Genomic DNA, 256,661 nt, shown 5'->3' on the forward strand with positions numbered 1-256,661 from the left:
AACCAGTGCTTAACAGTATTGGTTAAAAACAGTCTTGGTTTGTCTTGGTTGCAATTAATTTTTTAAATTATTTTTTATTTTTTATTTTTTTTTGTTTTTATTTTTTTCTACGACGCGTTTCGCCTTATTTAGGCATCTTCAGGTTATCTTTTCTAGATGGACGCGAGAGGCACCAAGATCTGCATAACGCGTTCCCGTTCACAGGAGCGAGTACCAGAGTAAGATGAAGGCTCAGGTAGTAAGCATAATGCCATAGAAAAGGAAATAAAACGGCAATCCACGAAATGGAGCCATACCAATTCTCCTCCGAAGAAAAAAAATCAGAGCCGCAACCTCAGCCGATAAATAAATTGATGGCTATGGTGTTTTGGAATACTGACGGAGTTATTCTTTTTGATGTCCTCCATCATGGGGCAACGATCAGCTCGGAAGTGTACTGTGCTGCCTTCAGGAAATTTAAAAAAACGCCTTCAGCTGGCTCGTCGCCGCACAAATGCAAACGAACTTCTCCTTGACAACGCAAGATATCACACAAGTCTGTGCACGCAAGAGCAACTCACAAAACTTCATTGGACTGTTCTTACTCACCCAACGCAGAGCCTGGATTTCGCACTTTCCGACTTCCATCTCTTTGGCCCAATGAAGGATGCAATCAGCGGGAAGCACTGTGTGGATGGCGAGGTGGTTATTGATGCAGCAAGACGTTGGCTCTGTCGTCAACCATTATAATGGTACCATGCGGCCACAGAACCCACCCAGTAAGCTGGCGTAAGGCCATCACGTTGAATGGTAGTTACGTTACAAGATAGGATTTTGTAGCCATAAGAGTGCAGAATAATATGGTATATTGGAATCCTGAATAAAACCAACCTGCTTTCAGAAGAAAGATGTGTTGCATTACTTACTGAACGCCTCTCGTACATAGTATCAAACAGATATAATGCAATATAAACGCTACTCCGCCTGTGACGTGAAATACGGTATACAACCCTTCAGTATGGTTTATGTAGTCAAAAGAAAGGGGGATGGTTTGGCTTGTAAAAGGTAATGCATAAATTAAACACGAAAACAACAGTTTACATGCAGCATTCACTGTCATACACTAAGTGAACCCTGATTGTATGGGGCAAGCAGTTCATCTACTGTGTCTTCCAGGAATTTTGGTGTCTTCTATACAATAATGTAGTTCCAGACAATCAGACCCACCAGGCTCCCGATTAGTCGAATAAGTACTGAAGTTTCTCGAGGATTGAAAATTTATTAAAATAACTGTTAAGGCACTGCTTTGTGCATCTAGCTAAATTTTCTTTGTCTGGATCCGTTTTTTAGTGTTCCGTACATCTCTCTGTAAAAACGGAACCTTTGTAGGATCACTTTGTTGTCTGTCTTTCTGTCTGCCTGTATGGCCGACTGTTAAAAATCACTTCTCTCAGGAACGTGTAGACGTATCAAGATGAAATTCGTCACTTACTACGGTATGTAATCCCCTAGAGGTATAATAAACGTAAGTTTAAAATTCATTGCAATCAAAAGATACAGGTGTTAACGTCACATATTTTGATACTCCCAAAGTCTGTTGACCGAAAATCATTAAATTTGGTTAGAAGCAAGGTTAACAGTACACATAAACGGAGAAAACCGTGAAAGTTTTTATTTGTAACTATATTGCAAGAAAAAATATTTTTCTAGTCATTTGTTACCCGACTTCTAACAAAACATTCTCGAAAATTTGCTGCTCTCAAGAGCGATAACTCGTTTTTATCGATGTTGATAACAGGCAAAAATGCTAGAGAAAGATGAACTGCCGGCCTCGGTGGCCGTGCGATTCTAGGCGCTTCAGTCCGGAACCGCGGGACTGCTACGGTCGCAGGTTCGAATCCTGCCTCGGGCATGGATGTGTGTAGTGTCCTTAGGTTAGTTAGGTTTAAGTAGTTCTAAGTTCTAGGGGACTGATGACCTAAGATGTTAAGTCCCATAGTGCTCAGAGCCATTTGAAACATTTGAAAGATGAACTGTCTGTACACATAATTAAGTTTGTACGGAACCTTCGGAGGGAGTCGTTATCGGGCGGGGCCAATATTTTAATGTGCAGATGCTATAGATCCATATTTTCCAAAACGATTTCACATGTTCATTCTTGTTACAAGATTCCGTTATCAAGGCTTCATTTACACGTAACACATTGAACATTACGTACATTTGATTCCCACTGATGTTTTTTTCTTGTATGTGTGCATTTAAATTCCTAGCACACGGAAGACACGCTTCAGAAAACGAAGTGGTATCGCGGGGAATGTCATCCGCCGTCCAGATTTAGGATTTCCATGAGTTCCCGGAATCACTTAAGACAGTTGCTGGGGATTTCCTTATGGGTGGACGCGGTCAATTACGTTCCTCAATCCGAGCTTATGGTCCGACTCTAAAGACTTCATGATAGACGTGCCGTAAAGCTTTACTGTTTCTTTCTTACGACATGAGGTTATTGTCAGATCCTGTGTAATGCCACGTGTCGTTCCCTACTTGTTTTGGCAGGTGTACATGAGACATCCGTCTGCGCATCTTAATGAACAGAGCAGAATCTTGTGCCCATTCACCAGCCTGTACACGGGGATTCGCGGGGTGGTAAAAGCAAACTCGGCAGTAGGCGGGCGGTTGGCTGCTAGCTGCGGGGTTTTGCAGCCGCTTGGGGCCTGGCCTGGTCATTTCACGACGCCATGCATATTTATATCCACCCCCGCATCAAAGGGAGTTTCATTGCCTCTTAAGAAGTTCCGCAGAATTTATGTAATTCGTATTCATTACAGTCTTTAGGGCCTTGTCATTTGCATAGCCATTAAATTTCTCAGTGTCTCCGGTAGGCCAGTAACCTTTAATTGTATTTGTCCGCTGCAAATGAAGATAACTGTTGGTTTCTCCGGTCGCCGTGTTCTCATCTCGTTTTAAACGCTGGCGCCCATGTTTGAGATACTAGCGGTATATTCGTTCTACAGGCTGCCTCAACACCCGCTGGGCAGACAGCGATGAGTAACTCAGTCGGTGTTTCCGCGGTTCAAGAGCAGCGGCCTCCAATTCTGACTGAAGTTAAAAGATTGTGTATATAGCATGTGGACAGTGATAAACTGCAGTGTGTTGCATAAATATTCATCCGATTTTAGAAGACCATATCTTTTACTCGATAGAGTATAGAAACATCAAAACGAAAAGTTTACCTTGGCGCCGTTTGTAATGTGGTTGGCGGCAGAGGTGCCCTGGTACAGCTAGTTCCAGCGCTCGTTCGTACATTACCCAGTGTGCGTCGAACAAAGATAGATATAACACACCAACCAAAGGAATTTTCAGTTCTCCGGTCCAACAGCTGCAATTCAGTTACGATGTGTGGTGCGATTTTAATAGCAGCGTTAGGGCATACGGATCTGACACAGCACCACCGTTGGCCTCAAGGTCGTCTGATCTTACGCTATCTGATTTTTAATTGTTTTATTACGTGAGACTCCGTCATGTGATGCTCTCTTTCCAACAACTTTAGGTGAACTAAGATGGCACATGACAGCAGAGTAATCAACTACTCCACTCGTGTTCGTAAAGGTATGGCACAAGCTGGATTACCGTCTGAATGTTCGTTATGCGTCCGGCGTAAGGCACGTTGTATATTTGTGAAAGGTAAGTTATAACTTTATCCTAAATGTCACAGTAAAAAGATGCCGCAAGGTTACGATTACGCGATAAGTCACACAAATCTGAAGGCTGTAAATTCAACTAAATACCTAGGGATTACAATTACAAATAACCTAAATTGGAACGATCGCATAGATAATATTGTGAGCAGAGCAAACCAAACCAAACACTGCGTTTCATTGGCAGAACACTTACAATGTGCAACAGATCTACTAAAGACACTGCTTACACCACGCTTGTCCGCCCTATTCTGGAATATTGCTGTGCGGTGTGTGATCCGCATCAGGTGGGACTGACGGATGACATCGAAAAAGTACACAGAAGGGCAGCTCGTTTTGTATTATCGTGAAATAGGGGAGATACTGCCACAGACATGATACGTGAATTGGGGTAGCAATCATTAAAACAAATGCGTTTTTCATTGCGACGGGATCTTCTCATGAAATTTCAATCACCAGTTTTCTCCTCCGATTGCGAAAACATTCTGTTGGCACCCACCTACATAAGGAGAAATGATCATCACGATAAAGTAAGAGATACCAGGGCTCGCGCAGAAAAATTTAAGTGCTCGTTTTTCACACGTGCCGTTCGGGAGTGGAACGGTAGAGAGACAGCTTGAAGGTGGTTCACTGAACCCTCTGCCAGGCACTTTATTGTGAATAGCAGAGTAATCACGTAGATATAGATGTAGATGTTATGTGCAAACATGTGAAAGATGTGCGCTTTGAAAAGTCGGATGGTTCTTTTGCAAATAAAAACTTGCAGTTGTGTGCAAAAGTTGAAATTTACCTCAAGTTTTTATCGTCATTCTTGTATTTATAAGATATGGTCTTCTGAAATGGGATAAATCATTTTCAGACACCCTGTATTTTAATCTGAACGCAACTACGAAGCTGCTGCACTGAGATAACACTAGGTGTTTGCCGAGCAGTGCAGCCAACTTAACTGTAGATGTGGCAGTTCATGCTTATAAAGTACAAGGAGTCCCCAGGCACCTTTTGCTGTTAGCACTAAATCCGCCACTCGTGTGATTTATAGCATGTAGAACGTGCTTTTGCTACTGTTAAGGCATTTAATGTTCGAAGGACGTTTTGCGCTGTGATACGAACATGCTAGAGGCGGATTTTGTTTCTATTCTTCTTGAAGAGTGGTGGATAGTTCTAGCCGGTTGAATAGGGAGAACTTAATTTCCTAGTAACAGCTACGTTGTTTTTTCTGTTTTATAGCACGGTAAATCTAGATGTATTAAATGTAACTTGGTGCTGCACCTGTATAAAGTATCAACTCCATTGCTATACGAAGATGTGAATCGGTCAAAGGACCATAATGTGCAGGCTGCAAACAAATGCCACAAAGGCAAAGCCTGCAGAACACTGCAAAACACGATATCACCTGTCAGTACAATTCGAGCAACAATCATATTTTGCGTTTCGCGATCTACAGGATATGCGTAGAAGACGTTAGGAAAATTTGGTGGTGGTGGTGGTGGTGGTGGTGGTGGTGGTGGTGGTGGTAAGTTCCTATAGGACCAAACTGCTGAGGTTGTCGGTACCTAGGCTTACACACTGCTTAATCTAACTTAAACTAACTTACGCTAAGGATAAGGCGTCTCAGCCAGTTAAAATTTTTGTTATTATTAGTGTATTGTAGGCTTTTTTATGCTTAGTATATGGGAGCGGAGACACTGAAATCATCCTTGTTTTAAATGTTAGCTTGCGTTCTGAAATGGAGGAGAGGTCCCGAATGGTGTGAACGTCGTGTTTGTTGAGATGCACTGTTCCGAGGTTGGAGAAGCGTGGCTGTGAGAATATGTAAGTGACAAGCATCCAGCACCAGGGCTCTGTTGCTAGTCAGGGAAGTTTCCAAAGTATATATAGGGGAGACATCGAAAACTGTCGGGTTTTCCTTTTAACTTACATCTTCTTCTATTATAATAACTTTTATTCTTTAAATTAGACGCCGAATATCAGGAATATAGTTCCATCCATTACTTGTAACAGTAATTACATAAAACAAAATACATTATTTGTTGTTTTTTTTATAGCAAAATTGCTTGCAGCTCTTTTGTTTCTGTTCTTTCTTTTGGAAGTCGATTTTAATTTATTTTTTTCGGAAGCTACAGTACAGTGTACATTTACTTCCTACCAGTGTTAACGATTTCCTGTTTCTCATTCTCTTTCTGAGAACTAGAAGTATTGTTATCTTTTGATTCTGTATGAGTCCAAGAATGTACGTTTGGAGCACAGAATTTCATAACAGTGAATAATGGACAATGGGGAAACCTGAACAGAAGTGAATGGAAGCGTTTTAGTTGTGATGCTACAGGGGAATGTCGAAAGTTATGTGGAGTCATAAGAACAGGACTGAGGAGATTCGCAGAATCGGCGAAGAAAGGAACATGTGGAAAACACTGACGAGAAGAAGGGATAGGGAGATATAGGATATTTCAAAATATTAAACATGGCTGCGACTCAGCAACTGTATAAATCTGAGGAGGTTGAAAAAACCAGTAAACCAGTTGCAAAACAAAGGTTTATTAGCTCTTGGCCTAGATTTCGATACTTTGTAAAAATATCCATACTTACGCAAATATTTTATCCTGTGACTCCTGTTATAATTTTATGTTGATAAGAGCCTTTACCAGTGCGTATTTACCAGTGAACATGTATTCTGAAGTACGCTGAATGTAATCTGACTGCTGTCTAAAGCCATGCCATGTGATAATTCTTGTTTTTAAGTCAATTTTATATATGAAAAGAGCAGCTCGACTTCAGCTAATGCAGTGTGCCACTGTGTGATGTAACAAGGTCCACTCCCTCTGAAGAAGATATTTTTAGAAATATCGAAACCTAGGTCAAGAGCTAGTAAGCTTTAGTTTTGCAGTTGTTGGCTGATCTTTTAACCTCTTCAGAGAGGGCATTTGGTATTGCATCAAGGGTATCAGAGGGATCTGCTGAGGGCAACAAATGCAGGGCAAGATAGAAATTGAAATACATCCAACAAATAGTTGACGGCTTGGGGTGCAAGTGCTATTCTGGTCTACATCTACATCGACACTCTGCAAATCATATTTAAGTGCCTGGCAGAGGGTTCATCGAACCAACTTCACAATAATTCTGTTATTCCAATCTCGTACAGCACGCGGTAAAAAACGAACACCTATATCTTTCCGTGCGAGCTCTGACTTCCCTCGTTTTATTATGATGATCGTTTCTCCCTATGTAGGTGGGAGCCAACAAAGTATTTTCGCATTCAGAGGAGGAAGTTGGTGATCAAATTTTCGTGAGAAAATTCCATTGCAACGAAAAACGTCTTTGTTTTTATGATGTCTGTCCCAAATCCTCTATCATTTCAGTGACACTTTCTCCACTACTTCGCGATAATACAAAACGTGCTGCCCTTCCTTGAACTTTCACAATGTACTCTGTCAATCCTATCTGGTAAGGATCCCACACCGCGCAGCAGTATACTAAAAGAGGACAGGCAGCAGTATTCTAAAAGAGGACAGGCAAGCGTAGTGTAGGCAGTCTCTTTAGTAGATCTGTTACATTTAGTAAGTGTTCTGCCAATAAAACGTAGTCCTTGATTAGCCTACCCCACAACATTTTCTGTGTGTTGCTTCATATTTAAGTTGTTCATAATTGTAATTCCTAGGTATTTAGTTGAATTGACGGTCTTTAGATTGACTGATTTATCGGAGTACAACGGATTCCTTTTAACACTCATATGGATGCATATGAAGAGGTTGGGACCAGAGAGGAATCTGTGGTGCGTTGCATCGAACTAGTCAGAAGACTGATGATAAAAAATCCTAAATCCTTCTTATCTTATTCTCATGATTCCTAAGCGAGATAACGATGTTGGCAGCAGAATTGTTGCACGACGTTCATCGAATTTAGGTTGTATCAATTCACCCAATAGGATTTCGCAAGAACTACGCCGCCTTTCTTCCAAAGATTTCCATTTAAGGTCGAACATTATATGGATTACGCCGAACTGTTTCAGCCCCTCCAAGATTGATATGGACTACGCCGAACTGTTTCAGCCCCACATCGTGTCTCTGAATTCGTTCGATATCTGTCATCAATCCTACCTGTCAAGGACTTCAGATCCTCAAGCAGTACTTTAATTCTTTGCTTTCCGGAAGCTACAGTTTCCTACTCCCGCCTAATGAACAAAGAATGAGCGTGCTGAATACCAGAATAATTGTATGAGTAGGGCCAAGAGTTTCTAGCAAACAGAACACAGCATGTCATTCCGAACGGAGAGAAGTGTTGAGACGTAAAAGTAACTTCGGGCGAGCTCCAGGGGAGTGTTATCGGGCCATTACCTTTTACAAAATATGTAAATGACCTAGTAGATAACGTCAGAAGTTGCTTGAGGCTTTTCACGAATGATTTTGTTACATAAAGAGAAGTAGCAACGTTCGAAAATTGTAGCGAAATGCAGGAAGACCTGCAGAGGATTGACTCTTGGTGCAGGGAGTGGCAACTGACCCTCAGCATAAAAATATGTAAAGTGCTGCGAGTACATAGACAGAAAGACCCATTATTGTAACATTACGAATTTGCAGAACAGTCACTGGAAGCAACTACTTTCGTAAAATATCTAGAAGTATTATGAATCGAAACTTGGGAGTTGCTCTATCCTACGTTTTCGTGCCAATCATCTCTTCGTATTAAAGCTTAAAATTTATGCGACGTGACGTGCTCAAGATCATATAGTCGATAACTATTTGCTTCTTTCTCTTTGTCGTGGGCGTTGTCTTGCACTTGTCTACATTAAAATCACTTTGTCATTCATTTACACTCATCGGAAATTTTTCTGAAGTCTTTATGCGTTTCCTTATTCTTCACCAACGATGGTACCTTCCTGTTGGTAGAAGCATCGCCATCAAACCATCTGACAGTGCTGCTGCTCATCCTCTCTGATAAATCGTTTGGACCAGTGTCAAACGCCTTTCGGATATCAAACTCGGCCGAAGTGGCCGTGCGGTTAAAGGCGCTGCAGTCTGGAACCGCAAGACCGCTACGGTCGCAGGTTCGAATCCTGCCTCGGGCATGGATGTTTGTGATGTCCTTAGGTTAGTTAGGTTTAACTAGTTCTAAGTTCTAGGGGACTAATGACCTCAGCAGTTGAGTCCCATAGTGCTCAGAGCCATTTTTTTCTACATACTCCGCAAGCCATCTGTCGGTATGTGGCGGGGGTACTTCTGGTAGCACTAACTGATCCCCCCTGCCCTGTTCTACTCGCGAATGGCACGTGGGAAAAATGATTGTCGGTAAGCCTACATATTAGCTCTAATTTCTTGAATTCTCTCGTTGTGATCATATCGTGACGAGAAAATTCTAGAAATTTCACGCAGCTGCGTTTTCAATAAATTTTAGCGACTGGAGAGAAGATGGCAAGATAGGCTACAGTTGCCTCTGATACTAATCACCCATTTGTGTCGCGAAGAACAGTTTAAAACTTCCTGTAAAACTGAAATGTACTTATGGCCTATTTCGTCGTGTAGTATATACACTTTTTTAAAGTTAATACCATTTTTTCTTATTATTTAGATATTTTATGTTGACTTCTTCCCGTTACACAGCATAATCAGTTGTCACGAATACATTTGAAATCACTTTGAAATATTGTGTGCTATATTTATGGCAATTAATATGCAAATTTCGGTCTGTTTTTTTATAAAGATAATATACTGAAAGAAAATAGCAAATAAATAAAGAAAAAATAAGAATTATTTGGCTTCGAGATCGCATCTGGTGGTATCCGCCCGCCTGGTGCAGGTCTTTTTATTTGACACTACTTCGGCGACTTGCGCGTCGATGATGATGATGATGATGATGATGATGTGATGATGATATCTATCTATCTCTCTCTTTCTTTCTCTCTCTCTCTCTCTCTCTCTCTCTCTCTCTCTCTCTCTCTCTCTCTCACACACACACACACACACACACACACACACACACACACACACTCAAAGTCCCGAGCAGAGATAATCTCCGACCCGGATGGGAATCGAGGTCAGAGAAGCTAACTTCTTGAGCTTTTACAGAACTGTTTTCACATATTTGCTTGTTAACTGTTACAATCAAAGAGTTCAGGTAAGTTAATTAAAACAATTGTTATGAAAATAAGAAATATAGAATAATTAACTTACTAAATTGAAGTCATCATGTTACTTGATATTTATTGCAAAATCCACCGCTCAAGAAGTATGAGTCACTGATGATGATATAGCATCCTGAAGCTGCCCTGTTTGAGGGTAGAGTACAAAGACTAGTGGCTCCACGGGGAGGGGGCGCGAGGGAGTGAAGGTCATGGCAGACCTCTAGTACACGATCCATGACTGACTTAATTATTGATTAGTACCCAGATCTAGCGTAGCACAAAATTAACATCCAAGTAATTTTTTGAATACCAGGGCTTGATAAGGTAGTCAAACTAACTTCTTCAGCTAGGGCTCCAATTTGGTGCTCGCAGCCCAGTGCTAGATAGGCTAGGGACTTCTGCGATTCCATGGCTATCAGCGGGGCCAGCTCTCTCAGAAGGAATTCCTGTGTGCATTGGTGCAGTCTCGTACAACGCCAGCGTCGGCCGCCGACTGATACACAGGGCGTACAATAACTGCATACATAAAATTTATAAATGTGCTAAACGAGATAAAACGACACATTTTTATGTGAGAAACGTCACCATCCTCAATAGTGGTTCTTGAACGGTATGACGCTGGACTGCCCTTTAGCTAACGTTCACACTTGTTTTGGCTACTCCGTTTGTTACACGTTGACAGTGGAATCTAATTTGCAACAAAAGTGTGTGATACTGATAGCAAGAATAAGTTTTCATTACTACGAACAGTGTGCACGTCTCTGGACAAATAATTTCATTATTACTAACTGTGTTGTATTTATATGAAAGTTTCTACCAATTTTTACAAATTGCTGACGGTTCATTACACTTTAACTCGTGATGGAGCTCCACGACACTTTGCCGTTGATGTCAGAGAACATTTATAGGATGTTTTCTACAATTGTGGGACTGGGAGGTGCGGTCCGATTTGGTGGCCACCATTGTCTCCCAACCGGACTCCTATGGACTTCTTGTTGTGGGGGAGTAGGTGGGGACTAAGATGATAATCTACACTGAAGCGCCGAAAAAATGGCGTAGGCATGCGTATTCAAAAACAGAGGTATGTAAACAGGCAGAATTCGGCGCCGCGGTCGGCAGCGCCTATTACGTAGTGTCTGGCAGTGTTGTTAGATCGGTTACTGCCGCTATAATGGCAGATTATCAAGACTTTGAACGTGGTGTTGTAATCGGCACACGACCGATGGGACACAGCATTACGGAGGTAGCGATGAAGTGGGGATTTTCCCATACGACCATTTCATGAGTGTACCATGAATAACAGGAATTAGGTAAAACATCAAATTTCCGACATCGCTGCGGCCCGAAAGGATCCTGCAAGAACGGGATCAACGACGACTGAAAAGAATCGTTCAACGTGACGGAAGTGCAACCCATCCGCAAATCGCTGCAGATTTCAACGCTGGGCCATCAGGAAGAGTCAGCGTGCGAACCATTGAACGAAACATCGTACTCGTGCACCCTTGATGACTGCTGAACACAAAGCTATACGCCTACCCTGGGCCCGTCAACACCGCCATTGGACTGTTGATGACTGGAAACATGTTCCGTGGTCGGACGAGTCTTGTTTCAAATTTTATCGAGCGGGTGGACATTCACGAGTATGGAGACAAACTCATGAATCCATGGACCCTGTATGTCAGCAGGGGACTGTTCAAGCTGATGGGGGCTCTGTAATGGTGTGCGGCGTGTGCAGTTGGAATGATATTGGACCCCTTATACATCTAGATACGACTCTTGACAGGTGACACGTACGTAAGCATCCTGTCTCATCACCTGCACCCATTCGTATCCATTGTGCATTACGACGGTTTTGGGCTATCCCAGCAGGACAGTGCGACATCACACACGTCCAGAACTACTACAGTGTGGCTCCAGGAACACTCTTCTGAGTTTAAACACATCCGCTGCCACCAAACTCCCTAGACATGAACATTATTGAGCATATCTAGTATATCTTGCAACGTGCTGTTCAGAAGAGATCTCTACAGCCTCGTAATCTTACTGGTTTATGGACAGCCCTGCATGATTCATGGTGTGAATTCCCTCCAGCACTACTCCAGACATTAGTCAAGGCCGTGCCACGTCGCGTTGCCGAACGTCTGTGTGCTCGCGGGGGCCGTACACGACATTAGGCTGGTGTACCTGTTTCTTTGACTCTTCAGTGTATACCTCGTACTGAAGAGTGATGAAACACACTTTTACAACAGGACTGTCTATTGCAGTAACAAATCAAAGTATGCTGTCTGTCCTGAACAGTGCCTCCTGTAAGTGTGTTCGGCACGGTCCTACTAGGCGAGGAGCTAGTAGGCAGCCGGTAGTAACCACGGCGAAGTGGTGCCTCGCGAGCGGATGTTTGAAGCGCAGCGGCGGATGTGGCTGAAGGCGAAGACGGCAGGTAACTCGGCGGACAGGGCAGCGGCTTTGGCAGCAGTCACAGCAGGCGTGGGTCCTTGCGGGAACTTGAAGCGATTCTTCCTGTGGACGAAGCGCGGACGTATGTAGCTGCCGGCGGAAGGACACGGCGTGCTATTAAATGAAGCGTGACCTCGTGGACGTACAATAGTGGCCGCCGATCGTAGCGCTGCGCGCTGCGACTCAAACACCACTTAGTGGCGAAACTGGTGGCCCCGGACGCTCTGGCAGGTGCTGCATGCTATTAACTAACAAAGCCGTAGGTGAGGCAGGGGCCATACTTGGCCCACTAAACATACACGGAAATGTGATGGTCAAACTACGCAGGGGGCAGCCCCGCATACACCACAGATGAAACGATTGGTGTACGAGACACCGATAGACACTCCAAAAGAGCTGGTTGCCCGTTTGGCTGAAGCTGCAGCCATTACTCGTGAAACACCTGTCTGTTTAGACCGTGTTAGACAGTCATTAACAATTAGCACGCAGGTGCCAGTTGTCATTTAATGCCCAGGGGGACACACGAGTGATGAAGAAGAAACAGATACAGACCAGGGCACCAACACAAATATTGAAGCGTCCAGCGCGGATGATCCATAGTGTCAACCAAGTCCACTTCAAAGAACAGTCTGGAACAACCGACAAGAGGTGCACAAGTCACACACAATCCTAAAAACAGATTGCACCTTATATGTAAATAGTTAACAGCACCTCCATGTCTAATGAGAGCTTAAAGCTAGGTACCTCTTCAAGGGACCTACGGCTTCCGTTAAGAGGCAGCGCACAGTCTGGATGGAAGGATCTTAATTGTGGTCCCTCTCTTTTGAGCCCAACCCTACGGGTACCCATGGTAGATCGGGGAAAACCACCGTTGAGGTCGTGTTGTCGGCGGGGCCGGGAGGTGCTTGCGCCTAATGTACTCTACTAGGAGCCTTGTAGGCTCAACACAAACCGTTAGCGTCTTTACCTTTATTACTATTACCACAAGAACCCTTTCATTAGCAACTTTGAGCCAGGCACAAAATCAGTTACCTATCTATTGTATATCGTAAATAGTTTAGCACGCTGGACATGGAGGTCTTAGTGTTAGTTTCTAGCTTTAACGTACCCTAATCTCTTCTAGTTAAGTTAGTTTTTAGGATGGTATATGTTAAAGGCATGGTGAGCGATGGCCAGCGTCTTGAGGGTCATTCCAAGACCCGGGCCGCCTCCCACAACCAGGTGACGGGCAATATTGTACCTATCTCTTCTCTATTCAATTTTCTTCCTTCCTTCTTTCTAAATATTTAATTTAGTTTTGTTTATTATCTCACTTGATTTTGTATTAGTTATAAGTTTTTCTAATGCTGCAAAAAAAAAAAGATATCAAATGGATGTAAACAAATAGAGCCCGCCTCCACGTGGCGGGAAACGGGCAATAGCGTGAGTGGGGACGGGAGCCGCTGTGGTGTTACTTTGTCACACCGGACCCCGGACCCAGTCACAGCGGCCAAGTGGCAACACACGACCCACCATAACAAATTAAACGGTGGGTCATAAAAAATAAGCAGCTAGTGAAAGAAGAAAAAAAAAGTGAAGTGTCATTTAATGTAAACGGGCGATATTTTTAGCAACATCTCTAAAACAATATTCATCGCACAACAGTTCGAACACCGCCTCTGAACTTCACTAACGACAAAACGGTGCAGGTGTAACATTTTTGTCAGAAAGATTGTGTTTACCTTTCTCTCTTCTAAACACTGAACATTTGTACTTTTTTCTTTATATATAGAAATGCCCGTTGGTCGAGATATTAATGTGGGGTGTGGTGTGTGTGTGTGGGCAGGTACGACTACGAGGTGCTGCTGCAGAACTCGACGTTCTGCCTGGTGCCGCGCGGCCGCCGCCTGGGCTCGTTCCGGTTCCTGGAGGCGCTGCGCGCCGGCTGCGTGCCCGTGCTGCTCTCCAACGGCTGGGCGCTGCCCTTCGCGCAGGTCATCGACTGGCACCAGGCCGTCGTCTGGGCCGACGAGCGCCTCCTGCTGCAGGTAATGCACCGCCACTCTGCTCTGCTCCGCTTCTCGCGTCCTCCCGCCATACCGGACTGCTCTGGTATTGTCATCGCACGTTTCTTTTATTCCCCGCTCTCTTCTCCTGACTTTGATGAATTGACAAATACCGGGTGATGCTCTTAACTGATGCAGCTTTTAGTGTTGAATTTAGTTAGGCCACACACTGCGAAGCCATTTACAGTTATTTTAATAGATGTGCAAGTTTAACTACTCGCAAGGACTTACATACACGGTCTCGTCACAGTAATGTGACAGCCGCCTACATCATAGTCAACGTGCAGAAACAACCCTCACATAGCAGGTGGTAGAGCTAACACTGGGGTGTATATACTCGTAAACCGTGGCGGGGAGACATGGAAAACAGCAACCGCCTGGTTCATGCACTCATGCTCACTGATGTTCATCGGCAGCGAAGACTGGAATTTGTATGCCAGAACCGCAAGTGGAGCCCGCCCGGCTAGCCGCGTGGTCTAGCGCACCGTTTTCCGGGTTGGGGACGAGCGCCTGGTCTCCGGCACGAATCCGCCTGGCGGACTTGTGTCGAGATCCGGTGAGCCGGCCAGTCTGTGGATGGTTTTTAGGCGGTTTTACATCTGCCTCGGCGAATGCGGGCTGGCTCCCCTTATTCTGCCTCAGCTACGCTATATCGGCGATTGCAGCGTAAACAAGTTCTCCACGCACGCGTACACCACCTTTACTCTACCACGTAAACATAGGAGTTACACTCGTCTGGTGTGAGACGTTCCCTGGGGGAAGGGGTGGGTGGAGGTGGGGTGTCCACCTGGGGCCGAACCACACAATAACCCTGAAAGAGTGGTTCGGCGGAGGGGTGAAATGGACTGCGGTAGTCGCCGTGGGGTTGTGGACCACTGCGGCTGCGGCGGGGTCGGAGCCTGTCCGTCGTTTCTAGGCCCCCACTTAACATACAGTTCAATACCCCAAATGGACGTGCGCTGAGTGGCGATAGGTGGCCTTTTCAGATAAATCCTCTTTAATGCCACATCGGACAGATGGCCATTGGCGTTTACTGCGTGAAACATCTGAAAGCAAACACCCTGCAACAATTGTCGGAGAAGGGAGCTTTGTGCTCTGGGGAATGCTTGGATGATTTCATCATTCTGAAAGAAATAATGTATCAACACCAGTATGAAGCTCTGCTTGGGGACCATGTCCAACCCCAACAAGTTTCTCCCCTGCACGATGGGATCTACCAGCAGCACAGTGCATCGTACCGCACGGCTCGCAGTATAAGAGCGTGGTTCGAAGGCCACCGGAAGGAGTTTACTGTACTTTCCTGACCGGCCAACTCCCCGAATTTAAGCCCAATCGAGAATCTGCGGGATACCTCGATCGAGTTTTTCGCGCCACGCCTCTTCAGCCGAGAAACCTACAGCAGCTGGCCACGGCACTGGGATCGGCACGACTCCGTGTCCCTGTCGGAACCATCCAGAACATCAGTGACACTCTTCCCGCACATCTCGCAGCGGTCCGCGCTGCAGCATATGGTTATCAGGCTTTTCACAGGTGGTCATATTAATGTGACTGGACAGTGTAGAATACATTACGGTCGTTTTCTTACGATAAAGTGTTTACCAAAACAGAACAGATAGGTTAATTTCAGTCATTCTTTTCAAAACAAAGTTACAAAACAACTAAAATATACGCATCAAGCCGGCTGCTGTGGCCGAGGGTTCTAGGTGCATCAGTTCGGAACGTGCTGCTGCTACGGTTGCACATTCGAATCCTGCCTCGGGCATGGATGTGTGTGATGTCCTTAGGTTAGTTACGTTTAAGTAGCTCTAAGTCTACGGGTCTGATGACCTCAGATGTTTAGTCCCATAGTGCTTGCAGCCATTTTATACGCATCAACAAAAGTATTACATCTTCCTTTTATTTTGAAATTCATTGCACACAAAACAAAAACTTGCTCCGATGCACGCCTATACTTTAATTTGCATTGTGTCCAGATCTGCACGTAAAAGAAATTGTGAAACGACCAAGGAGTATGTTTCCCATCGGGATTTTTTCATAGCACTCCTGAGCAACGCAATACGTGGTGGAAAATCCCCTTACACGGATGTAGACTTGAATCCGTCTTGAAATACCATAGATGACTTGATCAAGGCAGTCCTGTTCCAAACTGTCTCACTCTTCAATGGCGATTCTGCGTAAGTCGTACGTGGTCGTAGTCGCCGCCCAAAAAATTCTCGTTTCAATGGATCCTACACAAGTTCTATTGGGTTCATGTCCGGGAAACAGTCAAGCCACTATTGTTTGCAGAATGTCATCTCTGTACCATCCAACAGTGAGGTTGCCCTCAACAACCAAGAGAGCTGTAGAACATCACTCCACTACCACCCTGTTGCACGTATGGGACACAGTGTTGTAGGCGTTCGTTATTACCTGGTTGTCTCCAACCACATAGTCTGCGATTATCAAGGTACAAACATGTCCTAGTTTCGTCCGTAAACATTACCGCACGCCAATACTGGGGCGTCCATTCTGCCTGTTTTTTTGGCCATCTGCAACGGAATTGATGGTGTGGTGTACGAGGCGGTGCTCGTCATGATAGTCGGGAATGGAGATTCGTATGATGCAACGACTTCCTGTAGCCTCTTCTAAAGCCGAATTCAGTTTTGGAGTACTCGTCACGTAGTTCCTTTGACTCAAAAGTCGCAGATATTGAGCGCTGTGTCCACATGTCAGATGTGGAGGGACTGTGGGTTTTAGGTCTTCAACACTACCTGTCAGATGGAACAGATTCAATGTCGGCATGATATATTACTCTGACTCTGGTACACACATCGAGCAACATTCCAGGTTGACGAATCTTCCGTGTATAACATGATGATGCAGACCCGGTCACTGTTCTTACTGGCATGATGGATGTACACCCTGCTATTCCGCAGATGTCTCTAATACGCCCGTGCCGGAGCTTTACTTTCAACTGAAATGCTGCAGTCCATTCGAATGGCAGGTTCTACCCGTAGGTAGCGCTCATGGTAACTGGGTGTATCTTCCGATCGCTACAGGAACAGTAACAACAACAACAACATACCTGGAAAGCATATCGGGGTTATGCAAAACTTTCATTGATGTGCTTAAGAAATTAAATATATGCTCCTTATATTTCTGAAAATCTCTCAGGATTTTAGTTACTTGGGACAAATGGAATATTGCCCGATGGATTAGGATTAGAGTGCTTAAATACACGTCGTTTCCATCTGATGATCGGGCTGTCAACTACCTCAGCTGGAGGGACACAACAACGGACAGTCATTACCCGCCTGCAGTGTGGTGGCTGCGACCGGTCCGTGTCTTGAGGCTGCTCTCAGAACTGTACACGTGAGGACATGTCTGCCAGCCATGACCCACTCACCATGACTGCATTCACACTGAAAGTACTGAACGACCTCGGCACTTCAGCTGAAGTGTCTTCCGTCAATCCTACCTATGAAGTGCTTCTCGCGAAGCCTAGGTGCAAAGTATTACTCACTTGAAGTAAATATTTCCTACAGTTCTGTACAATTTTCTGTGTCTGTGTGGATCCGTATGATTGTCTAGCTTGGAATTTTTGTGTCGGAAATGAAGTTCTTTAACAGGAATTCTTGCAGCTGTTCCATAACGCACTCTTCCTTTCCACGCTAAATAACTTCCATACTTGACAAGAAATATTCTCTCCGAAAGCATTTCACTGCTACTTCGAGGTATGTTTTTTCCCTCCAGTAACTGTAGGCTCCACACTGCCAAATCATTAAACACCTTTAACTTACGTCTTTATTGTGCAAATGGCTACATCTCTACCTCACGCTAAGAAGAAGCGTCATGGCCTACCGAACGGTGTCTGAAACATCTCTGTCCAACGAACCGTCTCTCCTTTGTTTCGGTGTGTCTTGAGCGACTGTTGTCCTACCTGGTTGACGTATTACCAACTGATGTGCGAAATTCTCATCAAAAATGTCCTCACGCTTATTAGTAGACATTAACATGGAATATCTCCAATATTCGCCTCTATGACGGCTTGAACTATTCTGGGAACACTTTCGATGAGGTGTTTTAACGTCTGTGGAGGACTCCCGGTCTATTCTTCCTCAAGATCCGAAACCCGAGAAAGTAGTGATTTTGGAAGCCAGAGTCCGGAGCTAAGTCAACGTTCTAACTCATACCAGAGGTGTTCCATTGAGTTCAGGTCGGAACCCTGGGCAGACTGGTCCTTTTAAGCAATGTCATTTTCCACAAATCATTGCCTCCCACATTCTACTTCATAATATGGTGGATGTAATGCTCATAGAATCATGGTCTGCGAACTGTTGCTGTAATGAACGTAGTAGACAGTGCTCTAAATTGTGTTTTTCACATTTAACGCTTTCTTTAATGCAATGAGGGAACATTCCATAATGGTGAAAAACACCCCCATACCATATCACCACCACCACCACCACCTCATCCTCCTCCGTACTTCACTGTTAACACTATGCATGAAGGCAGATGACATTCTCGAGGCATTTCCTCATACCGTGGTACAGTGTGATTCATCACTGCAAATGACTCGTTTGCAGTCACCCACTGTCCAGTGACGTCACTATTTACCTCAAGTATTGCTTAGGACTGACCACAGAAATGTGTGGCTTATGAGGAGCTACTCGGCTGTTGTACCCCATTCTTTTTGCCTCCCTGAGCTCAATCTTTGTGCTCGCTATACAGCTGGTAGCACTTCGCAACCCGCGAGTGATTCCTTTCGCAGACGTCGAGCGATTTTTTACAAACTACCCTCCACAACAATCTATGGTCCTCTTTCCGTCAGCACATGAGGTCCGCCAAGTCCTGATTTAGCTGTCCTTGTTCCTTCGTGTTTGCGCTTCACAATCACATCGTCAACAGTCGACTTGAGCAGCTTTAGAAGGTTAAAAAGTCCTTGCTGTGTTTGTTACTCAGGTGAGATCTACGTTGTAAGTCACTGAGCTCTCCTTACCGACTCATTCTGCTGTTAGTGCTTCACTACTAGCAGCGCAATACGTCCTCCTCCTTTTATACTGGCGGATCTGCCTATCGTAACGCCCAGTGGTCAGTTCCACATTACACAGGGGTTTGCGGACATCTTTGGTCAGATAGTGTATATTTGGACTACATGTCTGCCAGAGTAGTGTGATATTGACAGTCTGTCTGCGGGGGTGAAGTGGAACAATTGTCTTTCTGGTGGCACCAGTGAGTGGTAATCAGAGACGAAAGTTTGTCAGGACGTGAAGAACAATGGTTTGGTAGTTGGTTATTGACAGGCGAAAGCACTGGAGGAAACTACCTAAGAGCAACTGCTAAAGGATTTTGGCCATCTCTAATGAATGTTGGAAGATCGCGTGACAAGCATAGGAAGGACACAATGGTAGAAGGCAAACAAAAGAACAAACACGCGCAAGAAAGACACGGAAAAACGGAGTAAGAGTTAATGTCGGATGGAGGACTGCCGGAGAGAGAGGCAGTAATGGTGAGAGAGGCAGTAACGGCGGCTACAAACAGGCAGATACAGATATTTTTCGCATTCCCTACACCGTTACACAGATGAGAATAGGATTGAGTAAATAAAAAAGAAAGTAGTATATATGCACAACTGTGACATGTTGAAATTGTCTATGGAGGACGGCACGCTCAGCACCAAACGTACAATGGTACGAAATCGTCGTTGTGGTCTGTCAACCTTGCCGACAAACCACTTTCCGGGCGGCTAGTAAGTGCTACAACGAAGCCGAATAGCCGAGACGCTGGGTTGGCGATTATGAAGCAAAGCAAAATACAGCTGCGAACCTCGGCAAGGAACTTGTATAATTAGATAATTGGCGTGGATGCAGAAGAACCTCACAGACAAACCAACGACACTGCTTACACCAGTACACGGCAACTTGCCACCACCTCCTGAAAGATGTATAGCTGTGGACGGGTTATGGACATATCACAATACATCCAAAATAAAATAAACAGAAAGACGAACTTTCACGCCGTCGAAGCAATGATCCTCTCAATCCGCAAAGAAAACCAGTAATATAATCTGCAAAAAAGGTCTTCGTGACTGGGTCCAGGGATATTCGTGGTGTGCTGTAACTGGATTTTCATCCAAGCGTACTCACAGGACTGAGTCCTCTTGTCCGTGAGGCTCTAAACTGCTTAAAAACGACTTTGATTTTCCTGTTATGGCTCTCGTTGACTCAACAATTCCTCAGTCCGGCTGGGACCTTCTCCATTACCCATCTGGACACCCCGACCTTGCACCGTCAGCTTTTCAATCCATTGAGGCTGATGAAACAAACTTTAGGTGGTCAACGTTTTCACATCGATTGCATTCGGAACAAAAAAATGGTTCAAATGGCTCTAAGCACTATGGGACTTAACAACCATGCCCTAGGCAGGATTGGAACCTGCGACCGTAGCAGCCGCGTCGTTCCGGGCTGAAGCGCCTAGAACCGCTCGGCCACCGCGGCCGGCCATTCGGAACACTGTGCACTTAGACCACATAGTTCTATGAACAGCGCATTTCGAAATTCCAGGCCTACAAGTAGACCACTTTGTCGCTACTTAGATGCAGCTAAGAAAATGTGGAACAGCAGTATGTACATGTGTTACACCCAACATATTAAATACATCGCATAATAATTCATGTACTTTTCGATACATCTCTGCACGTTGATTGTCATTGGAAGAATGTAGTATGAGCGTTGCCATTTTTTATATCGGCGGGAGCACCAATATTAAACGTACTTTTCTTTTTTTGTTTCATCTGGCAAAATATTTGTATCACGTACTACTAAAACAACTTAGCAATAGCTGTCACTAGATCGATAGTAAAACAAGATTTTGAGGACACTGAGGAACCCAGCAGAGATACTGAGAGCAGAAGGGAAATTCAGCAGAAGAGAAGTTAAACGAAGAGGGAATATGACAAAAGCAAATAAGAAAGGTAGAAATACAACAAGTGAAAGGTAAGATGAGAAAAATGATGAGTCTGGATTGGCAGAGTTTGCTTCGTTAAAGGACCTGTAGACAGAATATTAACTCATTAAAAATAGAATAAGCAGTGAATCTGTTGGAAGCCTCCTATGGAATCGCCGCAAATAAACAGGTTTGGGCAAACTCCAAAAAACTAAACCCTCAAGTATGGACCGAGATTTGGGCCAAATTCCTTCCCTGTGTGACTGATGTATTGAGACTGCGCTACCTCGTTCCATATAATTGTTTAAGCCAACGTGCATGCACCTCCCTAACTTAACGAGGAAGTGCATTGGCTAACACATGCTGAATTTAAATCCCTAAGTGATTATCCTCGAGCTTGACATGGCGTGTTTCTTCAACAAAATCATAGGCAGTTCATTCCACATTCTTGTTCAACTACGGTATTGTTTTCTTTTAGATGACATTTGACGTCGTCAAAATGTTAATATGTAACACCCAGTCTTTACGTTTTGCTGTCTCGGTATATCGTAGCAGTGCGAGGACACGATAGAACTGCATGTTACACGACAACAACAACAAAAGAGGAGCCAATAGCAGCACTTGTTTTTCCTCCTGCCTCCTTTCGTGTCAGCCAAGTTCGCCGAAGTCCCATAAAGTGTCGTTCAATAACTACAGAGTTGTTGGGCAAAGAAGTGCGTGGACCAGCAAAGCGCTCAGAAGAGAGATTCTGTGAAGACCCTGAAAGGCTGTATTCAGAAACACAGTATTGCCGCGATACAATATAACAAAGACTTCATAACGACGCATACACCACGATAAAAGTTTACTCAGCTGAAATTAGCGCCATTTCTATACGTGCCATCTTTCCTGCGAAGAACTTTTATTCATTATTTTGCACGGATATACCTTCGAAGCAAGGCAAGGGATAAACTTACCGTCGACGGCGAGCTTATTAGGGACGGAGAACAGACTCGGATTGGGAAGCATTGGTCAGTAAGGAGAGAAATTACCCGTCGCTGTTTTAAAGGATGCCGTAAGAAATTTACGAGAAGCGCAGAAAACTTAAATGTGGATGGCCAGACGGGAAACTGAATATCAGTTCTTCACAAACAGTGTCCCAAATCTCAACCACTGCCGCACCTCTGTCGATAACACACTTCCAGTCGGTACTGTTCAATGCTAGACTTTCTTGCTATTTCCTTACGCCCAAATGAGGAACACGTTTTAACTTCTCAACTTGCGAAACATTTCTCCACTTCTTTCCCACAAAATAGATCTTCCTCCGTTCACTGTGTTTCTTCTCCAGTTTCTTCTCCCGTTTCTCTGTAGCTTTTCGATGGCACTCCTCAGCAAATACGAGGGCGTGCCTCCGAATATTTTACGTGAAAGCTTTTAAAGCTCTTTAAATAAAACAAATTTATTAACATTCTACAGCTTTATTCTCATGTCTACATATTTATTTCTCAACTTTGTCACCCTGTCGACCAACATTTTTCCCCCAACGAGAGACCCGTTTGTTGATACCGTCAGTGTAGAATCTTTGACTTTGTTGACGGTGCCACAACCTCACTTCTTCTTGTATCGTTTCGTCACTATCAACGTGAAGTCCTCGAAGGCGTTCTTTAAGTTAAGGAAACAGATAACAGTGGCCGACCGGGGTGGCCGAGCGGTTCTAGGTGCTACAGTATGGAGCCGCGCGACCGCTATGGTCGCAGGTTCGAATCCTGCCTGGGACATGGATGTGTGTGATGTCCTTAGCTTAGTTACGTTTAAGTAGTTCTAAGTTCTAGGGGACTGATGACCTCAGCAGTTAAGTCCCATAGTGCTCAGAGCCATTTGAACCACAGAGTACTCCATGTGTGGACGATTAGAAACTCGATTACAGCATGCTGTTTCTCACGTACCGACGTAGTTGCATTACACACCGTCATGTTACTCTGTACAATTCGGAATCCTCTGACGACAGAGAGTTGCAACTTGCGTCAGCGAAGCGAGAAAGTCGACAGAAAATATGCATGACTTGTAATACCTCAACCGATATTGAGAATAGAATAAAAATTCGGAGACATTACTTTTCAGCAGGCTCTATTAAGTCTCGGTTAACTGAAGGGGTCGGTGGAAGAAAGTAATAACACCACAGAACTTAATTTTGAGTCATTACGAGTTATGTGTTGATTAAATTCAAATACAGGAACTCAGTCGCGATAAGACCAAAAACAGCCGTTTCCAGAGATACAAGAGGAACTACTTTCTACCAGCATGTGGTGCTTTCTGATACAGTAGAGGTAACATGATTAGATGAATCCTTGCGATATTGAGGGCTAGCGCTTTCTTCCACCGACCCCTTCAATTGAAGACATGCGCGGAAAAACGGGCTAAACATCAAATGTAAAAGCTTAGAGATAAGTGCTGCCTTCTGTTGCTAGGTACGGGAACTATCAAAATTGACCTTGGTCTAACCCGTAAGTAATATTTAGGGGTGAAACCAATGTCAATTTTGATAGTTCCCGTACCTAGCAATAGATAGCAGCACTTACCTCTAAGGTTTTACATTTTATGGTTAGCCTGTTTTTCCGCGCAGGTCTTCAGTTATGGTTCTGAATTGTGATGTATCTTGATAGATTTCTTCGTGTAAGCCAGTTTTGTCAGGTCTTCATGAATTTTTGTTCGCTATTTGTTAGCATATTCATCGATAGATTTAAGCTAAAAGTTTCTTTGCGAATCTGTTGTCGTTCATTTTACATAAGTAATCATAAAATTGTAATTATCTTTTCCTGATTATACCTTTGATTTTTTGCTGTAGGTTGCAAATTTGAGTTCTCCTGAAATTGCATTTTTGCGTTGAAGATGCATCATTTTCCTTGTTTTTGTTTTTTCGAAGGTTTGATCACATATAGGCACTAATTCAATAAGTTTTCGGACTAGTTTGTTGCAGCCCCGAATGTTTTCGTCTTTGGTGCCAATCTTATGTCAGAGAGGGCTGCACTAATTAATACAAAAGTAAAAAGAAAATTTAAAACAAATATAAAGAAATCATGAAGTGTCAGAACTATTTCTCGATAAAATCTACACAAATAATTTTTTCGTATAAAGTTGATTGGTTAATATGAAAACTTTTTAAATTTTTCTGGAACATCGCTTCAAGAAAAACGGCAGTCTTTATAATATTATAACTTATCTCAATACACACAGTCGTGATTACACTTGTTTATTTTTAGTTAATGTGTTTCCATCTTGCAGGTCGATCTATGCAGGTGTGCAGAACACTGCTCAGCAAGTAAGATCTGAAGACGATCGAAACCGGTCATCCAAAAATAAAAATAAACAACTTAAATGGGATGACGACTGTGTGCGTTGAAATAAGTTCAATACTCACCAACTGCGACATGATCGCGTATACGAACAGTGATCCAATGTTTTTTATTCCAGTCTTTGATCTAGTACTGGCTACTCTAGCCAGTACTAGAGTAGTCAGTTACAATAATGACTCTGTGGACGATGTGGCCTATTCTATACCTTAATTGTAGATCTATGTGACGATGCTGTGCTGATTATATTTATATGTTTTGACGATGCCATTATGGCTTTATCACTGTAGGACATAGTGTAAAAAAAGATCTGAGGGTGGTCATTACGGACTGAAACCGGTCATCGCCTAAAGAATTGATATTGTGATCAAAGACTGGAATAAAAAACATTTGAAGTTCAATACTTTTAAACGCAACCCAAGTGCGTTGCATAAAATGTTAGATGCAAACAAAATAACTATAATTTTTTTCTTGATTTTCAGCCACCGTCACAAATAGGGATTCATGAAAGAAAGACCTAAGAATTTTCGCAACTTAATTAATGACTGAGATGAAAGCACCGCGTGTGTCTTTCTTTACGTGAAAGAATAATATTTTTATGCCAGAGTACTAGATCTGTACTGAACAGTTTGTGGTGCAATTCTTTGTTGCAGATGTGACAAGAGATTACGGAGAGAGAGAAAAAAAATCAGTGATTTTTGTTCTGTTGACGCAGCCGTTTGATTGGTGCGCTGCACGGAAGCCTATATCACTCTCTGCGGAAACAAGAGCCCAAAGAGACGAATGACACGTGATATTTACACCATCAGTCTCGATGCAGAGTGGAATAAGCTTCCGTGCGGCGCGCCATTCACACTGCCGAAACGACAGCGTGCAAATCCCTATGTTCAATGAATTTTTACTCCGCTGTGTCTGCTCAGACCCACAAAAAAGAATTAGAGCGCTCTCTTTGCCTCTTGCGCATCCCGATCTGCTGTTCTAGCGCAAAAAAAAAAAAACCCTTAGTTCCATAAAAAGACTGAGGTAGGTCCCTGTATCTCAGTGTTCATGAAGTTGTGGAAACGTGTTGCTTTTGGTTTCATGTGGTCCTTTTCACTTTTCTTTTCTGTGGAATGATATTATGCATATCTTTATCGATCCAAAAGTTACTTCTGGTGAGAAAGGTAGGCGCCGTACCCTGTATCTGTCGCTGCCACGTCCAGTCGCGCTCTCGAGCGGTGACGTCAGCACAGTGCGGAGGCTCCGGCCGCCGGCCACGGACGCTTGGCTAGGCGGCGCTACCACTGGTCGCGGGGGTGGGGCCGCGGTGCAGCCAGTCCGGTAATGAGAGCCGAGAAGAAACCCGGCTAATGACGGGCAGATCCCGGCCAGCTCCGCTAATTAGCGAGAGATCTGGCCAGTCTGCGCCGCCCTGAAATACTGGTCTCCCCCCCCCCCAATCCACCCCGCCCCCATCCCTCCGCAGCACCCCCTCCACCCCTGGCAGCGCAGTTCTCCTGCGCGAGCCTTTATTGTGCAGTGGCTGCTCCTTCCTCCGCTGGCGTCCGTCCCACTCCCTTATTAGCGGGGATCGCTCCTGCGCGATGGACCCGAAGGCACTCTCCTGAAAGGTAGCTCGCGTACTTCCTCGCCTTGCTGAACGCCATGCTTGTACCATACCCGCTTCCGTAACAGAGTCCGCTTATGTACTCTTGCTCCACGTTGAAGTAGATGCTTCGAACCGGGGTGGTGTAAGAAATTTTGATCGCCTGTACTTGGCCGGCAAGCGGAAGGCTGTTCGTGGCGTAAAGGTTGATGGGTCATCAACCCTAAAGCCGTCGGCACACGGACCATGCAACCGAACGTTGAGCGTTGAGCGCGCCGGGTTTCTGACGTCATAGCGTACAATAGTACGTTCGGGAGTCTTTCCGAACGTGCAGAGCAATATGTAGCGTGTCAGATGTTCTGAGCGTCGTCTAAGCGTTGACCAGTGAGACGGCACAACGCTACGTACGTCACATGCTCGCCGTCTCCCTTCAGTAGAGTTGTGAGGCGCCATATTGGCATTCATTTCAAGCGTATACGTATATACGCCGTTTCTGGGCACCAGCAAATTGAGAATCACTGGAAAACCCGTTGTTAACTGTGTAATTCGTTCCAATAAAATAATGAGAAACATCATATTCGTGGCAAAAGAACTATTGTAACTTGCATATTATGGAAGTATGCTATTTGAAGGCAGCGACACACTGAAGATCCACCTAAAACGAATTGTTCTCGGTACAATTTGTTATAATTAAATTTCAATTAGTAACATATCTAAGATTAAGGATTTCAGCAAGTGCTAACATGCTATGATTGAGTGTCACTAGTGTGTTGTTGGTTTAGCGAAGTGAGAAGTGTCACTGATCCGTATGAAGTAGCATGTTTGGGCGGTGGTTCGCGACTCGAAGCTTCTAAATTTTTTCGTAACAATTTCGCGTTTGTTAGGTTCTGATACTTTATTATTATTTTGATATAAGTATATACTATAATATTTGATGTTATGTAAATATAAGTTCACCATTTTTGAGCGGTGACTTTGTTCGATTGGCTTAATCTATAGGACAGCTTGCGCTACTTGTATAAAGATATTTTGCTCCTTTTTCTTTTACGCTTCGTAATTCACATGTTGCAAACATTCTTTTACTGGGTAGGAACAGTGATCAAGTAAGGCTGACCTTGGGGTGTTACTAAAATGTGGGAATGATTAAATAATGTATATCTTATGCGCAGAAGCCTGTGTCCTTGTTGATTGGACATGGTACTTTTGTTTTCGTGCGTGATGGAGGAAATGCGCGGTTTAATAGAGCTAACGTGGGAATGTTACGCGCGCCCGTTTAGTAAACAGATTTACGAACTAGAAACATCTCCCGCAACTGCCGCTGGGGTGGTTGCGATCGCATTTACCACATTGCGGCTCACGTACCGTGTGCACAAGTCTCATCGTTCCTGAGCGTTCAGCAGCAGGTTGAGCTTAGCACTCTTAACGTTGACGTTCGACAGCACGGTCTGTGTGCCGACGGCTTAAGGGTGCATTTACCCCACAGCTGTTCACATATCAATAGCGGCACTGCTTGGGTCACCTTGTCGTAGCCAGTAACGACTCAAGGCAATGGTCGCAGAGGGAAACACAAACCAGATAGATATCGTTGCCTGGCGACGATCGTAGCGATCGGCGATGGTGCAGGATAAATGGGCCGGTAAGACACAGGTGGTTTGATTCATCATCGCCTGGCCATAACAGCGAGCAGTGAGGTGGAAGCATAAACGCGTCTTTAAACGGTCAAAAGTGTTTGACAAAATCGCTCTTTACTAGCTACGGATTTGCTAAGCAAGTCCGCACACGTTCAAACAGTGTTTTTCAGTTTAACCTCACTTTAAACCAGACGCAGTTCGTGTTCGTGTGTATTCTGAGCGTAGTGAATTCGGCCACAAATGCAGACAAAGCAGCCCTTGCTTTGACTTTGGCACTGTATTTATAGATGAAGAAGAAAACAAGACTCTGGTCCAAGGAATGGCGTAAAATGACGGATTTACTCATGCTAAAGGAAATATTACTCTCAGTAGCCGATGGTTAAAACTTTCTTCGAAGAGACAATGAACCTTTTTAAAACTTTTTAAGTCCCTCGTAAAAGAGCAAAGTTGATTGTCCAGTTCGCTCTTGTCTAGCCACGGATGTATGAAACAAGCCCGTACACGTACTAAGAAAGCTTGTCAATTTAACCTTACTTTTGAAGCAGACACTATTCGTATATGCTGTATTTTGGCGCTAGTGGGAATGGCTACAAATGCAGATAAAGCATTTCTAACATTGCCTTTGGCATTGTGTGTAAAGAGGGTTCAGGGAATGGTTTAAAATGAGAAATACGCAACTGCAAACCTATTAATGGAAATGTCTCACTCAGAACCTGTTGATTACATCAACTTTCTGCGGATGGATAATGGGACATTAAATAACTTGTTTAGCGCTACTTCGCCCTCACGCTGAAAAAGAAGACACAAGTATGTAAAAATTTATCTTCTTCTACTTGGTCCTCCATTGACAGATCATTAAAATAACGCAACGTGGGAATATACAGCTCACATCGTACGTGGAAGAACCGGAGGACTTCGATTTCTTTTGCCGGTTTCGACCTTCCAAAAAATCATTTTCACTTAAGCGCGCTACACGTTAGGATCATATGTTGGCACCACTTTTTTCTGGAGAAATTTACACGCAAAGCTATGTAACAAATAATACTAGCATTCTATTCAACAACATACTTATTATGGAGGGATACTGACTCAGTTTTTCAGGCAAGAAGGGAATCTGGGGGTACGTAAAATATAAATCAAATTTGGCACGAAGTCGCGCGCGCGCTCACTAACCTTTCTTCTTACACTAGCAAATAATTTCTTTGCAAGAAAGTACAAACGAAACAGCTTGTACAGTATGGCTAAATCAATGGAGATTGCACTTTTGTTTAACACATTGACCATTTTTTGAAAAGACGTAGTCATCGCCTTCGACTGTTAAAAGAAGGTTAACCTATAAATCACACGATTGCAAGTGGTATTTTTAAGTTTTGAAATGTGATAAAGCACAAAATCATTGTATCTGAAAATATAAAATAAAAATTCGTAAATAGCAAAAATAAAATTATATTTTATTTGAAGCTGTTAAGTTATGTTAGTTGTGAAGCTACCTAAAATACCAGCTATATTTTGCAAATATTACTAAGTATCTAAGAACTGAGACGAAGTCTCACTTGGGTAATAATTTTTATTCAATGCCAAAACCGTACCCCTTAGTCGGCGTGGATCTTCTTGATCCCTTCCGGGGCGCTGATGGTGAAGTCTTCCTACAGGTGTAGCGGACGTGAACATTGTTCACAGGTGTCGTTAAGCTCCCGCGGAGAGGCGGCCCCGCTGTTTTGTCACGACACTTGTTTTTCCTGAGCCAGGGCTGCGAGGAGCAATTAACGACGGCCACTGTACCGTTTAGTTCGAGGAGGGGTCCCCCAAGAATTATCGGCTCTTGATTTAGCCGTCCGCTCCCTTTTAGAGTAAGAAGCCATTGTAGGACTCCGAACTTGTCGGCTATATTCGCGTGCGCTTTCTTCCGGTCCAACGGCAGGTAATTAAGCCCCTTTAATTCCGCTCCTATATCTAATGCCTCTAAATTAAGGCCGTTAGGGGAGGGTAAATTTTCGCTCTAATAACGTTACATTGCCTCCTTTCTACGAGAGACAAAAAGAGGGAGGGAGAGAGCGAGAGAAAGGGGGGAGAGAGAGAGAGAGAGAGAGAGAGAGAGAGAAGGAAAAACCGGCAGCGAATGGAGAGCTTCCGCGACCTCTGAGGGGTGGGGGGAAAAAAGGTCAAGGGGGAAAAGAGGGAGAAATTCGGATATTATTGCGTCAGTTAAGTTGCGGCGAACAAGAAACCAGTGGCGCATAAAGTGGAACCTGATAGAAAAGACTTAATGGGTTTCCAATATGATGAGCTATCGTTTGCCGATGTGTATCAGCTATCTCCCGCGGGTTCCTTCCCCTCCTACCACTACCCTCAACTCACCGCCGCGACCGATTCCTCTTTTTATATTTCGCATCGACCTCCTTGCTACGTCTGCGGGTCATAAATCACAAATCCCCCGTCGAATAATGAGACAATATAAATTCATGTCTCCGGCGCCTGGTCGCAAACAAGCCGGTGCTCCAACTCCATTCCGTGTTAATACTAAATACGAGTGCCTTCCAACCCCCACCCCACCTACACACGTACTGAATGGAAGGCAGCGTCGGCGGATAAATAAAGCAGGTTTTCGGAGTCCCTCGGATGCGGATGTCTCTCATGGCTGAACAAAGAGATGAGTCAATAATGAACTCATTTTGCTGGAGTATCGAATTTAGAATTTCTTTCTCGCTAAATAACTGCCTGGTGGTGCTGTCGTCCGTGCTTGCCCTGCTGTTTTGCTCCAACGATTTCCGTCTAAAGGAGGTCCATCAGAAATACTTTGACAGTTTGTTTTTGTTCGAATGGAATGGAGGCGGGGTACCTCCTGGGTCTGTTCAAGCCCTATGCGACACAAGCGTTAGCTTGGTGCACCAAGATGAGATGGCAAATTTGTACGCAGAGCCTATCATAATTAGTAGAGAAAACTGACACGGGAGAAATTAGGGGAAGTCCAGAAGAGTTGGACCAAAGGGTGAAAAGGACCGGTGGCATATTTCCCAAATATGCCGCTGGAGAGCAGATGTCGCTTCGAAAGCTCTTTAGTGAATAAACGTGATGCAGAAGTGTTGCTGTCTTTTCGTATTAGTTGTGGAGAAAAGTCATACCCTCTGTTCTGGCAAGCCGAAACATTTTATCGTGTAGGTTTTTTTTTTACTGTGAGCGTGACAAATGTGTAGGCATGAAACTAGCCTAAAATGGTCAAGTTCGCTGGCTACGGACCGAACGGGGTGGCTCCCAGGCAATCGGGAGAGATGAACCATGTTATTTAGGAGAGAAGGACCACTTGTTTTAATCCGAGAGAGATGGAGCACAATTAAACTTAGCTTCAAGGTATGCACCATAATCCCACTGAAAATGACATCTGTCTCAAACTATACTTATTTCTCGAAAAATAATGTCTGTGTCAAAGAATGAAGAGCAGAATCTTGTCCACAGGCCAATCAACCTCTTCAAAGCTCAGCAAAAGACCTTCAGGTACCACGCAAACCAAAAGAGCAGTGTTATCTGCCCAAGTCAAATTCCTTCACTGAAAACTTCGGACTCTATTCCCACTGAACATAAAACATTCAAGATTACCACCTCAAAACTGACTCCTGCTAAGCCAACATAGAGAAAACTTTTCTAAGAAATATCACCTGCCTCTTCCATTGATAAAACCATGAATTTTAAGAGGGAGGCAGCAACTGCCAAAGGTCAGTGTGCACAGTAACACTTTGCTCAGATTCCACAGTATCTGCTGCGAGCAACTGTTGATCACGTCGTTTTACATATGCAGCATCTCTTGACGTCTCCAGTGCCCATACTGAACAAACTGTGTATGCGGAGGTTAATATTAAAATAAGCATTATGCCTTCCTCACCTGTTTGAATTTTTGTGCCCACGTCCCATTCCTAATCTCTTACATATGGAAACGTTTTTATACGTCTTCCTTGCATTCACGGTCCCAGATTTGCAATTGGTGTCCCAGATGGGAATTACACTGCTGGCCATTAAAATTGCTACACCACAAAGATGACGTGCTACAGACGCGAAATTTAACCGACAGGAAGAAGATGCTGTGATATGCAGATGATTAGCTTTTCAGAGCACTCGCACAAGCTTCGCGCCGGTAGCGACACCTACAACGTGCTGACATGAGGAAAGTTTCCAAACGATTTCTCATACACAAACAGCAGTTTAACGGCGTTCCCTGGTGAAACGTTGTTGTGATGCCTGGTGTAAGGAGGAGATACGCGTACCAAAGCATTTCCGACTTTGATAAGGTCGGATTGTAGCCTATCGCGATTGCGGTTCATCGTATCGCGACATTGCTGCTGGCGTTGGTCGAGATCCAATGACTGTTAGCAGAATATGTAATCGGTGGCTTCAGAAGGTAATATAGAACGCCGTGCTGGATCCCAACGGCCTCGTATCACTAGCAGTCGAGATGACAGGCATCTTATCCGCATGACTGTAACGGATCGTGCAGCCACGTATCGATCCCTGAGTCAACAGATGGCGACGTTTGCAAGACAACAACTATCTGCACGAACAGTTCGACTACGTTTGCAGTAGCATGGACTATCAGCTCGGAGACCATGGCTGCGGTTATCATTGACGCTGCATCACTGACAGGAGCGCCTGCTATAGTGTACTCAACAATGAAGCTGGGTTCACGAATGGCAAAATGGCATTTTTCGGATGAATCCAGGTCCTGTTTACAGCATCATGATGGTCGCATCCGTGTTTGGCGACATGGCGGTGAACGCACAATGGAAGCGTGTATTCGTCATCGCCATACTGGCGTATCACCCGTCTCGGTCACCTCTTGTTCGCATTGATGGCACTTTGAACAGTGGACATTACAGTTCAGATGTGTTACGACCCGTGGCTCTACCCTTCATTGGATCCCTGCGAAGCCCTACATTTCAGCAGGATAATGCACGACTGCATGTTGCAGGTCCTGTACGGGCCTTTCTGGATTCAGAAAATGTTCGACTGCTGCCCTAGCCAGCACATTCTCCAGATCTCTCACCAATTGAAAACGTCTGGTCAATGATGGCCGAGCAACTTGCTCGTCACAATACGCCATTCACTACTCTTGATGAACTGTGGTATCGTGTTGAAACTGCATGGGCAGCTGTACCTGTACACGCCATCCAAGGTCTGTTTGACTCAATGCCCAGGCCTATCAGGGCCGTTATTGCGGGCAGAGGTGGTTGTTCTGGGTACTGATTTGTCAGGATCTATGCACCCAAATTGCGTGAAAATGTAATCACATGTCAGTTCTAGTATAATATATTTGTCCAATGAATACCCGTTTATCATCTGCATTTCTTCTTGGTGTAGCAATTTTAATGGCCAATAGTGTAATTTGTTTTCCAGCGTAAATCGGTTCCACATTAATGCATTAGAGTATCTACCAAATTTTACTGCCATACGATAACTGCAGCCCGCACTGGACCTCTTTGAGGAGCATCACTTTAACTAAAACCACCCGGTACGTATTTTACTGTGTTAAACATTTAACATAAGATTATACCTCATCAGTAAATTATGACGTCTTTTTAAATTTTTAAATTCGGTCAGTAGTTACATGATATATTGAAAATCAAATTTTTGTTGCCCTAGCAGGTACTACCTTCTCAACGTGCAACTGCGATCATGAATCATTAACCGGGTAACCGTTTGATAATATAGAGATTGGCGCCTTTAGTGCAAATGTCTTCAAATATCAAAATTTTGATTAAGTCCCCTGGGCTCGAATTTTAATCCAAGGTCCATATTACCATGAAATACAGTACTACTTTAGCACGTTACATGTTACGCTATTTAGTAACCCAGCGAGGTTGCGCAGTATTTAGCACACTGGATTCGCATTCGGGAGGAACTGTTCAAATCCGCGTCTAGTTATCCTGATTTAGGTCTTCAGGCAAATGTCGGGATGGTTACTTTGAAAGGGCGCGGCCGATTTCCTTCCCCATCCTTTACTAATAGGATATGATGAATGACTTCGCTGTTTGGTCCCCTCCCCCAAATCAACCAACTATTTAGTAACAATACATGTTACTATTTACTGTACTCCCGTAACTAGAGAGAGAAATGTAGGGGACTGAGGTCAGATGATCTTGTACGCCAAGGCAAAGGTTCTGCTCGACCTAGCCATTTGGATCATACTGATGTGCTAGATGGCGCCTCATAACAGCAGAAAAAGTTGTCTGTTCCTCACCGTGCATAGACCATGTTCCCCCACGGTGCGCCGGGTAAAGTAGGCGACGGGTTTTACGTGAATCCGTAGGTTCAACGTGAACTCTTCTGACAGAATTATGGAAGCTGTACAGGGATATGTTAAGACTACTTTGATGTGAGAGAGCAATGGTTTACGGCTGCTCGTTAGAGTGTTATTGCATTTCGTTTGATTTGTTAGCCCCTTTTAATTTGGTATCTGTACTGTACTGTACTGTACTGTAGTGCACATGATATCACAGCACTGCAATTGTCGGCGGTATGCCCCGCGTGGTTTGTTTGAAAACAAAATTGTTCCAGTCACTGATGGTACTTATTGTTGACAATGGTAATACCCACTTTATTCTTCGCCCTCTAGATTGCTTTAAGTAGTACTCGGCGTGTCTCGAGTTTGATTATCCGGCAGTGTTAGTTGTACGTTAACAGTGATACACAGGTGTACGGATAAATTTACTGACGAGGAATTGGCCGATACGCAACTCGTATAACGGTTCATTGAATGTAATGGGAGATCGGGAGAACGACGCTGCGTTGTTCTCGCAGCACATACAATAGTTCTGCTTCTGTCTGTGGGTTATTGCGTTTGGTATTGTACTGAACGTTTGGTGATAGCATAGCACAAGCTTTTTCACTGTTGTGTGGGTATTCTCACAGCAATAAAGGTTGTTTGGGAGAAACAGACCAAATAAATCATAAGTACTTGAAATTTCCTGGCAGATTAAAACTGTGTGCCGGACCGAGACGCGAACTCGAGACCTTTGCCTTTCGCGGGCAAGTGCTCTACCAACTGAGCTACCCAAGGACGACTCACGCCCCGTCCCCGCAGCTTTAATTCCGCCAGTACCTCGTCTCCTACCTTCCAAACTTAACAGAAGCTCTCCTGCGAACCTTGCAGAACTAGCACTCCTGGAAGAAAGGATATGGCGGAGACGTGGCTTAGCCACAGCCTGGGGGATGTTTCCAGAATGATATTTTCACTCTGCAGCGGAGTGTGGGCTGATATGAAACTTCCTAGTGCTAGTTCTGCAAGGTTCGCAGGAGAGCTTCTGTAAAGTTTGGAAGGTAGGAGACGAGGTACTGGAAGAAGAAAAGCTGCGGGGACGGGGCGTGAGTCGTGCTTGGGTAGCTCAGTTGGTAGAGCACTTGCCCGCGAAAGGCAAATGTCCCGAGTTCGAGTCTCGGTCCGGCACACAGTTTTAATCTGCCAGGAAGTTTCATATCAGCGCACACTCCGCTGCAGCGTGAAAATCTCATTCTGGTCTCATAAGTACTTGTTATTCCGCTGTAAGTCGCCGGAAACAAAGGGTCCCTTATACTAAAAGTACGAGATAATCCATGTACGACCTCCGAAATTTCCGTCAGCAGAGTTCGGGTTCCACTCTGTATGCTATGTGCTCACTAGACTGTCCATTCGATTCAACAGGTCCTGCAACTACTCCTCACCTTTTGGAGGATAGCAACGTCATTAGTGAATTGATTCGTTTCACCTTGCATTTTGATCTGGTTTCTGAGCCTTACTTTTATGTCCTCCTTTGTCTCTTCGACATACAGGGTGAACAGTAGAGGGGAAAGACAGCACCCTTGCTGCCTTACTCCCTTTTTAATGTGAGTACAGCGGAAACTCGTTTATCCAAACTAGGAGGGACCGTAAGACATCTGGATTATCAAGAATCAACAGCATGGAGACGACCCTAATTCCCCTTAGTGGCGGTTTTGGCGGAACTCCTGAAGTGACATGGTCCGAGCAATAGATGTCGTAGGGTTCTCAAAATGGTTCAAATGGCTCTGAGAACTATGGGACTTAACATCTGAGGCCATCGGTACCCTAGCACTTAGAACTACTTAAACCTAACTAACCTAAGGACATCACACACATCCATGCCCGAGGCAGGATTCGAACCTGCGACCGTAGCGGTCGCGCGGTTCCAGACTGAAGCGCCTAGAACCGCTCGGCAATAAGGCCGGCGCATGGCTCTCTCCGCTTCTTCTGGGAGGCCACATCTGGTCGCAAGATAACTAAGAACTGGGCGGAAACCTAGGACACTCTGAATTATTACTCAGAGTCTCAACCTCCTGCCTAACGGTGCAAATAATTCGTGCATACGTCGCAAGCAAAATGTACTACATGGCCGAAGTACTTCCGCTCCCTGAAGCTCTAGCGGTGAACATTCATCGAGCATTAAGTTGGTTCCTTCCCTGTGGCAACATCCTTACAGTTCACGGCACTCACCCTGTCTCCCTCTCGGGGCGGCAGCTCTCTACGCCATTGCTCGGCGCTCTTCATCAACCGGATCAGAAAAGAAATACATCGTCAGGGCGCATACATACTTCGTAGTCTTTTAACAACCATGAGACTAACGAACCTAGCGCCACCAGTACTCGTAGGGCCGAATACCAGCACATTCACCACTATATCAAACTCCTCACAGCTTTATAACAAGATGTTATACAAAATCATGGTAAAGACCGCACCTGGAAATCCGTTGAAGAAAGGGAAACATGCGTAAGCCGGAGAGCACATTGGCGAAATATTCACCAGATGTTTCTGCACACACGCGTACTCTCACGGCACTATCTAATTATTAATGGTAAAATCCCTACGAACGACGAGCTGCACAGAATCCCCCACGGTACAACATCCGACTGCCACAAATGCGGAAGGGTTGACTCACTCGCGCAACAGTTTGTTTGCGGAGCAGCGCAGGACATGCGATATTTTCTCAGCCATCGACGTGCCAGCACCGATCGAACGAACGCATGCCATCTGGTCTAGCTCTATGGATGCTCGGAAACATTTTCACCCAATGTCACTAACAGGTGAGATGCTTCATTCGCGGAATACTTGTGTATCGAAGCGGAACATTATCGAATTGCGAGAGATGCTATTCATAGAGGAATATTTGCAGCACGCTACATATCATGATCACCGAATAGCCGCAAGTGGTCCCTATCAAGCCTGTCACTAGATAGTGCGCGCAATGAGAAAGTAAAACCGACAGAAGAGTCTCTTAAATTATTATAGTTCTTTCATGTAATATTACAATTGTGTGTGAAGAAATAGAAGATAAGCAAGAAAAAAAAAATTGGTTAAAGACAAGTATTCCTCTGAAATTGTGCAGTTCAGTGTTCTGGTGCTTCTGTGTTCTGATATTGGAAACTGTAGGCGAGTGTGTGTGTGTGTGTGTGTGTGTGTGTGTGTGTGTGTGTGTGTGTGTGTGTGTGTGTGTGTGTGTGAGAGAGAGAGAGAGAGAGAGAGAGAGAGAGAGAGAGAGAGAGAGATAATGTCTTTACACTGAGCACAAACTTCATCAGCTAATCCATTATCACTATCGTCCTTCCAGTATTTGACTTTATATAGTTCGGGAACCGATCCTCATTATCTACAGACGTGCAAACAGCGATAATTTCGTCATCATAAGTCATGCAGTAATTGTCATTTCGCAGCAAGTCGTTTACCGTACGTCATTAACACCTCTGTTCGAGCACCCACGAATGCTTGAAAATGCTTCAGCGAACTCAGACAGGTCGACAGTGTCATCACTGTTATTACCGAATGTGTAAACTAAGCCAATAGCCTTCCAAATGATTGATCATAGAAAATTCCCTCCGTATGTGACATCGATGAAGTTCCTACGCCAAATTCAATAACAAAGTTTTTCCACAGCTCTTCTTTATCCATCCTGTGCACTGTATTCTTTTGGTCGTGAATAATACCACCTACTTTCGTTTTGGTGTGGTTTTACGCTCACGACAAACATGGACAAAACAGTGTTGTACAACCCAATAGTTACTTGTTAACTGACACCGTGCGATGGTCTGTTTATGAGAGTTGGCTTAATTTCCTGATTGTTGTCGTCGACTGATGCCTTGTGTTGGTTTCGAAATATGAAATACTGTACAGTTACTGCACTTAAAAAAAAGATCCGAATTAATCAGTGATCCTCGTTAATTAGAGTGGGATCTACATCTACACTCCAAGCCACATTGCGGTACGTGGTGGAGGGTACTTCGGTACCGCTACCTTTCTCCCCCGTCTTCTGTTCCACAATTAGGGTAAAGCATAGTGTGAGATCTAATCTGATATTCTCGGCTTGATATGTAGGACGAAGTAGTACGATCACACAGCTTTTCAACATTAAACCTATCCTCGGTGCACAACACCTCTCCTGTAGCGTGTACCACTGGACTTCGTTGAGCGTCCCCACAACTCCCTCGCGCCAAATAAACGGTCGCAGGACGAAACGTGCTGCTCCTTATCCATTCTTCTTTACCTCTTCTAGTGGATGAACTACATTTCGTAAGATTCTCCGGTGAATCTCAGTCAGGAGTCTTCATTTTCCTCCTGTTTGTTTCATGTCGCCGTTCCACTTTAGAATAAGCGAGGAACCACCGTACTTTGAGAACTACCAGTAGTTAATGCGGCGCATCGTTTCCCCTGTGAGGAGAATCCCGCGCAGTGAGAGAAGACAATAGCGAGTCTTCGCCTCGGGGTCGGCTATTGCCTGCGAGATACGACTACGTGCTGCGAAACAATCGCGTGCTGACCCTCGTTGCCGTATTGCCCCGGCTGCCTCGCCCGGCCTGGCTGGTGTCGGCAGACAAAGGCCCGACCCGCCTCGTCTCTTCTAATCTCGTCCCGTCCCACACCGTGCCGTCTCACTTGGCTTTTCCTCCGCGTCCGCCTCCACTGTGAGCGATGGCGGCTTACTGGGGGGAGGCCGGCGCCTTTATCTGTGTTTGTGCAGCCTGGAGCCTGCGGGCCGGATAAAAGGAGCCGCAGTCGGCGCCGCCGCAGCCTCCGCCTGTGGTCGCCGCGTAAGGTCACCGCACAGCATGCGCGTCGCGAGGGCGGCCTGCCTCCCAGGTGCTCATCACGGTAGATAACGTCGGAGCTGCTGCCGCTGTTGCTGCACTTGAAATGTCACTGCTTTTCAACGATAATCTTTCGTCATGCGGAAGTACTGGGACGAGTGGCTCGGTGATCTGTGACGGGAAACCTACTCAAGTGCGGTCACAAGTTGGTACTTTGGCGCTACTAATGTAACGGTAATCCCTCCAATAAGCGAGTTTATCACTCTGTTGTTGCGTCTTTTGCTAGAGGAGGCCAGCTATTCTGGGTCACGGATTTAGAGATTTCGTGCAGATGTTCAATGACTAATACAGTTATTTATTTCATCCTGCTGTGGAATGGGTTGCGTGAGTGTGGGGTGATTTCTGTTCTCGAGAGTACCTCCCAACATCGAGATAAATGTTATCGTAGCTTACAATATATTATCAAAGAGATTGCTTTGACTTACATCCAACAGATGAAACATCATATACAATGCCTGACCAAAAAACTGAAGCACACAGTAGGAGAGGAGGACACAAAATGAAAAGTCACAGGTTGATACGCCATGTGACAATATTTCAGTGATTACAAAATGGAATCAAATTTACGGAGAACTTAACTCATTGTTCGGCTGGAAACGGCGTCATAAAGTTGTTGTATGCTTTGTGGTCCACAACCATTGTAACTGGTCACTGATGTCATAAATGACTAACTGCGATGACACTGCGACGGAGTTGACGTTTGAGTTTTTCCCGCACATTTTCTGTCGGAGAAATATTTGGGCATCTTGCAGATCGTGGGAGTACCTCATTAAGGCAAGTGTCATGTGCGGACGAACGTTGTCGTGTTGAAAAATAGCACCGCGATAATGTCGCAGGGAGTCCATTACTTGTCCTCAGTTGGCAGACTGGAATGTGGAGGTGTTACGAGGTGCTTGGTGCACAATACGGAGATCCTACCGTGTGGTGGTCAGACGTGGTCGAGCGGATACGTACACGACGAGTATGTTTGTCACCTCTTTCGATTTAGGACTTGATATTTTTAAAAACATCAGAAATCCGACACATCGATATTTAAAGAAATTTCATTATCGGCTCTCGAGATATGGAAAAAATTATCGATATATCGACGGAATAAATATCGACGTACCAGCAAAAAATAAATAAATAAATATTGGCTGCACATCCTAAATATACTGCCAGTTTTAGAGCTGTATAATTAAGTGTTGGTTTATTATTAGATATACTGTACAACAACGAGCTAGCAGTTTGCTTATCCGCCTCAGAGCAAGAATTGAAAGGAAAACGATGCACGTTCACGCTTGGCTATAACCACTTTGCTAACAATGGTAATTAGCGGTAAGTGGCACAATAAAAGGTGTCCGATTGGTCCGTAGTTCGATTTCGTCACATATCGGATTCGTCCGGAAGACTTCATGCCGGCATCCCTATTTTTTTCGTTTTTGCGAACGCCAGCTACCTAGCAGTTGTAGTGGCAAAATTGCGTGGTAAAGTTAAACGTTGCAGTTTCTGTTGGTAGCGCCGACTGCCGATTACGTCGGCATTTCCCCTCACTCGTCTCGACCCACTGCAAAGACCAATCTTGTGATTTCGATTTTTGTTCATCAGTTTCAGCACCTGTTCTTGAAGACTGCCGATATGAAGAAGTAGCACACTAGTTGCATTAGAATTGTTTTTAACGCATCTGGTGTGCTGTTTCTTCGCATCGGATATCTTGCTATTCTGTTCACACCGCCAGCCCCCCCCCCCCCCGCCCCCTCACCCCGTGCAATCGGACTACTTCTTTGTGCCATCTATACTCGCTTCACACAGTCATATAGAAGGAGTGGGCATGAAAGCTCAAGACGTACCACACAGGGAAAGTAAAATTATGTTCTACTACAGTTTGAAAAGAACAACTTCAAATATTTATCGAAAATTGCGAAAAAATGTAATGTAAAATAAAAATTTCGGCACTCGATGTTGCCCTATCGATATCGATAATCGCTAAAAGAAAACTACGCCGATATATATCGAAATTTTTTGGAGAGAAACATCTATATATCGATATTTTATCAAAATTCGTTGTTCGCAAGCAGTCAAACATTGGGCTATTGTTCGGTCTAAATGCTCCACAAATCTAAATATTGCAAAGATCGACCAGCCAGCCATATGGAGACCCACAGTGAGGCTGTTTTCGAATTCTCTCGGGTGCTGATAACACTGTCTCGTGCGAATACGCAGCATCTCCGTGTCGTTCACAGTGATCACTGAGTATCCGACGATGTTAATCACACCCCTTATATACCCCGTCAGGCCTGGTAGGAACGTTATATGCGAATAAAACATATGCTCCCTGGTGGATACTCTACGTCTCACAGACAATTGCAACTTTAATCATTTACATATACTCCTGTACTGTGTCTGTGAACATGTAAATCGACTGTGTGTTATGGGTGCTTCACTTTTTTTGTCAGGCATTATAGTTATTTTGTGATGTGTTGATGGAGCAAATAAAACGTCATACTTGTCACACTGTCCCTTATTAATAATGCTACCAATTAAATGGAATTGATATTGATAAATGGCTACCACCACTGGAAGATTAATCCTCCATTTACAGTAATCTTACCATTAACAACTGAAGCCACTCGGTAAAGTATAAAGCAGCAGCCGGAAGATTTGCTTGGGACACTGCACCAGAAAATTTAGAACCGAGAGCCCATATGGAATCTTATTTACTGCAACCTAAATTTCCCGTAGTTGCAGCGAAAGGGGCAGTGTCGGCTCTTACATATCGCCACTATCCTTTCTTCTTGGACGTTCCGAAGGCAACATTTTGAGTGCAAAAAGACGAACGACTCCACGTAGAACTGCTGTACCGCACCGCAGACTCACGGCGCACCAGTATTCGTAGTGTTTGTTTAGGCAGCACCTCAACGCGGCGCATAAAAGCAAATGAAGCCGAAGAAACCGCCAAACGAATCCCGCGAGTCGTGTCCGGAAAAATGAAATTACACGGCGGCTTTCCTCCGCGGCTCCCCTGGCATTACGCAATTAACAGCAGCGATTCAAAGTTAGATTGACTGGAGTGAATTGAAAATTGCTTCCCGCGCGTTTCCTGCAGGAAGCGGCGGCAACTCGAGCGCTGAATTCATGAATGCGAGAGCACCGCCGCGCACGCTCCACGGCTGCCCGCCCGCCCGCCCGCCGTGCTCCGTGTCCCCAGCCCTGCCCTGCGTCTGACGCCACAACCTCCAGTTGCTTCTCACGTCCAATGCCTGCTGCCTCGACAGCCGGTAGCAAGTCACAGGCAGTGTCGCAGTTATTTCACTGTCATTTCGAATTCTGTTCTCATACACTACTACTGCCGTGGCAGTATAGTAAGTTTCTTTGTAATGTGTGTTCCGTCGCTAATGAGCGCTTCGTTGTCGCACATTGAACCCTAACCTTCCATTTTTCTCCAGCGTGTCCGGCCATTTGAGCAGCTACGTGCTAACGTAATAAGTGCACATACTGTACTTCCAATTACGGACTGTACTTTTCTTTTCACAGTCGTTCTAGAGCATCATTGACCATGTCTCTGTACCTGCGTAGATATTTCATACCAACCGTCTGCACTCCATTGCGACATCAGTTCTTGCAAATTCAACCTCTCTTAGGTCTACCTGTTTTCTATCTTCCTCGTGGTTTCCATGCCAACGCCTTAGAAGGTATTCCATTACCATCCATACGTTTCACGGCCGTATCAGTCCATTTCTTTTCTTTTATCCACTTTGCAGCTATCATATCTGTTATCTGTTCCCATCTCTTGCGTTATGACTTCATTCTTTACCCTCTCCTCTACTTCGGATTTGCAATACTGTCTTTCCTTCAATTTCCTCGTCAGCGATCACTGCTGTGCCTCACACGACGACATGCTTGGCACAAAAGTCTTCTACAGTAGGTTCTTTGTAACTTCAGCCGCGCGGAATTAGCCGAGTGGTCTTAGGCGCTGCAGTCATGGACTGCGCGGCTGGTCCCGGCGGGGGTTAGAGTCCTCCCTCGGGTATGGGTGTGTGTGTTTGTCCTTAGGATAAATTAGGTTAAGCAGTGTGTAAGCTTAGGGACTGATGACCTTAGCAGTTAAGTCCCATAAGATTTCACACACATTTGAACATTTTTTCTTTGTAACTTCGGAGTTACCATCGTTCCATTCACCATCGAGTATTACGGAATGGCAGTATATCCAAACTCAAAAAAGTGGCTGTACATTATTTCTGTTGAAGGCGTGGTGTAGGATGGCGCTTAAATTTGGACACTGAGAAAAACCACATGCTATTTTCGTGTGAAAGGAAGTTCGTTGGCAAACACTACATTACATAATAAGAGAAGAATTACGATGCTAGACATCCATAAAATGGAAACGTGTAGGCAACAGTAGCATTAAGACCATGTGGACGAAGTGAAGGAATTCTTCTATTTTGGAAGGAAAATAACAAATAGCGGGTGAAGCGGGGATGTTATAAAAAACTAACTAGCGTAGCCAAGGAGAACATTCTTGCTCAAAAGAAGTCTACTGGTATCAAATATCGGCCTCAATTTGAGGAACAAATTGCTGATAATATACGTTTGCAGCAGAAGCTTGTATGGGAGTGAATCATGTACTGTCGTTAAACCAAAAAAGTAGAAATTTCTACACATACGTGATGTAGGTGTAGAGAGTGAGACAGAGGACAAGAATCGGGATTAATTTAAGGAAAACATGTGGATAGGTGGCTCAGCTCGGTGCGTTATTTATCATTCGCAAACAAATATTTTTATTTAATAAGAATTCAATCATGAGCCAACTGACAGTTACGAAGATTGTTGCGACATACATCCATATAGTTAAGATCTTTTCGTGCGGTAGCGTTCTCGCTTCCCACGCCCCGGTTCCCAGGTTCGATTCCCGGCGGGGTCAGGGATTTTCTGTGCCTCGTGATGACTGGGTGTTGTGTGATGTCCTTAGGTTAGTTAGGTTTAAGTAGTTCTAAGAACTAGAGGACTGATGACCATAGATGTTAAGTTCCATAGTGCTCAGAGCCATTTGAGCCAGTTAAGATCTTTAAATTAAATTCACAATGTATTACGACATTTGCATTATACATGAAATTACAAATAGTACCCCAAAATGTCAACTGTGCAATACAATGGTGGCCCGAATACAAACAGTTAATCAATTAAATAAATCTGCGGCAGCACTCCGTCCCCGCAGCTAGATCACAACTGTGGCTAATCCGATGGCTAATCTGACAAAAGGACTTGAATATAAGTTCAACAAACATTAAATAAAACACACTAAAAAGCGTACATCTCGACTGGCATTCTGCTCTCATATAGACAAGTACGGCCAAGCTGCCCAATGACTACCCACAGTACTTAAAAAAAATGGCTCTGAGCACTATGGGACTTAACTTCTGAGGTCATCAGTCCCCTACAACTTAGAACTACTTAAACCCAACTAACCTAAAGACATCACACACATCCATGCCCGAGGCACTATCTACACTACTCCTTTACTGATTGTCCACAAGCCTGTTCCACAAAAATCACGTGAGTTACTTAAATCATCGGGTACCTAAAATACAATTAAAATGATCATAACTCAATTTTTTTAAAGAAATCAAGAAACTCAGTGCTCAGTTTGCCCAAAGAATTTCATCACACGCCCGCAACGGCCTTACAATAACAGAAATTCTGAGTCAATTATTTCGTAACCCATCGACACCCCCGCCGTGGCATGATACCGAAAGAATAACAACAAACTACTCAGCTTGAGGCTGTAAGGTGAGATCGGCAGAATCGCGTGTAACCAGTAAGTAATTACGCCTCGCGTGATGACGGGAAAGCCGCCGAAGCAGAAGGAAAACGCGTCCCTGGCCCGGGTTAGCAGAAAGCAACGCTCAACCGCTGCCGATACAAAGCAATCTATGTATACCAAACAACAAACAGTAAAGTAAGTTTGATAAAAATTAACATACAAAGTAATACTTAAACGGGCAATTAAAACTGAACTAAACTTCAGTCTGGGAGCGGCCCGCTCATAACATTGCAAGTTAACCTTTCCATAAAAAAGAATCAATGTACAAGATCATCTAAAAGAATAATTACAAAATAATTCGAACAAGTTTTGAAAGATAAAGGTAACCTTCACTGGTACCTCTTAGGGGCTAATAGACATTGTAATTGGGACACGCACCAAATGACAGATGGTCTGTTAAACTACACACCTGTAGCCCGAAGGACTCCTCGACAAGGAGGAAGAGCGTGTCCTAGTACAACAAATTCGATAACGCGCACCAGGGAGGGGCATGATGTCTACAACAAACAGAAATTACTATCAGTAGCATCAAATAATAATAACAAACCATTATTTCAAGTACAAAATGAACATTGCACCCGGGTTCCCGGGTTCGATTCCCGGCGGGGTCAGGGATTTTCTCTGCCTCGTGATGACTGGGTGTTGTGTGATGTCCTTAGGTTAGTCAGGTTTAAGTAGTTCTAAGTTCTAGGGGACTGATGACCTCAGATGTTAAGTCCCATAGTACTCAGAGCCATTTGAAGCATTTGGAACACGTAACCCAGCAAAGATCATATGACGAGGGCCAGAGTCGATGGAACGCGCGCGGAAGTGGCGCCAGTAGGACCACGCGCGCGGCCTTACGGAAGCCGCCACGACTCAGAAAGATGCTGAAATTCAGGTGCACTGATAAAACAAGAAATGTGGGGGTTCTCCGCAGAATCATCGAGGAGAGGAGCATGTGGATAACACTGACAAGAAGAAGGGACAGAATGCTAGGGCATCTGTTAAGACGTCAGGGAATAACTTTCGTGGTACTCGAGGGAACTGTAGAGTGTAAAAACTGTACGGGTAAACAGAAGTTGGAAAACATCCAACAAATAATTCACGACGTTGGGTGCAAGTGCTGGTCTGAGATGGAGAGATTGGCAGAGGAGCGGAATTCCTTGTGGGCCGCAACAGACGTGTCGAAAGACAGATGACCGAAAGAAGAAGGGTCACAAAATTCATGACTTAGAAAAACGCTATTAAAAAGCTTTTTCGCCAGCTAGTTTACGAGTATCAACAAGAGTAAACTAAAAGTGAGGCGCGACCATCATGGACGTGGAACAGGTGTAGTATTAATCCAACTTGTCGAGGTTTCTTAACTGTTACACTGTATTCCCCGTGTTGGAATGTCTAACACACAGAAACGTTGAAACCTTCCCGTCTCCTCTACATCTCTTTTGTTACGCAACCTTCCTTTCTACAATAAGCTATGAAATCTTCCCTTAGGATTTATATCTCTTGCTTAATAACAACAAATGAAATCATCCCTTTGAAATTAATTCTCTTTCTCAATAATAATAATAATAATAATAATAATAATAAGTGCAATCTTCGCATACAAATGTAAATGCTGCTTATTAAAAGTGATTTGCTGATTATTTCGACCAAACATAGAATGTGTCGTCGTCGTAGACCTCAGTCGTTACCTGCAATAACCCAAAACTGTTCCTTACATTTTTCACTGTTACTGGATCGCCATCTGACTGCCACATCGAACTGCGACATGAATTTACTTACTCCGTTTTACTATACTCTATTAGCCGCTGGTGGGCTGTCATAATAAGTGGCTGTATTTATTGCCAAAGCTGACGTTATTCTTTAATTAATTTGACTGAAGCTGCGTAATTCACAGTTAAACTTTTTCTTGACAACAATAAAATTTTGCAAAGTTTTACGTTGATGGTTTTTGGGATGGGTTATAATCAGTAATGCAATATTGCTATCAAAAATTAATTATATTCTGAAAACGATTCTTCAAATATTTACTGTTGGTAATGAAATGATTTTACAAACGTTCAAATGGAACTTACTTTTTACGATAATCTTACAACAAGCATTGGGCAAACGTACCTTCAGTAGTCTTGAGTTTCTCAAAAAAAAAAATGATAATAGTTATAAATTATGATAATAGTTAGCTGATGTCTCTGTACATCCGTTTATAATCTCTTGTAAATCATAGCTGGTGGCTGGCAGGCACACCGCTCCTCTCGCCTCAGACCTGCTACCGACTCGCTTCTCATCTCGCTTACTACTGACTTCCTACGAACGGTAACGTGCGGTCTCTCCCGCCAACAATGCTTTCTAGTGCAGACAACCCCTGCTACCATTACAAAATGTATCAATACGCGGTCTTTCCCGCTCTTTTCTTAAAATGTATCCATACGCGGTCTCTCCCGCCCTTTTTAAAATTACATCAATATGCTGTCTCTCCCGCCAACAATACTTTGGTACAGGCATTCCGTGCTACCACAATTATTTCCAAAATGACAACTATTAACTATTCCTACTTAATCTTATTAATAAAATATAAACATCTTGAATAAATTGTGGTTTGACAATAGAAATATACACGTCTTTCAACGTGTCCTATCATTTTAGGAAAATCAGAAAGACTGCGGTAGTTTTACTGACTGCTAGCCTGCCACTCGACTTGCGCCTCCCGCCCTGCTGCTTGCTCGACGTGGAGACCTGCGGCATGTCAGAGACGGAACGGTATGGGGCGGGAGGCGACGAGGAGAGGCGCCGCGTCGCTGGGAGCCGCGGGCGCGCCGTAATCCCGGTTGAGCCGCCGTTTGACGCCGATTTGGCGCGCCGGCAGCGGCTGCAGCCCCTGTCTGCTCCGCCAGCCGCCTTGTGCACCAGCTGGCGCCAGCGGGCTCCTTACCCCCACCACCACCCTGTCCCTCTGCATTCAGGAGCTTTCCAAACATACCGGTACAAGAGTGGAAATCACAGGTGTTCCTCCTATGACAATTCACTGTTTATCACATGGATCTAACTTACACTTACACGAAAGTGGTACAGAGTTGATTTTACTGGTTATAGTCGATGCCACGATTCATTTGTATTGGGAACAAAATAAAAACTCACCTGACAAAATACACTGACGGGAAAAAGTCACAGTACAAAGGAGCTGTGTGACATCAACGAAAGCTGGTAGGCCTGATTCTACATTTGAAAGACGACGTCTTATCAAGTTACGCGACAGTCACATAAGAGTGGAGCTAGAGGCGCCACTATGACGGTCCAAATCAGAACTGCTTTAAATACACGCTGTAACAGTTGTGAGCGTTAGTTACCTTTGAGATGGCCAGCCCTGTTGGCTGTGCGGTCTAACGCACGGCTTTCCGGGCGGGATGAGCGCCTGGTCCCCGGCACGAATCCGCCTGGCGGACTTGTGTCGAGGTCCGGTGAGCCGGCCAGTCTGTGGATGGTTTTTAGGCGGTTTTCCATCTGCAACGGCGAATGCGGGCTGGTTTCCCTTATTCCGCCTCAGCTACACTACGTCGGCGATTGCTGCGCAAACAAGTTCTCCACGTACGCGTACACCACCATTACTTCACCACGCAAACATAGGGGTTACACTGGTCTGGTGTAAGACGTTCCCTCGGGGGGTCCACCGGGAGCCGCACCGCACAATAACCCTGTGTTCGGTGTGGGGCGGCGGAGGGGTGAAGTGGACTGCGGTAGTCGTCTTGGGGTTGACCGGCCGATGTGGCCGAGCGGTTCTAGGCGCTTCAGTCTGGAACCGCGAGACCGCTACGGTCGCAGGTTCGAATCCTGCCTCGGGCATGGATGTGTGTGCTGTCCTTAGGTTAGTTAGCTTTAAGTAGTTCTAAGTTCTAGGGGACTGATGACCTCAGATGTTAAGTCCCATAGTGCTCAGAGCCATTTGAACCATTTTGTCGTGGAGTTGTGGACCACTACGAGTGCGGAGGGGTCAGAGCCTCTCCGTCGTTTCTAGGTCCCCGGTTAACATTCAATACATACATACAATACCTTTGAGATTGGACACGGTGGGTTGATGGCACTTAAGAATGCCTTTAAGGTGACAGACGCCGTTAACAACACCTCACTCTGTGTGAACGAGATCGTGTAATTGGGCCACGAGAAGCTGGATATTACTTTGCTATAACGCAGAAAGACTGGACACTAATGTAGCGGCTGTAAATGATTACTGGCTGTGGTGGTCACTAGAATGTACCGGCGCAAAAAGACCGGGCTCCGGACGGTCACATGGCACTACCGAGAGGGAAGACCATCGTGTACGGCGTATAGCTCTGGTGCGCCGTACTGCATCTGCAGCAGAAATTTGAGCAGCAGTTGGCACCACGGGGACACAACGAACTGCTACAAATCGGTTACATCCAGGACATCTATGAGGCAGACGCCCTGTAGCGTGCATTCCGATGACCCCAAACCACCGAAATTTGCGATTCCAGTGCTGTCGAGCGAAACTTCATTGGACGTCAGGGTGGAGGTCCGTTGTGTTTTCCGATGAAACCTGGTTTTGGCACGGTGCCAGTGACGGCCATGTGTTCATCAGGTGGAGGGCAGTTGAGGTCCTACAACTAAACTGTCTGCATTCCAGACACCTGGAGTTACGGCCTGGGGTGCGATTTCGTATGACAGCGGGAGCACTTTCGTGGTTGCCCCACGCACCGTACGTCGGTCTAGTGATTCGAACTATTGCGCTGCCAGCATTCCAGGGGGTGTTTTCCAACAGGATAATGCTCGCCTACATACTGCTGTTGTAACCCATTGTGCTCTAAAGAGTGTCGATATGTTGCCTTGGCCTGCTGGATCACCAGTTCTGTCTCCAGTCGAGCACGCATGGGACATCATCGTACGACAACTCCAGAGTCATCCACAACTAACATTACCTGTCCCTGTATTGACCGACCAAGTGCAACAGGCAGGGAACTCTATCCTACAAACTGACATCCGGCACCTGTACGATACAATGCATCTGCGCTTGCGTGCTTGCATTCAATATTCTGCCGGTTACGCCGGTTATTAATGTACTAGCATTTCACGTTACCAACGGTTCATCCCGCACTTACATTAACCTGTGATCTGTGAATGTTGACCATTTAAGTATGTTACGCAGATAATGTATTCCTGAAATTTCATTAATCTACATTATTTTTTTTGTGTTGCGGTCTTCTATCCAGCATTGTATTAGGCACGTTTGATGCGGCCCGCCACCACGTCCTCTTCTCTCTTCATCTCAGAAGATTACTTGCAGCCAGCTTCCTCAGTTATTTGTTTGAAATATTGCAATATCTTCTCCCCATTCGTTTTTTACTCACCATAGGTCCCTCGAGTACAGTCGAAGTTATTATCTGACTAGCCAGCCCTAGCTTTGTACAGATATCTATGGCCAGAGAACTTATTTATATTATGTAATGAGGGTCGAGATTACGGACGACGCTCTCAATCAGGGTTACATCGCGCCTCGCTTTCGGAAGTAGTTTCCAAACAGCGAGCTACAGCCTGATGGTTTCGAGCTGCAGCAAATTTCACCTCGCGATCTTGAGACATTGTAGTTGTCAGTCTATTAACGGTTCTAGTGTACTCAGAAAGATTCGACTGTTTGCTAGCCATTTTTATTCGTAAACGGAAGGAAATCAAAACGTAATAAGTAGGTACCCAAATCACAAAGCAAACTCAATGAATTCGTTTTTAATAACAAAGGAGTCAGTTATAAATAAAACCTATCAAAGGAAGCAAAACTAAATAGGAAATCCATTTAAAAAAACAAAAACACCATCTATTGGTTCATTGATCTGTTACGCCGTGATGATCGTGTCACTGAGGTAAACAAATTACGAAGCTAAATAGTTCCCTAAAACTTTAAAATATATTTTTTTTCGTGATTCAGGTTTGATGAAATAAAACTCATATGTTGCCCCCAGCTACGCTCAAGCCATCTATGAAAACCGCACGAATATTAGTAAATTAGTTTGTTGATTAGTGTGTTCAAACAGACAAAAGAAGAAAGTTTTTAGAAATAGTCTTATTGTATTTTGTTGTACTCCCTACGTCACCGACAATCAGTTTATTGAAAATAGTTTCAGTGTACAGATATTGATGTATTAACAAAGAACCTGTCATCCTGTTCCTTCTTCTTGTCAACGTTTTCAACATTTTCCTCTCGTCGGTAGCTTTGCTGGAAACCTCCTCATTTCATATCTTGTCATTCTACCTAATTTTCAGCATCCTTCTACAGCACCGTATCTCAAATCTTCCGATTCTCTTCTTTTTCGGTTTTACAACAGTCCATCATTCACTTCGGTACAACGCTGTTTTCCAAACGTACAGTACATTTTCTTAAACTACTTCCTCAAAATAAGGCTGATCTATGATACTAGTAGACTAATTTTGATTAAAAATGTACTCTTTGCCTGTGCTACTCAGCTTTTTATGTCCTTCCTTCGACTGTCATGGGTTACTTTCATTCCAAGGTTGCAGAATTCCTTCACTTCGTTTTCCCCAATTTCGATATTAATTTTATCGCTATCCTCATTTCTGCTACTTCTTATTGCTTTCGCGTGACTTCGGCTTACTCTCGACTCATAGTACTTGCTCATTCTATTGTCCACTCCACTCAACAGATCTTGCAATTCTTCTTCACTCTGACTGAGGATAGTAATTTTGTAGTGCCAGTCTTACCACTCCTATTCTTCTCCTTGATTTTTATTCAACTCCTGAACCTTTCATTTATTGTTGGTTGTGCAGAATGAACAGAAAATCCGGAAGACTACATCTCGTGTTATGCTCTTTTTAGTCACGCTAGAACTGTCGCCCTGTTGCCTCCCCCTTTTCTGAAGCCAAACTGATCGTCATATAAGAGAGTGTCAATTTTTCTTTCCTATTCTTCTGCATATTTGTTTGTCAGAAATGTTACTAATGCGGAGGCCAATGACAACAGAAGGAAGATATGGATTTTACTTTCCCTCGACGACAAGGTCGCACTGGGGAAGGAAATCGGCCGTGACGTTTCAGAGGAATCATCCCAGCATTTGCCTTAATTGATTTAGGCAAACGACAGAAAAACTACTTGCAGTTAGAGTGTACAATGTCTTTTGGATTTGGGATTCCCGATACGATTATTATCACCGTTGGCTAAGGTAGAAACGGTGACAGGAGAGATTTGATTTTGTTTCAATAGTGGGTAGCGAAACTTTTCCACAGTTGCTCCTCGTTAGGTCATAGAACTTATAGCTGACTGGAGAGCGTAGTATGTAGAAGAACCGACTCGGTTAAATTTGCTTCGAGTGGCAATAAAATGGATATTTTTCGTACAAGTTCTGGTCCTTTTTGAGTTATTATCGTTAAACCTTTTTTTTTTCCTCCAGGGATTCGGGAATGTTAATGGAAACTCATAAGTGCCTAGGACAGCATGTAGCATGTAATTACCGATGCAGTCAGAACACTAGTTTCCCGAGTGCGGTGAGGTAACATCAGTAGTGCAGCAGCACATACTGCATTAATTAGTCTCGCAAGCCAGAGCGAGGCTGGCGAACTTGATTAAAGCGATTTTCTGGTCGTACTAGTAATTAACATCTACTCAAGGTCACCATTCATGTGTTTTGTGATCGAGAGATAATTAAATAGTGTAGCGACATCGTGTGCGTCGTACACGTTCGATCCCCAGGAGGAGATGAATATTTCAGTTATTAGTTTTCTTGGTGCATGGGAGACACCACACGAACAGCCACATTCATAATTATAAGAAAAAGATTTTCTGTTGGTTGTGTTCTACTGATTCGATGAACTGTAGAAATTAACGTTACGTAACAGCGTAAGCTACTGTTAAAAGTATTCTTTAGTAGGCGACAGGATTCGGCCAGAGACCATTTTTCACTTTGGGTTGAGTTAACAGTAAGAATTATATCGGAATGCAACGGGAAGGGGGCTTAACGTATTCTGTATCATATAAGCATTTTTACTCCCAGTAAGTTTACGGTCAGCTTTTTGATACTTTGCGCCTTTCCAGTCGCCATTGTATTCCAACTTAACTCATGCTGCTAACCTAAGCTGTGCTAGAACAGGATTTTTGACCGAAACCGGTCTTCTGTTAAAAGTTTAAAAGAAGGGTATAGAATTATAAAGGAGTTATGTAAAGTTCAAGAAAGAGACAGATTTTGAGTATGATTATAGTCTCGGGTTGCTATTGCTCTGCCATGGTTTGCACCAATAGCAGAACTTACGTTTATTAAATTGGATGTGAATCAACCAACTAAACAGGGCTTGCAGATCTGCATAGTTTCCGTCCACTGGTAAAGGAACAAAACAACGTGCTGTGCGTTGCACATTTCCACTTGCCACAAAGTTATTTTACGATACTATGTTTCGAGCACACTGACAATAACGGCTGCTTGGTATAATGCCCAGCGCATAAATTATGGGATCAGTTTCTGCTGGAAATTTGTACGCCAGTAGAGAGGAATTCGATAAAGTGAACGGTAGCGTTGCCGTCTAAAACGTAGAGCTTGTGACTTTCACAGCAGTGCTGCAACTCCGAATGCAGCGTGGTCTCTGCTCTAACGTACTGCAAATTTGTTTCGTTAGGGACGTCAACATCCCTTCGATGTTTGTTATGTAAAGCTAAAAGACTGTACAAGTTGAGCGTATGATCTTCCTCACGCTACTTTTCATGTATTATTACTGTAGTTATTACCGATGTAGTGCATGTTAGAAATATGAGAAGGAACGATATTACGATGTAACTTGCAAGCAAAGTGACACCGTGTACAGTGAACCGTTTCCGTCATACAGTGCAGTTTCGTCCTTCACAAGGTGAAAACTTGATGGCGAAAGTATGCGACGACATATGGTGTTTACAGAAATAATGAAAGAAATACTTGTTTAGTACAAATAATTTTATTGTTTCTGAAAATATTAGTCTTTAAAATGTGTACACGTTCGCATGCTTTATGTTACGGAAATTTTTTTTTCCACTCTGATGTCGGGACCAATAAAACATGGTTTCGGACGAACTGACCAGCTTCTTAGGGTGATGAAAATCATTGTTCACGGATTTTTTGTTTGACATCTAAGTCAAAACAGTCGCAATCTCGGGAAATGAGCGTAGGGGAGCAGATGCAGGAATTCTGCATCGTCATTCTCAGCAAGGTCGTAGTGGAGGCCTTCCTCTGACCTGTTTTGTAGTGTAAAGTGTGTGGCTGTGTCTCATGGATGACAGTGATGAATGCTTGTGCAGTGTGGTGTTATATTTGTGTTGTTATGGATGGAGGGAAGGGAGAGGGTGAAATCCGGTGCCGGCACATAGCCTGCTACTACCGAATAGCACCAAGGGCATCGCCAAGCCTAACGTCTCCATCCGACGGACGTATCGCCAGCAACAGTGTCGCATGCCCTCGCTTCACGAGAGGTTTGGAATTAACTGCAGCACACTGGCGCGTAGGATGACGATCAGGAACCTTACGTCACCATCTCTCCGTCCACTGTCAGCGAAATAGTGGCAGCGAAATACTGGCAGCGAAAATTTCACACCACAGGAATCGAACCTGCGTACCTCCAAGCCGAACACTACTGTACAGGCGTGCGCTAGCGACCTAACCTGCGGAGGCGGATTTGTTTGACAAGAAAAGTTATTTGCGAGAGATTAGATGAATGCGGGCAGTGCTATATTGATTCCGTGTTTCCTCCGTCAATTAATGATGTGAAGTTTTCGGTTGATTATTCAGCATGAACTGTTCTTCGATCCTCTAAAGCAGAGATCACGAAACTTTTCTCACAACAAGCCGGATGACTGACAGTATGGTGAGCGCGGGAAGCATCGTCGTTCTATGCAGTACTTGCAAGCCGGAACGATAGTTCCGGAAATAAAGACGAGAAACTAAGTTAAGCATTCCTTGTTAATCTTGGGTGAATGGCGTGCATTGCATGAAGAAAAGCAATCAACATTTATCCACCAAAAAGTTATCACAGAAGGAGACGATAGCGAAAAGATACACACATGAGGTCTAATGTGCTCATATCTGAATTGTAGGAACTAAGCAGCAGAAAACGTTAGTGAGATTTGTAAAACTGACGAACGGCTTTCTACATATAACCACTGTTTGGTTTGATGTTGCTGTAGTCATTCAATTCTGTAACCTCAGTTTTCACCTTATCGACTATTTGTCATGACATATAGTGGTATGATCCCTTATTATAACGTGATTTTCGAGCAGAGTTAAAAAAAAAAAAGAATCGGCAGGAGAATACCAGTGATTTTTGTATTAGTCACTCTCATAACTGTTTGGTTTGATGTTGCTGTAGTCATTCAAGAGAATTGGTTTCAAATATACTAGGGCTATTCGGAAGCTTAGGTCCGGAAATGGAAACAACGATAAAAATCCTATGAAGCTTTCAAGAGATGTATTGGGCAGTGTCTCTAGTATGCCTGTCGATCGCGTCACGTCGCTTTTTTGCAGTTCTGAGCACACAATGAACACGTAAAGATTCCTAGAGCAATAGTATCTCCCGCGAAATGTGGGTGCCCACTGCGACGTTTCGCCTGATTTCATGCAACTTCACATGACGTATCTACCGTGCGTTTCCTTCTTAAAGACAATTCCCGGCCGCACAGGGCAGCAGCAGTGAGGACACGCCTGCAGCGTTTTCGATGGGAAGTATTTGATCACCCACCATACAGCCCGGACTGGCTCCCTCTGATGTTCATCTCTGCTCACAAGAACCGCTGGCTATGAAGACAACGCTTTGGCACAGATAACGAACTGCAGATCAGCGTAGGGAATTGGCGGAAAGCACAGGTGGGTACCTTCGACGACGAAGCTGTTAGAAAGTTGGTACAACGCTACGACAAATGTATAAATCGGAGCAGCGACTATGTGGAAAAGTAGCTAGGATGTGTAGCAAACTGTTGCAAATAAAATATTTTTGATTTTCACTGTGGTTTCCATTTCGAAACTGATCGGGCCTTACTTTCCGAATAGCCCTCGTACGTCAGGTAATATCGTTCGATGTACTGACAAAAGATACTTCATTACTGAAAATGTTTGCTCACAGACATAAGCTGTTAAAAACATTGATGCCGTACCAGTGGGAAATTTCTTCAGTTCCGGAAATACATGATCAGGTAAGCAGCGGTAAAATTCAACAAGTTTCTCTCCTCTATTACTGTCTTTCAACAAGTCATTTACTTGCAAATTAGTGAGCTCCAACAGTAGTTTACCTGGCACATCAACAGATAATCAAACGGATTCTGCAAAAGAACAATGTCACTGTCAGTTCTGTCGCGATACGAAAATCTCTCGTAAAAATGCCCCAAGTCACCAATAATTTTTTTTTTGGAAATTCAAGGTTGACATCTTCAGGAATGGTAGCACAAAACTCTTTGACATGAAAATAAGATTAATTTGAAAATGAGGGAAGTTTGCTCCTTCCAGAAATCCTTTGGTGATCACAGACGTGGTTACACGTCTGTCAATCATCAAAGGAAGTGTGGATGTAATTATGAGCACTCTTGGATATTCAAAAGTGTGTGCAAGTTGGTCCCGCGGTGCCTAACTGTGGATCACAAATCGCAAAGAAAAAACATTCGTCTTGATTTGCTGCAACGTTTTGAAGCTGAGGGTGGATAGGTGGTGAAACCGGGGTTCACCATTTTGAGCCCGAAACGGAACGACAGTCGATGGAATGGCGTCATTCCCTCTCCCCACAGAAGAAAAAATTCGCAGTAACTGCTTCCGCCGGTGTGGTCCTGATCACCGCCTCCTGGGGCTGTGAAAGTGTGATTCTCATTGGTGTGATACCAAGAGGCGGTACCCTTAATTCAGAAGAGTATGTCAACACATTAACAAAACTCAGATGTGCTTCCAGCGACTTCGGCGCCACAGCAACCCAGGAGATGTTTAGCTGCAATACGATAATTCTCGGCCCCACACATGTTTGGGGACTTCTCAGCACATCACAAAACAGTGTTGGACATTGTTACTCCATCCACCCTGCAGCCCTGACCTAGCCCCCTCGGACTTCCACTTGTTTCCGCCACCAAGGGATGCCATTAGTGGAAGACATTTTGAGGTCGAAGAGGAGGTGATTCGCACAGTGAAACACTGGCTCCGCCACCAGGACAAAAATTGACACCGACAGGGCGTACACACCCTTCTTTCGTGCTGGAGGAAGGCCACTGAACTGGATGCACATTACGTGAGGAATAGAGTGTGAACGCTAGTCTTGCGTATGTGTAATTCTCATTATGTTCAATAAAGAATTGTTGAAGAAAAAAGATGCGGTGCATTACTTTCTGGGCAGCCCTCGTATTAATTTAAATAAGCACATATAAGAAAACTTAATCCGTCCATCATTCGCTGTTTTTATCGAAAAGTTATGAGACTGACTAATACAAAAATCAGTAGTATTCTCCTGCCGATTCTTTTTCTGTTTTTTCTTTCTTTTTTTTTTTTAACTCTGCTCGAAAATCACGTTGTAATAGGGGATCATAGCATTATACGTCATGACAAATACTCGATAAGGTGAAAACTGAGGTTAAAGAATTGGAATTGTCGTGTTAATTTTTGTTCGTTATCATGGCCTACAAGCAGATACAGGTACGTTATGTGGACACAAACAGCACATCAAGTGCTTTCTATTTTCATCGCAAACCGTGAATGGGCTGTAAGGTTTTAAGTTTCCTCCTTACATTATGTCGTAAGTTTGTCATGGGTTCTTCCATTTTTTTAAAACAAATGGAGCATTGTACTTCACTGATACCGGATTTCTTAAAATACTTCCAGATGGTGGCATTCTGTAATAAAACTTATATCCGGTGACAACAGTGAGAAACTACCAAATAGTCCAGGGGTCAGCAAGTCTTGCACATTACATGTCCGTGCATACCATCTAATAGGCCATGCCACCTGATAATATGCACTGCAGCAGTTCTCATGCGACGTGTTTGTTGCTCGTTGCTGTCAGGACTGTTTAAAATAGCACTGATCGCTTTTCCCATTTTCTACCACAACGCGATATTTCAAAGCAAGGCAAATTTTATGAATAAAAATGTTTAGTAAAACTTTCATTTAAAAAGAAAAGAAATTACTGCCTTTGTGGCTAATTGATATTTCGTTTTTTTTTTCCTCAGTATTAGTGAAAATAAAAATACATGTTATAACGGAGACCAAACAAATACCGAAAAATACCGGTCATTCAGAATAAAACACAGGTATCCGATTTAACAGGTCGGTTTTTTCCAGCCCTGAAAGTAGGTGGCAGGCTTCGGTTCACGGGTAGAATAATAGGGAAAACAGTTATCTACAAAGGAGATTCCTTAGAAAACGTTTGTTGGGCCTATTGCAGATTACTGCTGAAGTGTAAGGGATCCGTACGAAACAGAGATAACAGGGGCACTGAACGCATACAGTGAAAGACAGTACGAATGGTTGCAGGTTTATTTGACGGATGGAAGAGTGTTACGGAGACTCTGAAAGAACTGAACTGGCAAACGCTTGAAGATGGTTGGAAACTGTTCCGTGAAAGGCTTATCAAGTTTCAAGAACAAACTTTAACTGTTGAATCTAGGAATACGCTAGAAGTCTTTAAGTATCGCGCTCTAAAAATCGTGAGGACAAGATTGGATTAATTAAAGTGCGCACAGAGGAACTTAAAACTGTTATCCCTCGCGCGGTCGTTACGTAATTGGAACAGAAAAGTTCTACTAACTGGTACATGAGAAGTGCTTTGTGCCACGCACATGACAGTGATTTGCAGAGTATGGGCGTAGTTCAACAATCGTAATTATTCGTCTCTCGATTCAACTGTCCTTCGGCCGTCTACTTCTCCCTGTTCTTTTAATTTAACTCTGATTATTTTTCTGGGCAAAGTACTTAAATTACAAAAGCTATACATATACACCATTTTTATCTATACAAAATTTACATATTTCATATGACACCAATTATTAATGATGTGCTTCCGGATGTTCTGCCGAGTGATTGGAGTCTAGGCAGCGAGTGTACATAACAGTGAAACTCGTAGCACCTGAAAAAGGCGGCTGCGTCGGTCATTGAAATATTGCGCATAAAGTGGAACAAAAAAATGGTTCAAATGGCTCTGAGCACTATGGGACTTAACATCTGAGGTCATCAGTCCTCTAGACTTACAATTACTTAAACCTAACATTCATGCCCGAGGCAGGATTCGAACCTGTGAGCGTAGCAGCAGGGCGGTTCCGGACTGAAGTGCCTAGAACAGCTCGGCGACAACGGCCGGCTAAAGTGGAACAACAATGATTCAGATGGTTCTGAGCACTATGGGACTTAACTTCTGACGTCATCAGTCCCCTAGAACGTAGAACGACTTAAACCTAACTAACCTAAGTACATCACACACACCCATGCCCGAGGCAGGATTCGAACCTGCGACAGTAGCGGTCGCGCGGTTCCAGGCTGTAGCGCCTAGAGCCTCTCGGCCACCCCGGCCGACTCGAACAACAAACGTCAGAACGCGAGAAAGCGTGCCATTAATCACTCACGTCGAAGAAACTGGAGAGATCACAGCACAAATAATATTAATTTTAGAAAAGAAGGAAAAGAACTCGTGAAGAAAGAAGCTGTCTCGGTAGTCATCAGTGTACTGTAGTCAGCCGTATCCAACCCCTGCTCAAAGCTCGTTAACTGTCCTCCTGTAAAGCGTCTTTAACGCGATTGGATTCCGAAAAGGCGCAAAGCCACAGCCGAGGCGGCCGTCGTGCCGGCGTTGTTTCCGGCCTGCCGCCGCGAGAGTAATTTATATCGCTTTGCACGGCAATTAAAAGTGGCCCGCGGCTTTCTGGGAACAGAAACGCATTTAATTAATCGAGAAATAATTTATGTCCGGAGGGTTTGCGGGGGAGCGCAGTAAATCACGCGGCGGTAGTTCCGGCTGTGGCGGCAAGGGCTCGCTACGAAGCGTCCGGCGACGCCGACGGCCGGTTAATTGCGAGACCCGGGCGCGGTCCGCAGGAAAAAGCGCAGCGGCTTCGCCTGGCGCGCCCGTGTAACCGATGCTTCCTGCTGAGCCGTGAAGTCCCGTGGCAGCTGTCGCGCACACAGTTTGCGAGCTGGCTTTTACGACAGTCCGAGATGGGAGGAACGGAGCTCCAATCTGCGGCGTAGGCACAAGGCTCTGAAGTATTCTGTACTGCTCGGCGGGGCGAAACTCAGTATCGTGCTCATCGCTTTCGTTTAAATGCGTGCCGAGTGCACGTCTACTTTCCTCTAAGGAAAGAGTGTGTCTCCATGTGAAAAGGACGCCACCTGGTAATCTGATTTTTGTAATTTTTAAGTTTCCGTGCGTCAGTCTGTACAAACTGAACCCTTATACTGTCGTTTCGTTGTCCGCCTGTCTGTCCAACTGTTTAAAACTCTTTTTCTCAGGAACAGCTTGACATACCACGCTCAAACTTATGTCACTTACTAAACTTTATGGTTCCTTGACGGTGTATAAATGTTAAGCTTCTAAGTCAGTTCAATCAAACGTTACTGCCATTTGTGTCACATATTTTGATACTAAAAAACTCACTCATCAAAACGAACAGGTTGCTTGCAGTTGACGTAGAATCAAGAAATTTGGAAAGAAGCAATGTTTTACACTACAGGTAAAGGAAAAAATACGAAAATTATTAATTTGTGATCGTATCACATGAAAAAATATTTTTTTCCTACTTTTTATCTATCTGTATGTCTCTCTGATCGTCTGTTAACATCCCTTTTTCTCTGGAACAAATCAGTACATCAAGTTCAAATTTATGTCACATTCTAATATCTGCGGTTTTTGGCGGTGTAAAAAATTTAAGCTTCTAAGTCAATGCAGTCGAAATATTCGGTCATTTATATCACATGTTATGATACTTGAGAACACTCTCCTCAAAACCTGTAGGGTAATTCGCGTTCTAGTAAATAAAAGTGCTTTATTATATATTCTGTCTCTACATATATTAACTGAAGTCTGCTGGTCGTTTCTGTCTGTACGTCGACATTAGTCTGAGAAGCTACTGCAGATATACACTATGTGATAAAAAGTATCCGGACACCTGGCTGTAAATGACTTACGAGTTCGTTGCGCTCTCCTGTAATGCTGCAATTCAGTGTGGTGATGGCCGACCCTTAGCCTTGATGACACCTTCCACTCTCGCCGGCATACGTTCAATCAGGTTCTGGAAGGTTTCTTGGGGAATGGCAGACTATTCTTCACGGAGTGCTGCGCTGAGGAGAGGTATCGATGTCGGTCAGTGAGGCCTGGCACGAAGTCGGCGTTCCGAATGTTCAAATGTGTGTGAAATCTTATACACTACTTAACCTAAATTATCCTAAGGACAAACACACACACCCATGCCCGAGGGAGGACTCGAACCACCACCGGGACCAGCGCACAGTCCATGACTGCAGCGCCTTAGACAGCTCGGCTGATCCCGCGCGGCTCGCCGTTCCGAAACATCCCAGAGGAGTCCTATAGGATTCAGGTCAGGTCTCTGTGCAGGCCAGTCCATTACAGAGATGTTTTTGTCGTGTATCCACTTCGTCACAAAAAAAAGGCTCTGAGCACTATGGAACTTAACATCTGGGGTCATCAGTCCCCTAGAACTTAGAACTACTTAAACCTAACTAACCTAAGGACATCACACGCACCCATGCCCGAGGCAGGATTCGAACCTGCGACCGTAGCAGCCTCGCGGTTCCGGACTGCAGCGCCAGAACCGCACGACCACCGCGGCCGGCGGTGCTCGATCCTGTTGAAAGGTGCAATCGCCGTCCCCGAATTGCTCTTCAACAGTGGAAAGCAAGAAGGTGTTTGAAATATCAGTTTACGCCTGTGCTGTGGTAGTGCTACGCAAAACAACAAGGGGTGCAAGCCCCCTCCATGAGAAACACGACCACACCATAACACCACTGCGTCCGAATTTTACTGTTGACACTATACACGCTGGCTGATGATGTTCACCGGGTATTCTCCGTACCCACATCCTGCCAACGGATCGCCACATTGTGTATCGTGATTCGTCACTCCACAAAACGTTTTCACTGTTCAATCGTCCAGTGTTTACGCTCCTTACACCACGCGAGGTGTGATGTGCGGCTTATGAGCAGACGCTCGACCATGAAATCCAAGTTTTCTCAACTCCCGCCCAACTGTCATAGCACCTGCAGTGGATCATGATGCACTTTGGAATTCCTGTGTGGTGGTCTGGATAGATGTCTGCCTATTATACATTACGACCCTCTTCAACTGTCAGTCAACAGACGAGGTCAGCCTGTACGCTTTTGTGCTGAACGTGTCCCTTCACGCTTCCACTTCCCTATCACATCGGAAACGATGAGTCTGGTAATGTATGAGACAAATGACGTATGACACAAGTGACACTCAATCACCTGACCACGTTCGAAGTCCATGAGTTCCGCGGACGGCCCCATTCTGCTTTCTCACGATGTCTAATGAATACTGAGGTCGCTGTTATGGAGTACCTGGCAGTAGGTGGCAGCACAATGGACCTAATATGAAAAACGTATGTTTTTTGGGGTGTCCGCATACTTTCAATCACATAGTGTATTGATATGGTCTTGGAGTTTGTGATCAATTCAGTCCCTTATGTTACATGTACTGATATCGGCAACAGAAAAAAAATCATTGTGATTCTCGATTCCCATGATGGGTGAATTATATCATCATCATTATCATCATCATTTATTGCAATTAAAGGGCCTTTGATGCCTACAGCAGAACAATAGGAAAGAAAAAACATTACAAACACAAAAACCGCAATCACAAGAGAGGAGGTACGAGGGTTGAATGAAAAGTAATGCCTCCACCTTCGTTAATTGGGTTTGGATGGGAGTATTTTAATAAATCAAATGCAGAAATAAACCTTAGAATGTGATCTTTAATTACCAATATTCACTTTTCCACATAATCACCAGCCCATTGGACACATTTCTGCCAACGACGAACAAGTTTTCTAAAGCCGTCACGGAAGAAGTCGACACTTTTTCCACAAACACAATCTCTCAAAGTTTTCATCAGAAGCACAATGATGTGCCCGCAGATCGTCTTTCATTATGGGGAACAGATGGAAGTCAGACGGTGCTAAATCTGGACTGTATGGAGGATGCCGTACGGTGGTGAGATTCAGTCTCTGACGTTCTGCTGTGGTGGCACGTGAAGTGTGTGGTTTGGTATTGTCATGCTACAGGAAAAAATTTCCCTTTTCCTTTCGGACCCTTGTTAGCCGTCGTTTCAGAGTTCGCATCGTTGTGATGTATCGCTCTGAATTTATTGTTGTTCCACGATCAAGGAAAGCAACATGGATAACACCATCGGCGTCCCAGAACACTATGGCCATGATTTTTTCAGCTGAGGGCTGCGTCTTGAATTTCTTTTTCTGGGGCGAGTTGAAACCTCCCCTTAGAAAAAATTTATGAATTACTGTGCTGATAAACCTCTTATGTTATTTGATTTTCAAACAGCCGATCAACACTAAACTGACACACAGTATTTTTAGCGCAACGCAATCTGACTTTCAATAATCCCTACGAAAGAATGGCCCTAACAATAACCTATTCCTTTCATGAATCACTTACCTCGCAAAAATCTTCGTTACTCGAACTACTGCAATACAGAGAGCGCCAATACTGCCAGCGAAATAAAAGATTCTAACTACTGAAGGCACTAACTACTGATAGGCATAGTTAGCAAATGAAAGATTTTGATAGAGAAAAAACAATGTATTTACCTTATTAATATTCAAAAGTCATTATATATATATATATATATATATCAGTTCATGACATCCAGTCTTACAAATTTCGTTTTTCTGACGGACACACGTCCAGATCGTCCGCTCTTAAAACTCTGCCATCTCTCTTCCCACATCCACTGCTGCTGGCGACTCACCTCCAACTGCGCAACGCTACGCGCTGTTCACATCAAACTGACCAACACTACAATAGCGAATATTCCAACAATGCCAGCCAGCCACAGACTGCACACAGTGATTTTCATACAGAGCGCTACGTGACGTTACCAACATAAAAACCTAAACAGCCTACTTACAGAGTCTTTGTCTCGATATTCCATACAGATTGACGTTTCGTCTCCGGGTCGTAATGGTATACCCACGTTTCGTCCTCTGTCACAACTGAATGGAGAAAGGCATCACCTTCAATCTTGTAACGCGAGAGGAGTTCTTGGCAAATTTCAAGACTGTTCGCTTTCATTTCGGAAGTCAGCATCCGGGTTACCCATCGTGCAGACTTCTTCAGAGACCCAAGCAAAGCAGTAATGTGACCCACACGTTCTTGTGAAATGCCGATTGTGCTTGCAATTTCTCTGAGTGATACGACGATAATCCTGAATCAATCTGTCAAAATTTTGCATGTGAAACGCGGTGGTTGCTGTCACAGGACGTACAACTCTTTGTCACGCAGGTGAGATGTTCCCGCCTCAACATCTTTAAACTTACTCGCCCAACGACGCACAGTATTCACATCAACACAGTCACCATAAACTGCTTGCATTCTCTGATGATGAATCTCCTCTGGGGTGGTACCTTCTGCTGTCAAGAATTCAATGACTGCACGTTGCTTAAATCGCATTGACCGACCGTCTACGCAGGGTTCCATACTTAACACTGTAACAACACAACCGTTCAATGCTAAGGCTTCCCGCCAACTGGAGCTGTAGAGAAGAGGCTACGGAACAAGCCAGTACCTGCCGCATACCAATGCTGCCAACTGTTGAAGTGTTACGAAGGTGGAGGCATTACTTTTCAGTCAACCCTCGCATTAGCTGCAGATGGCACTCCATCTTTTCCGGTCTCTAGCATCATCCTCCACGGCAGCCAGTTAAACTTCTTGAAGGGTCATCGTCAGTCGGTCCTTCCTTCGCTTTCTTGGGCGTTTTCCCGTGGGTTGAGTGGGGAGGACTCTCCCATAAGACGTGGCCAAACCATTGTAGTCGCCTCTATATACGTAGTTCAATTTGTACGGAACCCTCAGTCGAGGGTTCTACTGGCACTTGGCCAATTATTTTTATATTTATGGTAAGCGAAGTTCAGGACTCAAATATCTACTCTCAGAGCTGTTCGATGCACCTCTCAAAAGTTCTCGAGAAAATCGACTTTTCAAACTTCCCGAGGAATCTTAAGTTACTAAAATTAAGGCCGTTTTCACGATTGACCTCGTGGCTCACTCGGTAGCGTTGGATAATGTTAATTGGATAATCAGTTGATCGTTGGGTTGAATGTTGTGACGATGTGTTTTTTCGTTTCATATTGTTCACTCAGTTCGAAAACTTACATCATTTAAGTGCCTAGTTGATCAAATATATGTTAATTAACTGAAATTCACTCAACATTTTTTGTGAAAATGCGCATTTTCTTGTTTCTAATTTCATATCACATACAAAATCCAAATATAAATTCTTAATTATATATGTTTTATAAACCGATAAATTTGTTATGTTTTTTAAATTGCACAGTCTCTGTTAAAAATCTTTTATAAAATATCGATAATTAAAAATCTGTATTTGAAGTGCTGTGATACGTAAGTAGAAACAAGATGAATTTGGTGAATTTGACGTTTAAATGAAAAAAAGACGATAACGACATTAGAACCTGCGATTCGTAGATTACCCTATGACCATTGATTAAGCTACCGAATAGACCGTGCGGCTATTTGCGAAAATCACCTTAATTTTAGTAAATCAAAGTTCCTGGGAAATCTTAAATGTCAATTACCTTCAGAATTTTTGAGAATTGCCTTTGCTTCCGTTCATTGATATTTGAGTCCACGTACCATAAATATAAAAACTTACAAAAATTAGATGGTCCGTTTACTGCCTGTGAGCAAAACACACTAAAAATGTGACGTTCTTCTACTTCTTCTTCTTTAGTCGTCTGCCAGTTTCATCCCCTTATTCAGTGTATTTAATTTCTGTGGTTAATTTCTATTTCGTGTCTCCACATTTCTTCGTATGCCTCTCGATCTTTACGCTATTGGTCGATTTTCGAAATTCTGTTTTCATTCAGCCTTGTGGCGTGATCTGTCCATTTGTTTCTAGACTACTTGATTGTTCGTCTATGTTTTTAAGTCATATTTTTTTGTTTCCTTGTTGTGTTCCGTACCGTCGGTAACCTATAGGCAGCTGTTCTTAAAAATCTCATTTCCACAGCTTGTACTGTTCGTTCATTTCCAACTGTTATTGTTCACGAAACATAGATGGTATTTTCAATGTTTATAGAACTTTATTAGGGTTTCTTCACACATGTCTTTATTCAGTGTTCTGTATGTAGTCCCTTTAATGTAATTTAACCTTTCGGTTTTTTCGGAATGTGAATATGATATATCTCAAGAAACTAGATCTGTTCACTCTCTCTCTCTTTGTAGACGTTTATTACAATTTTATTTGGGACCGGATCTATACCTTTAAAAGGCATTTTTTGTGGAGATATTTTATATTTTAGCTCTTGGCAGTTATATTTAATGTATCAGTGGCTTTTTGAACGATGTCCTTATTACAACGCATAAGGCATTGGTCGTCAATAAAGGGCGTTGTCATTACGTAAATGTGTTGGTAAAGTTACGGGTATAAGGCCCTGATTCTTTTACCCATTGTCTCAACATGTTGTCAGCACGGATATTAAAAACTATTGGAGGATAACTGTATCCTTGCAGTGAGCATGGATTCGTTGTTGTTCTAATATTCTCTTTGCTGGAAATGGCCAATTCTGCTACGCAATCTTTATTTGTACCAGGACAATTATTGTTCTGTTAATAAAGGACATAAATCTTCTGAAGGAATCTGCTGTGATTGTGGATTTTTATGAATAAAGCAGTCTGTACAGCTTACTATATTTCTGCATTTATACCGACGTTTCAGCAACTGCAATCATCAGTTTAAAACTTAGACGTTGTAAAACAAGGCGCAGTGTAAACTTGAATGAAACGAGCGCTCAGCTTAGGTGTAAGTGTTATTGAAACTAACGCTAAAATGCGTTTTACACGATTTAAATTTTGATGAGGGCGTAAATAAAGAAACATAGTAAGCGATTTAGACGGCTTTATTCACAAAAAATTATTTTTTATTTTCTGAAACAGAGGAAGCGGGAAGGAAGGGAAGGGGCGAGGTGGAAAATGACTCCTAGCCGCACAGGGCACTGCTCTACAGCAATAGCGGAAGTTGAAAATTTGTCTGCATCGGGATTCGAACCCAGATGCTCTGCGTCTGTAGAACAGTTTCCACCCGGACACGCCTCCCATCCGCCCCAAATTCGCAAATGGCTGCATGTTACATTGCAGCGTCCGTGGTTCATTACACTCCCTAATCGAAAATTCGCGATTACTATAAGGGTTCCAACGACATTTACGCATTCGCACCAAAACACGTCACGGAGCTGTCGCGCTAGCTTGTGTTAAAGTAACTGTGTGTTTTCTATTCTGTCGGACGACTTATTTTATTGAAAGTGTGGTTCATCATTGTAGGAGTGCATGATAACACAGTACCAACCCCCCCCCCCCCCACACCTCCTCCCCCCCCTACTCTACGGCGACAACGCCTCTTTGACGACACCAGAGTAGCGGTGCTTGGTGGTGTTTTAGCGTCAGTGGGAGCCTGGCCACAGGCACACTCGATCTTACGCTGCTGTAAACAGACACACATGTAAATGATCGTAGTGGTACCGAATGGCGTCCTGCAATAGATTGTCCCTAGCATCTTGCGCCATTTTTGCAATTCGCCTATAGTTCTCGCCGGCTATTGGGAAAGAGTAAGTTTGAGCTTCATCATGTCCGATACGTTTCCAATTGGCGAGAGATCTGGTGATCTTGATGGCCAGGAAAGTTGTTTTACACCACGAAGAGTACCTTGCATTTCCTGGACGTGCATTGTCGTGCTGAAATAGCAGTAGCGCGGGGATAGCAGCCTGTGCAATGTAGTGGACATTGGTTACTTTACCCTGCAGATATACCAAATGTGGGATCGAGTTGTAACAAATGGCCCTCCACACCATGAAGCCTGGGATGGAATCTGTGTGTCGTTGGCGAATTCACTCCGCAATAGGCAGCTCAACGATTGTGCGTCATACACGTGTACGTTCATCAGTCGCATACAGACCTATCCTACTTTTTTCACTGACGACAACAAAGCGCCAATACAGCTTCCAGTCGCCTCTTTGACGACACCAGAATATCGGTACTTGGTAGTGTTTTAGTGTCAGTGGGAGCCTGGCCACAAGCACACTCGATCTTACGCTGCTGTAAACAGATGGTTTCCGATGGTCGCTGATAACACAGCAAGTGCAGCACGTGTCCGGATTTTGTCCCTGGGTGACGGTCGGTCGGTCAACGCAGCTCGCACAGTGCGTCGGTCTTGACGTGCGACTGTACTGTGCGCGCTTTCAGAACCTGGTTTACGGGTGTGGAATGTTCCACAGACCACTGCTGAAAGTTACGACACATCACCGGCACATTGTGAACAAAACGTGCAGCAATTCGTCGATACCTCCATCACGTTCCTGCAGGCACACAGTGTGGCACCTTTCAAATGGCTGAAGCTCTTCATTGTACTTGCTGATGAAGTATGGTTTACCCTAGAATGAATATTGCAAACACTGTTCACCTGTTAACTCAGGGCAGTTAGAGCCTGCAGAGTCAAAACAGAGGGTGCACTGACTGGCTTCGTATGCGCCATCTGATCGTCTGTGACCATGGAAACTGAATGACTCGCGCTACAGCCCCTCAGCGGGCATTTTCTCCACACAGGTGCCACTGTACCCACTCCTTGAGGGTGCCGCACTGCTTTCCTGCAATGTATATATTTGTAATTCTAGTTTTGAGAAGTGCTCTATGTTGATTTCCGCTCTTCCTGCACCTCAATAAATCACTTGATTTTCAACGTTTGTAGATACTTAAATTTTGAAAATCTCGTTTCTGCGCTGGATTCGACAACATTTTGTGCTGTAAGGTTAAGAAAGCTGGTTCTACGGTTTCAGAACAACAATGGGGCCTACGCAGAGAAGAAGAAAAAGTGTTGTGTGTGTGTGTGTGTGTGTGTGTGTGTGTGTGTGTGGAGCATTCGTTTCGAGTTGATGCATAATCCGATTGTCACTACATTGTGTATTCTGTCATGAAAAATGAAAGAAAAGAAGAAAAAAACGCAGGTTACCTCTCCACAATGGAAGTTGTCTGTAAGAGCGGCTGAATAGCGCGGAGGCTTCTATTGCGGCATTACTAAAAATGAAATCACTAGGTCACTTAGTGCGCAAGAAACGAGCTTAAGGAATCTAATTAAGGAGGAACAGCCTCAGCCCGGAATCCCGGGCAAAGAAATTACGCGGAGAGCGCTTGCTGCTTAGCGTTAGTTGTGCCGGGCGGTTAGCAGACGTAATTGCGGGGATTTCCCACCGGCGCCTGCGGGCATGCAGCCCGCACACCGCACGTCTGCAGCGAGGAGGAGTAGGTTGCCGGAATGCGTGCGCTTCTTCAGTCTCGACAACTCAAGCACGGCACAAAATAGGCTATCAGTGCGAGCCTAGCCTTCAAGTATTCTTTAATTTTCTATTAGTTGCATGCCCTTTTCATCTTCATGTGATATGTTGTAACTGAGGTACTGGAAACGGCCCGTTACTCGCAGTGTTTTACAATGGATATGATTTTTAAAAATCTGTGATTCCCATGATAGGAAAGTCTTTGTCGTAGTTTTAGTTTAGTTTATGTTCAAATTATGCGCAGAAACAAGAGAGGGTACACAACAATTTCGATTTCCTCTTTACATAGCACGTAGGACCATAAGTTAACTTTAATTCATGTACCTTACCAAAACTACTTTATCTCGTTGCTTTGGATCCGTCGTCGCTCTAATGTTCACGTGTGTTTTAGTTTCAGACTTCTTTCTATAAGTTTCGTGTGGGTAAACTTACAAGAATCGATCTTTTGTCTGTACAAGTATGTCATCCGTGTCGCTGCCACTTCCTTCATATCATTATCGGTTTCTTTGATTTTTCGACTTCCGTTAGTGAGAATGTAGATTTTATTGATTAATCGTGAGTCGTCCATTTGTACGGCGTTCATAAAATTTCAGACATCTTCTCTGTCTAATGAAATTACATGATTGCTTCAGGAACTACAATTCTTTTGTACCTTTTCGCATCCGATACCGGGATCTTGAGCTGGAATATTTTCCGTGATATCTGTCGCTCTACATGTCGTTGACATTGACATTTGTGCTTAATGTTGTCTCAACTGCCTGGAGTATTGGAGAAAGTCCGTTTCGGTAGTGGTTTACTTTGGGGTTGGTGGAAAGGGACTTATTGTTAGAAATATTTCGGATGATAGTATAGGCTCTGCAGAAGTTTGTTGCTCACTTTGTAATCGCTGGCGTTGCCGGCAATTTCACCGAAGTAGTGGAAGTGCTGAACCGGAGCGGCTATGTATTTATTCCTGATGGCGAACGGGCCTGTGTGCTGTGTCTATTACTAGATGAAGTGCAAAGGCAAACCTTTTGACATGGATTCTTTTACTTTTGTTCCCATATGTATTCTAGGGTTTTCTTTATGCCATATTTTCATGATCTTATCAAGTAGCAGACTGGAAAGGATCGCAACAGACACTGCCAGGATACTGCCACGAACGTAGAGTACTATCGTGCCCTATATCCATTTTAGTTTCGGCCAATAGGTTGACCTTCCGCCTACGCCGCCATTTTGTTCTCATCCGTGCTGAGATCTTCAACAATAAGACATTACAATTCCTGAAATCTGTAAAGGCTTGTAGCTGTGATGATGCAATCAGTTAATTCTACGTAAGGGTAGAATGTAACAGAAAAAGTGCATTGAACGAAAATGAACAGAAGGAACCTGCTCAGCGAATGCCAAAGATATGAATCCTAGTGCAAGCCTGGCGTTGTAAGCCTTTGCTGGGAAGACGCGTGAGCACACTGAGGACAAAGACAAAATGGCAAAACAGGACACTCTCTCTCTCTCTCTCTCTCTCTCTCTCTCTCTCTCTCTCTCTCACACACACACACACACACACACACACACACACAGAGATAAGGTCAGAAACAATTTGAAAAACTTGTAACGGTGTTGCAGGTTATGCTGAGAAATAAGTGTTAAAAAAATTAGAAACCTTAAGCCGTTTGACTTAATTTATCATAGTAGTTGACCAATCAGATCGCAGCGTGCGCACATTCAAGCGGGCCACCAGATAGCTTACTGTTAGTGTTAGCCGGCCTCAGTGGCCGAGCGGTTCTAGGCGCTTCAGTTCGGAAGCGCGCCGGTGATACGGTCGCAGGTTCGAATCCTGTCTCGGGCATGGATGTGTGTGATGTGCTTAGGTTAGTTAGGTTTAAATACACTCCTGGAAATTGAAATAAGAACACCGTGAATTCATTGTCCCAGGAAGGGGAAACTTTATTGACACATTCCTGGGGTCAGATACATCACATGATCACACTGACAGAACCACAGGCACATAGACACAGGCAACAGAGCATGCACAATGTCGGCACTAGTACAGTGTATATACACTTTTCGCAGCAATGCAGGCTGCTATTCTCCCATGGAGACGATCGTAGAGATGCTGGATGTAGTCCTGTGGAACGGCTTGCCATGCCATTTCCACCTGGCGCCTCAGTTGGACCAGCGTTCGTGCTGGACGTGGAGACCGCGGACAGATCCGGAGATCTTGCTGGCCAGGGTAGTTGACTTACACCTTCTAGAGCACGTTGGGTGGCACGGGATACATGCGGACGTGCATTGTCCTGTTGGAACAGCAAGTTCCCTTGCCGGTCTAGGAATGGTAGAACGATGGGTTCGATGACGGTTTGGATGTACCGTGCACTATTCAGTGTCCCCTCGACGATCACCAGTGGTGTACGGCCAGTGTAGGTGATCGCTCCCCACACCATGATGCCGGGTGTTGGCCCTATGTGCCTCGGTCGTATGCAGTCCTGATTGTGGCGCTCACCTGCACGGCGCCAAACACGCATACGACCATCATTGGCACCAAGGCAGAAGCGACTCTCATCGCTGAAGACGACACGTCTCCATTCGTCCCTCCATTCACGCCTGTCGCGACACCACTGGAGGCGGGCTGCACGATGTTGGGGCGTGAGCGGAAGACGGCCTAACGGTGTGCGGGACCGTAGCCCAGCTTCATGGAGACGGTTGCGAATGGTCCTCGCCGATACCCCAGGAGCAACAGTGTCCCTAATTTGCTGGGAAGTGGCGGTGCGGTCCCCTACGGCACTGCGTAGGATCCTACGGTCTTGGCGTGCATCCGTGCGTCGCTGCGGTCCGGTCCCAGGTCGACGGGCACGTGCACCTTCCGCCGACCACTGGCGACAACATCGATGTACTGTGGAGACCTCACGCCCCACATGTTGAGCAATTCGGCGGTACGTCCACCCGGCCTCCCGCATGCCCACTATACACCCTCGCTCAAAGTCCGTCAACTGCACATACGGTTCACGTCCACGCTGTGGCGGCATGCTACCAGTGTTAAAGACTGCGATGGAGCTCCGTATGCCACGGCAAACTGGCTGACACTGACGGCGGCGGTGCACAAATGCTGCGCAGCTAGCGCCATTCGACGGCCAACACCGCGGTTCCTGGTGTGTCCGCTGTGCCGTGCGTGTGATCATTGCTTGTACAGTCCTCTCGCAGTGTCCGGAGCAAGTATGGTGGATCTGACACACCGGTGTCAATGTGTTCTTTTTTCCATTTCCAGGAGTGTAGTTATAAGTCTAGGAGACTGATGACCTCAGATGTGAAGTCCCATTGTGCTTAGAGCCATTTGAACCATTTTTTATTAATGTTACATACTCTCATAGAGTAGATGATAGCACAAGAGAGCACTCGGCCTTTGGCTCGTGTTCCATCCTTACTACCATCCCATGTCCTATTTTTGTATCATTGTCTTATTCTGTTTTAGGAAACCAAACGAGGTAGATGTTTGCAACACCCTCTATTGCAGGCCGCTTGAATTTGCACGCGCAGCGGCGTGATTGGCTAACTTCAGTGCTAATTAACTAGGGAACGGCGCAACGTATCGAATTTTTCTCGGCACAGTCTACTCCTCAACACCTTTACAAGCTTTTCAGACTGTTTCTCAGCACCATGTACATATATCTCCAATCCATTTGATGGAAACGAACACATAAAGAAAGCGCAATAAATCACGCAAGATTTTAACTACGTACTGTCGCCTTCCGTAATGCACTTTTGCCAGCTATAAACAGGGGCCTGCATGCCTGAACTATCTGAACCTAACTACTGTCTTACAGTTCTGACGACAGCATGGGAGTCTGGAAAATGTTGGCCACGTAGTCCATCTTTCGAGGACCCATGGAGATGTAAGTCTGAAGGTTGTGAATCAAGCACTGTACGATGGGAGTGATAGGCCAGTCTATCTAAGTATGGCATGAAGTTCCGTGGTCCCAAAACTGTTGTTGGACCTGTCTTTGTCCTGTTGCGTACACAAGTCCTTGTGTGGCCTGACAGGAAATTCGGGCTTTCAGCGTAATCAGTGTCGCCATCTAGCGTTCTAAATCGGCAGTTGCTCCAAGAACCACAGTTCTAATGAGCACACACCCATAAAATTATGCAAACTTGAAGATGGTACCGTCTTATATGTTGGAGAATACACGAGACTGCCAGTCCATCGACTATTTTTGATGACACCATGTCACATCTGTCGTGACTGGAAAAGCGTCGCCTTCAGCTCTGTACTGGTCCAGGTGGCCCCGAAAAATTTCCATTCCATGATTTTTTGAAGGTTACGTAAACAACCATAGTTCTCAGCTCACACTCGCAGTACCTTGGTCGTAATATGCCATCATCACAGACGTGTTGATCGAAATGTTACTCCTTAAGAGAGATGGCAGGTGTGCAGGGATGACTGGGTAATGATTTGTCAAGAACATTCTTTTCGGCGCTACTAAAACGCAAAAGCCACCGCCTCATGTTAATCGCTTCTACTATGTCGTCTCCACATACATTCAGAGAGCGTAGATGAGCAAGGATCTTCGGCTAAGAGCAAGATGGTTCTGCCTTCTTCTCCCCAAGGAAGAAGGAATGTGTGTCCGCCCCTACTTTCCACCCGGACAGCAACTGCAGGCACACCAGTATCTAGCGGGTGGCCTAGCCTCAGGCTTCGTCCACTTTATGCACAGGCGTTTGCAGGCCAGCTACACCAGTTCTGGGTAGCAAGGTAGTACAACAATAATAATAATAATAACAACAATGTGGTTTGTTGTCGCCGGGAATCCAGGACGCTGCAACCGCTACTCTCCCCGTTTCGCGGCATTCCAGTCGGCGGCAGGAGGGGCATCCAGTGTGGGACCAATCTCTCTGCAAGTCACGAGTCTGAAATTAGTCCACACTGTATACCTCCGCCCAGACGGCCTCCGAGAATTCAGTTATCGTTGGGAGTTATTCCGGGCAGATGCGTCGACCATTCCGTGCTCCCTCGTTCGGAGTATACTCCCGCACAGCGCCAACCTTCGATGATCGTCGGCGGTCCTAATCGTAGTGGACGCCGACTTGCAGACCTAGGCCTCATGCTATGCCTCACTGTGCTAGGCTTCATCGCGAACGATTCCACGGAGTTAATTGACAATGTTCTCTCTTCCTGTAACATACATAAGATACGTACAATAACTAGTAGCGTTATTTCTTCCTATAATTATTTCTGAATACACAGGTATTATTTCCAGTCCTTTAGACCGATGCTTTATCTGTACGTGTCGTACCCCAAACATAACACCAACTGGTTCAGTTTGCTCAGCAGAGAGGAATTCAGTGACACACCGCTATTTTATACGCACCTCGATGTTATATGCCGTTTTGGAACGCTCTCCCACTGTCGCTGTACGTTGCAGAAAGATGGCGCTCCCAGGACATTAGCAGAAAGATTCAAAAATTAGTTGAATAATTTTTATTTATCTGTCAGTCATAAGGCGGAAGCCATAGACAACATTCCCTTGAAATTTCTGGAATCATTGGGGTAGTGGCAACCAAACGACTATTCAAGTTGAGCTGTAGAATCTGTGGCAAAATATCATCCACACAGTCCCGGGAACAGCAAGCGAGATAAGCGCAATAACTATCGTACAATCAGGGTAACTGCTCATATATTAAATGTGCTAACAAAAATGGAAAAAAATTCAGTATCTGTTAGATGACGATAAGGCTCGCTTTAGGAAAAGCGCTTAATGTTGGCACCAAGCAAGACACATTCGTAAAGTACGTCGACTTAGAAAAGCTGTACGACAGTGCAATATGGTAAAAAAAATATAGAAGTTCAAAATTGTCAGGAAAATATGTGTAGGGTATATGAAAGGACGGGTAATACACGGCGGCGTGCTGAACAGTAATGCCTCTGCATTTTTGTGTGAAAACTCTTAAATCTTTTTAAATGAAACAAACATTATTAACATTCGACATATTTATTCTTCGTTTCTACATATTTGCAGCCCTCTTTCGCTAGCGGGCTCCGGATTGTAGCGTGTAACATATCTGTGTGTGACGTAACTATGTCGATGCGTGATAAACAGGGTGCTGTAGGCAAATTTCAATTTTGAAGAGTTCCTCCACACGTGGAGCACCATCTCCATGACCGTGACGATGATGGAACACACACATGCGCTGCGATATCTACAACAATCCGACTCCCTGGCTTCACTGTCATCGATAATCCTCCTACAGTCCCGATTTGGCCCCATCGATTATCATCTGTTCCCAAAACTTGAAGAACGTCTTCGAGGACTTCACTTTTATAGTGATGAAGCGGAGCAAAAGTAGAACGTTCTACTGTATAGTGACGGTATCAACGAATTGGTCTCTCGTTGGGAGGAACGTGTTCGTCGCCAGGGTGGCTACGTTGAGAAACAAATAAATAGACATCAAGAATAAGGATGTAGTGTTAATAAGGTTTGTTCTGTTTTAAATGTTTAAGGCTTTTAACATAAAAATTACTTTTCAGCACCCCCTCGTATAACATACACAAGAACAAAAAGGACAGCAAAGTGGTCTTTCGCCTCTAATGTTGAATATGTACGTCGAAGAAGTAATGACGATAATAAAAGAAAAGTTCAAGAGTGGGATTTAAATTCAGGGTGAAAGTACAGTACATCAATGATAAGATTCGCTGATGAGAAAGCTATCCTCAGTAAAGATGAGGAAGAATTTCAGATCTATTGAATAGAATGAAGACTCTAATGAGCGCATGCTGTTAGTTGAGAGTAAGCCGAACAGAGACGGAAGTAATTAGCAGTAACAGAAATAAGATTAGCGATAAACGTAACCTCAAACTTGATGGTCACGTAATAGATTAAATGAAGGAATTCCGCTACTTTGGAGGCAAAATAGAACGTCACTGACGACGCAAGAAGGACGTCAAAGGCAGACAAGCGCAGCCGAAGACAGAACTCCTGGGCAAAAGAAGTCTTCTAGTATCAACTACAGGCCTTAATTTGAAGAAGAATTTTCTGAGATTATATGTTTGGAGTTCAGCGTTATATGGTAATGAATCACGGACTGTGAGAAAATAGGAAAATAAGAGAATTCCAAGTGTTTGAGATTTGGTGCTTTAGAAGGATGTTGAAAACTAGGTAGATTGATAAGAAATGAAGTGGTTCCCTGCAGAATCGGCGAGGAGAGGAACATATGGAAGACACCGACGAGGAGGAGGGACAGGATGACTGGACATGTGTTAAAACACTGGGGAATAACTTTCCATTGTACTAGATGGAGCTGCAGTGGGTTATACTTCAGTGAAATTCAGCGTTACTCCATCAAATAACTAAGGTCCATGTGCTGCAAGTGCTACTCTGTGATGGAGAAGTTACTATCCTCACAGTCGTTATGTAATTTTATAATGTCGCTCAACTCCTTGTCAAGATTTATGTACCATTTTTTCCTTTCTTGCAGAGGCTGGCGCATGCAATCTTTCTTAATTTCAAGTATAGCATTTACTGATTCTTCCTTCATGTTATTTATCCTAAAGCATACGCTGGGATTTTTTGTTGAGGGTTTTAGATTTTCTATCCACCGATTGAACGTATAGTCTGCGAACTGCGAGACCTTTACTTGTTAGATATTTTCTTCATTATTAATCAGCCCTTTTTAGTAGAAGATGTGCATCAGCAACACACATGGGCCACAATAATCGAACTTATATGCCGATACGACCCCGTTAAGCCGCGTTCTTGTTTTTTCATTCACAGAACTTAGCAGATATGAAAACTGCAACTGAAAACGAATATTCTGGGAAGCACGATTTGATAGCTTTAATTACAGTCATTTCAAGTGTTATACTGAAGTTTTCGGAAACCAACCAATCATGTTATTTTTCAATCTGAAAAAGTCTTTTATAAACACTCTCAATTTTGTCTGGGAGCAAATCAAATACAAAAGGAAATACCTTCATCTCTTCTCCCGTGGTCCTGACGTAGACATATATTGTGTACAGTTGTTTCAACTGTTTCAAACAGCTGTCAAACGTCCCGCTCATAAGAACTGTTCCATCTTCTCGCATTATTTTCTCTGTTCTTTTGCCAGCAACAGACCCATCGTCAAATTTCAAAAAAACTATTACTTTAAGTTAGTTTCAAAATGTCTTTGGTCAACTAGGGCCAGAGTTCTGGGTCGTCCCAAGAAGTCATCTTCTTGCTCTACAGAATCCAGTCTTTGAGTACTCGTCTGTTGCCATATTTGCAACGAATAATAAACTGTTATCTTTCAAGTCTTGAAAGTCTCTTTTAAATATTTGGAAAACAGGCGCCGTCTTTCTTTTGCGGACTTGTTTTCTCCTGCAGATATGCATTCGTATTTTAATCTGCACAATTGTTTTCTCAGGTAGGCAAGGAATCGAATGAACAAAATAAAACGAAAAAAACACCGTTGCAAGACTCGACCCAGCGATCCGTTGATTATCCGACTAACATTTCCAACCCTACCGACTGAACCACGCGGCCCATCGTGAAAATTACCTATGGCAACGCCTATATAAGATAACAAGTGTCTGGCGCAGTTGTTAGATCGGTTACTGCTGCTACAATGGCAGGTTATCAAAATTGAAGTGAGTTTGAACGTGGTGTTATAGTCGGCGCAAGAGCGGTGGGACACAGTATCTCCGAGATAGCGATGAAGTGGGGATTTTCCCGTACGACCATTTCACGAGTGTAGCGTTAATATCAGGAATCCGGTGAAACATCAAATCTCCGTGATCTCTGCGGCCCGATAGCATCCTGCAAGAACGGGACCAACGACGACTGAAAAGAATCGTTCAACGTGACAGAAGTGCAACCCTTCTGCAAATAGCTGCACGTTTCAGTGCTGGGACATCGACAAGTGTCAACGTGCGAACCATTCAACGAAACATCATTGACATGGGCTTTAGGAGCCGAAGGCCCTCTCGTGTACCCTTGATGACTGCACGGCACGAAGCTTTACGCCTTACATGGGCCGGTCAACGCCGACATTGGACTGTTGATGACTGGAAACATGTTGCCTGGTCGAACGAGTCTCGTTTCAGATTGTATCCGGCGGATGGACGTGTACGGGTATGGAGACAATCTGTGAATCCATGGACCCAACATGTCAGCAGGGGAACATTCAGACTGGTGGAAGCTTTGTAATGGGGTGGCGTGTGTGCAGTTGGAGTGATATGGGACCCCTGATACGTCTAGATACGACTCTGACAGGTGACACGTACGTAAGCGTCCTGTCTGATGACTTGCATCCATTGATGTCAATTGTGGATTTAGACGCGCTTGGGCAATTCTAAGAGCACAGTGCGACACCACACACGTCCAGAAATGCTACAGAGTGGCTTCAGGAACACTCTTCTGTGAGTAAACACTTCCGCTGGCTACAAACTGCCCAGACATGAACGTTATTGAGCATATCTGGGATGCCTTGCAACGTGCTGTACAGAAGAGATCTCCACCCTCTTGTACTCTTACGGATTTATAGACAGCCTCGCAGTATTCATGTTGTCAGTTCCCTCCAGCACTACTTCAGACGTTAGTCGAGTCCATGCCACAACGTATTGCAGCACTTCTGCGTGCTCGCGGGGGCCCGACACGATATAATGCACGTGTACCAGTTTCTTTGGCTATTCAGTGTACAAAAAATTGGCCAAGTGCTACTAGAAGTCTCGTACTGAGGGTTCCGTAAAAATTTAATTACGAGAATGTCAAGGATTTCTTGCTGTCACCGATATCAATACAGCCAGATATTGGTCACTGAAATTCCAAGACCTTGTCAATAATATGCAGTAGTTCCTAAGACTAATCTGGAGACACAAAAAGAAGCGAGCAGGGGACTTCAGTTTATATATGCAGAGAGAGAATATTTAATAAAACATTTGTCTGTATTGGAACGGGAAACACCCTATAGGTTTTGATGAGAGAGTTTGGAAGTATCACAACATGCAGCATCAATGATCGAATCTTTCGATTGCATTGACTTAGAAAATTAAATTTTTTACACGCCAAAAACCACAGATATTAGTATGTGACATAAGTTTGAACGTGTTGTACTAATCTGCTCCTGTGAAAAACTGATCTTAACAGGAGGAGAGACAGACAGATGGATAAAAAAATGACAAATATTTTTTCATGTGATACGATTACAAATTAATAATTTTCAATTTTTTCCTTTATCTATAGTGTGCACCGTTCAATCTTTCGACCTACTTTGTTGTATGGGAGCGAAAGCTGTGTGGATTCAGGTTACCTTATCAGTAAGGTTGAGGTTACGGATATGAAAGTAGCTAGGATGATTGCAGGTACTAGTAGATGTGAACAATGGCAGGAGGGTGTGCACAATGAGGAAATCAGAGAAAAACTGGGAATGAACTCTATAGATGTAGCAGTCAGGGCGAACAGGCTTAGATGGTGGGGTCATGTTACACGCATGGGAGAAGCAAGGTTACCCAAGAGACTCATGGGTTCAGCAGTAGAGGGTAGGAGGAGTCGGGATAGACGACGGAGAAGGTACCTGAATTCGGTTAAGAATGATTTTGAAGTAATAGGCTTAACATCAGAAGAGGCACCAATGTTAGCACTGAATAGGGGATCATGGAGGAATTTTATAAGGGGGACTATGCTCCAGACTGAACGCTGAAAGGCATAATCAGTCTTAAATGATGATGATGATGATGATGATGATGATGATGATGATGATGATCTATAGCGTAAAACGTTGCTTCTTGTCGAAGTTCATGAGCTATAGGTTTTAATGAGTGTATTTTCGAGTATAAAAATATGTGACATAAATGGCGGTATCTTTTTATTGAACTGACTTAGAAATTTAAAATCTATACACCGTCAAGGGACCATAAACTTTAATAAGTGACATAAGTTTGAGCGTGTTACCTCTAGCTGTTTCTGAGAAAACAGTTTTGAACAGTTGGACAGCAGACAGAGAACGAAGCGAATTATAAGGGTTCCGTTTTTACAGACAGAGAAACCTAAAAATTACAAAAATCCGATTGCCAGGTGGTGCCCTTGTCAGATGGAGACACAGTCTTTACGTAGAGGAAAGTAGACGTGCACCAGCAAGCATTTAAGCGAAAACATTAAACACGGTACTGGGTTTGGCCCTGGCGAGCAGCAGGGATAGTTTAGAGCCCCGTTCTTACGCCGCAGACTGGAGCGCTGTTCCTCCCGTCTCTGACTGCGAACCAGTTACTGTATTCGCCACATTTTTTTCCTTTTTTGTGCACCCGTTAGAGATCAGCACCGTTGAGAAGAAGCGGCTTCCCTTTCGTTGTTGCAGTTATCTCCGTTGCTCACAATGCACAGAACTCAAGTAGCGTACGAAGCTACACGGAAACGAAGACTGTCGAGGAGGGCACTGTCAGACTGGCGGTGACAGTACACGCCCTGCTGGTGAACGACTAGCGTAAATCAGCAGTGGTGGAGGCCCTGGTCGGAAACGCCTCGGTGCAAAAAGTGCCACGGCCCCTGTGCCACCTCTAGTAGGGTCGGAAATGCCCAGGTCGGCAAGTCTATTCAGCCGTCTTATCCTCTGTGACTAATGGCCCAGACACCGTCGGAACATTAAGGCACCAGTATTCTTTCCTCCCTTGCCTCTTTTTATTTTTTGTCAGCGACTTATTTGGCGCTGCAGATAGGGTGGGGAGGACGTACTTTCAAGTCGCCGTTTGACCATCCAGAGTTAGCTTCTCCGTCGTTTTTCTTCATCGACTGATCAGAATACCAGAAGGGTTAATTTCCTTTCTTCACCAACCACTACCCGAGCATGCCCTGTGTCTGTAACACCCCCTAGTTAAAGACGTTAACGAGAAGTCAAACCCTGATTTTCCTTCCTTCAATTTCTTTTTGTCGGGGAACATATCTGTCTATACTCGTAGCTGGAATGCTGTGCTCCATTTGGAAGTGACGCTGAAATGTCAAAACCGCCGTCCACATTCCGGAAACAGTAAATCCGGCACGCTTCGAAACTTTTTGTTCGACTGCGATGCGGCGGGGCTGGCAGCGTCCCGTTTTAACGTTGATTAAACTGGCACGACGAGCGGAAACCGACGGATCGTTTCACCGAACGAATCGTGAGATACGCGGGGGATACGCGCCGCCCCCGCGCTGTACAGTCAACCCGCCTGCCTTGCTGCGCACCCCCTCCCCCTCCCTCCTCCGCCACTCTTGCCCGGCTACACTTAATCGCATTCCGCGCGACTCGTGAATGGCATTCGTTAGGCTCGCAAATCCGGCCGCGGTCTTTGGCGGGCCGACCGCGACCACAGTGCGTAATGCGCCGCACACACTGTCGCTGAGCGCTCGTACTGCCGGCCCGAGATCCGCCGAAGTTGTAATCTGCTCTTACTCGTCCGCCGACGCCACTGCCATTTGGCAATAAAATCGGCCGATGTTATGCCAAGTGCAGGACGACGCGACTGCCATTGCGATCGCAAAAAGCAGTCTCGACGATCGCTTCATACACCGTGAGAGGCCTTTCCCAGCTCCGTATGCTCTGTACAAATAGTGTTCATTTTGATTTTAATCCGTCATATCTGGCGATGCACTCACAATTACCAGCTGCGAAATCGAGATTTGTCCTATATTAATTTTCACTGTAGAGGTAACATAAATATCGTTTTATTGATCATTGTACCAGTACTTATATAATTAAAAGAAACGTATCACTAATGCAATGCAGCTGCCGTTTTACATGAGCATCTTTATACATACAGACATACTCCGCAAGCCACAGCATGTTGCATGGAGGAGGTCTCGTATACAACCACTGGTCATTTCCTTCCGTGTTCCACTCACAAGTGGACTGGTCTGTATGTCTCCATACGAGCCCAAATTTCACTTACGTCTTCGCGGTCCTTAGGCGAAAAGTGTAATCGCGCTGCCGCTAGATCGTGCTGCCTTCTTAGTAGTATTTCATGGAAAGAACGTCGTCTGCCTTTCAGGGGGTTCCCATCTGAGTTCACGGAGCATATACACTGATCAGCCAGAACATTATGACCACCTGTCTAAAAGCCGGTTTGTCCACCTCTGGCATGGATAACAGAGGCGGAAAATCGTGGCATGGAAGCAGTGCGGGCTTGGTAGGTCGCTGGAGGGAGTTCGCACCTCATCTGTACACACAGGTCACCTAATTCCCGCAAATTCCGGGGAGGGGGTGATGAGCTCTGACGGCATGTCCAATCACACTCCACATGTGTTCGGCCGGGTACAAATCTGGCGAGTTGGATGGCTAGTACATCGATTGGAACTCACCACTGTGTTCCTCTAACCATTTCATCACACTGTTGGCCTTCTGACATGGCGCATTGTCTTGCTGAAAAATGCCGCTGCCGTCGGGAAACATAATTGTCGTGAAGGGATGTTACGTATAACATTTTAAAGAACTTAGTTCTTATTATGGGAAACAGCGATCTATAATTATTATAAATTAACGAGAAGCAGTCTTGGTCTATAACCAGTATACGATACTCCTTGCCCATCATGGTGTCCTGCACGAGCTCCACTTGACCCATGGATGCCCACGTGAGTGTTTCCCAGACCACAATGGATCCCCCACCAGCTTGTCTTCCACAGTTTAGGCGTCAAGAAACTGTTCCCCAGGAAGACGACGGATTGGCGCCCTCTCATCGGCATGGTGAAGAAGGTAACGGGATTCGTCAGACCATGATACTCTCTGCCACTGCACCAATCTCCAGTGCCGATGGTCACATTTCCGTATCAGTCGTAGTTGCCGATGTGGTGTTAACATTGGCACATGCATGAGTTATCGGCTGCGGAGGCCCGTCGTAAGTCTGATGTTAGTTCCGCCACAATTCGCCGCTTGTTCTGTTTTACCAGTCTCCACAGCCTGCGACGTCCGACTTCTGTAATGAGAGGTGGCCGCCCAAACACACGACGTCCAGACGTAATTTCACCTTGGTTTCGCCACGCGTTGAAGGCAATCACCACAGGACTCCTCGAACGCCCGACAAGTCGTGCTATTTCCGAAACGCTCGTGCCTAATTTCCGGGTTGTCACAACCTGTCCTAGGTCAAACTCAGACAGATAGCGCTCTTCCCCATTCTACACACGTACAGCACTCTCGCTGATACTAAATGCACTGTGCGTGTGTTTGACTAGTAATCACTCCTCGCCATGTGACGCTGATATCGCTGGATGGGCTTATATGGATAGTAGGTCGAGGGTCATAACGTTGTGGCTGATCGGCGTATGTAGTGCCTGTTCTTTCGGACGTGTCTGGAAGAACTGACAGCGCGTATACAATTACGGGGCTGACGGTCAATGATTCCTTCAGTGCAGACGCACACAAAGCTCGGAGGTGCCGCGAGTAATGAGGCAAATTTGACGGGGGACAACATCAGTAGTGTGCGGTATAAGTTGAGAATGTGGGTCTGACGGGAAGCGTACTAGGGTAGTCCCCCCGACTGTGGTGGCCACTGTGTCCGGATGACATTGGTACTGATTGCACTTACTGGTACGAATCTAGCAGCACGCCTCCGAACTGCTTCGATGTCTTCCTTTAATCCTACCTGTCGGGGATCCCAAACGCTCGAGCAGTACTCAAGAATGGGGCTAACCAGTGGTGGTAAGTTCCTATGGGAACTTAACACCCAAGGCTTACACACTGCTTAATCTAACTTAAACTAAGTTACTCAAAGGACAACACACACATCCATGCCCGAGATAGGACTCGAACCTCCGACGGGGGTAGCCGCGCGGCGGCGAACCAGTGTCCTGTGCGCGACCTTCTTTAAAAATGAACCATACATTCCTAAAATTTGGCAATAAACTAAAATAGGCCATTCATCTTCCCCTACTATCGTCCTTACATGCTCGTTCCATTTCATATCTTTCTGCAACGTTATGGCTAGGTATTTAATCGACATGGCTCTGTGAATCAGCAAACAACTAATTCTGTATTCGATCATTACAGGACTTATTCCCTACTAATATGCATAAACCTACATTTTACTACATTTAGAGCAAGCTACCATTCATCAAACGAACTACAAATTTAGTCAGTCATATCCTCCAACGGTCACTGGACGACGATACTTTCGCATACACGACAGCGTCATCAGCAAAAAGACGCAGATTACTGCTTACCTTGTCCATCAGATTTGTATGTACACAGAGAATAAGACCGAGCCTATCACACTTCCGTGGGGGACTCCTGACGGTACCCTTATCTCTGAAGATCACTCGCCGCCGAGGATAATGTAAACTATTCTATTCTGTGGTATTATATTCTGTGTTTCTATTACTTAAGAGCCACTGACATGTCTGGGAACTTGTTCCTTGTACATTCATTACCAGTCTACAGTGGGACACCGAGTCAAACGCTTTCCGAAAATCTAGGCATATAGAACCTGCCTGTTGCCCTTCATGCACGGTTCGCAGGATATCATGTGAGTAAAGAACAAACTGCACCTCCGAAGATGTTCCCTGCTGCCGGAGACGAAACGACGGGGAACAGTTTCATGTATCTACGACGGCTTCTCAGTACATAAATTGTAACTGAGTAAACAGCGGCCGTGAAAGGCTACAACTCAGGTAATAATTTGTGTTTATGTTCTAGAGTCCTTGAATGCTAGTGGGCGTTTACCTGAGGAAGGATATATTGTGCTTGCAGGTTCCGGATATAGTTCGGTCAGTGCCCGCGACGAAGGTGCTGGCGCTGCGGCAGCAGACGCAGGTGCTGTGGGAGCGCTACTTCTCCTCCATCGAGAAGATCGTCTTCACCACCCTCGAGGTGAGTACCTAGTCGACGTACGCTTTTTAAGCTATGTACACCCTTCATATAATCCCAGTACCACCACAGTATTGGAACGTCTGAGTCCCGTCAACAGCGGTACTTGTTCACTGAAAACAGCTCCGCATTTAATAGTAAACTGTAGGTTGATAATGTTGGTTGTTATATAAGGTCAGCATGTTATACTTCTGTTTCAAGAATGGTCATGTATAAAATCCAAATTAACACAAAGACAACAAGAAGTATGGTATGCAGCCACCAATATATCGCAGTAGACATTAGAGTCAGTGATATACTACTCAGAAATGTAAACACTTTTAACTACTTAGGAAGTAAAATCCTCTAGTATGGCAAACGTTTAACCAACGTAAAGAGCAGAATCGCAAATGTAGCGTATTACAAGACAAAGTTTACATCAAGCAACCTAAATGTGGAAACTACAAAGAGATTTATTGAGAGATTCCCTGAACTTGCCCTTGTGCGTCTCTGAAACCAGGACTGTTGACGCATACGACAAGATGGTGATGGTGATGAAGTTTGGTTCGTAGGGCGCTCAACTACGCGGTCATCAGCGCCCGTACAAAGTCCCAAGTTTTACACGGTCCAATTTTTGTTACACGGTCTAATCGAGCCACTGTCACGATTGATGATGATGATGATGATGATGATGATGATAATGAGGATGAACTGATGATGACCGAGAAAATCTCGCATACGACAAGAGACATCTGGAGGTATCTGAAACATGGTGCTGGAGGAGCATGGAAAACTTGTGAACAGCAAACCTCACAAATGAAGAACTTCCTAGAAGAATACGCGAAAAAGGATCACTGCTTTCAACAGTGCGGAAAAGATCAGTCGACTGGCCACCTCTGTCGACATAATAGGTTTCTAGGTAATGTGTCAAACCAATAGAGAAAGGAGGGAAAGAGCTAGACTTCAGTACCCAAACAGATCATATATGATGTTGTAGGAGAGAACGATCCATTTATGTTCAAAACTACCGCGTCTTTCGATAGTTAACTGAGCAGTGATGGAGTTATTAACATTGTTATTAAAAATAATCGTATGCTCTAGAGTATCTAGGAGTATGCGTAGGTAGCAGTTTAAAGTCGAACGCCACAAATGAGGCAGCTTACATAACCTTGTTTCGACCAATACTTGAATATTGTTCGTCAGACTGCGATCCGTACCAATGGATAGGACTGACAGAGGGAATGGAGAAGATCCAAAGAAGAACAGCACGTTTCGTAACAGGTTCATTTAGTAGATGTGGAAGCGTCCTGCAAGTGCTCAGCCGAGTTCAGTGGCAGATGCTGCAACAGATGCGTTCTGTATCACGATGTGGTGCACCGTTAAGATTCCGAGAGCGTGCGTTCCTAGATGAGCAACCAATACATTGCTTACTGCTACGAATATCTCGCGGGAAGACCACGAAGATGAAATTAGTGAGACTCTTGCTCACACGGAGGGCTTCCAGTAATCTTGCTTTCTGAAAACCTTTAGAGACTGGGACAGGAAAAAGGGGAAGCAACACGCACTATATGGTGGTCTGTGGAGTATAGGTATAGATGTAGGATGAAATAAATAAATTAGTAATCGAAGCTTCTCATAATGGGTAGATATAATTTGGGTGTGTGTAGAATATGGAAAAAGATGTCGTCCATGTTGTTAACCTTAAATATTTCCACAACTCCGAAGGTCTCGGAACAGTATCTCTAGGAAGAGGTAGTACAGTTATATCTACAAGTTACTGAATCAACAAGATCCACAGAAAAAATGGGTCGTGGTGGCACATAGCGAGTCTAATCGGAAGAATGTAACACATCTGTTTAATATTAAACGTGGCACAGGAAGAAGCAGTGAAGGGCAAGGATAATAGTGGCACTCCAAGAGTAGAATGTGCAAAACAGATACGATGGATGTCAGACGGAGTGTTACGTAGTTATTAAAATATTTGCTCAGTGTACGGTAAAATGGACGACGGATTCGAAGCAGTCGAAACACTGATGACTTTTAAAAAAATAGCCCTACTAAAGACAGTACGAACGTGTAGAAAAATGCTAGTGCTACCTATCGAGGAAGAAAGATTTTATATTTTCCAGATGGCGGCGTTTTTTAAAATAACGTCTGTTTCCCAATGACGCATTAACAGAAGACCGAAAAAAATTCATCGAGATGAACCTAAAAGGTACCATGTTTGCATTTATGGCTCTACGTCTGTAGTTACATATCAAACGAGTATTACCGCGATTACATTAAATATTGCAGAATGCTAATCAAGAATGGCTTCCAACAAGAGTAATTTGCAAGTAGATGCTCTCGGTGTAGCGAAGCAACTTAAGTCAATAAAGGAAAGCTTTCCGGTGCAGATCTTTCAACATTTAGGTTCCTTCCAAAATATGCTGGTGCTCCATCCATGCCTAAAGACTGGAAGTTTCACAGATCACACCAGTGCACGAGAAAGGAAATAGTAGTAGTCCGCTGAGTTATAGATCCGTATGATGGATATTCATTTCTAGTAGGATTTTGGAACATCTACTGTGTTTCCACATTTTGACATACAGTTACCTCGGAAAAAAACGATATATCGACGCATAACCAGCACATACTCGGGGAGTATTGTTCATGTGAAACACATTTGGCTCTTTACGGGCACGAAGTAATGAATGCCGTGGACAAAGGAACTCAAGTTGATTCCACAATCTAGATTTCCGAACGGCTTTTGACACCGTTCCTCAGAAGCGCCTTTTAATCAGACTATGGCTGTGGAGTCCCGTCTCGGTTGTGTGACTGGATTCAAGGTGTGTCAGAAATTTTACAGTTCGTAGTAACTGACTGGAAGCCGTATAGTAAAACTGGAGGTATACGTCAGTTTCGCCAAAGAAGTGTTACAGGCCTTCTGCTACACTTAATTTATATAAACGATTTAGAAAACATCTATGTAGCCCTCTTGGATAGTTTACAGATGACAGCGTCGTTTACCTTTAGTTATGTCATCAGAAAATCAAAAGAAATTATAAAATGATGCACACCAAGTGCAGTGCAAAAAGTGCCACTTGACACTAAACAATAAAAAGTGTGAGGTCCTCCACGTGAGTACAAAGAAAATACGCTAAAATTTGGTTACACGGTAAAAACATTTAAAGGTCGTAAGACCGCGTTTAATTAGCGTAACATTCAGAAGATGCAACAGATCTTCTAAACAGACTGCCTACACTACGTTTGTCGGGCTTCTTCTGGAGTATTGCTGTGCCGAATTTGATTCCTGCCATACGGCATTGACGGAGGACATCGAGAAAGTTTTGTACTATCACGAGATGTGGGGAAGAACGGGATATGATAAGTGAGTTGGGGAAGCAATCATCTTTTGACGAGATTTCAATTTCTAACTTTCTCCTCCGAATGCCAAAATTTCTGTCGAATCTCACCTACAAAGGGAGAAACTACCATCGTAATAAAATAAGAGAAACTAGAGCATATGCGGAAAAATGTAGATGTCCATCTTTCCCACGCTCTGTTCGAGAGTGTAACGACAGAGAAATACTTTGAAAACGGTTTGTAATCTCCCCCTCACTAATTGGTTAATGCGATAATATGACTGTGATCGCGTATGCCAGATAAATTTGATTTTGGACAAAGCTATCGTCTCCGAAGAGACTTTTGACCAGTTAGTGGAGAGAAGTTTTCAACAAGTTGTTCTAATAAACAAGTTATTCTTCTCCTGCACTTCCTATTTATTTGGATTTGGTTAATACTTCAAACAGTGTCATCACTCCCATAAAATAGGAAACGAAAAGGGGTAGCACGTGACTCAAAGACTCCACAATAAATCTAATTGAAATAAATAGAAATTGGTTAATATGATCTCCAGTCTAATTGGGCACCGTCTGTCCAATATCTGATCAATAATACGGACAGCACTGAATACGTAACCATTTGGCTATATGCGTGGCAAAAGAAGGTCGAGACATGTTTCTGACAACGCAACACGTTCCAGAATAATAATGAATAAAGAAAGCAGTTGTCTTATATCTTGAATACTCAGATATTTTAATTTGGAAAAGATATTTAAATTCGTTCTTGAAAAGTAAATGATTGACTGGAGGTAGCTCTTTTGTTACATCAGTAACTTACGTAACCTCAGATTAACGTTTACTTACGCGCTCTAGATTCCGGGACATGGCAGGCTACGTACTTTGAATAGATTGTAATTAATATGAGTATGAAAATTTTTTGAATCAAATTAGAAGCTATTGGCTTTCAACAAGTTGACAATGCCGAAATACAACACAGGTTAGTACAAAACAGCATTAATACAGTAGACACACATGAAATACGTCTATTTCAATTATTCATTTCTTTCAGTTGATATTACCAGAATTACTTCTAGTTTAAGTTACTGTAAATTAGTCTTCAGTCAGTTCGAAAGAATGACATTGCCTGTGAATATTACTGAACAACACTGTTAACGTATTCAGGCTTCATTATTAATTACGTCCAGTTATCCCTTCAGCTAACAAATAAAACTGATAATGATAGTTTTTATTAAGTTTCTTTTAACTATTTAAACGACGACACTCCTGGATTCAATAACTGGAAAGGAATGGCACCCTAACTAGGTGACAGTTACTGAGGATAGTGACAAGATCAGATGCTTACAGCTTTACGTGCAGCACTTATTACTGAAATAAAACACACTGAGAATGTCACAGGGTAATGCTCCCAAAGTTTCCAATGTGATCGACAACAAAACAACGTTATTGTTCGTTGTAAATGTTAAGCCGTCGTCTTCGTTGTCATCTACCATACTTCATGTAAAATTGCGGGCACCCCTTGATTCGCGATGACCAATTGTGGGGCAGGATCTTGATCTTATATGATCCTCTTGCTTCTGGCCACATTGTTCTTGCTCTTGGTGCATTGCTAGGAACATCTGTGACTCACACAGGCCAGACAGTGCACGCCACTTGCGTGTGCTCACTTTTGCGTCTCACAACCAAGCAAGTCCCCTGCGCGCTCTGCCAACGATATTGCTTTCCCTAACTTTCCCTAACGGCATTAATCCAGTATAAATACATCATAATACAAAATAATGTATATGTGTTACAGTACATACACATACTATCTGTAGATTTACGGAGTAACACAAATACAGTATGTTTACAACACACCAAAGGTAAAAAGTTTAGGTAGCACCTCTGTATTTTAGTGGATACAGCTGTAGAAATTGGTATAATGGCATGGATATTTGCAGGAAAATTAACATTGCCGTTTGGAATAGTCGTGCACAATCTATACGCAGTAGTATGAAATCCAGTATTCCAATAAATGCAGTCAAATGGCATCGCATTTGATGTCAGTAGTACAGTATACGACAAGACATCGACGATTCAGATGGTAGAGGGTGGAACTTGGAATAAAAGCAGTCGGCTCTGTGCGCTGTTCATGTGTGCGTACGTGCCTTTACTACAGATTGGAAGCAGACACCATTAGTGACGGTGAATGTTTCGTACATAAACCACGATTGTGATAATACCACGTGGAGAATAGTTACGAAGTGATGAAATAGCAAAAATGGGACTCTCTAATCGTCAAATTACTAAGAAGGTGTTCGCCTGTGTAGCGTAGCGTTTCCGCCTACCATGTAAGGAGGCCCAGGTTCGATTCCTGGCAGGGGACTGGGTGTTGTGTGTCCTTCATCATCATTTTCATTATCATCGACCCGCAAGTAGCCGAAGTGGCGTCAACTAAAGAGGATTTGCAAAACGGCGGCCGAAATGCCCCGCATGGGGCCTCCCGGCCAACAATGCCATACGATCATTTCCATTACTAACAAGGTGAATAGTTCAAGCACATTGGGCGCACCATGTAGACAGAACTGGAAATATGGACAAAGTAGAAAATTATCTGAGGCATAGAAAGGGTTAGTTTTGCGCAAAGCAGTGGCCACAAACAGTCATTCTTCTCAAATTGTTGGTGATTTAGCGTTCCCACTAACTACCAGACGTGTAACACAAATTTTGTCACATGACGAGCATTTTCCATTCAAGAAACGACAGCAGAAACCCGCATTAACATCGAAACACAAACAGGCTAGACTGAAGTTTGCTGAAATACATGTCATGGACTTCGTAATGGGACAAAGTGATCTACAGTGATGAGAAGAAGTTTAACTTAGATGGGCAGGATGGATTTCAGTATTTTTGACGTGATATCAGAACGGAGAGGGAGGTAAGAATGAGAAGAAATTTTGGTGGTGGAAGTGTTATGATTTGGGCAGCCTTCAGAACTAAGGGTGAATCACGCATTGTCTGGATGAGCAGTAGAATGAATTTTTGAAGTTTAGGAAGGACTGAGGTTAGAGAAAGTACTAACAGTGCAATAACTTAACAGGACAACGAGTGCCTTTATAACAATTTCTGCCCAAGAAATGCGAACTTCTTATTTTCTTGCTCGTGTTATGAAAGAAACTTCGGAATTCTATCATGGCTGTGTATGTCTAACGTATACCTACTACCTTCATAGTATTGTATTGTATGTTAACCGGGGACCTAGAAACGACGGAGAGGTTCCGTCTCCGCCGCAGCCGCAGTGGTCCACAACCCCACGACGACTACCGCAGTCCACTTCACCCCTCCGCCGCCCCACACCGAACCCAGGCTTATTGTGCGGTTCGGCCCCCGGTGGACCCCCAAGGGAACGTCTCACACCAGACGAGTGTAACCCCTATGTTCGCGTGGTAGGGTAATGGTGGTGTACGCGTACGTGGAGAACTTGTTTGCGCAGCAATCGCCGACATAGTATAACTGAGGCAGAATAAGGGGAACCAGCCCGCATTCTCCGAGGCAGATGGAAAACCGCCTAAAAACCATCCACAGACTAGCCGGTTCACCGGACCTCGACACAAATCCGCCGGGCGGATGCATAGTATATTCGATACTTATGTGCTTCCGACATTATAATACATACGTGCTTCCGACATTGTACCCTTACTTTCGTGGAACCCTGCCTTTATACTGATTTCCACTACTTTATAGATTTTGACCTCTTTTTGCAACTGAAATAAGTCTCTAATGATCGTGTTGAAGTTTTGATGCAGTTATAATAGCGGACGCAACTGCGATGTCACTCGGTTAATAATGTCTAAGTTCTTGTCTTTGGACGACGTAAACTCCCTTGTGGATGCACATCTGTAGTTCGGGTATTCGCAGCAGAATTCTTGCGTCACCGGCTGCAGTTGGCCGTGTGCAGCAGACGTCCTGGAATTGCGCTGTTTGCTGGCGTCGCTCCCCTCCTTGCCCGCGGGAGAGACGCCGCGCCGGTGCAGGCAAAGTCCGGAAACCGCCGCGGCATTAATTAAGACGGCCTGCCGCACAAGTTCCGTTTGTTTCTCGTTCGTCGCGACTCGCGGAGACACCGCGTCGCCGTCTGCGATATTGTGACTCCCCTCAAATTTTGCTGTCTGTTAATTATTCTTACGAGCGCCGCTGCCTGTGGGATTCGCGAATCTGAGCTTTTGATGAAGTAATTACTGGTGCCCGGAAACAGTGACGGAAGTTTGGTGTCGTAATTAGTTATCGGCGGGGCCTCCGACGCTCCGTCCGCATCGACAGCTCCTAAGGCGTCGTCGTACAAGTGCAGCCGCCTGGGGGTTTCTCTTCAGTCTTACCACGTCCTTTCCTTCGTAGGGGCCGAGTTACACAGCTGCACGTGGTGCGAACGCAAAGTTCTTGCAGTTTATGTTTTTGTTGTACAACACTTCCCTTGTGGTAACAAGTTCATGCCCCTGTGTCTGCTTTAAACAGACAAACTGCTCACGCGAGGGTTGTGGCTGGAGGTGTGCAAAGCCGTCGCACATCGCGAAAATTGTGTAGAGTGCTCCTACCGGGTACCTTCTAAAGACGTCCCTCTTGCAGCAGATAAAGTACCGGTCCAGAGCTCGGTGAGATGTTGTAGAGTTGTGCAGTTTAAATTGTAGGATGGAGGGGAGCTGTTCTGCAATGCTGGAACCACGCGACAGCTACAGTCGCAGGTTCGAATCCTGCCTCGGGCATGGGTGTGTGTCATGTCCTTAGGTTAGTTAGCTTTATGTAGTTCTAAGTTCAGGTGACTGATGACCTCAGAAGTTAAGTCACATAGTGCTCAGAGCTATTTGAACCATTTGTTCTGCAATGAAGAACATATCATCTGTTTCAAGGGTTTCCATGTTTTGTAATGGTCTGTAAGTCATGCCACAGCACCGTGTTGAAACAATAGCCACACGTATCACTTGCTGGTGCGTTAATCTAATTAAAAGAACCACATATATAATAACAAGGTCGTCATTGGTGGTACTTAAGATAACACTTATTCTACGCGGCGTCTATTTTGGCTGCTACGTTCGCGCCCGATGACGACACATTTAATAATGTAATATTCCATAAAAATTTGATATTGCTACTGGGATACCCGCTACCAGACTCATGCTACCAGCAAAGAAAACAGTTCCTGCCGACACAAGGGAGCTTCTGGCTCGCGCGTTTTAGCCAGTCACAGCAAAGGAAATTTCTTGCTACTATATATAGTGGAGCCGTGCTTAGCCAATAGCAAGCGAGGACGTTGTTCCCAGGTGGAGCCCACGAGACATACGAGCCTCGCAATGAACGGGGCCAGCGACATATACGGGTCTTGAAACGAACTTGTGACGTCACACTAGTCACCTTGTCCGCCACACTTCGAGAACGTTCGGCTCCTTGGAGGGCGAACGTGGAATCAGTTTTTAATTGAAAAGGTACCTACTGAAGATGGTCTTAACTTCGTCGTGTCCTATCGAGAACTTGTAAGCAGTCAAGAATTATTAAATTCGTTTGAAGTAGTGTCCCACACTCCGCTCCAGACGGCTGCTGGTACTCGTAAGCCGGCCGCAGTGGCCGAGCGCTTCTAGGCGCTAAACTCTGGAACCGCGCGATCGCAGGTTCGAATCCTGCCTCGGGCATGGATGTGTGTGATGTCCTTAGGTTAGTTAGGTTTAAGTAGTTCTAAGTCTAGGGGACTGATGACCTCAGAAGTTAAGTCCCATAGTGCTCAGAGCCATTTGAACCATTTGGTACTCGTAAGCCCTGCAGTGTCATGTGGTGTGACGTACGCGGCTCGGCCTGTATTTCTCGCGGGCTTCGTTCCCAGATGTGCGACGCCGTGCTAAGCCAGCATAGCGCCACACTGAAACCTCCACGTGTCTTTGTGCCTAGACTATGCGTCTTGTGACATATTGCATCATATTAGGAATATTCTATACCCATCTTAACAGAAGTGTAACGATTCGTGCAAGGCTTACAATTTTACTGTGGTACTTAGTGAAAAGTGATTGCATGAAAAACCACGCCTTTTTGCGACTTGTTTCATTAAGTTTTTATTTTTGCGGCCTAGGTTTCGAGGTTTGGCCCATTACCTAGCATATCTGTTAACTAACAGACTGTTGCCTTGGCGCCAATCGTAGCGTGAACTGACTTGGTTTGAAAAGATTCCAAAATAACGGATTATTCATGTGTTAACGAAGGAAACCAGTTCATATTATTGCGGACAGAAAATGAGCTTCGAAACTCTAATCTCGGATGGTGTATTCAAACAGGAGATAAATTCAAGGCCTTCCTTAGAACACTTCTCCAATCTCCTTCCTGACTCTGCATTATCTCTGAATTATATAGAAGAGAGCTTCATATGAATTTGTTTACATACTTTTCCTGATATTTAAACTACAGTTCTTCGACATCGGTAATGGATACTACTGTGTTGTATATAGTTCTGCATTTAAATTACTGGTAGCAAAATCAGTCACCAACTGTTCTTGTAAAGTTACAACTGTTGCCATTTTTCACTCTGAAGTGGCGTCATTTTTCCTTTATTGGACTGTGTATGTTAGTCTTCCAATATCAGCTGTTTCTGGTGTCTGTGACCACTTCTAAGTCATTAATACGAAAGGATAGCTTATAACAGTGCGTGTCTCGTCCAAATTATATCGGTAACTGAATAGAAATGTATAAGTTGACGACGCATAATCATGAATTCTTTTACAAGTAAATAGTGCATATTCAGTTACTTATAAATTTAAGGATAAATTACGTCACTCAATAATTTCATACACGAATATCGCAGTTTAAAGAAGTAATTTACTCTCTCTCTCTCTCTCTCTCTCTCTCTCTCTCTCTCTCTCTCTCTTCAGGTGAACGATTACAGTTGTTAAATACCAGTAATCAGGACATACTATGACAAATTAAAATAATCGAAGAACACACAAAGTGTTTCCTGAAATGAATTGTTTTAATAGTCAGAAAAAAGTACATTAGAGGAACATTTGAAGCACCTTTGAATGATACAAGAAATCATTTACAGTAGCTGAAATGCTCATACATTAGTGACGTAAGGAGGCCACTGAGCGAAATTTCACCAAATGTCCTCTAGTACTCTTTCAATATTTAAAGATCCCAAGTTAAATATTGAACTTTAAATTCTCAATCGACAACTCATTTGCTGTAAAAGATTTCGACTGTCAATCACTGGTGTGTCAAGTATTTCTCTAATCTGTTGTCTTTCTTGCTGTAGTACAAATCATTTCAGAAACTAGTTCACAGTCTTTTGCGATAAAAATTCAAGCTGGCCAGAGTGGCTGAGCGGTTCTAGGCGCTACAGTCTGGAACCGCGCGATCGCTACGGTCGCAGGTTCGAATCCTGCCTCGGGCATGGATGTGTGTGAATGTCCTTAGGTTAGTTAGGTTTAAGTAGTTCTAAGTTCTAGGGGACTGATGACCTCAGAAGTTAAGTCCCATAGTGCTCAGAGCCATTTGATAAAAATTCAAGTTTTGTCCAGAAAGCACGAAATGTAGTGTATTTCTATATTGATCGCTATTCTATTATTATTATTATTATTATTATTATTATTATTATTATTATTGAGAGAATACAGATCAAGAGAAAGAAAAGACGTTTCAATTCATGCTGTGCTTTGATATTTTTGACACTTGATTTGCATAACTAGCAGCTGCTGTGTTCGTGGAATTTTTCAGTTTTCTTCAAATAACTTAGTTTTTCTTCATAACCCTGATTACTTTCAAGCAATTAATTGTTTGCAAAACAAGACCTAACGCTAGTCACTTGTGTGTGCTGTTGTGGTCTTCAGTCCTGAGACTGGTTTGATGCAGCTTTCCATGCTACTGTATCCTGTGCAAGCTTCTTCATCTTCCGCTACTTACTGCAACCTACATCCTTCTGAATCTGCATAGTATTTATCACTTGGTCTCCCTCTACGATCTGTACCCTCCACCCTGCCCTCCAGTACTAAATTGGTGATCCCTTGATGCCTCAGAACATGTCCTACCAACCGATCCCTTCCTCTAGTCAAGTTGTGCCACAAACGCATCTTCTCCCCAATTCTATTCAATACCTTCTCATTAGTTATGTGATCTACCCATCTAATCTTCAGCATTCTTCTGTAGCACCACATTTCGAAAACTTCTGTTCTCTTCTTGTCCAAACTATTTATTGTTCATGTTTCAGTTCCATACATGGCTACACTCCATACAAATACTTTCAGAAATGACTTCCTGACACTTAAATCTATACTCGATGTTAACAAATTTCTCTTCTTCAGAAACGCTTTCCTTGCCATTGCCAGTCTTCATTTTATATCCTCTCTACTTCGACCGTCATCAGTTATTTTGCTCCCCAAATAGCAAAACTCCTTTACTACTTTAAGTGTCTCATTTCCTAATCTAATTCCCTCAGCATCACGCGACTTAATTAGACTACATTCCATTATCCTCGTTTTGCTTTTGTTGATGTTCATTTTATATCCTCCTTTCAAGACACTGTCCATTCCGTTTAATTGCTCTTCCAAGTCCTTTGCTGTCTCTGACAGAATTACAATGTCATCGGCGAACCTCAACGTTTTTATTTCTTCTCCATGGATTTTAATACCTATTCCGAATTTTTCTTTTGTTTCGTTTACTGCTTGCTCAATATAGAGATTGAATGACATCCCTGTCTCACCCCCTTCCCAACTATTGCTTCCCTTTCGTGTCCCTCGATTCTTGTAACTGCCATCTGGTTTCTGTGAAAATTGTAAATAGCCTTTCGCTCCCTGTATTTTACCCCTGCCACCTTTAGAATTTGAAAGAGAGTAGCCCAGTCAATATTGTCAAAAGCTTTGTCTAAGTCTACAAATGCTAGAAACATAGGTTTGCCTTTCCTTAATATTTCTTCTAAGATAAGTCGTAAGGTCAGTAATGCCTCTTGTGTTCCAACATTTCTACGGAATCCAAACTGATCTTCCCCGAGGTCGGCTTCTACCAGTTTTTCCATTCGTCTGTAAAGAATTCGCGTTAGTATTTTGCAGCTGTGACTTATTAAATTGATAGTTCGGTAATTTTCACATCTGTCAATACCTGCTTTCTGTGGGATTGGAATTATTATATTCTTCTTGAAGTCTGAGGGTATTTCGCCTGTCTCATACATCTTGCTCACCAGATGGTAGAGTTTTGTCAGGACTGGCTCTCCCAAGGCCGTCCGAAGTTCTAATGGAATGATGTCTACTCCCGGGGCCTTGTTTCGACTCCGATCTTTCAGTGCTCTGTCAAACTCTTCACGCAGTATCGTTTCTTCCATGTCATCTTCATCTACATCCTCTTCCATTTCCATAATTTGTCCTCAAAACATCGCCTTTGTGTAGGCCCTCTATATACTCCTTCCACCTTACTGCTTTCCCTTCTTTGCTTAGAACTGGATTTCCATCTGAGCTCTTGATGTTCATGCAAGTGGTTCTCTTTTCTCCAAAGGTCCCTTTAGTTTTCCTGTAGGCAGTATCTATCTTGCCCCTACTGAGATAAGCCTCTACATCCTTACATTTGGCAACTAGCCATCCCTGCTGAGCCATTTTGCACTTCCTAACGCTAGTCAGTTATATACCCCATTTCCTTATTTCCCACTCTTCGTTTGGCTACGAAAATTCGAACAAAAATAAATTTTGTAATTTTTTACAGCGTTTTGTTTTCGATCCACTCAGACATTTGATAAAAAAATTTAAATGACAGCATCATAACTGAGGTCGCAGCCTATTCATTGGGGTAAAATTGCACACAAGCTCATGTGAGCGAAATTCTCTCTGGTCAGTCAGAATTGTAGCTGTTTCTCTACCGTTGTAACAAGTATAGTTAGGGTATAGAATAGCCGTCTGTGATGATGAAGGTAAGGTAAAGCAAAGATCGTTTGGCCAAATAACGGGCTGTTCACAAAGCCCGAGGCGAGCTAACACAAAATGGCACGGAAGTGGTGGCCATTATAACCGTGACTTAGTCTGCGTAGTTTGTTGGACGACGGTTTCATTAGAAGCACAGCGAAATCGATGTTCAGTGCTTACTTTTCCGCGTTAAATAGCCGCTTTTTTCCTCGTAAAGAAAACGTGAGGAACACTCAGCACATATGCCGGACACGGCTCGTTACTGGGTGCAATAATGACGTGTCGGTACGAGCGCGAGTCTCTGCCGCGCAGCACGCCCCCCCCCCCCCCCCCTCTTTCTCTCTCTCTCTCTCTCTCTCTCTCTCTTTGCTGATCAGCGAGTGGGCAGCCTCATTAAGCGCCGCCTTTGACAGCCGCCGCCGTCCGTCCAACAAGCAGACCTCTCTCGCGACGCCAAAGTGTTCCTCTGCCGTCTCTCTGCCCCTCAGACTGTGTTGCTGGCAGCTGAACACACGGTCCCCGCCTTCCTCGGTATCACAGCAAAGCGCGCGCGAAATAATTCGGCCTGTGTGGGTGCAGACGGCGCAGGAGGGGAGGGGGCAGCAGTAGTGTTGGGGGCTCCGCTGTGAACGGCCAAGGCGCTGTAGGGGAGGTGCTGCACACCTGAAGCATATGAACCAATTCATATCTTAGATAACTTGCAATCTGCAAATAGAGAGTCTGCAAATGATCGTATTAAAGGCGGCAGGACGTCAGACGGGTCGACTTGGAGCAGGAGAGGCACCATAGGGCATTTTAATTTCCACTGTGTATACTTTCACAAATAAACTCTTACAACTTTGTCAGCATGACCAGGAAGGATTCAAGATTCACATTCATAGCAATGGAAGTTCAAAAACATAACCAAATAATTTCTTTTACAAGTGAAATTTCATAATTTTTTCTCTTACTGTTGGCTGCATTCGTTGCTGTAGGTACACTTTTCTTCATAAGTAAGAGAGATTCTTCGATGAAGTTTGCACAGCATACAAACCATACTTACAGCTGTATGAAACTCTAGAATTTATTTAATTTATGGAAAAATGAATGAGCTGTTACATTTTAATCTTAATGTTTAGAAGAAATTCAAATTTTATAATTATTTATCTCAACTTGTACCACAGATTTTAATAGAGGTGGAAAATTCTAGAGTTTGTCTTTAAGGAGTTTGTGTTTAACAAGCAGTGCAAAATTCGTGAAAGAATCTCTCTTACTTATGAAGAAAAGTGTACCTATAGCAACAAATGAAGCCAATAGTAAGTGAAAAAATTATGAAATTTCACATGTAAAAAAAATTTATTTCCTTATGCTTTTGAGCTTTTACTGCTAAGAGTGTGAATCCTGAATCCTTCCTGGTCATGCTGACAAAGTTTTATGAATTTATTTGTAAAAGTATAGACAGTGAAATTTAAAATGTCCTGTGGTGTCTCTCCTGCTCCAAGTCTGCCCGTTTGACGTCCTATCCCCCTTAACAGCTGATGTTAGTGTAAGCGGTAACTGTTCTTCAGATTCAGTAGTTTTTCGCTACTATACCACAGAAGGAAAGTTGAGTATCGAAGGACTGCCTAAAGGAAAACAATGATAACTTGTCTTTCCAGAAAGGAATCTCATAAAAGGAAAAGGATGTTAAAGATGTAACCTAGCAGACAGCTTCACGTACAACGTTACTGAAAGTGTGAAATAAAAACCATGTATCACTTGAAAAATCGAGTGTCAGTGCCTTGATAACGTATTTGGTAATATTAACTAAAAAAATATTCTCTTCTCCATCTTCAAAGTATTTCCAATCTTGTGAAGTCTTCAGAAGCACTTGCAGCTACGTTTTCTCCCTCCTTCTTTATTCTCTTTATTGATCGATTGAAATAGCTAGCTGTTACTGCAAGACTCTAAAGGACCATTAGTAACAAGTTTTTTGCATCCTCATTTGCCTCTTCTGACAAAAATCTAATGGCATTGCATATAATCGCATGTACCAGACTACGAAGAACATAACTTGTACCTATTGTGCATAAAGAGTACAGTGCCGTGCTATTTAATGAAGAGACAGCAATGAGAACAGTTGAAGTGCATTCAGTAGGCAACACTCAGCTGAAGTGCTGTACATTGTTTGAAATCAATAGTTAAACAAAGGATCAGAAGTGGAGAATTATGATGATAGAAACCTTTGGTGAACAGTAACAAATGTCGATCGCGCAGAAAGTCTTCGTTGTGGGAAGCGTTCTCGATAAATTCGTGCAGCTGCTCTCGGAACACCTTTTGCCTTGCCATAAATGAAATGAATATCGTGTTGTTCAGTAATAGTAAATCTCCCTTTCATAGTGACGATTAACGGAGTTGCAATAACGTCTGCACAGGTAACTCGATGACTGCCGACGGTCGGCGTATTACAGTGACTCAACCATGCGGGCCAAAGTGTTTGCGCCTCACGCTCGCGATGTCAATGCGTGCAGCGGTAATATCTGGTTTTTCAAAAACATTCTCCCGAGATGATTTTTTTTTTCTTGGACATCCTTAGGAAGAGGACGAACATGTGACTAGACGTTTTAAATCTGTTGCTTGTGTTTTAGTAGCAGCATTTTTTTTGACAGCTTACACCAATTACACCCTCGCCAGTATCGCATATACAAGATATAAAAAGGCAGTGCATTGGTGGAGGAGCAGGCATTCAATTCGTACGCAGGTGATTCATGTGAAATGGTTACCGACGTGATTTTGGCCGCACGGCGGGAATCGACAGACTTTGAACGCGGAATGGTAGTTGGAGCTAGACGCACTGACATTCCACTTCGGAAATTATCAGGGAATTCATCTTCCGATATCCACAGTTTCAATATTGTGCCGAAAATAACAAATTACAGACATGACTCCGCCGGACAACGGAGTAGCCGACGGCCTTCACTTAGCGACCAAAAACAGCCGCGTTGCGTTGTCAGTGCTAACAGACAAGCAACGCTGAGTAAGATAATCACAGAAGTGAATGTGGAGCTTACCGCGAACATATACGTTAGGACAGTGTGGCGAAATTTGGCATTAATAGCCTATACGGCAGCAGACGATCGACGGGAGTGCCTTTGCTAACAGCACAGCATCGCCTGCAGCTCCTCTCCTTGGCTCGTGACCACATCGGTTGGATCCTAGGCTACTGCAAAACCTTGAACTGGTCGGACGAGTCCCAACGTCAGTTGGTAAGAGCTAATGGTAGGGATCGAGTTTGGCGCAGACCCCACGAAGCCATTGATTCACATTGTGAACAAGGAACTGTGAAATCTGCCCCTGGCTTGATAGTGATGTGAGCAGCGCTTACTTGTTCTCTGGTTCAACTGAACCGATCATTGACTGGAAATTGCTATGTTCGGCTACTTTGAGACTATTTGCAACCATTCATGGTCTTCATGTTCCCAAACAACGGTGGAATTTTGATGGATGATAGTGGACAATGTCACCTGGCCACAGTTATTGAAGAGTGGTTTGAAGAACATTCTGGACAGTTCGAGTGAATAATTAGGCCACCCAGATCGCTCGATGTAAATCCCACCGAACATTTATGGAGCATAATCGAGAGATCATTTCGTGTACAAAATCCTACAGTGCCAACACTTTCGCAATTATGAATGGCAGTAGAGGCAAATATTAGAAAGTATCCAATGATTTTGTCACCTCAGTGTTCATTAATTCCATGCCGTATTCTGCAGTAGCAGAGTGTGCCTGCACAGGACAGGCGGCTGCTCCGCAGCTAGTCAGACCCAGGTGCGAACCAAGGACCCCAGGTAGACGCCCTGAAGTCGGCAATAGTCAGCCAGTACGTGTCCCTCCATCTTGAAAGCACCAGTTCACCTCCCGGTGCAGCCTATATTTCGGCAGCTAGAGGAGGTGGTGTCTAGTAACAGTAGATCGGATGATCCACATCAGGTCGATGACTATAATGGAGTACACCTCTCGGAGCTGGCTGCAGGCGGTGACAGACTCTGCGTAGATGAAATAAGTCGTATTTGTGTTCACTCAACCGATCCCTGTTATTAAGGGATATTCATCTTCACCTAGGTCAAGGAAGCGGCTTGGCGCCAAGCTCGGACGTGCGGTAATCAGCACTGCAAGAGTTTGGTCAACGTACTTTGCTGTGTTGGCACTAGTCCAGCCGTGGCAGCTGCTTCTAAACTGGAAATACGGTAATTAGCGCTGCACTAGTGCCGTAGCAGAGCCTTCCGCGGTGTCAGGTCAGCCTCTCTGCAGCTTCTTGCGTCAGACTGCAGTGACAGCTTTCCGTTTGCTTGGCAAAAGGTTGGAGATACCAAGTTAAAAGGCAGTGGAGCAACAGAACCGTTTATTAGCCATCACCTCTCTATATCAATAATTATCACATTTCTTGAAATGATCATACCCGGCCCAATCACATTAATGTGAGCACCGCCTACTTTTGATGTCAGTGTCCGATAACCACTCGCAGACGGAAGGTGGCAGCACTAGTAGCGGTGAGTATATAAAGCGCGTCGGGCGAACGCCGGAAACAGTGCAGTCGTTCTCGTACTGGGGAAATGGAGAGATTTATCTGACGTCCAAGAGAGCAACTGTGGTGCACTACGGGCCACCGATGACACGCTGAGTGACGGCTGTGGGAATGTGTACAAGCGAGTAGACAGTGATGCCGAGATAAATTAATGACTACCAGCAATGTCTCCTCAGCGACCGGTCTGCGAACGTTGCATCATGGGGGGACTCTGCAGCAGGCACCTGGTTCACGCACACACGCTGAAGCCTGGAATTTTCACACCAATATTGCAATTACACGTCCACCTAGTGGAGACAGGAGGCCTTTTCAGACGAATCACGTTTTATGCTCCATCGGATTGACACGAGTATATATCTGTTCTTGGAGACCGTGTCCAACCCTATATGCAGTTTGTTTCTCCTCAGCACGATGGCATCCACCAGCTGCACAATGCAACGCGCCAAACGAATTGCGTTGTACGCGCGTGGTTTGAAGAGGACCACGATGAGTTTACCGTTCACCACACTTCCCGGAGAGAATCTGAGAGATCATCTCGATCGGACTTTTCGCACCTTGGATCCCCAAACGATAGACCGAGCGCAGCTAGAGACGGCGCTGGATTTTGCATGTCTCCACATCCCTGTTGATACCTTCCAGAACCTCATTCATCCTCTCTACGCACGTCTCGCTCTGCAATAGGTGATTATTCAGGCCTCTCACAGGTGGTCACATTAATGTGCTTGGAATAAACCCTTGACAAATTTTTACGATATAAAGTTACTTCAAATGGTTCAAATGGCTCTGAGCACTATGGGACTCAACATCTTAGGTCATAAGTCCCCTAGAACTTAGAACTACTTAAACCTAACTAACCTAAGGACATCACACACACCCATGCCCGAGGCAGGATTCGAACCTGCGACCGTAGCAGTCCCGCGGTTCCGGACTGCAGCGCCAGAACCGCTAGACCACCGCGGCCGGCTATAAAGTTACTTACCTCGTGCAGCACAAGAGGCAAGGTTTACATCTGCCTTTTCAAGCCGATTACACTGTTTCGTGTTGAAGTTGGAAGAATAATGTTACTGGCTAACAAAACATTGTCCTGCAAAGAACCGCATAATCAAGGTAAGTGGATGCGTGGGAGAAAAGCGCAAGAGAGACTTGGTGACTTGTTATTTCGAGTTTTCCGTCTGCGGAGTGAATAACAACTCGAGCAGTAACGTGTGATTCATAGTACTTCGTTCTCTGAGTGCGCTTACAACAGTCGCTCTGAAGTGCAAAACGACACGGTGCTGCCTTCTTCACCAGACACAAGCAACACATGGCAGAAATCTATATGAAATGCCAACTGAGAACAGTCGCTACCGATTGGATTGGATCGGATCATAACAATTATTCTTCTTACAGCGACCCACATCCAAATATTCCTCTCATTTAGTAGCTACCAATTTCCAAGAGCTATTTTCTGTAGAGAGGTAGCAAAGCGTTCCCGACCTATACCTTACGTAAACTTACTTGTTTCGATATATTTTATCATTCCTTCAGACTCGTACAATAGTTCTTCGGTGCTTGGAATGTGTTTCATAGGTTGTCGTATCTCTGTTTTTCTTAAGGAAGCAGGGACCTTTGCATGTTGCATGGGGATGGTAAGTAGCTAACATTTACCACGCGCACGGAAACGGTAAATATCGGTCGGAGAGCCCGGGGTGTTTCCCGAGTGGAACCGCAGCAGCGTGCAACCCCGCCGTCACCTCCACAGGCATGCAATATCCGGCGGCTTTGCTCGGGACCTAACGACGTCAGAATCCCATTTTGTCGCTAAAATGTGGGGCTATCCTGGAGCGGCTCTAGCGATAGCTCTCACCTTCCTGTCATCGGTGTGGTCATATCCTTCATCTTAAGAGAGTGCCCAGCATCGTTATGTAGCGAAACCACTTTCTGTTACTTTCACTACGTCATAGGCGTTCACAGCCAATTATGTTAGGGAGCTATGTAAATCAGTTACATAAAACGCCATGCAGCGTATTTCTCCAAAAAGTTGTACGTACAATACTAATAATATGATCATCACGAATCACTATGTGCGTTGTTGGGCTGTGACGAACCATGCGCTCTGGCAGTAGGTCGCGGTTTGCGTGCCTTGACGCCGACAGTGTGGTTGCGTGTTGGCGCGAGTCTGTGGGCAATTCAAACTAATTACTCATCAGGATATTACTTATTGCTCATTGTGCATTGTGCATGAAAAGTATTCTTGTAATGTATGTGTATTATTTTGCGTGTGGATTACGGTTTGTTCATCTTTTTGACCTCACGACATTGTGATACCGGCAGACGATATTGCAGTGCCTATGTTGTTAACAAGAACGATGCAATGTTCCTTCGGAAGTGCCTGAATGCCCAACGGAATAGGCACTGCGGAGACTACAGCCGTTACGAAATACACGAAATGTATTCGCAGTTACGAATACGAACAGCCATCAGCTGTACAAGGGAATGATGATAGTGAAAATATGTGCCGGCAGACACTCGAACTCAGATTTCCCGATTTGAGCGCGCTGTCGCCTTTACAGCTTTGGCTATCCATGTAGTACTCACGGCCAGGCCCAAACCTCCTATGTCATCGTTCCTCTGTAACAACCTGCCGATACGAGGCAGCGGCTTTCAATTAAAACGCCATCCCCTGTACCAGAATTACATAATGTGTGTACGAGTGCAGGTCGTGCCGCAGGAACAATGACATACGTAAGTTTGGGTCTGACCGTGAGCCGTCCAAGGATAGCCAAAGCGGTTAAGGTGATCGCTCGCGTAAATCGGAAAATCTGGGTTCGAGTCCCGGTCCGACACAAATTTTCGATTTCATCGCTCCCTTATACAGCTGATGGTTGCCTGTATTCTCAATGCAAATAATTTCATGAATTTGTGCTACTGGTTTTGTTATTTTAAGCAACACCACCGTCCTGAGTGAAGTATTTAACACAAACTGTGAAATTTCAATTACGTTACTTAACAATCTGCCTAAACATGAATATCTGTCATGTATAGTAGCAATCCACATCAGATGACAGTACACGATCAAAAATCCACGCCTCACCCATCAATGTACTGTGTGTGACAAAGGACTGTGGCGAAGACGCCAGGTTAGTAAAACTTATAAATCTGCGATCTTTTCCGATGCGTTCAGATCCAACTCCGACTACTTTGAACGCAGTACTGCTGTCTCACTACAAATGAGGTCAGTAACGTGGGTACAGTGGTAAGTGCCATGTCATCCAAAAGATACCGAAAACAGCCATACGTCGAGGATTGCAGAGCACCGTAGTAGTGAGGTGCAACTGCGTTATGGCTAGTCTCCAAGACGGAGCAACATGACAAGTTCTCACTCAAATGGTTCCCAAGTGGAGATCTATCCGCCAGACATGGATATAAGCACGCACACGGGACCATTCAAATTAGTATTATCTACTCAGTGTCAGCACAGTACCACAGTAGCAAACTGGAGACAGCAAAAGGACCGTGTCTATAGTCGCCGTGATGAAGAGCCGGACTGGACATTATACTAGCGATCGTAGTTGTTCACTGGATTCATGACGTCATGGATGTCTGCGTATTATACATTACGACGATCTTCAACTGTCAGCAGTCTCTGTCAGTCAACACACGAGGTCGGCCTGTTCGCTTTTGTGCTGTACGTGTCCCTTCACGTTTCCACTTCACCATAACGTCGAAAACAGTGGACCTAAGGATGTTTAGGAGTGTGGAAATGTCGCGTACAGACGTATCACACCTACAACACCCAATCACCTGACCACGTTTGAAGTCCGTTAGTTTCGCGGAGCGCCGCCGGCCGGAGTGGCCGTGCGGTTCTGGGCGCTACAGTCTGGAGCCGAGCTACCGCTACGGTCGCAGGTTCGAATCCTGCCTCGGGCATGGATGTGTGTGATGTCCTTAGGTTAGTTAGGTTTAACTAGTTCTAAGTTATAGGCGACTGATGACCTCAGAAGTTAAGTCGTATAGTGCTCAGAGCCATTTGAACCATTTTTTTGTTTCGCGGAGCGCCAAATTCTGGCTCAAATGGTTCAAATGGCTCTGAGCACTATGGGATTTAACATCTGAGGTCATCAGTCCCCTAGAACTTAAAACTACTTAAACCTACCTAACCTAAGGACATCACACACATCCATGCCCGAGACAGGATTCGAACGTGCGACCGTAGCACTCGGGCGGTTCCGGACTGAAGTGCCTTCAACCGCTCGGCCACCGCGGCCGACGCCCCATTCTTCTCCCTCACGATGTCTGACTACTGAGGCCGTTGATATGGAATACCTGGCAGTAGGTGATAGCACACTGCACCTAATATGAAAAATGTATGTTTTTGGGGATGTCCGGATACTTTTGATCACATAGTGTATATAGGATTTCAACCGATGGCAACTACAGCGTCGTCCAGTACCTGTATTGACCGGCGAAGTGCAACAGACAAAGATCGCCATTCCGCAGACAGACATCCAGCACCTGCACGAATAATGCATGCACGTTTGCATACTTGCATTCAGCATTTTGGTGATTACACCCTTTATTAATTTACCAGGCTTTCGTATTTGCAATGGCTTATCTCATGGTTACATTAACCTGAAATCTTACAACGTTAATCACTTAAATTTGTTGCGTAGCCAAATGTACTCCCGAAATATTATTACGCTGCATTAATTATCTTTTGGTGTTGCGGCTTTTTTTCCGTCAGCGAATTATTTTTCCGGCCGTCTGCTTCTCATCTCTGACTACACACTTTAAGAGTCACAACAGTCTGTACAATTTTAGCACTAAAGATTTGGGTCACTATCTATAAATATAGTTCGCTTAAGCAACGTACGAGAGAGTTGATCTTCTTTAATGCAGGTGGTCAATAAAATGAATACGTTACTGTACAAAAATAAAAGGAGGCGTGGAAGCAGCGGCGCTGTATCTTTATGGTTGGCGGCGCACATGGCTGCAACACTTAATTCGTTGCGTTATTGTAATAGCGTTTAATAGCGGGCCGGCAGTAAATTGCACTTATTGTAATTGGTGTGCTGTGGTGTGCGGGGCTTTCGGAGGCGGGGGTTCGGAAGGCAGCGGTGCCGCCGGCCCACAATAAACCGCCGGAGAGCGGCGGGGGTGGGGCGCCGGTGTCGGGCTTAACTTTTATTGACTGCGGGTCGGCGGCGCGGGGATTACCACGTTATGATTTCTGCGGGCGCTGGAGCGCTGCCCTGGCGGGGCTCCGCTGCGGCCCTAAACTTGGCGCTGCGCGAAGCCCTCGCAGCCCTGATATATGACCGCTCGCGCTAGCCGCCATTTAAATCGACTCTTCCCGGCGCTTCGGCCTATGTGAATCGTTTCCGATATTGTCGTTCTCCGCGTGCCGTCATGTTTCCTGGTGTCTCACCGCTCTTCTTTAAACTCTGTATTTTAGTACTAATGTATTGCGCTCTTTTACACTGAGGTGAAGAAAGGTATGTGATACCCCGTAATGTCGTGTCGGACCTCCTGCTGTCCGGCGTATTGCAGCAGCTCAACGTGGGATGAACTAAACAAGTCGTTGGAAGTCAACTGCAGAAACATTGAGCCATGCTGCCTCTATGGTCTTCTATAAATGAGCATTTTGTGCGCGAAATGACCTCTCGATTGTTGTTGTTGTTGTTGTTGTTGTTGTGGTTGTGGTCTTCAGTCCTGAGACTGGTTCGATGCAGCTCTCCATGCTACTCTATCCTGTGCAAGCTTCATCATCTCCCAGTACCTACTGCAGCCTACATCCTTCTGAATCTGCTTAGTGTATTCATCTCTTGGTCTCCCTCTACGATTTCTACCCTCCACGATGCCCCCCAGTACTAAATTGGTGATCCCTTGATGCCTCAGAACATGTCCTACCAACCGATCCCTTCTTCTAGTCAAGTTGTGCCACAAACTTCTCTTCTCACCAATCCTATTCAATACCTTCTCATTAGTTATGTGATCTACCCATCTAAATCTTCAGCATTCGTCTGTAGCACCACATTTCGAAAGCTTCTATTCTCTTCTTGTCTAAACTATTTACCGTCCATGTTCCACTTCCATACATGGCTACATTCCATACAAATACTTTCAGAAACGACTTCCTGACACTTAAATCTATACTCGATGTTAACAAATTTCTCTTCTTCAGAAACGCTTTCCTTGCCATTGCCAGTCTACTTTTTATATCCTCTCTACTTCGACCATCAACAGTTATTTTGATCCCCAAATAGCAAAACTCCTTTACTGCTTTAAGTGTCTCATTTCCTAATCTAATTGCCTCAGCATCACCCGACTTAATTCGACTACATTCCATTATCCTTGTTTTGCTTTTGTTGATGTTCACCTTATACCCTTCTTTGAAGACACTCTCCATTCCGTTCAACTGCTCTTCCAAGTCCTTTGCTGTCTCTGACAGAATTACAATGTCATCGGCGAACCTTAAAGTTTTTATTTCTTCTCCATGGATTTTAATGCCTACTCCGAACCTGTCGATTATGTCGCATAAAACTTCGATGGAATTCTCGTCGGACGATCTGGATGACTAAATCATGCGCTAAAATTGTCCAATATGTTCTTCAAACGAAAAGCGAACAATTGTGGCCCGGTGACATGGCGCATTCTCATCCACAAAAATTCCATTGTCGTTTCGGAACATGAAGCCCGTGAATGGCTGCATATGGTCTCCAAGTAGCCGAACATAACCATTTCCAGTCAGTGATCGGTTCACTTGGACCAGAGGGGCTAATCTATTTCATGTAAACACAGCCCGCACCAGTGTGGAACAACCACCAGCTTGCACAGTGCCTTGTTGACGACTCGGGTCAATGGCCTCGTGGCCTCTGCGCCACACTCGAATCGTACCATCAGCTCGTACCACATGAAATCTGGACTCGTCTACCAGACGACGGTTTTCCAGCTGTTTAGGATCCACCCGATGTGGTGTCGAAACCAGGACAGGTACTGTCACCTTAGTGTATATTTCACAAAAAAAAAAAGGTTCAAATGGCTCTGAGCACTATGGGACTTTACATCTGAGGTCATCAGTCCCCTAGAACTTAGAACTACTTAAACCTAACCAAACTAAGGACATCACACACATCCATACCCGAGGCAGGATTCGAACCTGCGACCGTATCGGTCGCGCGGTTCCAGACTGTAGCGCCTAGAATCGCTCAGCCACATCGGCCGGCCGTATATTGCACACAAAAAATGTTCTGCACTGCCGAGAACGATGATCAAGTTAGCTTTCCAATGTGAAACGAAAACCTAACAGACTAACAGAAAATTCTGAAAGGCATCTAAAGCTTCTTTACCACTTTTCACGCAAATGAGTGTCTGCGGAGCTGTCACTACTTTCTACATCTACATGATTACTCTACGATTCTTAGCCAGTTGTTTCTTTTCAGTGGGTAAGTAAGAAATAGTTTCGTGCCAATCTTTTGGGTAAAATAGACCTCTGAATCTGTCCGCGCAGACTCTGATTTCTTGGTGGTCGTTGCTTCTTATGTAGTTGGGAATCAGCAAAATACACTCTAAGAAGAAAAAGAAAAGCGTCGCACCGCGAAGGAATTTTCCAAATGGTATATCACTGACTGGAGTCGAGTTGTCTTCAGAAATGAGTCACGCTTCAGACTGAGTCGCAATGACCAGCGAAGACTGGTCTGGAGACCAGATACGAACCTGACTTTCGCCAGCCATACGGCTCGAAAGTGAGTAGTGATGGTCTGGGGTGCCGCTTTATTTCATAGAAAGACCCCTTTGCTGGTCATCTGCGGCAATCTTACAGTACAGCGGTACGTCGACGATATTCTACGCCGTGTTTTGTTGCCCTTCGCGTGAAGACGTTTTGGGCTTACATTTCAGCAAGACAATGCCCGCCCGCACTCTGGGAGAGTTTGTACTGCTTGTCTTCGTGCTTATTAAACCCTATCTTGGCCAGCAAGATCACCAGTGCTTTCCACAATAGAAAACGTTTGGAACATTATGGGCAATCCTCCGCAAACAGCTCTGTGTTTTGACGATCTAACGCGACAATTGGACAGAATTTGGCACGATATTCCAACTATGTCAATCAATGCCAAGCTGAATAACTGCTTACAAAAGGGCCAGAAGTGGATCAACGCATTGTTGACTTGAACAATTTGTGAATCTCTTTCTCTTGAATAAATCGTCCCATTTTTCTGAAATTGAAACATTTGTTTGTACACTTATATCACATATACCGATTTCCGTCCCATTCGGATAATACCTTCGTTGTGCGTCTTTCTTTTTCTTTCTTTCTTCTTCTCCGCTCTTAGAGCGTCTTTGACGTTTGGAAGATACGCATGGTGATTCAAATTTCGGGAAAATGATCTCGCTGTAAGGAAAAACGCCTTTGTGTTTATAACTGCCTTCCCAATTCGCCTGTGGTATCGTATTTGTGACACTCTGTCTCCCTCATTTTCTATAATACTAAAGACGTGCCCTTCTTTGAGTTTTATAGTGTTCTCCGTCATTGCTATATAGTGAATATCCCATAGTGTGAAGCAGTACTATAGAAGACGACGGGCAAGTGTAGTTAAACCATCTGTTTAGTAGATCTGTTGCACTTTCTTAGTGATTCTCTAATGCAGTGTAGCCTTTGGTTCGCCTTCCGTGCAATTTCACCCTTTCTCTACCTTTTATTTTTAATTGGAAGTTATTAAAGTTTGGTTATTTTAATTAATGGTTTTTAGTAGCAACAATCTGAAAAAATATTTCGCGCAATTTCGTTTTCCAGTGCGGGAACTTGATGAATTTTTCATATGTACCTCCTGGGTTTCAAAAGACGACTGCGCGAAAAAAAGACATAGAGAAAGCAGACACATATCTGGATCTTCAGGTTTTGGTGGCGCAAAGACGCTTCCATTATGTTTCGGGTGTGCAGTCGCAAGAATTCTCCTTCTTCTAATATTTCGGCCGTGAAACGTTCAGTCATCTTTAGAGTGAGCCGCAAGACTGCCGCTCCAGTGCTCGCTTCGTCCCTTTATACCCGTGTACCGCGCAACTGCGCATGCGGCCACAGATGCAAATGCGCCAGAGACGTTGGTCGGCGGCAGAGACCTGCACAATGAACGAGTTACATCTATGACTCCGCAGTCGATCTGTGTTGGCATGTCGATATATCATTGTGAGCTGCACTGTGACGGCATCTTTGTGAGTTTATTACAGCAAGTGACGGATTCCATGATTTATCAAGTTTGAAACCACTATCTCTATTAATTAAATTCGATGTCAGGCGGATTTCAATTGCCTCCTTAACTATCGAGTCCCAAAAAGATGATGTAGTTGTCAAAATATCGACGTTGTCATACAACAAACTGTGACCATTGTGAATACAGTGTTCTGCCACTGCCGACTTGTTAGGTTGTAGAAGTCGTGTGTACCTCCGGTGTTCTGTAAATCTTTCTTGGACAGTACGAGTTGTCTGTCCAATGTAAGAAAGGCCACATTCACATGGAATTTTGTAAACTCCAGATTTTCGGAGCAGCAAATCATCTTCGACAAAGCCCACGTGTGCAGCTGTCTTGGGTGGAAGACGAAAAATCACTTACTTTGTGTCTGCTGAGAATCCGTCCTATTTTTGATGAGAGGCTACCCGCATATGGCAGGAAGGCCATCGATTTAAAGGTTTCTTCATCTTCTTCTGCTTTCTTTGTGACCTCTTTCGGCTTCATTTTCAGTGCCTTCTGTATTTGCTGTGGAGAGCACCCATTGCCTTCAAACACTCTTTGTAAGTGCGAAAGTTCATCTTGCAGACTGCTTTCGTCAGAAATAATATGCTCTCTGTGGGTCAAAGTTCGGAGAACACTCATCGTCTGGGCAGGATGGTGGCAGCTATTTGCACGTAAATACAAATCCGTTTGCGTCGGCTTCCGATAAACTTCATGTCCCAAATTGCCATCCTCTCTGCGCCGAACCAGAACATCCAAGAGTGGAAGGCATCCCTCCTTTTCAATTTCCATTGTGAACTTTATTTGATCGTGGAGGGAGCTCAGATGTCTTAAGAAGTCCTGCAAGTTATCTTCACCATGGGGCCAAACTACAAAGGTATCATCATTTCTTTCTATTATTGTTTCGAAGAGAGTGCGCTGGGTCGAATTAGATAGGTGCTCCCTTCCGTAATTCTGATTTTTCCCTAACTGGTCCACTGTGTGGCTTTGGATGATTCCGGAATTTTATATGAACTATTGGAGCTAGTAATTCTTTCGTTGCTAGCGCAACTCCAAACTGATGTCATCATCCTCTGTGTTTCCTAATAGTTTAGTAATATTCCCCTAACGAACTGGAAGCCTACAGAGCCTTCTCTGAATTTACTTACGTGAGCTGAGCTTAGTTGCTAAAGCAGGAATCGACCAGCTCTTTCAGTTGTTCTTCTGCAACAGAGTCGCATTATTCCTCTTCTTCATATGGTCACTTTTACAAGGAATAGCATTTAGGCCTAGACTAAGCCATATTTTGACTGAAGTTGTAATTTGGTCATCGGTCATGTGTGGATAGATCAAATACCTTATTTAATAAATGCACTGCTAGCAAAAAGCGACGGTCCAGATCAAAGTTCCAATACTGCACTCATTTCTAATCTAAGGCACATAAAGACGGCAAAGAGCTGGATAGATTTTATTGATGCTTCTTATTTGAAGCTGGTGAAATATTTTTTTTAGCGGGATAGAACATGAGAAACTGGATTTCTTCTCTTTGATCTTTAAAGTAAATCAGTTTAAGAAGCGTCTGGGCAACTTACACGATAAAAATTTGGTTTGCCAGATCAATCCTGTAGAGGCGACTAATTATATACTTTTGTTGGATCTAAAAACGGTTTGGAAAATTTTCTACAAATCTGGACACTGTACATACCGCCTTTTTTGTTTTATTCCGTGTTACCACTCACGCCTAGACCATCTTCAGGCCAGATGAAGAAGAATAAAATCGGTCTCACGTATACAGCAGGCTTCAAAGTCTTTGAATCACACATGTAGGAATGACACATAACATCATGGGCAACAACTTTGGTTGAAGACAAAATGTTCAATGACGCTTCCCAGCAATGATAAGAGCCCTTTTACTGAATTCGCCGGCCCTAGAACATCGAAATTCCACCGAACTGACATGGTCCATTAACCGGGTGTGCTGTATATGCATACTAACCACCCACAGTAAATTGATAGGCTGATTTTCAACTAGAAAATCTTAAGAATGAGTTTCTGAGTTTCTCTAAGCACAAAAAGGTATTTCAGAAGCTCGTCCTAATTCATTAAGCACAGAATAGATGATTGGATTCTAGGCGCGCGCGCGCACACACACACACACACACACACACACACACACACACACACACACACACACACACGATGTGGAAACCATCGAATGCCTACGTCCTGCCATCTCTCAGCGGCGTAAGTGATAGTATAAGATGCGTAGCTTCGCTGGGAAGCGTCAGTGAAAATTTTGTCTCCACTCATAGTCGTTTGATGCAAATGCTATGGAACACTCTTTAGATAAAAACTTAAACTATTTCTGAGGTCGCAGCGCGGACTGCGTTCAAGTAGTAATACTGCATACTGGGCACTAATCAACTGCGCAATTGAAACTATTCGTGACGGAGAAGCGACAGTGCCGGCGATTATATAGGGTTGAGTTGCGTCCACCAAACCTCATGAATAGTAGAAGTAGAACAAAGTAACTTAGGCCAGTATAAAAATAGGTATATAAAGATTGCTGACAGAGTTTAAAATTACAAATACAATAATAATTATGAAAGAAGTTACATAACACATTTGATGGCAAGTAAGATGGGGAAATATGGAATCCACGTTTCTTACTTTCATTGTATAAGCAAAGAAGCCACATGTTGTTATTTGGTCACCATGGTGACGATAGTCGATGTTGGTTGGAGCAGTGGGCAATGCCGATAACAACTACTGTCGATGTTCCATGCTGCCTGGATTGAACGATTAGTACGTCAAGCTGCTACAGATGTAAGTAGCAGCATAAAATGCGGTGTAGGTGTAATTTCAGGCCTTCATCTATCATAGTCTCACAATGGTGGACTGTGTTCTGTTCAACAAGGTGCCATTGATGATACGTGAAAGGACTGACTCGTGCGGACTGTATATTTAAGCGACTATAAACTGGTTTTCTATTTCCTAGCGTTTAACCCTTGTGCTGTTTTCCAGGACTGGGCAAATTTATTGTTTCTTTTATTTTAACCTTTTGGCCGAATGCCCTTCATGTAGTAGCTGTTGTCCGTTAACATAAGGAAGTGTCTTCAACTATCAACTTGGTAGTTGATGGTTAGAGTCACATCACCGTTGTTGCAATCTATGTAAACCAAATGTGGGCCATTGTTGGGGCCGTGTATACGATTGGACTCAGCGTCAGTTAAGGTCTGTAAATGGTGTACTGAATCACCGAAACTGGTAGCTATATAATAAATAACATCAAAAGGACTGCTGCAGGTGTTCCATTTCATTACAAGTCCCAGAAAGGTATATTATGTTTAACATACTAGGAGGGATGATCAGAAACTTAAGTCAGAACGTCAGTTTTCCTAGAATTCCGTCTGTTATAGAGAAATTATTAGTGATTAGAAGTGTGCGATAATTAAGATAAATCTGGTTGTAGGTACACATAAATGGCGACTCATTTGAAAAACAGGTCTCGCGAATTAATTCGCTCAATTATTCAACTTCGGTGGATGACACACGTAGCAGTGGCTGAAATTCACCGGCAGCTGGCAAAAGTTTAGGGAAAGGCTGGAAAGTCTCGTCAGCATGTCGCAAAATGGTGTCCAAGTTTGCGGCCGGTAGAGGAAACGTCATCGACGAGGATCGCAATGGCCGGCCCAGCACGTTATCAACCGATAGCTACACAGCTCTGATGGAGGAACTGATTCAGGACAACGGGAGAAGGACCTTTTTCTTCACTTAAAGGAGCAACTAGGAGGCCGACGATTCGCTTCAGGCGAGGAGACGAAACTCTTCGCGACAACGTGGCTGAACACGCAAGAACAGGATTTTTACCAGGAGTTGTATTCAAACTCATCCCACAAAGCCCGACCGCATCGAGCTGCGCAGATAAAGGAGCTCTTGGAACGATAGGATATTCGACGAATGGACTGGCGTGCACGTTATTCCGACTCAAACCCCGTCTAGCACGTGTTGAGTACGTTGAGGAGACATATTACTGAAAGTCCATTTGCCCCGAAGACCATCCAGCAGTGGTCAACCACGCTGGTCGAGGAATGGATCGTCCTGCCACAAGACCACCTTGCCACCCTTTTGGTCAGTGTGGGAACACGTTGCAGAGCACGCACTGCCGTCTGTGCTGGTCACACACCCTGTTAGGAACCATGTTTCACTTTTGGTAATGGACAGGGGACCGTCACGATTCAAGGTGGCTTCACTATAGTCATTGTCTTTGAATAAAACTATCGTTTCTCTTCGTCTTATTGAATATTTCTTTCATTTACCTTCTGTACTATACTGAAGCAATTCTTCGTATGTACGGTCCAAGTTTCATTGAGCTGAATTACTTGGAAGTGACACATCATGTGGAAGCTACTTTTTCCTTCGATTCCCGGCGGGGTCAGGGATTTTCTCTGCCTCGTGATGACTGGGTGTTGTGTGCTGTCCTTAGGTTAGTTAGGTTTTAGTAGTTCTAAGTTCTAGGGGACTGATGACCATAGATGTTAAGTCCCATAGTGCTCAGAGCCATTTGAACTTTTTCCTTAAGATCAGGCGCGCCATTGTGTTGTGCATGGATTCGCATCACCAACTTGACTGTACAACCGGAATCATACCACAAGTCTGTCTTAGACGTCACTAAAGAAGCTTCATTAGAATGACCCCATCTGTGCGCTACCGCGCTTGTGGATGCCGCGCGCCTAGAGCCGCGGGGTAGTTAAATTTTGGCGCGGCGTGTTTTCGCCGGCGCAGAATCGGAGACGGCATCGAAGGCGCGCCGGGCTACTCAATATTGCAGGCGCCAGCAGCCGCCAGTTTACTGGCGCCTTTGTCTGCGCCGCCATTACTATTCACGCGCCTTGCTGTGCCCTGCTATCCTCCTCTCCCCATAACGCATTCATGGCGTTTTGTGCATGGCCCCATCTCGCCGGCCGGCGGCCGCTTTCAAAGCGCGGTCCCTCGGTCCTCGCCTCTCGCCACCGGTAAGTAAAACCGGTCCCCTACGTGCCCCGTGCTCGCCTGCTTAGCTTCGCACACACTGTCTCCGCGCCGGTTCTTCGGGCCGTTTACCATAGGTGCGTCGTTAATACTGTAGCTGGCGTGAAAATTTGAACGCCCCGGGATAAAAGTGTGTTCGATCTCGCTTGTGTGTGTGGGCGCGCGCGCTCCTGTGCCGCGGCTTCTCTGGCAAGGGTAAACAGAGGGCTATACGCAGTCAGGGATAAAGGGGAACAACAAGGGAAGAGCGGAGAGCAGGAGGGGGGCGCTGGCGCTTTGCTCATAATTGCGGGCTTTGTCACCGTACATATTATCGTTCAGAGACACCGTGTTGAGCGGACAGCTTTACGTCTATAAATAGGTAAAGCGAACAAGATCTAGGCACAAAACAATTGAAGTGGGCATTGATTTAGATCACTGGGGCAAGTTGAAAACCTGTGCTGGGCCAGGATTTGAACTCAGGTCTCTAGTTTACTGAACAGATGCGCTGCTCGCCACAGCACACAGTGATCACCACAGCCGCGGACTGCCTTATCACGCATCCCATCAGACCCAAATTCTCAACTTATATTACACACTAGTGATGTAGTGCCCCTTCTCATTACGCTCCTGCTAGATGCCGGGATGGTTCCTCTGAAAGAGCAAGGCCGGCTTCCTTCCTCGTTCTTCCCTAATCCGATGAGACCGATGACCTCGCTGTCTGGTCTCCTTCCCCAAACAATCCAAACCAACACCCCTGCTCATTAGCTTCATTACCCACAGCATCTCGACGAGATGCTGTGGGTCAAATGCCGATTTCACCTTAATTCCGAAATCATTTACTTTGCTTCTGATGTATGCCAGAATATTTACATAATATGTCCACAGTTGTAATTTTTAGTTATGTACGCCTACCCCTTATCATTTACTTTCATTCCAATGTATACCACAATATTTACATAATGTCATTGCAGTCCCACTTTATAACAAACTTACTGCTTTATTTATTTATCTTAACTTTGAGCAGTTCTCTTTTACTACAAATAGCAAGTAATGGAACGTCAGTAATTTGTAAATTCCAACTGTCACATGTATGCATACATAGAAATAGCGCCGAGAGTCGAACTCTTTGGCACTGTTATGGTTGCGGTATCGCCATCTTTCTATACATACTTCCATGTGGTGAAACTTCTTGGTGTGTGAGTGGTGCATTAGATTATGTGTATACATGCACGTAAAGAAGTGCGTCATACAGTCTTCGCTGCTGCATGATCACAAGCAGTCAGCACTCGAACGTAATGGCGCGGATTTTTCAAACTAAGTTATCAAAACATCGTTAGTTTAATAATTTGTTTACATTTAAAATCGTTGTCAGGCACAATTACGATTAAAAAGACATTGTCTCACATCTTGGTTTGGGTGTAGGAAACCACCACCACAAGGAAATTTCATTATTTGGGACGGTAAAAAAGTGAAAGCTAATGTAAAATGTATCGTAACGTGAACCATCCGTCTGAAGATGAACCTGTCGGTTCGAAACTGGTGTTATTTAAATAAATAAATAGCATTGTAAAAAGTGGACATGAGCGAAAGAACAGACAGCTAATACATAGAACTGAATATCTGTCTAGAGTCACCAAATGGGGACGTTTGCGAGACAACAACCATCTGTACGAAGAGTTCGACGACGTTTGCAGCAGCATGGACTATCAGCTCGGAGACCACGGCTGCGGTTACCCTTGACGGTGCATCACAGACAGGAGCGCCTGCGATGGTGTACTCAACGACGAACCTGGGTGCACGAATGGCAAAACGTCATTTTTTCTGATGAATCCAAGTTCTGTTTATAGCATTATGATGGTAGCGTCCGTGGCTGGCGACTTCGCGGTGAACGCGTATTGGAAGCGTGTATTCGTCATCGCCATACTGTCGTACCACCGGGCGTGATAGTATAGGGTGCCATTGGTTACACGTCTCGGTCACTTCTTTTTCGCATTGACGTCACTTTGAACAATGAACGTTACATTTCAGATGTGTTACGACCCGTGGCTCTTCCATTCATTCGATCCCTGCGATACCCTACATTTCAGCAGGATAATGCACGACCGCATGTTGCAGGTCCTGTACGAGCCTTTCTGGATACAGAAAGTGTTCAACTGCTGCCCTGGCCAGCACATTCTCCAGATCTCTCACCAATTGAAATTGTCTGGTCAATGGTGATCGAGCAACTGCCTCGTCACAATACGCCAGTCACTACTCATGAAGAACTGTGGTATCGTGTTGAAGGTGCATGGGCAGCTGCACCTGTACACGCCATCCAAGCTCTGTTTGACTCAATGCCCAGGCGTATCAAGGGCGTTATTACGGCCAGAGGTGGCTGTTGTGGGTACTGATTTCTCAGGATCTATGCACCCAAATTGCGTGAAAATGTAATCACATGTCAGTTCTAGTATAATATATTTGTCCAATGAATACCTGTTTATCATCTGCATTTGTTCTTGGTGTAGCAGTTTTAATGGCCGGTAGTGTACATCGCTTTCGTCCACAACTGACCCATATGCAAGCAGTTATTCAGGTTAGCACTGAGTGATAAGTTTTTTGTATGTCCTTCGGAGGGATATCGTGCCAAATTCTGTCCACTGACTCGTTACATCGCCAAAATCCAGAACTGTTTCTATGGCCGTGCCCATAATGCTCCAAAAGTTCTCAAATGGGGAGAGATCCGGCGACCTTGCTGACCAAGGCAGTGTTCGGAAAGCACGAAGACAAACAGTAAAAACTCTCGCTGGAACGTAAGCCCAGGATGGCTTGCAATGAAGGGAAATAAAGCGGGTCGTAGAATTTCGTCGACATACCGCTGTGCTGCAAGAGCGCGCGGATGATAATCCAGGTGGTCCAGCTATGAAATGAATTGGCACCCAGGCCACCATTCCTGGTCGTGGGGATGTATGGCGGCCGGCAGGTTGGTATCCCACTGCTGTCCGGGGCGTCTCAAGACACGTCTTCGTTGGTCTTCGGGGTTGATTTCGATGCGCGACTCATCACCGAAGGCGACTCTACTCCAGTAAATGAGATTCCAGGCCAGACGCCACTGCATACGGGCTTAGTGACAGAGGTCAGTGATGGCGCAATAGGCTCCGTGAGCTCCGGCCCATCTCTGTGAGGCTCCTATTAATGGTCCTCGTGGTCACTGATGCACCAGTTGCAAGTCGGGTCCATGATAATGATGAATCCGGGCTCTGAGGGCCTCTCTGAGACGATTACTCGCTTCCCACGTTCTGTCGTCTCTCTAGGTCGACCGCTTTCTTCTTGTTGCTGTGTTCACCCATGGCTCACCCATTCCTGCCAAGATCGTGGAGTATTGGCGTCGCTCCTACTCACAAACGTCGTTTGATTCGCCGATTACTCAAACCGGTTTCCTTGACGCAACAACGCGTCGTCTCTCAAGTGCTGTCATCGGCGTATATTGTTCACGCGCCTGTCTCTGAAACATAGTTACTGTCGAACTGAGTTTACGGAATGAAAGTCGCAAGGACTTTGTGCCCTGGTAGCGACATGTGCCCTGATTACTATCTTTGCCTGCTCTGCGGTGAAATTGCACTGCAGCGTCACGCATTCATCCATCGATCGCCATTGTTTACTGTTTTGCGTTTTCTGTCGATACCTTTATGAATATCAATTTATGACCAATTTGCGTAACTCCTTCGTGATGCCTCCTTACTTTCTTCCGTTAAAGTGTATATCACTGCTTCGCTTCAGCCTAAATTTAATTAGTTGATATTGCATCATATGTTAGCAAAATTATGCTGTTTTTAAAAATCGTTAACTGTGGGACGAAATACACACATCAAAAAAAGTTTTGCATCAACCCGGTTCCCAGAATTCCTGAAGATAGACGTTGACTGTAGATATTGTATCACAGACACAGTCCCTTTGACTGTTCAGAGATGTCACTAAACCCGCCCAAACATGTAAACAACCGTGCATGAGCAGCGCCTATTAGACGAAGGGGGTCCGACAGCCGATCAGTTCCAGTCATTCCACAAGGAAAGAGGTACACGGCTCGTGTTGTCTGTCTTTCAGCCATACCTAGACGGTCAATACCGTGGTTCGATCGTGTCTGCATTGTTATTTTGTGCCAGGAAGGGCTCTCAACAAGGGAAGTGCCCAGGCGTCTCGGAGTGAACCAAAGCGATGTTGTTCGGACATGGAGGAGATACAGAGAGACAGGAACTGTCGATGACATGCCTCGCGCAGGCCGCCCAAGGGCTACTACTGCAGCGGATGACCGCTACCTACGGATTATGGCTCGAAGGAACCCTGACAGCAACGCCACCATGTTGAATAATGCTTATCGTGGAGCCACAGTACGTAGTGTTACGACTCAAACTGTGCGTAATAGGCTACAAGATGCGCAACTTCACTCCCGACGTCCATGGCGATGTCCATCCTTGCAACCACGACACCATGCTGTGTGGTACAGATGGGCCCAACAATATGCCGAATGGACCGCTCAGGATTGGCATCACGTTCTATTCACCAATGAGTGCCGCGTATGCCTTAAACCACACAATCGTTGGAGATGTGTTTGGAGGCAACCTGATCAGGCTGAACGCCTTAGACACACTGTCCAGCGAGTGCAGCAAGGTGGAGGTTCCCCGCCGTTTTGGGGTAGCATTATGGGGGGGGGGGGGGCGAAGTACGCCGCTGGTGGTCACGGAAGGCGCCCTAATGGCTGTATGATACGTGAATGCCATCCTACAATCAATAGTGCAACCATATTGGCGAAGCATTCGTCTTCATGGACGAAACTTCGCGACCCCATCGTGCACGACTTCCTTCAGGATAACGACATCGTTCGACCAGAGTGGCCAGTATGTTCTCCAGACATGAACCCTATCGAACATGCCTGGGATAGATTGAAAAGGGCTGTTTATGGAGGACGTGACCCACCAACTTGATGATGAACTTGTGGATAGTATGCCACGACGAATACAGGCATGCATCAATGCAATGAGGACGTGCTACTGGGTATTAGAGGCACAGGTGTGTACAGCAATCTGGACAGCACCTCTGAAGGTCTCTCCGTATGGTGGTACAATATGCAATGTGTGATTTTCATGAGCAGTGAAAAGGGCGGAAATGGTGTTTATGTTGATGTCTATCCCAATTTTCTGTACAGGATCCGGAACTCTCGGAACCGAGGTGATGCAAAATTTTCTTTGATGTGTGTATTATTGCTTTTCAAATACGTTTTTCCGGGTAACCAGACGCTGCACGAGACATAGCATAATGCATTTGACTGAAAACGCTGCGACAAAGAGAATTTAACGTATATTCTATAGGTTGCCCGCAATAGCTATCCGCCCCTCAAGTGATAAAGATGTTGCTTAGGAGTCGATTTCTAGGGAGCATCGACTGCGGTTTACTCGCATGTCACCAAACTGCACTGCTTAGAACACTTGAGAATATATCGCCTTTTTGTGCTTGTCTATGGGAAGAGCAGGTGAGTTTCTAATATGATTTTCCTGTAATTTTTTGTTTATGACAATGTAGGTGGCATAAAATCCAACCTGTACGTTCCTTATCATACCTTAAATGTCTTAAACTTACTAGAGATAGGAAGTTTTAAACTGTACTGTACGATAGAGCCTGCTTGCTCCATAGTGTTGTGGAACTCCAGTACTTATTGTGTAAAGCGATAGCTGTTAAGAGATCTCTGCACAGTTGCCTGTAAACGGACGACAACCATAGATACTTTATATGCAGAGTTATTTGCAACAAAGCGTAAATTTTCTATCCCTAACTAGTGAGCCTAGATAAAGCGCACAGCCAAACTCTGACGTGTTAAGAGCTACAGTAGTGTTTATGGGCAAGACCAGGTCAGTTATGTATAACGTGGTGCAGCTAAGTACCAATTCCAACAGCTCAGTTGCTGCTCCGCGACGCTCTCTTATTGCAGACGGTAAATAAAAAGAAGGGAAGTTAGAAACGACGGGAAGAAACTGAGCAGGGCAATGCGGTACGCACCAGCTGCTGGACTAATTACTGAAAGATAGCCGTTAGCGGCGAAGTGATAAAAGTCTGGCGCAGTTTTGTGAAGATATTACCCACCGTACCTCCATAGTGTTCTTTTCAACCATTTTCTGCAAGGCTTTCCCTCCTGTTTTACGGTGGCATTTACTCGGCATAAATTTGCACCCACTTTACAGCTGGGGTTATTAAAACCAGGCCGCTATTGAGCAATTTTATGGCCCCATTCCGGCTTTAAAAACCTAACGTCAGTTGCTGCGAAAGGTTTTCACCGGGGGAAAATTAACCTCAGCGGCAGCAATGGAGATGTATTGAAATGTTTGTTCTGTTGCCAGCAAAAATGATCGGTAGTTCTAGCCTTGTTATGGTTTCCTTTGTAAATTCGTAAGGGAAAATTCGACTAAGCTTCGTGCAGTCGCCGACGTTGCTAAATTTCAATGACGCTCGCTCGTCTCCGAGGCAGTATTTTCAAATCACCGTGACGCAAGGTAAGTCTGTTAACAGGGGTTTAGCGAGCAAAGTAACATGGCGAAGATGCTTACAGTACTGAACAAAGTGTCAGATTTCATACTTTTCTTACTCTACCGTCAAGAACTCAAACTGAGCCGCGCTTCGTGGTGCGCTTGTTATATTTTATACCGGCACATTCAGAAAATAACAACAGAGTTCAGTTGTTTCTTACAAACGTACTATAAAAGATAGAAACAGATTGCACGTGTCGCTGGATAAAGAAAGATTCGAAGTTTTGACATAACTGCGGTGTTTTTTTTAACAAAATGGCGACTACACCACAGGAGAAATAATTTTGTGGTTTGGAATTAACGTGTAGTCAACCCGTTGTTCAAGCGCAACGAGCATTCCGCCGTCGGTTCAGCTAGAAGCCGTCTCTGTACAAACAGATTTATGACTGGCATGCAAAATTCTTGGAAGCTGGTTGTATATGCAATGGGAAGAACACGGGTCGGCCATGGGCGTCTAATAACAATGTCGAGTGTACCCGATTGCGTGCACTCCGTGTATTCGAAAGTCCATAACCCGGGCAGGTCAGGACCTTCAACGTTCTCAAACAACGGTGTCTCGTGTTCTCAGACGATGCCTTCATATGAAGCCCTACAAGTTGCAGTTATTGCCGGACATAACAGGACGTACGAACTTTGCATTTCAGTGCTCCAAGATTAGGCGGAGGACACCCTCTCCGAACGACTCATCTTTTCGGACGAATCGACGTTTCGTCTATCGGGTAAAGTAAACCGCCATAATGTAATAATTGGGGATCGTAGAATCCTGGGGTTGTCATCGAATATGAAGGAGACTCACCGAAACTGTATGTGTGTTGTGCCGTTTGTGTTCACAAAGTTTATGGACCTTCCTTTTTTGCGGAGGAAACTGCGACAGGAATGTCATACCAGGACATGCTGAAAAGTTGATTGTTTCCTTAACTTCACGAAGATCCCAACGATTTCATTTTTATTCATGACGGCGCCCTGCCTGTTTTTCACCTTGAGGTGCGGCGTTATCTCAGCAACAGCATCCCACAACGTCGGGTTGAAAGAGGTAGACAAGAAGATCTTGTTCATTCCTTTTGGCCTCCCAGGTCACCAGACATCACACCTGGCGATTTTTTTCTGTGGGCGTAAGTAAGAGACAGAATGTTTGTCCATCCATGGCAGCCACTCTTCAAGAGCTGAGAAATCAAATGTTCAAGCTGTCAATTCAGTATACAGATAACTGTTGAATCGTGTGTGGGTCCAGTGACATGCGCAATATACTTCTATCTTTCATAGTTTGTCTGTAATAAACGACTGAAATCTGTTCGTTCTTTTGAATCACTTTGTAGTTATTCTGCACTGATGCACATAGTAACGCTGTTCGTGTCGAAATGAAGCTTATGCGTGACTGCTTCTGGTAACGGATACAGGCAGTTGGTTGTCTATGTAGAAGGGAATGTATTGTGAATCCTACGACAGTGTTGTACAAGCAGTTGTGATGTGAAGTCTGTATTTTGCGAAACGAAAGAGAGGATGATGGTAATAATGCATTTGGCGATACAGTCAGTTTTAAGTATAAAAAATTTTAATGGAGATATGGTTATCCTTTAGAAAGTGCATATTTCTGTTATTTTCTTGGTACAATAGCGAATGGTACCGGCCAAATTTATTATTTAACCTAGATTGCATTATAAGTTACTCAGAGCCGACCAGTGTGGCCGAGCGGTTCTAGGAGCTTCAGTCTGGAACCGCGCGACCCCTACGGTCGCAGGTTCGAATCCTGCCTCGGGGATGGATGTGTGTGTGTGTTGTCCTTAGGTTAGTTACGTTTAAGTAGTTCTAAGTTCTAGGGGCTGATGACCTCAGATGTTAAGTCCCATATGCTCAGAGCCATGTGAACCAAGTTACTCAGAAGAGAACAGCAATTTAGTTTGCTATTTAAAAGCAGGAAGATCGGCGTAGAGACAAAGTGTGCGTCGTAACCCTTTCCTGAACTAAATCCGTCGATACGTATGGAAAATAACCGAAACTCCTTTAAGTCAATGTAGTTGGCAGACGATTTTCCGTCGACCATTCTGGAACTTAGCTTTAGTAAAGTTCTGATTTTTCCTTGCTGGGGGAGCAAGGCATTAACTTCCATTGAGCCTCTAGCTGCATAGGTAGTACAATGCGGCCTTTGTGTGCTCCTGCCGAAGGTGCGGTAGGTTGGCATTGTACGCCTTCAATATGTGTTTGATGGTTTAATATTTGCCGTTGCTGGTTATGTTGTTTGATAATGTTTTGCACGACAGGCAGTATACTCGTGTTCATTAACTGAAGCCTATTGACATGTTCCTTTGAAATCTGCATTTGGACTCGGTATTTTATGTGACATAAGGTACGTAACGGTTCGCAGTTTCCCTATCCGATTCGAGGATGGCTCGTCCGCCTACGTGTAAACCCCAAATCCGTAGTTTTCCCATCATAATCACTACGCCATTTGTATTTGGGGAATGGTAATACGTTACTTGGTATGCCTTGCCGTATGAGAGTTTTACAAATAACCTTTATGGCGATTCAGGAATTTTGAACTAGAATTAAATCGCGACCGTCGTCTACATGTGAAGCAAGACGACTATTTTCACGAATAACAAGCAAATGACCTAACTCTACTGTAGTTCTTATAACTGATCACATGTATTTACTTAACTGTGCGTATTTGGTGAAATGTTATAATAATTACTATGAAAACATGCTTTATATACCCTGTGTTCTGCACTACTTCCATTTTAGTGCGACTGGTTTTGTGGGTTAGGTCCTAGGATGCTTACTGGACTGAGTCTCAATGACCAAACCTGATGCTAGAGAATCGGTTCACTCAGCCTCTTATAGAGGATAGGGGAAAACAGTGTGATAATATGGTCATAGTAGGCTGGAGAACGTCGAATCGAGCTAAATTTACCAGATAAGATTTTTTTAACACTAAAATAGTTTCTCGTAAGTAGAAGCAAACTAAAATCAATTATTTCCTAACCTGATAAACCATTAAATAGCCCCAACTCATATAAATAGATTACCTTGCTCTCTCGATGCGGAACACTTTGAAAACAGATCACAAAAATTCGCCGAAGAAAGCAACATAATGCCACAAGAACAAGCCGGAATCGGTGACAACCACAGCATAGCCAACCCAATCCTGGGGGTAAACAGCAAAGCGACAGAGCACAGAGCAAGATGCAGACGCCACGGCAGCGCTCTTCCTGGACAGCGAACGCACTTTCGGTGAAGTGTGGTATGATGAGTTGCTCTTTAAAATGTTTCTTTTAAACTTCCCACGCGAAGATGTATGCTTAATAAAGAACCTTAACGCGAACAGATAAATAAAAGTCGGTGATCGAATTTTACGCCAGACAGTGACTGGAGTGAGTCTCAGTGACCAAACCTGATGCTAGAGTACCTGTTCACTCAGCCTCGTATAGATGGGGAAAAACAGTTTGATAATATGGTCAGAGTAGGCTAGAGAACGTCGAATCAAGCGAAATTTGCCTTGTAGGCATAGGTCGGAAGCGCACCAAAGTACAGGTGTTGCCGTAAAACGATAGTTAATCAGCGACCGAGACCTAAATTTTCTTGAATGACTACAATCTATGGTTGCGTATAGCTACACAGCGCGCGACAGATGAATCACTTCATACATGGAACATGGGCAAAAAAATAACATGATGCGAATTGACATATGGGGTACAAGAGTAGATACGTAAGTTTAGTAAGAAAAGAGGACGTCAGATGCTAACACAAAAAATCAATTTTAAATTTAATCTCTATAGAGCTAATTGCATTTGACGTAGCCAAATTTCGACTTTTTAAAATATTTATCATAAAAGGAATTTGTTTCCCACTTCTCGTGTACGATTCAGATATTGGAAGAAAATTACACTCTTTTGCTGGTTGTTTTATGTTAGGAAAGAAACAAATAACTCACCGTAAGGATGAGTATCGGAAAGAAGGTGTGATGAGCGACTATTCTGCAGATGTCCCAACACAAGAATTTTCTTGTGGGCAAGTGCGTTAACAAATTCCAAATGTTGGTCTTTTATGCTTCAACCCACTATGAAAAAATTGAATTACTTTGCGTAAGAAGTCCGAGTTTACTTCTTTCCAAGCAGTCAAAAATATCCAAACTGCGCGATGCCCAACTTACTCTAGAATGGATTAAAATCATGCTTAAGTTTTTCCATGTTCGACCCTGTAATGTCGTCCTCTACCGGTTTGTTACATAATATAAAAAAGTGGCGCCGCCACTCGGGCACTCGGGTCCTTAATAACGAAAAGAACGTGAGTATTCAGGACAGGTGAACAAAATCACCCGACTGCACATTAAGTTCTCCTTACACGATAACAGACATTTCATTCAGGAAAAAACTCAATGGGACTGCCAAATCATCAGCATTCATGTTAAATTAATGTATCTAGTAACAGCCTCCACGAATTCCCTCAGTACGTACTAATTATTTTTCTCTGCGCTACACTTCTGTACTTCCTCTTTCAAGAAATGTGCGGTGTGCATACGATTTCTGCCACAGTCAATCAGCCATTTACATCACACTTACTGACAATGATGCCACTAAAAATTGCGCAGATGTTACGACGTATACCGTTCCACCCTCGCAATTAAAAGCATCAAGTATGTGGTATCACAGTATATTCAGTCTTTTGTTAGAGCGCAAACCGTATAAAAGCTTTTGTGTGTGTGGGGGGGGGGGGGGGGGGGGGGGGGGAAGAAGGGGGCGGAGGGGCCTACAGTTGTTAGTGGGTGGTCGTTTACGATCTTGAGAGCTTTTGAATCCAAGTTGTATTACTGGACCAACTTTATCCCCGTACTTAACGCGAACTGATACAGAGGGTGGTTATAATTAAAGTGCAGCTACTCATATAGGTCCAGTTTGGGGAATGATTATCGTATGGCAGCGAAATTTGGTAGATATTGTAAACCGTTAATGTGGCACAAATTTACGCTGAAAAAAATAGCTTCCAGTTTTGGCCACCAGGTGCAAATCGAGGGCTGTGGACGCAAGACAGATTATAGAAATGTTTTCATACGTAATTCATTACAAATGGGACGTGCACAGAAAATGACAAACAATTGAGAAAAGCATACTGTTGTGTTTATTATTAACGGCCGCTTACATAATTTATTCTATAGGAGTACGTGAGACGTCGACGAGATGCTGTACAGCGCCAGATTTGCAACTGGTGCCCAAAATTGGAACTAATTTTTTCCATCGTAAATCGATTCCACATTAACACGTTAGCATATCTACCAAATCTCGCTGCCATACGATAATTACAGCCCACAGTGGACTTCCTTGAGTAGCTGCACTTTCATTTTAACCATCCGATACGTTCATCCGAGTTCACTAGTCAACTAGACTCCAAATGGACTTCCATAGTGGTAAGCTGTGTTACCTGCAGGCTGCTGGAAATAATAATAGTTGTAACCAAAGGGAACTGTGTAGTATGTCTCCCTTGCGTCGGAACAGCCACCGTCCCGAAGCCGTTTATTCAATATGAGGCGTGTGGCAGTCGTGAAAGGGGAAGGGGGAGGGAGGTGGCGATGCATAGCGGCCATCATTTATGGGGAGCTTACATTCTGCAGCGAACCGCCTCGCTCCCTCTTCTCCCCCATATTCCGCCGTGTAAGGAAGCACATTAACGCGCTGTTATGGCGTCATTACCATTTTAGCTGCGCCATCGCCTTGTGAAGGGCGCTGACAAAAGTTCAGTGGCCTCTAGCGTGGAGGGCTAAAGAGCAAGAGTCAATTTGCGTGCCGCGGCCCGCCTTGCCACCCGCTTTGGCAGCGATTCGCCCTTGTACATTGGGGCTAGACAGCTCTGAGTACGTGCAGCAATTAGGGCCTTTAAAGCAGTAAATATGTTAGATGATGAGGCCTGTACTCTTTCTCATGTCCTCTTCTTTCTCAGTATTTACTCTTGAGGTATTTTCCTACGTGCAGATACCCATTGTATTACTTCTATTCATTTCTTGTAACGGTAAGGCCGTTGTGCTTCTGTCGGTGTATCTCTGCACTATGAAGTCAACGTTTCCGGAAACCGACGGCAGTTATGAGAGTCGAGGGACGTGAAAAGCAAGCAGTAAATGACAGCGGAGTCACATAGGGATGTAGCCTCTCACCGATGTTTTTCAGTACTTGCAGTGAGCGGACTTTGAAAGAAACCAAGGAGATGTTTGGAAAGAGAATTAAAAGTTCAGAAACAAGAAATCAGAATTTTGGGGTTTACTGATATCATAGCAGTATAGCAGCGCAAAGGACTTGGAAGTATAGATGAGGAGAATAGGTAGTGTCTGGAAAAGCGGATCTAAGGTAGTTAAAAAAAAAAAAAAAAAAAAAAAAAGCAAGGAAACAAGGATAATGGAATGCAGCTGAATTAAATCAGGCGATTCTAAGGAAATTAGATTAGAAAATGTAGATGATCTGATCTGCTATTTGGGCAACATAAGAATTGATAATGTCCGAAGTAGAACATGAAATGCAGATTGGCAACAGCAAGAAAAGTGTTACTGAAAAAGAGAAATTGTTATTATAGACTATAAATATAAGCGTCCAGAACTTTTTCTGAAAGTTTTAGTCTGCAGTGTAGCCTTGTACAGAAGTGAGATATGGTCGATAAACAGTTCAGACAAGAGAATGCTGAAGATTTTAGTAAGATAAAAGTTACTTATTAGTTTAAACTACACGCGTTGGAGCTGTTTGTCTCCAATCAGAGCGCTCAGCGTCTCACCCGAACTTTTCGAAGCTGCCACAAATGATCAGTTCACATCCAGTCCATTGTCCGGTTTTCTTTCTTGATGTATGTGTATCCCGAATACTGCCTATGGTCGTTATATTTCACATTTCGCGGGCATTATAACCACACCAAAAACAACACAGACACAACGGTGGCCATGAAACACCCACGTTTCGTACACAGCACTAGCCAAATACTACTGGACCCTTTCTCACAAGACGCGATTCGGCGTTACATATTCAGTTATTATCATCATCAGAGAGACCGGTCTATAATAGACGAGCTTCATACGCTATTGCATGAAGCCGAATTTCTTGAAGGCAACAAATCAGCGTAGCGACAGGTTCTGTAAATGAATAAATATAATGTTGTAACACCAAATGGTGGCGTGGCGAAGTGGTTAAGATACAGTCATGACATCCAAAAGGTCGTGCGATCGAATCTCGTCAGGTGATTTTTTTTTTTATTTCTAATATTTATCAAAATTACTTTCATTAGTATTTTTGGTCAATTAATTGGCTGAAATGTAATTTTTTTTCCTGTCATGCCTTTCTCGTTTGGAATCCGCCTATGTGGCCTATAACCTGTAACCCAGTGCGATCCACAACTGCTCTTCGCTTGGTATCGAAGCAGATCGAGTAGTCAGCGTGAGGATAGTTTCAGGTAACCAGTGAAACCGAAAAATTGCTGTTCGCCTTTAGTGCTGAATTTGAAAATTTTCTGTCTTGAGTTTGCTCTTAGAGGTCAACTTTAATCGCTGCAAACAAAGCGAGCGTGATTAATAGTCTGCCGGAGGTTCTTGGCCGCCCTTTCTCAAATACATTGCACATCACGAACTTGTGGCTAGGTTAGGACACGAGTGTAAATTCAAGGCTGCAAAATGTGTCGTCTGCCGCAGTTCAATCTTGAAATCAGCTGTGGACGGAGCGTTCTGCGTTCCCGTCATACCTGACGGCAGCCGCTTCCATCATCGTTCCGCGTTGCATGTAACAACATTACAGCACTTGAGAAGGGAGTAGCCGTGTTTGTGTGTCGCCTTTTACCGAGTGACAGCCAGTATGGCAATACTGTAGCGGCAAGCGTCAGTGGTCTACTAAAAACAAATTTTGATCAGAGTGTAGATGAGTAAATTGGATAAGTAATGAGACTGTCCTGAATCGAATTCGGAAGGAAAGGAATTTTGAGCACAGCATCACTAAAAAAATCGGTCGATAGGACACAACCTGAGGTATCAAGAAATTGTCAGTCGGGTGATTTGGGGAAGTGAGGGGTGGGGGGTAGAAGAGAGGGGGCGGTGGTAGAAGAAGATTAAGGCTAGACTACATTAGGTAGGTTCAAAGGCGTATGGTTTGCAGTAGTTACGCAGAAATGGGAAAGCACAGGATAGTCCACCGTGGAGAGCTGCATTAAGCCACTCTTGGGGCCGCAAGGACAATAAAACAACAACACAAGGAGTCATCGTTGCATACATACAGTGGCCAAAACTTCTTGCCTACCTTTGGCAGTGAGTATGATGGATCGTCTGTAGCAGTGCGGCAGGATGAGAATGGTCGTCGTCAGGTTGCTCTCTCTTTCTTTTTTACGCGAGTTTAGAACGTATTTGGAAAGCAGCAAATGTTTGAAGATTGCTTCGGGTCATGAGGGCTGCTCGTAGATCAGCTGCGAAAACAGGAAGTCTTCGACCGAGTTTCGATCGGTTTACGGTTTATTCCGGCATCAGATATAGCAAGTTTGTGAACTGTGAATCGACCAGATTTATCTTTGCTTTATCTTTTTCGGAACACACACAACTCTTTTATCGAACCTTTTTTTCTTTTGTTACAAATTTTAATTTGCAGTGACTTTTGTGAGCAAGTTGATAGGAACCGTGCAAAGTCTGAATTAGTAACGTTCGTAATTCGCTGTAACGTATCTCTCACGATGGGGAACAGCTCACCTGTTTACAGTCTTCATAGTTTTTGTCTTAGCTCACGACATTCAAGTGGTATGTGTGTCTGCGATAATTAGAGAGCATAGCTGGACGAATTTTCAGTCAAAAATCTTCCCACTAGTTCAGAGAAAGGAACGTTTCAACCCTCCAGCACAATGCGAAACTAAAATTTCAACCCATAGCGTAATGTAGCGTGATGACTGTACGCAACGTAGCAGTCGAGGTGAGTAAAAGCAACTGCAAATTCGGGACTTCACTGGGAAAAACGTTGATTAGTTACTAAAGTTTACAATAGCGTAAAAGAGTACCCTACTATGTTTTTACCACCTTTGGCTTTGGAATCTAATCGAAATACACTCCTGGAAATAGAAAAAAGAACACATTGACACCGGTGTGTCAGACCCACCATACTTGCTCCGGACACTGCGAGAGGGCTGTACAAGCAATGATCACACGCACGGCACAGCGGACACACCAGGAACCGCGGTGTTGGCCGTCGAATGGCGCTAGCTGCGCAGCATTTGTGCACCGCCGCCGTCAGTGTCAGCCAGTTTGCCGTGGCATACGGAGCTCCATCGCAGTCTTTAACACTGGTAGCATGCCGCGACAGCGTGGACGTGAACCGTATGTGCAGTTGACGGACTTTGAGCGAGGGCGTATAGTGGTCATGCGGGAGGCCGGGTGGACGTACCGCCGAATTGCTCAACACGTGGGGCGTGAGGTCTCCACAGTACATCGATGTTGTCGCCAGTGGTCGGCGGAAGGTGCACGTGCCCGTCGACCTGGGACCGGACCGCAGCGACGCACGGATGCACGCCAAGACCGTAGGATCCTACGAAGTGCCGTAGGGGACCGCACCGCCACTTCCCAGCAAATTAGGGACACTGTTGCTCCTGGGGTATCGGCGAGGACCATTCGCAACCGTCTCCATGAAGCTGGGCTACGGTCCCGCACACCGTTAGGCCGTCTTCCGCTCACGCCCCAACATCGTGCAGCCCGCCTCCAGTAGTGTCGCAACAGGCGTGAATGGAGGGACGAATGGAGACGTGTCGTCTTCAGCGATGAGAGTCGCTTCTGCCTTGGTGCCAATGATGGTCGTATGCGTGTTTGGCGCCGTGCAGGTGAGCGCCACAATCAGGACTGCATACGACCGAGGCACACAGGGCCAACACCCGGCATCATGGTGTGGGGAGCGATCTCCTACACTGGCCGTACACCACTGGTGATCGTCGAGGGGACACTGAATAGTGCACGGTACATCCAAACCGTCATCGAACCCATCGTTCTACCATTCCTAGACCGGCAAGGGAACTTGCTGTTCCAACAGGACAATGCACGTCCGCATGTATCCCGTGCCACCCAACGTGCTCTAGAAGGTGTAAGTCAACTACCCTGGCCAGCAAGATCTCCGGATCTGTCCCCCATTGAGCATGTTTGGGACTGGATGAAGCGTCGTCCCACGCGGTCTGCACTTTCAGCACGAACGCTGGTCCAACTGAGGCGCCAGGTGGAAATGGCATGGCAAGCCGTTCCACAGGACTACATCCAGCATCTCTACGATCGTCTCCATGGGAGAATAGCAGCCTGCATTGCTGCGAAAGGTGGATATACACTGTACTAGTGCCGACATTGTGCATGCTCTGTTGCCTGTGTCTATGTGCCTGTGGTTCTGTCAGTGTGATCATGTGATGTATCTGACCCCAGGGATGTGTCAATAAAGTTTCCCCTTAATGGGATAATGAATTCACGGTGTTCTTATTTCAATTTCCAGGAGTGTATAACAAGTCGTCTACGTTGAGATAATTAGAGAGATATAAAGACAGAGTAAAAATTCAGTTGGGAGAAGGTAGCGAACATGATCTTTCTAAGTAACCACACCTGCATCGTACTGAAGTGGGAAATAACTAAAAACACGAAAATAAGCTACAGACGAGTGTGTGATGGCCATTCCTTTTGGAAACAAGTCCAGTTGTCTAAGTGTTGCATTACCTCGCTTTGTTAATTTGTACAGCTAGTGACTCATTGCCACATTTCTTGACGATCTCCGGATCTTCATACGGTGTGTTTATATGCTTACTGTCACTACCTCCGTACGGCACATTATGTCGTATTTAGAGCTTACACTGAACAAAATTTTCTTCTATTTAAATTTCAATAGTAATTTAGTAGAATAATAATAATTCTGCAATACCGAATTCGGGAGCCAATAATTCCTCACAAATAAAAATAATTTTATGGGCATGACAGCTGGACGCGGGTTTGAACCGTTGTTCAAATGGTTCAAATGGCTCTGAGCACTATGGGACTTAACAGCTTTCATCAGTCCCCTAGAACTTAGAACTACTGAAACCTAACTAACCTAAGAACATCACACACATCCATGCCCGAGGCAGGATTCGAACCTGCGCCCGTAGCGGTCGCGCGGTTCCAGACTGAAGCGCCTAGAACCGCTCGGCCACATCGGCCGGCGAACCGTTGTCCTCCGGAGCGCGAGCACAGCGTGCTAACCACTGCGCCACCTCTCTGGGTAACTGTCGTACACTTATTATGCACGCGCACACGCTCATTCACTCACAAAATTTAAACACATTACAACTATGTAAAAGAATATATTATCTCGTCTGAATCCTTCCACTTTATTTCTTGTATAACGTACCTGAATGCCGCAACATATATCCAACTCTTACAAACTCTGATCGTCATGCGACCCATTCTAGCGAAGACTAGGAAGACGACGCGCACAACAGTAGTAAATAATGAATTAAAGTGTTTATCGTTATAAAGAAAGTTTTTTTTTACCTTATTGTGGCAACTTGCGGATAATGTTTAACGTTACCTTCCGCTGCATTTGCAGACTGTACAGTAGTTGCACATAACACATAACGTTCATGACCATGTGATGCTCACGATGTTAAAATTCTACTATTTCTTGCACCCTCAGTAGAGGATTTCTGTAATACACTGGACATTCAGTTATTTTTATGCACAGATATTATTTCATTTTAGTTATTAAAAAAATTTCTACTACGAGACATGTGCATAACACAGTGTACCGTTCCAGTGCCGACACTCAGACATTTAGATTTCATACGATCTCAAAGACTGTGTGCGAAAAAAAGCTATCACGTTGTAGCGGAGTATTTGAAATGAAATTTCGTCAGCCAAGTCAAATATCCACTGATGAACAGCCTAGATTTTTCGCTGAAGCACTAAAGAATTTCATTTGTCGCCTATTTGTAGGAAAATTCATAAAATATATGGACAGTAAAGATTCTTACAACTGCTCGACTGTCTTTTGAAGAGACATATGAGTAGAATATTTCGGAAGAGCTACATTACTTTACAAAGATTCGTATGAAAACTGTTAATTATAAACTAGATGTGGGGCCTACATCGTTTTGAAAAGAATTAACAATGCGTCCTATTCCCACGTTGGCGGAATTACGGCGTTATTTATTTATTATTACGTTGCGTAGTACCATACGAGTCCAAACCACTCCACTATTTAACGAACCAATACATTGTCCACAAAATGCTGATCAGAAAACTTATAAACAAAAGAATTAAATTGTTAATAAAATATGAAAAAAGTTCAGACAATATGTGATTAAATAACACATTACAGAGGGAAGCTGTCAGTACTGGTTGTATCCCCTGCACAGCATAGGTATGTGACACGGGGGAACTTTCAGCTAGGTGTATACAGGGCTCGGAAATTCCCGTTACAAACTTCTAGGACTTGTAGAGGGGGGTGAGTACATAATATTTTGAATAGGAACCCTAGTCCGGAAACGTCATCCAGCTACTCTACAGATCCTCGAATTATAGGCACTGACGCCTGTAAATGTACGTGTATACAGGGTGATTCCGTAATGATGATACAAACTTTGTAGGATGATGGAGACGGATAAATGTATCAATTTCAAGTAAAGGTTCCTGGTTCTAAAACGAACGAGGCGAAAGCTACAACCGAAAATCGTTCTGATACCTCGGACGGTGGAATACATGTACCGCAACTGTTGTTAAGAATGTAGGGGATGCAACTTTCAGAGATGGTAGTATGCACGAGAACAAGGAAAAAATCGTGTAAACATGGGCTCTAAATGGCCTACCTGAGGAGCTATTAGCACTTGTTCATGTTGGCTACTGTGAAACGCCGGCCGCGGTGGCCGTGAGGTTCTAGGCGCTTCAGTCTGGAACCGCGTGACCGCTACGGTCGCTGGTTCGAATCCTGCCTCGGGCATGGATGTGTGTGATGTCCTTAGGTTAGTTAGGCTTAAGTAGTTCTAAGTTCTAGGGGACTAATGACCTCAGCTGTTAAGTCCCATAGTGCTCAGAGACATTTGAACAATTTTTTACTGTGAAACACATTTCCTCTATTGTAACTTTCGACTCGTTCGTTTCCAAACCAGGTACCTTTACCTCAGATTGATACATTTAACCGTCTCCATCAAACTAGAAAGTTTGTAACATCATCACGGAATCATCCTGTGTATATACATACGTTTATTGGCGCCGGCGCCTGTGACTACAGTGCTCTGTAGCATCGCTGGATGACGTTGCCGGCAATGGGCTCCTGTTCAAAATGTTACGTACTCACTCCCCTCGACAAGCTTTAGAAATCTGTAACGGGAATTCCCGAATGCCTTGTATAGTAAGACTGAGACAGCGAATGAAAATTGGTATCAAGGATGGGATTCGAATTCGGGTCTCCTGCTCCCTCGTCTCACTAAGGCCAGTCGTAGGTCCAAGGGACGGAAGCTGCCGGTTGGGACGCCAGGCTGAGAGTGGCGCCGGAGGCACGTTTGTGCAAAATTTGTGCACTGGGAGCATGGGCGTTCGCAGGGGGAGGGGAGGGGGGGGCTTGAATCTCGGGGTGCAGACTTTATATACTTACTACAGAACTTTCGCGAATTTCTTGTAATCATCGCCTGCAATTCTGCTAAATCGCACTGCCTAGCGCATTGGAAACTCCTGAGATTTTAAAGCATAATAGTTTCTTCGCTTTGGAGAGTAGTAATTTGGAATTTTTCCTGATAATTTTTGTTGCTCTGTTTGAGATTTTTAATTTCCGGTGAAAATCTAACGTCATTTCTTCATGAACAAAAAATGGCTCTAAGCACTATGGGACTTAACATCTTAGGTCATCAGTCCCCTAGACTTAGAACTACTTAAACCTAAGGACATCACACACATCCATGCCCGGACTGAAGCGCCTAGAACCGCTCGGTCACCGCGGCCGGCTTCTTCATGAACAAATCTTTTTTATGAGTAATCGTTGAATGTTACGGATTTAGTTGTAAAAAGGATGTAATTTTAGGCCGTTGAATCAAAGTAATTGCATTCATATTAATGATATAAAAATGCACCCCCTGTATGAAATATACTTACTATTTCGGAATCAGTGTAACTACTGAAAAAAACTGTCGACAACTGTCGGTCATTTGAGACGTAGTAAGTTTTGTTAAATTCCTGTCAAATGTAGCTTTTGGAGCACCTTGCATTCTCAAACTCGGTGAATCAGTTGTGTCAGAATTAGCAGTTTTAGAATTTTGCCTCCTCTTGGATAGATTTATGCGGACTACCATTTCTGGGCTTTCCGGACAATTGTGAATATGGTAATAAAACAGAACACACGATAATAAAAGCCAAAACTTTCTAGTAAAAGTGAGTCAACAAAAGATCCGTTTGCTAGAACGTCTGGTTACGAGCCACCTCTGACTTGCATATCGGATGTTGTCCAAGTTGTTTTATTTGAGATGTAAACTTACCCACTAAGTCTCCCTGTAATTAGGCTCAAATTTTGCACAGAAATACAAAACCACTACAGCATTTTGCATGTTACGACGGCGTGCTGAAAAGTAATGCCTCAGATTTTTATGTGAAAACTCTCAAAGCTTATTCAATAAAACAAACTGTACTAACATTCTGCGTCTTTATTCTTCACGTCTTCATATTTATTTCTCACCATAGTCACCGTGGCGACGAACACGTTTCTCCCAACTAAAGCTCAGTTTGTTGGTACCATCACTGTAGAACATTTGACTTTGGTGGCGGCGCCGCAGCCTCCCACTTGCTTGATTCGCTTCATCACTATCAAAATGAAGTCCTCGGGGGTGTTATTAAGTTTTGCAAACAGATGAAAATCGTATGGGGCCAGGTCGGGAGTGTATGGAGGATGATCGATGACAGTGAACCCAGGGTGTCGTATTCTTGCAGACGTTGCAACGCTCGCTGTCGGTCGTTTGATATGCAGTAAGTTTCGTGAAGTTCCTGTCAAATTTAGCTTTTGGGGCACTACGCCTTCTCAAAGTCGGTGAATCACTTGTATGAAATTTGCAAGTCATAGGCGTCCGCAGGAATTTATCCAAAAGGGGGCAAAATTCTTAAACTGCTAATTTTGATACAACTGATTCACCGAGTTTGAGAAGACATAGTTCGCCAAAAGCTAAATTTTACAAGAATTTCACGAGACTTACTGAATCTCAAACGACAGACAGTTGTCGACTGTTTTTAAGTACGGTATACAGACACCAAAATATTAAACTGAACTCCGTCCGAACAGACCCTGGAAGGCCCAACGGTACCGACCGGCCGCCGTGTCATCCTCAGCCGTCAGGCGTCACGGGATGCGGATATGGAGGGGCATGTGGTCAGCACACTGCTCTCCCAGCCGTACGTCAGTTTACGAGACAGGATCCGCTACTTCTCAATCAAGTAGTTCTTCAGTTTGCCTGACAAGTGCTGAGTGCACCCCACAGACCGGGTGGTCATGCACCCAAGTGCTAGCCGAGTCCGACAGCGCTTAACTTCGATGATCTGACGGGAACCGGTGTTACCACTCCGGCAAGACCGTTAGCCAGATACCGAAATATCAAGCATATTTCATACAGGGAGCGCATTTTTTAATAGTTTTAACATGAATTCAACTGTTTTGATTCAACGATCTAAAGAGAATGTGCTCCATGTTTGGGCGAACTCTTCGAATGCGTGCTTTCAGTTGTCTGAGGTTCTCGCAGTACCTTACGGTGCTGCTTTTGGATATGAATTCCAAATGCACCACACCTTGGACAGTCTGAGCGTGACGTTGCCTGCTGACGGCATAGTCTTGAACTTTTTTACCGTATGTGATCCTTTGTGGCGGAACTCAACTGATGCTTTTTTGTTTTAGGGGTCAAAATGGTGAACCCAGATTTCGACTCGTGTCACAGGGAACACGTGTTGTGTTAGAGTATAATGGCTTTTCTGGAGACTAGAAATCTACTCTGTAGGAATCAGCATGGGTTTCGAAAAAGACGGTCGTGTGAAACCCAGCTCGCGCTATTCGTCCACGAGACTCAGAGGGCCATAGACACGGGTTCACAGGTAGATGCCGTGTTTCTTGACTTCCGCAAGGCGTTCGATACAGTTCCCCACAGTCATTTAATGAACAAAGTAAGAGCATATGGACTATCAGACCAATTGTGTGATTGGATTGAGGAGTTCCTAGATAACAGGACGCAGCATGTCATTCTCAATGGAGAGAAGTCCTCCGAAGTAAGAGTGATTTCAGGTGTGCCGCAGGGGAGTGTCATAGGACCGTTGCTATTCACAATATACATAAATGACCCGGTGGATGACATCGGAAGTTCACTGAGGCTTTTTGCAGATGATGCTGTGGTGTATCAAGAGGTTGTAACAATGGAAAATTGTACTGAAATGCAGGAGGATCTGCAGCGAATTGACGCATGATGCAGGGAATGGAAATTGAATCTCAATGTAGACAAGTGTAATGTGCTGCGAATACACAGAAAGATAGATCCTTTATCACTTAGCTACAAAATAGCAGGTCAGCAACTGGAAGCAGTTAATACCATAAATTATCTGGGAGTACGCATTAGGAGTGATTTAAAATGGAATGATCATATAATGTTGATCGTCGGTAAAGCAGATGCCAGACTGAGATTCATTGGAAGAATCCTAAGTAAATGCAATCCGAAAACAAAGGAAGTAGGTTACAGTACGCTTGTTCGCCCACTGCTTGAATACTGCTCAGCAGTGAGGGATCCGTACCAGATAGGGTTTATAGAAGATATAGAGAAGATCCAGTGGAGAACAGCGCGTCGTTACAGGATCATTTAGTAATCGCGAAAGCGTTACGGAGATGATAGATAAACTCCAGTGGAAGACTCTGCAGGAGAGACGCTCAGTCGCTCGGTACGGGCTTTAGTCAAAGTTTCGAGAACATACCTTCACCGAAGAGTCAAGCAGTATATTGCTCCCTCCTACGTATATCTCGCGAAGAGACCATGAGGATAAAATCAGAGAGATTAGAGCCCACACAGAGGCATACCAACAATCCTTCTTTCCACGAACAATACGAGACTGGAATAGAAGGAAGAACCGATAGAGGTACTTAAGGTACCCTCCGCCACACACCGTCAGGTGGCTTGCGGAGTATGGATGTAGATGTAGATGTAGACATCACCCTCACGCTCTAAGCTCAGAAGAAATTGTTGACCTTCGTCCAATCACTTCCGTTTCACGTCAGGAGTGAACATTCGAGGCACCCACCTTGCGCACAATTTTCTGTACCGAAGTTTTGTAACTCTAGTGATGCGCCACACTTAGCTGAGAGCTGTGTGTGTATTATCCGACGACTTTCTCTGATGGGTTAATTAACGCTATTCCGATTAGACCCATCGGTTGCCATACGCGGTCGTCCACTCAGAGATCCGTCACGCACGTTGAGGGTAGCACCAAAGCTTCCCTCACAGCGAACACGAACAACCCTACGTCGCACATAACGATGTCGATGTGGTCATCACCAAACACAGCTTTCCTTCTTACATGGATTCCAACTGGAGGCAGGTTTTATGGTATTAGAAACTCGATTGCAGCATGCTGTTTCTCACGCACCGACACAGTTACGTTGCACACCGCCACGTTACACGCTACATTTCGGAGCCCTCTAGCGTCAGAGGGTTGAAACTTACGCCAGCGAAGTGGGAAAGTCGACCGAGTAATATGCATAACGTGTAATATTCCAAATGATATTGAGAACAGAATGAAAAATCGGAGGCGTCATTTTTCAGCACACCCTCGTACAATTTATGTTCTGTTCGTCGTGACTTTATAAATATAATATTTCTCTTTCGTGTTACACACTAATTTGTATTTTCCTTTTCTGTTGCATCCATTAAATGTTTGACCGTGGTAACCAATTTTTCTAAAATTTAACTACATACTGGTAACTTTTCCTCACATGTAACACAGAACGTACCCAGTTTTAACTGGGCCGCGCGGGGTAGCCGCGCTGTCTTGGGCACCTTGTCACGGTCCGCGTGGCTCCCTCGGTCGGAGGTTCGAGTCCTCCCTAGAGCATGGGTGTGTGTGTTGACCTTAGCGTAAGTTAGTTTCCAAGTTAGATTGAGTAGTGTGTAAGCTTAGGGACCGATGACTTCAGCTGTTAAAATATAACACATGAATATAAAATTAGATTACAGTTTGTGTGTTTCGCTTCCAGTTTTTCCACTGAAAGCTAAAATGAATGGCAAATTTTACAACTCCATTACCACTCCAGTGTATTTTTTATTCTTCTGCTTTCGCCAAAAGCTTTTAAGCATGTCAGGAATTACTTTAAATGGAAATGAATTGTCCCTTCTTTTGCCGGCCGAAGTAGCCGTGCGGTTAAAGGCGCTGCAGTCTGGAACCGCAAGACCGCTACGGTCGCAGGTTCGAATCCTGCCTCGGGCATGGATGTTTGTGATGTCCTTAGGTTAGTTAGGTTTAACTAGTTCTAAGTTCTAGGGGACTAATGACCTTAGCAGTTGAGTCCCATAGTGCTCAGAGCCATTTGAGCCATTTGTCCCTTCTTTTAATATTTAGTACCGGCATAAGATTCAGAAATTTAATTGTGTTAGAGAAATGTTAGTCTATTTTAAAAAATCCAATTTCAAGATCACTTGATTTATTTTTGAGTCTTACCAAGACCACAGAGAAAGTCAAATAATGTCTGAGGGGGGGGGGGGGGGAGGGGGAGGAAGAGGGCACCAAATGATATATCGCTTGTGTGGAAAAATGTTCTCGAACAGGCGTTGACGAGAAAGATAGAATAACATTCGTTCATGAAGACGTTACCTAAAAAAGATGCAAGAGACGCTCACTGAAGCGAAAAGCAGACTTTGGCAGCATTTAAAAAAAAAAATATATGCGGCCTGTATCATAGTCATTACACGAGGATAGACGGCAGCTGAAGGATCGAATCTTCAAACCTAGGATTTTCTCTGTCTGTTGTTGCTTCTTTCACCTCTGTCAAAGATTTCTTAAAGTGAAAAATGCCGAGTCGTATTGTGATTTGGAATCGACACTAAACAATAAAACCCGTTATAACTGGTTGGTCAATCTGTAGCCACAGCTAGTAAAACTTCAATGTTGAAACAAAGTTACAGGTTAAGGACAGCTTTAGTTTTTTAAATCGTTTTACAATGTTCGCAGATGGATTTTCTGGCGTGTCGCTGCAGTAAAAACTTGCCAGCATCGCAAAGTCATCAGTCCCCAGTAATTCCACGGCAATTCGGGAGGCATGCTTTGTTCCCTTGCCTTTTAACGAACTCTCACACAGACCACGTTTCAGATTCCTAAATCCACTGTTACGTTTCAGGGTTTTCGGGTACACCCAAATGCCGCCAGTCACGCAGGCAAATTTCCAGTGCCGCTTCCTACTATTTCCCTCCGCTCCGCTCTGCCAATATATTGCCTACTAATCCAAGGAGACGTCTCGGGCGCGTTTACAGCGCACCGTTTCTCATCGGGAAGTCTCGGTTTTCATTGTATATGGAAGACGTGCTAGTGAACTGGTGGGCCTTCTTGCACGCCGGCGTTTGCTTTCAATTTCAACAGATCGTTTAACCGTGGCGGCAGCCGCTGCTTTCCTTTTATCTGAAGTGTTCCTCGGCGAATGCAATTCTTCAGGCGGAAAGGAAATCCGATCGCCATGAATCTTTCATGCCGCGGCACGGAGAATCCTAAACACTCGCCCACGGGGGATGGTCCGCCTTCCGCTATCGGCGGAACCTCTAGCGGAAGGCGCGGGGCCGTATGCCTCCCAAAAGCCGCGGCCAGACAGATGGGCGCGGGGAGCACTACACTGCTCGCAGCACGTGACACACCCACACGTCTCGTGACTCAGCAAAATATATGCGTGCAGCGCCATACTTCACAAGGCAAAAAAATGTTCCTGCTCTATTCTGTGCTCTCATAAATATTGGAAGATGTTTTAAGTCCATTAGGCTGCAGATTGCTATGAATACGACATACTTCATCGTTTGTTAATAAACGAAGACTACGTATTTTTAAAAAAAATTCTCCTTTAGTGACTAAATATTTGCTTTTGAGCCTCTCTACTGCGCAACATATTTAAAGGATCACCTTTTCGAAACTCCCTAATTGTTTCTCTTTGCGATATACCAAGACTGTCGCGTCCCCTCTAAACCACACTTCACCCTATATTCCGACGCCACCTCGATGGAGGTCATAACCGCGAAAGCAGTCGTACAAATCAAGCGGTTTCCTTATTGGTGGCAGAGGAACACGTTTTAGACACACTGCCGCCCACAGTTGACACGAAGACGTCTCAGCGGGTGGTTATAGGGTATCGATAAACTATGCCTACCATTAGGGCGTTGATTCCCACACATTACGAGGTCAAGGACTACAGTTCGCAGTGTGAGGAGCAACAGGACGACGTCCTTGCCACCCTCTGACGCACTCCGGACAATTCAGCCCCTCTCTAAGGACACGGTGATCCAGTAACCCTGCTGAACATGATCGCACCGCTTTGGAGTCCAGTGCGATCGCAATTTTTACTCTGGTGTAGAGGGTGAAACGGGTACAGATTGTTCAAAACCATTCGACGAAATTTGAAAATGGTCCAAAGTAGCAAAGGGTGGGGCCGGCCGGAGTGGCCTAGCGGTTCTAGGCGCTACAGTCTGGAACCGCGCGACCGCTACGGTCGCAGGATCGAATCCTGCCTCGGGCATGGATGTGTGTGATATCCTTAGGTTAGTTAGGTTTAAGTAGTTCTAAGTTCTAGGGGATTGATGACCTCAGAAGTTAAGTTCAAAATGGTTCAAATGGCTGTGAGCACAATGGGACTTAACATCTGAGGTCATCAGTCCCCTAGGATTAGAACTACTTAAACCTAACTAACCTAAGGATATCACACACATCCATGCCCGAGGCAGGATTCGAACTTGCGACCGTAGCGGTCACGCAGTTCCAGACTGAAGCGCCTAGAACCGCTCGGCCACACCGGCCGGAGAAGTTAAGTCCCATAGTGCTCAGAGCCATTTGAACCATATGAGCAGAGGGTGGTTATGCTTTTCAGCCCTCCTGTTTCGCGCCGTCCTCGTTTGGATAATCACGGAGAGATGCGACCATGACACGTGCATGAATAAAACGGCTAAAGATCCATCTAATATCCTCGAGTTCGGCAACTCCCTCAGTGTCACCTGTGCGCCTTTATCTATCCCTTTAAAATGCGCCTGTACACAAACCGTGGCGACTGCAGGCAGGCTAAGCTGCTGCTGTAGCGCCTGCTAGCAGGCATGCCGGATCGGAGGGTCAGGGTTCGCCTGTTTGCAAGGGCGCAGCACTCTGTCACAGCCAACTTTGATTGCGTGAGGAGCAATGAGCACAGCGTCTGTAGATTAATTAAGGAAGGACACAAACACAGCAGTCAGTCGTAATGCCACTGCTTTTTAATATTCTTGCATTTCCAGATTTCCGCTTTAAACATCATCTGCAGTGTATTTGAGTGAGTTCCCGTCCAACAAACTCGCAGCAGTACATGTCACCATATGTCTTTACTGTTATAACCATACACACTGATGACCCTACATATTACGATGACTTGCTTTAATCCTCACTTAAAACTTCCGGGCTGATAGGCCGAGGTCGATGCGTAAAACTCTCCCCTGACGTTTCGTCTCTGACTGCGGGAGACATCCTCCGAGGTAAAGCGGCGAACAGGGAAGAGAACTCCAGGAAGCGCTCGTATAGGCAGTACAGAGGGCGCCACTGTCAATCACGTGCCGTCGGCTATGACACTGTCTCTGGTAATGCCAACATTTTCGATTGAAAGTAATCGGTCGTCACACTTGCGGTGCAACGCTGACCTTTGTCTCTCCTATTATTTTTATTACTGTGTATCAATCTCGATAGCCTTTCTATACATGAGCGCATAATAATGCGAGGTTTTAGATATGACGCTCGCCTTGCTGAATTTTATTTCATGATCACCTTCCTGGTGGCCGGCCGGTGTGGCCGTGCGGTTCTAAGCGCGTCAGTTTGGAACCGCGTGACCGCTACGGTCGCAGGTTCGGATCCTGCCTCGGGCATGGATGTGTGTGATGTCCTTAGGTTAGTTAGGTTTAAGTAGTTCTAAGTTCTAGGGGACTGATGACCTCAGTAGTTAAGTCCCATAGTGCTCAGAGCCATTTGAACCATTTGAACCACCTTCCTGGTAAACATGTTCTGCTACGGCCGATTTATCGGTGTGACCCAGGTGGCAATTCCTCTTATGTTCAACAAGACGGGTGTTCACACTTCTCTTTCTGGTACCGATATAAACCGGTCCACAACTACAAGGAATTTTATGTACCCTCGGTGTAGCAAAGGGTGTCGTGCATCTTTTTCCGATCTTAAATATTCTTTTATTTTCCTGGCGGGTCTGAAAATAGTTTCCACACCATACTTGCTTAACACTTTCACAATGCGATCTGTGACCTTACTAATGAACGAAAGAAAAACCTTGCCGTTGGGCGACTGTTGTCCGTCGTTGCTCCTGATTCTCTGCCTAGAGCGAAGTGCTCGATCAAGGATATTTGACAGATTAGCAAGTTGACCGTAGATGTTCAGTCTCATATTTTAAATAAACAGGTTTTCAAATTTTGTACGCCCTGTCCACCAAGGTTTTCATTACACCTCTTCTTTTTTTTCTAGGGTAGTGGTTTGAATCTTTATGCAGATAACGAGCAGTATGTGTGGCGTTTCTATACGCCTTATGGCCCAACGTTCCTTCCCGTCGTTTAATCATAGTCACATCCAGTAAATTCAATTGCCCATTATCTTTCGTCTTCATAATAGAAGTTCGCCGCTTTACCTCGAAGGATGCCTGCCGCAGCCGGAGACGAAACGTCAGGGTCGAGTTTTATACATAGACCACGGCCTATCACCCCGCAAGTTTAAAGTGAAGACAATACCGGCAGTGAAAGCCTACATTCTTTGACCTGCTTTAACCGCTCGTTTTTCCGTCTTTGGAACGATATGCATCGCTAATGCTGTGTATCAGGAATCCGACAGTTTAATGCTAGTTTTGTGGAGATATGTGGTATTAGATGTGTACGCACGGGTCATGTAACTCGCGTATATAACGGGCCGCTGGTTTGCGCACACGGTGATTACGCCCGATAACTATCCAGATGGGATCCATAGGACTTAAATCAGGCGAATTTAGGCGACGCCAACGTGAGTTCGCTGTAGTGCTCCTCTAACCACTGTAGCAAGGTTCTGGCTCCGAGACGTAGACGTCTATACTGCCGGAAGATGACATCGCCGCCGGGCTCCACTTGCATTCTTTTGTTACCGTGTCACGTGCCCGCAGCGTCACTACGCGGCATCCAACGTTGGAGTCGGCAGTGGTCATAATGTTTTGGCTTATCAATCTATCTCAGCGCATCATACTTGTGTTATTGTTTTTCTACTGAACAATAATAAACGAAGGCTCTGAGCACTATGGGACTTAACATCTATGGTCATCAGTCCCCTAGAACTTAGAACTACTTAAACCTAACTAACCTAAGGACATCACACAACACTCAGTTATCACGAGGCAGAGAAAATCCCTGACCCCGCCGGGAATCGAACCCGGGAACCCGGACGCGGGAAGCGAGAACGCTACCGCGCGACCACGAGCTGCGGACAATAATAAACGAACTTTACTCGTAGTTTTTGTTATTCGACCATAAGCTAAGCATACATAGGGGAGTTTTGTATTTCAGGATGTATTTTTAAACTAAACTTTACAATATAAAATAGGTAGATCTCAATCCTTGCACCTTAAATGAGAAATTTTCTCCTAACGATTTCCATCCCTAGAGATTTAAAATGTTACTTGCCCCGTTCTGTTCGAATTGTACGCATTTTCCAATTGCCTCTGCAACAGCTAAAGTATAATGTGCAGCGCATTTTTCAGTTCAGAGCAGAGCTTCTCCAGGCGCTGAGAACTGTCCCCCGTCAGGTCTCGGGACGACACTGGCCGGGGCTCGCACTTCTCGACTTCCGCGGGGAACGTATTGACACAGGGCGCCGAGGCAGCCCGGCCAGAGCTTTAGATTGACTTTGCCAGCGCCGGGCGGACGAAGAGGAGGGCAGAAGAGGGCGGAACGGGATTCGGATCTCGGCAGCGGCGCCAATCACGGTTAAAACTGAAAGTAGATTGCGCGCCAGTTGGATTGCGTTAGAAAACAAAAGTTCTGCGGCCAGTCGGCTGGAGTCGCTCTGACCTGCCGCGGCAGACAGAGGGGAGAACGCTGAGGAGAGGCTTCCATTCCGAGGAAGTCACGGCCGCAGCGGCGCCGCTTCTGGCTGTTCCCGTAGCGCGGGGCCGGCCAAACGCTACACAGTGTGCAGACGTGCGGAAGTGCTGCACATGTGCGACAGCGACATCTGTTATTAGTCATGTGTCCTAAATGAACGGCGGCGACTCCACTTCCCTGTTTATGTGGTACAACCAAGAGCGCAACATACCCAGTCTCGTTTGCCCCTGGTGACCGTAACCTTAACAGAGAAGTACCGACAAATGGCAGGTACTGTGAAAAAGCAAAGGACGGGAGATCTATGTTCTCAGTCGTTTAAAAATGACTGGGAACTGCAATTCTTTTTTGTAGCCGTTGGCGAAAACTCAGTGTTTGCTGTGCCGCCGAATAATAGGCTCCCAGCGTAAGTTTTCAATTGAAAGACACTACAATATGTATCACAAAGACGAGTGTAGTGCACCCAACAGCGAAGCACGGCAAGCAAAATTAAATGTCCTTAAGAAAATGGATGACACACATCAACTCTATTTGACTGTACGTCAAACTAACTGATACTCCTTGAACTCTTATTTTCTTGTGTTACATTTATGTCTATTTTACTGTACGCTGTACAATGTACTGTTTTGAATTTTCCAGAATGACAGAGAGGACTCATAGCAGGGATGCGCAAAAAACTTGGGCGCACAGACGAGACGTTGTATGGAATTCACTGCATTCTGCATCGAGAGGCGCTTTGTGCAAAATCAGTAACGTTAGCAAACGTCATGCAAGTTGTTGTGCGTACTGTAAACTGTCTGAAGACACATGGGCTTACGCATCGCCAGTTTCGGCGGTTCTTGGAGGAATTAGAAGCGCAGTACACTGGCTCAGTCGAGGTAAAATGCTGAAAATATTTGTTGGGAGACCCTTGTTGGATATCAGACCATGCGTTTCTCGTGGGCATTACGTCTCACATGAACAGCCTGAACGTCAGTTTCAAGGTGAAAATAATTTAATTTCTGACATGTTGGAAAAAGTAAATGCCTTTGAAAGGAAGCTTGCGCTTTGGGAGAGCCAGCTATTGACAGAAAACACTGCACATTTCCCGACTCTTGGACTGGTCCACGAAAGTGCTAGATTTCAAGAATACGTGTCAATAATTGTAAAAATTAAGGAACAATTTTGTGCACGGTTTGCAGATGTTACGAGTTTGTCTCCTGTCATTCGCTTCTTTGCTCGACCGTTCTCGTCGTCAGTTGAAGATGCTCCGAATGATCTGCAGATGGAACTGATCGACCCACACTGCAATACCAGACTGAAGGACAAGTTCTTTGCAGTGCGAAGTACAAAAGAATTCTACGAAAATTTTTCACAACAAGAATTTCCACGCCTGCACCGAGAAGCCGCGAGTTATGTCCATGTTCGGGTCGACATATGTTTGTGAAAGATTTTTCTCGGTGACGAAAATGAATAAATCAAGGTTTCGATCAAGCATAGGTGATGAAAATCTTTGCAACTGCTTGCGTCTGTCAATGAGCCGTGCTTTTGTGCCCGATATTAACTATATCATTTCTCATGACCAGTGATAAGCGTGTTTGGATTTATTCCTTTCATAATTAAAAATTATTGTTTGCTAACCGTGCATTATTGCCTCATTCTGCTCCATGTTACATTATTATCAGGAAAATTCGTCATTAAACCGATTGTTCCAATGTATACGAGGGCAGTTCAATAAGTAATGCAACACATTTTTTTTCTCGGCCAATTTTGGTTGAAAAAACCGTAAATTTCTTGTGGAATATTTTCAAACATTCCCGCTTCGTCTCGTATAGTTTCATTGACTTCCGACAGGTGGCAGCGCTGTACGGAGCTGTTAAAATGGCGTCTGTAACGGATGTGCGTTGCAAACAACGGGCAGTGATCGAGTTTCTTTTGGCGGAAAACCAGGGCATCTCAGATATTCATAGGCGCTTGCAGAATGTCTACGGTGATCAGGCAGTGGACAAAAGCACGGTGAGTCGTTGGGCAAAGCGTGTGTCATCATCGCCGCAAGGTCAAGCAAGACTGTCTGATCTCCCGCGTGTGGGCCGGCCGTGCACAGCTGTGACTCCTGCAATGGCGGAGCGTGCGAACACACTCGTTCGAGATGATCGACGGATCACCATCAAACAACTCAGTGCTCAACTTGACATCTCTGTTGGTAGTGCTGTCACAATTGTTCACCAGTTGGGATATTCAAAGGTTTGTTCCCGCTGGGTCCCTCGTTGTCTAACCGAACACCATAAAGAGCAAAGGAGAACCATCTGTGCGGAATTGCTTGCTCGCCATGTGGCTGAGGGTGACAATTTCTTGTCAAAGATTGTTACAGGCGATGAAACATGGGTTCATCACTTCGAACCTAAAACAAAACGGCAATCAATGGAGTGGCGCCACACCCACTCCCCTACCAAGAAAAAGTTTAAAGTCATACCCTCAGCCGGTAGAGTCATGGTTACAGTCTTCTGGGACGCTGAAGGGGTTATTCTGTTCGATGTCCTTCCCCATGGTCAAATGATCAACTCTGAAGTGTATTGTGCTACTCTTCAGAAATTGAAGAAACGACTTCAGCGTGTTCGTAGGCACAAAAATCTGAACGAACTTCTCCTTCTTCATGACAACGCAAGACCTCACACAAGTCTTCGCACCCGAGAGGAGCTCACAAAACTTCAGTAGACTGTTCTTCCTCATGCACCCTACAGCCCCGATCTCGCACCGTCGAATTTCCATATGTTTGGCCCAATGAAGGACGCAATCCGTGGGAGGCACTACGCGGATGATGAAGAAGTTATTGATGCAGTACGACGTTGGCTCCGACATCGACCAGTGGAATGGTACGGTGCAGGCATACAGGCCCTCATTTCAAGGTGGCGTAAGGCCGTAGCATTGAATGGAGATTACGTTGAAAAATAGTGTTGTGTAGCTAAACGATTGGGGAATAACCTGGTGTATTTCAATGCTGAATAAAACAACCCCTGTTTCAGAAAAAAAATGTGTTGCATTACTTATTGAACTGCCATCGTATACTTACATTTACGGCCTTTTTTAATGTGTGAAGGGCTACGCTCAGCTGAAGCCAATAAAACATAACATTCATCTAAGTGTCGGTTATTATGCAGATTTCACACGTAACTGATGAAAGATATAGCAATAATTGTATTGAAATAACAGGTGATCATCGAGAGTTCTACGTTTATCATTCTGTTCAGAGGTCAGTGAGACAGAAATTATGTGGGTGTAACTGAGGGCACCGAGAATTATTTATAGGAAACCTTGCTTTAGTTTAATGTTATTTGAAATCACGAATAAAGTCCGTTGGAAGTCGCTAAGTGCTCTCTTTCTTAAATACTAGATCAAAAACAGTACGCGTATTTACGTGCCGTCAGTCAAGCTGTCTTAATAAAAACCCACGGTTGTTAACTGTATTACTTCTCTTACTGGGTTAAACTGTTAACACAAAAGTAGACGTCTCAATGAGTGGACTGTGACAGTATTTTAAATGTTTAATACGCGAAATACCTTCCCATGGTTGGCTAGCAAGCTGTGGAAAGAGCACTACAACGCGCCGGTACAGAGTATCCCAGCAAGTGGATAAAGCGACATCTGTGCGTAGAAACATGCACTACATGAACGCTGACGGCTGCGGCGTGCACGCTGTGACCCGGAATTTCTGGCCGGCCCTGCCGTAGCGCGTCGCTCTCCGTATACTACTGGATTCGTTTCGAAGGCATCAAAAACAGAATCTCTTGTATCCCGCCTGGAAGGCGGCACGTGGGTTGGATCAGGAAAAGGTAAAACACGTCGGTACTGCTGTATGAATTTAAACCCCCTTTACTCAAGCAATAAGAATACATAACTTGGAATGATGTGTGAAGCTGAAGCGAAGTGTACTGGCTGGCTGCACCTGATGAAGTGGGGTGAAACAGTCGCGGAGCTCGTCGAGCTGCACAGCACCATCTAGAGGGCGCTGTCGTTGGTGTCTCGTGGTAGTGCCAACCTCTGAAACTATGAGGCATCGTTACTATAGATACCACAGAATCGACCACTGAAATGTCGTAGTAAGCGCATCGTGACGTAGGAATAGAGTTTATTTACATGATTTAAGAAAAAGTTCTTTACTTCAACCCTTTCTTCAGGGCAGATAATTCCTTGCACTTCAACAATAGGCATATTCAGTGAACATACTGCGCGGTAGGGATGCTGCACGCACGAAGAATTATTTCAATCATGCATGCGTTTTACAAATTGGCGAACACACTGTTTCGTTTCTTGGTCAATTTCTGAACTGTAATATCACAGAATGAGTCCGAAGTTTATCAGCAATAAGGTTATTTGCTGAGCCTTTTGCTGCAACGACTGATCTGTTTCCGTAGGCTAGCTTGTTCGGTCTGCTATGTCGGTTACGCTTGTGAGGTCTGTATTTTGACTTATTAATCGAAAAATATCGATGTTGTTGTGAACTGCACTGTGTGGTGACATGATTATTCCATGTCTGTGCAAGTGAGAGAAATATGTCATTTACATGCTCTTTAAATGACTACAGTGAATAAATAATGATTCGGACTTATCCTATGTATCGCAAATAAAAACTGATCTCGAATATCCGTCTCAGATTCGACTGATGCTACTTACACTGCTGACGACGTCTTCGTATTAACTCTGTACCACGAAGATCCGCCACATATCTGTTCTGTGTGCACATATTCAGCATACATTAACTACGATCAGTTCATGGCGCCGCCATGTTCGTCTTCTACTAGTGCTATTGTTACATATGGTGTAACGCGTATTAGGGCAAATATTTTTATATGTGGTACCTTAAGATGTACGCACGTCAGTGTGTTGCCTGTTTTTTCTCAGTGTCGACCAGTCTTCGCACAGAAAGGTCGTCAGTATAGATTAACCGTTTGAGGCCACGCGTCCAAACTTCATCTTACCTGCCACTCAGAGCAAAATAAGCATTAATGTCCTCAAATGTTCAAATGTGTGTGAATTCCTAAGGGACTAAACTGATGAGGTCATGGGTCCCTAGACTTACACACCACTTAAACTAACTTGTGGTAAGAACAACACGCACACACACACACACACACACACACACACACACACACACACACACACACACACACACACACACACACATATATATATATATATATATATATATATATATGCCCGAGGGAGGACTCGAACCTCCGGCGGGAGGAGCCGCGCAATCCGTGACATCGCGCCCAGACTGCGCGGCCATTCCGCGCGACCATTCATCGCTTCCTCTTGTCACATGTACTTAGAGGTACTATCCAACATACAAACATACTACTCATAATAGCTATAATATTATTCTGCAAATGACGTAAATACTAGTGTAATATTGTTCTCTTCACCTTCCTCAGTCATTAACGGAAATATTTGTACTTATATCTATTACTTCCTGTGTTCCATTAGACGCCATTTGCCATCAACTGAGAACGTAGAATCCTTAAAATTACCTCTCTGAGAGGTTGATTAGGTCATATGTTTGCGAGGATATATCTAAGGCATACATTATTTCAGAAGACATTTAATATGTTGAACAGAGCAAAAATGTACACACTGACACAGGTGGGGGTGGGACCAAAATAGGTAAACACCGGAAATGTGGTGCCTATTACAACGTAGGAAACTCATTGGCATTCAAGACAGTTTCCAATCGTCTCGGATTGAACATGTATGGGTTTCGAGGGACTCTTATGCCATTCTTCCTGCAAACCAATGACAAGCTAAGATAACGATGATGAAGGTGGCTAGCGATGACGCACCCTACTGCCCAAACTAAACCACAAAGGGTAAATAATATTGACACTGGTGACTGGTGGCCAGGGGAGGCGCTACAATTCATCCTCGTGCTCACTAAACCAGTCCTGGATGATACGAGCCGTGTGAAATGGAGCGCTGTCGTCTAGGAACACAGCATCACCATTGGGGAACAAACACTGTACCATGGGACCGACCTGATCAGCCAATATGGTCACATGATTCTTGGCAATAATGCGAGATTGGAGACTAACCTCGGGGCCCATGGAATACCATTACATCTCGCTGAGAAAATCATCACTGAACCCCCGCCATGCTTCACGCTTGGGACATAATCTCAGCCAGAAGTTGTAAACAGTGTGAAACAAGACTCAGCCGACCAAATGCCTTGTTTCTATTGCTCCATAGACCACAGTTTATGACTTCGGCGCCACGTTTTCCTGTCGCCGGCATTTGCATCACTAAGTAGTGCTTTTGGAATTCCAGTGCCTACTGCATTTCCCAGTTTATGGAGCTTCCTCGTGTTGTTTTGGTGCTGACAGAATTCGCGAGTGCGACGTTCAGTTCTGCAGTGACTTCTGCAGCTGTCGTTCTTATTTTTTGTTATAATCCTCTTCAATGACTTTCTGTCATGATCATTCAAGAGACACTTCCGTCCACGCTGTTTTTCCGCTTTCGCTGTATGCGGTATAAATCTTCGGTACGGTGTCTCCTGAAACACCAAACACTTAGGGCACCTTAGTTACGGAAGCACCGGCCATACGAGCACCAACAATTTGCCCACGTGTGAAATCACTTAACTTCGAAATGATGAACTGACAGCTATACAGCACACTGTTCTGACCACCATATACATTTGCAACGTATTGAGGACATTGCCATGTGCCGTTTGTGGTTAGATACTATAGCGCAGCATGCAGGCTTGGCTAGCATCTGTGTTTATCTCCAGGAACGCATTTCTCGCGCTGTTTCCATATTTTTTCCGTGTGCATCTCCTTAGATTATATACGTTCAACTGAACTTCCATTCTTTCCAGCAGGGCGCGGCTTTATAGAACTTTGCTGAGTGTATAGCCATTTGCGTACGTCCGATATCGGCATTTGACTCAAGGAATCGACCGCCTAAACTTTCCTTCAGTCGGTCAAATAGGTGGAAGACTTGTGCCGCTTGGTGTCTGCTGGAAGACCTCTCAGCCGAATTCTGTGACTGTGGCCTAAACGTAGACTAAAACTAGGCGCTAGCTGCACTTTGTCTTTGTCTTTGTCAGACTGATAAGCCAAAACATTATGACCACTGTCCACGCCAACGTTGGATGCTGCCTAGTGACGCTGCGGGCAGGGGACGCGGTAACACAAGCATGTAAGCGGAGCCCAGCGGCGATGTCATCTTCCGGCAGTATAGATGTCTACGTCTCGGAGCCAGAACCTTGCTACAGTGGTTTGAGGAGCATTCCAGCGAACTCACGTTGGCGTCTCCGTGACTAAATTCGCCTGATTTAAGTCCTCTGGAACCGACCACTTAAGCACGTGGCACAAGGAATGCAAAGAAATCTCAGGAGTGTCGGAATACGTTGTGTACGACGAACATCCCTCTTGGAAGAAAATCCAGTAACAGATCGTCATGCGTGTCATATCTAATTAAACAATCAAGAAGGCCTTCTTCGCTTAGTGTGCGCTTAGAAATTCTACTGAGAAGAGGAATACGTGCAAGATGAAAGATGTACTTTGTTTAGCGGGTGTATCGGAATGTCCATATATTTTTAACAGTTTATATCCTTCCAGTATGTCAGTACCCCGTGCCCTTTGGTGTTGTAAATGATTAAGGCTATTCTGGCTATTGGAGAGTCCATCGATCCATGTCGATATCGTTCGCTGCACGATACGAAATATGAAATGTCTCTGGTGACGTTCGCAGTTTTATCGTGTAACCGTGCACAATTGCTTGCACAGTGCCTCAGACTGCTGCGACGTCTCATACTTCCCAATCGGCCGGACCGTGGCTTGTCAATATGGCTGACACTACAGGTAATGGCGTGCACGGCTCTGCAAATGTTGCTGCGATGCGAACTACACTGATGATGATGGTGATGATGATGATGATGATGATGTTTAGGTTGTGGGGCGCTCAACTGCGCGGCTATCAGCGCCCGTAGAAATTCCCAACCTTTGCTCAGTCCAAACTCGCCACTTTCATGAATGATGATGATATGACGAGGACAACACAAACACCCAGTCATCTCGAGGCTGGTGAAAATCCCTGACCCCGCCGGGAATTGAACCCGGGACCCCGTGGTCGGGAAGGGAGTACGCAAACGCGAGACCACGAGCTGTGCACTACACTCATGAGCTGAAACATAGCGACCAATGCCCGCAGATAGAATAACACCTGGGGCGTTGCAGGCAAATCGCGCTGTTAGGAAATTGTATAAGCGGAGCTGAGACGAATGGGGAATCATTCTAGTGACAATACGGGCCGGAAGTGAATATATACACCGACATAGGCGAGTTTGGCAAATGGCAGTGCGTTATGGTTCGGCGATAGGAAATGGGCGTCTCGGAAAAGGCGAAGCTGGTCGGCTGTTGGCGTGTTAAACACTCCCATTAAATTGGTAAGTACATTCCGCACACGCTAGAGTTCCGTTTGGAAACGTGTACATCCGTCACACCTCTCAATGAGGATCCATAGATATCCTACCTGGCACCTTCCACGGATAATGTCTCTTTCGCAGCAGTTGATAGCACCAGATTGTGGACTCGCTGAGATGTCGCTAAGTGAAGATCGTAGGACAGTGAGAAACTTGAGTACTGTAATCAACATTTCAAGTTTAGGGATCCCACTTTTAATTACTGTCGGTAAGTCCTACTGCAACACAGAGTCAAAACAATTTGCTGTCACTGATGTCACAGTAGATTAATACATAGTGTCTAACCACAATTTATAGTACACAGTGATTCTCGGTCATCCCTTGATGTCCGATTAAATGGTTATGACTGTCAACAGCCGGCCGGTGTGGACGAGCGGTTCTAGGCGCTATAGTCTGGAACCGCGCGACCGCTACGGTCGCAGGTTCGAATCCTGCCTCGGGCATGGATATGTGTGATGCCCTTAGGTTAGTTAGGTTTAAGTAGTTCTAAGTTCTAGGGGACTGATGACCTCAGATGTTAAGTCCCACAGTGCTCAGAGCCATTTGAGCCATTCGAACCTTTTGAATTTTAATTTGACTGTCAGCACTCTCGCTACTGTTGTGTTGCCTGTTGACGTTGATACTGACGTTAATTGGCAATAATTAAGATATCATGCACACTTTTTGCGGCCCCTGACTGAAACGCGAGCCGCGCGGGGTGACCCCGCGGTTTGAGGCGCCATGTCACGGACTACACAGACCTTCCCGCCGGAGGTTCGAGTCCTCACTCGGGTGGGGGGGTGTGTGATCCTTAGCATAAGTTAGTTTAAGTAGTGTGTAAGTCTAGGGACCGATGACCTCAGCAGTTTGGTCCCTTAGGAATTCACACACATTTGAACATTTGGGCTGAAATGCGACATTTTGCTTGGGCTGAGGCTGCAGGACTCCGCGAACAGTAACAGCTGCTTTTATCAGGGTCTTGGATTTTTCTTATGCTCGTATGTAGTTCGCGTGCTGTCAGCCGATAGTTAGCGATGACGTTGTTCCCAGGTGAGGGACGTCGTGCTACGTCAGCGACCTTCCGCGTCATCAAAACGCCACGCTGTCCTTCTGTCGTGCCTGAAGTTCTTGGGCAATATTACTCCACCATTCAAAATGAGTTCTGCAATTTTAATGTCGACATCCTTTGTCAAGTGATTGAAACGATGAGTGTGTGACATGGAGTTCGAGTCGATGCCTCAGCACAGAGTGTGGACGTCGGAGGCTTGCCCTCTGTGTAGAGCAGCACAGTCGGTGATCAGTAGCAGATCGGACGACTGAGTACAGTGTTGGTGCAGGCGCAACTGTTTCGGAAGACGCAGTTCAGATCACATTTTTGAACATAGGATTGCGCAGCAGACGACCGCTACGTGTTCCCGTGCGGATCCAGCGACATCGTCAGTTGCGACTGCAGTGAGCACGGGACCATCGAGATTGGACCGCGGAGAGTGGAAACGCATTGCCTGCTCGAAAAAATCATTTTCAGTAGGTCGATGGTCGTTTTCGGATACGCCGTTATACAGGTGAATGGTTGCATCCTGTCACGACGCTGGTTGGTGCGTGCAGTATTATGTCACGGAGGATATTCAGCTGGGCTATAGTGGGAACTGTGGTAGTAATCTAAGGCTCCATGACGGCTGTGATCTTTGTGCTCATTACTACGTTCTACATACATCCCTTCGTGCTTGATATGTATTTCGACGGCAATGGCATCTTCCTGCAGGATAACTGGCCGTGTCACGAAGCCAGAATCGTGCTACAGTGGTTAGAGAAGCGTGAAAGTGAGCTCATGCTGATGTCTCGGTCAAGAAATTCGCCTAAACTGAACAAGACGGAACACATCTGGGACGTCATCGGACATCAGCTCCGCGCTCACACATCAGCAACTGCTTGACGTGTCCGTAGACACATAACAGAAAAGCTGTTGTGCATCGGGCACCCTGAAAGGTCGTATGATGATAGGTGGCCAAAACGATTTTAGAAATGGGCTTCGTAAGAGAGAAGGAAGAGAGGACAGCCTCTTAGAACGTGAAAGAAAGTTCGCCATGAGGAAATGACGGTCAGAATCTTCTGGAAGAAGATTGACTGACTGGAGATGGAAAATCGGAAGCTCGAAGCGGCGCTAGCCGTGAATAGACTACTGGCCATTAAACTTGTAACACCAAGAAGAAATGCAGATGATAAACTGGTATTCATTGGACAAATATATTATACTAGAACTGACATGTGATTACATTTTCAAGCAGTATGGGTGCATAGATACTGAGAAATCAGTACGCAGAACAACCACCTCTGGCTGTAATAACGGCCTTGATACGCCTGGGCATTGAGTCAAACAGAGCTTGGATGGCGTGTACAGATACAGCTGCCCATGCAGCTTCAATACGATACCACAGTTCATCAAGAGTAGTGACTGGCGTATTGTGACGAGCCAGATGCTCGACCACCATTAACCAGACGTTTTCAATTGGTGAGAGATCTGGAGAATGTTCTGGCCAGGGCAGCATTCGAACATTTTCTGTATCCAGAAAGGCCCGTACAGGATGTGCAACATGCGGTCGTGCATTATCCTGCTGAAATTTAGGGTTTCGCAGGGATCGAATGAAGGGTAGAGCCACGGGTCGTAACACATCTGAAATGTAACGTCCACTGTTCAAAGTGCCGTCAATGCGAACAAGAGGTGACCGAGACATGTAACCAATGGCACCCCATACCATCACGCCGGGTGGTACGCCAGTATGGCGATGACGAATACACGCTTCCAATGTGCGTTCACCGCGATGTCGCCAAACACGGATGCGATCATCAAGATGCTGTAAACAGAACCTGGATTCATCCGAAAAAATTACGTTTTGCCATTCGTGCACCCAGGTTCGTCGTTCAGTACACCATCGCAGGTGCTCCTGTCTGTGAAGCAGCGTCAAGGGTAACCGCAGCCATGGTCTCCGAGCTGATAGTCCATGCTGCTGAAAACGTCGTCGAACTCTTCGTGCAGATGGTTGTTGTGTTGCAAACGTCCCCATCTGCTGACTTAGGGATCGAGACGTGGCTGCACGATCCGTTACAGCCATGCGGATAAGATTCCTGTCATCTCGACTGCTAGTGATACGAGGCCGTTGGGATCCAGCATAGCGTTCCGTATTACCCTCCTGAACCCACCGATTCCATATTCTGCTAACAGTCATTGCATCTCGACCAACGCGACCAGCAATGTCGCGATACGATAAACCGCAATTGCGATATGATACAATCGGACCTTTATCAAAGTCGCAACGTGATGGTACGCATTTGTCCTCCTCACACGAGGCATTACAACAACGTTTCACCAGGCAACGCCTGTCAAGCGCTGTTTGTGTATGAGAAATCGGTCGGAAACTTTCCTGATGTCTGAACGTTGTAGGTGTCGCCACCGGCGCCAACCTTGTGTGAATGCTCTGAAAAGCTAATCATTTGCATATCACAACATCTTCTTCCTGTCGGTTAATTTCGCGTCTAGAGCACGCCATCTTCGTGGTGTATCACTTTTAATGGCCAGTAGTGTAGCACTTGCGAAACAGTGGTGGGAGCCACTTGTTACTACTCCCACATTACAATTATATAGGTTGTTTTGCGTGTCACAGATCCAAATGGAGATGGATATGTGGGACGCAGGTTTTTGCGCCCGCCACAGTGGACGGCGGCGCCTGTCGGCGTGGGACCTGCGGGAGGATTGGCCAATTAGAGCGGCGGCATCTGGCGGCGGCGCGGCCTTGTCGCAGCCAAGACGGCCGGCCGCGATCCATATTCAGGCTGCGCCTACTCGCCGCGTCCTTTCGCAGCCGGGGGGCGACGGACAGGCTCCCACCGTCACCCCCGCTGCCGCTCTAGCCTTCGCTTTCGAATAATTAAATCGCGCGTCCAAGTTGGGCCCGACGCTTTCGCCAGTGGCTGCTCTCGCGACGTTCGCTGTCCGCCGCCAGAGTTTGCAAACTCTATTAATAGCGAAACTGCCGTCCCGGCCGGGCCCGCTATAAGGAAAGTAGCTTACAACTGCTGCCAGCAAGTTTGTCATCGGACAACGGTGTACAAACATTGGAGGGTGAGAGGGGGAGGGAAAGGAGAGTGGGAGAGCTGGCGGAAGGAGGTGATGCGTTCCTCCGGGAGTTTGTCAAGGGCTCAGAGTCACTCTTAATATAACAAAGTTCGCCTTCTCCTGCGTTATCTTAGCCAACTTACCCTCGCTTGCGTTTATATGCAAATTATTGTGCTTATTTCCGAAGTTGCTCCAGGGGGATGCCGCCTGTACAGCCGGGGAGCTAAGTGTCGACTCGTATCGCCGGAGGAGATTTTCGCACTGGCCAGGTACTCCGCTGATGAGTGGACCGAGGGCTGTGCCGTACATCCTGTTGGTCGTTTCAGAGGGCTGACTGAAGCTTTTCAGTCACCCAGAGTTTGCCGGCCGGGGTGGCCGAGCGGTTATAGGCGCTACAGTGGAACCGCGCGACTGCTACGGTCGCAGGTTCGAATCCTGCCTCGGCCATGGATGTGTGTGATGTCCTTAGGTTAGTTAGTTTTAAGTAGTTCTAAGTTATAGGGGACTGATGACCTTAGAAGTTAAGTCCCATAGTGCTCAGAGCCATTTTTTGCACCCACAGTTTAATAGATAGTCACGACACACACTGATGCAAAAGTTGTTACCGTTTGACAGCTGGAGCGACGCTAGCGCTTCAAGTCGCAAGCGTCGTAAGAACAATGTTTGTTTTTAATTATTTTATACTTACTTAACGAAATAGTTGTTAAATTTTTCCATTCCATGCGTTAGTAAATTTCCAAGAGACCTGAATTATCATGAAATACATGATCCATGGCATAAGCGACAACTTGTTCAGGAGAAAATACTTTCGAATGTGTGTGTAATTGCAGCTTATTCAGCTGAAAGCAAATGAATACAAACACGTATTTCGTGCGTGTTGTATGCTGTTATTCCATTACACTAAAAAATTATAGAGTCTAATGATTCTTCCGTTCTTACATTTCACTCGACTTCCTAATACACGCGGATTTTTGTGAATGTAATTACTTTTGCCCCAAAAGCGAATATATTGAATGTTCTTGTCGTTTGTGGCTCAATTCAGCAACAATTGTGGGATTGGTTTCTTCTGTGTTGGCACTTAGTTTTATTGCTTTTGACGATTTATCATCACGTCTGTGTAGTTTTCCCTTGAGCAACACCTTGGTAGCTTATTTGGTACGTTAAATAATGTAGGTATTACATTCTGTATAGATTTACTACGTTCTACACCTACTGTTTTGGCTGAAAATGTTCTGGACAAAACTCAGCTTTGTTGGGTAGATATATGATGTCTTTCTACAAAACGTCAGGTCTTCCGGTGTTTAATAGCAATTCTTTATTAGTAAAGGAAGACGCCATCGTTTAGGAAATATCTTTAATTTACAAAAGAATCGTAAATAAACTGTTCTGCGAAGTACCGTTTCGTATCTCCCAGACTCTTTGGGAAACTGAATATCGGCAATTGTGGTGTCACTTTTTAGTTGTTGTCGATTTTCATGACTATACAGACCTCTACTGTAAAAACTGGGTTACTGATCAATATAAACGTTAGTATTCGCACTCATCCGGTACCGGTCAAAAGTGACCCCTGCTGGCCACTTGGGGCGCTACTATCGCTGTCGGTAACAAAAACGAGATGGAGTGTCGCTACTCTTATTTCAGACTGTGCTACACCTGTGTGGAAAGGCTTAACTGAAGAACAACGTCCTCGGTGATTTTTGTATCATGGGCATTAGACCGTGGCCCAAGACATATTTATCTGGTTAACATTTCATTTTCAATGCTGCAGACATCATCGGAAGCTATAATGAGTCAGAAAGCAGTTAGTTTCAAGAAAGCTCAGCAAGCCGAATTGTTTATATGTGTCCATGCAACCGTCAATTCATGTCCTCATCAGAGCGCTGCCTGAAGGTCGCGATGTCGCACCATCGTGTGTTACGGAGCTTTAATGACTATGAAACAAAAATCACCAAGGACGCAAAAGGTGTCCTTCAAACTCACCTTTGTGTGATGAAATTTAACGCTTTCAGTGCTTTTATCGTTTGCACCCTCCATGCCAACGACGTGTATTTGCAGCAGGGATCAATACCACCAGGAGCGCGAATGTCGGGTGTACACCTTTTGATGCATCAACATAGCAGAAATACACGACTTGGCTTAGAGCGCTTTATGAAGGTGTTAAGTGTGTTCATAGGTACATGAATATTATTTATAGACGGAGTAAGAACGTACATTACTTGTCTTTCGTTCATTTTTACAGTACTGCGTTAGGGTGGGAGGGCTACGAAGAAATATGAAGACGTGCAAGCACGGATTATCAAGCTGTCGAAGTAAAAAGGTTTCTTACGAATAGTGATGGTGATGTTGAAGTTGATTGTCCTTCGTTTTCGGATGAGGATGTTGTGGATGCTTTCGACCAGTATCCACGACCGAGGGAATGGTCCTTCGCAGTTCGAACCATCTATGTTGAACTGGAGACGGTGGCTACAAAGAGAACGAAGACAAAGCATTCCTTACACCCCTCTCCCTCTTCCAAGTCCCTGAGTCCGGTCTGTGGACAATTTTCAGAGAGCCAAGCTGCACACAGGACCGCACTGCTGGTACCAACTCAGCTCCAAGAGGACTGAAACGTGATATTTGTTCGGTCATCTCTGTAGTCACTTCCGCTGTCCGTTTCAATTGTTCGTGAGAAGTGGGCGGATTTTCGCTCGTGTACATGTGTATCATGTATTAGATCGTAAGTGCATATATTGTTTTACAAATGCTAAAACGCAAATTCTGCCAAATTTGTTTCGCTTTCTGAGTGAAGAAATGAAACGAGGGGTTGTCTGAGATGAAAGCAGTTACACAATATGCTTGACGGAGTCACATGTTTTCTCCTGAAAGCAGCTGACGATTCGTACTATCTTAGCACGCTGTTTGAGTTATTTAAAACAAGGCTTCTTTTAAACTGGACCGGGTGATGAAAGCTGCAAGATACAGAAAATGGGCTTCGTTCACCTTTGTTGGGCACAAGACTATAGTTGTTATGGTTTCGTAGCTAATGGAGAAATCAGAGATAGATGTGGAACATTATTTTCCTAGCAACATTCCTACTCTGAAGTTCTCCCCTCTAACGCCATGCGAGGTGTAGACATCGTTTTCAAACTCCAAAAATATTTTGACAGACAAGAATGGCTCCTTTATTCCAGAGAATTTGGAAAAAATAGATAATATTGTATTTCAAGAAAAAAACAAGAAGTAATAGTCATTACTAAAACAAAATTCGTACTGTTGACGCTAAACTTTGCTAACTATACACTGAAGCGCCAGAAACTGGTATAGGCATGTGTATTCAAATATGAGGATATGTAAACAAGCAGAATAAAGTACTGCTCTCGGCAATGCCTATGTGAGACAACAAGTGTCTGGCGCAGTTGTTAGATCGGTTTAATGCTGCTACAATGGCAGGTTATCAAAATTCCAGTGAGTTTGAACGTGGTGTTATAGTCGGTGCACGAGCGCTGGGACATAGCATCTCCGAGGTAAGTGGATATTTTCCCGTATGACCATTTCACGAGTGTACCGTTAATATCAGGAATCCGGTAAAACATCAAATCTCCGACATCGCTGCGGCCGGAAAACGTGACAGAAGTGCAACCCTTCCGCAAATTGCTGCAGATTCCAATGTTGGGCCATCAACAAGTGTCAGCGTGCGAATCATTCAACGAAACATAATCGATATGGACTTTCGGATTCGAAGGCCCACTCATGTACGCTTGATGACTGCACCACACAAAGTTTTACGCCTCACCTGGTGCCGTCAAACCGACATTGGACTGTTCATGACTGGAAACATGTTGCCTGGTCGGACGAGTCTCATCAAATTGTATCGAGCGGATGGACATGTACGGGTATGGAGACCATCTCACGAATCCATGGACCCTGTATATCAGTAGGGGACTGTTCAAGCTGGTGGGGGCTCTTTAGTGATGTGGGGCGTGTGAAGTTGGAGTGATATATGAACCCTGGTATGTCTAGGTACCACAGTGACAGGTGACACGTACGTAAACATCCTGTCTGATCACCTGCATCCATTCGTGTCCGTTGTACATTCCGAAGGACTTAGGCAATTCCAGCAGGACAGTGCGACACCCAACACGTCCAAAATTGCTACGGAGCGGTTCCAGGAACACTCTCTTGAGCTTAAACACTTCCCCTGGCCACCAAACTAACATTTCCCCTGGCCACCAAACTCCCCAGACGTGAACATTATTGAACATATCTGGGAAGCCTTGCAACGTGAGGTTCAGGAGAGGTTTCCACCCCCTCGTACTCTTACGGATTAATGGAAAGCCTCGCAGGATTCATGGTGTGAGTTCCCTCCAGACCTACATCAGACATTACTGGAGTCCAGGCCAGGTAGTGTTGCGGCAGTTGTGTATGTTCGCGGGGGCCCTATACGATATCAGGAAGGTGTACCAGTTTCTTTGGCTATACAGTGTACAAGTGAATCTGTAGGAAGTTACAAGTGGTATTGGTTCGGTTTCGTTCCTTCTATTTATTTTGAATACAATAAGCAGATTCACAAGGATGAAGGTTGCGGTTGTTACTCGGAAATAAAGAGGCTTGGGCAGGATCATCAAACCAATTTTTTGACTGAAGACCACACCAAGCAATAAACCGCTGTCGTAGAGTGTACACATCTGGGTCATCGGAAATCAAGGAAAATTAAACGTTCGGTCAACAACGGAGTCATTAGAGAAAGATGTAAGTAGATATCTGTAGTAAGTTAACATTACAATGTCCACAGTATATAAGCTGTAAATATTATAGTGATAACGATCTCGCAATGCTCGCAGACAGCAGACAAAATGCGGTAAAGTAAATCGAGAACATGCTTCAAAAAAGATTACAACAAAATGTGATGAGATCAAGAGAGTTCGCAAATTCAAGTATTCTGGGGTGATATTAAAGGTAAATGGAATACAGAAAGAGGCTTCGGTACGTAATGGAGTACTGGAAACATACAATAAGTCGAGCCTATCACGTAACGTAGAAGTGAAACAACACTGTCGCAACCTTACGAGCAGAGAAACGTTGATCGTGAATTGGAAAGGCGGGCTACAAAATATCTGGAAACTAGAGGTAAGAATCATCATAAAAATCCTAGGTCCCAGTAAGACAGAAAAATGCTGCAAACTGCGGAACGCACTAGAGACAGAGAAGGCATCCGACAAACAAACCGCATCTTGAAGTACACAAGAAACATTAAAAACATAAAATGGATCGCCGAAGTCAGAGAAGACGTAAAGGATTCTGTCAAAACACTCAGATATACAGGGCGCTCTAAAATTCCGCTTAAGAATTTCTAGAACTTTTAGAGGGAATTGCATAGATGATAATTTGAATTGGAAGCTATGTCCGGAAACGTACCATTTCCGTGCTACAGTCGTTTGAAAACATGTTTGCTCGGTAGGTATGCAACAGGGTAGCCGTGGTTGTGGGAGGTGGGGGGGAGGTGTTTACGTCGGATCGGCCGATGTCATTTGACATCTATCCTACCTCTCTGACCTGGTTAGAGTTCATTCACGTGTCTGTATGTGTTAGAGCAACATGGTTAAATACACGTTTGCAGAATACACCGGCATGATCTTATGACGAAGCTAACGGTAAAGGAATAGCTGCTCGTCACAGTTAACATCTTTAGTCACAACGTCCGACTCCATTGGACTTCTTCCTCTGGTGTCGAGTGAAGCAGTTTGGTTTATGAGACTCCTGGAAAGAGAGGAGGATGTCTGAGGGCATGAGTTGTGGTCGCTCCGCGACAGATTTAGACACACGACATCGCGTGTAGACCGCGTGTACCACATCATTATCCTTAGGTACAATGTGTGCACCGAACTTGGTGGTCGTCACATCGAACCTTACTTGTATTGGATCAGAATGCTCACTCTCCTTTGAGAAGGACAAAAACGGTTTAACTGTGAAAAACAGTCTTTGTGAAAACTGATTAAGTTTCCATTTTGTTTCGTTGGCTATTAAGGAGTGGAACTGTACAGCAAGTGAAGTACTGTGTCACGCCTAATACAACGTAAATTACGTACTTGTATAGATGATCGCGTTATCAACATGTTTTCAAATGGTTGGAGCACGGAAATGGTACATTCCTAGGCATGGGTTACAATTTAAGATATTATCTACACTACTGGCAATTAAAATTGCTACACCACGAAGATGACTTGCTACAGACGCGAAATTTAACCGCAGAAGAAGATGCTGTGATATGCAAAGGATTAGATTTTCAGAGCATTCACACACGGTTGGCGCCGGCGTTACCTGGTGAAACGTTGTTGTGATGCCTCGTGTAAGGAGGAGAAATGCGTACTATCACGTTTCCGACTTTGATAAAGGTCGGATTGTAGACTAACGCCATTACAGTTCATCGTATCGCGACATTGCTGCTCGCGTTGGTCGAGATGCAATGACTGTTAGCAGAATATGGAATCGGTGGGTTCAGGAGGGTAATACGGAACGCCATGCTGGATTCCAACGGCCTCGTATCACTAGCAGTCGAGATGTCAGGAATCTTATCCGCATGCTCTAACGGATCGTGCAACCACGTCTTGATTTCTGAGTCAACAGATGGGGACGTTTGCAAGACAACAACCATCTGCACGAACAGTTCGACGACGTTTGCAGCAGCGTGGACTTTCAGCTCGGAGACCATGGCCGCGGTTACCCTTGACGCTGCTTCACAGACAGGAGCACCTGCGATGGTGTACTGAACGACGAACCTGGGTGCACAAATGGCAAAAGTCATTTTTTCGGATGAATCCAGGTTCTGTTTACAGCATCATGATGGTCGCATCCGTTTTTGGCGACATCGCGGTGAACACACATTGGAAGCGTGTATTCGTCATCGCCATACTGGCGGATCATCCGGCGTGATGGTATGGGGTGCCATTGGTTACACGTCTCGGTCACCTCTTGTTCGTATTGACGGCTCTTTGAACAGTGGACGTTACATTTCAGATGTGTTACGACCCGTGGCTCTACCCTTCATTCGATCCCTGCGAAACCCTAAATTTCAGCAGGATAATGCACGACCGCATGTTGTAGGTCCTGTACGGGCCTTTCTGGATACGGAAAATGTTCGACTGCTGCCCTGGCCAGCACATTCTCCAGATCTCTCGCGAATTGAAAACGTCTGGTCAATGGTGGCCGAGAAACTGGCTCGTCACAATACGCCAGTCACTACTCTTGATGAACTGTGGTACCGTGTTGAAGCTGCATGGGCAGCTGTACCTGTACACATCATCCAATCTCTGTTTGACTCAATGCCCAGGCGTATCAAGGCCGTTATTACGGCCAGAGGTGGTTGTTTTGGGTACTGATTTCTCAGGATCTATGCATGCAAATTGCGTGAAAATGTAATCACATGTCATTTCTAATATAATATATTTGTTCATTGAATACCCGTTTATCATCTTCATTTCTTCTTCGTTTAGCAATTTTAATGACCAGTAGTGTACTCAGTCCCCTCTACAAGTCGTAACGCTGCTAAGTACATGTGTACTCGCACTACTTAGCTGCGTTACGAATGTAGATAACAGCAAATGACAACGACATATAAATGTGCCAGCGTGTATAAAGTTGACATCGCTTAAAAGACAAAACATCTGCACTTGATAATCGCCTAAGGCCGAAATTCCAATAGTGGAAATAAAAAGTTTAACAGTCACTGGCGTAAACAGGATGTCTTTCAAAAAATTTAACATGCTGTGGATCCCAGTTATGAAAAGTTATACTGCACGCTGCCCTTGCTGTCTCGATGTACGTCAATAGTGAGAGGCTGCTACAGTATATTCTACATATCGCTGACCCATTGGAAAGGTCTGGCCATGTGTTTTGTCGAGAGACTGTCACGCCACTACCCGCCAGCCACTACAACTGATGAATTTCGCACTTATTCAAGTACCATTAAATGAAGTACGCGTATTTATTATCCAAGCTCACTTCGGATCGATGCCCAGTCGGCATAGAGGCGTTGTTGCTGCCACAGGTAGAAGGACTGTGTGCTAAATTTCGCACCCTCTATACCCACAGATCGCCTACAAATTAGAGTGTTCATTCCTCCTACCACGCTGTAGTCTGCATTCCGCAGCATGTAAACTTTTGTTGTTTGTTATCCTTCCTAATTAGCCATTTTAATGGACAGCAGTGTTTTTCCTTCGAGCTGTGCAGTCGCCTCAGTGATCCGCAGTGCGGGTATAGCTCCCTTTCTTCTTTTCGTTCTGCACTAAAAGGAGGAAGTGCTTCCTCTCAGTTGGCGTGCTTTACATATCACCGTTGAGAGATTAAACTTTTTTTGTGGTTGCAAAAATATATTAATCTTTACAGCTGTTTATGCGGCGGGTGTCTGCAGGTACACAGTCGCACAGTCCTCAGTGGGGCCCAGATACCGCGTTATGCAAATTGTGTGGCTGGCCGATTCATGCTGCAGGTAGGTTGTATGTGGCGGCGTGGCGTGCTGTGGCGTGTTTGTGCTGAGGGAGACGGATCCGCGCCGTGTGTAGAGCGGACTGGCCAGCACCGCCCCGGGCCTGAATATTCGTAGCGCTGCAGTTTATCTGTCCGAAAATGCAAATGCTGCTCGCTGCCGCGTCGGAGCGTCTGAGCCTCGCAGTAAAATGTTACCGAGAGAATAAAAGGGGCGCCGGGGCGCATAGATAGCCGGATACAGACACGCTAACAGGAGGGTAACGTGCCAGAGGAGGGTGGGGGAGGAGGCACTGCTTGTAGAAATAAAGCAACCAGTCGCATAAACTGCACAACTAGAAAAATACCACCGAGTGAATTTGTTTCCTTGATAACGCTGAATGGAGCGACAGATTCACCTGTGACAGGCAGAAAAACTACGCACAGTATGACTAAGTACAGCGGAAAGACATACATCCGTATTTCTTCGTTTGTGAACTGCCTGCAGTAACACTGGGTGATGGCTGACAGCTCTAGAATCGGCATTAATAGTGGTACTGATGCATTAAAAAAACTATAATCATAATATTTAATTCTCTTTCAGCTATAATTACAGATCTACGTCTACATCAACAGTCCGCAAACAATCCGACCGTGTGTGGTAGAGGGTACTTAGTGTACTTCTGGTAACACTAACTGATTTTCGCCCGCCCCCCCCCCCCCCCTTTCCTTGTTCCTCTAGTGAATGGCATATGAAAAGAATGATTGTCGGTAAGCTTCTGTATTAGCTCTAATTTCTCGAATTTTCTTGTAGTGATCAATTCGCGAGAGGTTTGTGTGAGGAAATAATATGTTGTCTGATTTTTCCAGAAAAGTACTCTCTCCAAATTTCAATAGCAAACCTCTCCGTGATGCGCAACGCCTCTCTTGTAGCGTCTGCCACTGTAGTTTGTTTAGCATCTCTGGAACGATCTAGCGCCCATTAAACGATCCTGTGACGAAACGCGTCGCTCTTAGTTTAATCTTTTCCATCTCTATTATCAGTTCTACCTGGTGAAGGTGTCAGTGAACAATACTCAAGAACCGGGCTAACAAACGGCTTTTAAGTCAAATGTAATTGTAAGACATATCTAAATACTATATTTTAGAGCCTTCACATATTACCTATTTTTTTCTATGTCGTCACTATTAGAAATATACGCGAGACAGCGTTATAGGTTGAAGATTGAATAAATTTGGCTTCAATAAATATGCAGCAAAAAAATCAAAAGTGCAACTACTTGAAATGTCTAAGATATCTCGTACATTAGAAGACCAAAGAAATTCTTTAGCGTGGTGTTTAGTAGGTCGGGTGTCGTCCCTACACATCTAACTTCGGGGCTTCGAACTGTCTCTTTCTTCAGCAACTAAATGTGCCAACTGTGCTCAGCACTAAGCGACGAACGATATGTACAGCATTTTCGCTCCGCATTGCGCTGTCTTCTTATGGTGATGGGACGCATTCGTGCGTCACTAGGAATCGACCTGAGAATTTTCATCGGGAGTCTTCTTTAACGTTTCCGTTTGACTAGAAAAAGAGATAGGCTAAGTTTCAGTTCAAAGTGCTTAGTTTATCCTTGCCTCATTGAAATTAAAGTTCAGAAAAGTTGAGATTTTAGCAAAAATCAAAGTGACTTGGATTTCATAGAGTATTTCGTTACCATCAGTTTTTACTCCCCATTTCTTCGATTGGCTTCTCGTCCTCTTAGGTTGGCACAGATTCCAGTTCTACGCCTTATTCATCTTCCGAAAGCAGAGGTTTTAGTTCATGTCTGGTGTTACGCACTCCCTCTTTCATCTTGTCCCAGTTTCCAAGTCAGTTTACACAAAACTCATATTAATAAACTCCAAACAAACAAAAAGAACCCCATAATTATGCTTGTGGAGAACGGAAATAAAGATTACGTTACAAAACTAACTACAAGTCGCTGTTCTACGATGGTCATATTCCCCCATCTAAGCAACTCATAAGCAGGTTGCACAGTCTGATTCTCACGTGTACTCACTCGTAGTTATTAACAGTTTCAGTGTCTTTACAAGCATATCTCATTCACCTCTTCATTCATTCAGGCAATACAACAAATAAAATTAATAGCATCCAACATATACAGTAATATTAGGCGTCTGAAACTGAAAGAATTACGTAAATTACAGTTCCTTAAACAAAAAGCTGTTTAGTTAGTCGTTTAGTAATAAAATATACAGTGAAAATCATTCATTGATTTTTAACGAGACAAATTATCTCATCATAGGAATTGATCAATATAGTGTTTTAGGCTATTCCGTGTATTTCAAAAGTTACATCATATTTTACGTTGGAATTCATACGCTTGTTAACTACTTTCATTATGAAAGGTATACAAAGTTCCATGCCGTTTGGTTCACTACAAATGTCTGTAGTAATTTCCCAGAGAGGTGCGTAATACACTGCCCCACGAGAAAAGTGAAGCAGCCACAGCACAAGGTCGGATGTCGATGAAACTTGATGCAAGTACACACCATCGGGGGTAAATGATAAGAGTTCCAGTTCTCTTTGACACGTAGAACGGCCACCAGTGTGTATTAGTGTCATTCGTATTTAATGTTATTGCTAAGCTTGGTATGGTACATAAGGTGATTGAACAGCGTCAGATGATGAGTGATGATTGCGAAGGGGACTGAGATGCCGTGTACTTGTGTGAGGCAGCGTTATCAGCACCTGACCGTTTGACACGGATATCAGTTTGTGTCTCCATTTGGCCAGCTGTTCTAATCGTCCAATATCCTGATTATTGATGTACTCGGATGTGACAGTTGTCTGTTGCTGGAAAGCATGGAAACATGAGGCCAGGCATACACGTCGTCCAGACTCCGACCGACCATGTCGATCACCACTAGGGAAGGTCTCCGTATTGTACACCAAGCACATCGTAGTCCGATCAAACCTGTTCATTTTGTCCGAGAACAAGTAATGTAGTGCTTGCAACACTGAGTGACATCCCGCACCATTGGTCGGATACTAGCTGCAGACGGAGTAGGGAATTACTGTCTCATGGGTAGCCTGCCGTTTAACACCACAGCACAAACGGCTGCGTGACTGGGAAGCAGGGAATGCTGATGATGGGCGTCGCACTGTCTTCAGTAATGAATAGCGGTTGTGCACTGACCACCGTCGGCTATATGTGGAGAGATACCGTCTTTCCATTGTTTTTGGAGAGGCACAGCAGTGTTACCCATGGCATTATGGTGCGCGAAGCCATCTGGTCGTGGTTGGTAGTGACTGGAGAGAACTTGACGGCGCAGCGGTATGTCTGAGGACATCTTACGTCAGCATATGCTGTCTCTCATGTGACAGCATCGTGATACCATGTTTGAATGGCATAATGATCGTCAACAAATGGCACTTGCCTCTATGAACTATCTGCGTGATGCTGAGGTAACCTTGTGGTCAGCAACTTCCCCAAATCTGTCCCCAATAGAACATGTGGTGGGTCCGTTTGCCTCAGGGATGCATGTGACGGCTTTATGACACGGTTTCCGACAGAAATTGTCCTTGAATCTGAACCAGACAAGGTGCGTTCTCTCACTGGTAAATGGACTCATACTGCCAAGTTCTTTGTGAATTTGATTCGATTTTGTAATCACTGAAATGACACCACATACCTTCTGAACGAGTGAAGTTTAACTTTGTTTCCTCCTCCGCTTCTGGGTACATCGCTATTTTTTTTTTTTTTTTTTTTTTTTTTTTTTTTTTTTTTTTTTTTTTTTTTGTCAGGCAGCGTGTTTGCTAGCTTCAAAATATATGCACACAACTTGGCTTGAGGACTCTCATCACACGTAACACATACACACATCAAAAACAGTTTTGCTTCACCTCGGTTCCGAGAGTTCCGGATCCTGTACAGAAAATTGGGATAGACATCAACATAAACTCCATTTCCGCCCTTTTCACTGCTCATGACAATCACACATTGCATGTTGTACCACCATACAGCGAGACCTTTAGAGGTGGTGGTCCAGATTGCTGGACACTCCGGTACCTCTAATACCCAGCATCACGTCCTCTTGCGCTGATGCATGCCTATATTCGTCGTGGCATACTATCCACAAGTTCATCAAGGCATTGTTGGTCCAGATTGTCCCACTCCTCAACGGCGATTCGGCGTAGGTCCCTCAGAGTGGTTAGTCAGTCACGTCGACCATAATCAGCCCTTTTCAATCTATCCCAGGCATGTTCGATAGGGTTCATGTCTCGAGAACATGTAGGCCCCTCTAGTCGAGCGATGTCGTTATCCTGAAGGAAGTCGTTCACAAGATGTGCACAATGGAGGCGCGAATTGTCGTCCGTGAAGACGAATGCCTCGACGATATGCTGCCGATATGGCTGCACTATCGGTCGGAAGATGGCATTCACGTATCGCACAGCCGTTACGGCGCCTTCCATGTCCACCGCGCTGCACGGTGTCCGTGGTTGCAAAGATGGGCCTCGCCATGGGCGTCGGAAGTGAAGTTGCGTATTATGCAGCCTATTGCGCACAGTTTGAGTCGTAACGCGACGTCCTGTGGCTGCACAAAAAGTATTGTTCAGCATGGTGGCGTTGCTGTTAAGCTCCTCCGAGCCATAATCCGAAGGTAGTGGTCATCCCTTGGGCGTTCTGAGCGAGGCATGTCATCGACAGTCCCTGTCTCTCTGTCTCCCCTCCATGTCCGAACAACATCGCTTTGGTTCACTCCGAGACACCTGGACACTTCCCTTGTTGAGAGCCCTTCCTGGCACAAAGTAAAAATGCGGACGCGATCGAACCGCGATATTGACCGTCTAGGCATGACAACTACAGACAACACGAGTCGTGCACCTTCTTCCTGGTGGAATGACTGGAACAGATAGGCTCTCGGACCTCCTCCGTCTAATAGGCGCTGCTCATGCACGGTTTTTACACCTTTGGGCGGGTTTAGTGACATCTCTGGACAGTCAAAGGGACTGTGTTTGTGATACAATATCCACAGTCAACGTCTATCTTCAGGAGTTCTGGGAACTGGGGTGATGCAATACTTTTTTTAATGTGTGTAGTTCTCCCAGTGTATGAAAGGAGTCGCCGGGGCACTGGGTCACAGAATGTAGCAAGGAATATTCTGACATATTCCCAATTAGCTGTATATATTGCTATTCCTAGTACATTTGGAGCACAGAGCTGTATGGAAGTGAAACGCGTACCATTGGAGATGTCTAGAAGATGCAACTGTGTACTGTTAAAATGTTTTGTTGCGGAAAAAAATTGAGAAAGTCTATGAAAGACCCTTACCTAGAGAAGACACAAGTCAGTGGGACGTGTGGTACGGCATTCATGAATAGATAACCTGGCGCAGGACGGAGCAGCAGATACAGACCGCAGACCATAACATCGAGAACGGATTATAAAGGACGCTGGATGCTGTAGTTACATGGACATGAAAACTTCAGTAGAAGACAGAGGACAGCATCAGATCGGCTGAAAGACGGATGACTTAAATGTTTTTTTCGTCAGTACTATGACAAAATATTTATCGAGTCCTCTACTGCACCAGCGACATTGGGGAAATCACTGCAAACCTTCACCAACATTACCCGGACGGAAATTTGATCTCCGCCCCTTCGTAATGCTAGTACGTAGTCTTTTTTCCTGCGATAAAGCACTCTGGTGATTCAGAATGGACGGGAGTGAAAGGGAGAAGAAAGGGAAACGGACTGAAAGGAAGAAACCTGTATAGCATTTCACTTGGAATTCTCATGAAAATGACAGGGTTACTTGAAACCAGGGTGCCCTTGGATTGCCGATTTCTCGGTGTTTTTCATCTGATGTTTCGTGAATTCTTATGTAGTGAAAGTAAAAGAACAGCTCATCTTCTTTATTGCGCACGCAGAAATTAATCTGCTGAATGTGCTTTGCGACTTCGCGTACGCAGTTTACTTTAAAGAACCAACTGTCTGCAGGCAGTTACGCGCAAATACAGTCCATATTCTCCTGAGCTGCAAATCTTAAGAAGCCCACACAAACTCTATATGTACAGGGCTATTACAAATGATTGAAGCGATTTCATAAATTCACTGTAGCTCCATTCATTGACATATGGTCACGACACACTACAGATACGTAGAAAAACTCATAAAGATTTGTTCGGCTGAAGCCGCACTTAAGGGGCTCCGGAACGCCCTATACTTGCAATGTTAAAATAACGCTTATAAATTACATCTTTCCTCACAAAGTATTTGAGGTAGGAAGTTGAACTTTTTACAGATTATTTATTGGAATATGGGCTACAACTTAACACAGGGATTTTACAAAATTTTAGTTCAGTTATTAAAGATGATTTTTTTTTCAATTGTAATGAAAATTCACAACATTTTTTGCAATTTTTTATTTATATATTCAAAAATATACAGTTTTCTGGAAAAAGGCTGTGTTAAATTATGCAGAAGGTACTGTGTAACATTTACTGAAAGTTTGAAACAAATATGTTTGGAAGATCCTTAGAAAACATGTAATTAGTATGAGAAAATAAAAGTTTTGGGAATCGAGCGAAAAAGATTGGATTAACTTTTTAGTGCATTCCAGGTCCATAGGACCTGCAAACTCCTCCTCCAGCTTCCTCTTGTTCCTCCTCCTGTTTACTCTTGCTTGTATTTCTAGACTCTTTACAGCCCTGTCTGCAGCCCGAAGGCGTTCCTTGTCTAAAGCAAGCATCGCTCGTACCATGTTAGAACCTATCTTCATTCCCATATTTCTAAATACCTTGCACCTTACAATGTTGCCATCATTGAAAGTCGCAACAGCATCATACACACCAAAGTGAAGTGTTTCTATTCCAACAAATAAAGTCTTGGGGATTCTCGACCATATAACACTATTTACACTTTCATTGGGGTTTTGAGTTTTTCCGTGAATACACTTTTTCAACAGTTCAGGTGCTGCTAAGTCTCTGAAAATAGGTTTTATCACCTCCATTATTGCATGAGGCAGACTATGCTTACGAGTGTACACTTCACCAGCTAGCAATCCTTTGTTATATTTACACCAACTGTCTTCTTCTTTGGGACACAAGCTATGTTGGGGATTTTCATCGGTTGAAGAAGTATGAAAAAAAAGAGCCCAAACAGCCTTCTTCATTTCGTCGACACTTTGTGTATTTTGCCTAATAGCCATTCCATAATAGTTCTGTATTTTGTCAATTACACTGTCAGTTAACCTTCCCTTCCCATCCAACCGTTTACCATCACTGAGTTTTTGTTTTTTGTAGGAAGCTTTCAGTCGCCGAAGTCTTGTTCCCATTCGCACCAGCGATATATATTGAACCATCATAGGTTAGCCACAACACATACTTTATCTCACATCACTAAAATGTACCTGATGAACACGGACGTTAATAATAACACCATTTGACAGCAGTTTAACAGCGCCACAGTGGGTCACGCCCATGTAGAACACATTTCAAAAAAAAATTAAAAATAGTTGTAGTCTTCGGAATTGAATAAATTATATATCTATTAAAAGGTAATAGGCTGCAGATTCAGAAAACGCAAAAAAGTAAAAATTGAACTTTTCATGATTTTGAGCCTTTCCGGAGCCCCTTAAGGTTTCTGCCGCCAGAGCGCTCGAGAGCGCAGTGAGACAAAATGGCGACAGGAGCCGAGAAAGCGTATGTCGTGCTTGAAATGCACTCACGTCAGTCAGTCATAACAGTGCAACGACACTTCAGGACGAAGTTCAACAAAGATCCACCAACTGCTAACTCCATTCGGCGATGCTATGCGCAGTTTAAAGCTTCTGGATGCCTCTGTAAGGGGAAATCAACGGATCGGCCTGCAGTGAGCGAAGAAACGGTTGAACGCGTGCGGGCAAGTTTCACGCGTAGCCCGCGGAAGTCGACGAATAAAGCAAGCAGGGAGCTAAACGTACCACAGCCGACGGTTTGGAAAATCTTACGGAAAAGACTAAAGCAGAAGCCTTACCGTTTACAATTGCTACAAGCCCTGACACCCGATGACAAAGTCAAACGCTTTGAATTTTCGGCGCGGTTGCAACAGCTCATGGAAGAGGATGCGTTCAGTGCGAAACTTGTTTTCAGTGATGAAGCAACATTTTTTCTTAATGGTGAAGTGAACAGACACAATGTGCAAATCTGGGCGGTAGAGAATCCTCACGCATTCGTGCAGTAAATTCGCAATTCACCAAAAGTTAACGTGTTTTGTGCAATCTCACGGTTTAAAGTTTACGGCCCCTTTTTCTTCTGCGAAAAAAACGTTACAGAACACGTGTATCTGGACATGCTGGAAAACTGGCTCATGCCACAACTGGAAACCGACAGCGCCGACTTCATCTTTCAACAGGATGGTGCTCCACCGCACTTCCATCATGATGTTCGGCATTTCTTAAACAGGAGATTGGAAAACCGATGGATCGGTCGTGGTGGAGATCATGATCAGCAATTCATGTCATGGCCTCCACGCTCTCCCGACTTAACCCCATGCGATTTCTTTCTGTGTGGTTATGTAAAAGATTCAGTGTTTAAACCTCCTCTACCAAGAAACGTGCCAGGACTGCGAGCTCGCATCAACGATGCTTTCGAACTCATTGATGGGGACATGCTGCGCCGAGTGTGGGAGGAACTTGATTATCGGCTTGATGACTGCCGACTCACTAAAGGGGCACATATCGAACATTTGTGAATGCCTAAAAAAACTTTTTGAGTTTTTGTATGTGTGTGCAAAGCATTGTGAAAATATCTCAAATAATAAAGTTATTGTAGAGCTGTGTAATCGCTTCAATCATTTGTAATAACCCTGTATTACGCACATTGATTGTTGCGGAATAACGTTGGCCGCCTAAGATCGGTATTGGCGGATTGCGCAGAACTATAAAGGTATTGTGTGCCAACGCAAACGAACTAGTTACATTGGCACTCGTTCGCTATATTGCGCAACATACTGTACCCAGACAAAATGCCAATTGGCTTCTGTCTCGAGTACTTCGGCCGACATTCGTCTAATGATTTTACTGACGTTTCGCCCGCACGAGTGGCTGACATTGTCAAAGCTTCACCCTCCATTGTCGGTGGTGAACTGGAGCCGAGCTCGCGGCCGCAGACTATACGTACCTGGCGAGCCAACGTCCGAGGGTTTCTCCGCGGTCATTTCCGGTGCGGTTCTCTTCTTGCTACCTGCGACGGTCGTTCGATGCAGTACGGGAAGCTAGGATCCGCTTATCGTAAGGCTTTCATCTTTCTTGTTGTAACTGTTCGCTTGTTTTTGTATTTTTACAGCTTCTCTGCACAAGTGCGTGTTATAGTGCTTCTCTACAGCCAGAACTTACGTGTCGGCGAATTTTATTACTTGGTCGGTCTCAGTGCGTGCTCTGCCACGGCCGATTTTTCCACTTGCCCCAATGTGTAATGTCGCTTATGTTCTTTGATCCTGGTGCTGATTGAACGTCCAGTCATTAGATGAACGTCGGCCGAGGTACGCGAGACAGAAGCCAGTAGGCAGTTAGTCAACAGGTGGCCACGAAAGCCTTAACAATTTTTGATACTGTACCCTGTAAGGATAATAATGAGCGTATGGCATTGGTGACCGGGAGACACCTCGCGGGGCGGTTCGGCCGCCGCTCCACAAGTTCTTTAACGCCACTACGCCGACTTGCAAGTGAATGAGGATGAAATGATGATGAAAGACACACAACACCCAATCATCTCGAGGCAGAGAAAATCCCCGACCCCACCGGGAATCGAACCTGAGACCCCGTGCACGGGAAGCGAGAACGCTACCCCAAGACCACGAGCCGCGGACATCCTGTAAGGATGGTACGCTGATATTGTGCAATACACCTCAGTTCCTGCCGAGACCGAGAGAAATGATACTTGTTCCAAAGGAAGATCTGTAGCCGCGCGGTATTAGCCGAGCGGATAAGGCGCTGCAGTCGTGGACTGTGCGGCTGGTCCCGGCGGAGGTTCGAGTCCTCCCTCGGGCATGGGTGTGTGTGTTTGTCCTTAGGATGATTTAGGTTAAGTAGTGTGTCAGCTTAGGGACTCATGACCTTAGCAGTTACGTCCCATAAGATTTCACATACATTTTTTGAAGTTTCGCAAAGAACTGAAAAAAGTTAATGACAAAAGATTAGGAGTTAGGATAGACATATATGAAACCACCATGCTTTACTTTGAAGAAATGAAATTCTTGGTAGATCAGCAAACGCCAGATACGCCGTTGTCCATAATATCGTAGGAAGCTGCAGAGCACGGCATTATGACAGTAAACAGAATTTTTTTTTATTTACTTGCAGCAGTTCTCATAATTGGTAAAAAGAAGTCAGGTCAGCTGCCCTTGTTTATTTTTCTTGCAACATTTGGCTCAGCACAGACATGAGATCGTGTAATGGTTGACAAGTTTTATTATGTGGTTAGTTCCTTTCGTTGTGGCTTACGAATCTACGCTACCATGAAAGAGTCCCTAGTCCATTGAAATGTTCGCAGAGAGCTTCTCAGACTTGTTCCTGTGCTCAAGAATTCGTGTTATGTTCTGCGAGGCAAGCAATTCAGCTACAACATGAATCCACACCCTCGAGCGCGGACATGTTCTGTATGGAGGCAGAGAGCTAACTGACACGTAAAGGACATAAATATTTCGCACAAATTTTGTGCCGTCCTTGACCTCGCAGTTTCGCGTATTATACTAATAGAGTATTAATGTGTCAATAACACTGAACGTGTGAGGGCCGCTTTGGATACCTCCTAGCATTTACCTACTAGTACTTTCGAAAAAAAGGCGAGGCAATCATATCTTGGAATGAGGACATTTCGATTTTTACGCGTATTTTACATTACTACTACTTTTGAACTATCGGTTTATTTTTATACGTAAGTAGCTCATGCTAGTTTAGCTCCCAAAAATAACCATAGCATTACATTTCGTTATATCAGATTACTAAAAAAAAGGTTCAAATGGCTCTGAGCACTATGGGACTTAACATCTGAGGTCATCAGTCCCCTAGAACTTGGAACTACTTAAACCTAACTAACCTAAGGACATCACACACATCCATGTCCGAGGCAGGATTCGAACCTGCGACAGTAGCGGTCGCGCGGTTCCAAACTGAAGCGCCTGGAACCGCTCGGCCACCAGCGGCCAGCTCAGATTACTAAAATGACTGATACTCATAAATGGCAAACGTATGAGACCCCACTTTTGTCCGTACTTAGTGACATAGTCTCAGTAAATATTTCCCTTTTAAGATGTGTCACCATTCTCTCCATCAGCGCCATTATTTAAGTGTCGCGTATAATATTAGTCTATTCACTTCAGGACTGGGCGCCCGTTGTGTAGCTTGCTCATAAGACAGTAAGATTGTTTTCCCATTTGTTTGTAATAGTTCATGTTCATGGGTCCAAATTCTGAAAACCCTTTATTTTTATTGTCCTATTCAGCAGAAACCAGTTACCTGTGCAAACACAATACAATGTGACCAAAACTGTAAATTCTATCACTCCTTGATTTCTTTCCTTACTTTTGCTGGAAGGAAGTTCTGCGGCAGTATTCGCGTCTGCCGGCGTACCCCTGTATGTCGGTTTAGCAGGGATGCGTGCTCGACCCTCTGTGATACGTCAGCAGTTTATGTACTTGTATAGTTTCTGTAAATCCTGCTCTGTTTCTAAATTTTCCTTTAGCGTTTTACTAGGAAACGTGCACACCGGTTAATAATTGCCTTTTCATCTCCCTCGAAAGCTGTTCTCCTGCCGCAAAGACTTTCCTCAGTATTGAAACGCTGCTCCCTCTCTTGTTTCAGCGAGAGTAGTGCTGATGAAACGTGCGAAGTGTGTGCGGCGGCGGCGCCCCCCCCCCCCCTCTCCCCCTTGCCCCATCCCCACCACGTCTGGTTAAATGGCGCCTCCCAGGGGAACCTGCAGACATTAGCCCTCATGTTGGCGGTCTTCCGCGCCGCGCCTGTTTCCTGATTATTTAAACATGGGATGCGAAATATGAGACTCGCAGCAATTAAAACGCCCGCCAGTCCATTCCGAGTCCCATACAGGACTAATTTGTTTCTTTCCGCTGGGCTGCCGTCTCTGCCATCTCCCAGTACCCGTCCTCACTCGCTCCTTCAGCTTTTATGACACAGTGGGTGCACGGCCGCGAAATGCCTTCGCCTTCCTGCTGAATCTCTACTGCCGGAGATTACAACAGTAGTCATCCATTTTGAGAACATGCGAGCTACCTCCGTGGCCGGGTACACACTGACGATGCCATCTGGTGGCGTTGTAGTCGCGAAAGTAAGGGGAGTATATAAGCAGAGCAGAGACGAATGAAGAATCATTAAAAGCTCTTCCGAACAACAAAGCGCCAAAACTGGATGACATATCTGGAAAAGCACTGAAGGAGCTCTCCCAAGAAGCCTTGAGCCAGGATACTTCAACGCGATATTGACATGTAAAAAAAAATAACCTAAGAGCTGGAAGCAGGAGATGGTGATAGCTTTTCCGAAACCAAGAAAGAGCCACAGAGATCACAAAACTACAGACCCATCAGTATTCTGCCGCAAATACGCAAAATCGTCGAAAGACTATTCCTTCTGAAAACTAGAATAATCGAAGATAGAGGGATGCTGCCACCAAAACAGTTCTAATTCCGAACAGAGCACTGCCACTCAGCAACTCATCAGGATAGTAGAATATATCACCAAGGCGTAAAACGACAGAGAATACTGTTGCGTTGTATCTATAGACGTGCGGAAAGCACGCGACACTGTTTGTCATCAAGGATTGATATGGAAACTCCACAGTGAGACGCCCTGCTAATCCGGCAGGACAGGACAGATAGTATAAATTGTGGAAAGGGGCCAAAATAAGGGGCTGTTAGTTACACTCGAACATATAACTTTATTACCTGATCGAACATTACAAGAGCCCAAAAAAAATTTTTTTTGAACACACAACTTTAATCTTTGGGACTCAATTACCGGCTGCAAGCCACTGTAATTTTAAAACGGCTGAAGGATAATAACTTAAAACGCCAGCATAATCAGAAATTTAAAGGCAAGCCTTATCTTAAAACAGTTCTTTAGTTAGGCTGAAGTAAACAAGTTAAATTCTAATCGGCTGAAGGCCCAACACTGAAAACTCATGAACGTAATTTTTTTTTGAATACCAAAGGCCGTACGTGAATCAGTTCTTTAATTTAGGCTGAAGGCCTTAAGAGCACAACTCAAACTCAACATCGGCTAAAGGCCCAAGACTTAAAAATTCAACAACATTAAAATTTTTAAAATGCCAAAGGGCTTACGTGAAACAGCACTTTAAATTACGCTCAGGGCCTTAAGAGCAAAACAAATCGGCTAGAAGCCGTACAAGTACAAGCAACTAGAACAACATTTTTAAAAAATAGGGCAGTACACCCAAGGGCGCTCAGATGTTCGAGGGTCGGCCTGGAATTCAAACACTAACGCTCGCTTAGGTGAGACAGGCAGTCGGGCCAACCATTCACGATCCGACGACAACCCAACCGACCGACAGTCAACGGACCAAGCGACAGCATAACTTAACTTTCGTGTGCGGTATCGGTGAGCCACGGACCTCGTAGCAATGGGAACAGCCCCTCACACTCCGAGCGCGCGTGGACGCCGGCAGCGGGACCGGCCAACTACGAGTCGCGATTTCTTCGCTGCTCCACGCCAACCGACCAACTGCCCAGGCCCGGAAACGGCGAAGGACCACATATACGTCGTCCGTTGAGACGACCAACCAACGGCCGACCCGGTCCAATCTCCCTCCGTCGGACAGTTCATGTGTGTCGCCAGCGGTCGGCGAGCACTGGCTGTCGGCGCCTCACCGGCGCTCCGTCCCCGACTTCCACTGCTGCTGCAGCCCGACTACACTGCTGATCCGTTCCGAACTGACTGCCAGACACACGACGACCCGGAAATACTATCGGCCGCTCCAGAGATGGTACGACAGTGCACTTATCGATACGCGCTGCTGCTGCTCACGTCCAGTAAGGCAGGAAGTTAGTGACACCAGTAAATGGAATAAGAAAACGAGGCGGCAGTACCGTAATAGAAGATGAGAAACAATAAATGGGATAAACGCGGGCCGCGCACGGCTCACACAGCTTGGTATTCCCCAGAGATCATCTTAGTCTTCTACTTAGAAGATTGTACTTTGCGGCGCGGGTCGAAGAATGGACGTCAACCGTGAGACGAATTGCTGAAGGACTTCCACAGGGATCCGTCCTTGGACCGACCCAATACGTGCTCTGTTTATACATCCGACCTTCCCTGGTCCCAAAGAGTGGAGCGTGCAATCTACACCGATAACACTGCCATTTATACTAGAAGCGGATGGCATCAGGTGATGCACAGACGACTGCAAAGGGGGCATGCAAGGAACTTGAACGATGGTCTAGAGAATGGAGAATTGCATTCTATGCGTTGAAACGTCAAGCCGTTATATTCACCAGGAGAAGGACGCCAATTACTCAGAGATACTGGACAGCAAACTAATCCGGCAACGCCACACCGCCGATGTCAGACAAAGTGGATCATAGGCTTGGAGCCATGTATCCTCTGCTTCTTCTTCCGCGACCTATAGGACGTATACTCGTCCAATAGTGGACTGTGGAAGTGCAGCCTGGGGCACAGCAGCGATCACACACCTTCACCGGCTTCAGAATCAACAGAAGAACTCCTGAGATGGATTTTTCACGCGCTCTTCAATTTTCCTGCGAAGTATCTACACGCGAGCGGGCTGTCTCTGAGGATTCATTGTACCGACCATACGGGCCGCAGATGGGGAAAGCAACTAACATAAGTGACTTTGAAAGCATACATGCGACTGAATAGTGATTTTGTTCATAGCCTCTTCCTGCGTAATATATGTCTGGGAAAGACGTGACATATCTACAATTTTGATAATTGCCAATGCTATTTTGTTATTATCCTTGATCGTAGATTCCGTAATCGTAGAAACTCAGGATAAAGTGATATAAAATGTACTAAAAGTATTGCCGGCCGGAGTGGCCGTGCGGTTCTAGGCACTGCAGTCTGGAACCGAGCGACCGCTGCGGTCGCAGGTTCGAATCCTGCCTCGGGCATGGATGTGTGTGATGTCCTTAGGTTAGTAAGGTTTAATTAGTTCTAAGTTCTAGGCGACTGATGACCTCAGAAGTTAAGTCGCATAGTGCTCAGAGCCATTTGAACAATTTTACTAAAAGTATTTTTCACTAAGCGTATACGGCTAAACGACGACACAGACAGTGTCTGCCATCTCATCAAATTTTCCGTCAATCAAAATTTCTCTCAAACACGTCGAACGTGATCTATGCTCGACATGCATGTCAAACAGCACCGTACACGGTCAAATTTTAGGCAAACATAGTCGAATAGCATTGGTTGGTATGTCTATATATCTTTATGATAAATGTCCTTGTTCCTCATTTCTCGCGCTTAGCTTGGAAGAGACTTTAGTTGTGCGTTGTCTTCTTCGTCGCTAAAAATATTAACAAAAGGGTAACATGCCGGAATTGTATATAGGCCGGATGCGATGTTATAAAACCGGACATGTCTGGCTGAACCTGGACATCTGCAGCCCTAGCTGCGAGAGACGACATCGATAAGAGCAATGCACAGAACTGGTTGGACGACTCTCATGCACCACCGAGCGAGGTGGCGCAGTGGTTAGCACACTGGACTCGCATTCCGGAGGACGACGGTTCAATCCCGTCTCCGGCTATCCTGATTTAGGTTTTCCGTGATTTCACTAAATCGTTTCAGGCAAATGCCGGGATGGTTCCTTGAAAGGGCACGGCCGATTTCCTTCCCAATCCTTCCCTAACCCGAGCTTGCGCTCCGTCTCTAATGACCTCGTTGTCGACGGGACGTTAAACACTAACCACCACCACTCTCATGCGCCGATTCGCACACCTGATCCTAGAATTGGTTATCTTTTCTTTGCAGAGGTAAAAAGGCAAGATCAGGTAGACATACTGAGACTTAGTTCATGAGTGAATCTCGCAAGCTGAGCAACACTCACGCCCACGTCTCGAACGACACCCTGCCCAGAAAGTAAACCACTTTATTTATGGTCGCGGAGTTGAGGGACAGCGGGCAGATGTGTGACGCTTTGTGGTCGCGTGCTGTTGCAGATCATCCGGGAGCGGCTGCCGCGGCAGCCGTCGCGCGAGGGCTTCGCGTGGAACGCGAGCCCCGGCGCGCTGGTGACGCTGCCCGGCTTCTCGGACTCGTGGCGGCGCTACCCGTTCCACCTGCCGCGGCTGGGCGCGCGCCCCGGCGCCTCCTTCACCGCCGTCGTCTACTCGCAGCTGGGCGCCGCCGCCCTCGCCTCCAGCGCCGCCCCGCTGCACCGCCTGCTGCGCAACGTCGCCCGCAGCGCACACGTCGCCAGGGTCAGTAACGCAGTCACGTTTATTGACCGCAAATTCGCATCACGTGTCTGTTTGTTTCGACCATCGACCCTATTTCTCGTCGCCACAGTGTGTTCTCGGTTTGCTTGCCTTCGTTCTTCCTGTTTAACATAGTTCTCATTTCGTCGTTGCCGTTTAGTTTCATTGCTTTGATTGGTCGTAAGTCCTTCATTATACTCGTACGAGTAATTCAAACAAAATATCTTACGAAACTTCCTGGCAGATTAAAACTGCGTGCCGGACCGAGACTCGAACTCGGGACCTTTGCTTTCGCGGGCAAGTGCTCTACCAACTGAGCTACCCAAGCACGACTCACGCCCCGTCCTCACAGCTTTACTTCTGCCAGTATCTCGTCTCCTTCGCACGAGAGCTTCTGTAAAATTTGGAAGGTAGGAGACGAGATACTGGCAGAAGTAAAGCTGTGAGGACGGGGCGTGAGTGGTGCTTGGGTAGCTGAGTTGGTAGAGAACTTGCCCGCGAAAGGCAAAGGTCCCGAGTTCGAGTCTCGGTCCGGCACGCAGTTTTAATCTGCCAGGAAGTTTTATATCAGCGCACACTCAGCTGCAAAGTGAAAATCTCATTTTGAAAATATCTTACAAGTGTAAGGAATTTAAAATACCAAATAACTTTTATGCTGAAGTGACAGATTTTCATGAAATACATAAAAATTAACGAGGATACCACCCCGCAATCGGATTTTTGTATTTTTCTATATTCACAAACTCACTCGAAAACAATCAACACTACGAAGCACAAAGGAATTATCCGAATTGGACGGAAACAGGCAGATGCGATGTACATGTGCAGACAAGCAACTGACGACAATTTCGGGAAAATTGGGTGATTTATTGGAGAAAGAGCTTCAGAAATTGAGCAAATCAATGACGCATTGCTCCACCTCTCTCCTTATGCAAGTAATTATTCGGCTTTGCATTATTTGATAGAGCTGTTGGATGTTCCCCTGAGAGATATTGTGCTGAATTTTGTCCATTTGGCACGTTAGATCCTCAAAATCCCGAGATCGTTGGAGCACCCTGCCCGTAATGCTCCAAACGTTCTCAGTTGGAAAGAGATCCGGCGACCTTGCTGGCCAAGGTCGGGTTTGGCTAGCACGTAGAAAAGCAATAGAAACTCACACTGTGTGGCGCGGACATTATCTTGTTAAAATGTAAGTCCAGGATGAAGGGCAACAAAACAGGGTGTAAAATATCTTCGACGTACTGCTGTGCTGTGAGGGTGCAGCAGATAACAACAAAGCAGACGCTGCTACGAAAAGAAGTGCCACCCATACTATCACTCCTGGATGTCGGGCTGTAAGTCAGGCAACAGTCAGTTCGGTACCACGCCGCTGTCAGAGGAGTCTCTAGAGACGTCGTCATTGGTCAGGGGGGCTATATTAGATGCGGGACTCATCGCTGAAGACAGTTCTACTCCAGTCACATCTTCGGACTGGAGTAGAATTGCCTTCAGTGATGAATCCTGCTTCGAGCGCAACCCCGTTGACCAGCGAAAACATGTCTGCAGACGCCTTGGACGTAGGTGGGATACCAAGCAGACTGCTGCCTGGCATGTAGCCCCCACAACCAGGGGCGACGATCTGGGTTGCCACTTCTTTTCATAGCAGGATCCTTTCCGCTCACAAAAATTCTAGAGAAATCAGGTTTGAAGTATTCTAAAGCAGTTCAGTTCACTAAACTGACGGGTTTAGCTGGCAGTAGCATTCAAAATGCATTTGAAATTGGTGACCTAATCGTTGTAGTAATAGCCCATATTCGGTTATGGATAGTTGTCTGCGAAATTGGAGGAGCTCCGTACCAGATCTGACGGGGCTCTGGCTGGGTAATGGGCGCCGGAAAGAAAGGAACATTAATTTCCGACAGGACGACGAATGTTTTGACTGAAAAGGGTTGTCTGTAAGCAAATACACATTACAGAAGCTTCGGTTTTCCGTAATACCTTTCTTTAAATACGTTGCAACCGTGCAGCAGCGTTGTTCGAAGAAAATATTACAAGGAACAACTTGGATCCAGTAAGAACATGACAGGCGAATGTAGACACAAAAATATTAAGACCTCTTTTTACAAGGAAGTAAGTCTTACGGGAGCGAAAACAAAAGTAGACAGAGTGAACCAGTTTTCAAACGTGCTTATAAAAATGGAATTGGCCCCCAGTGGATCCAACAAACTCATGCATTGTAGAAATCGACTTAACAAGATAATTTATAAAAAAGGAAAGTTTAGAAATTTGATCCTAGTGTGTGAGTGTGTGTGTGTGTGTGTGTGAGAGAGAGAGAGAGAGAGAGAGAGAGAGAGAGAGAGAGAGAGAGAGAGGGGGGGGGGGCAATGCTGAGTTGAGGAATGACAGATAACTGTTGGAGAAGGAGAAAAGGAGTTACTGTAGGTAAGAAAAAAATACATTTCCTTGTTAAAATGTTCCTAGACGACCGTAATCGAAACAAGAAGAAGAAGATGATGATGATGATGATGATGATGATGATGAGTATTAGTGTGGAAGTATTTACTACTATTCAGGATTTTCTATTGGTTTTGTCTGTGGAAAAACAATTATTTGTAATTTTGTTGACGTCTCGGACGTGTTTGGATCCAACTGCGTCGTTCTCAATTAGTGCTCTCTGCTTAATAATCCTTCGTTGTGAAATACTATGCTGCTGAAGTACTCTGTTCATAGTGCTCTGATGTATTTTGAATGGGTCAACAGTGCGACTGAGTGAACGTCCTGAGTTCTGTGCCGTGTCACCTCGCCCAGTGATAACCTCTCTCGATACATCGGTTTGTACTCTCGGCACACTTTTAATGGAAGATCAGTTGACGACCGATCCATCCGACTGCCTGCCGTGTTGACTGTCCCGGTCTCCACTGCAGTCGATGCACTTGCCAATCGAGCGACGCTCATTGCGCTGCCCTATGATGGCACACGAATTTCGAAAGTAGCCCCGAATTGGCTGGCTGTCAGGGCCGTATCGCTGGCCGCAGATTTGCGTGATTAATGCCGCAGTGAGTGATGGACGCGGCCGCTGCCGTCGCGGGGCTGTGCCGATAGGCTATCGGCGCGGTCCACGTGATGGCTCGCCTGACGTGGACTAATGCCCGCGATTTGTTAGCGCCACCGCCTCTGCCCTGGCCCGGCACAATCACTCATCGAAAATAACCTGAGCATTGCCTTATCACGGCTCAAGTAAGGAACCGTGTGACAAATGCGGAATTATTTAAAACCAAAATTATCAGTGTTCCGCCCTGCGGCAGGTCTTCACGTGTAGCTCTCGTTGCGCTCGTATCATTTGCTACTCTCTTCGTTTTCTCATAATTGTTTCCTGTCCTTATACTATCCACCATCTGGTGTCTTCTTCGTCCTCTTCTTCTTCTGCCATTCAACGTTCCCTCCATAGCATCCAACGTCCAAGCTAACTATGTTTCCCCTCCCATATTACCTTTAAAATCTCTCGGTCTTCCTTCACTCTTCCCAGCACCCCTTCATTTCTCACTTTAACTCATTCTATCCATTCCATCTTTTTCCAAATCCGCATCACGAATGCTTCTATTCTGCTTTGTTCTTCTTTCCTCGGCGTCCTTGTCTCACCTCCATGTGATGCCACGCTGCATGTAAAGCAATTCGCATTTCTCAGGTCCCTGTCCATGCACCCACATAGGAGCCCCCTCTTCTTATTAAACGCCTTATTGGCAATTGCTGTATTTGTTTTCACCTCCTAATTGCATCTTGGGTCGTGCGTAATTATGCTTCCCAGATATTTGAAACCCCAACTCGTTCTACATCATCCTGTCCTAACTGTATAGTTGTTCTTACTTTTCTTGCACTTACACCCACACATTTCGTCTCGTTCGGAATTCCTCACAGATTTTATTTGATGCTTTTAACAGTCCAGTCATAGCTTTTCGCTCTCTGCCAGTAACAGCATATCATCAGCAAATCGAATGCATTCTGTTCTCCGACCATCAACCCGCAATCCTGTTTTTCGTTTCAAACATTTCTGAGTTGAATGCTCCAAATGTATGTTACAAATTATTGGGGAGAGACAGCAGCCTAGTCTTACTCCCTTCCAGTTGTACTTTCCTCTATCATCTCATTCCAAATCGGTACCCGTGTTTTCTGTTGTAGGTATAGATTCTTAATCAGCCTTGTATCCCTTCTGTCGACAGCATTCTTCCTTAGAATGTCCATTACGTTATTCCACTGCACACTATCGAAGGCTTTCTCCAGGTGAATGAAAACAGTATAAATTCATCTTCCTCTCTCAATGTGCTTCTCAGCAGTCCAGTTGCATCTCTTACACCGTTCCCTCTTCTAAATCCACACTGTTCCTTTGCAGTATTTTTTCCCAGTCTTCCGCGAAATCTTCTTTTTATCACCCGAAGTAGAACTTTTGGTGCATGAAAAATCAAACTTATGGTTCTAAAATCCTAACATTTCTTGGCATTGTTTTTCATAACAAATTCAAAATGATTCAAATGGCTCTGAACACTATGGGACTCAACTGCTGTGGTCATAAGTCCCCTAGAACTTAGAACTACTTAAACCTAACTAACCCAAGGACATCACACACATCCATGCCCGAGGCAGGATTCGAACCTGCGACCGCAGCGGTCGTGCGGTTCCGGATTGTAGCGCCTTTAACCGCTCGGCCACTCCGGCCGGCTTTTCATAACAGTCGGTATAATTACTGCCGAGAGAAAGTACCCGATCATTCACCTTTTTCATACATCTTATTGGATAGATAAGTTAACTGTTTTACACCACTATTCTTAAGGCTCTGAAACAATTCTGCTAGTAACCCACCAGCTCCCTTTGCTTTGTTTTTCTTGATCTCTCATAAAGCGATTTCTAATTCCCCTTCCAAGATGCAGCATCCTTTGTCCTCTTCTATAAATCTCGTCTCCTCTTCAAATTAAAGACGTTTGGTTTTTGATCAGCTTCGTATAGGCACTCTTCATATTCTTGCCACCTTCCCAACACTTCCTCTGGTTTATGCTTAATAACATAAATTTTATATCGAGGATTGGGGAAGACCTGAAACAGCTTGACCGGCCGAGGTGGTGCGGTGGTAAGATACTGGAGAGCTTTTCGGAGATTCTCAACAAACTCTAATGTCAGGCACTGTATGAGAGGCATTGTGCGTCACGGGTAGGTTTACTTTGAAATTCCAAGAAGCCTACGTCCCAATAAGAGTGGGGCAGCGTATTGCTTCGTCCCACTTAGGTCTCGCTAAATGACCGCGACAAGTTAATCAGAAGAATTAGAGCTCATACGGAGAGAGCCGCACGTAGGCTATCCTGCGCCCCTATTACAACTACCATTACTGCGCCCTCTTCCCCATCTACTTCCGTAAAACTAGCTTTCTCCAATTTTTTTCTCTACAAATTACAGAAATTTCATTACTTTCTGTGTATACTTAATAAAAATGAATCACTACTGAAAAATATTACTTCAGATATTTACATTGATAAAAAATATTACATACTGTATAAACTTTCTAAAATATTGAAAATAACGAAAATCTGTATTGATGAAAAGTACCCGAAAATCCCGAACGTAATGAGGAACTGACCAGCAGTCACGAGAAGCCGGTCTGTAAAGGAGTCGGGGAGGAATGTGTTGAGTACGGAAGCAGTAACAATAGAATACATCACTCACGAAAGATCAGTGACTTCGAAGTGGACTAGTCATTGGATTCAACTGAGTAACAGATCTATCGGGGACGTTTTAATCCTTCTAAAGCTGCTCTGAATGACTGTTGGGTACGTGATTACGAAATGGAAACGCTAAGGAACAATAATTACAGATAAACCAAGACCAGGCAGATGCCATATACCACTGAAGGACAACATCGGTCCAACATAGCGGAGGGTGGTTGTGAAAAATCGCATGTAATCATCGGAGGAAATCATTCGTCATGAGTTAAAAATTCTGGAGTACAGTGGTCGAGCAGTTTCTCATTAGCCACGCATTTCTGCACTCGATGGTAATCCACGTTTGAGCGACACCACTGGGCAGTGAGTGATTCTGATTGATGGATCACCCTATACTCTGTTCCAGTCAGAGCGAAGTGTTCGTGTTTGGTGAATGGCTGCAGTATAATACTTGCCACCATGTGTATACAAGGAAGATGGTATTACGGTATGGAGGTGTGTTTCGTAGTTAGGTCGCGGATTCCTTATTTCGCTTAGGAAAGCTCGAAACGCGGAAGGATATCAAAACATGTTACAGCGTTGTGTACTGCTTACAGTAGAAGCTTAGTTTGATGACGAGGATTGTTTGTATCAGCATGACAATGCACCGTGTCATGAAGCAGCATTTGTGAGGAGACTGTTTGGGAGCAATAACTTTCGTAAAATGGACTACCCTACACAGAGTCCCCCGACCTGAACCCATGGAACACCTTCGGGATGGGCTATAAAATGGACTTCGCTCCTAACATACGTGTTCAACATGATATCCTTCTCTGATCTGGTCCCTGTGAGAAGAATGGGCTGCAGTTCCTCCACATTCAGACTCCTTACCGAAAGCGACCCCAGCAAAATCATAAAGGCGAAGGGTGGACACATCGCCTGTCAATGTCTACTAATAAATGTCCGAAGTGTATATCTTGTTGTTTATAGCAGCTGCTGTAGATCGAACCGTATGAGTAGGATTGGCGGCCACAGTTAAAAATTGGAAGTTTTTGCCCAATTAGGATATTTGCTTCAGATCCCGCTTGACGGCGTCTAAGATCCAGCAGTACCGTGGCAAAGTTATATTAGTAGCAAGAACTGAGTTGAAATTAGCAAGATGTGTAAGTGGTAGATGTGTGAATCAAGCGTACTGTAGCCTCCTGGACGAAGTGACACTGTTGAAACGACAGTGTGACAACAGCATGCGTTTACAGTCGCGGGCAGAGGGAAAGGTTACTTCTCGTAGCCAGAATACAGGAACACGAGGCATACAAGAACTCGTGCAGGTGCCTCCGCTTGCAGCCTCGGCGAGTGCCTGCCACGCCTTCCCGTCGGTAGGGCCCTGCATACCGAAGCTTGCCGACAGATTTTCTTCCCAAGCACCATTTGGAAATGGAGAAGGGATGGGGGCAAGTGATAGTACTTCCGGAAGTACCCTTCCCCACACACCATAAGGTGGCTTGCGAAACGCAGATGCAGATGGGGCGCCCGTTCAGGAGTTCAAATCCCGTCCGGTCATCCAAATTTAGGTTTCCCATGATTTCCATAAAATCACTTTAAACAATTGTCAGTTTGGTTCATTTGAAAATGATAGATCGATTTTTTACCCAATCCCCAACTGGAGGTTCTGTCTCGAATTATCACATCATCGACGTGATCTACACCCAGATCTTTGTTTCTTCTTTCTCCCTGTATATTTCGCATGGAATAGGGAATAGAGGTCTGCACGGATAAGAGAAAAGCTGTAAGCATCCGCAGGTATTTTATCCACATTCATGGACATTAAAATATTGTAAATCATTTTAATCCTTTCGAAGCGCCAGAGAACTATGCTGATAAATTTGTGACTGGCACAAGCTTTCGTCAGTACATGTATGACCTTGCAATTTAAATTTCAGTGAGAAATAACGCAAAGGCTATTAATGACCGCGGTTTAATTCAACATAGGCTATCGTATTGTTCTTACGTTCCGTAAGTTAGAACTTTCAGTGATAATTACTGAAACAGGTTTTGTGAATATTTCTGCGAAATATTTTTGCGACATTGGGAAGTCAAATGAACTCTCTATCAGCCTTCACTGTCAAATGGTTGTAAAGCAGTTCGTTTATCAAATGCACGTGGTATGACCATAAAAAATATATACGTCGAAAGGATTCTTTGAGCTGTGTAGCGTTCGTTATTTCCGTTGTATATGAAAGCCGAACAGATGTCACAACGTAGAGCGACGGTTCCAAACAATGGTGTGTCCTACAGTAATTTTGATGACGCTTTGTGGCAACGTTTGGTAATTGCATAAGTAATAGCTGATCCCGGAAACGAAAGAGGAATGAGTCAGACGTAAGGCAGCTGCTGATAAGACGGAAATAGGATGTAATGTACGTGTAATTGTGGGGGGGGGGGGGGGGGGAAGAAAGCAAGGACGTGAGCATGTCGTCACATTAAGCCCTCACCTACTCGCTTCAGGACGCTGTGCATAGCAGCCAACATAGCGGTATTATTAGTATTGATTGTGTGTAATCGAAAGAGGCGAAAACCGTAATACTGACACTATCCTTCAGCTTTTTACCACAAAGTAACTATTATTGCTGTAATCTGTAGAGATACTCGCGAATAATCGCATCGACGAGGACTTTTCTCCGCAAAGAAAATATAACCGGCTAAATCTGCATCGACGCAGACCTCTGCCTGTATGCCTACGAGAAGAGCAAACGAATTTCTTGGACTGTTGACTGTGTATAAATAATCTACACACGCAGACCTCTATTTCATCTCCTCGAGTCACCCTTCGCAAACAAATTAGTAGCTATTCAGATCCACAAAAAAGACGCGATGCAGCGGTCAAATTCAGCAACGGCTATCAAAGAGATCATCACGAAAGAAAGAAACAAACAAACAAAACGAAATGGACAGGTGCGAGTAGGGCTCGCTCTCTGAGGGTTCCGCACAAATTTAATTATGTATACAACAGTAATATTAATAACAATAATAATAATAAAAATGCTGGCACGGGTGGCCAAACGGTTCTAGGCGCTACAGTCTGGAACAGCGCGACCGCTACGGTCGCAGGTTCGAATCCTGCCTCGGGCATGGATGTGTGTGATGTCCTTAGGTGAGTTAGGTTTAAGTAGTTCTAAGTTCTAGGGGACTGATGACCTGAGCAATTAAGTCCCATAGTGCTCGAAGCCATTTGAACCATTTTTGAAATAATAATAATAATAATAATAATTCCGTGTGGCTCAATGGCCTGGTGCAAGTTTTTCAATTGAGCGCACTTCAGGGTCTTACGTGTCCTTAACCTGTCCCAGTTATCCAACCAGGGATGAATCCGAACCACATGTCGTTCCTGGAGATTTCTCACATCTTTGAATGGTGAAGTTTGTGTTAAAACGAAGACTGAAAAATCCGTGGTCCGACCGAGATTCGTACTTTCGACTTCTCGATTTCCAGAGACGCGTTTTATCGCTATACCACCATGCCCTACATGTATATAGATATTTCGTCTCCATGATTTGATGAGTGTTTGTGAATGTCAAAACATGTGACATAAACGGTCATATCTTTTCAGTGAATTGAGTTAGAAGTTTTAATTTTTTAGACCGCCAAAGGACAGTATCGTAAACCTCAGTATTTGACATAAATGGCAGCACCATTCACTTGAGAAAAAGGATTCAGTCGGATTATCATATGACAAGGGCTTCGTTTTTACCGGTTACAGTATGGAACCCAAAAAAATAAAAAGCACATATCCGCCCTGAAACGTATCCTCATTCATTTTTGGGAAAATGAGTAGAAATATGGCATCTGGTGTATTTCACACATGTCAACAAAGACAGAACGTGTCTGCATTGTAAAGTTTTCATGTTATTTTTTCGAGGTTAGAGAAGGTTTTATAACACCGACCTAGTCAACAGCATTCACGGTTGCAGCGATTGCCAACCGTCCTGATTTAAGATAACCGTAGTTTCCGCAGATCATTTGAAGCCAGTTAAAGAAAAAAAACAGCCTATCTGTCTCTAATGGCCTCAACGTCGACGCTACGTGGAGTATAACCTCTCTTGTATCAAAGATAAAGGAAACGTTCGATAAAGATACAGATTCTCTTCGAGTAAAAGAGAGAACTTTTACAAGGCTCTGCTGTGCCGGTCGCCCCTGCCGGTTCTGCTACCTGGGGAAGCATACACGCCGACGTATCGGCTGGTGCCGTAAAGACTGCGCCGCGCAACATGCATAATGTATCGCGCTGCTGCTGACGTCATCGCTGCAGTCTGCACTCCAGACGTCTGACTACCGTTCTCTCGCAGTCAGTGAAGCAAGTATGGCCTTCCGCGCCGGTCCGACCAACAAAACGAACTCGTAACTTCCATTTGAAATTTTCTTTGTGCACTGAAAGATTTTCGTTTGATTTTATACGCTTTTCACACGAAATGAAATTTAAAATTTGTTTATCGCCCATTTAACAGAGGCACCACAGACAGCTCTGTTAGCTGTTTGTTGTAATTTTTAAATACAGTACTAATTTTGTTATCGCTCCTTCATCGCCCTTAACAAAATTCATAATATCGTCAGAGTAAGAGGAAAGTCATTTTTTGGTAAATAACTCCTGTAATAGTATTCATGTTCGTGACAGACACGAAGATTTTCACAACGGTTAAATCACTTTAACACTTTAATGACTATTAAGTAAAACACTGAACATTTATTTATTTATCTTTTCAAAAGTATATTTGACATAATTTTACACAAAAGAAGACCAAAAATTGGACACTTCAAGTGCATTTGGTGCAGCTCGCATAAACTCTTGCATAGTGCAGGTGATTGGTGATGAACACTGAAGGAAATGGCTGTTAGTCTGCTCAACGCCACACTGGCAAAGAACTGAGGCCACAAAGAAACCCCAAGTCCGCAGATTGGTCTTGCATCTCTTTGTGTTTGATCGTAATCTATTGAGAGACTTCCATATTGACCACTTCTCCGAATGTCCAGGGGGAAGCCATCCTTTGGAGCCATCCATTCTCCCAAATACCGACATTTCTCCCGTCATCGCGAGATCCTTGCCGTATGTGGATTCTCGACGAGAGCCTCAGTAGTTGTCAAGAAGCTCTTTCTTGATTTCAGCCTAGGATGTGCGGGCTGACGATCATACAGTGGATGGGCTTCCTTCGTTGTGGCATTACTTTTCTCGTATCTCGCAGTTACTTGACGTCTGATTTCAGGTACAGCTATGCCAGCGAGGCAGTGGAGTTTGTCCACAGGAGTAGGTCTTAAGCAACCCGTGATAATGCGGCAAGACTCATTTAGAGCCACGTCTGATACTCAGGAATTCACACTATTATCTTTGCAACTCAGATAAGCACAAATGTTTCCGTAGTTGCAACTGGATTTTGTTTTGTTTTTAACGGAACATGTTTCACCTCTCAGTAATAATTATGTGCATTTAACCACATAAATAGTAATTGCTACAACTCAGCTATGCGTTTCAAAGGACAGTGCTCTCATCATCAGGTTGCTGATCCATAGTTTTTGGCGTTCATTAAAAACTGAATAAATAAAAAATATAGTGTGCGGTGGGTCCCTGTCAACTTCACAACCGTGCAGCAGGCCTTGTCCTGTGTTCACTGGACGCTTCTCCTGATGTCCGGAGGTAGTTGTGAGCCGCCATGTCTGAGGTACCACTGTGCGTCTGTAGCTCCTCTTTATATTTCCACGTAAGTTATTTGACCAACCTCTAGTTATTACTTCCATAGAATAGCAAAGACTTCGGAATATTCATCTGCATTAAAATAATTTCAAAAAACTGTTAACAAATCATGTTCTGTTATCATTATCTTAACGTTAAGAACATTGTTAGATATCTCCAGAATGAGATTTTCACTCTGCAGCGGAGTGTGCGCTGATATGAAACTTCCTGGCAGATTAAAACTGTGTGCCCAACCGAGACTCGAACTCGGGACCTTTGCCTTTCGCGGGCAAGTGCTCTACCATCTGAGCTACCGAAACACGACTCACGCCCGGTACTCACAGCTTTACTTCTGCCAGTATCTCGTCTCCTACCTTCCAAACTTTACAGAAGCTCTCCTGCGAATCTTGCAGAACTAGCACTCCTGAAAGAAAGGATAATGCAAAGTTTGGAAGGTAGGAGACGAGATACTGGCAGAAGTAAAGCTGTGAGTACCGGGCGTGAGTCGTGCTTCGGTAGCTCAGATGGTAGAGCACTTGCCCGCGAAAGGCAAAGGTCCCGATTTCGAGTCTCGGTCGGGCACACTAGTTTTAATCTGCCAGGAAGTTTCATTGTTAGATATCTTTTCGGGTTTGGCTGTTCCTAATTCTTCTTCTCTCTTTTCCGTCTGCAGGATTTATAAATCGTCTTCTACGCCGTTTAAGAGGTGACATGTTTCATAAACGTGATGGGCCGCCGTTGACTTCTCGTAACTCTTCAATCTGACAGCGTCCTCGTCTACTTTATATCTGGCCGAAAAAGTTCTCCATGTCTGCGCAATATATTTTGCATCGCATGACGTCTACTGTATTTATACACAACCGAACTTTCAGATTTGTTCGCCTTGCTACAGATTATTATCGAATTGGAATGGTGCATCGTCATGTTGAAACCACATCCTCTCGTGATAGCTGATGTACAGGCTCCAAAACGTGTGACAGCACATCTGGAAGCGCCACCAGCTAACGTGAGTTATTCAAATACTAACAAAGCCCTTTTGGTTGATTTTGTATAATTTCACTCCACAAGTTGGGGGAGGTTTCTTGCTTGTGACCAGAGACGGAGTAAGGGTTTTCATCACTCCAGACGTGGCTGTTGCGGCAGCTGGAAACACCATCATAACTGAAAACCCTCATTGTTGAACAATACAGATTGTAGGAAGATCGGCCGTGCAATACCGAACTGCATAACTCACTGAAGTAAACGAATTATGGGTTCAGAAAAATTTGTTTTCATTGGTTGCACACTCTATTTATGACGTAGCGCAACTGCTGCTCCATTCAAACTGTCCATGCCATATTCTTCGTAGCGCGCAAATTGACGGGTGCTTATTGGCGATTCTTTTTCCTCGCACAGCCTAACGCATCTCGTCAAATTCTACTGTGCGAACAAATCTTTGTCGAGAACCTTGACTAGCTCTGTGTGGCTTGAGTGGCCCAGTCTCTGTCCACGGCCATAAATTTCCCCCAAGTAGGATGACATCCATTGCGAAACTTCCCTGTGTACATTAGTTAGGCTTGCAGTCACTATATCGTGCTGCTCCACGGATTAAATGGATGTCTGCCGCAGGCTGCAAACGAGTGGTATTCCATTTTCGACTGCTAGTTGTGAACGTTAAACAGTGGTGATATCATAATTAATAAAGACAATAAATTCATTAAATTAGTCTGATTATTCTTAATTTTTTCGAATAAAACCATCTATATGGCTTAAAATATTTTTATTTATTATGGCGTGTTTCGGCTACGACCATAATCAGCTCCTGTAACTGATATCAAAGTAAGATTAGAATGATGTATGTTTCTTGTACTCACCAAATGCACTTGGCGCTGAACATATAAATGTGGCACGAAGAGAAACCCCCCTCCCACTATCTTCGAAAGTAGCTGATATTAAAAGGTGGCTCTCGTGTACGCAGGAACTATACAGCTTTTTACAATACTTAATTGTAGTATGAAGAATGTGCTTGACAATATAGCTCAGTGTTCACTTGCATCGATCTGTAATTAAAAAATAGTTTACTCGTAGATCCAGTGAACCACAACTAACATCAGTTTTTATAATGTCCAGTTTGGCTCTTTTTAGTGGTGGCTATGGATAAGTCTCTCTAGGACACAGTCCTGTCTTGAAATACTATCCTTGTGATACTCACTGACTACCTACCTAACTAACTAACTGACTGGAACCATGTTTCTGCTTATGTCCACGTTTGGCGGGTGGGTGTCCACTTGGGAACTATTTGTGTGACGGTAGGCAGAATCTTAACGTAGTTCTTATCTAGCTCCCTCGCTAGCAGTCTAACCTAAACTATGTTGTGCCGAGTAATAGCACACTCGGCGTTCTTCCACGGAGGCCGTGTCTTGCATCTTCTGGGGACACAAGTGTTATATTTACACATTATCAGCTGACAAAAGTAATAATATACCCAAAGAAACTTAAAACTCTTAAAAGGAGGCTCAGTACCTATTGCAATAAAACAGTGTCGATTCATGGTTACAACTGCCAGGTCATTAAAAATTTACAAAAATAGGTTTTGTCGCAACAGACACTGATCTTTTTACCAAACAAAATCATTAAACAGATATATGTTTTGAGAATTTTATTTAGACATCCAGTTTCGGCATCTCATTAGTGCCATCTTCAGACTTCTGTGCACTCCATTTAAAGACAATCAGATATATCGATACCTGCATCACTGGAGTCATGGATATCAGCATTCCGTGAATTCGATTCTGGAGTCTTTACTTCGAAGACTGGCTGTTGTCAAGTCTTCGAAGTAAACACTCCAGAAACGAATTCACTGAATCTTTATATTCTCAAAATATACGACTGTTCGACGATTTCCTTTGATTAATATTTGACCGGTCGCTGTCCCGTATCCACAAGGGATGAACAGACACTATACTTCGTTTTAACAGCTCTAAATGTTAGTATTCATGGGTGAATTTTTACTTTTGACGACTGATAATGTATATAGACTACTTATCATTCTAGTGTTGCTTCAGTCTCAATTACAGTAGTCGAAACATGTAATAAATACAACAACAACGGGTAGACAAATTTTTAACTACCACCTTGAAAAAAATAAACTTCCGTGATTAATCTGATTGTTTGCAGGTACGTGCCTGCAGCGCTAGTACACGTAGAAAACTCAGCGCCACCTCATCACGGGACGCTTCTAGAGGAGCAAAACATAATGGCGCAGTCCATTGATAAAGTGTAGAAATAACTCATTTTTTAGAGTTGGTCATGAAGTTTTCATTATCACCTCTCGTAGGTGAAGGGGTATAGACTTGTCAGTTTAGTGCTTCAAACGTTACAAACCCGTACGTCATATGCGTTGCTGACCAAACACCTTATATTGCATAGCTTTCATTTCTGGACATTCCTTTTCTGGGGGTCATCGGTCTTCTGGCTGGTTAGTTGATGATCGTCACGAGCTCCTCTCCTGTGCGAACCTCTTAATCTCAGAATAGCACCGAACGTGCTTAACCATTTGTTGGATACGTTCCAGTTCATGTCTTCCTACACTTTTTACTATCTGTAGCTCCCTCTAGTATCAGAAATTTATTGCTTGATATCTTAACGCATATTCTGTCGTCCTGTACCTTCGCCCTGTCAATGTTTTCCTGATGTTCATTTCCTCCTCGATTCTGCGGAGATCCAATTCATTTCTTATCTTTTGTGCCCACCATATTTTCACCATTCATCGGTAGAACTACATCTCAGACGCTTCCGATTCTTTTCTTCTACAGTATTCCCACAGTCCACAATACACTCCCATAGATTTTCTGTACGCCAAACGTACATTCCCAGAAATTTGTTTCTCAAATTGAGGCCTATGCTTGATGCTAGCAGACATCTTTCGCCCTGAAATGCTCTCTTTGCCTGTCCTGGCCTAGTTTGTGTGTCTCCTTGCCTCGACCGTAATGTCTTATTTTACTTCAAAGGTCGCAGAATTCCTTCACTTCATCCAATTCTTGCTTACCAATTTTGATATTAAATTTTTCGTTAGTCTAACTTCTGCTACTTCTCATTACATTCGTCTTTGTTCGGTTTACTCTCAATTCACATTCTGTAACTCATTAGACTGTACACTCCGTTCAACAGGTCTTGTAATTTTTTTTTTCACTTTCACCGATGATAGCAATGACATTAGTGAATCTGTTACTGAATTTGGTGGCTCCTGAATTTTAAACGCACTCGTGAAGTTTTCTTTTATTTCCATCATTGCTTCTTCTACGTACAGATTTAACAGTAGATGCGAAAGATTGTGATTGTTAAGTTAATAGATTGGCCCATAATGAGTGGAGCTGTGGACGCTAGGAAGTGGAGTGCCAAGTGGAGAAGTCGGAACATCTCCAACATATTCTTCTGTTTAATTTAAATAGAGGGGTGACAGCAGTGGAGGCAGCGAGAACCATTTGCGTCGTGTGTAAGGATAATGCGACTGGACAGAGCACCGTAAGAAAATACTTTTCTCGTTTTGGGAGGGATCGTTCTGACATTCGTGACTCCCCACATTCAGAAAGACCTTCTGGGTTAGGTGGAGATCTTTAAATGCATTAATCCACAATCATCCACGTCAGTGTACTCGGTTGTGTGCGTCACAATCACAAAAATCAGCGGGTGGTCATAAGTGCACTCTGCCTGCACGTCATCATTTGGCTTGTGAATAACACCGACCATTCTAATCCTGTATCATTACTGATGACGAGAAATGGTGTCTTTATGGTTGTTGTTGTGTTGTTGTTGTTGTTGTGGTTGTGGTGGTCTTCAGTGCTGAGATTGGTTTGATGCAGCTCTCCTTGCTATTCTATCCTGTGCCAGCTTCTTCATCTACCAGTAGCTACTGCAGCCTACATCCTTCTGAATCTGCTTAGTGTATTCATCTCTTGGTCTCCCTCTACGATTTTTACCCTCCACGCTGCCCTCCAACACTAAATTGGTGATCCCTCGATGTCTCAGAACATGTCAACTAGTCAAGTTGTGCCACAAGCTCTTCTCCTCTCCAATTCTATTCAATACCTCCTCATTAATTATGTGATCTACCCATCTAATCTTCAGCATTCTTCTGTAGCACCACATTTCAAAAGCTTCTATTCTCTTCTTGTCTAAACTATTTATCGTCCACGTTTCACTTCCATACATGGCTACACTCCATACAAATACTTTCAGAAACGACTTCCTGACATTTAAATCTATACTCGATGTTAACAAATTTTTCTTCTTCAGAAACGCTTTCCTTGCCATTGCCAGTCTACATTTTGTATCCTCTCTACTTCGACCATCATCAGTAATTTTGCTCCCCAAATAGCAAAACTCCTTTACTACTTTAAGTGTCTCATTTCCTAATCTAATTCCCTCAGCATCACTCGACTTAATTCGACTACATTCCATTATCCTCGTTATGCTTTTGTTGATGTTCATCTTATACCCTCCTTTCAAGACACTGTCCATTCCATTCAACTGCTCTTCCAAGCCCTTTGCTGTCTCTGACAGAATTACGATGTTATCGGCGAACCTCAACGTTTTTATTTCTTCTCCATGGATTTTAATACCCACTCCAAACTTTTCTTTTGTTTCCTTTATTGCTTGTTCAATATACAGATTGAATAACATCGGGGATAGGCTACAACTCTGTCTCACTCCCTTCCCAACCACTGCTTCCCTTTCATACCCCTCGACTCTTATAGCTGCCATCTGTTGTCTGTACAAATTGTAAATAGACTTTCGCTCCCTGTATTTTACCCCTGCCACCTTCAGAATTTGAAAGAGAGTATTCCAGTCAACATTGTCAAAAGCTTTCTCTAAGTCTACAAATGCTAGAAACGTAGGTTTGCCTTTCCTTAATCTTTCTTCTAAGATAAGTCGGAGGGTCAGTATTGCCTCACGTGTTCCAATATTTCTACGGAATCCAAACTGATCTCACCCGAGGTCGGCTTCTATCAGTTTTTCCATTCGTCTGTAAAGAATTCGCGTTAGTATTTTGCAGCTGTGACTTATTAAACTGATAGTTCGGTAATTTTCACATCTGTCAACACCTGCTTTCTTTGGGATTGGAATTATTATATTCTTCTTGAAGTCTGAGGGTATTTCGCGTGTCTCATACATCTTGCTCACCAGATGGTAGAGTTTTGTCAGGACTGGCTCTCCCAAGGCTGTCAATAGTTCTAATGGAATGTTGTCTACTCCTGGGGCCTTGTTTTGACTTGGTTTTTCAGTGCTCTTTCAAACTCTTCACGCAGTATCATATCTCCCATTTCATCTTCATCTACATCCTCTTCCATTTCCATAATATTGTCCTCAAGTACATCGCTCTTGTATAGACCCTCTATATACTCCTTCCACGTTTCTAGTTTCCTTTCTTTGCGTAGAACTGGGTTTCCATCAAAGCTCTTGATATTCATGCAAGTGGTTCTCCTTTCTCCAAAGGTGTCTTTAATTTTCCTGTAGGCAGTATCTATCTTACCACTAGTGAGATAAGCCTCTACATCCTTACATTTGTCCTCTAGCCATCCCTGCTTAGCCATTTTGCACTTCCTGTCTTATGCTAACATAAGGAAAAGAAAGGAATAGTTGAGCCCAAACAAAGCAGCAACTCCCCGTACAAAGACGATGTGGTATACTAGGGTCTACTTGTCCGAAGTAGAACCATCACTTGTGACATTTGTTACCAACAATTGAGTCGTCTTGCAGACGCAATCCAAGAACAACGTCGAGGAAGACTGCGTGAAGTGATATGCTATTCCACGATTACGCCCTCCCGCATTCTTTTAGACTGACAGAAAACACTTGGGTTTGGAAATCATTTCACATCCACCTTATTCACCTGATCTTGCGACTCAGATTTTCACCTTTCCCGCTCTCTATCGAACGATCTTCAAGGAACTTCCTTTTCGAATTAAAGTGCGCTCCGAGTATGGCTCGACTAGTTACGAGTGTTTTCTACAGTCGCGTCTTAAAAAAGCTATCCCAGCATTGTCAGACTGTTGTAAATAGAGAAGGAAAATAGCGAGTGATCAAAAAGTCAGTATAAATTTGAAAACTTAATAAACCACGGAATAATGTAGATAGAGAGGTAAAAATTGACAAACATGCTTGGAATGACATGGGGTTTTATTAAAACCAACAAAGAAAGTATTGCTAGACGGGTGAAAGATCTTTTGCGCGCGTCGTTTGGTGATGATCGTGTGCTCAGCCGCCACTTTCGTCATGCTTGGCCTCCCAGGTCCCCAGACCTCAGTCCGTGCGATTATTGGCTTTGGGGTTACCTGAAGTCGCAAGTGTGTCGTGATCGATGGACATCTCTAGGGATGCTGAAAGACAACATCCGACGCCAATGCCTCACCATAACTCCAGACATGCTTTACAGTGCTGTTCTCAACATTATTCCTCAACTACAGCTGTTATTGAGAAATGATGGTGGACATACTGAGCATTTCCTGTAAAGAACATCATCTTTGCTTTGTCTTACTTTGTTATGCTAATTATTGCTATTCTGATGAGATGAAGCTCCATCTGTCGAAAATTTTTTGAACTTTTGTATTTTTTTGGTTCTAATAAAACCCCATGTCATTCCAAGCATGTGTGTCAATTTGTACCTCTCTATCTACATTATTCCGTGGTTTATTCAATTTTCAAATTTGTACTGACTTTTTGATCACCCGGTATATTATTGCCGACTGAAGTCTCTGTTAGATGTCCTCAGAATAGTCTGTTAAGTATTCTCGACGGCCTGCCTAGTTCCAGTGCTGTGTTGTGAGTGACGTGCCACGTGCGCTGTCTGTTGCCGCAGATCGTGGTGGTGTGGGCGCACGAGCGCGCGCCGCCCGGCCGTTCGCGCTGGCCCGCGCTGGGCCACGTGCCGCTGACGGTGCTCTCGCAGCCGCAGGGCCAGGGCCAGGGGCCGGCGGGCATCGGGCGCCGCTTCCAGCCGCACCCGCTGCTGCAGTCGGACGCCGTCCTCTCGCTCGACGAGGACTGCCTGCTCACCACCGACGAGGTCGACTTCGCCTTCGCCGTGTGGCAAGCCTTCCCCGACCGCATCGTCGGCTACCCCGCGCGCTCGCACTACTGGGACGACGCCAAGGTGAGGCTTCGCGTCCACTTTTAAACTTCCCACTACGCTGAAGGACGTACAACGCGGCTATACTGTAGCCTAAACGTTGGTACCATTATTAATATTGGTGCCGCCCGGATAGCCGTGCTATCTAACGCGCTGCTTCCCGAGCAGGAAGGCGTGCCGGTCCCCGCCACGAATACGCCAGGCGGATTTGTGTCGAGGTCCGGTGTGCCGGCCAGCCTGTAGATGGTTTTTAAAGCAGTTTTCAATCTACCTCGGCGAATGCGGGCTGGTCCCCTTGTTCCGCCTCAGGTACATTCTCGGCGACTGCTGCGCAAACACACACACACACACACACACACACACACACACACACACACTTATTCTACCGCGCAAACATTTGGGGTTATACTCGTCTGGTACGACACGTTCCCGGGGGAGTCCACTGGAGGCCGCCGGCCGGAGTGGCCGTGCGGTTCTAGGCGCTACAGTCTGGAGCCGAGCGACCGCTACGGTCGCAGATTCGAATCGTGCCTCGGGCATGGATGTGCGTGATGTCCTTAGGTTAGTTACGTTTAATTAGTTCTGAGTTCTAGGCGACTGATGACCTCAGAATTTAAGTCGCATAGTGCTCAGAGCCATTTTTTTTCCACTGGGGGCCGAACCGCACAATAACCCTGGGTTCGGTGTGGGGTGGTTGCACTGCTGTGGTCTATTGTGGAGTTGTGAACCACTGCGGGCTAGGGGGGGGGGGGGGGGCAGGTTCCAAACTGGCTCTAAGCACTATGGAACTTAACATCTGAGGTCATCACTCACTTAGAACTACTTAAACCTAACTAACCTAAGGAAATCACACACAGCCATGCCCGCGGCAGGATTCGAACCTGCGATCGTAGCGGTCGTGCGGTTCCAGACTGAAGCGCCTAGAACCGCTCAGCCACAACGGCTGGCACGGGGTGGGGTGGGGGGTGGTGGCGTGGGTGGCGAAGCCTCTCCGTTGTTTCTAGGTCCCCAGTTGAATACATACATATTAATATATACAGGAATTATGACCGAGTGGCTTTTAATATGAAAATATACCTGTTGCAGAGAGTTTAATTAAGACCACGGATCTCTTACTGGTATCAGAATGCGTCTGCTCCTCGCAAGCGTGGTTGTTCTAGACATATAAGGACACATAATTTAACACTTAGTAAGGACAGGCATCGTTACAAATAAACAAATGGGAAGGATGAAGAATCATACACATAAGAGGTGTGTGAGACCGACAAGACTGCGAGCGACCTGGCAATGCTGTGTTGTTCTACTTGTGTAGACTGGTGTGTTCTTCCCTTCCAGATGTTCAGTCCGAGCTTCGTACAGCCGTCGCGGGATTTTTGAGAGCGCCCACAGCCAAGTCGTATATACATATAGTGTGTGTTTTACGAAAACGGAACAGTGGAATTTAGAGCAACGTTTGGAAACAGGCCTGTAGGTAACATTCCTTATCAAGAGCACAAGTGCCGGCCGGAGTGGCCGAGCGGTTAAAGGCGCTACAGTCTTGAACCGCACGACCGCTACGGTCGCAGGTTCGAATCCTGCCTCGGGCATGGATGTGTGTGATGTCCTTAGGTTAGTTAGGTTTAAGTAGTTCTAAGTTCTAGGGGACTTATGACCACAGCAGTTGAGTCCCATAGTGCTCAGAGCCAAGAGCACAAGTGTTTCGCTGGCACAAATCAGTTTTCGAAGTCCTCGCTGAGGAAAAACTTCAACTTCAGAGACTGACCAAAACGTCGAATATATACGTGCTCTTGTGAGATCAGACCGGCGTTTAACAATAAGGGTGGGTGACCTGTAACACTTAAACACTTTCACTGTGGACAAACTTTTGACTGAAGTTACGCATATGCGAAAGGTTTGTGCCAAAATGGTGCCGAAAGATCCTACAACCGAGCAACACTATCGAAGTAACGTGTGCGTTGATCTTCTTGAAAGGATTGACGATTACCACAAATGGTTCAGTTTTGTACTCACAAGTGATGACACCTGCATTTTTGAGTACGATCCTGAGACAAAGCGGCGAAGTGAGACATCTCGAACGAAAAAATCTTGTTTCGTTAAAGTCAGTACAGCCATTAGACTGATGTTTATTTGCAGTGTTACATTAACACTTCCACGATCATGATTTCGGCTTCAAAGTACCATTATCAAGTGTTTTAAGTGTTATACAGTGGCTAAGATGGCATACTCTCGTATTTAAAACACACTATTAGACACCCGTCCTCCTGGACGGGGGCAGTAGCATAACCTCACTGGCACACTCGGTAAATAACTCTTTCACACTTCTAATATGCCTATTCAACGCTGCATATTCAGTGACTTGTCTTCTGACCAGACGTTAGTCATTATTTTGAAGTGATTTGCATCTGATGACATATTCACACATAAGTTTACTTAGCTGTTTATCTTGATGATGGGCCGGCCGCGGTGGCCGTGCGGTTCTGGCGCTGCAGTTCGGAACCGCGGGACTGCTACGGTCGCAGGTTCGAATCCTGCCTCGGGCATGGATGTGTGTGATGTCCTTAGGTTAGTTAGGTTTACGTAGTTCTAAGTTCTAGGGGACTTATGACCTAAGATGTTGAGTCCCATAGTGCTCAGAGCCATTTGAACCATTTTCTTGATGATGGCTTCATTGTCTTATTTAGAGACATGATAATGTCCGTGGGTCTTCTTCTAGTACGGAGAAGATTAACTGATGAAAGGGTTGTAAAGATCGGGTGATTCTCGATATACTGAATGGAGTTTTAAATGTTTGTATTCTGCAACATTTTACGTATTATGACGACACAATTTGAGCAAACCCAGCCAGTAATACATCTTATTCCTGTAACCTCACACACAACTCAACTTCCATTTGCCCGCATCTCGTGGTCGTGCGGTAGCGTTCTCGCTTCCCACGCCTGGGTTCCCGGGTTCGATTCCCGGCGGGGTCAGGGATTTTCTCTGCCTCGTGATGGCTGGGTGTTGTGTGCTGTCCTTAGGTTAGTTAGGTTTAAGTAGTTCTAAGTTCTAGAGGACTTATGACCACGGCAGTTGAGTCCCATAGTGCTCAGAGCCATTTGAACCAACTTCCATTTACAGACACCCCCTGCCAAGGCTGTACAAATTGAAAAACAACAGAGATACTCTACAAAGCAAAGAGTTCACATCTTCGTCAGAGGCAATCTCTGGTACATATTTAGCAAAATAAACAGAAATGAACTTACAAAATTTTTAAGCAACATACTTCAGAATTGTTTTAGATACGTGGAATACGAATATTTAGGTTTGAAGTATTTTTATGGTAATGGATGATAGTGGGACCTCTAATGTATCACTGGTTTAATTACGTTACACACATTGTAGGAAATTGCGTGAATGATATAAGAAGTGAGAGGTATAGGTAACAGTTATGCCATTGTCATTAACATCGTGCTGCCAAAATGCTTGGTATATTGGAATAAAACGCGTCTGAAGCTAAAAAAGTTTAATTTTATGAACCTCATAATATGTAGAAAAATTAAATTATTGTTATTATTATTAGTCATGTTGTTAATTATACATAAAGGGTGAGTCAAGAGGAAAGGTACATGCTTTGAGAGGTCATAATATTTTGGTGATTCTGACCAAAAAATCATCTGTACGTGTGTTCTTTTCTTAAGCGCATTCGATATACAACTCTTCGAAAATAATGGACGTCAGTCTCATGTCGTTCTTCACCAGCACTCACATGCGAATACAACCAAAGCGACATTAGGTTACGTAGTTTTGTCTTTACTGACCATAGGTCATTTTTCTGAAACCACGCTATTTTTTCTCATGTACACATTGATTTAGTGCGTCTGCTACTTCCAGCAGTAGGAGTCTATTATGTTCTCAAGGTAACAGACTTATACACCCTGTGGCCAGATGCTACTCCAATTACAGACATTTCGACGGAAACAACAGCCAATACATTCGTTATTACATGGAACTTATAGCTCGTATTATTTATGTGTGAGGTCAAAGGCCGGCCGGAGTGGCCGAGCGGTTCTAGGCGCTTCAGTCTGGAACCGCGCGGCCGCTACGGTCGCAGGTTCGAATCCTGCCTCGGGCATGGATGTGTGTGATGTTCTTAGGTTAGTTAGGTTTAAATAGTTCCAAGTTCTAGGGAACTGATGACCTCAGATGTTAAGTCCCATAGTGCTCAGAGCCATTTGAACCATTTTTTGAGGTCAAAGCTCGTATTTTTTTTGCGTGCGGTCAAGTAAAGGACCGTACCAATGAGCTCAGATCAGTATCACAGCTGCTGCGTAAAAGAGCTGCAAAGTACATTGAAGATGACAGTGGACTTTCTGAACCTCTTCTGTGAGGAAATGTACACTATTAAATAAAACTTAGATAAAAATGTTTCATTTACGATGACCTGCATTTGTCTTGTTTCCCTCCGTTTTCACAGTTTCTTCAGAAACTGTTAAGAAGTTGACATACGTTTATACGATGCTTTTTGTTCAGAATCACTAATACTACCACCCCTCAAAGCATGTACCTTTCCTTCTAACTCACCTTGTATAGTGATAATTGGTTCTCTAATATACACAAAACTAAATCAGACCGTTTGTAGAACTGTAAAACTTGAGAAAGTTTTGTTGTGCGTGATCAATGTAACATGGGTCCTGCAGGTTTTATTCATGTCACATTAAATACAAGCAGATAAATAAATGTCTATTTCCTTCAGTTGAAAATTTTAGGAAAATATCTCCACTTGCAATGTTGTAAGAAGAAATGTTTTATCATGGTGGTTCCAAAGCGAAATACGAAAACCTTAGTCTCTTTAGTAGGACTGAAAAGAATTTAGAAAAATATGATCTGACGCACACAGTTTTTTGAGATATGTTGCATGTTATAACGTACTGTGTGGTTTTCCAGGGCACCTGGGGCTACACGTCCAAGTGGACCAACGACTACTCGATCGTGCTGACGGGCGCGGCGTTCTACCACCGCTACTACAACTATCTGTACACGTACTGGCTGAGCCCGCTGCTGCACAAGACGGTGGAGCAGTCGCAGAACTGCGAGGACATCCTCATGAACTTCCTCGTGTCGCACGTGACGCGCCGGCCGCCCATCAAAGTGACGCAGCGCAAGCAGTACAAGGAGCAGCCGCCGGGCGGCGCCAGGTGGGCCACAAACCGCTTCACTCTCTGGGCCAGGGGTGCTAGTGAGGAGCGACAGCCAGTGGGATGCTTTACTTCTTATTTTCGTCTATTGGTGGCTGTCATCAGAGGACTGTCATAAAATTGTTTTACTTTGTTTGATGAGACCCGCCACGAATTCCTCTCCTGTGTCAGCCACCTCATCTCAGTTTGTTGAATATATTCCGATCTCTGTTTCCCTTGAAAGTTTTTACCCTCCACAGCTCTGCCATGTATCATGAAAGTTATTCCTTCAGCACCTAACACAGTGGTTCGCAACCTTTCTGAGACAATTACCCATGAGTGCGCCCAGATATTAGGTACTTCTTAGGTACTATCTTTCTCCTCCCCTCCTCCACCATCACTACCACCACAGTCTCAACCATTCCAACAACAACAATCATCATCGAGGTTAGCTCCTAACTGAAACTGAGAATCAAGAAAAATCTATTTGAAAGATAAGCCATATGGTACTTTCTCTAGTTGTTTTATTAAAGCGGCAACTAATGAGTTAAAGCTACAATTGGTACCACTTTTTCTAACAATCTTTTTTTATAGAATGATGTAATTCTAAGAACGTCGCAAGTGCTACCTAATAACTCCTCCTCATAAAGGAAGGCTAGCTATCCACATTGAGGGAAGGCACTTATTACAAAACATCCCTCCTCTCCCTAGCAGTAGTTGCTTCCCCCACACCATGCACCCCCATTTAAAATAAATCAAGTTACAAAGTACGCATTATACATAGGCCTATACTTGTAAATCATTTTCTTAATGGTCTCCTTACTTCTCAACTGGCAGATATTGGGAAGACTTCCGGATACCTATGCTTTGCACCTGACCACTCCCACTAATAATAATAATAATAATAATAATAATAATAATAATAATAATACCGGTGGAGGCTCGGGAAAAGAATAGGCCTCCGGTATGTACTGCCAGTCGTAAAAGGCGACCAAAAGAACAAACCACTAATAGGGCTAACCCCCCATTTAGTGTGATTAGTTGGTTCAGGACAGAACTAATGAAGCCTCGGACAAGCGCTGTCATGGTCGGGGACGACGCTTCAACCCTATGCCCGTCCACAATGGTGACGATATTGCTAGCCACACGAAAAATGATTTAAATCCCAGTAGAGGCGTTTTGCAGGATATGCTTCCTGCAACCACTCTAGAAGGAAAACAAAGACTGAGGATGAGATGGTCAGATTAAGTTAACAGACACCTCATGTTCTGTTATTACCAAGTAACAAACTTAGGAACCAACACAACTGGATAGAGATCACAAGTATACACAACATTTATTACCAGATACCCAGAATTAAAACTTTTAACAGAACACCGACTAGCTGATCAGATCCGTGTAATAATAAAAAATAACAGGATACCCCAGTCAGAATTAGAAAACTTCAAACAACAAGTACAACAAATACTGGAACAAAATAATGTGCAATCAGAAGAAGAAGAAAATACCCCAGAGCAAACAAACAAAGAACAACACGCATCAATTAAACAGTCAGCAGAAAACGAAATCTTAAGACAGCCACCAGCACAAGCACAAATAGAACACGAAGTGACACACATGTTAGATATAGAAGAAAAATTTAAATTGACATATATAGAATACAAAGACGCAAATACAGACATTAGACCATTCTTGCATAGACTCCCAAATAACCCACAAGTCGAAACAACAATAACAACTATCAACACAATCATACACAACAAAATAAATGAAAATACAACTATGGAAGAGTTAAAACTACTGGTTTATATAGTAGCACTCACTACACTAAATATACACACTAGGCAGAGATCAGAACCAACCAACACACAAAGAAACCCACAAAACCAGCATAGCAACACAGGCTACAGAACAGAATAGAAAAGCTGAGAAAAGATATCGGACAGCTAACACAATTTATAAGAAATGAAATGTCAGACAAGAAATGAAAAAGGTTAGGTAAAATCTCACAACAAGAAGCGATAGAGAAATTAGATGAAAAGAAGCAGAAATTACAAGCATTGGCCAAACGACTTAGAAGATATAAAAAAGTGAAAATAGAAGGAAACAAAACCAAACATTTAACACAAAACAAAAGAAATTTTACCAGACAATAGATAACACACCATTAAAATAGACAATCCACCAAACATAACAGACATGGAACACTTCTGGAGCAACATATGGTCAAACCCGGTACAGCATAACAGGCATGCACTGTGGATACAAGCAGAAACAGATGCATACAAGATGATACCACAAATGCCTGAAGTGATAATTTTGCAATATGAAGTCACCCAAGCAATTAATTCTACTCACAATTGGAAAGCCCCTGGAAAAGATAAAATAGCAAATTTCTGGCTAAAGAAGTTAACCTCAACACATTCACATGTAACTAAATTATTTAACAGTTGCATTGCAGACCTATACACATTCCCTGATACACTTACACATGGAATAACTTATCTGAAACCTAAAGATCAAGCAGACACAGCAAACCCAGCAAAATATCGCCCCATAACATGCCTACCAACAATATACAAAATATTAATTTCAGTCATTACACAGAAATTAATGACACGTACAACAAAGAACAAAATTATAAATGAAAAACAAAAAGGCTGCTGCAAAGAAGCACGAGGATGTAAAGAGCAACTCATAACAGATGCAGAGGTGAAATATGAAGCTAAAACTAAACAAAGATCGCTACACCACGCATACATTGATTACCAAAAAGCTTTTGATAGTGTACCCCACTCATGGTTACTACAAATATTGGAAATATACAAAGTAGATCCTAAGTTGATACAGTTCCTAAACATAGTAATGAAAAATTGGAAAACCACACTTAGTATCCAAACAAATTCAAATAAGAAACTTCTTGGCAGATTAAAACTGTGTGCCCAACCAAGACTCGAACTCGGGACCTTTGCCTTTCGCAGGCAAGTGCTCTACCAACTGAGCTACCGAAGCACGACTCTCGCCCGGTACTCACTGCTTTACTTCTGCCAGTATCTCGTCTCCTACCTTCCAAACTTTACAGAAGCTCTCATTCTGGAAATTCAAATAATATCACATCACAGCCAATACAGATTAAGCGTGGAATATACCAAGGAGACTCATTAAGTCCTTTCTGGTTCGGCGTTGCTCTGAACCCACTATCCAACATGCTAAATAATACAAATTATGGATACAATATTACTGGAACATACCAACACAAAATCACTCATTTGCTATACATGGATGATCTGAAACTACTGGCAGCAACAAATCAACAACTCAACCAATTACTAAAAATAACAGAAGTATTCAGCAATGATATAAATATGGCTTTTTGAACAGGCAAATATAAGAAAAATAGCACAGTCAAGGGAAAACACACTAAACAAGACGATTACATATTGGATTACCACAGCGACTGCATAGAAGCGATGGAAAAAACAGATGCCTATAAATATCTAGGATACAGACAAATAATAGAAATAGATAATACAAATATTAAAGAAGAATTAAAAGAAAAATATAGACAAAGACTAACAAAAATACTGAAAACAGAATTGACAGCAAGAAACAAGACAAAAGCTATAAATACTTATGCTATACCAATATTGACCCACTCATTTGGAGTAGTGAAATGGAGTAACACAGACCTAGAAGCACTCAATACACTTACATGATCACAATGCCACAAATATAGAATACATCACATACATTCAGCAACAGAAAGATTCACATTAAACAGAAAGGAAGGAGGAAGGGGATTTATCGACATAAAAAACCTACATTATGGACAGGTAGACAATTTAAGAAAATTCTTTCTAGAATGAGCAGAAACTAGCAAAATACACAAAGCTATCACTCATATAAATACATCGGCTACACCACTGCAATTTCATAACCACTTCTACAACCCTTTAGATCACATAACATCAACAGATACGAAGAAAGTAAATTGGAAAAAGAAAACACTGCATGGCAAGCACCCGTATCATCTAACACAGCCACACATCGATCAAGACGCATCCAACACATGGCTAAGAAAAGGCAATATATACAGTGAGACGGAAGGATTCATGATTGCAATACAGGATCAAACAATAAACACCAGATATTACAGCAAGAATATTATTGAAGATCCCAATTCCACAACAGGTAAATGCAGACTTTGCAAACAACAAATAGAAACAGTAGATCACATCACAAGTAGATGTACAGTACTAGCAAATACAGAATACACCAGAAGACACGGCAATGTAGCAAAAATAATACATCAACAACTTGCCATACAACATAAACTAATAAAACAACACGTTCCCACATGCAAGTATGCACCACAAAATGTACTGGAGAACGATGAATACAAATTATACTGGAACAGAACCATTATAACAGATAAAATACCACCACATAACAAACCTGACATCATACCCACCAATAAAAAGAAGAAATTAACACAACTAATCGAAATATCCATACCCAATACAACAAACATACAGAAGAAAACAGGAGAAAAAATTGAAAAATACATCCAACTGGCTGAGGAAGTCAAGGACATGTGCCATCAGGATAAAGGTGACATTATACCAATTATACTATCAACTACAGGAGTCATACCACACAGTATCTACCAGTACATCAACGCAATACAGCTACATCCAAACGTACATATACAACTACAGAAATCTGTAATTATTGATACATGTTCAATTACCCGAAAGTTCCTAAATGCAATGTAACATATACCATACAGTTAAAAGGAAGTCACGCTTGATCAAGGTCCGCGTCACTGTCCATTTTTGACCAGACATAACGTCTGAGAAAAGAAAGAATAATAATAAAGTGTATGGCCTACAGCAGTGTAATGGCTGTTGCATAGTTACTGTTTTGTTGTGCTAACAGTGTTCTTTCTTGTATGTGGCCCATTACGAATTCCTCTCCTGTGCCAACCTTTTCATTTCAGAGTAGCAGTTGCAACCTCCGTCCTCAATTATCTGCTGGATGTATTCCAGTCTCTGTCTTCGTCTACACTTTTCCCCCTTTACAGCTCCCTCTAGTACTATGGAAGTTATTCCCTTATGTCTTAATACATGTCCTGTCCTCCTGTCCCTTCTTCTCTTCTTATTGTCAGCCTTTTTCTGTATATTTCTTTACCCACTCATTCTGGAGAGAACCTCCCCATTCCTTGCCCTATCATCCACCTAATTTTCAACATTCTTCTGTAGCATCACATCTCAAATGCTTCAGTTCCCGTATATTCCAGTTTTCGCAATATCTGTGACTCATTACCGTACAACGTTGTGCTCCAAAAGTACTTTTTCAGAAATTTCTTCTCATATTATGGCCTACGTTTCACACTACTAGATTTCTTTTGGCCAGGAATGAACTTTCTGGCAATGCTAGTCTGCATTTTATATCCTCTTTGCTCCTTCATCATGGGTTATATCGCTACCAAGATAGCAGATTTCCTTAATTTCGTCTTATTTATGATCACTAGTCTGGATGTTAAGTTCTCTCTGTCGTCATTTCTGCTACTTCTTATTACTTTCGTCTTTCTTCAATTCACTCTCAGTCCTACTCCGTAGTTATTAAACTGTTCATTCCATTCGGAAAATCCTGTAATACTTCTTCACTTTAACTGGGGTAAGAAATGCCTTCAGCAAATCTTATTATTGATATCCGTTCACCTTGAATTTTACCCTCACTATTGAATCTTTCTTTTATTTCTATCATTGCTTCTTTGATGTATAGATTGAACAGTGGGGGCGAAGACTACGCCCCTTTCTTACACACTTTTTATGTCGGGCACTTCGTTCTTGGTCTCCCAGTACTGTTGTTTCCTCTCAGTTCTTGTACATATTGTATGTTATCCGTCGTTCCATATAGCTTACTTCTATTATTCTTAGAATTTCGAAAATTTGCACCGTTTTGCTTTATGGAATACTTTTCCCAGGTCGACAAATGCTATCAACGTTTCTTGATTTTTCTTGTCCTCAGTTATCTGCTGGATATATTCCAATATATTTCTTTGTCTACACTTTCCCCCCATTACAGCTCTCTCTAGTACTATGGAAGTTATTCCCTGATGTCACTTTCCTCCCTTTACAGCTCCCTGCCGCCCGGAGTGGCCATGCGGTTCTAATCACTACAGTCTGGAGCCGCGTGACCGCTACGGTCGCAGGTTCGAATCCTGCCTCGGGCATGGATGTGTGTGATGTCCTTTGGTTAGTTAGGTTTAAGTAGTTCTACGTTCTAGGGGACTGATGACCACAGCAGTTAAGTCCCATAGTGCTCAGAGCCATTTGAACCATTTTTTTACAGCTCCCTCTAGTACTATGGAAGTTATTCCCTGATGTCTTAACAGATGCCCTATCATCCTGTCCCTTCTCCTTGTCAGTGTTTTCCTTAGATTCCTTTCATCTCCGATTCTGCGCAGAAGCTCCTCATTCCCTACCTTGTCAATACACCTAATTTTCAACATTCGCCTGTAGCACCACATCTCAAATGCTTCAATTCTCTTTTGTTCCAGTTTTCCCACAGTCCATGTTTCACTACCATACAATGCTGTGCTCCAAATGTATATTCGCAGAAATTTCTTCCTCAAATTAAGGCTTATATTTGATACTAGTAGACTTCACCTGGCCAGGAATGCCCTTTTTGCCATTGCCAGTCTGCTTTTGATGTCCTCCTTGCTCCGTCCGTCGTTGGTTATTGTGCTGCCTAGGTAGCAGAATTCCTTAACTTCATCTACTTCGCGACCATCAATCCTGACGTTAAGTTTCTGGCTGTTCTCATTTGTGCTACTTTTCATTTCCTTCGTCTTTCTTTGATTTACTTTTACTCCATACTCCGTACTCATTAGACTGTTCATTCCATTCGTCAGATCCTGTAGTTCTTCTTCACGTTCACTCAGGATAGCAATGTCATCAGCGAATCCTATCATTGATACCCTTTTACCTTGAATTTTAATTCCACTCTTGAACCTTTCTTTTATTTCCATTATTGCTTCTTCGATGTACAGATTGAACAGTAGGAGCGAAAGACTACATCCCTGTCTTACATCCTTTTTAATCCGAGCATTTCGTTCTTGGTCGTCCACTCTTATTATTCCCTCCTTGTTCTTGTACGTATTGTGTATTGCCCGTCTCTCCCTATAGCTTACCCCAATTTTTCTCAGAAACTCGAACATCTTGCACCGTTTCTATTGTCGAACGCGTTTAATAGGTGGACAAATCCTGTGAACGTCGTCTTGATTTTTCTTTAGTCTTGCTACCATTATCAACTGCAACGTCAGAATTGCTTCTCTTGCGCCTTTACCTTTCTTAAAGCCAAACTGATCGTCATATAGCACATCCTCAATTTTCTTTTCCATTCTTCTGTATATTATTCTTGTCAGCAAGTCGGATGCATGAGCAGTTACGCTGATTGTGCGATAATTCTCGCACTTGTCAGCTCTTGCAGTTGTCGGAATTGTGTGGATGACATTTTTTCGAAGGCAAGATGCTATATTGCCAGATTCATGCATTCTCCACACCAACGTGAATTGTTGTTTTGTTGCCACTTCCCCTAATGATTTTAGAAATTCTGATGGAATGTTATCGATCGCTTCTATCTTACTTGATCTTACGTCGTCCGAAGCTCTCTTACATTCTGATTATAATACTGAATTCACAGCTCCTGGGCCGGATCGGATCCACGGTCAGATGGTTAACCATCTGTCGTCTGACTACAAGCGACAGCTCCTCGTCAACTTCAACCGGATCTCGTGTGGTGGCGTCTTTCCATCGCACTGGCGGGAGAGCACCATCATTCCCGTGCTCAAACCCGGTCAAAACCCTCTTGATGTGGATAGCTACCGGCTCATCAGCCTCACCAACTTTCTCTGTAAGCTGCTGGAACTTATGGTGTGTCGGCGGTTGGGTTGGATCCTGCAGTCACGTGGCCTACTGGCTCCATGTCAGGGCGGCTGCCGCCAGGGTCGCTCAACCACGGATAATCTTGTATCCTTCGAGTCTGCCATCCGAACAGCTTTTTCCAGATGCCAACACTCTATTGCCGTCTTTTTTGACTTACGTAGAGCTTACGACACGACCTGGAGACATCATATCCTTGCCACATTGTATGAGTGGGGTCTCCGGGGCCTGCACCCGATTTTTATTTAAAACTTCCTGTCGCTCCGTACTTTCCGTGTCCAAGTTGGTGCCTCCCATAGTTCCCAGTGGTTTCTTTGTACTTATGTGTTTCTTTCCAGCTTCTGTGATTGCCCTTCTTAGAGATGTCCATTCGTCTTCAACTGTACTGCCTACTGGACTATTCTTTATTGCTGTATCTCCGGCCTTAGAACACTTCTAACATATCTCATCATTTCTTAATACTTCCGTATCCCGCTTCTTTGCCTATTGATTCTTACTGACTAATCTCTTAAACTTCAGACTACTCTTCGTCACTTCTACATTATTATCTGAGTCTATATCTGCTTCTGGGTATGCCTTACAATCCAGAATCTGATTTCGAAATCTCTGTGTGACTACGATGTAATCTAATTGAAATCTTCCCATGTCACGCGGCGTTTTCCGAGGATACCTCCTCCTTTTGTGATTTTTGGACAGAGTATTCGCTATTACTAGCTGAAATTTATTACAGATCCTAATTAGTCTTTTTCCTCCCTCATTCCTTGTCCCAAGCCCATATTCTCCTGTAACCATTTCTTCTACTCCTTGCCCTACAACTGCATTCCAGTCCCTCTTGGCTACTAGATTTTCATCTCCCTTTGCGTATTGAATTGCCCTTTCAGCATCCTCATATGCTTTCTTTATCTCTTTATCTTCAGCTTGCGATGACGGCATGTAACCCTGAATTATCGTTGTCGGTATTGGTTTGTTGTCGGTTCTGATAAGAATAATCCCATCACTGAAATGTTCACACTGACTTCCTATTCATAACGAATCCTACTCCTGTTATATCATTTTCTGCTGCTGTTGATATTACCCTATACTCATCTGACCAGAAATCCTTATCTTCTTTCTATTTCACTTCACTGATTCCTGCTATATCTAGACTGAGCCTTTGCATTTCCCTTTTCATATTTTCTAGCTGCCCTACCACATTCAACCTTCTGACATTCCACGCCCCGACTCATAGGATGTAATCCTTTTGTTGATTATTTAATCTTTTTCTCATGGTCATCTCCCCCTTGGCAGGCCCTCCCCGAGATTCGAATGGGGGGACTATTCCGGAATCTTTTGCCAATGGAGAGATCATCACGACACCTTTTCAATTTCGGGCCACATGTCCTTTGGATACGCAGTATGTGTCTTTAATGCAGAGGTTTCCATTGCCTTCTGCATTCTCATGCCATTGATGATTGCTGATTCTTCCGCCGTTAGGGGCAGTTTCCCGTCCCAAGGGCAAGAGATGCCCTGATCCTCTGTCCGCTCCTCCGCCCTTTTTGACAAGGCCATTGGCAGAATGAAGGTGACTTCTTATGCCGGAAGTCTTTGGCCGCCAATACTTATTATTAATCAAAATTTAAGCAGTGGCGGGTTTCGAGCCGAGGACGTTTTCATCATGAATCAAAGACGTTACCCCTAGACAACAGGTGCAAGGCCATCCCTGGTACCAAGCCCATATTCTCCCGTAAACCTTTCTTCTACTCTTTCCCCCTGTAACTGCATTCCAGTCCCCCGTGACTATTAGATTTGCATCTCCTTTTACATAAGTTATTGTTGTGAAGTTGAAAATAAAGCAATTTCTAGCGCATTGCGGGATGTACCAAGAACATGGGGACGGCATTTTATGAGATATGTAAGCACATGTGATGTATGTGTGTAAATTTTACTGCCGTAGAAGAATAGCACAAAGTATGTGTATAGTGAGGACTGTGTGAGGAAGGTGTTGATCATACATTCATTTAACACAATGTAACATTGTGTCACATGTTAATGCTATTATCTGAAAAATATGTTATTGTTGATAGCTTACAAAATTAATATTACATTTTTACGAAACTAATAATAGTAATGATCCTTTAAAAACAATTTAGTTTCATGACTGAAAACAAATGAATCCTCTTGTTTTTGTCCCTCAGTAAATTACATTTTACCCTTCAGGACGTAGTTACCTCCAGGTTGCGGCCCACATGATGTAACAACTTGTTCTGTCATCCTATCCCTTTTTCTTGTCAATATTTCCCAGACGTTTTTCTCGTTGCCAATTCTGCAGACAACCTCCTCGTTTCTTATCTTATCAGTCCACTTAATTTCCAAAATCCCTCTAAAGTGTCACATCTCAGTTGCTTCGATTTTATTCTTGTCAGAAGTTCCGTGCTCCAAATGTACATTCTCAGAAACTTCTTCCTCGAATTAAGGCTCCTATTTGATGTTGATATGCGTCTTTTGGCCACGTGTGCCCTCTTTGCCTGCGCAAATCTACTTAAGTATGTTCTCCTTGCTTCATCCACAATGTGGTATTTTGCTTAAGAGGTAGCAGAATTGCCTCACTTCATCTACCTCGTGGTCCCCATTACGATGTTAATTTTATCGCTAATCTCATTTCCGCTGCTCCTGATTACCTTTTATTAGGTTTACTCTCAATCGATATTGTGTGTTCAGCAGACTGTTCATTGCATTCAGTATGTCCTGCAATTCTTTCTTGCATCTGCTGAGTACAGAAGTACCATCAGCGAACCTTATCTTTGATATTTTTTCATCCTTTTTTTTCCGCGATTACTTCTTCGTTAGACAGATTTAATAACAAGGCTGAAAGACTAATTCCCTGCCTTATACCCCCTCTAATCTGAGCACTTCATTCTTGGTCTTCCATTCTTATTTTTCCCTCGTGGTTCTTGTACATATTGTATATCACCTGTGTTTCCTTATAGCTTACACCTCTTTTCCAGAGAATCTCGAACTTCTTACACAACGTTAGATTGTCAAATGCTTTTTCAGTCCTTTGAACGCTTCTTGAATTTTCTTTAGTCTCGAATTCATTATTAACTTAAACATCAGCACTATCTCTGGTGCCTTTACCTTTCCTAAGGTATCTGATTGTCATCTTAACACATCCTCAATTTTTATTACCATTCCTCTTACTTGGCAGCAACTCGCTTGGATTAGGTGTTAAGCTGATTTTGCCATAGTCCTTGCACTTGTCTGTTTTTGATATCTTCAGGATTGCATGGATGATACTGTTTCCGAAATGTAGATGGTATGAGATACAGCGCACACTCCGCTGCAGAGTGAAAATCTCATTCTGGAAACATCCCCCAGGCTGTGGCTATGCCATGTCTTCGCAATATCCTTTCTTTTACGAGTGCTAGTTCTGCAAGGTTCGCAGGAGAGCTTCTGTAAAGTTTGGAAGGTAGGAGACGAGATACTGGCAGAAGTAAGGCTGTGAGTAGGGGGCGTGAGTCGTGCTTGGGTAGCTCAGTTGGTAGAGCACTTGCCCACGAAAGGCAAAGGTCCCGAGTTCGAGTCTCGGTCAGGCACACAGTTTTAATCTGCCAGGAAGTTTCAGTGCATTGTTGCCGTACCCTTACATCAACTTATCATGGATTGTTGCAGCAATTTTTTGCTACAGCTGTAGAAAACGAATTGCCTTTAGATTCTTCACTTTATCAGTGGTTGTGCCATTTCGTTTTGGCTTTGCTGGTGACTTACTACTGTGCTACACTGTGGAGATTTCAGTGTGTTCCAGGGTTGCAAACACATCTGGGCAAACCAAGAAAAAATTGGTTACCTAACATTGTCTCAGTTTAATGAATAAAATTTTGACTAACCCTCATTCTGTACGTTATCGATGATAAAAGGAGAAACGCACTTACATATACAGAACAGCACTGATGTCATTTCTTTCCAAGTCGTTATTTTTTCCTAGACAGAGCCAATAGCAAAGGCCGAGTTTCCTTTGCAATTGTGGTGCTATGTTTCCATTCGGTAGAAAAAAGCAGTGCAGCTTTGTAGGCGCACAGTGATAAGTCACAACAATCGCCCATCTGTTCGTATGTCTAAGAGGGTTTCTTTATACCAGGGCATCCAGCCAACTCAAAAACCATTGCCTGCTCTGCTGGTTCTACTTGAAGATTTTGGAGCATACTGCAATAATTCTCAAATTCCTATACACAGTTAATAAAGTTTCAACTTTATGTGGATCGCAAGCCTCTGACATTTCTCTCTTTCGATCCCCTTGGTTGAAAGTTGGAATGACTTGAAGTAATTTAGTGAAGTAAACTTCAATAAAACGTTTAATTGTGAGTTACCCTTCTTACAGGTTGGTATATAGAACAAATTAGTGACCATTGTTGTAACTGGTCTTCATGAAGGTGGTCCACTGCGTTGTTAGAGGCCATAGTCACGCCAAGTCCCAGAAAAATGAACCGAGACAATTGGGTAGTGAACCCTAAGACGTTGGATTTGTAGTGTTTCGCTGAACTATGGAGCCACCATATATCTTCATGACGTCACAGTCAGTTTTGATCGGGGCATTAGGAAACGGAAGATTCTTAGACTTTTCTTGGAATGATAACTGTCTGTAGTTTACAAACTGTAACATTGTATTTTGTTAGTGTGTTCGATATTATTAAATTTCAAATACCAGTTTGTCTTAAAAGAGGGGCTTTGATGTTTTGCTCACAGATGTACTTCAAACTTTGCACATTTTTAATAGCCCATTAGGACAACATAATGTGCTTGTAGTAAGGCGTACTACTTAGACGATTTCGAGAAAATTGCAAGAGAAATTTTACACTTCGATGATGCACCTTCAGATTTATACATATTTGACAGAGAGCGAACGAACGAGGAACTGCTTCTCGTGAAGACGCTATTAAAATACGTTACATCGTACATCGCCAATTTTCAGCACCAATATTTACAAAAATGTTGCGTTACGCGTGGTTTGCATCCATATTGTCGCAAGAAAGAGAAGAAAAATCTGTTGCAATTTGTAATGTCGAAAGCACATCCGACGTTTAATCGCACATTCTCCTCATATTCTGGCATATAAAAACTCTGTTTTATTGAATAAAGTTATTTACAGATTTATTTTTCAATGTTTGACTTGGGTTTTCCAAGCCTGTCCCTCGCCCTTTAATCGTGTATCTGCAGATCGTAGCGACCATGTGCAAAGCAGTTCTCGGTACCTTTCTTGATTGCAGATACAAGGGATTTTGGAAATCACGAGAACCATAGATTTTCAGGAAAAGCTTTATGCATTTTCACGTTTACGTATTGATAATTATAACATTTGTTGTGATAATAAAAATCAGCAAGCAACCAAATAATGTAGGAAATTCAATACAAGCTCATGCAAATACATGTCTTTTCATCATATACTGAATTTAAAAAAATGCAGTGCCAAAAATTTTGAACGTAGAGTCAAGAAATATCAGGAATACTTTTTCCTAGGTAGGGGGCCTACCATATTTAAGTAAACAACATTGCAAGATCACAGGTTAATGCAAGCGCTAGATAAGCCATTGCTAATGTGAAATGCTTGTACATTAATAACCTGTTTAACCGGAAGAATATTGAACGCAAGCATGTAAACGTGCGTGCATTGTGTCTTCAGGTGTCGGGTGTCAGTTTATGGGATGGAGTTTCTTGCCAGTCGTGCATGAATTGTGTTGCACAGGTGTTGGATGTCAGTTTGTTGGATGCAGTTCCATCCATGTTGCATTTGGCCGATCAATGGAGAGGCAGTTACTGCTGTTTGTGGATGATGCTAGAGTTGTCGTTCGATGATGCTCTGTATGTACTCGATTGGAGACAGATCAAGTGATACAGCAGGCCAAGGCAAGATATCGATACCCTGGAAAGCATGTTGGGTTACAAGATAGGTATGTAGGCGAGCGTTACCCAGCTGGAAAACACCCCCTTGAATTCTGTTAATGAATTGCAGCACACCAGGTCGAATCACCAGACTGACGTCCAGATTTGCAGTCAGGGTGCACGGGATAACCACGAGAGTGTGCTTGTCGTCATACGAAGTCGTACCACAGACCGTAACTTCAGCTGTAGGTCCAGCACGCAGACAGGTTGGTTGCAGGCCTTCAACTGACGCCCTCCTAACCAACACTTAGTCAATCACTGGCACCGAGGCGGAACCAGCTTTCATCATAAAACACAACAGACATCCACCCTGTCCTACAATGAGCTCTCACTTGACATCACTGAAGCCTCAAATGACGGTGCTAAAAAGTGGTGATTTGGGGTCAATGGTATGCATGCTACAGGATGCCTTCCTCAGAGCTGTCCTTGAAGTAACTGATTTGTCGTGCCAAATATCCATCCAGAGCTCTTGCAACCATATATTCCCGCGACTACCACTGCCAGCAATCGTGTACATTGGTTACATTCCTGCCAAGTCTTTCTGCAACATTGCAAAAAGAACATCCAGTTTCTCGTGGCACTATTGCACGTTGAAACTCAGAGATGTGCTGATAGTAGCGTCTTTGTCGCCTTAGAGGCATTCTTGACTAACATCAATTCACCAGGTCAATTCTCAAAGGTAAATAATGCTCATCCCCGTTACAGCGTGTATTTGAGGTAAACCTGACTTACTATCTCTTAAACATCACTTCTGAGATGAAATTAAAAGGAGTGGTGAGCGGGACTCGAGCCACCGATAACGGAGCCTGAACGCTAACCACCTGACCGCTATCATCTCACGATCATGGTCGCAATGCACCCGTACCTCATGGACGCACAAAACTTCTCTTAAAATTTACTCAAAATCGGCTAATTAATACGCCTACCTGCACATTATGTTGTCCTAATGGACTGTTAAAAGTGTACAAAGTCTGCGGTAAATCCGTGATTCCAAAATCATGCCCTGCCTCTTCTATTCATATTACCCATTTGCGTGACCGCTTGTGTATCTAATAATTCTCTTCATATTAATAGCAGACCTATTTCAAGAAGAGAACAATAATTACACCAAACATTTCTTTTACACATATTAGACGACCACTACTTACACTAAGTGTACAGAAGTTACCCTGCTGTCCACGATTCCATTTCTATTAATATTTGCTAAATATTAGTACAAATAGTGCCTTAGAATTTTAAGTGTTGAGAATGAAAGTGTAGATCATTAGGTTGCTATTATAATGTTACAAAGTCCAGAAACTGATGAAGTGTGGCATATATCTGGGCAAATAGTCAGCAAAAATGTCTTGTTTAATTTTGCACTGTAACCTGCAGAAATTTTACCTGAGGCAGGACCACTTCAGTCATAGGCTGTGGCTTTCTAAGACCCTTTACTCTCGTTTTGAACTGATAGAACTTTGGAAGTCTGTTACTGACAATTTGCTAGTATTGTGTTGTGGATTATGATGTCAGGATGCAGAATGTAGTTTACATTCAGTATACGACTTCAAATATAGTTGAACTTGACTCTCACTTCTTTTGTATTACAATTAAACTGATAGCCTCTCTAGGTTCAAGAGGACAGCAGTTCTCCATACCGTGTGATATGAATATACTGAATTATTGAAAATGAAATCTGAAGGATGCTGTCTGTTGTTTTCCTTATTTTTTCAACTATCGCTCTTTTTGTGCTACTAGTGTGTTCTCTAATACCACAGTTGGTTTTTGGACTTCTGAATTAACCAAAACCTTGTATCTGTGCCAGTATATGTATAAAACCAATGGCAAATGTCATCATCAGACGCTTGGTGAAGCAAGTTTCACATCTGTAACTACTGTGAAATGTTTTTGGACAAGCAGAAGCACTGAATCGGCTCTTGATGCATTCCTGAGAGGTGCAAGAGGAACAACATTTGAAATCTCCCTCCAGAAACCCAACATTTTCTGTGAATCACTTCAAGTGAATCTCCCTCCCTCCCTCCCCCCCCCCACAAAACACACACACACACACACACACACACACACACACACACACACACACTCCGTGGATGTGCTGCAGTACTTGTCTGCAATGCATCCCACACATGGTGGTAAGTTAAGTAAGTAAGTAAGTAAGTAAGTAAGTTCTCTTAAAAGAGCTGCTGCAGCTGCCCTATGCCTTGCACATTGTCATCCATAAAAATTATGTCCACCTGAATGCACCCCTGAAAGGATGTACATGGGGAAAGAGTACAATGTCACAATAATGATGATCGGTGGTTGTACTATCTCAAAATTTGTAGGTCAGTATACCCACGCAACATTATGCTTTCCCATGCCATAACACATGGGCGATCAAAATGATCATGTTTGACAGTGCCGGACATCTCCTCATATGGCGAGGTATGGAAACGTATAATGCACCCAAGTGTTACAGCATGGGGAAGCAAAACTGTTTCTTGGGTGTATTGACCTCCAAATCTTAGAACCCAGTACGTTCACTGGTAAAATTTATTGTGGCACTGTACTCCTGCTCCATCTGCGTCTTTTTAGAGGTGCATTCGGCCCTGACTTCATTTTTATGATAACAATGTGAGACCCCGCCGAATTTCTCTTAGTCCTTTCATTATTTTCAAAAGCTTCGAGAGGCATAAGGTACATAAAAGAAAAACTTTTTACTTATCTTCATTTTCTCTTCTTGTTGTTGGCTCTAATTCTTGCGTCTAGGGGTACATTCTTGCGGCTGAAGTTTTGATTTAACGTTTTGGGTTCCTGATGAAGATTTCCCTGTACATTTCTTGAATTTTACTCTTTGTCACATTATTAAACATCACACCGTTTTTACAATTTCCACTTAATATTCCAAATTACATTATTAGTGACTCAATCAAAAACAAATCCAATTCCATCAAGGGCATGTCCACTACTACTACTACTACTACTACTACTACTACTACTACTACATTCTGCAGTACTCACAATATTCCAGATTTTAAAAAGCAAAAGAGTTTACAAACTTTCTTAACAAAAGAAGAATCATCACCAAGATATAACACTATTCCTGCAAATGAATCCAGAAATAAAGTTAATAACTAGCGTTATATTGTGCAATTAATAATATGAATTTTAAGTGTGCCAGATAATTCTGAAAGAAAAATAATTCTAGCTGTATAGATTTAACAACGTAATTTCTTTTTATACATTTTAGTCTGAAACATATTACATCGTATGCAAAGTCAAATGAAATTCTTTCAGTGAAACAGTTGTGAATATTCACCTATACAAGAATTGATAGTATACATGGCATCGGTTATTTTTATAAAAAAAATGTTATTTTAGAAAAGGGTGTCCCACTAAAAGGTGGAGGAGCCCTTGGAGCGAGGAGATATTCAGCGAATGGACTGGGCATTCACCCATTGAGAACATGTGGGATGCTTTCGGAAGCACATCCCCATGCATCAACAACCATCCAGAAGTTTTTAGGGTCACAGGTTGAGGAATAGAACTCCCTACTGAGAGAACTCCATACCTACTTTCTAGCCAATATAGCAGCACATCAGGGACTTGCACTGCCAGCTGTGGTGATCGCACACCTTATTGATAACCGTTTCCCACCTTTTTTAATGGCCAGGGTACCATCACAATTGGCAGTAACTTCTGTGTAATTATTGTCTTTGAATAGAAGTGTCATTTCTGTTCATCTCATTGTGTATGTCTTTCAGTTACTTTCTGTACTACATTTTAGCAGTTATTTCTGTGTATGATCCAAGTTTCATCAGACTATGCTACATGGCTTTAACATATTGTGCAAAAGTTACTTTCATACTTGCGTTCCGCTCGGCAGTGTGTAGACCAGTTCAGAGCAAAAGCTAGTCTGCAACTATGAGACGGCATAAAAGATGAACAATGCAGCTTCAGTTGCAACTGTGATTTGACAAGATTGGTTTCGCCCATGTGAGGGGCACCCTCAAAATGCAGCATTAGAACATCTAGAGTCCCCAACGCTCGGACACTGACAGTCCGACATTGCTGTCACGCTACAACAGTCATGTCAAATACCTGTTTATCACAGACATTTTTCCTTCAATTGCTACTGTTTGATAATGACATGATTACTACCGAAACCAGTCATGTGAAATCAACTGTTATAACAATTGGATTACAATTTTTATAACTGATAAATAAATATATCTGAAGAAGCTTTTTCTTTGTCGTTTTGGGCAAACATATCGCTGCTAATGTTGAGTCCAAACTTTGGCTTTGCAAATAGTTCATTAGAGTAATTAGTAAGAAGTAAATTGATTTTAAAATATAATTTATTGCATTTTTCTGTCTTTTGAATCTTTATTCAGGACATCAAAAACTAAAACTGCTTTTTTTGTGCTACTTCAAGATATTTTTCCAGGTCCCCATGGAACGACCCAGATCACTTCATTCAGCGCCAGACTTGCCTCAACACCTTTGCAGCTGTTTTTGGTTACATGCCTCTCCTGCGTTCCAACATGAGGCTCGATCCAGTGTTGTTCAAAGACCCCGTCTCAAACATGCGTAAGAAGTACCGCCAGATTGAATTGGTAGGCAGCTAGTATCATCTGACAGTTAAAGTCACAGTGGTTCCTCACATTTATTTCGCAGACCTGTGGTGTGTGATACTTAAAAGAACATATACAAGTTGTTTATATCGACGTGGCGTTTTCAGAAAAAGTTTGTCGTATTTATCAATGCAATGTATTTTATTTAAGTTATGAAATTGTATACCAAGACCAAAAGGAATATACGAAACGTCTGTGCTTTCAGAGAACACAATGGTACTTGTTCCTTGCTTACATTTTCCTGTCATGGATGTGCATCGATTAGATCCCATTTTATATTTATTATTTTGAGTTGCAAACCCTTTATGACTAAAGCACTGAAAACGTGTATGTAACTCGCTGAATACAAAGACATGAATTACTAAATCTTTGATAAAATACCTATTCAAAGGCTTTCTAACCTCCCAGCCAACAGACTGCTATACCTCATAATAAATATTGTTGTCCAGTTATATATGTGACAGTCCCAAATGATGTGTATTTTCTTTGTATTTACGAATTTATTAACAAATTGAAATATTTTGGAAATTACATTTTATACAATTGGTTTTTGCGGATGTTTTGAATAATTTGTTGAAGCATGAATCAGGAGAAGAGCTAATAATATACATTGAAAACAATCTTTTCCCGACAGAATTGTGTGTTAAATAGCACCTGTTCATTATTTATCTGAAATAATTTAACATAGAATGGACTTCAGTATTGAATAAAACATTGCTGTATGTAATCAATTTATGTAAACAGGACTCTGAAGTTATAGAGAGTACATTATTGACTATTGAAGTTTTATCCATGTCTCTCATTTGGAAGACACTGTACACCTGTAAAAATTTACAAGGCTCATTGATTTTGTTGGTCAGCAGTTTCATATCAGTACTGTCTTGTAGTGACTTTTCTGTTGGTTTCATTCATTAGTTTTATGTAACTTCTTACATTCCACTAAGTCACTGTGCAATGAAGCATAAAGCAAAGGGAAGTACCTTGATGTAACTTGACCTTGTTCTGTTTTGTTTTTCTACAGTTTGATACTGTGTTGTGCAACCATTTGCTTCCCGACTGTTACATACTGTATATGCTAGCAGAGCAATGTAAATTGACACATTTTTATAGGAACATATATTTTATTTTTGTTTAATACATAACAATAAAATGGAGAATACTATACAGTAACACTGTCCATTGTCTCGGCACAGATATATTGCAGTTACAATGTGATATGTATGTGTGTGAGGATTAATAAAATGAATCTTTTATTAACGCATTGAGAAACCTTATTTTTGCTGCCTATTACATGACCTTTCCTAGTTTACCATCATAATTGTAAATATTAAAACCACCTGTGGTACATTTCGATTGATGCTTATGAGATGTATGTACTAATAGTGTTATTAATTATTTAGTTATATTTCTCCCAAAGAAATTTTGCTGTTTCAGTTGAAACGAAAAAACTGACATCAAATGCATATAATTTTGTTTTGTGATGAGTTGGCCTCCTTGGTTTAAAATAGAGTAATGTCCTTCATTTGAACTTCAACTAAAATACTTTACTGTTCAAAAAAATTACAAAATATTCTAGTTTTGCTTTAAGAACACCATAAAATATTAATAGAATTGTCTTGGAAGCATTCTCATTTCAAGTTAAATTCCTTTGAGATAATCTATAATTTCACAACACAAGTTACCAATCAAAACATTCCAGTTATTAACTGTAACTCAGAAAATTTATTTGTAAATTTAAGTCTATTTCTGAATGTGCATGCACATTTTCAGTGTTATGTAATTAATAACTAATAGTATCAGCTGTGATGAAATTTTAATGTTTCAGCCTGAAATTTCTCGATGAATAAAATTTTTTGTGGGCTGAAAACAGATACTTACTGTATGAGTGCTCATAAAATTCTCTCGCAACTTCAACTAAAAATCATCTACTGCTCTGCTGCACGTTCTTAATTACGATCATCTTTTCATTTTGACTATCATTTTATTGCCAGTGGTTGAATATTAATGAAAATAAGAACCATGAATGAGCAATTTTTCTATGAATCTCACAATCTTACACTGGCTGTTGAAGTGAAATAGCTTTACAAAACAAAATTTACATTATAAGGTACACTGATTAGCAAATGTTTACAAATGTTCACAAAAATCCATTTTTTTGGCGAGGACCATACCCCAGAATTATAAGGAATAAAAGTTTTCCATGAATGACTTTCCTATCACTTGCAGTAAAAATGTACATCTTTAAGAGAATATAACACTCAGCATTACATTTTTTGTTTATTTTAAGCATGAGTATTTTGTTCACATCCAAGCAATTGATAAACATGCCAAGAGTTAAACATTGTGTGACATTCAACTATATACTAGCCCAGCAGCCAGAGTGGACACTAGCCTCTTCTGGTTATTGCTTTCAGCAAATGATCTATCCATTTTCATCTCACATTACTTTCTCTCAGCTTCAATTTTGTCAGTACCTGTATCCTATTCTACAAACTGCTGAGTTCTGCTCCTTATGCTGCTGACTTAAAACACTGTGGAGAAAAATTATGTTGCATTGTATGATTCAAGTACAACTTAGGATTGCTTTCAAGAATGATTGTGCTACAACAGCATCTAATCCACAGGAGAGTGAAAGTTTCAATCCCTTGTGTCAAGTGTGTCTAAACCAATTCTGCATACAATAATGCCTCATCATATTCTTTAATATATGTGCAACTTCTCACAAGTTTTTTCCATTATTTGATTAACCTCTGCTTTATTACTTGTAAACAAGTAGGAAGCCACTTTCTGTTACATGATCGCTATTCTATTTGGCAGTTGGTGAAATTGCAAGAAAACATCTGCATCCAAAGATAATGAACTGTGCTAAATATTGTGAGCAACCATCTTGTCTAATTGCACATGGAATCTCATCCTAAATCTTTTGTGTGCAATTCCTACCTCTAGAATTAATATGGAGTACTCAAAAGAAAATAATTTCAGGGTTTTGTAAGTCTAAAAAGCTATTCACAGCATCAAAAAGAAGCTAGTGGCAAGACAATGAAAATGTGTTTATAAACTCACATCTGGCATAATTTTTCTGCTTTCCATCAGTCGGTGACCTCTGCTTCCAAGTGCTTGTCAAAGTGAGTATTAAGACCACATCTTTGAGTGCCTTATTATACTTCAGAACCTCACCATGAATTTTATTGTCTCATTGGGAGGCATATGTACAAAGCTCAACACCAGAGTACCATCAACATATCACATCATATTATATGTCACAGTACAGGATAATGAGTACTCGAGTAATAAAAGATGAAAATCTGAAGAAGAAAACTGAAAAAAATTCAGACACGTCAAAGGTTTACCCCCCTTTAACAGTAACTAAGCAAATACCATGGAAGAGTCCAAAACTAAGGTATGCAATAGTGCAATATTCCAGGGCGAAAAAACTTTCAGATGAAGCAACCATCGAATTATATCAAAACATGAACCCTCGAAGTACAAACATTTAAAAAATGGCAGGCCACGAGTGTCATTACAACCAAAGAGTAAGCTTCATCTTTCCATATTCTCAGTACCATTAAGAAGCAAGAAGGATGACTGAAATAAGTAACAATGAGGACTGAAGATTAGGGTTTAATGTTCCATAGACGACAATATCATTAGAAATGATATAAACAACAAAATGGGTAGCAGCACTTGCAGAGGTATTTTATTGAATTTTTCAAAACAAAAGCAGTGTAAACACTAATATTCAATGAAGTAAGTGGAAGATTTATATTTATTTATTGATGTTACAAACCGGACCTAATGCAAGTTATACAAGAGGATAAGTACCCAAGATATTCGTGGAGCCCAGAAGTTATCTTTTGGCCCTTCACTGAAGATGAAAGGAAAAAAGCCATGAACAAGACAAAAGGAACAATCCAGTAGTCCAGACAGCGTAGGTGCTAAGTTTTAGCAGTGCTGTTGGAGTCTGTTCATCAGATATCAACCAAGACTAACAACATGAGAGGATTAAAAGACATCGTCAAGGCCCTTATGAGGGCATCGTGATCTTTTCGTGTAACAACTTAGTCACAAACACATGTGAGTTGTCCAGCTTTAACTGGTTTGACCACTTAGTCTCACATCCCACAGTCAGCCCAGAGACAACAAACTGAAAAATTACCCACAAATTGACACTGAGCACTGCACTTATATGTTTAAAGTTCTAGAACAAATTATATGTAAGGAGCATCTCGTTCACATATGACAACTCATTAACACAATCTTTATTCAACATTCTTAGAAATGGTTGTAGTATATACATTTAGCCTACAGTATATCATTCTCAAGGAATACTTGTGGTTCTAATATGGCAAATTATTATCACATTCTCATAATAAAACTCTCTACAGAAAATGCGGACTCAGTTTAATTAATTAATTTAACCTGATCTTAGTAGACATCACATCACATCTTGAAACAAGGGCATAGCTAACAGCAGCACACAGTCCAGTGTCTAACAGCAGTAGAGAAACCCCACACGAACCCGAACTGCCGGTGAATATCAAACACATTTCGCCAGAAAGGGTGTCATTGCCATGAACAATGATGCTTCCCAAACATCACAGTTAGCCAATAAGTGCGTAAAAATGTTCATGAACAGAATATTACGGTAAAGAAAACCAAAAGGCAAGGTGAAATGTCCACGGAAGCAACTTAGCAAAACATGGTATTCCAGAAATGAGACCGTGAAGGGATTCAAGAAAGTAGTAGTAGCAACGACTGCACAAGGAAAAACTGCTTTCTGTAAAAAGAAACCGCTACTAACGTCAAAGATTATAAACATTAAATCAGAAGACATTCATAAAAAGTTAATTGTGAAATCGTGGTTAACAAGCCGGCGCTGATTTCATGAAGTATGGTCATAGTTGGTACACAAACATTTGAAATGTAAACATTTTGATTACGTGCCGATCTGGTAGGGCTCAAATTTCACAACTGTCACGGTTAGAGCCCGTGATACATGCGTAATGGGGCACCGATCATTCTCCTGCTGATGTTGGATTACATCTAAAAGACCAATATGATCCAAGATGGATAGGTCGAGTGGAGCCACCTAGATCACTTGACCTCAATCTGCTGGACTTTTCCGTTTGGTATCATCTCAGAAGTTGGTAAGTATGTAGAACTTGAGCAGCGAATTTTACAATCTCGGCAAGATTTATGAGATGATCCAGGGGTGTCTGAATGCCGCCTTCGACAGTTACGCGTATACTGTCATTTGTTACATGTAACGTTCTAAAGCAGTATTGTATTTCTTGTGAAGGTAGTCCATGGCTGAAACTAGAGCCGAATTAGATGAAGAGGTAACTGAAAAGTTTTGTTTCAAATATGTTTGTATTAAATAAGACAATAGTTCATGTTGAGGCCAGTGGAGCCTTTTTCCGGAGCTTTTAGACTGATAAATGACGTGATTGGTGAACAGTATGAAACAAGCCTTGCAAGGAAACACCATGAGCATGACTACGTATTCTAAGGAGAAGTAAACACACTCGCAAGATTCTGCCCCAACAGTCTACTCCTCGCGAAAATTTGGGCTGTAATTTTTGTAGTTCGCAGTTATGACCTTCTGAAAGTACAGCTTCTAAACATTGCGTGTGCCGTTGTTTGTCACTCGTTGCTCCCCACTGCAGCCGCCTAATGCCCGTTTGCGATGTACTGAATAGCGGTCATTCTTAATAATTTCGGTGAACCAACGCAGACAAGATGACTGGAACGCAATTAACAATATCGCAGACAGTGTATCGCGAGCACTACATGCGTCATACAAACAGGAGAGACCATACGCTAATATAAGACAGGCTCCACATTTGACGTCCGCAGCTAATGGTCTCACGGTCGCGTTCTCTCTTCCCTAGCACGGGGTCCCGGGTTCGATTCCCGGCGGGGTCAGGGATTTTCACCTGCCTCGAGATGACTGAGTATTTGTGTTGTCCTCATCATTTCATCATCATTCATGAGAGTGGCGAGATTGGACTGAGCAAAGGTTAGAAATTTGTACGGGCGGTGATAACAGCGCAGTTGAGCGCCCCACAAACCAAACATTCTCATCATCATCATTCACATCTGACTGATCAACAGTACATAGGAAACAACACAGATACAAACATAGACACGGAATCGGATGCTGTATCACACACAGGAAGTGAAGACGAGATAAATACAGCAAAAATAAGCTAAGGTTCTTAATCAATCCATTATTAGTTAAGTATTACTACACAACATATGAACAGAGAGAACCATACTCATAGAAGATATAAAGGGAAGAACTGTCACTTGTAAGTCATACTGCCGTCTCTTGTTTCTTTATTTTTTCTTTCATTTAAAATACATCCACAACCTATTATGTATCTTATTTACTATCATTAGCTAAGTTAGCAACAAGTTTAAACAAAAGCCTGTAAAAAAATTTGTATTTTATATATATATATATATATATATATATATATATATATATATATATATGATCTTTTTGTAAAATTCTCAAAAAATGTACTAGTAACAAAATCGAATTTGTATGATACAACATGTAAAATCACAAAACGTACTACCTGCTATGTAACAGCCAGCCGGAGTGGCCGAGCGGTTCTAGGCGCCACAGTCTGGAACCGCGCGACCGCTGCGGTCGCAGGTTCGAATCCTGCCTCGGTCATGGATGTGTGTGATGTCCTTAGGTTAATTACGTTTAAGTAGTTCTAAGTTCTAGGGGACTGATGTCCACAGCAGTTAAGTCCCATAGTTCTCAGAGCCATTAAACCATTTTTATGGTATGTAACAATAGGCAGCAGGTCTTTACTTGAGAAATAAATAAGAACCAAAAAGCGATAATGTCAAAGTGTGCTGTTTCCGAAATGTACCGGGTGTCAGAAAGCTCTCTGCTTTGAACACTTTCGTGTTGCATTTCACCAAATGAAGCGTAAATTAATAAAATGTATGGGTGCACCGTTAAAGAAGTAGCGTACCATCATTTCATTATTAACATCGCTGTTTTCCGTTATTTTCTTTGGACTGAAAAACTGATACTGCTAGAATGAATGAGCTGCTTTATTCGTCAACGTGACTGACATGATTAAATTGTAAATAGGAAACCCTCAATCCATTTCATAATAATTTGTCAGCTGCTTAGGTTTGTTCAAAAAAAAATGGTTCAAATGGCTCTGAGCACTATAGGACTTAACTGCTGAGGTCATCAGTCCTCTAGAACTTAGAACTACTTAAACCTGACTAACCTAAGGTTCAAATATTCCTGAGCACTATGGGACTTAACATCTATGGTCATCAGTCCCCTAGAACTTAGAACTACTTAAACCTAACTAACCTAAGGACATCACACAACACCCAGTCATCACGAGGCAGAGAAAATCCCTGACCCCGCCGGGAATCGAACCCGGGAACCCGGGCGCGGGAAGCGAGAACGCTACCGCACGACCACGAGCTGCGGACAACTAACCTAAGGACATCACACACATCCATGAACGAGGCAGGATTCGAACCTGCGACCGTAGCGGTCGCGCGGTTCCTGACTGTAGCGCCTAGAACCGCTCGGCCACTCCGACCGGCTAGGTTTCTTCATTTTGATTTTGAAACGTAGTTTTCAGCTTAACATGTGCTTGAGTTTCACATAGTACGTACTCTTTTCACGTTAACCAAACAAACAGTGAGTTCTCGAACGAGGTTTCAAAGCAGGTCGTAACTGCGAACTATCAGAATTAGGGCCCTAATTTTCGCGCAGGATCGATTCGTGGGGCTGATATCTTGCAAGGTTGCTTCATTTTTTTCCCTCCTTAACCCTTCGAGTCCCCAACAACACGAAAAACAATATGATTTTAATGTATGTGTGTATATATGTAAACAGGCTGAAGTGACCAATGAAAATTTGTACCATGACTGGAAGTCAAACCCGGGCCTGCTGTTCACTGGGTAAATGAGCTAGCTACTACGCCAGACTGGCACAGTGGCTTTGGAGAACTGCACGGGCTACCCTGGTAAACCTTCCTCCTCAATCTACACTCCTGGAAATTGAAATAAGAACACCGTGAATTCATTGTCCCAGGAAGGGGAAACTTTATTGACACATTCCTGGGGTCAGATACATCACATGATCACACTGACAGAACCACAGGCACATAGACACAGGCAACAGAGCATGCACAATGTCGGCGCTAGTACAGTGTATATCCACCTTTCGCAGCAATGCAGGCTGCTATTTTCCCATGGAGACGATCGTAGAGATGCTGGATGTAGTCCTGTGGAACGGCTTGCCATGCCTTTTCCACCTGGCACCTCAGTTGGACCAGCGTTCGTGCTGGACGTGCAGACCGCGTGAGACGACGCTTCATCCAGTCCCAAACATGCTCAATGGGGAACAGATCCGGAGATCTTGCTGGCCAGGGTAGTTGACTTACACCTTCTAGAGCACGTTGGGTGGCACGGGATACATGCGGACGTGCATTGTCCTGTTGGAACAGCAAGTTCCCTTGCCGGTCTAGGAATGGTAGAACGATGGGTTCGATGACGGTTTGGATGTACCGTGCACTATTCAGTGTCCCCTCGACGATCACCAGTGGTGTACGGCCAGTGTAGGAGATCGCTCCCCACACCATGATGCCGGGTGTTGGCCCTGTGTGCCTCGGTCGTATGCAGTCCTGATTGTGGTGCTCACCTGCACGGCGCCAAACACGCATACGACCATCATTGGCACCAAGGCAGAAGCGACTCTCATCGCTGTAGACGACACGTCTCCATTCGTCCCTCCATTCACGCCTGTCGCGACACCACTGGAGGCGGGCTGCACGATGTTGGGGCGTGAGCGGAAGACGGCCTAACGGTGTGCGGGACCGTAGCCCAGCTTCATGGAGACGGTTGCGAATGGTCCTCACCGATACCCCAGGAGCAACAGTGTCCCTAATTTGCTGGGAAGTGGCGGTGCGGTCCCCTACGGCACTGCGTAGGATCCTACGGTCTTGGCGTGCATCCGTGCGTCGCTGCGGTCCGGTCCTAGGTCGACGGGCACGTGCACCTTCCGCCGACCACTGGCAACAACATCGATGTACTGTGGAGACCTCACGCCCCACGTGTTGAGCAATTCGGCGGTACGTCCACCCGGCCTCCCGCATGCCCACTATACGCCCTCGCTCAAAGTCCGTCAACTGCACATACGGTTCACGTCCACGCTGTCGCGGCATGCTACCAGTGTTAAAGACTGCGATGGAGCTCCGTATGCCACGGCAAACTGGCTGACACTGACGGCGGCGGTGCACAAATGCTGCGCAGCTGGCGCCATTCGACGGCCAACACCGCGGTTCCTGGTGTGTCCGCTGTGCCGTGCGTGTGATCATTGCTTGTACAGCCCTCTCGCAGTGTCCGGAGCAAGTATGGTGGGTCTGACACACCGGTGTCAATGTGTTCTTTTTTCCATTTCCAGGAGTGTAATTTCCCATTCGCGCCTCAGCTTACTTGGTATTCCCCCTAAACTCGGATACCACTGCAGGAAGCTCTCCAAACTGTGTTGGAATAAGCACCTCAGGGATCTAGCCTGAAACCCAGGCACACATCGCTTTCATCGAATGAAACTGTGTATTTCTAGTGACATTCTCAGGTCTGAAACATCTATGATGTATATATGCAGACGAAGCCGCGAATGAACATTTGTACGAAGGCCTGGATTCGAAGACGGGTCCCCTGCTCACTAGGCAAATGGGCTAACCACTGCCATCGTGGCATAACGGCTTTGCACAGTTGGACCGACTAGCACACCTCCCTCCTCAATACAAGTTCCCAATCACATCTCAGCCCAGTTTCGTTCGATACTGAGGTGCTATTTCATTTCAGTCGTAGAGACTGGAATGTTGTTCATGTTTAGGGGGAATACCAGGTGGACTGAGGCGTGAATCAGCATTTGGATTGAGAAGGGAGGTGTGCCAGGGTAGTTTCCGCAGTTGTGCAAGGCCACTGTGGCAGGGTAGCGAAATGGTTAGAGCATATGTCTCGTGAGCAGGAGATACAGGTTCTAATCCCAGCCTTAGTACAAATTTACATTCTTTGCTTTAGTCTGCATACATACATCACAGATGTTTGAGGCTTGTACCATATACCTTCGTTCGAAAACCATTTAAATGTTTTTTTCCAAAATTAATGTTTCTTGTCATAGTAAGCAACGAATACAGGAATAGGTTGGCAAGAAGTAAACATTTGATTGCTTTCGGAGGGTAGTTTCACTTGGGAACAACTGGGACGTACAGTTTCCCAACGTTCATCATTTCATGTATTGTATTTGAAAGCAGTTTCGGCTTTTCGCTAGACACAATCCACATCTCAAAACTCCCATGAACTGCCTAAAACAAATTATAGTCCTAAATAACCAGCAAAAACGGGCCTAAAATTTAATAAATTTATATCAAACGTACATACTACCACAGTGGTTTCATTTTGAAACCGTTCATAAAAGCAGTAGTAAAAACTAAAATTTACGTTATTTCAGATATATTTACTTCAACTACACTTACTTTCGCTATCATTGATTTCCTCACTAAGATCACTACCAAAAAAGAATTCGCAAGCTCCTACTATCACACAGCACAATCTCCGCGCCAATTGTTACTTTGCACTGTAAATGACTGCTACAATCCTCTACCTTTGCACAAGTACCTCAGTGTACGATTAGCTTTCATTGTCTTGCAATAGCCTCGGCGGTTTCGTGCAATGCACTAGTACTTCAAATAAAAAATCGATGTATTTTGAGGGAGAATTCATTGGTACGCAAGTTTTTGTGTTTCCTCGTCGGTGTTGTTAATCGAAACGGCATTCTATCTTCCTAATATTTAATATGAAGATGGCACCTGCTCTTTCGGACATGTCCGAAAAAACAGATGCCATCTTCATATCTCTAAGGCTAACAGGCTGATGACCTCCTTCACTGCGGATGCACACGATTTGCCTGAACTCTTACGGGCCTCGGTGGATTGTCTACCGCGAGTAATGGGTATAATGGCAGGGACACTACGAATGTAGTGTGTGGACTATAAGTTGAGAATGTGGGTCTCACGGGGAGCGTGCCGGCGATAAATCCCTGCAGTCGCGCTATTGTCTGTGCCCTCAGTGGCTAACATGGATAGAGGGTCTGCCATGTAAGCAGGAGATGCCGGGTTCGAGTACCGGTCGGGGAACGCATTTTCAACTGTCCCCGTTGACATATATCAACGCCCGTCAGCAGTTAATGGTATTAATTTCATTATAATTTAATATTTAATAGTATATGACAAAACTTCGACACGTGAGAATTGCATTAAATAGGGGAGACCGGGAATAGTAGTCACAGGGGCAAGCTGCTTGTCCCATAGTTAATAACTCGGCCATCAGATGTCACACTGTATTGGAACGATATCGTTAAAAGTGGCAGCGCTAACTGCATCTGTTGTGTGAAGTTTCAGTTGTTTACGTCCAGCGACCGAGGAGCTATCCACATTTTTCTGTTACTAGTGCTAGTGAGCAATATTTAAAACATTATTATCGTTCTCTAGTTCGATTTAACTACAGAACTTTTTGCTAGACTGATTTTCGGATTCTACAGTCATGTAGCCTATAATTCAATATATTATGTGCGGTCTTTCAAAACTGTTATGAAGCACACAATGCTGGATATTAGCTAAAGGTTTCAAGATAGCCTTTCGGACTTGCTTGTCACACAACCAACGGCGATGGCTGTCACGCAGGGACAACCATCCCCGCGAAAGTATTTGCGTTTCGAATTCTGATACCGTACTATCTTTTTGTTATTTTCAGTATCAAGAAGCCAAGAAATTTCGAAAGGAAAACAAATAAAGGTCTGACATCCGCAGACACTATGCTGAAAGCGCCTCGAATGATGAAATTGGAAAATAAATGCGTACGGAGTGCTGGCAAAGATTACAATATAATTACCGGATATTGACTCGTTACTGTAAAAAGTTTTCTGATGAGCATATAAGAAGCGATGTGACCTGCCCTTCAGCGCGTGTAGACTACTGTTCTAATATACTTATTCTGACAAATGCTATTGAAAATGTATTGGCAGAATACAGGGTGTAAATTCTAAGTTGACAAACCAGAATAACTCGAAAAATAAGCTTCACACGAAAAAATGCGTAGAATCCAAAGTTGATTATTTTCGAGGGAGACATCTGCTGGTGCTAAAATTAGCCTGCCATCCCAGCCCCCTGAGGGTGGGGCGAGAGGCAACTTTAAAATTTCGAATGGGAACCCCCCATTTTTATTACATAATCAGATTCTACGTAAAAAACTTCGTACGTTTTGTCTTAAACATTTGTTTTGATTTTTAGTAGTTGTCGCTGTAATTCAAGAAAATCCATGTTCTAATTTTTGCGTGGAAAATGGTTACTGATAAATAAAAAATACTTATTTACTTCGTAAATTTTGATTCACTAAAACTAAAACTCTCCCTCTCTCCCTACAGGGTGGGGTTTGAGAGAGAGGAATTAGAGTTTTACAAATGTTGACCCAAATACTGTATTAATTTTTCCGCAGATTCGGATAAGTTTTGTTTGTTTCGTGGTCTAGAGGCCACAACTTTTAATTATCAAACAAATCATCTAACTAGCTAACTAACCAAACATCCTACTTCGTATTTATCCGTAACCATTTTCCATGCACAAATGAGAACATTGATTTTCTTGAATTACAGCGACAAATACCAAGAATCAAAATAAATGTTTAAGACAAAATGTACGTAGTTTTTTATGTAGAATCTGATTCTGCAATAAAGAAATGGGGGTTCCCATTTGAAATTTTAAAGTTGCCTGCCGCCCCAACCCCAGGTGGCTGGGATGGAGGGCTAATTTTTACACCAGCAGATGTCCCCTTCGAAAATAATCAACTTTGGATTCTACACATTTTTTCGTGTGAAGCTTACCTTTCGAGTTATTCTGGTTTGTCAATTTAAAATTTACACCCTGTATATCCCGATCTCAGGCCAAAAGAAGAGTGAAAGTTGTTTTATGAGTTAGCTGTTTCTAATGGACTAGAAGTACCTGCAAAATACATGGAAATTCGACGAGCGGGGGCTTACTGGATTTCTGGGTTCATGAAGAGACACGAAGAATTGTCAGTCAGCAGTCCTGAAGTTAGCAGCTTAGCCCGAGCGCCTTTTTCAATATCCTGGCCTGTAAGGAAACGTACGGCTTTGAACCGAAAGATATTTGGAACATGGACAAGACTCGCATTACAATTGTGCGAAAGCCAAATCGAATTGTGTCACGAAAAGTTTTCAAGCAAGTGGGGCGATCAGTCCGGAGAATGAGGTAGCCAACTACTTTAGCTGCTGCTGTTTCTGCTACTGCGAACTCTATTCCACCATTCTTCATTTTTTCCCAGGTGCACTTCAAACACCATTTTATTCGTAATGGATCATTGATTGGGCTGCTGTGGAACGAGTAATCCTTCTGGTTGGATGATGGAAGAACAGTTCTGTGAAGTTTTCAAAAAATGGCTCTGAGCACTATGGGACTCAACTGCTGTGGTCATCAGTCCCCTAGAACTTAGAACTACGTAAACCTAACTAACCTAAGGACATCACACACACCCATGCCCGAGGCAGGATTTGAACCTGCGACCGTAGCAGCAGCGCGGCTCCGGACTGGAGCGCCTAGAACCGCACGCCCACCGCGGCCGGCTGTGAAGTTTTGAAACACTTTGTTGCTAATGCAGAGAGCTCTAAACATAGTCCGTTCTTTCTTCTCCTTAATAATAGTAGTTCTCATCTGTAGATTAATGGTCTCAACTGTGGGAAAGATAACGGTATTGTTTTTATTATTTTCTCCGCACTGTTCCCACCGATTGCAACCATTAGATCGGACGCTATATGGACCACTGAAGAAGTACATGAATACTGCAAGTGATTCGAGGATGTTAAAGCACCAAGATTCCACGATGACAATATATGACACTCCAGGTATAGTGACTTCTGCACATCCTTCCCGTTTACGCCATAAAATACCCAAGACTTTGGCAACCATGCATTTGCTCCTGCTTTCGTAACAGATTTACCAAATCCTGGTAGATCAACTGCTTCAAGTGCTGACACGATAGAAGAGGGAGACAATCAAATTCAAACATTGGAGGTCTTCAAGAACCAAATTAATGACACAGGAAAACCGTCTGAGTCCCAGCTTTCTTGCAGTGGCTTGCAGAGTGTTCACTGTAGGCCTACTACTGTTTCTCCAAAAGATCTCATACCTTTCCCTAAAGCTGGAGAAAGAAAACAACGAAGGAACACCAACATCACGGACACTCTTATGAAATAGAAACTCAAAAGGAAAAAAAAGCAAAATTCCATGGATGTCAAGAACTGTCTTTTCCCAGCTGAAAAATATAAACTAAAAAGAAGAAAAACCAAAGAAAGCTCGAAGCAGTGATAGTGCAGACGAAGACTCTTTTGGTATTGAATGTCGTGATTTATTTCGCAACAGTAAGTCAAGGAAAATATGGATATAATGTACAGACTGCAAGAAATGGGCACACGAGAAATGTACTTTAGGAGGTGCCCATTTTGTATTCAGAATTGCCAGATTCATTTTTCAGATTCATTTTGTAGTGTTATAACATTTTTAGAGCCGTTATCAATGGACAATTTTTACTGTAGGCTATTGTTGTAGGCCCATTATGTTAGCTTTTTTGACATTTTTTCCTTGCTGACCTTTTTGTGTACAATAATCAAAATTATTTTGTTTGTCTTTATGTTATGAGATTTATGTTTTAATCTTGAATGCTCCTTTGGCTTCAGGTAATTTACATAAATACAGGAAGGATTCTGTTTCTTCAAACACCAGTATTTTTCACATAATATTAACATGTGAGAAGCAACCTCGATCCCTGTGACAAACATCACAGTCCCAGGGATGCTAATCAGAACCATCGGATAACAGAAAAAACAATGCTAATTTTACCACAGTAATTATGAAGTCATATATTATTTTTATAAACGATCTTAAAAAATATAGACTACCATTTAGTTTATAAAAAGTGTGAATATTGATGTTGGTGACGGTGTAAAAAAAAAATGTAAATAAAAAATCTGACGCGGTGGTCTAGCGGTTCTAGGCGCTCAGTCCGGAACCGCGGGACTGTTACGGTCGCAGGTTCGAATCCTGCCTCGGGCATGGATGTGTGTGATGTCCTTAGGTTAGTTAGGTTTAAGTAGTTCTAAGTTCTAGGGGACTGATGACCTAAGATGTTAAGTCCCATAGTGCTCAGAGCCATTTGAACCATTTTTGAAAAAATCTGACAGCCACACCTGATCTCCCCGACACAGCCCCAAAAAAATATTTTAATGCTTCCTGCACTTCGTCAGTCAAACGTCACTAATTTTTGATCGATAAAAATGAATACGATGAAGGAAAAATTTTATTGGTTCTAGTTCCTGTGATCTACAATAGGTTATACTATTCTAATGATTTAAAATAAAGTGACACATAAATAACATATGCCAACAGTATTGAAAATCCATTTTACTTTTTTTAAAAAACAGTTACATCAGTGGGGGAATAGGTGGCGGTTACTTGGGTGGAAAGAGAATTTCGTGATGGCTTCATGAGATCGTTGTCTATTGGTTTGGCTTTTGTGAGAAAGTTCCGGAGCCGCCCTCCACACAACAGCAGTAAAATGTAAATGTCCTGTGACTAGGGCCTGCCGACGGGTAGACCGCTCGCCTGGTGCAAGTCTTTTGATTTGACGCCACTTCGGCGACTTGAGCGTCGATGGGGATGAAATGATGATGATTAGGACAACACAACACCCAGTCCCTGATGGGAGAAAATCTCCGACCCAGCCGGAAATCGAATCCAGGCCCTTAGGACTGACATTCTGTCGCAGTGACCATTAAGCTACACGTGTCTGTGGCATTTTAATTTAACAAATTTTACACTTCAGAAATCACTTAAAACCCGAAATTGTGCACTAATTACGACATAAACAATATAAAACTCAGTCACAGCAACGCTAGTAATGTTTATTACATACATACAGCTGCAGAATACAGTGTTTTTTTCATTTAAAACGAGTGACAACTGCAAAAACAAAATTAGCCTCAAACTATAAGTAGACTGGGAAAAATGATACGTCGTTATGTCTCCAAGGCAAGAGCTAATCACACTTTTTTATGGTGACCTTTGAATTCAGAAGGCAGAAATACATGAGCATCAAACATTTTCATTGTTGGGCAGTGATATCAACAATGTTCTACCGTTGCAATGAACAGTGCATGTATGTAGATAGAGTAATTCGTCAGGTATGCAGGGGGAATACTAATCTTTTGCCAAACATTATAGAAACGTTTGACAATGGTAGAGCAACATGCGACACAATTAATGCCACAGAACTAATAATGCAAGATAGGTATACAACCAAGTGCGAAGTATGCAGCAGTAATTAGGGTGATAATAAATAGTAAAGTATTCCTAACACAAATTTTGAAACAGAATATAACAAAGAAAGCGTGTGCCAGATACAGTGAAAGACACGATAACTGGTTTCCAACAATACAATAACAAATGTAGAAACAGAAACAGCATATAATTAATAATAGATAGGGGAAGTTTTGTATCCTGGGACACTTTCATGTCTAGCCAGCTCTGTAACAAAAATTTAACGTATTTCCTTACTACATTTTAAATGATTTTAAATGATATATATGCTTTTGTAAAAGTGCTAATAGCAGAAGGTATAAGGATAACTATAAAATTAGTCAAGATAATTTGAAATAACTAAATGCTACGGCTCTTTTCCTGTTGTGGTAAAGGAACAGCCGCTTGAGTGTGGAAAAACATACCATAGGAAAACAGCATATAGCAATCTAAATGTTAGAGCAATAGTATTGAAAATAAACGAAGATAATAAAAAATAATATTATAGACACTGCAAACTTAATTTTGTGTTCAGAATAAAAAAAGAAAGAAAGAATGAATGAAATATACACACCAAAAAAAGTTTTGTATCAGCCCAGTTCCCAGAACTCCTGAAGACAGATGTTGACTGTGGATATTGTATCACAGACACAGTCCCTTTTGACTGTTCACAGATGTCTCTAAACCCGCCCAAAGATGTAAACAACCATGCATGAGCTGCGCCTATTAGACGGAGGGGGTCCGAAAGCTGATCAGTTCCAATCATTCCACCAGGCAGGAGATACACGGCTCGTGTCGTCTGTAGTTTAACCATGCCTAGACGGTCAATATCGCGGTTCGACAGCGTCCGCATTGTCTCTTTGTGCCAGGAAGGGCTCCCATCAAAGGAAGTATTCATGCCTCCCTCAGGCCGCCCAAGGGTTACTACTGCACTGGATGACCGCTACCTACGGATTATAGCTCGGAGAAACCCTGACAGCAACGCCACCATGTTGAATAATGGTTTCGTGCAGCCACAGGACGTCGTATTACGACTCAGACTGTGTGCAATAGACTGCATGATGGCAAGTTTATTACCGACGTCCATGGCGAGGTCAATCTTTGCAACCACGACACCATGCAGCGTGGTACAGATGGACCCAATAACATGCCAAATGGACCGCTCAGGACTGGTTCAAATGGCTCTGAGCACTATGGGACTTAACATCTGAGGTCATCAGTCCCCTATAACTTAGAACTACTTAAACCTAACTAACCTAAGGACATCACACACATCCATGCCCGAGGCAGGGTTCGAACCTGCGACCGTAGCGGTCGCGCGGTTCCAGACTGAAGTGCCTAGAACCGCTCGGCCACTCCGGCCGGCGCTCAGGACTGGCATCAAGTTCTTTTCACAGATCCGTGTCGCATATGCCTTCAATCAGAAAATCGTCAGAGGCGTGTTTGGAGACAACCCGGTGAGGATGAATGCTTTAGACACACTGTCCAGCGAGTGCAGCTAGCTGGAGGTTCCCTGATATTTTGGGGTGGCATTATGTGGAGCCGACGTACGTCGCTGGTGGTCATGGAAGGCGCCGTAACGGCTGAACGATACGTAACTGCCATCCTCCGACCGATAGTGCAACAATATTGGCAGCATACTGGGGAAGCGTTCGTCTTCGTGGACGACAATTCGCGCCCCCATCTTGCACATCTTGTGAATCACTTCCTTCAGGATAACGACATCGCTAGACTAGAGTAGCCAGCATGTTCTCCAGACGTGAACCCTATCGAACATGCCTGGGGTAGATTGAAAAGGGCTGTTTATGGACGAAGTGACCCACCAACCACTTTGAGGGATCTACGCCAAATCGCCGTTGAGGAGTGGGACAATCTGGACAAACAGTGTCTTCATGAACTTGTGGATAGTATGCCACGACGAATACAGGCAGGCATCATTGCAAGAGGGCGTTCTACTGGGTATTAGAGGTACCAGTGTGTACAGCAATCCATACCACCACCTCTGAAGGTGTCGCTGGGGGCAACATACAGTGTTTGGTTTTCATGAGCAACAAAAAGGGCAGAAATGATGCTTATCTTGATCTCTATCCCAATTTTCTGTAAAGGTTCAAAAAATGGTTCAAATGGCTCTGAGCACTATGGGACTCAACTGCTGTGGTCATAAGTCCCCTAGAACTTAGAACTACTTAAACCTAACTAACCTAAGGACATCACACACATCCATGCCCGAGGCAGGATTCGAACCTGCGACCGTAGCGGTCGTGCGGTTCCAGACTGTAGCGCCTTTAACCGCTCGGCCACTTCGGCCGGCTCTGTAAAGGTTCCGGACCTCTCGGACTTGAGGTGATGCAAAACTTTTTTTGATGTGTGTAGATCATCACGAAGATCTACATAAATATTACTCAGTATATAACAGTCACTGTTGTCATCTACAAAGTGAACGATTATAAATAGATAAATATTTGTGCTAGGATTGAACTCCCATCGCCCTCTTCCCTCGACTGAAGTACCAGCTGGTAGATCTGCTCTGCGATGCAAGGAAGTGGTTCCACTGAGGAGACGCATTGTTTTTTGTTTCTTATAGCTGGGGTTAGCCGTGCGCTGCACCATTTTTCTACCCCATCAAAATTAATCGTTTATGCATATTGACCATGTCGTGGGGTTTGCGTTTTACATTTAATTGCAATACTTAGCGTCAGATGCCGTTAAAATAAACATACTTTTCCATTTGAAAAGACTTATTTAATTTTTTCGTTTATAGACGTGCTACGAATTCTGACAATATGGCCGAGTACACGCCCCTTACATAATACCATTTGGCGATAATCGCATTTCGATATATGCAACGATTGCGGAAGCGTTAGAGTTTCCACGTTAGATGGCCTACCCTGTAATTACTGTGTATAACTAAAACAAGGCCACTCTCTATGTTGCCTTTGTTACTGGCAAGCAATTATCTACAGCCCAGCAGAGCGACCTCGCTCAACGATACTATGAACCAATCAGACATTTAAGGAGCTGCTTCGTGCTCAATATCGACACCAGTGTTCATTGGTGGCCATTATTTTCGGGATATAGTGCTTGCACTCCTAACTGTGCTTCAGAAGGGTGGTGCGTCCTACACCCGAGCTAATCTCTCTGTTGTTATATTAGAGGTCTTAATATTTTTCAATATCGTACCTCAGGCAGACGGTACTGACATTCGTAAAGAATTTTGCGAATCTGCCCTTTTACCTTTCTTATAGAGTGGAGAAACTTTTTATTTTTCAGTCAGTCGAGTCAGCTCACGATGTGAGAGATATACAATAAATATTAGATACACTTTAGGAAAACACAGCGTAGTACTCCGTTTAAAAGCTGTTACGAATTCTGGCAGAGTATAGCTCCTGCTTCGTTTGGTATTCAACTGCTTCACAGGCCTGCTTATTTCTATGGTATCCATTTGAAAGTTTGGACACACAATAAAAGCAAGAAACGTACGGAAGGTATGTTGGAGTGTCCATCATTAACAGCAGCACACATTGTTGTACGTATTATAGTGACACATTTTTTTATCATTTAAAATACTTTTTAAGTCAGAAGACACACTATTTGTGTGGAAACTGCAACGGTACTTTCGCGTTCTCGTTTATACGGTATGAGAACGTTTAATGTCAGAACTGTGCAGTAAGTAGCGGCAGGAACACCACCACAAAACCACGCAGCACTAACACACTAAACCATCGACTCTCGGAGAGAGATTTTAACCGTGTTCAACCTAATGGTAAAGTATCGAACTATTTTTCTCCGAATCGTACAGTTTGTGGGAAAAGCAGTGAGAATAATTACTTTTGGAAACCTTTTATCAGACAAAGCCTGTTATAACAATAAACTGTTTCGCTTAATAAAACGGCCGCCAGCCCAAATCGGGCACAGTGTCTACAAAAAAAGATGAAGTCAATTTTCGACAATGAATAAATAACTACTTTCACTTACTACGTAACTTAAACACAACCACTTAATTTTCATTTACTACGGTCACTTGGCAGAAAGTACTATTAATCCCATTTTCTGTTACTTATGCAATTTATCACTATACTTCAGTAATTATTTAAAGAAGATACACATATGTTTCAACAAGGATAAAAAAAATATTAAACATATAGCTATCATTCATATGACCAAAACTATTATTTAATACGACTAAATTTCATTTCTTTAGGACTGTTATTTGCTAACGTTTTACTAACACCAATATTTGTCTGGCTTTCTTTGACATGGAGAAGCAACACGAACAATTACTGTTAAGTTTGTTGCAGTTAAACAATTAAGTTACTTTACTTTCAGAAATGCTATTGAAAACTTATCGTCATGGCCACGCAAAGCGGTAGCCCTTAAACTGATACGTGCAAACTTTAGTATTTAATAATGATTTTCAGAATTCACTACCAAAGAGTACTATTGCCAGTAATTTACTATTATTCAAGCTTCAATAAACATCAGGATACTCGAAATAAATTCGTTTAGGTAAGGACCCTACTGAGGTAAATGAAATAGGAAAATTACGGTTAAACACAAACGTATATTTAACACTTATATTCCACTGATTGAAGATGGATGGTTCACACTGTGATACACTTCTAAATAAAGTACTTTGCCTGTTACTGATGTCGAAGGTGGCGTGAGGCGGTGCTGCGTAGTAACATTGCACAGGTACGGCTCTTTATGTACATAGCTCTGTCTTCCTCTTGGTGGCGACGATAAAATTGCAAATTTCTGAGATATTAATTTATTACCGTACTGCGCCAATCATGTAGAACACGTCTGAGGCCAAAACCCAGTCTTGCAGGTAAATTCTGGGCCTCTAGTGCTTGACCAACGTAATGCCTGTTCACCACTTACAGGGCAGCTACCGACTGTCCGAGCCACTTGCGAGCGAACTCTCACTCGCGCCCCCACCCCACCCCATTTTCCATTCTACCACAGAACGGAGTTCAGTTCTACCTATTATCCCTACACCTTCTCAATTTATGCTTCTGCTTACAAAAACCCTAAGTATGAACCATCTACAACTGAATTGCATGACAGCATATACATACAAAGTTTACACAGTTAATTACAGTTGTACTTGAAATATTACATAATTATTTACAAAATATGTTTTAATACATTTATTCCACCTACGTCAAAGAGGTTATTTTAAACAGATAAACTACACTTAACAAAAGCTTACTTTCGTTATAGTATTTGCCTAATTTTTCAAAATTATTACGGAACAAAAAGTTTTAAAATATACAGATTAATGGCAGTATTATATTTACAATATCATAGTTTAGTGTGTTATTTATGTCACGCCTTGTGTTTACACTTCACCTCTGTTTCAACGAATCAGTGATGTAATTTTTTGAGTTATCATTCATTTTCAGATTGTTTATTTAGTTTATGTAATTCAGTGTAGTTACTCGCTACGATTACTGGAGAACACGTTTATAGCTATTTCGTAAGACAGTCGCCTTTTAGCGAAATGATATTCATTGTAGTTAATACAAAGTTCAATTCCTCTGGAAAACCTTCCTCACTTATTAATTTATTCTTTATTAAAAATAATCTATATTGTAACGAAGCGTGCAAGACAAATTAAAGCCCGTTTACTAAACTTACGAAGCGTAACGGTTCTGAATCGAAACAAGTATAGGAGAATGTAACACCTTAAGGATAGTGTAGGAATCCATGATGATCTGAGCTCAGTTTTCAATCTAGTGGTGAATTTTAGAATCAAACGAAGGAATGCAAACTAGAGACCGTCATAGCCAGTTTCGGCATTTTCTACTTTTTTTGTTAGTGTAAGGCAGGAGGTTGTGTTGAACAAAGCATTTGCAAATATTTTGAATTATACACATTTACATGATTTATAATACATGGTGTAATGGGTGTAAGCGCAGATATTTCTGTTGGTGACTGGACACGATGCACTGAACACCATTACGTCAGTATTTACGTCATTTGCAGACTAATAATTACAGCTATTAGAAGTCGTATGATTTTAGGCTGGCTAGTACATCCAAGTAGGTGTAGCAAGAAAAAGCTTATTTTCTACTAGGCAGAGTGCCAAGTGTTCACATGTATAGACATGTGAACAGAAAACAGTGAATATGTACTGACAGGCATCGTGCACTTAGTGGTGCAATTACGACCGTGCAGAAAACATCAGGTTGTAAAGTTTGTGACGTGTTTGTGAGAAGAGTGTTTGACACAGAGGAAAAAACAACCAACACACTGATGTGTGTACATATTATAGTCCCACATATAAAAATTCATCACTTATATCCGTTACATGCTATACAGGGTGAGTCACTAACCCTTGCCACCTACAGTAATTCCGAAAGTATGATAGAAGCTGAAAAGTTTGTAGGACAAATGTTGCATGGGACTATGGGGGCCATAAAATGACGTTGTTTTTTTTTGTTGATAGGTGGGGTCGCGTCAGAGATATGAAGGTCAACTTTGTTTTTTTAAATGGATGCTATAGTTTGGTACTTATTTTCTGATAGCTGTTAACGAGACGAATCCAATGATGTGTAACAGTAAGGTCTTTGAAGATCAACGAAGGTCAAAAAAGTGGCATGAACGTCCATTTACAGAAGGTGTTCAGGTAAGTTTATCTGAGAGCCCGCGGCCCACCGAACATTGGATGGAGTGAGGAAGCACGCTTCTGACGTTTGAGCTAAGTACAGCTATTGACATGGGACACACGTATCGTTTATTTCACATTTTATGCGAGTCTTTTGCCCATTTAGGCGTTCTGTATTAATGTTGGACCATGCCTCTTTAGGCAGTTTGTAGTTTTAGTGTGTTCCGAAGAAGGCGTGGTTATCCGCGCCGAAACCTAGGTCAACATCCGGTTTCAATTTGCAGTCGAGGCGGATTCTTTATAATCAGTAAACAATGAAACTTGAAGACAGCACAACCAAGAGGTGCAATCTGTAAGTATAAGAATTCTGCAATCCGTTACTAGGCTTCCCTTTATCAGTGGGACGTGGATACATAGCAGTAACGTGCAACAAATTTCAGTTGGTTCTCTGATAACCTGTCATGGGACACACATGTCCGATGCATTAAATTCTTTATTACTAATGGATTCCTCAAGAATTTCGTGTATTTTTTCACATTGGTTTTTCTTCTGCAACAGACTGCAGGTTTTTTTCTTATTTGTGGGTCTCAGAGACATATGATCATAAATGTAATGAGAACTTCTGTAGATGTGATGTTCAAAGCCTCACAGCATCGCTGTACTTTTCTCACTGCAGTGGCGGGTCTGACGAGTCTTAAGATGTGCGTCAGACACTGGCACCAGAGCCCTAAACTGCGGTTAATGTAGGCTCCTGGAACAGTCTAATTACATTAAGTGGCAATCGTAACCTCATCTGTCCAGTATTAATAATTTCATTCATTATCCCACTCCCTTTCCTTTCTACATATTCTGTGTGGGCACTGCATGCCCGGTATTCGTGCAGCAGTACACATAAATACCTGTTGACGGTAAGAATTAGTATTATCACCTAACTGCTTTTAATTGATGGGTCCCTAATAAGTTTACCTTTAAGTAACAAATATGTAGATTTTTATGGAGCTTCTTTGAATCACACCTGCGAGCACATTCATGCATGATTCCAAGGAGTTCGGCGTAATTATTTTCTAGCGAACCTCGAGTGTTGGCTTGCACTAAAAGTAACAAATCATCAGCATACGCTACAACTCTATCAATTCCTCACTGTTCTGTAATCCATCCACAAGGGGGTTCTAAGTTAACGCAAACGGAGCCGTGATGTTATCCTTCCGTAAAACGTTTGGTGACTATTGATGTGGGGTTTGATAGTGTACGAGTTGGTCTCTGCAGTAATCCGATAGACAATAGTATGGCATTCTTGGAAAGCCATTTCCCTTAGTCTTTTAAAGAACGCATGACACCATAAGTTACCAAAAGCCTCTGATATGTCTACCATTAAACCCATTAGATATTTTGTGTCTGCAGCGTGTCCTAATTTTCTCGCCTCATTAAAAGCATCCTCACTACATTTACCTTTCTGAACCCGTACTACGCATTGTTTAATCCCGTTCAAATCCTGTGGCATTTTAACCTACTGATTAACACGTTTCCAAAATTTGGCCAGAACTTTTTTGAGGCGGATACGCCGTTATGATTTCAGGAGTATGAGATATTTATCTTATCCCTTTTTTGTAATGACCTCTTCTGCCGCTTTTTGGCGTTTTTAAAACGCTCCTGCATCAGGCATTCATTAAAGAATACTTAGGGCCTTAATGATGTACACTCCTGGAAATGGAAAAAAGAACACATTGACACGGGTGTGTCAGACCCACCATACTTGCTCCGGACACTGCGAGAGGGCTGTACAAGCAATGATCACACGCACGGCACAGCGGACACACCAGGAATAGCGGTGTTGGCCGTCGAATGGCGCTAGCTGCGCAGCATTTGTGCACCGCCGCCGTCAGTGTCAGCCAGTTTGCCGTGGCATACGGAGCTCCATCGCAGTCTTTAACACTGGTAGCATGCCGCGACAGCGTGGACGTGAACCGTATGTGCAGTTGACGGACTTTGAGCGAGGGCGTATAGTGGGCATGCGGGAGGCCGGGTGGACGTACCGCCGAATTGCTCAACACGTGGGGCGTGAGGTCTCCACAGTACATCGATGTTGTCGCCAGTGGTCGGCGGAAGGTGCACGTGCCCGTCGACCTGGGACCGGACCGCAGCGACGCACGGATGCACGCCAAGACCGTAGGATCCTACGCAGTGCCGTAGGGGACCGCACCGCCACTTCCCAGCAAATTAGGGACACTGTTGCTCCTGGGGTATCGGCGAGGACCATTCGCAACCGTCTCCATGAAGCTGGGCTACGGTCCCGCACACCGTTAGGCCGTCTTCCGCTCACGCCCCAACATCGTGCAGCCCGCCTCCAGTGGTGTCGCGACAGGCGTGATTGGAGGGACGAATGGAGACGTGTCGTATTCAGCGATGAGAGTCGCTTCTGCCTTGGTGCCAATGATGGTCGTATGCGTGTTTGGCGCCGTGCAGGTGAGCGCCACAATCAGGACTGCATCGACCGAGGCACACAGGGCCAACACCCGGCATCATGGTGTGGGGAGCGATCTCCCACACTGGCCGTACACCACTGGTGATCGTCGAGGGGACACTGAATAGTGCACGGTACATCCAAACCGTCATCGAACCCATCGTTCTACCATTCCTAGACCGGCAAGGGAACTTGCTGTTCCAACAGGACAATGCACGTCCGCATGTATCCCGTGCCACCCAACGTGCTCTAGAAGGTGTAAGTCAACTACCCTGGCCAGCAAGATCTCCGGATCTGTCCCCCATTGAGCATGTTTGGGACTGGATGAAGCGTCGCCTCACGCGGTCTGCCACGTCCAGCACGAACGCTGGTCCAACTGAGGCGTCAGGTGGAAATGGCATGGCAAGCCGTTCCACAGGACTACATCCAGCATCTCTACGATCGTCTCCATGGGAGTATAGCAGCCTGCATTGCTGCGAAAGGTGGATATACACTGTACTAGTGCCGACATTGTGCATGCTCTGTTGCCTGTGTCTATGTGCCTGTGGTTCTGTCAGTGTGATCATGTGATGTATCTGACCCCAGGAATGTGTCAATAAAGTTTCCCCTTCCTGGGACAATGAATTCACGGTGTTCTTATTTCAATTTCCAGGAGTGTACTACTTCTCCATGTATACCATCAAGGCTGTGTGCCCCGTTCACTTGCATTTCGCAGATGATTTCAACCACCTTTGTATCAGTACACGAGTATGTGACGTCTGTTGTGGCTTAAGGCTCTTCGAGCACCTCCCTATTTCTTGTGACATTCAGTCTCATCCATATAGTCGTCGTCTGGAAGGAGCTCTTGAAGAAGAACTTCAGTGGACTCCATCCATTTCGTTGTCATCCGGCCTTCAATCTGGACTGAACGGTAGGGGATGGATCTTATTTTGTCGAATAGTTGGAATGGCGGTAGTTAACCATGGAGTAGGTTAGTTTGGATGCAGAGATCCTTGAGCAGTAAGCCACTGAGCGTTTCACTGAACATTTTTTTTTTGTTAAACAACCAAAGATAAAATTTTCTGTATGTTGGTACATGAACAATAAATTTCATTGTATCATTAATACAGGGAGTCCCACTGAAACCTCCCTGATTTCAAGGACCCAGGAGAGAAAAACCACAGTAGATATGACAATGAAAAATGCACCACATTGTAGAGCATCTCAAAGAATTTATATTCCCCAGTCAGAAGTGCCAAGTATCGTTGCCACAGTGCAGCATGCCCGCATGAAGTGAAGATGGAGATTCCACAGCAGATCGCACAAGCAGTAGTGTGGTTTGCAGAAACAAAATCGTCGATTACTGTGCAAAGAAGTTATCCTCGTGAGTATGAATGTTGAAACGTCCCCTTAGAAAAATTAATGAATTACTGTGCTAATTAACCTCTTACATTATTTTATTTTCAAACAGCTGAACAGAAATGAACGTACTCAGACATTTCGCTCTTTACTAACATTAACCTATACCTTTCAGAAATCACTTACCTTACAAAAATCTTCGTTACTCGAACTACTGCAATACAGCGAGCGCCACTACTGCCAGCTAAATAAAAGATTCAAACTACTGAAGGGACTAACTACTGATAGGCATAGTTAGCAAATGAAAGAAGAACAAACAATGTATTTACCTTAATAGTGTTCAAAAGTCATAATATATATAGAAGTTCATGGCATCCAGTCTTGCAAATTTACTGTCTCTGATGGACACATGTACAGATCATCCGCTCTCAAAACTCCGCCATTTCTCTCCCCACATCCACCACTGCTGGCGGCTCACCTCCAACTGCGCAACGCTACGCGCTGCTAACAGCCAACTGCCCAACACTACAATAGCATATACTCCAACAATGCAAACCAACCACAGCCTTCACACAGCACAGTCAGTGATTTTCATATATAGTGCTACGTGGCGTTTCCAACATGAAAACCTAAACAGCCTACTTACATAGCCCCCATGCTCACCACAAAAAAATTTACAAATTGTTTTGGGCAGTGGCACACACTTATTGATACACTGTTGGTCAAAAGCAAAGTTTTTCTCACAGTCCATAAAGACAGTCCTGATCATTCATCACAGTATTAATTACAATTTTATGCACAAAGTCTGAGCAGTAAAAGAAAATGCACATGGAAGTAGTGGATTTCCATGCAGTCTTGAAGAACTAGTGTTGTCCTTCCAAAGGAAAGACAGTGCTGACTCTTGACATGCAGACAGGTAATGGGCTACAACAGAGCAAACCCACAGCAGAGTCAGTCGAAGTTTCGAAGAATATTGGTAGGTAGGTCATCACAGAGCAGACCCACTGTAGCCCTGGTAGAGATTACGGTATTGGTGGGCCACCAGAGGTGCAGACCCACTGCAGTCCTTGTAGAAATAATGGTATTGGTGGGCCATCAAAGATGCCGACCCACTGTAGTCCTTGTAGAGACGGCCAGCAGCCATCTGTTGTGACTGTGCAGGTGCACAATCACCATCGAAGAGTCTTGCGGAGAATATAGAAAGTCCATAAACCACCACTTGTGCACTCACAAAGTTTTTGGAATTGTCCTTAGAACTAGCAATGCTGTTAATCAGTCCCTTGCTGAATTATTAACACACGTCCAAACACTAACAGTCCTCTTTTTTTTCACATATTGTGCATATACTACGACCAACAGAAATATGTGCAGTGAAATGAATGCTTACAAGTTACTTAATTTGATGAACTGGTGTCAATTACAATTTTATAACATGAGAATACAATAACAAAGGTACAAAATACATCATTAAGGAACATAACAATACAGATAACATTTGTAGTAGTACAGGCTTTACAAAAGAATAGAAATACTCAGATACATCAGTGTTACAGGAATTATGAC

General features: G+C 43.9%; 1 protein-coding gene and 1 non-coding gene across 2 annotated transcripts; both read left to right on the forward strand.

Annotated features, from left to right (window-relative positions):
* Positions 1–13,411: 13,411 nt before the first annotated feature.
* LOC126183287 (exostosin-1-like) lies at positions 13,412–229,523 on the forward strand. The gene is made up of 7 exons (XM_049925159.1): positions 13,412–13,464; positions 14,069–14,270; positions 84,847–84,966; positions 184,891–185,151; positions 204,368–204,661; positions 209,561–209,811; positions 228,076–229,523. The coding sequence occupies exons 1-7, from the start codon at positions 13,412–13,414 to the stop codon at positions 228,254–228,256; spliced, it is 1,362 nt and encodes a 453-aa protein (XP_049781116.1). The 3' UTR covers positions 228,257–229,523.
* Trnaa-cgc (transfer RNA alanine (anticodon CGC)) lies at positions 184,406–184,478 on the forward strand. Its single transcript has one exon. It is a non-coding gene; the product is annotated as a tRNA-Ala (tRNA).
* Positions 229,524–256,661: the final 27,138 nt, after the last annotated feature.

Source organism: Schistocerca cancellata, chromosome 1 (genome assembly GCF_023864275.1).
Source record: "Schistocerca cancellata isolate TAMUIC-IGC-003103 chromosome 1, iqSchCanc2.1, whole genome shotgun sequence".
In the NCBI taxonomy this organism is placed as follows: domain Eukaryota; kingdom Metazoa; phylum Arthropoda; class Insecta; order Orthoptera; family Acrididae; genus Schistocerca; species Schistocerca cancellata.

Bases quoted from the DNA above. Each gene is read 5' to 3' on its own strand.
- LOC126183287 (XM_049925159.1), top strand. From the start codon at position 13,412: ATGGCCAGCGTCTTGAGGGTCATTCCAAGACCCGGGCCGCCTCCCACA. The intron at 204,662-209,560 runs GTGAGGCTTCGC...GTGGTTTTCCAG, and splicing joins ACTACTGGGACGACGCCAAG to GGCACCTGGGGCTACACGTC. The intron at 209,812-228,075 runs GTGGGCCACAAA...ATATTTTTCCAG, and splicing joins CAGCCGCCGGGCGGCGCCAG to GTCCCCATGGAACGACCCAG.